This window comes from Barbus barbus (genome assembly GCF_936440315.1).
Source record: "Barbus barbus genome assembly, chromosome: 35".
In the NCBI taxonomy this organism is placed as follows: Eukaryota; Metazoa; Chordata; class Actinopteri; order Cypriniformes; family Cyprinidae; genus Barbus; species Barbus barbus.
This window is the reverse complement of record NC_136763.1, coordinates 8,564,993-8,808,785: the sequence shown is the minus strand read 5'-3', so window position 1 is coordinate 8,808,785 and position 243,793 is coordinate 8,564,993. Positions and strand designations below refer to the sequence as shown.

The 243,793-nt window shown below is 37.4% G+C and overlaps 8 protein-coding genes and 1 pseudogene across 17 annotated transcripts in view; 7 read left to right on the top strand and 2 right to left on the bottom strand.

The window, feature by feature from the left end:
• Positions 1–802: 802 nt before the first annotated feature.
• Positions 803–9,698, bottom strand: LOC306855028 (nucleus accumbens-associated protein 1-like). The gene is made up of 5 exons (XM_079393411.1): positions 9,455–9,698; positions 4,259–5,265; positions 3,699–3,984; positions 3,127–3,224; positions 803–2,983 (listed from the first exon to the last, which is right to left on the bottom strand). Exons 1-5 carry the CDS (start codon positions 9,523–9,525, stop codon positions 2,679–2,681), a joined length of 1,767 nt encoding a protein of 588 aa, XP_079249537.1. The 5' UTR covers positions 9,526–9,698; the 3' UTR covers positions 803–2,678.
• A 3,163-nt stretch (positions 9,699–12,861) lies between these two features.
• Positions 12,862–23,255, top strand: LOC306855027 (tRNA (guanine(26)-N(2))-dimethyltransferase-like). 3 transcript variants are annotated; one of them, XM_079393410.1, is made up of 16 exons: positions 12,862–13,053; positions 13,405–13,773; positions 13,861–14,080; positions 15,137–15,324; positions 15,660–15,775; positions 15,869–15,981; positions 16,090–16,238; positions 16,568–16,651; positions 16,769–16,838; positions 18,354–18,488; positions 18,612–18,697; positions 19,045–19,153; positions 21,261–21,337; positions 22,316–22,435; positions 22,522–22,636; positions 22,957–23,255. In XM_079393410.1, exons 2-16 carry the CDS (start codon positions 13,535–13,537, stop codon positions 23,032–23,034), a joined length of 1,899 nt encoding a protein of 632 aa, XP_079249536.1. In that variant the 5' UTR covers positions 12,862–13,053; positions 13,405–13,534; the 3' UTR covers positions 23,035–23,255. The 3 variants fall into 3 exon arrangements, 2 of the variants coding, with proteins under 2 accessions (XP_079249536.1, XP_079249535.1); XM_079393409.1 differs by having other exon boundaries at positions 12,870–13,053; positions 19,009–19,153; XR_013782890.1 differs by lacking the exon at positions 21,261–21,337 and having other exon boundaries at positions 12,877–13,053.
• Positions 23,256–23,263: 8 nt separating this feature from the next.
• On the bottom strand, positions 23,264–31,828 carry LOC306855026 (lysosomal alpha-mannosidase-like). The gene is made up of 22 exons (XM_079393408.1): positions 31,674–31,828; positions 31,276–31,378; positions 30,859–31,032; positions 30,227–30,420; positions 30,017–30,149; positions 29,649–29,794; positions 29,374–29,573; positions 29,122–29,242; positions 28,952–29,030; positions 28,629–28,738; positions 28,372–28,479; positions 28,162–28,278; positions 27,892–28,074; positions 26,715–26,812; positions 26,229–26,471; positions 26,023–26,124; positions 25,712–25,799; positions 25,411–25,491; positions 24,745–24,966; positions 24,492–24,641; positions 23,815–23,911; positions 23,264–23,737 (listed from the first exon to the last, which is right to left on the bottom strand). The coding sequence occupies exons 1-22, from the start codon at positions 31,764–31,766 to the stop codon at positions 23,628–23,630; spliced, it is 2,952 nt and encodes a 983-aa protein (XP_079249534.1). The 5' UTR covers positions 31,767–31,828; the 3' UTR covers positions 23,264–23,627.
• A 2,177-nt stretch (positions 31,829–34,005) lies between these two features.
• Positions 34,006–50,342, top strand: LOC306854676 (uncharacterized protein). 5 transcript variants are annotated; one of them, XM_079392881.1, is made up of 18 exons: positions 34,006–34,683; positions 36,870–37,037; positions 37,131–37,231; positions 37,300–37,414; positions 37,526–37,594; positions 37,850–37,965; positions 41,904–42,060; positions 42,448–42,578; positions 42,701–42,797; positions 42,887–43,165; positions 43,366–43,491; positions 43,692–43,844; positions 44,125–44,342; positions 44,490–44,658; positions 44,792–44,923; positions 45,356–46,102; positions 46,538–47,777; positions 49,303–50,342. In XM_079392881.1, exons 1-18 carry the CDS (start codon positions 34,255–34,257, stop codon positions 49,353–49,355), a joined length of 4,500 nt encoding a protein of 1,499 aa, XP_079249007.1. In that variant the 5' UTR covers positions 34,006–34,254; the 3' UTR covers positions 49,356–50,342. The 5 variants fall into 5 exon arrangements, with proteins under 5 accessions (XP_079249007.1, XP_079249008.1, XP_079249006.1 ...); XM_079392882.1 differs by having other exon boundaries at positions 34,016–34,683; positions 37,523–37,594; positions 42,887–43,048; positions 43,366–43,554; XM_079392880.1 differs by having other exon boundaries at positions 34,016–34,683; positions 37,523–37,594.
• An 800-nt stretch (positions 50,343–51,142) lies between these two features.
• LOC306854960 (signal-induced proliferation-associated 1-like protein 2) lies at positions 51,143–116,059 on the top strand. 2 transcript variants are annotated; one of them, XM_079393282.1, is made up of 21 exons: positions 51,143–51,263; positions 80,396–82,118; positions 82,248–82,375; positions 84,084–84,272; positions 87,092–87,266; positions 87,577–87,680; positions 89,679–89,836; positions 90,844–91,429; positions 93,316–93,590; positions 96,573–96,797; positions 98,483–98,611; positions 99,657–99,751; positions 99,977–100,083; positions 101,490–101,911; positions 102,934–103,158; positions 105,409–105,538; positions 107,065–107,284; positions 110,600–110,731; positions 114,030–114,150; positions 114,438–114,519; positions 114,665–116,059. In XM_079393282.1, exons 2-21 carry the CDS (start codon positions 80,750–80,752, stop codon positions 114,809–114,811), a joined length of 5,019 nt encoding a protein of 1,672 aa, XP_079249408.1. In that variant the 5' UTR covers positions 51,143–51,263; positions 80,396–80,749; the 3' UTR covers positions 114,812–116,059. The 2 variants fall into 2 exon arrangements, with proteins under 2 accessions (XP_079249408.1, XP_079249407.1); XM_079393281.1 differs by having other exon boundaries at positions 51,162–51,263; positions 99,995–100,083.
• Positions 116,060–155,254: 39,195 nt separating this feature from the next.
• LOC306854834 (egl nine homolog 1-like) lies at positions 155,255–192,218 on the top strand. Its single transcript, XM_079393080.1, has 5 exons — positions 155,255–156,181; positions 181,902–182,021; positions 186,318–186,454; positions 186,535–186,602; positions 191,431–192,218. Exons 1-5 carry the CDS (start codon positions 155,498–155,500, stop codon positions 191,484–191,486), a joined length of 1,065 nt encoding a protein of 354 aa, XP_079249206.1. The 5' UTR covers positions 155,255–155,497; the 3' UTR covers positions 191,487–192,218.
• A 7,505-nt stretch (positions 192,219–199,723) lies between these two features.
• Positions 199,724–204,863, top strand: LOC306854735 (D-serine dehydratase-like; annotated as a pseudogene). Its single transcript has 6 exons — positions 199,724–199,980; positions 200,082–200,262; positions 201,495–201,616; positions 201,700–201,891; positions 204,201–204,306; positions 204,774–204,863. The product of its transcript is annotated as a D-serine dehydratase-like (transcript).
• A 1,216-nt stretch (positions 204,864–206,079) lies between these two features.
• Positions 206,080–220,757, top strand: LOC306854806 (hyccin 2-like). Of its 2 annotated transcripts, XM_079393033.1 has the most exons (13): positions 206,080–206,212; positions 210,516–210,598; positions 211,025–211,082; positions 211,312–211,416; positions 212,215–212,394; positions 212,489–212,569; positions 214,056–214,171; positions 214,564–214,659; positions 214,901–215,017; positions 215,816–215,903; positions 216,382–216,532; positions 217,033–217,167; positions 218,763–220,756. In XM_079393033.1, exons 3-13 carry the CDS (start codon positions 211,032–211,034, stop codon positions 219,347–219,349), a joined length of 1,707 nt encoding a protein of 568 aa, XP_079249159.1. In that variant the 5' UTR covers positions 206,080–206,212; positions 210,516–210,598; positions 211,025–211,031; the 3' UTR covers positions 219,350–220,756. The 2 variants fall into 2 exon arrangements, with proteins under 2 accessions (XP_079249159.1, XP_079249160.1); XM_079393034.1 differs by lacking the exon at positions 217,033–217,167 and having other exon boundaries at positions 218,763–220,757.
• Positions 220,758–223,351: 2,594 nt separating this feature from the next.
• The window catches only part of LOC306854705 (protein diaphanous homolog 3-like), a 358,785-nt gene continuing 338,343 nt past the window's right edge, over positions 223,352–243,793 (top strand). Inside the window, exon 1 of the mRNA XM_079392921.1 lies at positions 223,352–223,850. Coding sequence (XP_079249047.1) covers positions 223,710–223,850 — 141 coding nt within the window. The 5' untranslated portion in view covers positions 223,352–223,709. The remainder of the gene's footprint in view (positions 223,851–243,793) is intronic.

Here is a 243,793-nt window from a genome sequence, read left to right as displayed (position 1 = left end):
TTTAGTCAAAGCGTACCGTTTGATGCCTCCATTTGGGAAATGGCTCACTGCACCAGTTGTGTGTTTAAGTGTGTGTGTGTGTGAGAGCATCCATCTCCTCACCAATACATTCCCACCCCTCTCTGCTTGCGTCTGTTTGTTTTGTCTGACTCAGAGAGGGAGACATACAGTGCAGAGCTCTCTGATCTCTGCACACGCACATACCAACCGCCCACCCATCAACACACACACACAATGCATATATTCCACAGTCATCCACCAACACCACCCACGCACCCTTTCTCAGACGTGCATTTGGCACACAAAAACCAGACTTACATTTGAACACGTACACACAAGCAAATGCACACACATAAAAAGCATGCCTCTGGCGCACGCTCTCGCTTTCCTGTCAGCCTCCTCACATGAATGCATTAGCACGTGTGTCTCTAAAAATGGAAATGAAAAAAAAAAAAGAGGCTCAAACTCTGAGGAAAAGTAGCGGAGCACACCAGCACGCATGCATGCATGCATACAGGATCATTCAGGCATTCCATGCCCTCCCTTTCCCTTAATTTCTTTCACTTCTCTGTCGCAGACTGGCTGTGTAAGACCCCCAGGCACGAACTTCCACTCTTTAAGGCAGTGCTGAACAATCCAGTTCAGATTTCTGTGCAAATATCTCATTCTCATCCTATCATACTATGATTAAGACTTGGTGCAGTCTCTTAGGATTGTACCACGTGGCTGAGAGGTAAAAGTCTTTTGTCCCCTGGCCCAGTGCAGTGTATTGACAAACTTTTTTTTTCTTCATTCATTTTTTAAGTAAAAGAGTTTAAAATTTTTATTTTAAATCCATGGTTCACCCAAAACTGTTTTTAGTGATTATTTTATGATTTTAGAATTATAACATGATTTTGAAATTGTATTATATATTTTATCTTTTTTTTCATACAATAGAAGTCAATGGTCACCAAATTGGTTTGGTTACGAACATTCTTTAAAATATCTTCTTTTGTGTTTCACAGATTTTTACAGATTTGGAATGGCATGCATGGGTGAGTAGATGACGACAATTTTCATTTTTGGGTGAACTATCATTTTAAATGAAGAGGTTAGAAATGGAAAAATTAAATGTAAACATTTAAAACCCACAAATAACATGCTTTTGCATTGGGATGATTTTGTCCAATCACAGCCTTTCTTCAGCCATAATCAATAATTCAAATAATATAGTCCGCATTTCAAGACATAAGTGTGCTTAAAACACCTGAAGATGCAGGTCATACTTTGGGAATCTAATTTTAACACATCCTTAAATATTTTAAGAGTGCAACTACACTTTAAATGACACGGTCACTTTCTTTCATCTCCAAACCTAGGGTTACAACAGCTCTTCATTGGCGTTACAAACTTACAAACAAGAATTTCTCTCTGAAACCCGAAAACCATCAAGAGAGACACTTAAAAACTGACTTTTCAAATCCGCATAAAAAAACAGACTACAAAACCGCTTCCACTCTCAGAGTGGTCTTTAGTGGTTTGGAACCACTGTAGCTGGAGCATTGATGCCTGTTCAGTGCCAATCTCTAATACTGCACTCATCAGAGCGTTTAGTGCATCTCTGTCAGAGGCGCTGAGGCATAGCATGTCAGAATGCGCCATGCGGCAGCATGCACCACGCTTGTGCGATCGGTGCATGAAGCAGTCAGCTGTGAGATACAGCACTTCAAAAACTACCATCTGCAGCCTCCATACACACACATTTACACAGCACACAGACGCCTACGTTATGTGTTGTCTATACAAAACTACTAAGAACATAAAGACACATTTAAAAGGCCTTAATGATTTTAAGCTTGTGGGAGAGTTTTGGGGTTTCCTTTGGAGATATTTGATGGTAAAAACTTGTGGCGATTTGATTAAACTGAAGTAACAATATTAAGCCATGGTAATATACCAAAATAAAATGATTAAAATCGATTTTAGATTTTGCTCATGCAAAAACATGGGGAAAACAATTCACTATTCATTGATTCAAAAGGTGCACAGATCTTGCACAGACTCTCTCTATCAAAACACAACAGTAGTTTCAGATATACCAAAACAGATTAATCTGCCTCTTACTAATTCATTACAATCATAAATGATACACTGCCTCTCTTGGGATACTTGGCAAGACAAAAAGTGGAAAAGTTGGCAAAAAAAAAATTACAAATGTTGTTCGAATATAAAAATGTAATTTAAAAGAACAAAAAATGTAAAGTGTCTGTGTTAAAGGTGTTTGTGCAGAAAGAGGAAATGGAGTCCAGAAAGCAGATATACAGCCACTAAATATTAACAGATGAATACAATCTTATGTCCAGCAACATTAACTTCTGCATTCTCCAAAAAGATACATTCAGAATCAAGACAGTGTTTACAGACTGGATAAGAGCTTCCAGACACCATTTCCCCTTCAGCTCACAACAAATAGCCCCAGAGGTCCCTCCTTTTCAGGAATGTGTTTCTGCAGTATGACAAGGAGGGCCTCACGGTACAATCAAAAATAACAAATCTACAAGGAAATAAAAATGACCAAGAGTCTTCATAAAGATACACTTCATTGTTCCCAGATGACATCAATGCCCAAAGTGAGACTGGGATACGATGGAGAAGTGGAAGAGGAAAGAATAGCTGAAGCACGGTAGTGTTACTCACTAAAACAAGCTGTTACCGTCCCCGCTCACACCTTGCAGGGCATCTGTAGATGACTGGCCAGATTCAGAGACTGTACCACCCTCTAGGGATCCTGTTTCAAAAGCATGCTCCACGGCCAAGCCATCAGACTCCATTTTGGCAGCGTCCGGAAGAAAGTTGGCATAAGCGTCACTTTCTGCCATCAGAAGCTTCAGTTTTGGAATCCAGCTCTTGCGTACCACGCGCCGTGCATTAGTGCACATGTCTGCAGCGATCGCGTTCATTTCGCTCTCTTTGAAACTAGGAGCAAAGTTCTGGCAGTAAACTAAAAATAAAGAGAACGATAGTAAAAACATTTTTTTACTATCATTAGTTTATTATGCACTTTTTACACAAAGCTATTTTGAATAATGCTTAAAAACTGGTGACATAGATAGATGTAGATAAAACGTTTTGACCACAACTTACACTTAACAGCATGGAGAACCCGACTGTCGAGTGGCTTGCGGTTGGGGTCATTTGTGGAGGACCGAATGCCTGTCCCACAGCTGTTTGCAAGAGTGCTTCTACAGGTAAAATAAAGGATGATACACTTTAAAAGAAACACATAAAAATCTGACCTGTAAACTGCAAGAGCAATTGGGATTCCAAACCAAGAAAACTTAATAAAAAAAAATAAATTAAATTAAAAAAAACTTTCAAAAAAGCTTTTTAAAACCCTAAAGTAATAGGTCAAGTTCCCACTAATAAGTTTTTAAAAATTATAATAATTTTAAAAGCTATGTCACTCCAAAAATGTACATTTTGGCATCATTTACTCACCCTCATATCATTCCAAACAGTATGAAAATTAACTTTCACTGTATGGGAAAGAGCAACTTGGACATTATGCTAAACATCTCCATTCTGGTTAAAGCAAGTCATAAGGGTGACTAGATTATGACAGAATTTTTATTTTTGCATGAACAATTTCTATAAATACTAAATTACAAAGTTTATTGTTTATTTCCTGCTGAATAAAGGTCAAAAACTTCACTCACCGGTCAAAAAAGGCAGCAAGGAGCCGCCTAAGCAACACTTTGTGCCGTGTGCCCGCACTAACGTGGCAGTTCATCAGCTGAGCACGTGAAATAAAAACACTGGTGCCTGTTACTAGCTCCAGTTTCTCAGCAGGGTCACCTTCTTCATAGAGTTTAGGATGACAGCGGTTTCCGATCTGTGCAATGAGCTCAGTGGGAAGAGAGGCCAGATCTTGCCTCACTCGAACTCCTCTTCCCCTTGATTCAACTGTGAGGTGGTCTGGTAGAGATTCCACTCGTTCGCTGGCTGAACCAAAATTACAATGGAGGAGAGATATTTTAAAATAAGATCTACATTGAGTAAATGCTGTATTTTCTTTTGTTTGATGTCTGTAAGATTTTTTTTCAAAATTCCTATTGATGGAGTTCCTCAGGGCTCAATTCTTGTCCAAATTTTTTTCCCAGAATTTCTCTACACTTTCACTTTTATCACAATATGCTGTTAGAGTCAGGTAATAAATCTAACTTATAAGTATTAACAACCCTTCAATGAAATAAAATTTTAGTTGAACTTTTCTTACCCGTTGCCCCTACATTCAACATGCTGTACATAGTGTACATATTACAGATTTGTCTGTACTGTTCTTCTGTGGATTCGTCTGTGATTTCCTCTTCTTCATCATCGTCATGGTAAGAGATCGGCGAATCACTGGTGTACATGCTGGGTGTGCCTGGGCTGGTGCCTTCCGGTGTGCTACTGCTGTTGTTGTTATTGTTGTTGCTATTAGTGGTACCACTTCCACCCAATAAGGCTGCACTTTGAGGCGGTGCCCCTCCCGTTCCCCGTGCCACCTCCTGCGAATAGCGGGCTGCTTTTCTCATACCTCCCCCTCCTCCTGATCCTCCACCTCCTTCTCGGTTACCTCCCTCCCAAAGACGCTTAGCAACTGGAGTGCAAACCACTGAATATGATGATGCTTCTTGTTGGGGCTGCTGGGCCTGAGGTTGCTGCTCTGTCTTCACCCTTGACACCAATGGAAGGGGTGTTAGGCAGGAAGTAGGTCGAGCAGTTGCCGTGTGGACCGCACCCCCTCCTACAGTACCACTTCCAGTTTGAGTAACAGGGCTCTGGGGTTCTGAGGGTGGTGTTTCTTCTGTGTGAAAGCCCTGTGAGTCACAACTTGGTGAGCTGACCTTTAGGAAGAACTCTGTGCCTTTTTCCATAATCTGCTGAATTTGTAGGAATCCTGCTGTGTACATTAATAGAAACTGATCGCCCAAGTTCATGCTAAGTCGGCCAGTGTAACAGAAGGAAAGGATCTGCTGGAAGCTCTGAGGCTGGACTGCTGGTGGTAACTCCACGACAGAACTCTTACTTCCAGAGTTGAACAAATCTCGAAAGTAGGAGCTGCTGGCAGCCAGCACTGCCCGGTGGGCTTTAAATGTGTGACCCTTCACCACCACTGACACATCACAGTACAGTCCCTGAAGTCTCTGCTCATTAAGACACTCCAAGACATTGTTGCCAAAGTTGGGAATCGCCATCTGCAGCATCTGAGCCATATCGTAAATCCCAGCACTACAGAATCTGAGGAAAAAGAAAAAACAAAAAAGAAATGAGGTGAAAAATACCAAATTATTTTACCAGAGTTCTTATAATAATGACCAATGGGCAGGGCCTGAAGAGAATCCATGCCTACAGAAATATCTCCAGATTTCTTCAAAATTCAACTTGTTATTCACATTTCCACACATTCCCACCCCTCAAGTGTTAATTTTGCAGAATTCCATCAATTTTCCTGACAAAATTCCAACAGTGAGGAAAATGTGAAAAAGTATGCAGATTCCATAACGGCTTACCAATGGATATGGTGTATTCATACATTATAACCATCACCAGAATTTTTTTTTTTTTAGGTTTTCAAAAAGACTTAACAGGAGTTTTTAAAAGAAAGTCTCCTATGCTCATCAAGACTGTATTTATTTGACTGAAAATACAGTAACAGCAGTAATACTGTGAAATAGTGTTTACATTTAAAATACCTTTTCTATTTTAATAGAATTCAATTTATCCATGTGGTTGTCAGTGTCACATCAAAATCATTCAAATATGATTTGCTGCTCAAAATATAATTCTTCATATCACATATGGTGAAAGCATTTGTGCTGCTTAATATTTTTCTAAAAAAGAAAAAAAAAAAGGGATATTTTCCAGGATAATTTTATGAATCTAAAGTTTAAAAGAACAGCATTTATTTGAAATAAATACAGTCACTATTCATCACTTTAATTAATCCTTGCTGAAAACTTTTGAATGACTTCAGAATAATTTCTGTAGTGACAAAAAGTTGTCTTATGCACAATTTTAACAATGTGACTTAAATAAAGCTTTAAATAAAGATTTCTGAAATCACCACACACACACACACACACACACACACTTACTTGCAGTATATCATCATCTATTCTTATAAAACCATGGAGACACAGTGGTTCTCTCTGTTCTAACTCCAAGGTCAGTGCATGCAGTCTCACAAACAACATCCCATGACTGTCAAGTCCATTACATAGAAACAGAAAATGCATATTCTCCACAGGGAATCAGACAATGAACAAAAGCAATAAATGTTGATACACATTCTTAATATAACTGAAGAGTATGCCTATAGGGCCATCCAGGGGTGATCTGTGGGTCATATACAATTTATAATCCTACAGTCTATTATTTTTAGAATAATACAAATACTCTCTGCTCTTAAGGTCAACATGTACTTTCTAACAAACTAAATCCTTTTAGAAGCAAAAGATGAATAGATGGCATACAGGAAGTGGTTCAATTAATATTAGCACACGCCTAATGCAATGGCTATCTAGGGGTCATATATCAGGTAATTAGGACTATGTCATCCTATATTATGCATGCAGAGAATAACTCTATTTGCACTTTACATGAAATCATATTTGTATGTACTCTGTGTAACCAGCAACACTCAATCTTAAGTGCAGTTTCTTTATACACATACATTGTTTATTTGTGTCAATCAGTCTGCTAAAGAGCCCTTAACCTGCATCGTGCTTCACTTTCTATGCTTTCGCTATTCTTTTATCCCTCCCTTTTATAGATTTTAGCCTGTGCTTTTCTGAATGATGTTCAAAACGTTGTATGGTTAGCACTTCTCGTGTTATTTTGCATTATGACAAATTGCTTGTTGTGTTCCTCGTGTAAGTTGTTTTGGACAAAAGTGTCTGCTAAATTTTGACACATAAAATATACAGATCAGTTCAACACTTTAACACTAGTATAAATGTATCTTATAGAATCTGTTAACAATTTTTTAAACTACTGAAAAGTACCTTACAGTTTGATCAAAAATCCCCACTAAAGGTCTACTGAGTAATTTCACTCCAACTTCTTGCTTTGTGTCTTTGTACAAAGGTTGATCAGGAGGTTAAAGCAATGCTTATAGGAAGCAGATCAAAGATTTGTATCAGTAAGGTTTTGCTCCGTAACAAAACATCTACTTCCGTTCATACTCCTTTTAAACCTACGATAATATTTTATGATAGATAGATAGATAGATAGATAGATAGATAGATAGATAGATAGATAGATATTTTTATTTCATAAAATTATATTTTAACCCCATTGCTTGTGTGTGTGTGTTCACTGCTGTGTGTGTGCACGTTGGATGGGTTAAATGCAGAGCACGAATTCCGAGTATGGGTCACCATACTTGGCCGTATGTCACTTCACTTTAACTTTCACTTTTAAAATATGTATTTTATTGTCATTTTAAGCTATTTATGTAAATATATATATATATTTTTTATTTTTTTATTTTTTTTATTTAGTCATTTAGCAGACGCTTGACTTACAAATGAGGACATTAGAAGCAATCAAAACCAACAAAAGAGCAACAACATGCAAGTGCTATTACAAGTCTTGGTTAGCCAGTACACATAAAAATTTATTTATTTATTTTTTTTAAAGAAACAAGTAGATAGAATAGAAAAAATAAAGCTAATGTTAGTTTTACAAGAAAAGCTAGCAGTTAGAGAATAAATATGCAATTGATAGAAGGTCAAATGTGTGGGTTTTTTTATAAAAAGAAGACAGATAAAATTAAATTAGAATAGAGAGTGCTAGAGTTAGAGGGTCATTTTATATATATATATATATATATATATATATACACACACATACATACATAACATTTTACAATAGATAGATAGACAAACAGACAGACTATTTTTATTTCACAAAAAGAAAGTTTTTTAACCCTTTTGGTTAAAATGTATTTATTTTATTGTAATTTTGTTTATTTAAAATGTATTAAATATATACATATATATTCTTATGCTGTTTTAAGAAAATTTTATATAAATATTAATTTATTATGAGCACCAGCAGAAACTGTATAACTATGCCATTTTGGAAATAGATAATTTTCGGATTGTACCATCCTAATTTAAAGGGTTAAAGCTAGTTCCTTAGCTAATAGCAATCACATTTTAAGAAACATAGTAAAAATTATTATAAACTTGGTTTAAGAGTAATCTTGTACTTTCGGTTGTCGTTATAATGTAATTACAGCTTCATGATCTATGCAGCGAAAATGCAGTTTAATTCACCCAGGCTATTTTCTTTGTATCACTCACACAGCAATATTTCCCAATGGCATAACAACGGCAGTTTTAATTAAAAACATTAAGGTAATAATTTAACAGTAGTTTGTAATCTCACTGTTGAGAGTCGGACGCCGGTGTTTCAGTGATGTGGCGGCCGCGGCAGGGCTGCGGTACCCGGTGAGTGTGTGCGCCCCGCACCGCTGCCCAGCTGGACACGAGCTCCGGGCTGGCACGGGCCCCAGGGGGCAAAAAACAAAACAAGAAATAATTCCCAAATTGCCTGGTTTCAACACTTGATGCGGCGACCAAAGAGCTAAAAGCTGCTCAGCCTTCAAAAATCCTGTCACCAAAATAATCTGATAGATGAATTATTTAGGAGCCCACATCCGTGTCCCTCGCCCCCTCGGTGCCAGTGCAATGCTATGCAATGTCGAGCTGAGTTACAGCCCTGCACATACCATGATATCTATACCTAAAACGTTTTGATTCTTCCAGCATCGTCCATAGGCATGCGTTATTATTATAATTCTCCCGCTGCGTACTTGCAAATCGCATGCAAATTAAGTAGTAGTCATATTTGTATACACGCAGCGCAATCATTGGATTTCACATAAATTATTCTGTGGTTAAATTCTACTCCATTTTGGAGGAAGAGAAAGGGGGGCTCGGCTCCATCTTTTCCTTACATCAACAGGTCATCCCGGGACAAATGCAGCAACCGGGGGGCGAGTCAGACTGATCCGCGACACAAGACACCATGAACCACTTGACATCTGAACCCAATGCACATTAATGCCCTCCTCCAGTACAAATCCTCAAATAGTCCAGAAACACGAGCTAACACTGCGAGCGATGTTATGCATGGCTAAAAAGTTGGAAAATATAGATGGACGCATTGATGCAATATAAATCAAGCTCTCGGCAGCAAGTCATTGAAGTGGTTAAAGTTTCGCAAGCCCATCCCCCATCTAAAGCAATCGCACACCTTCACAAAACAATGCCCCTATCCAAAAATCCCCTCAAATCTTTCTCAGTTACCCCCTGCCACAACAATAACTAAATTCGACCCCCTTGTTCAACCCACGTGGTTGCCCCTTGACCCCACTTAAAGTGGCATGAATCTCTCGTGCATGCGTTAAAATACTCACCCCCTCGCTTGCGATCTGCGGGAAAGTGTTTCAATGGAGGAGTCAGACTCTTTCTCTCTACGGGCAGCCATTCATCGCGAATTCACAGGCAAGACGTCCGAGCGCAGAATTATCGAGGGGTGCATCATTCTGTCACCCCGGTTAGAGCACAGAGTCACCGATCACACACAGACCAAAATAAAGAAAGCTGTCTGAACGCCAATGCGTGAAACTCGCGCAGCGCGCTCTCCGTTGGGTCTAGTCTGTGCGCGCGGCAGTGCGGGGAAAGTGAGCTGCGTGGAGCGTCTAGACTCAGGTGAAGCCCTAGAGGGGTCTGGGTGCTACGCGCACAGTATGCCAACTCGACTCTGCATGTCGCACTGGAGAAGTATTCACTAAATATCTCCAAAATATGTCCATCACGTCGCTCTAATGGGGTCAAATTATATCTTAGTACAGAAGGAGCATCTGTAGAGGTATGCTACGACAGGAACGCTGCACAGAGAAGGCATACTTTACGCACTAAATATATTTATTGATTTTTTTAAATATTACATATAAAGTTATGATTATAGACATTTAAAATGTAATAATAGTTAAATGTTCTTGAACTTCACATTGCTATTCTTGTCATGGAGCCGCTGCTCAGTAAAAATAAAATGTTCAATTTTAGTAAGCTTGAAGTTAAAGTTAAATTAAATATTTATTTGTCCACCTGACAGTAAAAGTAAAATGTGACCCTGGACCACAAAACCAGTCTTAAGTCGCATTTGTAGCAATAGCCAAAAATACATTGTATGGGTCAAAATGATAGATTTTTCTTTTATGCCAAAAATCATTAGGATATTAAGTAAAGATGCATGTTTCATGAAGATATTATGTAAATATATAAAAACTTAATTTTTGATTAGTAATATGCATGTCTAAGGACTTCATTTGGACAACTTTAAAGGCGATTTTCTCAATATTTAGATTTTTTTTTGCACCCTCAGATTCCAGATTTTCAAATATCTTGGCCAAATATTGTCCTATCCTAACAAACCATACATCAATGAAAAGCTTATTTATTCATGATGATGTATCTGTATGATGTATGATGATAATGTATCTCAATTTAAAAAATGTACCCTTATGACTGGTTTTGTGGGCCAGGGTCACAAATGTGAATTTTGAATAAACGTATAGGCTAGCTGAAGTTCAGGTAAATGTACTGCACATCTGACTAAATTTAAAATACAGGTGCATATCAAAAAATTAGAATATTTTGAAAAAGTTCATTTTTTGTAATTTAATTCAAAAAGTGAAACTTTCATATATTCCAGATTCATTACATGTAAAGTAAAACATTTCAAAAGGTTTTTTTTGTTGTTGTTTAATTTTGATGATTAGAGCTTATCTCATGAACGTCAAAAATCCAGTATCTCAAAATATTAGAATATTTCCTATGATCAATCAAAAAAAACATTTGCAAAACCGAAAAGTTCAGGTTCTTTAAAGTATGTTCATTTATGCACTCAATACTTGGTCGGGGCTCCTTTAGCACAAACTCCAGCATCAGTGAGGTGTGATGGAAGCGATCAGCCTGTGGCACTGCTATTGCTGGATCAACTGTTTCTGACTGTTGTCAGCAGATGGAAGCATAAAGTGCTCCAAAATCTCCTGGTAGACGGCTGCATTGACTCTGGACTTGATAAAACACAATGGACCAACACCAGCAGACGTCAACACTGTGGAAACTTCACACTGGACTTCAAGCAGCTGGGATTCTGTGCCTCTCCAGTCTTCCTCCAGACTCCAGACCTTGATTTCCAAATGAAATGCAAAATGTACTTTTATCTGAAAGGCAGACTTTGGACCACTGAGCAACAGTCCCTGTGTTTCCCAAAAGCATCGTAACCTTAAGTTGATCGTACCTCCATTGGTTTCAATCGGCCTGATGTACTTAAGTTTACGATACTTTTGGGAAACGCAGTCCAGTTCTTTTTCTCCACAGCCCAGGTAAGATGCTTCTGACGTTGTTTCTGTTTCAAAAGTGGCTTGGTAGCCCTTTTCTTGAAGATGTCTGAGCGTGGTGACTCTTGATGCACTGACTCCAGCTTCAGTTCACTCCTTGTGAAACTCTTCCAAGTGTTTGAATCAGCTTTGCTTGACAGTATTCTCAAGCTTGCGGTCATCCCTGTTGCTTGTGCACCTTTTCCTACCCAAATTCTTCCTCCCAGTCAACCTTGCATTTAATATGCTTTGATACAGCACTCTATAAACAGCCACACCTTTCAGTAATGACCCTCTGTGACTTACCCTCTTTGTGGAGGGCGTCGATGATTGTCTTCTGGATCATTGCCAAGTCAGCATTCTTCCCCATTATTGTGGCTTCACAAGAGATACCCGGAATTTATACTGTAGTGATTTAATGAAACTAAAATGTAAATATTCTAATATTTTGAGATACTGATTTTTGGCTTTCATGAGCTGTAAGCTCTAATCTTCAAAATTAAAACAAAAACAAAAAACCTTTGAAATGTTTTACTTTACATGCAATGACTCTAGAATATATGAAAGTTTCACTTTTTGAAATAAGTTTTAAAAAAAATAACTTTTTCATGATATTCAAATTTTTTGAGATGCGCCTGTATATGACTCCATTAAAATAATATACAACAACTGAAAACAACCAATTAATTGTGATTTTTTTATGATGCATAAATCTCAATTTTAAACATAAAATGAAATATACAGGCAGCGATACATATGCAACAATAACAATGTGCATAGTTCTGATCTACTTAACATAAAATACACACAGTATAACATAATTTATTCTTAATCATAATATGGTTATGATTAAGAATAAGAATAAACTATTAATATCTAAGGCTGTATGCTTAATATGTAGCTCTGCTTGACACATTTTGTATCGAGGGTCCTTGCTCTTTGCTCCTCACCTAAGGGGCCCTTACCCTGAAAAATTACCCTGACCCCGCTTGACAGCTGCAAAGTTTAGGATTGCATCAGAGATCAAAGAAAAGTTATAAAATTGTGGTCTACTACAAACTCTTTTCCTCACAAAAAAACTTTAATTTTATTTATATTAACCACTTTTCAGTAGCCGACACTGTTGGTAATAATAATTAAGTTACTAAAATTAAAGAAAATATTAGAGAATTAGAGAAAGTAGAATTTATTTACTTATTTATTCATTCATACAATATTACAAAAGCATAAACAGGCACAGACTAAAAATAAAATGTATTATTATATTCTGACACTAAATGCATTTAGCAGACGCATTTATCCAAAGCGACTTAAAAAGGGGAAGTTACTGAAAAGTTCTGTGATTTGTGCTATGGGCACACACAAAAAACTTCACTGAGAGAACGAGTTCCTAAAGGCTGCACTTATTTTAGTGTAGCGTTTTTCTCTGTTGCTGTGCGCATGCGCATTGCGCAGTACTACAAGGCTTCCGTAGTTCACACTCATGCTGAGCTACACGTGAATTTGCGCTGGAAACACTCAGTTTAGTTGACAAGGCTCTGTGCTTAGTGTACATTTCACGATGTGGTTTGTTTTTGTTTCATGAATGATGGCATAACCAAAGTATCTTTTAGGAAGGATAATCAACGGTAAGTTGGAAAGCGAGGTACATTTTAATGCTAGCCTGGCTAGTTACATTATGAATGTGAGGCTGACCATGTTTTGAAGTGTATGAAAATAAACGTGCAAATTAAATTAAATTATTATTAAATGTAAGATTAAGTCATGGTTTTTATGGGTCATTAAAAAAATCAGAAGGACGTTTTGATGACTTTTGCTTGTGTCTCTACATGACTGGAAAAATCATTGTAAAGTTATATAACGTTATATTCTTATGTCAAAATGTGTGGGAATCCTTGTTTTTTTTATTATTATTAAATTGATACATCATGTAGGAATTTGTAAGCGCTTATTAACTAAAATACGTTTTTCGTTGACAGGTCACAAGGCTTTTTTTTTTTTTTTGGTAGATGTTAGCAAGGACTGTGCTTCAGGTATCGTCAAGGTGTACTGGTTTATCTTTAGTATTCCCTAAGAAGAAATCCTCACTGCAGCACACAGTTCAGGACAATGGACTGCAAGAAAGAACCTGAAGAATCCCAGGACACAATCAGTGCAGGTGCAGACAGTACTACCACAATAGAAGAAACAAACCCTTCCAGCTCTACAGAAAGCAGCCAGACCTCATCTACAGAACCTGGGCTTTTACCAGGGGAGATGGTTGTCAGGGAGGGACAGGCTGCCATTTTATTCCCTAGTGCTAATGAGGTGTTCTACAACCCTGTGCAGGAGTTCAACCGAGATTTAACGTGAGCATGGCATCTAGTCTTGTGACGTCTTGTAATGTTTTCTTTTTAATTTCGCCATTGAACTGCCTATATACCTTCTTCAATCAGGTGTGCGGTGATCACAGAGTTTTCTAGGGGGCAGCTGGCTCAGAGGGGCATCCGGATCTTGATCCCGGGTGAGAAAGATCGAGTTGTTGTTCGACTTTCGGAGGAGAAGAATGAAGCGGTGGACCAGGAAACATCAGAACAGCCTGAAAATGAGAAGCAAATGGAAGAAGAGGGTGACAAGAAAGAGTTCATCACTGCCTGTGTAGGGGAAAGATGTGAGGTCTGTGTGTGGGCCAATTACTGTTTTAATCATTATTTATATACTATTATATAGCAATATTTTGAAGTAGCTTTATTTTAGTTTTAGCAATTTTGCAATGTGTTTTTGTTGTTTTATTGGATTGTTTTTAATTACTTTAATAGTTTAGTATGTTAACTGTTTTTATTTCAGTTTTAGTAATTGTGGTACTTAAACTTACTTTCAATGGCCATGGCAACATTTCTAATTTTCATGTAGGTTTTTGAAGTTTAAGTTTTTTGGATATGAGGAGATTATTTGCAAAAACAGATTACACCATTTTTTTTTATGTTATGTTTTTATTATTATGTGGGAAGTCGTGGCCTAATGGTTAGAGAGTCGGACTTGTAATCCAAAGGTTGCGGGTTCGAGTCTCGGGCCGGCAGGGATTGTAGGTGGGGGGAGTGAATGTCCAGCACTCTCTCCACCCTCAATACCACGACTGAGGTGCCCTTGAGCAAGGCACCGAACCCCCAACTGCTCCCCGGGCGCTGCAGCATAAAATGGCTGCCCACTGCTCCGGGTGTGTGTTCACGGTGTGTGTGTGTTCACTGCTGTGTGTGTGCACGTTGGATGGGTTAAATGCAGAGCACGAATTCCGAGTATGGGTCACCATACTTGGCTGAATGTCACTTCACTTATTGTGTGAGTTAGCTGTATTTTTTAGTTATTTTTTAACCTAATCAAAATAACCCAACTGCAGTTTGATTGAGATTAATTGGAATGCACAATGTTATCTGTTTTTGCAAATGAATTCTTCATATGTAAAATTAAAATAGGGTATAATAAATAAATAAAATATAACAAAATAATAGATGTAGCCTATTTAAATTAAAGTAATTTTGTCAAAAATAATTTAAATTAATTTTAGAATTTGAAATTAATTTTATATGTAAGATTATTTTACAATACTGGTGTTTTCACCTTGTCTTGTTTTTTTCAGCATTCTCCTATGACTGACATAAGTCAATTTCTATGGCTAAAACTGTCTGCCAAATAAATAAATGTAAAGTAATTTATCTCTCTTTTCTGCTCTAGCAAGGTCTGCGTGTGCTGGAGGGTCTGGCAGCATCAGGCCTGCGTTCTGTACGTTTTGCTCTGGAGGTACCTGGCCTGAAGAGCATCACTGCTAATGATTACTCTGCTAAAGCTGCCGCCCTGATCGCCCGCAATGCACAACACAACAACGTGACCCACATACTGCAAGCCAGCCAAAGAGATGCCAGGTCTGAGCACCCTGCTGTTTATTTTTTCCAGTGTTTTACACTCACAAACATATTTTATTTACATATATTTCAAGTTCCTGTTTTTAGTTTTATTTTGGTACTTTTTATTATTATTATTTTTTTTTTTCTGTAATTTCAAGCTTTTTTTTTAGTAATTATTATTAGAATTTTAGGATTTCACCCCTCCTAATTTTTAAGTTTTATGTTTTATTTTTTTTATGAAAATTTTTTTTTTCTTTTTTTCCCCAATTACTGAAAATGATTTATAATTTTAGTTAACAGTAACAATCTGATTCAATTATATTCTAAATTCTGGTATAACAACTTCTTTACAGTATGGTGATGTATGAGGCAAGAGGGAGGAAGGAACGATATGATGTTATTGATCTTGACCCCTATGGCAGCCCTTCTCCATTTCTGGATGCAGCTGTGCAGGCTGTCAGTGAGGGTGGTGAGTCTGTCGCTGTTCTCTTACATGCACATTCTGAATATATTTAACACAATATGCACTACACATACAGTAATCTCGCTCTCTCATTATCAGGGTTGCTTTGCATTACTTGTACGGATATGGCTGTAATGGCTGGAAATAGCGGGGAGACCTGCTACAGCAAATATGGCTCTGTGTCCATCAAGTCCAAATACTGTCATGAGATGGTAAGATCGGGCTGACTGCTGATTGGAAATGGGTGGAATGAAGGAAACTCATACCATAACATCATATCTATGTCTTAATCACACTCTTTTTTTTTTTTTTTATTCTAGGCTTTGCGTATAATTCTGCACAGTTTAGATCAGAGAGCAGCTGTTTATCAGCGCTATATTGAACCTCTCTTGAGTGTGAGTGTGGATTTCTACATCCGTGTATTCGTCAGAGTCAAAACAGGCCAGGTCTTGGTCAAAAACTCAGCAAGGTAAAACACAGTTTACTCTCTGTCTATATAGAGATAAAATAGCTGCTAGTAATCATACATGGATAAAGTGCAATATTTATAAAGAATTCTACAAGAGTTACAAAAAAAAAGTAGATGCTATATATATATATATATATATATATATATATATATATATATATATATATATATATATATATATATATATATATATATATATATATATATATTAATACGAGCAAAGAGACTTCTTTCAAATTTCAAATATGTTGAAAATTTAACGTACCCCAAATTTTTGTATGGAAATGTATTCTGTGATTATTAAATCCAGGTATCTGTGTGTTTCATAGTAAGCAGGCGCTGCTGTATAACTGTGTTGGCTGCGGTGCGTTTCATCTTCAGAGGATGGGGAAGAAGGTGAGCAAAGGCAAACAGTAAGTATTTCTACCTCCATGATTGATCTGTTCACTTTTTCGCAATGTTTCTGTACTGTCAGTATCATTGTGTTTTCAGTAAGTGTATATTTATAATATATATGTAATATGTTACAGTATGAAGTATTCGGCAGCCACTGGACCACCTGTAGGGCCCAGCTGTGAACACTGTGGGCAGAGGCACCAGGTCTGAACTATCGATATCTCCTCTCTGTATTACAAAAAATAAAATATTCCTTTGTGTAATTAGTTGGTACTGATATACACTATATTGCCAAAAGTATTGGGTCACCCCCTTCTAATGAACAGGTTTGACTACTTTAGTAATTTCCATGAGTACAAATCTTAATGTTTAAGCATATAATGATATTCTAGGGAATTGTGTGCTTCTAATTTTATTGCAACAGTTTGGACAGAACCCTTTTCTATTCTAACATGACAGTGCCTCTGTGTATAAGGCAAGGTTCAAAAAGAAATGATTGATTCAGTCAGTGTGGAAGAACTTGACTGGTCTGCATAAAGCAAAGTCCTGATCTCAGCTGAACACCTCTGGTGTGACTTTAAATGCAGACCTTGAGCCGAAAACTCATCACCAAACACCAATGATTTGTATATGGTACAGTCATTTTAGACACTTTCAAAACTGTTGCAACAGAGATGGAAATACAGTTTTTGAATACGTAAATTATGCTTCCATCTTTGTTGCCACAGTTTTGGAAGTGCCTTCTTCTGTTCTAAAGAAGGGGGTGTCCCAATACTTTTGTCCATATAGTGTATGTACAAATCATTGGTGTTTGGTGATGAGTTTTCGGCTCAAGGTCTGCATTTAAAGTCACACCAGAGGTGTTCAGCTGAGATTAGGACTTGGTTTTCTGCAGACCAGTCACGTTCTTCCACACTGACTCAATCAATCATTTCTTTTTGAACCTTGCCTTATACACAGAGGGATTGTCATGTTAGAATAGAAAAGGGTCCTGTCCAAACTGTTGCAATAAAATTAGAAGCACACAATTCCCTAGAATATCATTATATGCTTAAACATTAAGATTTGTACTCATGGAAATTACTAAAGTAGTCAAACCTGTTCATTAGAAGGGGGTGACCCAATACTTTTGGCAATATAGTGTCTCATGCATCCCTACTTATTGTGTATATAACATGTCGGTTATCTGCAGATTTTTTTAAATAGACTTTTTAATAAATCAGTATAAACTGATATTGGATATAAATCAGCCAATATTGGACATTTAATTGACTGTTAATCCTCTTATTTACACTGTTTTTACATTTAATGTTTTTACAACAAGTCATTTAATAACACTGTTAAATGTATCTTTATAAAATCATAATTAACTAATATTAATTTCCGTTAATATTACTGTTTGAGCTTTGCAAACCCCAGTTTGGTAAATACTGCTTCAAGTTATAATGCCTATATTGTAATATTTATGTGATCAATAATATTTTAATATTTAAATGATCAATTTTAGTTTTAATGTTTCCTCTTATTTATTCAGACAAAATAGTATATAATTTTCATTTGATTCAGCCATTTATCAAACCGCTCTTATTGTATTGACAGAATTGTAATATCGTTGCATTACTGTATAAAAGCAACTGACATGCTTCAGTATGTTTCAACGATGAATATTTAGTTCCTCACCTTGTTTTGATTACTTTGTTCCTCTCTCTGTATTTGCAGTTGGGTGGTCCCATCTGGGCGGAGCCTATTCATGACATTGCATTTGTTCGGAAGGTTCTGAGTGCCGTTTCAGGGAACCCCACCCGCTTCAGAACGTCCAAGCGGATCGAGGGGGTGCTTAGTATGGTGACCGAGGTCAGTCGTTAATAAACTTAACAGTCATCAGCATGATTGTGACATTTTAAAAGTATCCAGGTAAATAAGTTTTGGTTTTCTGAATAGAGAATGAGTGCTAATAGTTTGAGTTTTGTGTTTTAGGAGCTGCAGGATATTCCTCTGTATTATGTTTTGGATCATTTGAGCAGCACAGTTCACTGCAACACTCCGTCCATGCTGCAATTCAGGTAAACTCAATATAACATATTCAACCTGCGTTATGTACACTACTGTTCCAGAGATTAGAGTCAGTAAGAATTATTATTATTATTTTTAAATTAAAGGGTTAGTTCACCCCCAAATGAAAATTGTCATTTACATTCATTTTTGGAGTACAAAAAAAGGATATTTTTAGAGAAAAGTATGGTTGAGCTTTTATGTTCGCCGATCTATGTTTATATGTGAATAAAGGCATCAATTAAACCTTTTCATTATATTAAGTGATTATATCTCTTCAGAATACCTGTGTTTTAAAGCGTCAAGTGTTTTGGGTCAATAGATTTTCAATGGAGGGTGTCCTCATTCTGTGGTGTAGGTCAGCTCTCCTGCATGCTGGGTACAGAGTGTCTCTCTCTCATGCCTGTAAAAATGCAGTGAAGACCGATGCTCCTGCTGAGGTGTTGTGGGATATCATTCGTTGCTGGGTAAGTGACCACCATACACTCTTAAAGGGGTGGTTTAGGGGTGTCCCCGACTAATGATTTTCATATAGTCAAATCGGAATTTTCAAATCTTGCCAATAGTCGACTTGTAGTCGAATCATATGTTTGGGGGCGGGGGCAAAATACATTACCAAGAGTCAAGTCAGACATTGGACAGTCATAATTATTGACGTTAACACACAGGGAAAATGTGTAACGATGCCTCGCAGATACAAAAATGTTTTACTTTTTGATTAAAAGATTTATTTACGGTTCGTTATTTATTCAACATAACGTCAATACTTATAGGCTATCTGCACAAAATGTCCTGAATGCAGTCATGAAACGTGTCTGTGCGGCTCTGAATAAACTCCTTTTGTGGATGCGTTCGACACGCAACTACGTGCAGTAACACGGCAACTAAACTCTAAAAATTCACAGCGTTTTATTATAACAGTGTTCTCATTATAATGTTATGTATATGACAGTCCCAGTCATAGTTATTAATATTCTCCATTGTTGTTTGTCCTGCTCACGCAGCGCAACTCAAATGCATCTTATACGAGATCAATAATATATACACGATAAATACAGCCTAAACCGGCTGAAATATTTTGAAATCACTTATAACCTACCTGATCGAAAAAATCCAGTCTTTCACTCCGTCTTGTTAAAGATTTAAATCCTTGCCACCAAAATGTTGGATTAAGTGAAACTTAAATCTAGGGGTGGTTGGATTTATTCATGCACATTAAAAATTTATTAAAAGCTTCTTTCTTTTCAGATTCTTATTTACATTATCTTAATAGGCTGTATATTAACTTATTCGGAGAAAACCGGTAGTTCTGTATGAAATCAGACATTGAGCACCCCCATATAGCCAAAATGGCACGATCATAACACCTCAGCATATATTCGACTGTGAGATTGGGAGTCAAATCGGGCTCCTCCTATCGAATCATCGACTATTCGGGGTCACCCTTAGGTTGGTTGTTTGCGATTTCACTTTTTAACATTAGTTAGTATGTAATGTTGCTGTTTGAGCATAAACGATATCTGCAAAGCTACGACGCTGAAAGCAAACAGAGTTTAAATTGTCAGTTTAATGCTTACAAAAACAGCTCGTAGGGACTACAATGAGCTACTTCCCTTTAGAAATTTACATAAACTCCACCCCCGTGAACATGTAACAAAGGGGGCGAGGCCATGCTGTGCTGCTTTAGAGAAGAGGAAGAGTTGTTGCCATGCCGTCAAAACTAGGGGTGCATGAAAAAATCTATTCCTATATGAATCCCGAGTCTGTCTTCTAACGATTCTAATGGATTCACAAGTTTAAAATCAATGTTCTAAAGCAGCAGTTCTTAATCCTGTTCCTCGCATCCCCTGCTCTTCTCTCTCTCTCTCTCTCTCTCTCTCTCTCTCTCTCTCTCTCTCTCTCTCTCTCTCTCTCTCTCTCTCTCTCTCTCTCTCGTCTGATTCAGATCATCAGCTCGTCACAGCTCTATCAAAGAACTGTGTTCCAATTATACAGTTTATGTGTGTAGACAGAGATATTTTTCCCATAGCTATGAGAAGCGCTAAACGCGTGCATGCTGTTACTGTGCTGTATTAAAGCTTTAATCAGCATAAAACCGTATAGACAACAACAAACAAAAAACATACCATTAAGAGCCATAATATCCTCAATCGGGCTCAAATTGATAAGCAACATAGACGACGCCATTGTTTACAATACAACTGGAGCACATGCTGCTGAGGTGAGGGGCATGATGTTTAGACTTGAGGCTGTTTAGCGAATCACAACACACTGGGCCAGCTAACCAATCTGAGCCCACCATGTATTTCTGAGGGAGGGGCTAAAAACCTAAAAACAGGAAATCTTCGGAGCGTTCAAAAGAGAAGGGAGAGAGCGGTATAGAATAAAGGAAAATTGTGAAAAATAATGTTTTTGTTTTTTTTTTAAACGAAGCATTAACGCATGTTAGACTGCACCCCATAAAACACAATTAAACCTAGAAAAAAGGTCAGCCACCCCTTTAAGAACCTCCCCAAAAGATCCTCATGATAACACCTTATTTTCTAATGTAGTTTCTGTTTGTGTATTCCTCAGGAAAAGTCCAACCCTGTGAAAAGAGAGCGTTTATCAGAAACCAGTCCTGCTCACCGCATTCTCTCCAAAGAGCCAACGTAATGATCAAACACCTTATTTAATTCACCTGATGGCTATTTGATATTAAAATCCTGGTCACACTTTATTTTAAGGTCCAATTCTTGCTATTAAAGGGATAGTTCACCCATTCATAAGACCGCCATTCATCTTCGGAACACAAATTAACATTTTTGATGGAATCAGAGAGCTCTGTGACCCTCCCATAGACTGCAAGGGTCCTTACATGAAGTTTAGGTATTGGGTGGGATTAGGGATGTAGAATATGGTCATGCAGAAAAAGTGCTTTATAAGTACTAATAAACGGCCAATATGTTAATTATAGGCATGCTAATAAGCAACTAGTTAAAGTTTCACTAAGCAAATTTTGCCATTGGCATTTGAAAGCACCAAAACAAACATGCCCATACCATAACAGGACCTCGCTAGTGTTGCGAAGTCAGCGGTTTTCCCATGGAATTGGGCTACTTTAACATTGTTGCCGCGGGTTGTTTGTCATGTCCATGGGTTGAAGCGACCCCAATAACATATTTATCCCCTGGAATGCAAATTTTACCAGGGGAACTGCGCCAAGAAATTTATATTTTACCCCCCGAAGGTCATTTTTACCGGGACCCCCCCCCTTGAAACGGAATTGGACTAGTTTTGAGTAGCAATTGGGCCGGCTGAGGGTATAAAGTTGTGTGAAACAATGAAAAATAAACGATACTCAGAAACAAAACCTCGGCATCTGAGGCCTTCCCGCTCCTTGAGTTCTCTCCACCGCCGGAAACTGGCCCCTTACTGTTGATTGGCTGTTTTGGGACTCGGTCTGACGCTGTGGTCAAAATCGCTTTTCAAATACAGCTTAGTGCACCTTTAATAGTGAAAATTGGTCCCTATACTATTGTTACCAAAGTCCCTGTTGTTTATGTTGCTGTACCTTTTAGTTTAGTTTAATTGCAGTTTAATAAAAATACAACTTTATTACCATTTAATCTTCATATTTTCTCATTTAGTCTTCAAGCCTGCTTTGAAATCAGAGAAGATGCAAACCCTCAATCACGAAAACGGCACCTCACACGTTTTCAGGAGAACCCACAGGCCAACTGGGGACCCAAAGCACGTGCCAAAGCTGGGTGGGTCATACTGCTGTTTTTTTGTTAAATCATAAGCAAAATCTTTTAACCGGTCTTAAGTGTAAATCATCTTTTCTTGTAACTAGTGGAGGAGTCTCTTCTGAGCTGGAGGACAAAAGAAAACAGTTTCAGGGTAAAAGAAAGAAACAAATCACAGACTCCTCTCAACTCAAAAGCTTCCCCTGTAAGAAGTTTCGAAAGGTACGTCTGCTTGACTACAATATATGTTGTGATTTCAGAATCATTTGAATACTGAGAAGTTGCCTTATTAGTTGTCGTTACCAAACTAGTCAGTATGTGAGAATTTAAATTTAGAAACAAGCTATTTCATTTTATTTTGCAAAGTACAAGAATTATCATCCAACTTTTATTCCAGTACGTTTAATTTATTAGATCAATTAATTAGGTTTAGTAGTCAGAAGTGCCCTTAATTGATGATAAATTATTCAAGCAATAATTCATACATATTAAATCACAACAGCTATTTTACATAAAGCTATTGTATTTTCTTTCTTTTCTAGGGAACATGTACATATGGAGATAAATGCTGTTATTTGCATGAACTTGAGCAAAAAACTAATGAAGAAAAGATGGACTAGGTGGTTTTCTCACTACTGAATAACGCATGTGTCCAAATGTGTAGATTCGCAACTAAAGTTTAAGTTAATTGGAGTTGTGCAATGCGAGTTTAATTTTTCTGGCGATGCATTGGTGGGACACATTTTATTCTTTGCAGTCATTTTATTTTTTGAATGTTTTAGTTTTGCCTGGCAAATAAATACTAAGTGAATGGTTGTGTATTGCTATTCAGCATGAGCAGGACATGTGTATCATTTAAAAACAATTTATTACTGTTCATTAAATTTATTCCACAGTTCTTTAAAAATTCTTTAAAAAATAAAATTTTCATATGAAAGGCACAGTAGAAAAATACAATCAAATTATTGCACAAATGAATATTAGAAAGAAATACAAGATGCCCATTTGGCCAGTATTAACCAATATAGAGCTTGAGAGATTAATGCAGAAGAAATAGACAAAGTGTGAAGAATATCCATAGTCAAAAAAAATAAATAAAAAAAAAACTCGAAACGGTTCTAATTGGACAGTGCAGCGTAGAGTCAGTGCCAGGTTTGGATACTCCAATGCTACACTCTGATTGGCTCGTACATTGATCTGTATGTTGTCGGTTCTACAGCTGTCGTACCCGTAACAAGAAGGTGCGGATCTCCATTGGGTTTAGTGTGACTTCCCATGGTGAGGGATCTTTTGCACTGAGTGGAAGGGGCTTTGATGCCTTTGCTGAAAGACAAACACATCAAACACTTAATTTCTGGAAGCTAATTTGTACAAAAATTACAGAAATTAAGAATTGTTACCTGTGTTCCACTGCAGCCGGTTCATGTCCTCTTTCCACTGATTTGCCCCTAGACTCATCTCAGACGCTCCAAGCACCTCCAGAGTAGAAAACAGCTTCTGCACACACAGTTTTCAATATGAAAGTGATTCATTATTTTTTTATGTACTATAAGCGATAAGGCACTCAAGATTGAGCTGACTACATTCACACACTGAATGTAGTCAGTGTGTGAATGTAGTCACTGAATGAAGTGTTGCACTGCTTCATACATTTTTATTAAAATTATTATAGTCACTTGGACCCCAAAGAGATTCCTGAGCTACGACTGTTTATTTTTTTTATGAATGCTCTATTTGGTGCCTGTTTATAAATAACCAGAAATTCTTAATCATGAAAATCATGTTAGCTAATGACTTACATTTCATTGCAGAAGCTAAAATCTTTCAGTTACACTTTGTTTTTAGTTAGCGAGTTAACAGATTAACCAACTAGTTTAGCACACTGCTGAATGCATGAGAAATATCTTTTAAAACAATTTGAGGATTCTTCAGAGCAAATCTTGCAGAACACAGAACTATCATGCTTAAGGAGAATTGTCTTGGATGTTTGTTCTGAGAATTTAGTCCCTGTGAAACACTGTTTTACTGCAGCAGGATTTACTTATTGTTTAAGAAGGAATGAAAATGTGTGTGTTACTTGTAAGTTGACTGTAACAGGCTGTGAGTGTGTTTTGCTCTCTTTGGCCTGGTACTGATGCTCCAGCCTAATCAGAACAGAGTCTTTATCCCACTGAGACAGTGTCAACAGGTGAACAGCAGGGGGCAGAGCAGCCTGCAGCCCAGAGAACTATGGGAAGGAGGGAATGAGCAATCACTTATTCAGTCATCTACCAAGAGTTTAAGCTAATAATGAGGAACTTGTTCAGTTCATCCATCGATCCTCTACAAACCTCCAGTTTTGTATTGGTGAGAGGTGTGCCGTCCTGGAAGGAGAGCAGGGGTTGGAGCACCATACCCTGTGCGAGGGGTCTGTGGACATCTGCGGCCATATTTGGTGGAGTGAGGGTCAGCAGCAGGCGCCCTCGGGCAACTAAACCATCAAAAAACTCTCCCGGCTCAGAGAGAGGCTCTCCCACTCCTCTAAAATCATCATATAGCAGTCTCCTGTGCAACTGAGAGAGAGTTTGCTGTTAGCATATATAGACCATGCCTCTGGACACCCAAATCCACTATAATTATATAAATAATTAATAATATAAATAATACTGTTTTTCTGTCAACATAGTTTTAAGAGTTTTTTTTTTTTTTTTTTAAGACAACAACGTTCAAATATGCAGCCTGTTAATAAAGAAAACGTCTATTTGAAAATTTGCTTCAGATGTGAGCTCCAGGGCATCAGTGGCCGTTCAGCACTCATGAACCCGCCGTGAGGAGCTTTACCTCAGCCAGATCTTCTTGAATGCTTGTAGCCGTGTGATATGGCTCTGCATCGGCACGCTGTGATTAGCTACGGCACTCAACACTCACACATTCACAATACCTTCTGTTATGCCAATAAAGCACTTTTAAACTGAGGGAAAGATTGACCGAGAGAAGGAAAGGTAATTTTATTTTACCATGATTTCCAGCGAGCCGTTATAGATGCTGCTGGCCCCTTGAGAGCGATCAGTCACTACTGTCAGCTGATGCTTGTCATCCTAAATGCACACACACACATATTAGATTCCCTGACTGGGTAGGCCCAAGACTGTTTATGAAACTCTGTGTGACAATAGAAAACAAGGATGAAGACAGGCAATATAAAAAGACAAAAATTAATATGGCAATGTAAATAAAATATACAAACAAAATGATAAAAACAGACCCAGGATCCAAAAAAAGACAAGAAACTGATGTAACTGGCTTAATGTCACTTGCCTTGATGTAAGCGCGAGAATTGATTGGATAGTAGTTTCCAGCGATTGGCTCTGTCTGCTTCAAATCCCAAGTGGGCCGATAATCTTTCCTACAATGACACTGCTCCTTAGAATACTTTTCCAACAGCTGAGATGCATAACTATTTAAAACCTTGGGAACAGTAAGGTTTTGTGCTTATGCTTTCCAAGGCTGCATTTACAGTATTTGTTCAAAAATAGTAAAAAAAACAAAAATTGTATATATTTGTATATATATATAAAATGTACATTAATTTCTGTAACCAATCCTTCTATTTATTTTAATCTTCTCACCGTCGTTCTAGAACCTCTCTGCCATTGGAATCAGTGTAGAAATAATCAGAGGACTCAATGTCTGTGTCCAAACGAGTGATCACTTCTTTTCCTAAACCATCTCTGTAAAGAGAGAGCAGATAGTCAGAGCTATTAAGCCTTACTACTTTCATTTTCGCAACAAATCTATAATCCAGAGAAATCTGTGTATGTGTGTGTTGACTCACGCAATAGGCACAGGTCCCACAGTCCACTCCAGCTCCAGTTCCCTATGGCCTTCATACAAACGGACAACCTGTGACACCCAGGGGCTGAACCACTGCGTCACCTCTTGAACTGTGCTGGACACGGTAACTATCTGTATTTCAGCAGTGTTGTTAATGACGAAGGGGTCTGAAGAATTTGGTCTGAAAATGTAAGCCCCCGACGGCTGCAGGCTCTCCTTGTTATTCCCAGCACTTGCATTATACCTTTAATTGTCAAAAAGCACATAAGCACACAACACTTTTTTTTTGTTTTGTTATGATTCGCTTTTTTGATACCATCAAACATGACAAGTAAATACTGCATATCATTGTATTTACTGGCACTCCAAGGCAATTCAAGAAATAATATATTATACCATATCGAATCACATCAAAAACCCAAAGATAATACTACGGTAGATAGAAAACTGGAAGGCACAGACTGATTCTGAATCAGCCTAAACTAACCAGTAGAAGTTCTGAGTGAGTCGAATGGTTTGATTTGTTTCCAGGTTTGTCAGGCTGCTCAACAGACCTGTGGTGTCGTCAAAGGTCACCTTCAAGAACTGAAAAGCATGCATAAGAACAGATTTACTATTTATGCTAACTGAAACATGAAATAATCTGCACAATAATCACAAAAAGTCCAGTGCTACTTAAAGTAATTGAAACATTTGTGTGAATATGGAAAATCAAGTGCAGAATGTGTTTTATATTAAAAAAGAGTTAAGCACAATGCTCTGTCAAGTTATGTCAAAATACCCATTTTTATGAATATTCACATAAACATACTCGGTTGTCTTATTCTTCTAATGTTATTTTTAATTCCAAATATAAAACACTACTTGTTTAAAAGTGTCTGAATTTATTAAGATACCATTTTTTTTTCAGTGCATTTCATGCATGACTATTGTACATTTAGTGTCATGCATCTTAAATGTGGTAACCTCCTTATGAAATCCTGCTGGGACTGACTAGATTTTGTTGAGCTGGTTTCTTGCATCAAAAAATAGCCATGACCATTTCCATTCTCTTTTTCACCCTAAACATCTAGATTTCTCTACTGTCATGTAAAAACCATGTACTGTACCTTTAATTTCTGTGAAAACTTGTAAATGCCATCTGTTTTCATTTAGCTAACCATTTTGCATGTGAAAACCACCAGTTCACACGAGGTCATTCGGGCTTACAAAGTTGCTAAATACAGAACTGGGTGGGGTTAACATGCTACCATTCAAAAGCTTGGGGTCAGTAAGATTTTTTTTTTTTAATTAATACTTTTAGTAAGGATGCAATAAATTAATCAAAAGTGACAGCAAAGACTTTTACGTTGCTACCAAAGATTTTAGTTTCACATAAATGCTGTTATTTTGAACTTTCTATTCATCAAAGATGAAAATTCACCTTTGCCATCACAGGAATAAATTACATTTTAAAAAAATATATTTAAATATTTAAAATTGTAATAATCTTTCACAATGTTACTGTTTTTACAGCATTTTGATACAAATAAATGCAGCCTTGGTGGTTAAATAAATTATTTCAAAAGAGCAATTTTTTTTATGGATCTTACATGATATTTGTCTTCAGTTGCTTAGATTAGTGATTTTAACCAGATAGTTTCCACTTGTGCTGCTGCATGTACCTTGTTCTGAATGGAGCGAGTGGCTATGGGTTTGGCGCTGGATGCTGGAGGCTCATCCTTAAGCATGGAGATGATGTACGTAGTGTAGCCAAGAGGAGGCGCTTCAACTTGGAAAACCAGCTCACCTTTAGCATAACCCCTGTTCCGCCTCACTTGCTGTGTGGACTTAGACCGTGGAACCACCTGACAGACAGCAGGGGAAGTAGAGATGATGATTTCATATCATAAATGTTACAAATACGCTTAAATGACAAACACATAGTTTCCAACCTGACTGTCCACTACTATCCCGTTTGTATCAGTAACATTGTACAATGAACCATTGACGGGCAAACGAACAGGCCAGCTTACAATCCTGCCCAGAGGATTGTACACATTCATAGAGAACTGAGCGAGAATAAAAAAAGAGAAAGATCATAATTCAGTGGTGAATGTGCTTTTTATTGTATGAATGTATTTACTGAAATCAGTGTATAGTACCTTTTGGCTGCTTTCTGTGAGGGGACACACACTGATGTTGAGATTCTCACAGAACACACGTGGAGATTCAGAACCACTGAGAACAGCCAGAGAATTACGAACCAGCACCTAGAACAAAAAAGGGACAGTGGCAAAAACAATGCCTTTTTTAATTAATGAATGTTTTTGATAGCCATGCCAATAAAGCACATTCAAATGAAAATTACAATTAAAACAAAGTTTGCCCTGAAACAATGTGACAAAGAAAAATGCAGTACCTCACAATGTGCCCAGCCTGTAGCCAGTCTCCTGGCATAGTCATATGCCACATGCTGCTTTTCTGTCCCAGACACAGCATCGTGATGTTGGGCTACAGCCATGGCCCTCTCTGAGTGACAAGAAAAGATGTCAAACAGACCACGTTTACCTTTACATGCATTTACACTTAGTCATTTTGCACACACTTTTATCCAAAGCGACTTACAATTGGGGAATACATAAAGGTTTTTTTGGGGGGGATGAAGTCAAATAGTGTTGAAAGAAATGAGTTTAACAATTAAAGCCAACAGAAGGGATACATTTACAACAGATGCAGACTTACTCATAGTATCACTGTCCCCTTTACCAAAGGGTCCTGATGTGGACTTGGGCCCACCGAGCACCTCCAACTGGTTGCATGTCTAGACGATCAAAACCAGACAATACAGATTACCCCCCAAATTGAATAAACAAATAAATGTGTTTTTTTTTTATTTGTTTTGTGGGCATTACCTGTAGTCGGCTGTTGCTCAGTCTCTCATATAACTTCAATGCTGGTCGGCTAGTAAAATAACCCGTCCAGAAATCATGAGCATAATCAGCATAGGGGAAAAAATCATCTGTCTTCAGAGGCCTAAGATGAATGTCCAGGACAGAAAAAAATTAAATCACAAGTAACACTTGAAAGAGATCCCTTTTATGCTAGCTTTAAAGGATATCTTAACAGGCCATATTTAAATGTATTAGATATGTATGCACACAAACCAGGTGAGGTTGGCTAGGTTGAGTTCCTGTAGGTAGCAGGATGGTGTCGAGTAAAGCACATTCACCTTGCTTCCTTTAGCTTGCAGGGCATTTACATACTTGATCAGCTTATCCATGTTCTTGTACCAGAGATTGGCATTCTCATACTGGAAGTCTGAACCCATGGTCATAATGATGTGGTTTGTCTTATAAAAAGCAGCCTGGGAACAGAAATCTCACATGAGCTTTGTATATGATTGACTGAACTGAGTACTGCTGCAATGCTGTTGAAATACCTGGTCATAGGAAACATTCAAAAACCTCTGTACTATGTCATCCACATTGTAGTCCTGAAGGTCTGGGTCGTCTCTTATGGGAGCATCATTACATGACTGGTCCCAGCAGAAGCCCACAGGTGGGCTATAGCCATTCGGAAGAACACCTTTAGAGATGAACACCTTTAGATGATATAAGGATATGGCTAAAATATATAAAGTTTGAGGTCTGTAAGATCAATTTAATCTTACTGACTGACTTTGAATGGTTTTTGAATATAATATATACAACAGGAGAGTATCTACAACTAATCAAAGAACAAAAAGCATTGATTCTGCACTATTTGAAAAATCAGACAACAAAAAGCAGCACGTTTACAGATTAGTACCCGTGAAGAGATCAGCGAGAGGCGGCGCCAGGCTTTCACTGGCCCTCCAGAGCATTTCCATCTCTTTGGTCTTCATCCTGCGAGCTTTGTCCTGATAGTCCAAACGGCCAAAGAAGAAACCGTCATAACCCATCTGTAAACAAATCAAGAATCATCAGCATCACTATGCCACATCACTCACACCAGTCACAAATAATGTGCCATGGTTACCTGAGCAAAGATGGAGGCGTGTTCTCGGGCGTGTCCAAACGGGTCGATGTGCCAGGCCACCCGGGGACGGCCGCATTCACCGAAGGTGTCATTCAGGAATCGCAGCCCCAGAGTCATCTGATCTATGACTGCGCTGTAGTGCGTGGTGGCCTCGTCACTCATGCACCAGCCACCATTTATAAACTCAAGACGACCTAAGAGAAAAGAGACATTCATAAAATTCATGATATTTGAAAAAAATATTTTCTACTTTGATGAAAAGTGTTATGGGGGAAATAATTATAAAGTTTCAGAGTGTAAGCAAAGTATTTTAGAACGTCTTACGTCACTTCACATTTTTAGCGCAATTAAATTTAGCATAAATTTTAGCATCAGTTTTGTAAAAATGCATTCCAATCATTTTTTTTTATATATTTATTAATTTTGTATTCTTTATTGTCTCAGACAGCTTTAAATGGGGAAAATAATGGAAAATAATTATGCAGATTCAGTGTGTAAGATAAGTTAACATTTATAACATTGTACGTCACTTCACATTTTAGTATTGTTACATTTTGTGTGTGTGTTTTACAAATCTTTTTTATTTTTATACTTTATTTCATCTCAGACTTAAAAACAAATACCCTCCTCACCCTCATTGACCAGCTGTGTTACAATTCGCTGTGTGTTCTGGCTCTGTTGCCTCCACCAGCGGTAAAAGAAGGCCGTCTCTACGTAGATGAACCGTCGGGCTGGATCCTTCTGTAGCTGGTCTATTACCGAGTCCAAAATATACTGAACTCCTGCATGCTGGACGTTGTTTCGGTCTGAAAAACACAGACTGGAATAAAAAATCTGAGCTTTGTGTTTTATTTACATGCCTGAACCAGCCTGACACCAACAAAATGTTGTGAGGTTAAACATCAAGCTTTAACACTCCAGTGCATTGCCACTATCATATGACAAGCCACACATAAATCATACGACAGTCACATGAAGAATGTGATCTACTACATGCCAATGAAAGTTACAAACAAGCACTTTCAAGTGAGACGTGAACAAAACTTCACCTCCATAGAAGTATTGATCCACAGTCTTGAGCCAGCCAACATCATCATGTGTGTGAGGAACCAGATGGACATTCAGCATGGAAGGATTTGTGGCTGGACATGACTGTAGAGATTAATGGAGAGATACAACAATAATGAGTTTTACTTCCTGTCTACATCATTTCCTTTTTACTTAATTTTAACATCTACTTTGGTACATGTACAAACGCATGCTATAGCCAAGGTACATGCCCAAAACACTATGGTAATGTAGTGACATCAAGTGCAAAAATTATTTAACACCTAAGTTTTTGGTATATTACTTCCCTCAGTGCTAATGTTTTACATTTAGTCAAACCTTTCTCAAAGGTCCTACAACGAAGAACTTAAAAATATTCACACATTAAAACAAAACTCACCTTATAACCGCATATGGAGTTTCGTCCCGTGGGTAAAGAAAACACAAGACAGAAGAGCAGCTGGAACAGAAAACTGATGCAGAGCGCAGCCATGATGAAAATGAAACTACAATCACATGACACCCGAATTTGTGTTTGTCACGTGACTTCTCCTCCTGCAGCTTCCGAATAAACAAAATAAAAGTCTTCCAATAGCTACAAAGTCCTTAAATATCTACAAAATAAACGTCCTTAAATAAAAAATAAGAATAAAACCATCGATAAAAATGCAAGACATTATATTATATAACATTACATTATATTATAGCTTCCTTAACAACAAGCATTTCTACCCCTAATAAAGGTATTTTTTTAAGTGTACCTGTTTATTAAGCAGACAACAGTGTCTTATGACAATGTCCTCAGTTATTTGTAACTATGACTTTAATTGCCACCTGTAAACTGTTAGTGTCTAAGGATATTAAACATTTTTGATAAACTTTTTTTCCCACACATGGCTTCAGTCAGTATCCTGCTCACAAAAACACAATGTTATGTATTCTTTACAGCTGTGCCTCATCTGTCTGTGGCTGAGATCATGATGACCTCACCGTTTATCTCCTTCCCCCTCCTTTTCATGGGTTTGCAAGGGTCACGTACCCCCATCTATCTCCTGTCTGACTCCCATAACATTCCTCAGAACTCTTCAAAATCAATTAACAGTGGACAAAAAGGTTTTTAAAAACATAATGTGTGTCAGGGTGTATTTTTATTGTACTTTATTAGTACTTCATTAGTTCTTTTTAAAATCCAAATGAGAAGCTATACATCTTATTGAAGGGCTTATCATGATAGAAGTTGAAGAACTGATTCTGATCTTGGACATTTTCTTGAACAGACATTTAAAGCATAACATCATAAGTGCCTCTAGTTAGACCATTAGAAGTCATCATCATTTCAAATGTCAGACTATTGTACAATCAAAAGATTTACCAATCAAAATATTCAATTTCATATTTCCTATAGAATGAATTTCCTCCCCCCTGTGGTTATCCCTCCATAATTAATCAACTTTGCAACTTTGACTTTATATTGTAAGAAGAAAACCCAAGAGAAGCCTAAAAGGCAGTCCAGCATGAGCCCAAAGAAAAAAGATTTGCAGGGAGCCCGTGTGACTAAAGTCTTTGTTCACACTTTAGTCTCTTCATGAAAAGACAAGCTAAAGGATGAGCCACATCGAAAGGAATCCAAGATCATGTTGCTGCATAGATTTTCGCTCAAAGGTTCTGTGAGGAGTCTCTGTTCTCTGTACAACAATGTAGAATTAGTACAATTCATTTTAGGTCCAGACAAGCAGAAACATTAACTAGCCCTATTAGCTTGTCTTGTATAGTGTTGGTTTCTAGTATATTGCCTTTATTTAACCAGGACAAAAACTCACTGAGATTAAAAATCCTGGCCAAGATAGTATGTCATTATGTTTTAGTTTTTTGCCATTTTTTGCCATCTTGCTGTTGATTTTCCCTTTTTATTTTTAATTAATTAAATGTATTTATTTATTTTCTTTGGATGATAGACTTACACTAAAACTTGAAAAAAATAATACATTGCGAATCAACACCTTTAAGTTGCTACATTGCTTGTCAATCATAAACATATTTTATATCATTGTAGCGTATATATTGGTCTATTGTGACTTACTGCCACAAGACCATTTTATGAATGTGTTATGAACGTTTAAGTCTGTTAAAGTAAACTTCATACAAATAACAAAAAGTGTCAGGACTATCAGGATTTTGAGATAAAACCAGAGACAAGTGCTATACAGTAGCTTATTCCAACACACTGCACCAAACACCTGGTTTAAATTAGAGGAGGGCCACAGCCAGAATGCAATGTTTTCCCCTGTTGCTGCTCTGTAAACATTTAGATAATAGTATGAGGCTACCACCGTCTAAACCACTTACAGCCTCCTGCATCTACTCACCTAGTATTTATCTGTTTATTTTGTTGCAGGAAGCATCCGAGCACATGTATCTTTAGACGAATAAAATATTGTGTAACATAAATGGATCTGTGAATTATGTGCACGCTGCATGAAATCTGACAAAAACACTGCATGAGAAAAAAAGGGAACAGCTGAGGAAAAATATATGACATCATTGTCGAGAAGCAAGGCCTCAGAAGGCTCGACTTTGTGTTTTTGACTCTTATCTGCCCACAACTTCTTATTTTGGGAGGAAGCTTTTACAGCTTGGGTTTACAGCCCTCTCTCCCTCCAAATGGGGCCGTGACTGAGCGTGATGACCTCACCCTGTTTCTACTAAACTCTCTCTTGCTCTTCTCCTCCCTCACCCTCTCTCGCTTTCTCATAGTCTGTGTTGGAGTGAGGCTGGAGTCACGTTCTCCACAGTTCCTGCAGTCTGCATCTCAAAAGTCTCTCTGCAGTGTCTCAGACGACTTCAGAGTGGACCATTTTAGCTTTGTTGACTGACTTGGTTGACTTCAGACTTGTAATTTGATTGGATTTACCAGAAGAAGGATTCTTTTAAACAATGAGAATTATGTTTTATGGTTTTATGGTTATTTGTTCCTCAATCAGATGATTAAAGCAAGAACAGCAATGAAGAGGATCCAACCTTTTACTATTGGGACCAAGTTATCTGTCCCCTCCGAAAACAAATGTCTGGATTATGTGGGCAACATCCTTCCTGTACCGGTTCTGGACTGCTGTGAACTAAGAAACAACTCTAACAATGACAATTCTCCTTTCCATGAGGAGAGATTGTCCACATCTACACATGTGGAAGGACTTTCAGATGATATTAAAGAGGAAGATGACAGGGACTCTGTGTCCCCATCAGCTTCTTCCAGATCCATCAGGAAGATTTCTATGTGTGCAAATGTTGAAAGCCAGACTGTCAGTGACTTTAATGTGACAAACCATGAGACAAACAAGCCGAGTACAGCTACTGAAAAGCTGTTTCTTGTTGAGGAAAGATTGAGTGACAGGTCCGGTGCACAGCTGGAGGTGAGCAAGACTGCATTGCTTTCATGTGTTGGACATTGTGTTCCTTAGCTGGAAAATATTTGCACATAGAAACATACAGTACAATTCATTTGGGATATTATTTTAACTTTTATTATATCAATTATTATAATTATATATATATATAACTTTAGTATTTACAATTAATATTTAGAATTTTATTCAAATGTTTGGGGAAGATATATAATTGAATTAGATAAAGTATCAAACCAAGTGGCATTTAATTTTTAAGAAATATTATTGCCAAAAGATTTATTGGGTTATAAGTAATATATATGAATTTAATTTATTCATTTTTTATTAATAATTTTTTTTTGTATTTTTTAATGATATATTAAATTAATGTTAAATTATAATAATATTCAATTTAAATGATAACGTGTGTGTGTGTGTGTGTGTTCTGTATATATTTAAACTTTATAATAAATTATAAATATACTTCATAATGTATGGTAATATTGATTAAGTATTAATTTTTATCATTTTTTATATTATATTTTTTATATATTTTAAATTATTCTCATTGAATGCAATTTTAGACTCAACAAAAATAAAAATAAAAAACAGACAAAAAGAAACTAAGCTCTATATCTGGGATCGTAAGATAAACAGAGGATTATAAAAATATTGTATCATAAAAAACAAAACAGCTTTTCCACACTTGTATGTAATCATGTATTGTATGTAATCAATGTAATCATTTTTAGTTAGTTGGCATCACAAAAAAAAAAAAATTCACAGGCATCACAAACCAACAACACACACACCAGCTCCATATTTGTTGTTCTCTCAAGCTCTCGCTGTTTTTTTATGAGCTGTTTGTTAAATTGTTACAGTTACTGCCTGCCCATGCACACTCTCCACAAATGTCTGCAAAGAGTTTCCCACTGCTAAACTAGAAATGCAGCTTCTCATTGCACAAATGAGAGCAACAAAACACATTGTCTTATTGTGCGTGGAAGAAAGAAGAAGAAAAAACTGTGTGGATTATTACAGTTATGCACACTGTGCTCATTGAGATGAGGTCATAGCCAGGCCCCTCGTTACACAAGCCCACATCCGAGATGAACTGGTAATTTGGAACACACAGGGAAGGATCTAAGTCTAAACTGATGATCAGACATAATGTTGAAACTATTGGCTGTGATGCACTTTGTGGCTAAAGAGGTACCAAATTATTTTACAGTGTTCCACAACGTGTTCCCTTTTTTGTGTAAGTGGTAAAACGACACTATAAATGTTAAAGGGATGAAGGTGTGGTTTATTCACTTTAAAGAATTTTAACACCATGTGCCAAGGATGCAGTCATCACAGTGCTGCAGAAGACAAGTTAAGCAATGCAAGATCTGCAACATAAAACACCACTGCTAGATGAGATCATTATTTGGAATTACCACACCTTGCTGCAGGCTCACGTATTGTTGGTGGGCCAACAGACTCAGATCCTGCTATTATTGTGTTTTATGCTATAAAATACATTATAAAAATCCCCCGTGTATCCCAAACACAGGTGCATAATCATGAGGTGTTCGCTGTGGAGATATCTGATACTTCTGAAGAGAATGTTTTGGCATTTCATCTTGAAAGCAATCTTCCTGAATTAATTCGGTACTTAATCTGTACTTCATGTACCCAAACAAACAACATGATTTAATTGCCTAACAGCGGAGAAACTGCAAAAGAACCAGAACTTGGCACACAAATCGAATTAGTTGCAGCAACATAGAATGATGTAAGACATTTTGGGAGATATACAAAATGAGAAATAGTCTGTCGGTCAAGAATCTGTGAGGTCATTGGTCAAGAGCGCAGATGAAAACCATAACTGGTAGAACATTATTGCTATAAAAAAAGACTCAATAAAATATTTTTAAATGAGAAATAAATAAATAGAAACACTTAAAATTAGGAAACTAAAAAAAGTTCGGAAAACACTGAACCCACATATACTGGGAATAAAAAATAGGTGTAGAATCTGTATTTTCAATCAAATTGCAAGCAACACATTGAATTAAATGTAAAATTTCAATTGAAATTTAAATGTACAAACTAAATACATTAACTTCAACTGAAAACTGAAATAGTATTTTTTGTCATTCGTACTCTATAACAATCTTTGTTTAATTAACATTTTTGGCACAAAAAACAGCTCATGTATATCTTTCCAGACTGATCCATGGACTAAAGGAAGGAAGATAAGGAACCTTCATTACGATTACAGCATGCCAACTTTCCCACGTGATCAACCAGAGGACGCGTCTCAGAGCCAAAGGAGAGACCTCAAAGACTTCGAGAACTCTCTCATCCAACTGACGACAAGTCTGGACTTGATGCAGGTTAAATGCATCATAAAGATGTTTCTGTTTTGTTTATTAATGTGTCTTCTTGTACCATTACCTCATGTACTCTTAATTCATCTCCTATGCCAGGAGGAACCAGAAAGACCTCTTCAGAAGAAGACAGATGCTGTAGATTTAGGATTGGAAATGTTTAGAAGAAGACAAAGCCCGGGGGACCACGTTGACAAATCGTAAGATTTCCTGGCACAAGGATTATTACACTTTTGTTAGTGATATAAACTGTTCGCTTTCTCTGCAGGTGGCTAAAGTTGAGGTCACTCCTGAGGGACTATCATCAGGATCTCCTGTTGGCTCTAGACGTCTCATCATTCTACCAACAAGCCGACAGCATCATTGGCTCCATTACCAGCAAGGTTGAGAAAACAAGGGTTGATTAGTTTTGGCATTTAGAGAAGACCTCAAACAGTCTTTATAAATCATGATTGCAATACAAGTCCTGATCCAAGATGATTTTGTTGCAGAAGAACCGTGTACTGGTGGGCGACATCCCAAAAAGTGACAAAGAGACCAGAGAAATTGCCTGTCAGATCAACGTAAGTCAATCCATGATCTCATTAGAGGAAAATACTGTTTCCTGAATTTGAGAACATGAAAACAGTGTCGCAGTGTCACAGTCACTTTGTTTTTTGTATGTATGATTTCTCACTCGACCAAATAGTAGCCTATTGCATTGGTCTCACACACAAGTTTGTTTTGTTTTTTTCTCCGGACTATAGCAAATGAACTCCAAATGAATGATGTCATTTCCTTCCATGACCCCACCCCTCCCTGGACAATTTTCTTTCCAGATGCTGAATGAGTCTGCGTCTCGGCTGTCAACTCTCCACCCAACCCTGGCCAGAAGAGTTACATGCAAACATGCTGAGGTGAAGGAGAACTGGGCACTTCTCCAGGAGTTTCTCCGGTAAAAAAAAGTCCACTTACTCCCATTGTCCTCCTGTGAACAAAAACCAATAGTAAACAAAGTATTGGAGAGCAGTGATTTCATATTTAAGGCTTGGAATAGTACATGACATGGAAATGGTATCCATAATTGTCAACATGCAGAAGTGGAGCTGACATGTGGTTTAGTGATGTAATGTTATGGTCTTTTATTTTGATATTGACCTATTGCAGAGTCTTAGATCATAACTGGTAGATGTTGTTTTGACGCAATTGCTACGTATTTAGTTCCCCACATTGATTCCGAGTTTAAGCATGTGCCAGTTTATGTAATGTTTTGTGCCCTTTTGAAGTGTGATTCCAGGAAAATAAATATCACTTAGAGCTTAGAAAAATATTATTTTGATTTCTAGATCATTTTTCTATTAGACCATGCACTTCTGGTTTAAAACATTGCCACTACCATTACAGAAAGCTGTAATTAGTGGCTTAGCTAACGTCACCCTTTTATGTTACAAAATATCACACTGATTGTATCATAGCTCTTATCACAGAACAGTCAACAACTTTAGACACAGAATTCCACAGATGCTCACACCATTATGGAAACTTGGATTAGGGACATGACCTAATCCAATGAATGACAGACAGGGAAAGAAATAGAGAAAGGGTGGTTATCGATGAACGAAGGCTGTTTCGCCTCAGCTCTGGTGCAGATGTGAGGAATAGCTCATATGTATGGTATGAAGATATGGTGATGGGAGACAGGTCCTCTGTCAAAATGCATGGAGGAATGTGTCCATGCAGTGGGGAAGGAACGGATTAAAAATAACTGTCTAAATAATTGTCATAAATCTCACTAAAGCAACTACAAATTGATTTAACAAAAATACAGAGTAAAATAAGCCCCACTTATAACCTACTTAGACCTAACATATTTTGAAATCAATTAGAGTTTTGTGTTAGAGTTTAAACCATGTCTATTAGGTCTGAGGCTATTGAAAATTCACTTTTAGTAGGTATACACATTCATTAATTAAAAAAAATGTTTTTAAACAGTTTTAATGTTTTTTTTTTTTTTCTGGGAAAACAGAACAAAAATATTGATTACTCTTGTGGTGATGGCTTGCACTACACAGATTTTTGTCCATCTGATATTCATTTTAATACCACATCACATACTTCGTAGAAGGTTTTCACAGAGAAATCATGATTCAAGTTTTTTCAAGCACTTATTTATTTATTTGTTTTTTAAATTTAGAACTAACTAAAACCACACACAAAAATTACTACTAGAAACTGATATACTGTACAGGTACATCTCAAAAATTTGAATATCGTGAAAAAGTAAATTTTTTCTTGTAACATTTCAAAAAGTGAAAATGTACATGTAAAGTAAAACATTTCAAAAGTTTTTTTGTTTTAATTTTGAAGAATAGAGATTACAGATCATGAAAGTCAAAAATCAGTATCTCAAAATATTAGAATATTTATATTTGAGTTTCAATAAATGACCATCACTACAGTATAAATTCTGGGGATCTCTTGTTCTTTGAGACCACAATAATGGGGAAGACTGCTGACTTGGCAATGATCCAGAAGACGAACATTGACGCCCTCCACAAAGAGGGTAAGTCACAGAGGATCATTACTGAAAGGTGTGGCTGTTTACAGAGTGCTGTATCAAAGCATATTAAATGCAAAGTTGACTGGAAGGAAGAAATTGGGTAGGAAAAGGTGCACAAGCAACAGGGATGACCGCAAGCTTGAGAATACTGTCAAGCAAAGCTGATTCAAACACTGATTCTTTCACAAGTAGTGGACTGAGCTTCACAAGTAGTGGACTGAAGCTGGAGTCAAGTGCATCAAGAGTCACCACGCTCAGACGTCTTCAGGAAAAGGGCTACCAAGCCACTTCTGAACTAGAGACAACATCAGAAGTGTCTTACCTGCGCTGTGGAGAAAAAGAACTGGACTGTTGCTCAGTGGTCCAAAGTCCTCTTTTCAGATGAAAGTAAATTTTGCATTTCATTTGGAAATCAAGGTTCCAGAGTCTGGAGGAAGACTGGAGAGGCACAAAATCCATGTTGCTTGAAGTCCAGTGTGACGTTTCCACAGTCAGTGATGATTTGGGCTGCCATGTCATCTGCTGGTGTTGGTCCACTGTGTTTTCTGAAGTCCAGAGTCAACGCAGCCATCTACCAGGAAATTTTAGAGCACTTCATGCTTCCTTCTGCTGACAAGCTTTATGGAGATGCTGATTTCATTTTCCAGCAGAATTTGGCACCTGCCCACACTGCCAATGGTACCAAAAGCTGGTTCAATGACCATGGTGTTACTGTGCTTGATTGGCCAGCAAACTCGCCTGACCTGAACCCCATAGAGAATCTATGGGGTATTGTCAAGAGGAAGATGAGAGACACTAGACCCAACAATGCAGATGACCTGAAGGCCGCTATCAAAGCAACCTGGGCTTCCATACCACCTCAGCAGTGCCACAGGCTGATTACCTCCATGCCACGCCGCATCGATGCAGTAACCAAGTATTGAGTGCATAGAAATGAACATACTTTTCAGAAGCCAGACATTTCTGTTTAAAATATCCTTTTTTTTATTGATCTTATGTAATATTCAAATTTTCTGAGACACTGAATTTTGGATTTTCATTATCTGTAAGCCATAATCATCAAAATTTCAAGAAATAAAGGCTTGAAATATTTCACTCTATGTGTATTGAATCTATATAATATACGGGTTTCACTTTCTGAAATGAGTGACAAAAAATATTGACCTTTTTCACGATATTCAAACTTTTTGAGATGTACCTGTATATATATTATATTATATTAAAGATAGATCAGAGTATATTTACACTAAGTGCAAATAGTCCGCCTAGTTGGCAAAGACTATTTACACTAACTCTGTCCACCAACGTGTGATTGGGACAGTCAAAACTGACAAAAGACGTTCATACAGCATCAGTTTCAGTGGCTTAGATGGTGTGTTGTTTGACGCGATCGACCCGAGTTCGAACCCGCCTTTTGCCAACATTTTTTCTCCCTTTTCAAATGTCATATCGCATCGGAAAAGCATTTATTTTCAATAAAATTTTTAAAAATGATCAAAAAGTTGAAAATAAAGTATCGGGTAGGGAGGGCTTTATTGTCCCAATAAGGTGGCATCCATTTAATAATTTGAATTAAAACTATAATTTACACTCAATACCTTATTATTGCGTACTGTTTTATAATGACTACAATACTGAGGTGCAGATAAATGCCACTATTTGCAATAAGTAGTATAAATAGCAGAAAATCTTGCTATTATAACTGTAAATAGTATCTATAGCTATTTGCACTTAGTGTATAGCATATAGTTAGAAAATATACTATTTCCACTTAGTGCAAATAGCCGCTGCCATAGATAGATAGATACCAGTTCTTATTTGCTAACAAAAACATATCAATACATTTTCATGGGTTTTTAAAAATGTCTATGGCAAATTTATCACAATATGCACATTCTTTTATATCTGTCTTTTCAAAAAAGAAGCTGTTGCAGATATTTTAACCAACTTTTTTGAAGTAAAGCCAACAAGCAATGCTTACATTTCTTTTTGGCTCTCTCAGCGAATCCTCTATCACTAGCTCTGCGAACACACCTTTCCTGAAACTATGAGCTAACCAGACAAGAGGGAAAAGCCTGCCAAAAATAATATCTTCCCAACGCCAAAACAATTGCTGCAAAACTTTGTCCAGGATTACATAACCTGCAGAGATAATGATGCAAGTGTTCTGTAGATATTTTTATTTGTTCAATCTGCAAGTTGTTAGCATTAAAGTGTACTGACTTGTATAGTCAAAAATGATGATGAAACATCATGATATATTTGAAATGTTTTGAAGAGTAATGCTGCCCCAGTGGTGCCATTAGAGGTAACATTTTGTTCCACTTCTACAGGAACCAGAAGGCAGATGTTTCTTCAAAACGCCCATCAGCGTTACCCACTGATCATCTTACCACATGCCCTGACTCACAGAGCCTTGCTAGAAATGAGGGTCACAGCGTAATGGGAAAAGACGTCAAAGAAGAGCAAAACCGTCTCAGAGGATTTGAGGTTAGCTGCAGCGCCTCCAAAAACATCTGCAAGCATGTGATTATAAATGACCAGTCGTGACCACATAGAAAAATCGACTGGTCTGAAATTTCTGTTTGGTGAAACAGTCCTTTACACAGAGGCTTTAAACATATCACACTTGACAGATGACCTTCTTTAGACAGTGATATTACTTGACAATTATAGTCCACAAAGTCTCTTTCCAATGAGTACTCATTTTGTGATTTCTGTTTAGGCATGTTTCCATTTCAGAGTGAAAAAAATAGATATCAATATAGATATAGATATAAATCCAAATCAAAAGATGCCATCCCATGTGTCTGTGATATTGTGGTGTTAATTATCTATGATTAAACTTAATCTATGCCTGAACATGTATTTCTGCAGTGCTCTCAAGGCCTGTGGACCCAAAGGATGTGGAGTCCGGTTGAGGAATGTTCTACAGGGAGTCAAGTCTCACTGTCAGAAAGCAGCTGTTCCAAGCTGGACAACATCTCAGAAAAACAGGACAGGAAGAGGTTCAATTAGTGTTTATTTCACAATGAATCTGTGGTTGACTAAATGTAAATCTGTCATTTCATACAATGGAATTCAAGATGCAGTTGTTGAGTAAAGTTTGATTAACACAATGTTTTCCCAGCTGTATCGACCAGATGGCTCAAACAATCCCTGTTTCCTCTCAAGAATGTCTCATACCCAATAAGCTGTTGAAAGAGTTGACGACATCCACTGGAATGGTAATGCAATTTCAAGATATTTTTTTTCATAACAGTGCACTAAACTCATATATATATCTCACTTATCTCTTTTCATCTCCTTTTTAAAGAATGAAGAGCATGACTGTTCAAAGCAAATACAAGACCACAAAATAGAGGAGCTCCTAAGCCAGGTGGAGGTCCTTTGGGATGCTCTGCAAAAGAAATATGGAGAGAACAATAAGACTGAACCAGCAGAAAAAGAACAATCTGGAGATAAAGCTGCACAAATGGTGTCAGAACTCACAGTTTCAAACAATCTCTCAGAAAAAGTAGAGGATGGCATTTCAGGAATGCCTGAAAAGTTCCTTGAACTTCTGGATCCCAGTGGTTATCACAAAATGTGTCAAGTAAAACACCCATCATAACCTTCATCAAACTGTAGTTTTAAGTGACTGTAATGATGAATATAAGAAATAAGAATATAAAACATGAATATAAGAAAATTAGCGTACTCAATTTCAAACTCATTACTTTGTGTGTTTGTGTATGAGTTAAAAACATATATAATGAATGCAGGACCACTCAGACCATTGTAAATCTGCTTTAGGATGTTCCTGGAACTCTGCAAGAAATGGCTGAGGCTGCAGAAATGTCACTAAATCTACCAAGTCAACAAACTGAACAAGAAATATCCCAGAAGCAGGACCAGATCACTAATGAGCTACAAAGCTCGGTAAAATATGAGCTTGTTTCACAAAGCGATGTCCAACATCAACCTAATATTAGAGAGTTACAAGTAAATGAAAACCACCATATTTCACTCATTGTGTATCACACAAATTACTTTAAATACCTCTTGTAATTTTTCTAGAGAGTTAGTTGATAAAAGATCAAACCAAGTGACATTTAATTTAAAGATTTATCTTTCCTCAGCTATCTACTCTAACACTGCGGATAAACCAACACCTCTGCCGCTGTGCTGAGCTTAGTATGGACCTCTTGGACATAGAAACCGAAATGACTGTGCTTTGTGATTCTGACCTCAGTGGTCTGGAGGGGCTACAGGAGCAGCAGGAAGACCTAGAGGTCAGATAATGAAAAAATACCTTTACTAATTGAATATAAATAGATGTTAATCACTATGTGAATGACCTTGGAGCAGTAATTAAGCATTTAAAGATGGCCCACTTTCTTAATAAAAAGTTAAAGTTGCTAAGATTAAGCTCATATTAAATTATTTATAGGTTCTTTTATAAGGGATTTGTTGGATATAAGTTTTCCCACTGCATCCTGAAATGGATTTTATGTTTAGCTTCAGTTTGACATTTTAGGTCATGCTAATAAATACATTTTTTGTCCCATAAAGGCTCATTATAATGTCATTGAGGGAGAGGTGAGAGAAATGGAGAGACTAGACAGTCAGCTAAAGGTTCCTTCCCCAGAACAGAGAGACCCTCTCAGGGAAGAGATTCAGGCGATCCTGCAGGCTTGGGAGGAAGTAGGCCGCAACATGGCTGAAAACAGAGGCCTTCTGGAGAAGTTCCACCAGATTCAGGACTACTTCGAAAACTATCTTGCCATGATGTAAGAAGTCTGACTAATTTGGATAATTATACATAATAAATATTTTATATTTAATGTCAACCCATGTGTGGTTTTGTTATATTATATCCTATTAATTTGGGACTGATGTGATATTTTGATACAGTCTTTTTTTCCTGTGTCCTGTAGTACGTGGACAGAGAACACCAGATCCTGTATTCTTGCTGGCAGCTCTGCTTGGAGAGAGAGTAAAGTTGCAGAGATTGATCACAGCATTGAAACAAGGCTGGATGAGTTTAGTAAACTGGCTGCAGCTGGTCAAATGCTTATGCAAGATGAGAGTCAGTTTAAAGACATTGTGAGTGTGTGATTGATTTACTTACAGTTGCCACATGGTCATCTAAAAGCGATCTCAGCTGTCTATATATGTGGCGTCCATCTGCAGGATGTTCGTTATGATGTTTTCTTGATTACAATCTTCCTGTCTGTAGATCAAGGAGAGAACAGATGAGTTGCAAAGCATGCTGGGATGGATCCAGGTGAACTGGCACGTTCAAAGAGAGCAGCTTAAAAGAAACCAGAATGGGAGACTAGAGTCAACAAACGATCCTGTTCAACAGCAGGTTATTCAAAAAAAAATTGTCATCATTTAAAAAAATATTATTTCAAATATAAAAGGGATAATGTAGAGTCATGTGATCATAATGGCAAAATGAACCCCATCAGGATCTTGTATCACCCTGAAGGGATTTATTTTGCAATAATGGCAATCTGACTGCATATGATCCTCCTTAATATACTAATTTTTACTAAATAAACTAAAATAAGCCTTATTATTTTAGAGGAAAGAGTGATACAAGAGAGATGAAACACAACTATGCACAAATATGTTAAAATCTTTTAATTAAGTCATTTGAAACTGTAATTGTAAATAATGCAGTGTACACTAGTCCCTCGTTCATAAATTATATTTTGTATTTAAAATAAATTCTAATGCAACTAAATTGTGCTATTATTTTTAACTTAATTTTTAAGTTATGTTTTTCCTTGTTTAGGCTATACTTTTCAAAAAACCTTCTGATGGGCTTTGCACTATAAATGGAGAGGTCAAAGGAAGTACTGCTGAAACACATCTCTCTCAAAACAACTTTGAGCAACACAATGGGAGGCATGATGTGTCCGGTGTTGTTAGTCAGGAGTCATGCCTTTCAAAGACATCCCTAGGCTCTAGCATTTGTCTCATTTTGAGCTTTGATGACCAGTCTTCAGGCATTAACCAAGTGACAAAGCAATGGTCCCCCAACAATAATGAAATACTTGAAGAGTCAGCAAGCAGCATTCATGCAGATAGCTGTGAATCACAGGACAAAAACTCAATGCAAATGCACCAGCCACAAGAAATGCTCCTGGAGAGATGGCCGAATGAATCAGTCAAGAGTAAAGTCACCAAACCCAAGTCATCTTGTGTGAATCTTGCACAATTGCAAATCAAAAACCAAGGAGAACCAGACCAGTCACCAAACAAAGAAGAAATATCCAGCCAGTTGTCCACATATAACACTGAATCATCATTTTGCAATCACCTACCAGAGAATCTGCAGTCCAACAACAACCAAACATGTCTGCAACTATCACCAGACATTGATCAGATGCAAAATTCAGAGAATCAAGCGCAAAAAAATCAGTCACCAAGCTACAGCCCAAACTGGATGCAAAAATCTGCACACAACATTCTAGAAATAAACCAAAACCAAAGTGACGACCACCTGCAGGCTGAAGTGGCAGCTGAAGTCACTCATAGAGTAAGTATGACTTCAAATAGTGTGTTAACTTCAGACACATTCCAAACTGAACTCAAAGCTCACACACAAACCAGACATGCATGTGCTTATTATTCTCTGGGCTCTGTACATCCTGTCCCATGTGGTAAAACAATGACCTCATGATTAAGTTTCCATGGCATGGCTTTGAAATGCCTCTTGGTGGTGTGTATTGTAATAATTTGCTGTGAAGCCTGCACATGTCATATAGGATTTATTAACTTGGCATGCAATTGTATTAGTCATTCTTCGGCTATTGCCATCACAGCTGTGTATGTATGCATTCAAGAGCCATACGATTTTTAAAGCTTACAGAATGTGTGTGGGCCATTATCAACTGGCTGTGAGTTTGGTTTTATGATATTGTAAATTGTGTCTCGGCTTATCTAGAGTTTTGCATTCAATTCTCTTTTGCAGGTGTTCACATATTTGCACGTCTCCGATAGTTACAGATCTACAGGGCAAGTCTTGGAGGTCATATCCCCAGCACATGCAGCAGAAAATGTCACACCTGAGAGGAGAACGGTCTATAATCACAACAGATTCAAGCCAAGCTCTTTGTTCAAGCTGAAAGAGCCAATCACAAATAAGGAGGAAAACCAGCGAAGGAACTCTCTGCTTGGCATTGTAGGATTGGAAAGGTCTGGCAAACCTTCAAGCATTTTCAGGCGAAGGTGTAACACTTGGCCAGAAGGTGAAAGGAGAGTGAAAGAAAGTCAATCAAACTCCAAACTTCAGGTTTTTATTAACGAAAACATGTTGCCGGTGAATTCTGTCATCAATAACAAGTCCAACTCTATTCCAGAAGACAATTTGCCTAATGCTGTCAAGACTTCAAGTGGACCGGTTAAAAACATCTGCTCTTATTTGTCTCTAGGATCCACTCTTAGCTTAAGTCTTCCCAAGTGCTTTCACAACAGTGTCTTGGACATGGAAAATAAAGAGGAGATTCAACCTGTCCAGATTTATGATGACCCAAACAGCCAAAAAATCCCCTCAGCTCGAACACCACTGTCAGAAATGGAGGTAGAATCAGTGATACATACTAAACAAACTGAAATAAACCTTCATGCAGTAGATATGAAAAATTTTGACAGTACAGAAGAACCAACCACTGAGGTTGAGACCCAACAGTTAAACCAAGTTTATGAAAGCACAGAGGATGTCTTGAGGGTTTTCACGTCTGTTGAATATGAAGAACCTGATAATGTTTCCTCCAGCCGTCACGAAGCCTCTTCTCCAGTGGTCAATGGCTCTGTCACTCACTGTGGGCCTCTGTGTCTTTCGTCATCAGGTGGTCACAATTGCTTAAGTGTTTACACTAAAATAAAAGACCTGAACGGCCACTTATATTACACATCCAAATACATGAAGATAAACCCCTCCAAAAAATTGTTCCCTAATGGCCCAGGCTCTCGTAAGAGTGGCCGTGTCATAAACTGTGGTGTGAGAGACTGTGCAGTGTGTTTCAGTGATACAGTGAAAGAGACAAGTGTAGACTGGGCAGAAAAACCTGACATTAGCATGGAGGAGCTTCTTAAGCCAGGGCACTGGTTATTTCAGCAGGAGGAAGAGGAACTGGAAGATATCTGGAGAGGAAGAGTGGATAATCTCACTTCAAACTGTACTGTGGAAACAAATACGGATGAAGAAACAGGTAGGAGAAGACTCTCCCAATAAAGGTCAATAACTGAATTAAGAAATGAATACTTTTATTCATCAGGGACATATTCAATTGACCAAAAGTGACAGTAAAGGCATTTATAATGTTATGAGATATGTCTATTTCAAATAAATGCTTTTTAATAAATATTAAAATATTTTTAAATTCAGACTGCAATTTTCTCCAATATAATAATAAATAATACAAACATTATATGTATTATAATTCAGATTTCAGACATTTGCGGTCAGTAAGTTTAATCTATTCATCACAGTATCCTAAAAAATGCATAACTGTTTCTACAAATACATTAGGCAGAGCTGTTTTCAACACTGATAATAATAATAAATGTTTCTTAAACATGAAATCGGCGTATTGAAATTATTTCTTATTATTATACATCTTATAGATATTATTTTAATAATATTTTATAAAATACTGTTTTTACTATATTTTGGATCAAATAAATGCAGCCTAGGTGAGCATAACAACACATGCATATAACACATATTGTCTAATTAATTGGCTATCACTGAAAATGATTTGATCAAATCTAAATCAATAGAGTAGTGCTGTTCTTAGATGACACTGGTATGCCATCATATGCTTAACTACTGCAGACTGTGTATAACTATGGCCAGACTATGTGACCTGCCATAGTGTGATGTGATTAGCAAATAGCTCCATCTGTTGGGCATGTGCAAATGAGGGGAAAATACTGTTTCTATTTCAAAAGATTTTGAGCTACAGATATATGAGTGATAACATTTCTAATAAAATATGTGAGATTGGAAACACAGACGTACAGGCTATGCATAAATATGGATAAAGAGCTACTGTAAGTTTATTGGAGGGACACCTGGATGAAGTGAAGTGACATACTACCAAGTATGGTGACCCATACTCGGAATTCGTGCTCTGCATTTAACCCATCCAACGTGCACACACACACCGTGAACACACGGCCATTTATGCTGCGGCGCCCGGGGAGCAGTTGGGGGTTCAGTGTCTTGCTCAAGGTTCACCTCATTCGTGGTATTGAGGGTGGAGAGAGCGCTGTACATTCACTCCCCCCACCTACAATCCCTGCCAGCCCAAGACTCGAACCCGCAACCTTTGGATTACGAGTCCGACTCTCTAACCATTAGGCCACGACTTCCCCACAGAAAAGAGAAGAGAAATAAAAGACAGTGTCTGTAATTGCATTAGATATTTTTATGCACCAGTTATTAATCATGAAATGATATGGCCTTTATTACACCGACAAATACTCCAGGCTGTAAAAATGACAATATCTCATGGGGATAACAATGAAATTGATTGCCATGTTTGACAGCTGTGTTGGGCCCAAAACACAGCTTTCAAAATTAGGCCAGTATTTCCCTTTAGACTTAAAATGTGCTTAAAAATGAGTATGTGAATGAGTATATAATATGACACATGCAGATTTATAATGAAAAACAAATGAACAATTACGTGTCCTTTTTAATGGCAGGTTAATTGCTTTTTTTAATTGCAGGGCTATCAATCAAAACCAACAGGGGACACGCAGCCCACCCACTCCATGGATGAGATGGCTGTTTTGGACATGAAACCTGTCACATCATTGACAAGATGGATTATTTCATGGATCCATTTATCTGCTGTACATTTAGTATACTGTATTTTTATTATTGTATTTAATTTGTATTCTTCTCTATATCAACATGGTACATTTAACTCTAAAGGTTGATCTAAGAGCATGCCATGTACAATGCAGATACACAATAGAGGTTTGAAATTTCAATACCAAACGTCAGATGGCGCCCTTGTCATGCGTACTGTGCAGCATTAGGTAAGCACAGAGGAATGGTCAGCCCAAGTTCAACAAAAATGCACCTCTGTGCACACCCATTTAGAGCTAACAACAGAATCAGCATGCCCAGAGACCTCATCCTGCTGATTCACTGAGGAAATATTAACAACACTGCCATGAGAAAGCTCTTGCATATGAATTACACTCTCCTTTATAACCAGATTCTAATGCAATAAACTGTACATCTGAGAAAACAGTTTGTAAATCACTATTGTGGAACATATATGCAACTGAAGGGATTATTACTGTGTTTGTGTGGTCATGCTATTTTGTTATTCTCACACTTATGTCACACTATTTTGCACAAAATAAAACTGAAACCACATCAGTGTTAGTGTGATTTACATGTGGATTGCTTCAAGGTAAAGATAGGGTACATTGTAATACATTTAGGTCAATGTAAAGGCACTTTACAGTGTTGGAAACACGAATCTTGATAGGCTATAAGATGACACGCATGTCATAGGGTAGCTCCCATCAGAGCTAAAAATAACTTGACATTTTACTAGAGCGTGTAAGATTGTTCATGCCAATAATATGAGGCTTAAATTTGATCATAAGTCAACTTCAGACAAATTAGCTCTCTCTTGCATGCATTACAAAAGCAATGTTATTAAAAATGGTAAAATCACAAATATATTTTGAAAGATTATGTTTGGGAGTTGATATTTTATGTGACAATAAAAAGAAATTCATCAAAGATGACAAATAGTTTGTGTAAATAAATATGTTGTGAAATTGAATGATTATACATCTGTTGATGGCATAATAGTAAAATGATTTTACATGACAGTAGATGATTTTCATTTATTTTACTACTCAACTTAAATGTTAAGTAAATACTCAAATGCAGTATTTAATAAATAAGCCTACTCAACAGTGAATAACACAAAATACATTCCATCCATTATCCACAGTATTCACATCTATTCCACCATTGCATATGTCTAGTCTAGGCAACGAACACATCCTCATTAAAACTGTTGATACCTCTAAATGTGAATTATATTTTTTGATGTGTGACAATCACAAAAAATAGCCCTGGGGGCAAAAATGTCTCCTCCACATACGATAACGAAAAAGTTCTTTTAAATGACTGTCAGGATGTAGTGTGACCAAGTTAAAGCATTTCACGTGTTTATTCAACGTCTTCATTATAAATTGCTGTCTAATATGCATAACGTGCTTTGTTGCCCTGAAGCAATTTCGTGGATTAAATGAGTGTTTATAACTTACAAATGCATCCATTAAAAATGGAATTTAAGTGGACATTTTTAGAACTTAAAATCTGTATTATTTAATTGCCTCTCACTTCACTCGCCGTCAGATATAAATGAGGTTCACGACATTGTCCCAAACAACCCCTTTAAAGTCAAAGGCCGAGATTGACAGGCCAGACAGCAAATGATACGCCTCTATTACAGAGGCGGGGCTCTGTCTACGCCACGGCGAATCAGCGCGCAGAAGAGGCGGGGTTTGTGCCGCTCGCTGTGTCCTGAGATCTGTCGAGTTGTTGCGCTTCTATTGTGGAAGGCGCGTCTCTTTGGGAAATAACGCGTGTATTGACACAAGGAATCGTTGCTTTGTATCATTTTCACATACAATGGGATTGTCGTTTTGGCGAGGTAAGATGACAAACAATTCAATCTGTTTCTTGTATTTGAACTTGTTCCGAAATAAACTTTTTCTTAAAGGTGAACTCCACGGAGTTTAATGGGTTTTGTCCAAACAGATCCATCCGGCTCCACACAGCGCGTGTGTTTTTTTTGTTTGTTTTAACAATGGGTTAAATCAGGGGAACATATTAAATTGCTTTGTTTTAGATAAATATATTTTATTTGGTTTGCACATAACAGTGGGCAGTTTAGTAGCGTTATTCAATCCAGTGTTGGGAAATTAAAAACAAAATATTCTACAATGCATTTGTTTGCACTCTAGTTGTTGTATAATTTGAGAGTTGTGTGGAAATATTGAGTATTTATTCGCTGTGTCGTTTTCTTTTCACTTCAAGAATCTTCTGATGCTATGCAATAGCTTTTTGTGAGGAACAGGCTGAAATATAAGTCTCCATCCGCTTCAGTTTAACGCTGCTGCTCAATTGTTCAGTGAATTGAACTCCAGAATCGGATCGGTCTGATTCATGAACAGATCATGTCACAGTGGCCGAATTTGCGTATTTAACCACTGTATAGCAAGCAGAAATCATTAGGATGACAGTTTTATGAAACCGTGATCAATACCTGAATGACCTACTACATATCATGTGAATTGCCGTCAATTGCATCAAGAAAATAACAAGACAAGTGTAGTTCGGATTATATTCATACTATACACATACTTTCTTAATGGTCGCAAAGCAAGTTTTCAGTTGATGTAGGCTAACTTCTCAAAGAGTATGTTATTTTGGAAGCAGCCTTTGGTTCAAAGTGCGCAACCAGTGATCATTTTGCTATCCCATAAGGCCCAGAAACGATTAGATTGAAAAAGTTGAAAAAGTAATATTAAATAATAATGTTAAAATGTAATTATAATGCACACTTGCTAATCCAAAGATTAATTAGTTTCGGAAAAGGCCAGTTAGAATTGCAATTTCAGATATCTGCAAATTAATTAAAACAACAACAACAAGCAGACTCATTTGTTCATGGCTGCTTCAGCTTCTCCCATGAACTTGCCAAGAAGTGCTAGGGCATCTTCGGTGAATAATGACTTACAATACAATAATAAAGCTATTGTATGGCTTCTGGCAACTTGGGAAATAGTGCACACCTCATGTGGACAATTTTTTATGTTAATTTCATGGTGATTTTGTGCCACAGAATTTATCTCCACAGAAGAGCAAAAGTCATGCAGGTTTGAAATGACAGCATTGTTGAACATTTTTGTGTGAACTATTCCTTCAAAGCCCGTCAGTCTACAGCTGATACTATATTCATTTTCAATTTGAAACAAGGGAGTTTTGTGAAAACTCAGTCTGTACCATTTTAGTACAAATGATTATCTTCAGTCTAATAATGGAAATGCTCATTCTGTCACTGGTCTTCATCCTAAGAGAGATCATCTGAAAGTACTCATTACTCACTGGTGTTGAAAACCCTGCAAAGGTCCGAAATGGATTAGTCTCGTTTAATTTGTAACGCTTTAAAGAGAAATAGTTTTTTTTGTTGTTGTTGTTCCTTCGGCAGTAACCTTGGCAGCCAGCTGTTGCTTCGAACATCTTAGCAGTCTACCCAGTAAATCTGCGGTTTTATTCTCTCTCTTGAGTTTGGAGTTTTTGATGTCCAAATTCGAGGGGTTCGTGTGCTTTGCAGGCCCTTTGTAGCTCCGCTGTCTTTGTTTTAGGCGCATCCATTATTCAAATTCAGGAAAATACTTTGTTCTCATCTGTTAGAAACTGAGTGGCATGTAAATGAAATGTCTTCATCAAATGGAGACTACAGATATCCGCACAAATGTCTTTTTGCATGTCAAATGAGGTGCAGATGGCTCTGAATGCTCATCTAATGAGTTTTCGTATATTTTATTGTTAATTTAATTATCAAAACTCCAATGTAATTATGTTCAGCCTAGCTAAATTTAGTCAAAAACACTTCTCTTGAGAGTAGGGCTTGGTGCCAACCAAGAAACACATCTGTGTCCTGTTGGTTTGAGCTAGAAGAATGTTGTGTTCTTTCTGTAAAATGTTCATATTCTCACTTAAATGGTGATACGCTGCTTTAAACCTCTGAATGAATAGTCATGCTGCTTTGTGTGGTCATTTGAAACCCCCTCAGGGTGGATTAGAAGTCAAACACCCCGAATGTCTGACAGCAGGGAACCCGTCAAAAACACTTTCCTCTCACTCAGAGGGTTCAAATCAATGGCCTTTGTGTCGCTAGCACTGACAGAAAACAGGCCTGAGGGCGATTTGTTTGTGTTAGCGGATTAATTTCCCCTCTCTCTGTGTCATGGCGGGCACCTGTCAGCACTGAGGGACTCTTCACGTGAAGCCTGTGGGACTTTTTCGGCTGTCCCGGCATAGTGCGGTCAGGCTAATTAAGTCTCCGGTCTTTTCTTTTCAACTCCCTCGTCTCATCCCTTGGGCCTTACACCAACGTTGAGATCGTAGAAAAAGATCAGCAGATGTTTTTCAAGTGGTTTAGTGCAATGCGATTCAGGGAAATTATATTAGATGCAGCTGAGTTTGAATTAGCCCTCTACTGACCGTTGATTGAGTTATCTAATTCTTGTGAGACCGTGTTGACCCTAGTGAGCAAATCAGAAGACTCCTCCCCTTTTTCATTGTTCATAGGCAACTGTGTGAGTCCAGTATGGGTGGTTCTTAATGTTTGTGTGTCTGGCTCCATGGGAGGAGGACTCGGTATGAGTTGTTTCTTCTGTGCATCTATGGTTCCCTAGGGATGGTAAACAATCAGAGCATATTTGAGCACCCAGATCCTGCACGGTGGGGCAGATTATGTACATAGTTTGCATAATTCGCAGATAATGGAAAGGAAATAAGTTCGGATGTGTTTCAAGTTTACCAAATCAAGGTCAGGAGTTGAGAACACCTCAGGGAACAAGATCCAAATGCCTTAATTTGAAGACTAAACAGCCCCTGCCCTAAGTGTGACCTCTTCCTGAAAGAGTTTGTAGTTTGCTTCTCTTGGAAAGGAAGTATTTCATTATCTCGAGACTCAGATCGGATGCTCTAGTTCCTAATCTGTTTGCCCCTCTGTAAACTCCTAAAATAGCCACTCAAGTCCATGCAAGACCCTGTTTGTTCATTAATTTATTTTAAGATTATGTTCTCAGAAAAAAAAAATGGTTGAGTAGTCAGTTGGAGATCATGAAAAAGCTTTTGAAATGGCTGCTGGTAGTGAAATCTGTTCTCTTGAAGTGGAGCCTCGGAAGACAATGACAAAGCATACATTGTTAATTTGCTTGTAGTATTGTAGTAATGCATTTTTTTACCAATAGATAGCATGAGGAGAATGCATGGACACAGACAGGGATTAGCTATGGCCATCTGTTGCCTGAGGAATCAATAGCCAGACCTTTCTCAGCTTCCCTGCATGGGTACAGGAAAGGATCACTGCACCACTCCATCAACGGCACTTCAGTTTGGCCGAGAGTGACCTCAGATACTCCATTTATGAGTGTTCAATCATGCACCTTTGTGAGCAAGAGAGTGACATCTTACATGGGACCACGACTCCCACCTTTCACCCACCATCCCTGGCACTCTTCCAGTACCCTGCATGACCGGAAAACCTCTTGTTAAGATGAATGATATAGGCCTAATTGATTTAAAGTAGTTGGCTGTACTGTATATTCAGTAGTGGTTGCCAAATGGCAACTGCTAATGTTAATTTTAAAGCTTTCCAAAGTGCTTTTTCCCAAGCTACCGTATCGTGAGGACACTCATTTCTTAGTGTTTTCCTGAATTTTCTGTTAAGCTTTGTCTGTTCTGTCATATCTGGTTTTCATTTGGTTGTCCCAATGGACGCTTCTATTGCAAGAAAAGATTTCCATTTAGTTGGCCATTGAGTTCCCAGCTATTTTCTTCCTTCTCCCATTCTCTTTCATGGCTCTTTTTGAAGGTGTCGACACAATGGAGTGTCTTCCTATGACACTTCTGCAGCCTGGAGGCTTGAGGATTCGGTTTTCAGGTCGATATAGAGTAGACCATTTCATCCTTATTGCGGTAGACAACCCTAAAGAGCTGACGCCAACTCAGACCACCCTTCTCACTTCTGCCTGAGTGACTTTCCTGACATTCCTGGCAGAATTACCTGGCCTTAGCACCCTGCATTTATGAATCCAAGACATTGTGTGGTCGGTAGACTAGAACAACAAGCTTATGAGCATTGGTTTATGTTTAGTCTGTATATGTTGTTTCATTCCAGGATTTGCTATGAAGCATGGATGTGTTGTCTCAGAACATAACGGTCTGGCTATAGGTGTTGTATTGCAGTCATGTGACTGCAAAACTGTTTAAGATCATTGGAGATGGAGGGAACTGCCTGCTGTATGTGTGTTGGCAATTTGAAGGAAGATGAAGGCTTGTGCTGGAAACCTTAATGGTTCCGTAATTATATTACCAAATTACTTCTCATTAGATTCACATATCGCTCTTTAATGTTCTCTCTACCTAATCCAACACACTATCCATCTTAAAGGGGTAGTTCATCCAAAAGCTTACTCGACCTCGTGTTATTACAAATCTGTATGACTTACTTTGTATATGCTTTGTATATAACTTGTTTGTATAGATCAAAACATTTTTTATTTTTTTTTCCTTTCCATAGAAGAAAATTAGTCATACAGGTTTGATATGACACAACATAAAGTAATTCATGACATAATTTAAATTTTTAGATCAATCTTTCTATTTAATTGACAATCTTTAAGCATGACAAGTGTGTTTTTATTATGTTTTACTTCCTTTATGTATATTTAATATCTTTGTCATGTTTAATAGACTACAGCCCCAGCCTCATAATAACTGAGCCATCTTGGACCATTCCCTCTTTTCTGCCTAATGCGAAGGCCCATGGGAAAGAGAGCGAGGCTGCTGGCAAACCCTGTCAGATGCATGGAGCCATCTGCCTCTACACCTGACACTGTAACGCTCACTTTCATCCATCCAGTTGGGTCTCAACCCCACCAAATGTCTTTTCCTGATTAACAATAGTTTCATTTCAAACCCTTTCGCTCATACGTTCCCGCCATCCTTTGGGATCTTCCCTCTTCCTTTCCACCTGTTCTGTGAGCGTAACCTTGGATGACAAGCTGTTCAATATTTAAAATGGCAAACGCTACAAAAAACTAGAGTACTGGAGTGCAGCGTCTGCATTGGTTTCTGCGCCGTTTGTTTCCATGTGGGGTTTTTGTTTCGAGTTGGGGATGAGAATTGAAATATCAGCAGATAGATTTCCTCTGTTCCACTTTGGCTGAACCGAATCTCATTGTGAGAGGGAGAGATTTCAGGAGGCTGGCTGACGCACACAGGGCCATCTCCTTCTGGCTTTACTCTCTCTCTCTTTGAACCAGATCTCTGTTCTCAGCGGAAACAAATATAACTCTCTCGTGCTTGCTAAGTGGACTCTTTGGAGGTTTCCGCCACAAAGAGGGACTTCTAATGGGGACAGGCAGATTCACATGAAGTGTTTAAAGGCTTGGGTATCCCCAACTCTCTGTTGTTGGGTGGGTGGAAAGATCAAATCTTAAGCCTTTCATTAACACCAGCGGACTGAACAAACCTCTTTCACAATTAGATATTTTTTAATTTCATAAAGTACAGGGAAATGCGCACAAGCCTTCAGGGTGAAAATTTGAGGAATGTCACCTCTTAAGTCTGTAATTGGTTCTCGGCTTTCTTCGCTTCCACCTGGCGAAACATGGTATGATTGACGGGGAGCTGAAAAAATGAATTATAAGGCCTTGCATAAGGTTAACAGCTCCTGCCAAGTGTTGAGAGAACAGTGGCTGTGTTGTACCTGTGTCGGTTGTCATGGAGGCGTGTCCCAAAGCAAAGAAAGTGATAAAGACTGCTCCGTATCTGTGAAGTCTTTGTTTTGCAATGTTTACCCTTCAACAGCCATGAATCACCACATCATCAGCTTATCTTGACTGCTCTGCGCAGTTGCGTTCATTCGGATTCTGCTCAACATTATCGTTGTCTTCTTGATGGACAGTAAAGATGTATAATAGAGCATCTACCTACGCTATGACCAAAGTCTGTCCCTGGTATATCGCTCATCTGAGTACTAAATATGTACCATAGAGATTTAGTATGACACTGCTGGATGTAATTTACATATGTTGGTCCTAATCAGCTAGGCTATTTGTAGCAGAAACAGCTGTTGTTTGTTGGGGCGGTGGTATAGCTGCTGCTATTCTGCACACACAGCAAACCCTCACAGCCCTTTAATAAATCATAACCATTTTGTCTAAGAAGGTAATAACTCAACTTGCTCCAGTCTATTCACTTTTATACGTTCTTTCAGACTTAAAGGCAAAGTCCATTTTTTATGATGTGTAAATACTTTCTATCCCAGTTTAATGTGGAGAGTTAGCTTCATTTTTCATTGATATAAGTGGCCTGAAAACCAGTGGTGTGAGTTTAGGCATTTTGGAAATATTTTTTCAGTTCTGTTTGGTGCCACCTTTAAAGTATCAACTGAAGCAACTTTTCCCTGCCCCTGGTGTGGTGAAGATTGTGGTGAAGGTCCTTTGACCTTCTACTGGCCACTTCTCCAGGGACAGATGGACAGGTTTATTTTTGAGGTCAAGGTGCCTCTTGCCCCAGGGGTTCCTATCGTTCTGTCTTATTGATCTCATCCCATAAACGGACATGTCCACATTGGCTTGGAATGTGAACTGTTGCATATGCTTCAGTCAATGAACTGATTGTCAGCAAGGTCACCTTTAAGTCCTTCTTGTTTGTTTGGGTGGCATAAAGGTTTAACTGGTGAAGGTCTTGGTAGCAATGTGGCTTGTGAAAGCAATAAGCCATTTGAGACCGTGGTTTACACTGGATTACCAAGGTTAAGGGTGTTTTCGGCACATTGCATATTGCATGCCTCGTGGCTTATTACTTTATTGTGCATGTTCCATTATGTGCACCATTGACCCATATAACGATGCCAGATATAAGGCAATGCCAGATTATTCTAGTGAGTCTATATGTAGTGACATTTAGGTACAAACACGGAGAAACAAAGGGATTAATTCAAGAAGTCTTAATTGTTCACAATCTGATGACCTGTGCTTACTGTTGGGTAAGTCCCCCAGATCCATAAGCCAGACCCTAGACAATGGGTTGTTACCATGGGTTTTTTTGGTGGGGGTGAGATGGTTGGCCTGTTGTCCCCCAGAGCCGAAGGCCAGATAAGAGGAGCGGATTAGTGTCTCTCCCAGCATTCCTTCTTCCCATTGTAGCAAAAGTGATGTCTCAATAGGAAGCCTAGAGGAGTGGTGACGCTATGGACCCTTTCTTTTCCAATGGTTTTCTCTACTCTTTTATTTATTTTTAATCTCACGCATCCTTCTCCGCCTTTACCTCTGAAATAAGATGTTAGGCTTTATCATTTTCTGGAAGCCCCTATGACCTGGAAAATTAGAGACATTTGTGCAGGAAATTATGGGTTTGATTATGGTGGCAGGAAATGGCTGTCGGCAATTAAAAAAGATGAGGAGAAAACATGTGTTGCCTTGAGACGTAGGTGCAGCTTCCGTCAGCTCTCCTCACTTTAAAATCAACAACTCCGTGTTTGTCGGAAAGGGTTTGCGGGTGATCAAAGACCTCGCCGGATCCATTTTTGGACACCTAAATGTCGTTTAACGCAGTAGATTAGTAGTTTCAGTTGTGTGGCTCTTTCTGGCTAAGTGTAAAATGTGTAAGTGATGACAGCTGTTCAATAAGTGTTGATTTTCCATGCTTTGTCTACAAGAGATTATTTTTATAAGCTGTAGATCAGACTTCAAGAGATTTTCTGTTGTTAGGTTTTATTTTAGGAAGTAATATATTCAGATTTGGTTATGTTCTTCTGTAATTGTGGGATTAAGTTCATGGAATTTGAGGCCTTTTCTCTGATACTGACAAAAATATAAATTGAGAATCCAGGATAGTACATCTCTCCAGTTTAAAAAAAAAAACACCTATAGGTGAACCTGACTGTTTTTTGTTTTTTTTAGAAATCCCTCTGTAGATGATGTGATTTTTAGTGCTGATCTTGGTTCAGCATCCTTTCCAGGTGTCTTTATGTCCTATCACGGTACCAATCTCATATCTGCATGAAAGGGCAGCTGTTATCTTCGACCTTTTGCTTGTTCTACAATCTTCACGCTCTTATTGACTTCCATCAGACTGTTTCAATAGCGTAATTATCCCTATAAAATCTTTAGTCACGGGCATGATGAGATTTTTATGAGCCAGACGTGTCACATGTGTACAGACGAGTGTGTATTTGCCTGCATGTGTCCTATCTTTGGGATTGATTAGCTGGTAAGTGACCTGCTTGGTTCAAGGTTAATTGGTTTATTGTAGCAGATCATGTTGTGAGATGGAGATTGAGCGACGAGTTTGACACTGCTATAATGTGCATGAATGTGCAGCTTTTAGGTTCTAATGAACTGCTGAGCTTGCAGCCAATCAGGTGTTGCGGTTCAGCCAGTTTGGCCTGTTTTATGTGTTTAATGAGCTTTTTAGGGATATTTGAGTGAAGCGTGTATTGTTTCTTGTGCTCGGAAGGAGGATGAGGTTATTGTTAGATTAATAACATAGTTAGACGTTTTGCTTCAGGGTGCTGATGCGTTGTGTGTTTTGGTGTGAATATGTGTTCACTTGAGTCTAATGCCTTTTCCTGACTCAGCTAGCAGAGTGCTGCTTCAGCTCACTGGAGCCTATAGATGCTCAAACACACATGCACACACTCACACAGCCTTAGCATTCACCCCAGCCTGACATCATACATTCTATTCAAGCACCAGGCATTCCTTTATCAGTGATTCCCAGCTGGGTTCATTTAAGTTTGCTTTTGAATTTTTTATTTTTTTTGTATTTTATACACATTATATTTTTATAATCATCAATTTCTATGATTTTGTTTTATATTATATTACATTTTTTGGGGAATTTTATTTATAATTTTTATTACTGTGCAGTTCAGTAATAAAAATTAAAGTTGCATCTCACATTTGGAGCTTTTGTCTTCCTATGCTGCTCATAACTAAATAACACCACCTGCGTGTGGCTTACTGCAGTGGGTAACGTGACATGCAAATGTGAGAGACTTTTCTAAAATGAATAGTAAAATATTCATCACTCACATTTCCTGCATGATTCATTCATAGGTATTTGTGTGCCCTCTTTAACCTAACCTGAGCAGCAAGTGTTGATTTCAGACCTTGTCTTCAATGATGTAATATCTTGATCAGAATCAAAAATGAGGTTTAAGATTTAGGTTACGTTTTGTTACCAGGTATCAATCATGTTTAAAATTGCATTCAAAGTGCAAGCACACCTGCTTTTTCAGTGCCCCTAACCATGTGTGTTGTATTTTTAAGATGTGGTAGCGTAAATTTTTTTAGCTTTTAAAAAACATGTAAAGGGGGGGGGGGCGTTGCTATAGTAATATTGTTTTTGTAAAATTAACTTTTTTTGCTTGTTATATTTTCATGTATATATATATATATATATATATATATATATATATATATATATATATATATATATATATATATATATATATATATATATATATATAATTCAATAATGCTGGTCACCCTTAGGTTTGTCTGGTATGTTACTAATGCAAGTGTCTAACCATATACGAAGCCACATTTAGTACATTTGAAATTGTCCACATTTGGATTCAGAAAAATCCTATCTTTATTGTTTTTGTTATTGTTTACATGCAACAACATCCTGAATAAATTGGCTGGCAAAATGCAGGCACTCAATAAGATTCAGTTTCTGCCACTCCTCCTCCTCCTCTTCTTCCCTGTTCTGCCTTTCATATGCACCGAGGCTCATGAGATCGTTAGCGGATCTCAGTCTCAGTGGATTTCAGCAGTCAGAGGTCAGTTGTCTTCAGAGACGTCACTCACTGGGCCTGGAGGTTTTGTTCCCATGTGGAAGGAAAGACCTTATTCACGCTGTTTTTCTTCCCTGAACGCCAAGGAGCACCAGGAGTGAGGAACGGATAGAGAGGGACAGGCAAACACAGCTGGGCAGCCAAGGCAGGACAGTTTTATTTCAGAGAGTCAGTGTGCTTTGTAATGTGCAGAAAAGAGCCAGGGGAATACTTCACAACACCCAACGGACCCGTTCCTCTGTCTGGCTCTCTTTTTCATCCTCTCTTCATCTGTTCTGTCTTGGTCTCTTTCTCTCTTTCTCATTTTGCCTCCTTTTTTGTCATTTTAAAGAGAGAGTTCACTCAAAAAAGAAAATTGTCGTAATTTACTCACCTTCATGTCACTTCAAACCTGTTTGACTGACTTTCTTCTGTGGAACATAAAAGAAGGTTAAAGTTGTTTGGACCCTGACGTTTCTCAACTTATTTTGTGTGTTCTTGGTTTCTGAAATTACATAAGTACCATAAAACTGGTCCATGTGGTTTTTACTTTGGGTCTTCTGAAGCCAAACAATATCTTTGTGATGAGGGTAAGGTTTTCAATGACTAACAATCATATAGACCACTCAGTTGCTTTTTTTTTTTTTTTTTTTTTTTAGATTGACAGCCCCATTCACTTTCATTCATTTTTTCGAAAATTCACCTTGTGTTTCATGAAAGAAAGACTCCGATAGGTTTAGGTCGACAAGAGGGTGAAAAAATATTACCAGAATCAAAATTCTTCAGGTTTCTCTCACGTAATTTCTACAAAAAATCCAGTTCTTTTTGCATTAATTTTTTTGCATTTATTACTTTTCTGGGTCTGGGAACATTTCAGTTGCATTTCTGCCTATGCAGGGTCAGAGAGCTCTCAGTTTTCATCAAAAATATCTTAATTTGTGTTCCAAAGATGAACAGAGGTCTTATGGGTTTGGAACGACATGAGGGTGAGTAATTAATGACAGAATTTTCATTTTGGGGTGAACTAATTTAAGTGAAAATAGTAGGACTCCTTTATTCAGTCATTCTGTTTCTCTCAAACACGTCATTTCTTTGCCGGCAATGCAGCGGAATAAAGAGGGAATGTGTTTTTAGTCTGACTGACGTGTGATTGCAAATGAGAAGCAGCTGTTTCCATCCCCCTCTGTGTCTCTCGGAGTACTCGTCCCACAGCAGGAGTGAGCCAAGTGGAAAGCAGCACCCAACAGCTGCACACAAACTCAGCAAGGAGCCGAAACAGACAGGTTTTTTATGTCTTTGTTTAGGAGGAACAACAGGAAGGGAACCAAGTATCAGAAGGTTTCTGGCCTATAGCTGAGCGACGTAACCGGGGCCAGGCGATAGAGCCGTAAACGACGGATGGGTCTACATCAATACAAATGACACAAGTGTTTCAGATCTGTTGACGTGACCCAGAGTGTTGGGGCAAAGCGGCGGTCTGTCGTTAAGAATTCACACCTCTACCTCAGGAGCAGCTGTTGCCCATCTCACTCCTCCTCAATGAGGGGGAAGGGAGGAATGCTAAAGGAATATTCCGGGTTTATTGCGACCTGACGTCTGTGTGCTGCATTTGTGGAGTGCCGGCGATTACCTCAGACAATAAATGCGTGCTTATTGTAAACGCATGTTTCGTGTGTTTATAAACACAGAGGGACCTGTTGAAATTATTGCCTGAGGTGGTCGACACAGCATGTTAATGGGTGATAGATTATTATTTTTAGATATTTTTATAGATTGTTTTGATGATAAAATACTTTCTTTTGCCAGTTTAATGCACAGAGACATCCATAAGCAAGTAATCGGTAGGTTGATTTCCTGAAACGTTCTCAAAACATTAGCTGCATTCCAAATGATCTAATGTATGCAATGCATTATGTATTCTGCTGTCTAGGTCATTCAATTTTTAAGAGTAGTGTCATCTCAAATGTAACGTGGTTTAGTGTTTTTTCACCACGTTCAAATTTAGAGCTTTAGCATGTTTAGCCCAGTGTTATTTTTACCATTATTTCTATACTACTCTAGTGTTAATTAACATTTTGGCTTTTATTTTTATTATAAAATTATTTTATTCATTCTCGTTTCTTCTTGTTTTTCTTTTAATTTTAATTTTATTAGTTTTAGTCATTTTAGTACTTTAATTTATGTTCAGTTAGTTCCAAGGGAACTTTTCTCATTTTTGTTACTTTTTTAATTGTTTTCATCAGCATTTCTAGTTTATTTCAACTGTTTCAGTTATCAAAAATGTCTTCATAAAAATTAACAAAAGTTTTATTAGTTTTACTTTTTACAGTAACAGCCCTGGTTTTGCGGCTCCTCTTCTGCTTTACAAATACATCTTTGAAAATCAAAAATAAGCTATATTATGTCAATGTGAAAATATTAATTAAAAGGATAAATTGGGTATTGGGGCTTCCATATGAAGCCTTTTGTGGAAATGGTTATTTTTTTTCAGACAGGTGCTACTAGTGGTGCAGAAATTTCATCTTTAATATAGAAGGTCGTCTTTGTTTATTCGTAGTCTGTGTGGAGGAAGGGCGATTTCTTACCCTACAAAGACTTTAAATGTGTTACCTGATACAGAATGGTACAATTCCAAACAAAATTTAAACAGTGCTTTCTAATAAATTTGACAGCAAAGATAAAGACACAAAGGCCCATTAGAGTGAGCGAGAGAGAGAAAGAATGAGAATAATTCATAGCCTCTCCCTCCTGCGCTTCATCATTGGGGCTTTATGAGGCCACAGGCAGCTATAAACTTCTCCTTTTTAATAAAAGCAGCTATTCGCATACTTCTCATTCTCATTATCTGTGTACAGTAGAGAGAAAAAGAGAATCGCCTTCCCACGCGGTTTTAATTTTAAACACATATACGGATGTATGCAGTTCACACTATATAAACACGCAAGCACCTCAGCTGTGTTTCTCCTCAGGGTGAATGAGTTTTATCCTGTCTGCTGCAGATCCAGAAGGCATCTGGGCTCCTATCAACACATTTAATACCTCACAATAAATGAAAACACTCACAAACACACCTCAGAGAGATATAGAGAGAGTCTGAGTGTTTGTGTTGAAACTCTTGTCAAGTGTGGGTCAAGTAACATGCCCATGGACTGTCATTGATGATCAGAAGTGTGTGCGAGTCAGGAAAACTGTTGCTTGGCAAGACATTTAAAATCAGCATGAAAAGACTGGCATTATTTACTTTATTAATTCATGTTGCTGTTCTCATTGTGCACAGTTGATCTGTGCAAGTTTTTCCCACTAGATTGTAAATCGATTGTAAACTTTCATTGAAGTCTTGCTCGACTGTTGAGATGGAACACCTGGTTTTTACAATCATAATTTAATTTATTCGGTAAAACTTTGCAATAAGGTTCAATTTGTTAATTGGTTAATGCATTAGGTAACATGAACAAACGCTTGGTTAATTAATAAATACACGTGCCCATTGTTAATTTGTTTGCATTTATTTTATTTTTTACTGTTTCAAAAAATACAGTAAAAAAATAATACTGTAAAATATTCTTACAATTTACAATAACTGTTTTCTATTTAATTTTTTTTTTTCAAATGTAATTCGTGAAACTATGAAACTTAATTAGAAATATTAATTATCAACACTGAAAACACGGCTGTTTAATATTTTTGTCGGAAACCAAGATTAAATATATATTTGCTAAATAAAATGATCAATTTCTCTTTAAGAAAATCTTACTTACTCAATGTATGATGAGATTAAAATTAGCCTAGATTAATAAATGCTATAAAAGCATTGTGCATTAATTAATATGAATATATAGAACCTTTATTATAAAGTGTTACCATCATCCTTGTGGATTTTTTCTCATTAAATATCCTGTTTTTCACTGAAATTATTTAGATTATGGAAATAAAAAGGTTTTGCATGCCCTTTTAAATGTAATATCTATACACATACTGTGGCCATATGTTTTATGATTGTGCTGCATCCTGGTATGCTCCATCAGAAAGTGATAGCCCAGAAAAACAGACCCAGAGAAAGCGATAGTAGGACGTAGTCCATCAATATGTGGTGCTGTCTTTACACGCTCTCTCCCATCTCTAGCCATCTCTGTCTTTTATCTTTTCCCTTTGGTTTGACATATGGCAAACCTGCTTTCTCCACCATAGTAACCCAGCCGAGGGGGAAATGTGTCGTCAATCAAAAAGTCATGAGATCAGAGGTTGCTAGGTAACGGGGGAAAACAGACCCCAAACCCCTAACTAACAACAACAAACTGTGCAAGTGCACATTTCAGAAAACGGCTAATAACATGTTCGTGAAACCGTTGTGTTTGGCATTTCGCTGGCGTGCGGCCACTGTATCCCACAGCAGCTGTGAGAGGAGTTTTCACACTAAACACACTGCTACTTCCAAGACTTAACTCGTACTGACTGACCTTTACCCTTGTGGGTTGGTGGGGGGGTACCATCTCTTCAACTCCCTACCGTTTTTCTCTCTGTTTTTTCTCCACTGCATAACCAACTTGAGCAGGTGGAGAGTGCAGGTTAGTGATTTTCAGTGATTTTTAAAAGATTAGTTCACCCAAAAATTATAATTATGTCATGAGGTAATCATCCTCATGCCTTTTTCACCCTGCATGCCTCAAATGGTGATTTTATAAAGAATATCATGACCTTTTCAATATAATGAAAGCTGTGACAGACATATATTATGCAAGAAGTCCATTAGATTTTTTGAAGCCATAACCTTCTTGTAAGTTGTTATTCACTTTCATTATGTGGAAAAGTTCACCTTTTATGTTCAATACAAGAAAGTCATTCAAGCTTCTAAGCTTGGGCTTAGAACAAGATGAAGGCTAGTATGGTGACAGGATATCCAGTACAAGAGCTTGATTTTAGCTCTAAAAACAATAATTCTTTCTTTTATTGACAATTATTGACTTGCCAAATTAGAAGTAAAACAGACAGTGCTTTAGGAGACTTAAAATTGCTCTTGTCCAATCAAATTAGAGCAGTGGAATGAAGTGTAAGTTTTGAAATGCACTCACATATCCAGTAGCTCCAGTTCACTTAGTCTAACTTGCTCTGGGCTTGTCTGTTGGAAACTTTGCAGTGGAGCATGTACACAGGCGGTTGCAGTGATCCATGAGCACATTAGCCAGGCTGCAGGGAGAATGAAGACGGGCGAGTTAGGGAGAAAGACAGAGCCTTGACAGAATAGTGCAGCCTGGGAGAGAGAGAGAGAGAGAGAGAGAGAGAGATGGACCCTAACAAGCAGCAAGGCCCTGGAGACCTAGAGACCACTACAGTGCACAGAAGAAGTTTCAAATGTGCCACTGATTCGGCTGACATGGTAGAGAGAGAAAGAGAGGGAGAAGGAAGCTTGGACTGAGTGTCCTTTCCTTACATTTAGACTTGTATAAACAGATTGAGTAAATATTCCCCTGGAGACTTGGCGCAGCTGTAGGCAGAGCGAGGCAAGGCATCTTGGGTATTTGTTGCAGTGGTTCGATCACACTGCATTACCGTCCAGCACTGTGTGCTCAGAGTTTCAGTCCAACTGCCCCAGAGGTTCGTTCCCATCGTTACTGTCTGTTTAGATGCATTTTTAATGACACAGCCCATACTGACAGGAAGTTTGAGCAGTGTTTTACTGTGTTTTGGTGTGTGTGTACAGAGCTGACACTGCATGTGTGTGTATGGTCCATCGCTCAAACTTTGTATAGCACATTTCCTGTAAACAGAGGAAAACAGATGCAGCATAGTAAATATTATTACTTAAAATTCAGGCTTATGGACAACAGATCCAAAGCTGGGACAGTCATCAGATATGAGAATGTGATATAAACTATAAACACAAATAATATTAAAATATATTTATTAAACGGATAGTTCACCCAAAAATTCTGTTGTCATTTGTTCCAAATGACGTCGTTCCAAACCCGTAAGTCTTTTGTTCGGATATTTTTAATGAAATATGATTAATGTCCCTCCCCCCAAGCTACCACTTTGACGCTTCAAAAAGTTACTAATAAAAGTTCAAAATAAAAAGTACAACTGAGCCGTCGAGTCCACATTTTCTCTTTGTGTGAACAGAATCCATTTAGCCTTTATTTACATTGATCAGCGATCATAAACAGTAGATCAACCATACTTGCTTGACGCATGAGAGCAACCCTCATTTTGCAACACTACTTGCACAATATTTGCTATTGGTTAATGAAACGGATAACCCGTCCCCAAACTTGCACCATTGGTTGAGCCAGTGTTGCTGTGCTGGGCAGGATTCTCAAACAAACAGTAGTGTTTTATCACCACAAAGCCAAAGCCATGGTTTTGCTGAATTCAACCTAGTTAGCTTACTTCTAGTTGTCTTTGAATATTAGACTTTTGCGTTTTAAATCCCAAAATTACACACATCACCTTTAAATCAGAGTGTGTGTTTCTGTCAGGGCTTGTCTCACTGTTGTTGTCCTCCACTCGCCCTCGCCGCCACAGGAAGTCTGAGTTTACAGCGCCACAGCATATGGCTCGGACATGGGATTATTCCACCTCTGTCCTCTCTGTCACTCTCAAAACTTATCTCTCTTTCACCCCTCTATAACCCCAAAAATTGAATTGAGTACTAAAAAAGCATGTAGAAACCCCTCAGCTGTAGTCTCTATGCCTCTTTGAGGGTCTTTGCATCAATGCAGGTGGACTGAATAGGTTTGGGGGGTGGGTTGATCTCAGGAGAAGTGGGGGGAAAGGGCTTTATCTGTCGGCCCGATAACTGGAGTTTCATGGTACCGCCTTTTTTTTTTAAAGAAATGCTAATCTGAGCCAGCAGCACCAGCCGTTAGGGGCTTTTGTTCGGGGGGTAAAGGGGTCTGGGGAGATGTTGGGGGTTGAGGAAATGAGGTTTGGCTTTCTTTTAATTGTTCTCTCATATCCCCGTTCCACCAGCAGGAACCAGGTGCTAGTTCAGAGCCAGTGCTATTGCCGGTTCGTAGTTGGTTTGACTGGCAAGCCCTTTAAGAACCGGTTGCTTTTCCACAGGGTAGAGAGCCAATACAGAGCCAGGTCTTACGTCACAATACGTTTCATGTTTCATTTCACTAGCGCGGCCACGCCAAACACAACAGACTTGTTCGAGGTGCATCGGCGCCACACAGACAGATCGATCGATCGGTACACAACACACTTAAGCACCGCGAGAGCGATCCAAAAGCATAAAGAGCCGTCTGCTTTCCAGTAGCTCCCGCAGCACCCCAGTGCCTCACACCGACCGGTCCGTGCACCACCGATCCATCCTGAACAAGCCTAAACAAACGATCAACAATTGCGGACGTTGCGTTGCTATTGATGTCCATGGCTTTGCGAACCTACATTGTCATCCAAACAAGGCGAATCCAACGTGTTCGTGTTTAGCTGCTATTTCAAATATGGTGGTCCAAAGTTTCTATTCGTCTTGTTGGTCACGGTAACACCGCCCCTGACGCAAGCGGTTCTTCCTTCTAGCCCAGCAATGTTTTGGTGCTACTTAAGAACCGCCTTTCCTGGTTCGGAGCTAGTGCTTTGGGTGTCGAAAGACAAAGAACTGGTTTGAAACTAGGCTCTGGCTCTGAACCAGCACTGGAACTGCCTGAAAAGAGGTAACAGTCTATGTATTGAGTACATTTATCTTATCTTAACCATGTTTTCACCACACACATTTGTTTTAATCAGTAACCAGCATCAGTCCTCCATATCAGTGAGGCTTGCGGCCTACACAGGAAAATTATTGATTGGTTGAGGTAAAGCAAACGCTTTTTGCGATGAATGACACTCCGCCAGGTACATCTTTGGGTGTGGTTTCCAGGTGTTGGCAGGGTGCTGAATGTCGGGTTAAGCCAAGGCCTTGAGGACTTTTTTGCCTTCACGGATGGATTTACAGCTGTTTTTCTGCGGTAAGGATGTGGCGGAGGGCAACCGATCCAAACCCACTGACTGAGCTGATCGGTCCTGACATGACTGCCAATGTGTGCTTGATTCATATCTATGACGGCTGTGAAGAAGAATGTGGGTTTATTTGGTGAGTTGCTGTTGTTTGTGTTCGACATTTGTAACGCTCTGAATCGCTCTCAGCAGGCTTTTCTGAGGTTAGATGAAGAGCTCTGCAAAGCTGGGAATGGTTGCAGTATAATTACATTTAACTGTCAGTGGGATAGATGTCCTTCAGCAGTGAAAGAGGTGTTTACACAGTATTTTTCTTTCTTTCACTGCATTTGCATTGTGTATTTAGTTTTACTGAAAGCATTGAGTGATGGTGTAGGGATGTAGTGGGCAGTTTTGGAGTGCTTGTGTTACGAATGGCTCACAATGGCAGACGAATCGTCTGTCAACCAACTAGTCCATTATGATTTTGTTTTATGATAATTTAAGTAAAACACATTAAAATACTGTTCATGAAGTAAATACATTTTCAGGGTGATACAACTGTCCCAATACCATAAAAATATTTTTAGTAGTGTTGATATGATCATGTTATTTATTTATTTATTTTATTTAAATTTAACAAAATTCTTAATTAATTACATTTATTAAATATTAATATTAAATTAATGTATTGAAGAGAAATTGCATGCTCTTTCATTTATTATGGATGCTGTTGTAGGTCATTGGCCATCTTTATTTTTTGTATATGTTTAATTTTGGTGCCAGTGTTTTAGTTGGCATGCCTTTTGTGCTTTATCTGTTAGCCAGTTTGCATGTTAAATCCTTTCAGAAAAAGTCTTTAAATTCGTTTCTGTGTTTTCTTATGATCTGGTGGGTCATGAGTGGGTTGCAAATTTGCAAACTTGAATTTAAAGACTTAAATATTCATCTGTACCTCAGATTAAACTATGGAACAGCTTCAGAGCACTTGAAATATAGTGCACAAAAACTCTATGGTGCTTTATAATGTTTTTGTGCCTTTCGTAGGGCTCAACAATAACACAGAATAGTATACGCACAATATCGGATTTGGATCTGTCTCGTCTGAAAATGACCGTATCGGAGACGATACCGATCCTGAGTATCGGATCGATGCATCCCTAGTCAGGCTAAAACAATAATTCAAAATTTTGTGTAAATACTTTAGTCTGGGCTGCTGCAAATTAATTTTTCACTTAATAGAAGTTAGTTTCCGGCTAGGAAGGTTTGTATTGGTAATTACTGTAAAATATTATAATGAATAAATTACATTTCAGTGGGTGTTTTTAAGGATATTTTTGTTGTCACTTTTGCAGTGTAAAATCTGTCTCTGTAAAACTAGTTGAGAAGCACAATTCTAAGGGATGCTGGTTAAAGGTTTTTTTTACCAAGTCTGAGGTCTTTTATTGAACAGTGAGTGTGTGTGTGTGCTGGTTAAGGTATTTGGCGGGGATGGTGCAGCAGGGTGTTTGGGTGTGTGTGTGTCTTTTCGGCTGCTGTGAGGAGCTCAGAATGCCAGATGGTGCTTGTTAAACTCAAAAAACTCTCCCACTCTCGACTGGAGCTCCGCAGTGTGGACCACATGCTGTCTGGAATGACCAGCTTCAATTCAGACAGGCAGAATTTTCCAACACCCAAAGCTACCTGCTGCTTCGGTTTTCTCACAGGCCCTTTCAGCCTCTCTTTCAAGTGCAGCATGTCGTCAGAAACTCCCGGTGAATGAAGGTTACCGCTCAACCGCGAGAAGAAATTAGTTCAGGTTGGGGGGACAATGCAGTTCTGCTTCCACAAAGATGCCCGCTGCTGTCCAAACCCATAGAGGAATGATTTGAATGAGAGAAACAAGGAGGCAGTGTGTTTCAACCATGTAGTCAGGTTTGTTAAAGAGCCTCGGCCTGTTTGCTCCCACTGACCTTAAAGAAGCCTAGACAGAGTTGTGCCATCAATTGCTGTCGAAACTTGCCGTGCATGTGCGAAGCAACCAGTCCCCGCATGTTTGTTTGTGTCTGGTCCTGTGCTGTGAATGTGTTTTTACCCTTTAGTGTTGTCAGCAGGTGAACCGCAGGAATCGAAACTCATGTCAAACTTTCAGCATGTTTGTCATTCGCCCTGCAGCTGTACACGATCCGAACGAGCTTTTGCTTTATTCAGATTTTAATTAAACGAAGCACTAGGCCGAATCGTCCTTTATGCCCTCATTGATGTGTGTAAAAAGAAGGATTTGTGTCTTTACAAAAGGCTTACATAAACTCTTAACTCTACTTTTTTTTAGCTGCTAGCTGATGAGCATTGTTCATATAAGCCCCTTTGGGCCTAGGCCAAGACTTCTGGTGTTTAAAGGACTGAAGGGTTGGAGGTTAATTTACCTCATGGCCTTGTTTAAGATGCCCCCGTACAAGGTTCCATTACGCATAAGATTGGTGTCGTTTGTGGTTGATTTGTCATATGGAAGACATTAAATGGGTTAAAATTAGGATAACTTATCCTTAACACAGCTCATTAGCCAAAATAGTTGGGTTCCTTGTAAAACAGTGAATGTGTGTGCCAGAAGCATACTTACTACGCACGTGTGTAAATGCTTGGGCAGTGCATTGTATGTGGGCGGCCCTTTGTACATAATGTTACAGGCCGATTTTTTTGGAATTTTTTTTTTTTAGAGATTATTGGAATTGATAATTGTGTCTGCATGGATGATTAACATAAGAGTTAGCTTGCCATTGTGTCAGTTTCCAAAAATACCAGAAGGGTTTGGATGTTTAAAAAAAAAATAATAATAATAAAAGGAATTTGATTAAATATAGTATGAAATTAGTGTTCATATAATTTCAGTAATTTTAGGTGCTAATTTACTAATTTGTGTCTAATTTACTGTAATTAAATGGCATATGTATTTTCATCACCAGAACTGGTTCCAAACAGGTCACATTTCCATTTGCTGCCACTAGTACTCAACACACTATAATTTATTAGGAATAGTTTACTACCACTTCAAGTCAGCTTAAAGTGGAAATTGTGTCTTTTCTTCCTTAATGTGACTCACATCCAAGTGAAGCTGACAAGAAAAATTGTAGGGCGGGATTTATCCATCGTGATTGAATCACTGGCTTGTTGTTGAAAATTGCTACGATCTCATGTGAGATGTTGTTGTCCTGGGGAGGAGTAAATCATTTTCTATTAAAAACTAACAAGGGTCACATTAATAATTAGTGTTGGCTGATATAGATACCCATCTAATACCAGTGCAGTTTTTTTTTTTTTTTTTTTTTTTTTATAAATGTAGAATTTATTTTTGCAAGCTACTAAATACAGACTACTTCATTATAAAGAAAAATAAAAAATATACGCATATTCATAATCTATGACAAAAATCTTATAAACCGAGTTTGTGGATAATTTAGCAGCAAAAGATATAATAGAAATATCAGCGCACAATAGTTTTATAAATCCAAACTTTTAGTGAAAAAAAATAAAAATTTGTTATTTAACATCATTCAAAGGGAAGAGATATTGATGCGTGGCGTATTATATCAGTGCAACAGTTTATTGGGTTTATTGGCAATAACAGGATTATTGGATGATCTTGGAGACCCCGCTCATATGGTATTAATTTTATTTGTGCAGGTCTTAAAAAAGATCTTAAAAAGTCTTAAATTTGAGCTTAAGAATCAAAGAATGGCAGTATCGGAGCCAATACCCGATATGAGTATTGGATTGGATTGCATCCCTAGTGCACGGATAAATAATTTTAATTTATAATAAAACAAAAAAATAAGAATTTTGATTTTATGGTGACTTTAAGGCCCATTCCAGTAGTGGTAACAAACCTAAGTCAAGGGGCTGATAGACTTACCCTGAAATGTCTATGCATGTTATTATTAGGGCAGCTAGCTTTAAATATGCCACCAGTTAAATTAACTTTAACTTGCTCAGCAAGATTGTCTTCAAACGGTTGCTGTAAGAAAACCGTTTACGTTAAAACGCCCCTGTGGCATTGCTGAGAAAGCGTACTGGTTTGCGTTATGAATTGCTGACACATTTAGCTAGACGCTAGTGTATGTTTCAGGCCTAGAGTGATTGAGAAAAAATGGGATTTGGAGGAGGAGGTGGGTGTCCCTCATGTTTAAATCCAACTGGCTGCGAGGCAAAATATCTCAATGATAATGCACGCCTGTCTCCTCCACTTCAGTCGCAGCTGAGAATGAGGGAAAATCTGTCTAAACAAGGGTGATTCCAGATGTTATTGATAAGATCGACAATGAGTACATGAAATACTGTGTTCGTAGCTTGTGTCATAAACAGGACTTTATCTCTCATTGGGCCGGATGCCATGAACTCCATCACAGACAGTCGTGTCTAGTGTAGCAGATGCTGACTGGCTGTCTGCGTTTGCGCCTGTCTGACTCATTTTAACAGCTGATACACGTTATCCAGGTCAGTCAAAGCCAAAAGCTGAGTCTGAAGTCATGAAAGCGAGTGGAAAAAAAAAGTGTTTTCTCACACTTTGACTTATCGAGGGCCTTTTTCCCATATTAGGAGGGGTAGAAAGCAGTCAAGCTGTAAGCTTTTAGCATGAAATTATGGGTCTTCCTTCTTGTTAAAGTTCTGGCAATGAAAATGACAAGATCTTGACAAGTTTTGGCTCACAAGCCTGCATTCCTGTGTAAAACTTGCCAACTAGAGGTCACATTGCTTTGCAGAATACTTAGGAAGTAGTCATATCTGGGCTGTATCATACTGTAAATCATGGCCCAGTTCTAAACCACAGCCCTTTCTCACGTGCTGTTCCCTTTCTGTTTGCTCACTGTTGGAGGGCCGTGTTTGTTTGGTAAACACCTGGAAATTATATTAACCCAAATGGTACAGGTCAGTTGCTGTATTCCCTTCAGAAAGCTCCCTCAGTGCACCCCCTGGGGTCCTACCTTTCAACTCATGCCCACACTGCCTGTGAGGGTGTGAGACCTGCCATTTGTTTGTTTATTGTTCCAAGGCTATTTCTCATTGGGTCTGTTCCTTTTCCTCTCTTTCTCAGCATTCACATCCTCGCATATATTTTGCAGTGGAGTTAGTTTTCAGTTTATCTTTGTAGAGGTGACATTTTGATCTGAAGTTTGAAAATATAGTAAAGGGGAAGATAAATCAACCAAGTGCTGACATACTGATTTTTTTTTTTAACTTTTATTCACCTTTTGTATATACTTTTGGTAACATGAAAAATGGATGGGTTCAAACTAAAAGTGCTATCTTCTAAGTTGTGTATCAGATCCAGATGAAAATACCTGTAAATAAAAGCTGAAATGTTAATCTCTCATCTCATATTCATCTTTTGATGTCAAACCCAAATGTTTTCAGTCTACAGCAAAAATAAAGGAATTGGCTTTACTGTTCCAATACCTTTGGAGGGCACTGTATGTGTGTGTACGGTGTATATTTATGTATATATAAATACACACACATACAGTATATATTTGGAAAATATTTACATGTGTGTATACATTTATATATTTATATTCTTATATTTGATATTATATATAAATATATTTTAATATATGAACATAACATATTTTTCTGAAATGTATGCATGTGTTTGTATTTATATATACATAATAAATATTCAGTGTATACACACACATTGTAAACTTTTATTTTGGATGTGATTAATCGTTTGACAGCACTAATAAAGACAGAATAGTATTTTATTTTGTATTTTGTCTTATTAACCTATGGCTGGATGGATATTTTCTTTGCCAAGGTGTAAATTTACATTTTTATATTACGTTACGATTTACGTAAAAAAAAGGAACATTTGCAAGTCAAACACTTTTATCCAAATATCCATGAATGTCTTATGGATTTTAGACTGGGCTAATGAACTATTCATGTGCTGAAATATCCATGTGAAACAGTAATGTTTCCTACATGTCAACGCTTAGAATAAATCCAGAAGTGTTTGTGGCATGTGAGGCATTAGGGCAAGCTCCTGGCTTTTGTTATAGTGCCTCTAGCACTGGAATGCATAAGCGCCAAAGAGACTCCATCCTTACTCCTAACAAGGAAAGGGAAATGAGAACACAAGACCTCCCAGCAGCATCTCAGGAATGAGAAATGTAGGTGAGCTCAGGGCTGCAGTGAAAGAGCCTGGAAAGCTTTGACAGCATCTGACAGGGTGTGCCCATGTAGGGTGTTCACTAGAGATGTGCGGGTCTGGTCGACTAAACAGTACAGCTCCTGCTAGTCGACATTGAAAACAATAGTCGATTACACGAGAGAAAAAAATAAAACATGATTTTCTCATTCAAATTACCATAATTTTAACATTTACATTTAAAACATTTTAAATAACAAATTAAAATTAAAATTAAACTTTTGAAAAAGAATACATATGAAAATATTTAAATATATAAATATTTTTGAAAGCATATCTGGGCGGAAACTACATTTTTACCTCAGGCCTCGCATGCTGCTTCATGTCCGTTGCGGTGAACTCAAAAATTACGCGAAGAACCAGCAAGGTGTGGGATTATTTTGAATTAGAAGGAAACCGAAATGTTGTGCATAAACTGTGTAATGTCAAATTGACTTACAATAACTCTAAAGCCAGCAAATGTCAATCATGTCATACACTACAACCTGTCGCTGCGATCCGCTATCCCATCCGCGCCATCTGTTCCTCTAAACGAAGACCCACTTTGGTGGTGGTGTGGGATTTCCAGGCTCTTTTCGAAACTGTCTGTCTGCTTGCTTGTAGTTATCTCTCTGCGTGCCTGTGACTTCAGTTTCTGCAGAGCGCGTTTTGTTTTGTTTTTTCTTCAAGTGCAGAATCGCCTCTAGTCCCATCTTTCGCCAGACCATGTTAACATTTTAAATTCATTGAAAAAATATGTATGGTCTGAGTAAGTAAAACGAGGTTTGTTTTGGTTTTAGACAATATAGCCGACATGAAGTAGGCCTACATTTTTAAAAGCCGTTTTAATGCTATTCCTTGATAAACTTTCCTATTGTTTTTGACTTGTTTAAATATGTTGGCTAAAGTTATATGAAAATTAAGAATTCTGTCTATAGATTGATCTTCCATTTCTGGATTGCTCCAGCCGATCTGAATAAATAAGCTATGCACTGGTTTATGTTGAGTGTATGCTCTTCTTTTTTTTGTTTAATGACCACTTAAAATTAAATGATTATAACGCAAGGCAAGCATACGGCATAATCGTTATTGTAGCAGAATTAATTGTATAGATACGTGCACAGTTTTTTTCTTTTGCCCTTTTTTTGGGGGGTTTCTAGCTTTTAGACTAGTCGACTAGTCGGATACAAAACTTCCGTTTAAACGACAGTCAAATTAGTCATAGCGCACATCCCTAGTGTTCACTGGGGCGCATGTCAAAACTTTCTGGTTCTACTACGTGTCTGCTCACCCCAGTTACCCTGCCAAAACTGCAGGGCTCAATTTACTCAATCCTTCTGTCAAAGTCATCCTTTTTTTCCAATAAATCAGTTTCTAATAAGTCAGAATTGTGAGATGTAAATAGCATTTACATAAATAACAATAACATTTCCATAAGTTAATTTGAAGGTTTTTAAAAAATGAATTTTACTGATTGTTTTGCATTTGCCTCATTTGCTTTAATGACAGCAGTGCTCAATCTCCAAAAGTTAGTGCAAAACTTAATGTTTGTTATTTAGCGTGATTTGAGATCCAAATAGCTTCTTTTGCAACTTCTCTTGCAACTGTTACAGATTTAGTTTTTTGTTTTAGTAGTGCAGAATCTCAAATATTTCTTTGTTTCCTCATCTAAAATCCTCAAAGTTTGTTTATTTGGAGATTTAAATTAGATTTAGATTTCCAGATTTTCAGTGTCGAAATTTGGACCTTTCCGTATGTGGGTTGGACAGAGGGGGACACTCTGTAAGTGCATTGACCTCCTTTCCAGCATTGTTTTGATCTGTTTCATACCACATTTCAAAGACCACTGTTCCTGTCAGTCATCCAATAAAGAGTGACGCAGTTTAAATTTAAGTAACATCAGACCAACTAAATCTGTTTTCTGAGAAAACAATCAGAATGTTGTGGTTTTAGTGCCTAACATCAAAGAAGAGTGTCCATGTAAGCTGCTTATTCTGATTGTGGAAAAACCTCCTTTGAGTCATGCCTGTCAGGAAGTGGCTATTTCTAACAAGAGAAAACAATCTTTAGTTCAAATATTCCCTAATATATCCTGCCCTATCAAACCCTGGGCAGACAGGGACTCCTTTTAACTTCTGTGGCTGTTGGAAATGATAGACGGCCCAGTGTGGTCACAGTCCCTGCTATAGATCCAGCTGTCTAAATAGATTGGGTCAGTGTGTCTTTGCGGTGGGCGATGATAGCAATGATGAGCTCTGTTGTTTGGACGGCACGGTGCATGTGAGCAAGCGTTTGAAAGCACTGGCTCATAATGGTAATCAATGACCTGTACAGGAACTGCAGCTGGACGGAGGGCGTTGGAGGGGACAGGATTGGCCATTTGCCTGGCTCTGAAGCCCAGTGGGAGATGGTGGGAGGGAGCCTTTCAGATGTGCAATTTGTTGTCCTCTCAAGCCTTTGCTAGTACTTGATGCTCTGTTTCTCTTTCTTCTCTTGTTTTGGATAAGGCTGATTTATTGAGAAACTAATGCGTTAATGCCTCTAAAGACAGTGTACACATTATTATAACACATTTTTTTTCCATTTATTTTGAAGTAAATGAGTCCCAAAACGGATATTTGTTGTATCATAGAGATCACAGTAATGTTGTATGTCTTGGAGGACAACGGACCTCCCTTTGACATATGAATTTTTAAAACCACAGATGATTCACAGGAAGACGTGAATAATTCATGTGAGTTACATTTGATGTTTTTTTCAGTGATTAAGACGTGAGTTTAGACTGAATGTAGCTATGAAGTGTGAATATAAGATTAAATTACAATTTTCACATTTGTTTTTCTTGTGAACCTCTGGAAGAAACTTCCCGTATATAATTTAAAATAAGAGTTTGTATTTTGCGTAGTGAAAATGAAGCCTCATTTAGGACCATTTAACATTTAGAATAACCATTGAATTTTGACAATGAAGCATGTTTTCCTCCCAAATTCTCAATCCTGTAATGTAGAAAAAAAGGTAATTACCGTAATGTAATTAATAATAGTAGTAGTAATAGTAATAAATTCCATTCAACGAATTGTAACATTTACATAGTTTTTAAAGTTGTATTTTACTTTTAAAGTGTTTTACACTACAGTAATGATAGTGGCAGTTTTTTTGCACTATAATGAAAATTGATGGTAAAAATAATGTTGTGTGTAAATAATATTGTGTAAAAAAAAAAAAAAAAGGTCATGTTCTCCTAAATGTTACTAAAATATTTTTATGCCTATAAAATAGGTGCAAAATATAATATATCATTTATTTGCTTTTGGTTTGTAATAGAATTCTAGACCATTTTTGCTGGTTTTCCTGAGATTTCGTGAGGCTCACACTATCGCTTGCCAGCATATCAAAGCTTTTTGTTCTTTCGTGAAAGAGAGCCTCCTTACATGTTACTTTTTCCTCCTTTAAAATTTAACAGCATTCTTTAATAATGAAACAGCGTGTCATTTGTGCACATATTATTTATCTTTTCCTGATGCTAAGTTTAGCCTGACGGGCCCTTTCTGTTCACGCCATGTACAGATTTTTCCTATGTTCAGTGCTTCTGGGTTTGTTTACGATGTTTACAATGTTTACGATCATGGAACTTCTGCATTTTCAATTTTTGATGCACCCACGTTTTAAAAGCAGTAATACCTCCGCATCTCCTCTGAGGACGAACATGTGTCGCTTTGTCCAAATGTCAGTGCCATGTCTTTTAATAAATATTTAACAGAGATTTCCCCTCTATCTAGATGTCAGCTGAAATGGAATGTCGTTTTAGGGGAGATTTTATGTTAAGATTAAAGATTACAAACAATTGTTTTCTTGGAATAATATTCTCCCATTAATTGTGTACAATAGGATAAATGTATAAAGTAAGTCAAATCCATTTTGTTTCCATGTTAACATTAAATCACAGCTCTGAATCCAGTGAATTTCCAGAGTCTAGATGGTTATTGCAGTTTGAAAAGGCAAAACTTGAACACGGTACACAGCTGGTGTTGATGCTGACACAAAGATGTGTTTATTTTGGAGGGAGGGTTATAGGTATTGGGGTCAGTGTGTTTGTAACAGACAGACAGGACACATTATTAATAAATGCCAGTTTAATCAGCTTTCCTTTCGAAGGATTATTTTTAGGTTGCTGAATTTCAGTGTGTACCCATGGCGGCGTCTGTCAGTACTGTAATTTTATACTCTCTTTCGTTCTCTCTAGTACTTTATTTTTGGATCTGATATTGGAAAGCTCTGTCACTAAAAGGCAGTCTCTGGGTTCATTGCACTAAACCAGTAATTCTCAACTGTTTTTTTTTTTTTTTTTTTTTTTGGTGCAGGACCCAGATTTTACATTGGATAACAAGTGGTGATCCAAAACAAAACGAAACACAAAATTAATATTCTTAAATTAAATATTAAATATCAACACCTTACATGGGCACCCTGTCAGATGCTATCAAATATTGAAGTTACTGTGAACTTCTTAAACCATGTCATTGGAATAGATTTAAGTAACAAAGTATATTTTATGATTTGATGTGACCTTTGTCAAAAAAAGGATTGTTTTTTAAAGATGCATATGCCTGTTTGTTTAGCATTTTAGATTTTGTTTAGATTGCCATCTGTCAAGTACTTTCAAATGCAAATTATGAAATGAAACAAATGTCATTGCATTATTTTTTTTCAAAGATTTGTTAACAACTCTTGAAATAACCACATTGAATATAATTTTGGCTTATCACTGTAAGGAAAATGGTCTGGATCTGTCCTACTATTTATCAGAGGTAGTAGAGTGCCTAGTAGCTCACTAATGCTTTTTCATTTAGATTTTTATCTCTAATTAGTCTGTGCACAAAGGTCAAAAAAGTGGTACATTTGTTATATAGATGATCCAGAAATGGCATGCATTCAGGTGAAAAAGAAATGTGCTTTCTGAATAGACATTCAAACCCTTATTAAATTAATTGGTCTTTTTGCTGATGCTTTGTTCTGCTGAGGATTTTGAGTGCTTTGCGTTCTTTCAAGGTCACATTGGTATCTCTCCCTCCCAAATGGATTCTGTAATGATCTCTCTCTCTTTCTCCTTTCCTTCCAGAGCATCAGAGAGATCCCACCTGGCTTTAAGCCTACATGCCTGTGAAATGACCGCATCTCCTGCTTGCCCTCCCGTGGAGTGAGCAGTTGTCCTTGACAGTGAATCAGAGATAAAGAGAGCCATTCTCCTCCTATGGATTACAGACCCATACATAGGTCTGAATGCCCTGACGTGGGTCAGTCATCTTTCACAGACATCTCCCAGCGTCATCAAACTCCTTCGCCATTCCGTAAAATGCTGGAGTTGGAATTTCTGGTCTGGACAATTTAACGTCAGGTATGAATGTCCCTATCTTTAGGACCAGAGGCACAGCAGACGAGGTCGTAGAAACTTGAGAAGTGCCTCACCTCAGAAATGCAGACCGATGATCTATTTGTCAAAAAGCTTCAAGCCTTGAATGGTAATATGGGACCTCCTGGTGCAAACACACAGGGAACACCAGCAGTGCCCAAGATGGGTGTACGTGCAAGAGTGTCCGATTGGCCACAGAAGAAGGATGACCACGGTCCACCGCCCAAATACGAAAGCCTAATGACGACCTTTCAGAATGGACAACCCAATCAATTGCCGGAAGGTGTGGTCAAACAAAGCCCAGGTTCTCCTCCCAACGCCAGCTTTCTGGAGGCAAAATATGGACTTGGTGAACTTCTAAACCACTCTCCTGGTAAAGTTCACCATGCTCTCCAGAAAAGGAGCAACAGTGATGTCACCATCAGCGATATAGGGGCAGAGGACATGGATCAGACGGCAATTAACCCCAATACAGGTGCCACTTTGCACAGAGAGTATGGAAGCACGTCTTCCATCAATCGCCAGTGTTTGCCAGATGAAAGGTTTTTTGGCAATTTGAAGGTTTTCCAGCCAGAACTTTCGGAGCAACCAAGTGCACCACCTCCACATGGCTTTCCTGAATTTCGCAGGTATGAGCCTGCCATTTCTCCAAGTCTTCAGACTGCTGCACAGATTGCACAGGGGGACATTCTCTGCATTCCAAACTACTCAGACTATGTGGACAGTTCGCTTTTCTACAGCCGGGAAAGGGATAAGTCTTTCCTACAGCGACAGAAATCTGAAAAGGCAGAGACATCCATTTTCCGCAGGCTGAAAACCATGAAGAGCGAGCAGAGGCAACTAAGCGACCATGACGATTGTAGTAGACATGGTCGTCCATTGAGTTTCCAGAGATGTTTTGCCCACTATGACGTACAGAGTGTGCTTTTCAATATTAGCGAGGCTGTTACCAATCGTGCCAACTTGGCACGTCGGAAGAATATTACCACGGGGGCCTCTGCAGCATCCCAACACCAAATTGGTGGAGGAATGGACAGTCCTGACCCCCTGTATGTTTGCGAATCCCCTTTGGACAGCTGTGAGGAGCTTGGTCAAAAAGCTTGTACAGATCCCGATGAAGGGGATGGGAAGAGCAATGGTTTGGTGTTGAGCTGCCCGTACTTTCGTAACGAGATAGGTGGTGAAGGTGAAAGGAAACTGAGTGTCACCAAACCAAACAGTGGACCCCACAACAATGTAGGTGACAATTATACCATCGAGTCTACTTTAAGCTCACACTGCACCAATGCGGGCGTTTCCGTTTTGGAAATGTCCCGTGAGAATTACGCCTCTCGTGAAAACTACGCTGTTCCTAGGGATTGCATCAAACGCTACATCATTGAGCACATTGACATGGGTGCTTACTACTATCACAAATTCTTCTTCAATAAAGGTATGTTTTACAATCTAGATGTTAATTTTATTGGTTTACACAAAAGTGTACTATAGTGATAGATGTGTATCTCTGAGTGTTTCTCTCCCTGTATGATGTCAATCCCTTCTTATTCTCTTTTCTTTAAAGAACACCAGAACTACTTTGGTGTTGATGAGAACTTGGGCCCAGTGGCAGTTAGCATTCGGAGAGAGAAACTGGAGGAGGGGAAGGAGGGACCACAGTATAATTATAGAGTCATCTTCAGGACCAGCGAGGTAGAACTACATCTGTAAAACACACTGTTTAACACACATCATTTTTTTTTTTTTAGATCCATTGGTCTTCGAGCTAGTCAAGGTCAGGGTACTTGATTACATAATAGTTAGGGACTTTTAATTACATATATATATATATATATATATATATATATATATATATATATATATATATATATAATTAGATAAGAGGTGGTGGGGAGGAGTTAGCACTTAAATGTATAGGTGTGTTCGACTTGGAGCAGCACCGCGCAGACATTCAGCGTATGACATGAAAGTGCTTTGATGTCATACAACGATCGTTCTGCGTGCGCAGTGCTGCTGTATTAGATGACGTCATATACAATTAAAGCCGGCGTGAGAAAGCAAAACCATGACGAAGGCAGAAGATCAAACCTCTTCCAGAATTATTTCTGTACCTTCACGTTTTGAAATCCCAACTGCCGGGAAAACATGACTACTTTATTTTTTTTTAGAAAGTATTTTTTCTGCTCATTTTGTTGAACATTTGACTATTATATTCATGTGCAAGTTCAGAGTTTTGCTACTTAATGTGATGCATTGTTTTTGTTAATATGACTCATCATATACAGTCTTTTTTACATTTACATTTCCATTTATGCATTTAGCAGACGCTTTTATCCAAAGCGACTTACATTGCATTCAAGTTACAGTTTTTACATTATCAGCTCTTTTTTAAGGGTTTAATTAACTATTTTCCATTGTCTAGTCTTTAATAAGAAAACAAAAATCACAATAAATTGTAATATCGAATCGCAATAGTTACTGCTAAGATGTGTTTTTTTTTTTTTATTGTGACAGTCTGTATATTAAGTGTATCATTCAACTTTTTCACATGGTCTAGAGAGTTAAAAACAAAAAACAAAAATCGCAACACATAGCAATATCGAATCGCAATTCTTGTAGAATTGAAATTCTTAAAAAAAAATTGCAATAAATATCGTATCGGCACCCAAGTATCCTGATAATCGGGACGTAGGTGTATCGTCCCATCCCTAATATATAAATAAATAAATAAATAAATATAAAACATACTGTTTTTCTCAGGCAATGAGTGGACTTCTCATTAATTTATAATTGATTTCCATCTTTCCATTAAGTGCATTTCCCAAAGCTTCTATATCCTTCCTTCTGAATACAAATCAGAGCTGCCTCAATAATAGCATTGATTGTTTTGAAAATCAGCTCAAGATGGATGATGTCTGTGGCACACTATTGATTTTTCCATGTATGATGATATAAATGACCTTACTGTACTACATGATTCTCACCACTGACGCTATAAAAGTCCCAACCAGTGCGGCTTTTAAAATGGCAAGAGATCTTTCATATGTGGCCTGCCAGGGGTTTTCCTAAGGGTGTCTGGATAGTTTGCTGAACTGGCGTTTGAGCGTACAATGGCCCTCTTGCTAAAAGCCAAAGTGTTACTTCAGCATTTGCCACAGTTAGTTGAACTCAATTATTCATCAGAAAGATTGGCAGAGCATGTCGCTGGATTCAGCATCATTGCAGGGACACTGTTAGAGAGTGTTTTGCCATTTGAGAGACAACTGCAATGCTTTATCCATCTGTTCACTATTTGAGAATATAGTGTATTCATTTAATAGATACATTTGCGCAGTTCGAACAACATTGTGAACTCTTTCCTTTATTGCTAAACTTCTCTCTTCACTCTGTCCATCTTCAGCTCACTACTTTGAGAGGCTCAATTCAGGAGGATGCCGTCCCCTCCACAGCTAAGCATGGGACTTACCGTGGACTCCCTCTTAAAGAGGTGCTGGAGTACGTAGTTCCTGAGATCAACATTCAGTGCCTCAGACTGGCCACCAGCTCACCTAAAGTCCCAGAACAACTGCTGAAGCTGGATCAGCAGGGGGTAAGTACTGTACTAAAAGCTCTACAGTCAGTTGTACATATAGAAATGGTAGACAAATGACTTGATTTAAGTTTAAATGCTATAAACCATATATGGACTAGTGTCGGTGAATATTAAGCTGCAAAAATACCATTTAAATAGGAATTCTGCATGTTCTGTGTGAATGAATGGCACGAGGTTTCGTTTACTATATGACGCTCACAGTGTTTTCAGCCTCTGCTACCTCAATATACGAGTATATGAACACATATACATAATTTCCAGAGCTGCGCTGAGAGTCATTTTATAAACATTTTACCAGTTCTTTTCAGTAAAACATCATATACAAACAGAAACTTAAAGGTCTTCCCAGCAATCCATCAAAATAAAAGTTAGGTTTAACTTGAAGAAACCATGACAGAAATATTACGTAATGTAATGATAGTACTACTACTAATAAAATGATTATAAAAACATTATTTTTAAAGGAATATTTACCAGAGAACTTATTTACCAGAATTTGTTTAGCAGAAAAATGTAAATACACAACACAATATTTCTGAAAAAATCAAATCAAATAAAAAAATAAAATAATAACATTAATTAGAAATGCTTTTTGATTAATAACAAATGAAAAAGTCTTGTAAAAAAATGTTGTAGTTACAGGACATGAGATATACTGTTTCCCTTATACAGAGATGTTCATTTATTTAAACAATTGGAGGATAAATAATACATGTCCATAAACTTTTGTACATTAACTTCCCAAACTACCCTTTTTAAGTGTTTGAATTGGTAAAATGTACAACAAGCATTTCCCCACAATACAGCCAGACTGTAAAATGATCTTACCACCATTTGGACAGTAAGAGACAGTTTGGCTAACACAAACTGACAGGTGGGAAGAAACTTCATTCTCTGGGATGATTCATAGCATACAGTGTACAATGTTGTGAACCGTACACGTCCGCAAGCCTTGTAATTACTAAGACATAATCAAGTGGGGGTTTAAGAAACCATCAGTTATATCCTTCATACGTCCCATTTTCTTAGTTTTAATGCATACTGATAAAACCAGAAACAGATGTTTCAAACTTCTGCTGATGATGTGATGTCCTTAAATGCTGTTGTTCATTTGATAACCTAAGCAAGATTGAGCTTGTAAAGTGGTTCCTTTGGGCAAGGCACCTATCATGTGCCGCCGATGGCCTTACAACAATTCCGTTTGAGGCTTCAAATTGAAGGTGTGTCAGGATGAGACAGTGTTTTACTAAAGAAGCCTTAATAAAAACAAAGATCCAATTACTTATTGGCAGACCCAGACTTGCACATCTCAGGGCTAGAGTAGAACAGAGAGATGAGCAGTTTTGTCCGTAAATTGACTGAATGGAATCTGAGAAGCAGTTAAAGTCTTGATCGATATTGCAGCCACACGACGGCCAGAGGGGAAAATCTGAACAGTAACCCTGTAGAACAATGAATGCATTGAAAAAGGCTAGTTGTAAAATTAAGGTTGGTAATTATTTCAAGTGGTGTTTTGTCATCTCAAATAAATCAAGTTCAATGAGGACCTAACTCTAAAATGATAATTCAGCTATTGTCTGCATTTCCAGCGCTCAGACAGAAGATAACTAGTTTTCAAGGCAAATTATTTGGCAAAAACCACTGAAAACATCACCATGGCAACCACCTAGACACACATAATGGCCACTTGACCCGTCTGAGACGCTGCCAACTGTGACCAGCAGCACTTATGGTGAAAATGAAAGAAAAGAAAATCATTGCTCGTCTTATGCTTTCTTGAGTTTGACTGGTCTTTGTCCATTTGTTCATCTTGCCTCCATATTCTCTCCAAGTACTACCATCTCTGATAATTGTGTTTTTTTCTCCTCTGAAGACTTTTGGTGGCATTTTATGGCACAACTAAACTCTAAAATTGCTTTTACCATTTTTGAAAAATTGGTATGGGCTGGGAATTACAGGAGATTTTGGACAATTACCATAGACCTCTTAAAATTCCTATGTCATTGTAAACCAGCATTTTTCAGTTTGTCACCCGATCATAAATTCCTGAATGTTAAGTATCATATTTTTGACATACTGTTCATTTTCTTTTAATAATTGTCTGAATAATTGTCTGGCTCTGCACTTTTTTTGCCTGTTTGAAGCCCTGCGTCTGGTTCTAAAGGTGCTTTCTTTAGTTTATGGCTGGTATGTGTGTCTCATACATAATGCAAAAGTGGCATCTGAGGCCAGTCCGCGTGTCATTACGTGTCAGGCTTTTACGTAGATTGATAGCACTTAACATGACTAAATCACCACTTGTGGTAAGCGATGTATATCACCGTTCCATAATATGCTTGAAGAGTGCTTTTGAAGGATTGCTGTACAATGTGCATTAAAGATTGGATATATCACTTTTTACTGTGTTCTTTTAGAATTGATTCTGTTTCGTAATCCTGCCATGTAATATGATTATTTTAATATTGTTACTTGTAATAATGTGGGGAAATATTTATAATATTTAATTTAAATTGTGAAAATAAAAGACCTAAGAATGATACAATACATGAAATGACCACAGTGTGGAAGATCAGTTGCTAGGAACCAGTCAAATATACTGTACAGTGCAATGGTCATTTTTTAAAGAAAAAAAAATTGACCACAGAATGCAGCGAATCCAGTATTCTGCAGAGACGTACAGTATAATAGGTGTAATTAGGGCTTTGCGATACTCTGTGAAGGATGGAATCACTGGTTCAAACTGAAGGGTAATACACACAAAAATGGTCAAATATCATTATAATGATTGAAAATGTTTGTGTTTTTATTCTTTGTAGCTGAGTTACCAGCACAAAGTGGGCATCCTGTACTGCCAGGCTGGGCAGAGCACAGAGGAGGAGATGTACAATAATGAGAGTGGTAGTCCTGCACTGGAAGAGTTTCTAGATCTACTAGGTCAGAAAGTCCGACTGAAGGGGTTCAACAAGTACAGGGCACAGCTGGACAACAAAAGTAAGTGCTGCTCTCACAATGATATTTTCAAATGTTTGATCCACTTTTGCTGCTGTGAATCTTTGATAAGCCAAAAAGCTGCTTGGCAGCTTCAGGTTAATTTCTGAAATGGGTTTTTTTAATACTATATTTGTTCTTGGTCAGTGCATTGGACAGTTTCTCATAATCTCTTAGTCTGTGCAGATGAGCCATTTGCAAATTAATATTGAACTGCAAGAGACGAATTTCGTATTCTGTAATCAGTGTATGTGTCTATTTAATTTACTGCCTTTATACTGATGTGTGTGATATAATTGCATCTTTTCTGCAGCGGACTCCACTGGCACTCACTCTCTCTACACCACCTATAAAGACTTTGAACTGATGTTTCATGTCTCTACAATGCTTCCCTACACACCCAACAACAGACAACAAGTGAGTCGGACACATTTCATAGTTAATCCCTTCTTTTCATTTACTCATCTTCATGATCCAAGCCCATATGACCTTTTTAGATGGAACTTAAAAGGAGATATTTAGAGTTCTATATATTTGAATTATTGAGCTATTTCTGTTCATCAAAGAATCCTGAAAAAACATGTATCACTATTTCCACACCAAATAAAAAATTCAGCAGCACAATCATTTTCAACATTGCTAGTAATAATAAACATTTCTTGAGTACCAAATCAGCATATTAGAGTGATTTCTGAAGGATCATGTGACACTGAAGACTGCATTAATGATGCTGGAAAATCAGCTTTACCATCACAGGAATAAATTACATTATAAAATATATTAAAATAATAAACAGTTATTTAAAATTGTTACAGTATTTCAAAATATTACTGTCTTTGCTGTAAAAATGTTAAATACTAAAAAAAAAAAAAATTTTGATTGGTAATGTAAGTAACTGATGACAACACTGATTTAATGGTAGATATTTAACTTGGATAGGTGCTATTATAATTTCTTTATTGCAAACAAAAAGCAGATAATCCAAGATAGATCGCCTTTCTGCTGATTTATGCACACTTGAACAAGCACCTGCGCGAATGAGATTCAGGTCTGATCACTTACTCATGCCTGTCTACACAAAACTCTTTCAGCCCTCGTCAGTTCTCTATTCAAGTGGCTGGTCTTGATCTGTGCATCTTTACAGACCTCACAGAACCTAGAGCAATTGTCCTGCATCCTGCTAATTGTAAACACTTCTGTGGGTAGGCCACGTTGTCATGGCAACTGTCTGAATGCCCCATCTTTTCAAAAAAAAAAAAAAAGCTCCCTTTCCAGTTGCCCAGACAAGGCACAGATTTTATGTGAAGAGCAGGACACATCAGGGCTAATTAATTAGAAATGCCTCATTTTCTAATGGTGAAAGGCTGTTCTTATTTATTTGGTGGAACAAATTTAAAAAGATTTATTTCCCTTATCCGCTGTACTTTTCAATGGGCGGAACAATTCTAATAGAGTCTGCCGCAGATTAATTTACCACCGTAACAGCTTTCCATCAATGACTTCCTGAAATCCCCATGCCTAGACTGAGCTCAGTCGGATGATAACATTGAGATTTGTGCTTTAAAAGAAAGCTTTTTGTGTAGGAGGAGTAAAAAGATAAATATAAAGCCCTTGCTTTGGTCTTTATTTGGCTGATTTGCGGGATTTATTGTTTTCTGGCCATTGGATCATGGTCCGATAGGTATAATCTTGGAAAATAAGATGGTGAAGATCTCCACAGCTTTGAGCTTTAAATTCAGTTAACTTCTGATCCTTTTTCTTTCCTTTGCTGACAGAGAGATGAGCCCAAGGGATATACAGTAGACTACAGCTAAACTATTGACACATTACTTAAGCTTTCTTATAGAAACAGTTAGTTATCCAACATGCATTAGTTACAATTAGATGTGGATGTCTTTGTTGATACTACTTTTTTCATATTAAAAATTATTTCATGATTTCAAAATGATTTCACTTTGGACAGTGTGTTTGAAGTTTATTTTTGCTTTGGGTTTCTCATTGGATGTCATTAACTGTAACTAGTGCCGTCAAACTATTAATCGCCATTAATCCCATCCAAAATAGACATTTTTTTTTACATAATATATGTGTATACTGTGTATATTTATTATGTATATATAAATACAAACACTTGCATGTATATGTTTAAGAAAAAATTTGTTTATATATTAAATATATTTATGTATAATATAGAATATATGAATATAAATATATACATATAAATATTTTCAAAATGTATACTGTGTGTGTGTGAATTTATATATACATAAGAAATATACACAGTACACATAATGTATTAAACAAAAACTTTTATTTTGGATGCGATTAATCATTTGACAGCACTAACTGTAACTAGTTTCTTGTTAAAATGTGCACTATGATGACTGTCTTCATATGATCTGTTTCCCCATCCAGCTACTGAGGAAAAGGCACATTGGAAATGACATCGTTACCATCATTTTCCAGGAACCAGGAGCTTTTCCATTCACACCCCAAAACATACGCTCTCACTTTCAACATGTCTTCATCATCATCAAAGTCCACAATCCTTGCACAGAGCATGTGTGTTACAGGTAAGATGTAAAATGTCAGTTACTCACCATTTTTAGCTTAGCATGTAAAATGAAAGCTTCTGTTTTACAATTAGAATGGGGGTTTAGCTTATACATGTGGCTTGTTAAACAAAATACTGTTTTTTGCAAAGTCATACCCAACCCGCCCTGAATAAATCCAATTTTGTAAATTAAAGAACTCAATCTGTTGGGAAGGGGGGCGGAGTTAGACAAAGATGCTTTCCAAACAGCTTGGTGACAGTCAGATTTGACCTCTCAGAACGATAGGGAGGATTAAAGGATAAGATCGAAGGGAATTCAATTTCCAGTCTTATTTACTCGGTGTGTACCTCTTAAGCTTGTTCAGCGTAACATTGCAGAGAGCTGAGCGAGGCTAGAACCTGGCTCAAAGCAAAATTGCCCATCTCTTCTTCTGAGCAGATCTATGAGAGACTGTTGCAGAAAGATTTCTGAATTGATGTCAGTGGTGAAGTCAAGTGGACAAGCTTTCTATGTATTCTTCTTACAGGGGACATATTACAGATATTTAAAGTTGAGCTTAATATGTGGAGACAGATGTAAGCCATTCATAGGTTGATTAGATTAATGTCCCAATATATAAAATATATGTATTTTATAAAAAATATTATATTTATATAAAACTATATTATATTATATTGCTCACCAGAGCTGCTTTTATTTAGGGTGGGAAAACTGTAAAAACAGTAATATATCGAAATATTATTACATTTGTTTTTACAATATGTACAACTGTTTTTTATTTTAATATAATATAAAATGTAATTTATTCCTATGATTTTAGCAACCATTTCTTCCATTTTCAGTGTCACGATCCTTCAGAAATCCTAATATATTTGTAGAATATCTAATATAATACCTAGTATCCTAATATCGTTGTGTAAACCATGATTCATTCTTTAGGATTTTTTAATGAATAGAAAGTTCAAAAGAGCATTATTTATTTAAAATGACTAAAACTCATTTCATCGTATTTCTTTACTCAATAGTGTTGCAGTAGCCAGATCCAAAGACCTGCCTGTGTTCGGACCTCCCATACCCAAGGGGGTGATGTTTCCAAAGTCTGCTGTATTCCGGGACTTCCTGCTGGCCAAGGTGATCAACGGAGAAAATGCGGCCCACAAGTCTGAGAAGTTCCGTGCCATGGCGACGCGTACCCGCCAGGAATACCTTAAAGACCTTGTGGACAACTTTACCAGTGCAACCCCTGTGGACGCCTCGGGTGCAAAATTCAGCTTTATCACCCTAGGCGCCAAAAGGAAGGAGCGGAGTCGCCCAAGGAACAATGCTCATCTGTACAGTACGGGAGCTATCACGTGGCCGGTGGTTGCTCGGGACAGTTGCCAGTCCACTGATATTGGTTGTTTGTTGGCCATCTCCCGAGAGTTTGTGGCGCTCATTGAGGAAGTGTCCCGGGAAGTGGTTTTCAACTGTTACTGCAAGGACGTGATTGGTTGGAGCTCGTCCTCAATAGTGGGCAGGGTAAAGCTCTTTTACGAGCGTGGTGACTGTGTGGTGTTTTCCGTGCAGGACGGATGCCCAGAGGAAGTTCGAGAGGTCGTACAACGATTAGAGGTATGAGTAGCCAATCCAGGATGAAAGATCAAGTTTTATCTAAGCCGAAGCTAAAACCAAGCTTGCCTTTTACTCTGAATAAGTGAGCAGTGTTGGTATACAGGATCAAGTTTCTCTTTGAATCATGGACCAATGGTCAATGAATTAGCATTAGAAAGGTAGAGCAGATTACCTTACCTTAAGCTTGCCAGAACATTCACTTTATTCACTCTGGGACAAAAACATATATCAGCACACACCTTCATAAATCAATATTAGTTCTGCTTCTTGCTTTATTGCCACCCATTCATGCTCCGTTGGTCCAGACCTGCAGACTTACACTACACTTTTTACAGTGCAGTGGAGGTTTAAATGGGTGTACATGCTGTTTCGGTTGATGGACCCATTCAGCATGTGTGGTCCATTCTCTTTGTGAGATTTGACAGCTTGTAAAATACTGTCTTTTGACTCTTAAACATGCTCTTAAATGTGTTTATTGCATTGGGTGGTTTGCTGTCATCATCATAGCATTTGTGCAGCAGACCATCAGCACATTTTTCTTGGAATAAGCAAAAATTAAAATTCAGTCATCATTTACTCCGCTTCATTTTGTTTCAAACCTATAAGACTGACTTTTTATGTTGAACACAAAATTAGCCCCTCCCCTCCTTTTTGGAACCCATTGACTTTCACTGATAAAAAAAAAACAGTTGAAACATTCTTCAAAATATATTTTGTATTATGCAGAAAAAAGAAAGTCATGCAGGTTATGAACAACATGAGTTTTCATATTCCTTAATTATGACTTTCTGGTTTCTGCCTTTTTTTAAAAGCATTTATTTTTACACGTTTTATTTAAAGTTTGGTGGCAAAAAAAAAAATATATAATATGGTAATGTGATTTAGGAAAAAAAGGAAGCTTATATTTCATTTTAACTACTGCGGTCTCTTCAAAGTGCTTTTGTTGTTTTTGTGGGTGCTTAGAAAAGGTGCCTTTGGGCTCTTAGCAACTTTGCGGAGTCAGAGTAATATCAGCTTACCTGAGGTTTGCTTAAAACTGTTTGTTTTCAGATCAAGTAGTTGCATGCAGAAGGTTTAAGCTGTTTTATCCAAAACACATTTGTTTTAGGTGTCAGGGGGCAGCTTAATGGAAAATCCTCTAAACAAAGAAATAAAGACATTTCTTAAGATAAATTCTGAACAGTTCAACTCAGTTCATCTTTTCTTTTTTCTTTTTTGAGAAAATGGTTGTGGCATTTTCTGATTTGTATGGCAGTTCTATGACTCGCTGATCACCTATCTCTGGCCGTATCTCTGAATTATGTTGTAATTATAGGCTTTCGTTAAAATTCCCAATTGTTTTTGTAGAGTTGTTACTAAATTTCAAATTTAACAAAAAGGCATGTCACGCAACCATTGTTTAAATGATTGGTCCTTGGTGTGAACTTGTGCATATCCCTAGTAGTAGTATTATGTATTATACGTAGCTTGTGTTATGTTTTAATGCTAATTACAACAATTTGAAAAATAATAAAAGTAAATTCATATAACATCTTACCTTTTGGGATTTAAGACAAGTTCAAGGTATATCCTACGTAAAATAAGAAGAAAATGTGAATCTGGCCCCAAGTTGTCAGTTTGGGTTGTAGGAATGTATTATTCATGAGACAACCAATCTGTTGTGTTCTCCCATGTTGGTTTGACATCGGTTAATTTCATCCTTGAGAGACCTGGCTTCAGCCATCATCTATATCTCTGCGTACCTGCTTACCCATCCGCATGCGTACCTGCGCGAGACCCTCTGCCCATTATCACAGCACAGATTTTATCTTCAAAAGTCGCTGAGGTGACAAAAAGCCCATTTTCAGATGTTTAAAGTTTGTTTGCCTGTTTTGTTTTCCCTGTAGATGGTCACCAGGGGTTGTGAGGCGCTAGAGATGACCCTGCGCAGAAATGCCCTGGGCCAGCTGGGCTTCCACGTCAACTTTGAGGGTGTGGTAGCCGATGTGGAGCCATATGGTTTTGCCTGGCAGGCAGGACTTCGCCCAGGCTGCCGTTTGTTGGAGATTTGCAAGGTCGCTGTTGGGACTCTGATTCATGAGCAGATGATTGAATATCTGCGGACCTCCACACCTGTTACGGTGGTGGTCATACAGCCACATGAGGATGGCACACCCAGAAGGTACAGTTGGTCCTTCATCTTACATGGGCAGATAAGCTTAAAATGTGAAAAAATGTTGTTGTTTTTTACCGTTCAAAGATGAAGCACTTGTTATAAACCTTAATCTGGTATTTTCTTTATTATGTTGTGGCCACATTTACAACCCTCAAAATTGAACCTTTATCCTTTTTTTAAATGTATCTCATGGACAGATGGGCCACACTAGTATCTCATGGGTCAATAGAGGTCACCTGAAGAGAAAATGAATCTTCTTGAGATAATCTGTGAATGATATGATCATAGTCTGCTCATGTTGGGGTTTTTTTCTATCCTGGAATAGAAAGTGACCCAGAACCCTGTTGAACTTTGTTGAACATGTGCCTCATGTTCTGTTTGCCCATTTCAGAAGAGCTAAGAGCTTTACCAAGAACATCTAAAGGCAGAGATTAAAGTGACCCTCTAGACTGTCAATAACTGGATTGACATTTATCGCCTCCCTGCGAGGCATAAAAGCCAGTGATATCAAGCAGGCTGTGCTTTTTGTAAATACAGATATATAGAGGATTGCTTGCACTTCTGGTTGACCTTAACTGCTCTATATATCTGTATCTTGGGCAAGCGTTTCTAGAGAACTATAGTTAACTGAAGCATGCCCGGACAAGTCAGGGTTGTATTTGGTTACAGATCAGAGCAGTGAGTTTAGAAGTATTTAGCAAGAATATTTGTTCTAAACTAGTAACACCCTTTTGAGTGCAAAACAATGCTCTAAAACTAAATGTAGCACTTTAGCAACCACATAGCCACACACTAAAACTACCTGTATCACCTTGGCCACTGCATAGCAATGCATTAAAACCACTCAGAGCAACAAAACAACTCCTATTTCTGTAAAAATCTAACTTGCTCTGTCTTAAAGTCTGCATTCTTTAGAGATGTCTTGAACTTAAAATGAATAGTGTGGTTTTCTTTTCATTCACAACACTTTGTTTGTAAGAGATTTCTCAATTCCAGGAATTTGTGTGTGAGAGTCCAAGAGTGTGGTGTTCTTCACTGAAGTACTTTTTTGAAGAACTGTATCTTATTGTAGAGGCTGTGAGAATCTGTCTTGAGAGCTCTCTGCGGTTCCAGCTTTCCATTCAAGAAGATCACCAGAGATTCTTGTTTTGGGAGCAGTTCTGTGTGTGTGGTCGGAACAGAATGGATTAGATCGGAAACGCATGATTAACCATCAATGAATCCCGCTGGCGTAGTCCGAATTTGTGTTAATTTTCTGTTTGTTCTTTTGGTTTCTCCCTCTCTAATAACACATGCCAAATATAATCACAGCAAAATACAGTGCATCATATATCTGATACCATTGGTCATCTCATTTGCGGATGTGTCTTTTCTCTTGCCAAACATCCCTGCGGTGATTATCATTTAATACATTCTGCCAATTTCACTTACGAGATCTTCTCTTGACATTAAATTTGGTAGCTGACTATAAAAGTAATCCAGATTAATAAATTGGAATTGGATTCATAGAAATAGCCTGGCTCTAAATACGGCTCACAATTATGTACAGTGGGGTCCAAAAGCCTGAGACCACTGGAGAAAATGCTTCTATTTTGCATTTTTCTTATTTGATACAAATTATGTTATTAGTGAAATTTTTAATTAGAAATATTAACATGAATTTCAGAATGTGTTAGTATTTGGTTACATCTGACCATGTGGAGAAAGGAATCACAAAATTAATGTCACAAAATAAATGAACCCAAATCTTTTCAGGTTTAACATGTTTTTGAACTCCATGCTTTTCATTGTGGTCATTGTGTAAAGGTTAGACCTTTACACCCCTCTGTGTGTGTGTATATAAGCGTCAACAGCCGGGAGTTATCCAGTCAGCTCAGAAGTGTGAAGAAAGCGATCCCGCTGCTGGGGGTGCTCTGACCTGTTAACTCAGCTGCCATGATAATCCTTATTCTTTTGGAAGGAGCGGCCTGCCCCCACAATGCTGAGTTCAACCTCTCAGCCATTTCAAGGCTAATTAACTTGAGGAAAAAAACAGTGATCTATCCAAAAATCAAGCTAATCCATAGTATGGATGTGATTAATCCCTGTGTGCTTTTCTGTAATTAGATGTTGTGCTGTTGATATAATGTAAATTGTTTCTAAGTGAAGATAAACATTGGGTTAGTTCATATAGGCACCTATCACAAAGCACTTATGTCCTATATACAGTATCTGAGAAATCAGGTAACGATGCCAGTAATGCTGGATGTATGTTATGCCAAGCACAGTATCGGTCTCGTCCTGTTTATTGGAGCAGAAATTTCTGCTTTCTGCTTCTTGCTTACCTGTAGAGAAAAGTTCATGTGACTCAACCTGAAAACATAAATCACTTTACGACTGTTCACCATGTTCAAAATGAGTCACCTGATTCATCAAAAATAAAATGTTGGGCTGTTGTGAGTGATGTGCGAAAAAAATAAATGCGATAGTATCAAATGGTAATACAGTGGTAAACACTACCGTTCGAAAGTTATGGGTCAGTTATTATTCAGCAAGGATGCATTCAATTGATCAAAAGTAATAGTAAAGACATTACAAAAGATTTGTTTCAAATTATTGCTGTTCTTTTCAACTTCCTTTAAAAAATATATCACGGTTTCCACAAAAATATTAAGCTGCACAACTTTTGTAACATTGATCCTAATAAAAAATGTTTTATAAGCACCAAATCAACATATTAGAATGATTTCTGAAGGATCATTTAACACTGAAGGCTCGAGTAATGATGCTGAAAATTCAGCTTTGCCATCACAGGAATAAATTACATTTTAAAATAAACTTAATTATTTTTTTCTTTATCAAATAAATGCAGGCTTAAAGAGGCTTCTTTCAAAAGCTTTTAAATGCTAGAGTATTTAAAAACACAATGGTGTTACTTTAATACATGTTACTTAAAAAACAAACATGGTAGCAAGTTTAAAAACCCATGGTAATTTTCCTGTTTTTCAGAGGTGCCTCAGAGCTGTATCGTGTCCCCATCATGGAGTACAAGACTCTTGGTACTGGGCCTGGTTGGCACAGGATGACTCATGTTCCCCAGGGGCTGCCGCTGTCTCGTGTTTCACCCACTCAGGGTCCAGATCGACCCTCCCCGAGCCAGCAGATGTTCCAGTACGCCCAAGCTGCCATCTCACGTAGCACTTCTTTTGATAAGAAGTACCAGGATGGTTCCAGGTAGGAGATATGTGATTGTCATTCCAAACACACATGCTGCTCTTTCATACTCATACAGTATACACCTGTAATTTCATTTGTGTATCATACTGCCAGTGCCATCCAACTCTCATGATTATGTAAGGGGAAAGTATAGGGAAGCGATTCTCATGGAGGCGCAAAGTGGATTGGTTTTGTTTGTGTAATTAATCCCCTCATCCCTGTTACAGCATGTGGGTCTTCCTTACCCTGTTTTTTTGTATATGGGCACATGTAACATGTAATGCATTGATTTCTTTAAAGATGTCAATATTGTCCCTAGGCCTTTTCTGTTCTAGTCTGTCTCTCTGATGATATTCCGAATAGATAATACCCAGATTTTCTATAATGGTGATTGATCTGAAAATCAGTTTTATATGGACAGCTAAAGCAAAAATGCCTAAAGTCAGATACAAGGACAAACATTTTTCTGGCTCATGTTACCAAATGAAAATTGATTAAATTGTCATATTATCTTTGGAAATGTTCAGGTCACATTTAACTTCAAAATGAAATTAAAAATTAAACAAAGAATACACCACATTTAATGTTCACTTTCTGTATTAAGTACAATTATATTAGGACTATTTTAGTTTTTACATGTAGCATTATTTTAATGACAGTTGAGGACATACCTGCTTCCCATTCTCCTTAATGCAGAAAAATCTAATTCTGATTGCTATAGTAATATGAATCCAGTTTTTTTTATCAGATTTACAATTCTGCATCACAAATGTGATTTTATATGAAATTACATAAAGAGAGAGAGTACAGTATACAGTAGGCTGCTGTTTTGTTGTTGTTTTTTAATCTGTGTTAATGTTTTTGTTGTGATGTGACATTTTTGGCACATTCACCCAAAAACATTTGCCCTAAATATGTTTGAATGGAGTCCAAATGTTAAGCCTAAGAGAGATGAAAATACAGTATTTTCAGTATATTCTCAGTATTAAGTTATTCTGTATTTGGTTACCACTGTGAATGTGTCAGGACAGGTAGCAAAAAGCAACACCTGGATTTTATCGGGCTCAGCAGCAGGAACTTTTAGAAACACTGATTCATAACTGTAATGTTTGATTATCCAGACACATCTCCGGTGACATATGCACTGGGAAAGCCCAAAAGGGAGCACATAGAGGCTATTAAGGATGATACATGCCACCCTGTGGATTAGAGTAAGGAAAAAAGTACAGAATGATTATGTTCTAGTCTGGTGTGGCGTTGATTCGTGCTGTCGTATTTCTCAGGAGACGCCTTTCAGGGTGAGCTAATTGGGAACTTGATTTTCTGGTGCTGTAGATTTGGGATCCCTTCATAATCTTGTGCAGTTGAGCAACTGTGTTGCATGCTTGTGTCTTCACCTTGTCTGAAATGCACACACCTTTGCGGCCTCTTCACCCAGGCTGTCATCTCGTCCTCTGCTGGGATCCGTGTTGCACATGGACTGTCATTCCTTCCTGGAGTATGTTTCTCTTTTTTCCCCCCTGGAATGCGCAGCCCTGGAAACACGGGGTCCTGCTATGAATAGAATCTGCTCCACCACTTTTTTTTGACAGTGTTTCCTCCCTCCGGCCCAGAATATGAATGAGTCTTGCTGTAGCACTCTCATTGCTTTTGCCACCAGAGTTTTGATTAATGAGCTTCTACCCTGTGTTTGCTCATTGCAGGGTTTTGCAGGACTTCGAGAGTCCGTCTGGAAATCCCGGCCAGCACTACTGCAGTTCTCCCAGTAACCAATCAACCTCCAGTGACCCCGGTCCCTGTGGCACATGGGCCCAGAAAGCCAGTTATGATGGGTAATGAGATTCTGTTTGAAGCAGCCTTGCAACTCAGAAAACCAAAGGGCCCAGCAGGTTTAGAGGTTATTGCAGGAGTCTAATCATATGAGATTTGGTGTAAATCTTTGGTGCAAACAGAATTAGGTAGAAGACTAAGTCAAGTCAAGTGATATTGGAATGTAATTCTATGTCCTTTTCTCTGACATGTCCAGTATTAGCTGTACATTCACAGAGATGCACAACAGTAGTCTTGAATCCTCCCCGCCCAACCATTGCTAGGATTAGTTATCATTATTGTTGACCCTACTCAGTTTAATATAAAAGAAGGATCAAGGTACGCACATCCAAAAATGTCTTGGCCAGGTGCAAGATCAAAGAGTATCATCAAAAAATAGAAAAAAAGGTCTGCACACTGTTAATCTCCCTTTATTCAAAAATGTAAAAGTAGCAACGTTTCGGTCAAAGACCTTCGTCAGGCAAACACGCATACATACAAAGGCAACAGTTCAATAAGTACTCACTTCAAACAGAGTTCCAATTGATTACACCTGTTGGCAATCAAAGTCAATCATGTGAACAGCTATAGTACATCACAATTGAGACGCGATAACCACTTCATATCATAGTTTTTTTGTTCTCTTGATGCCTGTCTGAATTTGTCATAATTTTGTTTTACATGATGACAGATTCAGAATCTGTGCTAAATAGTGCTGCTTTTCTGAAATGTTTCTGAATATTTTTCCTATTGTTCTTACTGATACTCTTAGTATTTAAGTGTTTGTCTTCCTCGTTCATTAAAAGATTGAATAAAAGTTGCTGGCCAATAATAGACACTTGTTGATATGTGAATGTAGAAATTGAATAAGAATTGAAAATTTAGTTTTTTCATGTCGTCTTCATACTTAGATCAAGGAAAATGTTATTTTTATAATATGACCCCTTTCAGACACTGAGCTGCCTTTTCTCTCCATGTGAAGTGCAATTATCAGGCTTATACAGCATGCTTTAGTAGTACTGAAACATCACTAATGAATAATGCCAGTGGACCTTTACACTCCAATAGATCGCAGTCACCTGCCCTTCAGGACCAACCAGAAGAAAAAGAGGGAGATGGGCACAGCGATAGAGAGCACAAGTTGGAGAGGACACGATCTGCCGGTACGGAAGCCCTGTTTTTCTCAAACTCCAATGCAGATTCAACTACATTGGTTTCAAACGACTTATCGAAATGATTTACCAATTGAATTGGCTAAATTTAACAAGCTGCATTAAATAACTTGAGACATTTATTTTCTATAAATCATTTGGTTAAAATGAACTAAGCAGTTTTAAATGCACAGCGCTCCTATCAACGTCATGTAACATCACATCCATGACTTCTAGGTTCGCCTTGTGTTCCAGAAGCCAAATGGCACATCCCATCCACCAAGATTCTGAACCGAGGTCTACAGAGACAGGGAGCGAAAGAATCACCTGGTAAATTCCCTCGGGTAAGTGATCAGTCAAATGAACTATAAAACTGTCCATTCCTCTGAATTGGTTGGACTAATATTTTTTTAATTGCACTGGGTTGTATTACTGTTGTAATACAACTTGTATTACTCCACTTGTGTATATTCCTTCCAGACAGCCATTTCCTAGTTTGCATATTACCTTTTGGTTACTGGAGCGTGAATATCTTTAAGATACAGTAAATGTCTTCCACTGTACAGCAACAGGAACATATGCTAAGTGAATACATGTGTCGGTGCAAGTGTTTGTGTGTTTATATGTGGCTGATGGGTGCAGTGACCTCATTAGTCAGGAACGTGTAGTTGGCAGCACTGCAAATGCACCACATTTCTCCATGTGGCTGTAGAGAGGAGGTCGCTGGTTTGGAGAAAAGAGCGGGTTGACATCTATGGCAGATGGTTCATAGTGTCCCATCCAGTCATGCAATCCCTGTGGGAATTGACGTAAGAAACTGGACGCCAGTTACAGGACACCGCACTGTGCGTTCTCTCTTGTGCATCAGGTTAAGTACAAATCCACCTGATTTATCAAGAGCGAAAAGGTCATCCTACCCTTGCTGCTCGCAGCCGATGTTGATGCTAAGAGCAACAAGTAAATTCATGGGTCATGTTTATCTGATATTACTTATGCAAAGCCATACATTCCTCCATTGCGTGATTCGCAGAACTGACAGCGTTTTGCAGTAGTGTATTGACCACATTGACTTTAGCCAGAGGGGACATTTGGAAATAGCCCACCATAGTGGATCTTCCAAAACAAACCATGCATTAAAGTTTAAAGATCATCCACTTTCAATTCATTTGAAAGGGCTTAAATTTAGACGATGCAATTTAACAGAATAATCAATTATTAATTTTCCATGAGATTGGTTACAGTAGGTGGTAATGGTGCAGTGTGGTTCTTCTATCTGTTGCTGTTTTTGCTCTGCTAAATGCACTTCACCGCTCCGGGGGTCTTCCTTCATCCATTTTTGTTGGGCTGTATTTTCACCGAGCAGTAAACAAATGTCACATTTCGATAAATTGTTTGCCTGCCTCGTATTCATAAAATAGAATAAAAATTGAAAAATTATTGAATTTATTTCACAATACCCTGAAAAAAATTGTGTAGGATTTACTTTAAAACACTTTACATTTTTATATATATAAAATCCTTTTTTATTCTTAACTTATTATATTTAAAAATTATATTTGAAATATTTAAAGTGTTTTTCTGTTTGTACTGTATTTTTGATAAATAAATGGTTAATAATTGCAGGTTAATAAATTAATAATTGCAGCCTTGGTGAGCATAAGAGACTTCTAATAAAAAAAACATTAAAAATCTTACCAGCCCCAAACTTTTGAACTACTTTAACACTTGGTCATCTTCCATAATCTTCCAGACTGGTGAGAAGAGCTGCCACAGTCATTGCTCCAGCCACTCCAGTAACACCACCCTCTCCAGCAATGCTTCTAGCGGCAGTGACGAGAAACATTTTGGTTCTGGAGACCCGATGGATCCAGAGTCCCTGGGTCTCACCTACATAAAGGGGGCGTCCACTGACAGCGGCATAGATACAGCACCCTGCATGCCCCCTCCTCCTCCTGCCCTGCCCCTGACTGGGCTGGGACCCTCACGGATGGTCATGAGGGATGGGAGGGTTGAGACGGGACTCCCGTGGCCTCTGGAATACCATGAGGATGGCGAGACAGATGAAGGAAGGGCAAAGATGTTCCTGTCTCAAGGATATGTTGCTGCTACACCCACCGGTCACACCACGGATGGCAGCACCGGAGATCTCAGTGAGATCTCTTCGCTTTCGAGGTGAGATGAGAAGAAGAGTGGAAAATTATTATAGATTCTTGAAACTTTTTTTAAGGTTTGGATCATTCTTGATTACTTATCAACAACTGCCTAGTTCTTTAATATTTTGCTTTTATTTTCTGCAGCTGCGCACATTTAGTAGGATGTCCATAATTACACTGGCCTTCTGTAAGAATGTTAACTGTAACATTAAGAGCCAAATATTAAACAAATATCAGCAAAATTTAGTTGACCGAATTAAAAACAATGAAAGCATAAGATCTGCTTTTCATTCTATTCTGGCATATGTTTTCAAGGAAGCGAACAGCATGTCTTGTTCTTGTGGATCAACTTGATAAACTTGGGTCACTTATACAATGAAAAGGTGCTTCTATATTCAGCTTTGTTGTTAAGGGTCTGAACACAGACAGACACACAGATGGAGAGCTTGCTAGGGTCAAAACGATCAGAGTTTGCAGAGATGAGGTGATTTGACAAACAGCCAAACATCATCTCATCAGCCCCTGCAGCATTTTCCACCGCAGTCCTTTTTTTTTTTTTTTTTTTATCCTCTCAAGTTGGACTCTTGCACTGTTGTTGTGCCATGTTGTTATTGTTAAATATTCAAAGTCGTTTTCTTTAATTGTGATAAATATAAAATAAAATGTTAGATGAAAAACTAAATATTGCCTTGACAATTAACTGAAATACGTTTGTTGAAATAAATCACTACAGCTAAAACTGAAATAAAAATTAATGTATAAAAATTAATAAAATGACAAAGACATAAAATTACTAAAACTATTAGTTTATAAATAATAATAAAATAACACTGGCTGTGCAGGAGGCAGAATGGAAACCGCTGTATTGTTTATTGCTGTTTCAGCAGTCAATTTAATTTTTTCCCATGTTCATGCCTTGACGAGAATGCCCTTAAAACCTGATAATTAATGGTTTTTACTAAGGCAGTCAACATTATTACATGATAGATCAGTTATTTAATCAGTTGTTAGTTTCATTTCGGTCCTTTGTTTTTCCCCCAGTGGTTCTCGTCATTCTGGAAGCGCCTCTGAACGCTGTTCGAAGAACTCCAGCTCCATTGACCCCTCTAAAATCTACATTATCTCTCCTACGGCCACCGCTCCAATGGGAGGGCGGGAGAAGCACTCGATCAGCTGCCAGCCACATGGCGAGAAATATTTGACTGGCTGGAAGAAAGGAGAAAATGACCATTTACTGGAGGAGCAAAGGCAAGCAAGAGACTTTAGGTTAGTAGCACTTAATGTTTTATGTATCTTATGTAACGTTGGAGCTAGTGAAGTATTCATAGTGAGATTAAATCACCTCAATTATGTTGCTTTTTTTGTTTAACGAATGCATTGACCGGTGACATTCGGAAAACCTTTTAGTTCAGTAACACATCTCTTGCTAGTAGCATCTAAGAGATGATCGATGTCAACAGACATATTATATAACCTCCATTGAACAGAATCCGGACAGAATCCACTTGACACCTGCCACTTCACATTATCAGACGGAAGGCCTGGTAAATGTTTCTCTGATAATTAAAGCAGAGACTTGATTTGATTGACAAGCTCACCAGGGGATGCTGACGTTTTCCTGACGCAGATAATATTTGATGGAAATTCATATTTCTCTTGTGTCAGGTTTAAAAACAAAAGGGACACTGAATTGATTCAAAGCTCTTTGTAATTGTCTTCCCTCTTTGTTGCCACCTCAGTCGGTCAGAGGCTTTGTTGTCTTTACTCCTAAAGACACTGTTAAGGAAATCAAGGTATTTGGATCATTAACAGGCCCTGAATTTGTCATTGTGTTGTTCCTTCCCTCTTGTCTTGTAAAAAATGGCACTATCTGCTCCCTTATAGGGACAGTTCACGCACAAATAATTCTGACATCACTTCCTCATCCTCATGTCATTGAAAAAAAAGTAGCCTATACAATTTCAGTTACGTGATAGTTTCATGTGAAGAACAGGCAATTTAAGTCATTATTCACTGATTATCTTCCCTTTTAGTAAGCTTCAACTGGAGATTTAGTCAGTAAATTGAACAAATAATTCACACCTGTTTAGTGAACTACATCAAGTAATTCATTGAAAAGATCTGACTCAGTTATTCATGAATCATAATAAATTATAAAATTTTGGTATGTTCCTCACTAGTGTTAATTTTGTCAGCAGTTTAGTGTGTCAAATGCACTTTTTAGTTTAGTCAGCCTTGTCCTGTTTTTGTTCAGTCAAAATAAGCGTTTTAGTCAGTGAAAACTTTCGTCACGCTGTATAATGGCTAAACTGATAAATTATTTTTGCCCAATTACAATTGCAATGATTATTGTCATTTGAGAAATTTATTTTTACATTTCAGGTCATGCACTTTCACCAGTAAGCACTAAAAAACCGAATGTTAACTGGTTTATTGGTTTATTTTACCTCATCTAGTGTTTATTAGAGGCTATTTTAATATATCTCTCTGTCTACATTATGAAAAATGGTAAAAAAAACTAAAATATGATAACCATAAAAATGACTGATAGTAATTCCACAATAGCATGGTTAAAAAATTAAGCTAAACACCAGGCAAAAAATGTATCCTGTTAACAGAAAAGCTCTGATTTGGGGATTTGAACTCTTAATATCTGGCACACATGATAAGCTTGTATAGTAGAGGCACTTACAGCAGTCCGCAATTATATTTAGTCTCATTTTTCGATGAAAATATGTTTGTATAGTTTTTTTTTATTTTTTATTTTTTTATTGTCTTTTATCATCAACAATATTGCATGTTGAGATATTCACAGTTAATAAGGTCAATATATCACAGTTATTGTTTATTGACCTTATTGTCATCTCATTTAGTCATGGGAATAAACCTCGTCAACGAACATTTTCCATCATAGTTTTCACTAATGTAATTAACACTATTCCTCACATAAAGCTTTTGTATGGCATCGAAAGACTAAAAGAGACAAGAAATTGTGTGTGAGAACATTTTTATGATCCTGTCTTAATGTTTTCTGTCATTTTGAAACTTGACAGTCCTAGTCCTCCTTCACTTTTGTTATATTAAAAAGGGCCTGGCTAGTATATTGTTTAAAAATTCACAAAAAATTCATCAAATGGTTTTGAAACAACAAAAGTGTGATTAAACTGACAAATTTTCATTTTTGGGTGAACTGCTCCTTTTAGCTCCCATGAGTCAGTGATTTGTTTTGATTTGTTCCCTGATGAGTCACGTCATGATTGTGTGAAGGCTGTTCCTTACTCAATGGCCCTAAAACCTGTGTTTCGTCACAACTGTAGCTGCGTCTTTGTAGTCCTTCGAATGTTTTGTCTGTAGTACCTTTACAAAGAGAAACCTAAATCTACAGCAACCCATAAAAAAGAGGCACAATTCACTTTAGATTGATACTACAGCAAAACCTGCTGCTAATGTCTCTCTTCTTGTCTAATTTGTTTCATCTTCTTTCGCCCTTCCTCTCCCTCCTTGTGTCTTTCTCAGGGGGCTCTATTTGAGAGACCCATCCCAGGTGGTTAACAGTGCTGGTGAGAAGCTCCAGATGCTCTCTAAGGAGGCCTTCCTCAGGATGCTTCTACCCGACAGTCCCCCGGGGCAGGCAGGTCCAGGCAAGGTGAGTGTAGAGCTGAGCCCTGGAGGATGAGTAATGCATGTGAGCAAGTGCTGCTGTAGTTAGGACATGTGATAAATCAACACTGAAAAACAAAGGAATTATACATTTTAAACATGTTTTGCACTAAACACATTATTCACTGATGTGTTACAATGCCAAGCAAATCAACTAACCAGTCAGCAGCCTGAGTAACAGCCATTTGGTTGACTAATGGAAGTGTCTAGAGGAAATGAGGTCACAACAATCAGTCATTTTCCTCACCTGATCTGTTCACAGCAGTGTGGATTATAAAGCTGTTTATGCCCACACACTCTACATGTGTGTTAGTCTCACTGTAAGCATTAATTTGATTCATTTGCATAGCACTTTTCACAATGCATATTGTTCCAAAGCAGCTGTACAAAGAAGAATGCCTCACAACCCCCCCAGTGAGAAAACCAAAGGCATAATGCATACGTGTTAATTTGAAACAAAATACGAATTATGATTTTCTTAGGCAACACTCTACTATAATTAACATTAGTTAATGCATTGGGTATCATGAACTTACTATTTTATACATAAAGTATACAGCTTTAAATGTTTAACATTTATTTATTCAATTTTGTTATTAATTATTATGAATAAGCATTCCCAGCTGTTGGAAAAAAATATTATTATTAGTATAATTACTATTATTAATTACATTTTTTCTGTAAACTTAAATGACAATAATAAAAAAAAATTTTTTTTTATAATAATTAAGTGATAACATCAACAAGAACAATAACAACGATATTTACGTTATTAAGAACAACATATTTCCAGTAAACTTAAAATATGATGATAAGAATAATTGTTAATAGTAATATTTTTAAGTGATATTAGATGAAATCAGATAATATGAGGATTATTATTGTTTTATAGCATTATTATTATTGTTGTTGTTTTATTTAATAAAACAGGAATCCATATTTCATTGTTGCATGTAGTCACACTCTGCACAAACAATACTTCTACAATGTAGTATTCATTTTTCTCTAATTCCTGTAGGCTATTATAAGCAGCCCATCTCTGAGGTCTGCTGGTCCTCTGTCACGTTCATGTCTCTAATTGTCTGTTTGAGCCCCTCCACCCGTAGACCCCCCGTGAGGACCGTGTCCATCGCGTCTGCATTATTGATGAGAGCGCCATGACTCTAATAGGTCTGACTCACAGACCTACAGTCACTCACTCTGACTGCTGATTGGTCCCCAGCTGAGTCTCATGTTCCCTGAGCTCATTCTCCTCCTGTTCTCCACCCCCCACCTCTTCCCCACAATTCAATTAAGTGATATGTGCTTTATTGCCACGGCTGTTTTATTAACAATATTGCAGAGCCTTTCAGATAATCATATTCTGATGAATAATAGCTTTACTTCCCCCCTCTCCCACTCAATATCTCTCTCTCTCTCTGCTTTCTCTTTGTCTTCCTGTTACCCGTCTTCTATTTCTATCCCATTCGTCTCTCTCCTTCTCCGCTGTCTCTGCTTTCTGTTTTATTTCAGATACCACTTGTCGGTCAGTCTCCACGCCGCTCCCTGTACCGGACGCTCTCAGACGAGAGCTTGTGCAGCAGCCACCGGAGGGCACTGTCTTTAGCGAGCTCTCGGAGCTCCATGCTGGACCAGGCCGTGCCCAACGACATCCTGTTCAGCAGCGTCCTGCCCTATCACAGCACCCTACCACCCCGCATGTGTCTTAACCATGCCGCCAGTCAGCTCAAAAGTGAGTGTTCGCAGATGTCGTTACCCTATCAGTGATGCTAACATTGTTTTAAGGATTGCACGGTTACGTTTATATAGAGACTGGCCTCAATATGCTGTCCACTTCATCCCAGAATGCATCACAGTACCAGCTGTACATGTAATGTAAACGCTGTGATTGTCAGCTTTAAGACATGCTTGATGATAATGGAATAAATGACCTTTTTTTGGCTCATAACTGATTTTTCCATCTCCTCCGTAAGCTCACCACATTCCTTCCTGTTACAGTAATTTTATCCTCTGCAGACTTTAATGTTGTACTTAGTAATGAAGCAAGTAATGATACTATAAATCTGCTGCTAATGCTTGAGAGACTTGGTGCTAATCATACTATTATACGTCTACTGAAATATGCTAGTAGGATGAACAGTGTGCTGTAATAGGAAAATCATTATAATAGCATGATTTTTGTGTAAATGTGCTGGACTGGTCACTGAAAGCAGAACGTGTTCATGCGTTAAACAGCTGGAGCGTGAAGTAGTTGAACAGAAAGAAGGCACGTTCAAGGGAAGTTTAACTTCTATGTACACAATTGGTAACGTAAGATGTTTCCATCGAAGCGAAAAAAAAAAAAGTTGCAAAGATGGTTGTGAATAAAGCAATGTTTCTATTCCATGTGTTTAGGAGAAACATAATTTCTAGCGGCAAAATATACTTTATCTCAGTGTTTGTTGAGACAGTGTCGCTCAATTTTTTTTAATGACTTTTTTTAGAAATGTATTTGGAAAATGCTTCCATTGATCTTGTTACAGAATCTTGTTACAAAATTTTTTTAAATGTGTGCATTTATGTATGCATGTATGTATGTGTATGTACAGTATCTCAGAAGTGAGTACACCCCTCACATTTTTGTAAATATTTTATTATATCTTTTCATGTGACAACACTGAAGAAATGACACTTTGCTACAATGTAAAGTAGTGAGTGTACAGCTTGTATAACAGTGTAAATTTGCTGTCCCCTCAAAATAACTCAGCACACAGCCATTAATGTCTAAACTGCTGGCCACAAAAGTGAGTACACCACTAAGTGAAAATGTCCAAATTGGGCCCAATTAGCCATTTTCTCTCCCCGGTGTCATGTGACAGGTGTGAATGAGGAGCAGGTGTGTTAAATTTGGTGTTATCGCTCTCACTCTCTCATACTGGTCACTGGAAGTTCAACATGGCACCTCATGACAAATAACTCTCTGAGGATCTGAAAAAAAGAATTGTTGCTCTACATAAAGATGGCGTAGGCTATAAGAAGATTGCCAAGACCCTGAAACTGAGCTGCAGCACGGTGGCCAAGACCATACAGCGGTTTAACAGGACAGGTTCCACTCAAACATGCCTCGCCATGGTCGACCCAAAAGTTGAGTGCACGTGCTTAGCGTCATATTCAGAGGTTGTGTTTGGGAAATAGAAGCATGAGTGCTGCCAGCATTGCTGCAGAGGTTGAAGGGGTGGGGGGGTCAGCCTGTCAGTGCTCAGACCATACGCCACACACTGCATCAAATTGGTCTGCATGGCTGTCATCCCAGAAGGAAGCCTCTTCTAAAGATGATTCACAAGAAAACCCGCAAACAGTTTGCTGAAGACAAGCAGACTAAGGACATGGATTACTGGAACCATGTCCTGTGGTCTGATGAGACCAAGATAAACTTATTTGGTTCAGATGGTGTCAAGCGTGTGTGGCGGCAACCAGATGAGCAGTACAAAGACAAGCGTGTCTTGCCTACAGTCAAGCATGATGGTGGGAGTGTCATGGTCCGGGGCTGCATGAGTGCTGCCGGCACTGGGGAGCTACAGTTCATTGAGGGAACCATGAATGCCAACATGTACTGTGACATACTGAAGCAGAGACTGGGCCGCAGGGCAGTATTCCAAAATGATAACGACCCCAAACACACCTCCAAGACGTAATAGTGGAACTTTTTCTTCACTAGTTTTAGAAACATTGCACCTTTCTGGATAGGATGCTGCAAAAATTAGCAAGACATTCCATAACAGACAACAACGCCCCATATAATGCATGCTTATGTAGAACTTCAAGAAAAATTGTAGCAATAAATAGCACATATGGAACGCAAGAATACGTCCTATGTGAATGGCCCTAATGCCTCTTGGCGTGTTTTGCATACAGACACTTGAGCTGTTCTCCAGCTGTCTGAAACATACAGTTCCTCTCTCATTATAGCAGAACTCCAAGCCAGCCAACTTCATTCATTATTCAAATCACTCTCACCTCTCTGCTCTCAGGCGAGGCCTGTCTGTCTGCCTGCATGAGCAGACTTTGTGTGAATTAGCAAGCGTGTGCTCTCTAGGTCACCTAGAGCTAATTTTCCTCTGCTTCTGTGACTTTCCACATTTGATTCTTTCACCATAAGTACACCCAATTGTGGGTAAAGTTGCCCTTTGGCCCTTGACTGTTGAGCAGCGGCAACTGCTTTTCTGTCAAGTTGAAATCTCTGCCACTGGATGAATGTTTAATGTAGTTTATGCAGCGGTCAGGGCCCTTCAGTTGTGTCCTCAGTGACTGTCTCAGTTTCCTCTTAATCGAACTGATCATTATATCCATGATGAATGGTTCAAGTGTAATTGTAGTCTCTCATGAGTTAAATAATTTAGTAAAGGCGCATTTAGGTCAGAGAATGTTCTGTTCAGATAGCGCTTTAAAGTCAACATGGAATCAGATTGGACACTTTTTCACTTTTTAAAGCATGTTCCTGCTCTAATTGTGAATGATTCAGTGCTGCACATTATTCCAAATGAAAATGTCTTTATAATCTTTAATCAAAATAAAATGACATTCTCTTTCTCATAAATGAGTTTTCCATGCCTATGTGTCATAGGCCTTTTGGTCTATCACATGTTAATCAATACACAAATGATTGTTGTTGTTGTTTTTAACAATATTAATAATAATAAACATTAATGTGAGTTGCTGGATGTAAACCAATAATGATATGACTCTTTAAGCATTATTTTAGCAAACCATCATTCATATTTATCTTCTAGTATAACTTTTCATAAACCAATCAACTGATGGATGAATATCCCCTTTCCCTTGGAAATACATAATTTTTCAGAACTTATATGGTTTGCTAATAGGACTTCCAACTGTACGACTGTTCGCAAGAGAAAATAACTTAATCATGAAGAAATAGAGACAAAATAAATGAAAATGTCTCTAGTAAAGATTGTTTCATATACAGACTGGTGAGAATGTCAGATGGGTCCCATCTAAACATGCACTCTGACTGTCCTCTAATGAATTATGTGTGCTGTCTCTGCAGATGAGCTCTGGTTCTCTGACGGCTCACTGGCAGACAAGGCCAAGCTGGCAGACACTGGTATGATGCCCTTGCCAGACCCTTCTTCTGGTCTCGACTGGTCACATCTTGTGGATGCGGCACGGGCTTTTGAAGGTACAAGCTTCCATTGAATACACTGAATATACTGGTTTGCCGCTGAAAAACCCCATATTTACAGCGGAGTACGCTCTTGACCCATTTAGCATGCTTTGTGATCATAAACTCGCTGATCACTGTTATGGAATGGTATTTTGTCCACAAGGACAGCACCGACCCTTTGACTCTATGGATATTTTTGTACCAGACAAATGTAGTCAAATGCCTTCCTGTCTGTCAAACAGCATTCAACAGCATGTGGTATTTCAACACACAAATCTTTCTTACCACCTAGTTCAGCATTACCAGGCAGTAGCTTAAATAAATGTGCAGTAAATATTTAAATTTAGTCACTGGCATTCTTTTGAGATCAGACATGCCTTTTTTTAATGCAAATGAGGCTCATTATAAAATTTGCCTTATTCACAAAAGTCAGCATTGTTAGCGCAGCACAATTAATGTTGCAGTATATTTATAATTTTATAGTTTATATATATTATATATTAAAATATTATAGTTTCTATTTTAATGTTTTAAAATATAATTTATTCCTGTGATGGCAAAGCTGAATTGTCAGTATCATTATTCCAGTCTTCAGTGTCACATGATCCTTCAGAAATCATTCTAATATGATGATAAATTGAAGTTTCACAAGAAAGACATTTATAATGTTACAATTTCTATTTCAAATAAACTTTGAATTTCAAATTCTATTTCAAATTCACTTTTGGTGCATCTTTGCTTAATACAAGTGTTATTTAAAAAAAATATATCTTACTAACTCCAAACTTATGAATGGTAGTGTATTTACATATTTTCTGTCCCAATAAAGTAAAAGTAAAATTTGTTTGGTGTGTGTTTGTCTTTACCTGATTTGCATAATTCCTTTAGTGAATTTAGAGCTAAAACAATGCAGATAGCATTTTTTTTTTTATTCATCCTTTTACATTTTTGTAGTTCACTGTATTCACTATAGGCTAGAGAAGCATTGAAAACAACAAAAACTTTTAAATGCCTTTTTGTCGTATTATTTGTAGTGATTTTAACCAAGGTTTTCCCTCACCACAAAGCTTGAGCCGCTCTCACATGCCATTAACGAAGTTAACTGAAGGTTGCACAAAAAAAGCACCCGTCTCTAACACTGCTCTTGACCATGTCGAAATCACCACGTCTCTATTTTTCTCTCATTAATTTCCTGTGACTGCCTAAAGGCGCATTGTTCCGCAAGGTGCTAATTAGGAGCTGAGAATGTATTTTGAGCATGGAGAAATTAAGCCATTATCGCAATGTGAGCCCAGCAAGACACCACTTAGGGAAATGACTCAAGCCATCGCTCGCTGTAATTACACATTTTGGGTTTTGGACACTTTTACTCGTGCCCAATAACAGCTGTTCCCTCACCTTCAACCATCGCTGTGGAGACCATGGTGAATGTTGGCGAAGGGCATGGCACGGCTCTTATTGAACTGAGAATTTTCTTTTGATCTGCATTTGGAACGGGGAAAAATTCATGGTAGATGGCTTTAATTTGTTGGGGGTGCATCCGGCGAGGCAGCCGGTGTATGGCTTCCCCCTGCTAGTGTTGGTTTTTCTCGCAAGTCCTTAGAGATGTGCTCTTGGGACCTGACGGATATGAAAAATGGAATGAGTGTGCAGCTCCATCCCGAAATAGTGACAAATATGAGCCCATCGTTTCATGGTGGGAGAAATGATTAAGTTAGCTTTTGCCTTAGGGTTTGGGTGCTAACTAGAAGGGGGTGTGGAGGAGGTGAGCTTACATTGTTGATTTCCATGTGCTGCTTTTGTTCGTAGCGCTAATAATTATCCTTCCATTCAACTCCAGCTCTGACGACACCCCTTACTGTAAGACTGTTAATGAAATGAAATGAGAGAGGGGGGTGGAGGAAGCACTGAAAGGTGTTAGAAGAGGTGAGAGCTCTTAAAGGAACCTCATGAACGCTTTTAGCTCTGCGTTTGACAAAATAATGGCAGGTCAACATCTTGTGAGATTGCTCATGATATGTTGAATATGTAAAGGGTCGTGAGATGCATTCTTGTTAACAAAGAGCTTGTTGGTCTTTATAAAGAAACAAAAGAAATTATCCACTTCTGAGACCACACCTACATGTTTCTACAGCTTTTCAAATCTTTTGGTCTGTATTTTGCTATAGATGAGTAAAAATTTATATTTATATTCATGCAAATGCAAAAACAAAAATATTTCAGTGATTTGGGGTACATTCAAATTAAATGTCAATACAAAAACATTTATTAACATTTGGTTCATTTTTTGCTATCAATGAGTAGAAAATGTTTTTTAAAACTGATCTAGGTAGTTTTATGCTAATGCAAAACATAAATGGAAATAAAAACCTTCTGTTCCATCTTTTGCTCTCATTGAATAATAATGGTATCTAAAAACTCAGATAGTTTTATGCAAATGTAAAACATTTATGCCAGTGATTATAGGATAAATTCAAATTGTAACTCCATTAATAAAAATTTGTTTACCTTTTGCTATCAGTGAATAGAAATTGGTATTTAAAAACAGATCTAGACAGTTACATGCAAGTGCAAAACACCTACTTAAGTCAGTGATGCAAGGTAAATTATAATTAAAGCTCAATTAAAAAACATTTATTGGCTTTTGGTCCATCTTTTTCTGTCAGTGAGCAGACCTCGGCATTTAAAATTGGATCTAAATAGTTTCATTATATGTACAACAGAAAAAGCAGCACATTTGACAGTTGCACCCCCGGTTAGCCCTTTCAGCGGAGGTAAAGGCACTATATCGGTGTGTTCTTGGTCTTGAATGCTTAATGATATGCCTGACTGACAGTGTAATGCTAAACTCACCTGAAAGCGTGTGAACCCCCCCTCGCCGTCTCGCCATTAACCCCGCATGAGCTCCATTCCCCACTTAATTAACACCTTGCTCTGCTGAAGCTGCTTAACAGTTAGCTCTAACACCTCGGGAAGAGCTGAAAAGAAGGATCACATTTAATAAGCTTTTCTCTGGGTGTTGCTCAAAGCTCCTACCTGGAACATCAGCCTGTATCACCTCAGCTGAAGCAGTGTGATGTACCATGTTTCCTGTGTGCCTTTCCTGCTTGTCTTTTTTGTTCTGTGCAATACTGATGAGTGATAAACAATTGTTTAATTGTCGATTTACTATACGCAACTGCTTGTATTAAATGATAAATGATAAGCATTGTCAAAACAAAACGCTACACAGTCTTAGGCTGTTACCGTCCTGTATAGATCTGATAATGGATGCTTCGAATTTGTAACAGAATAATTGTTTGCTCACTTATAGATCAGACTGTGACCTCTCTGAGCTCTCTGACTGAGGAAGAGCAGACCAAGCAGGTTCTGGAGCTCTCTGAGGAGTTGAGGAGAAGGGTGGCATGTGTGGATGTCTCAACCCTACCAGCAGGGTAAGTGCTGATGTAGAATACTATCCATCCAAATTGGTATATCCTGTCTGTCTGTCTGTCTATCTGTCTATTTATCTGTCTATCTGGCCGTCTATCTGTCCGTTCATACATTTGGCCATCCATCCATACACCCATTCATCTATCTATCTATTTATCTATCTATTGTTCTGCCTGTCTATCTATAGCTCTATCATCTATGTATTTGTCTGTGTCTGTATGCACATCTTTCTGTTCATGTGTGTGCGCCTCGGTCTCTAATTGTTCCTGTCTGTCTAATTTCTACACAGGGAAGGTTCTCCTACTCTGCTCACTGGGAAGGTTAACCAGCTGGAGCTCATTCTCCGACAGCTGCAGTATGACCTAAGGAAGGTAAGAGTCCCAAACATAATAACAGGCCTTTAATGGGCAAACATAATGCTTCAACAAATCCTTAACATAGCTGAACATGCACTGTTAGCAGCATTCACCTAAGGTAGTTATTTAGAACCACATGGTTTGTTATTATCCTCCAAAGGAGCAAGAAGACAAGGCTATGCTCCAAGAACAAGTTCAACACCTTCGACAAGACAACCTTCGACTGCATGAAGAGAGCCAGACAGCAGCCGCGCAGCTGAGGAGATTTACTGAATTGTTTCTGAACGCAATGGACAAGAAACCTTGAGCTGACGTAGTCCATAACTTCCCCTTGTTGTGCTCCGTAAACTACATAACTCAAGGATAAGTAGTCCAGCGTACTGTAAAAAAAGATGTTAGGGGAGAAATTTCAGCATTTGAATGTGAACGTGTGCAGAGCTAATATGCTAACACACTAAAAAAAACTAAGTCATAGTTGGCAGGAGATGAGAATGTGAATGAGAAAAGGGAGAGTAAGAAATTAAATAAGGTATGTGATAAGGGCTGGAAGGGAAAATTTTAATCGTTTATGACCAATCGAAGGGTACGAACACATGGTGATTGTGAATGCAATGCAATAAGCCGTGATTTCTTTCTAAAATCTTTGGTTCCTTGGGCTTAACATCTTCAAGTTATTCACTCCTGGCTTTGTGGCTGTCCACCCCCATCATTTGTCGAAATGTAGACCAGCCAGATGCAATGTTCCTTAGTATCCGAAGCTCCCCAAGACTAGGTGTACTGTATACCTGTTTTTGTAAGTAACACATTGAAACAAATGTTGTAGCAATAATTTTGCTGATGATGTAATCACAGAATTGTTCAATAAGATTAGCACTGAGTGTGATTTGGTTGTATTCAAAAGCTTTTATGTAGGGGGGAAAAAAAGTTTTTTTGTGTGCCTGATGTTATTGGTGGTAATGGGATCGTCCCTCAGTTGTTTTCGTTAAATCATATGACTGTCTGAGTGCTTACAAAATCCATGCCCACTGCTCTTATCCTTTAGGCGGCTGACTGGCTTTGTTTTACCCAAACAAACAGTTTGAACAGTTGAACTTGTGTGGGTGGGCCAGTACATGCAGACTAGCACCTGTAAACCACTTAATATAAAAGCCAAATTCTGCTTGTTGGTGTAAAGTACCTCAGAAAAGTGTCTTGTACCTTCGCCCTCTTATTTAAGCTTATTTAACCTAAGATTGTAATTTTAATGAGAGTATTTTCCTTTTCTGCACTAAAAATAAAAAAAGAGTAATGGCTCCATGTGGCAGTACTTTGTATACTTGTGTACCATGTCAGCAGTACTGTGTATAGCTTGGCTGAGAGATAACTGTATACATAAAATGGTTTATTTCTGGGAAGTTCGGATGCTGCTAGAGGACAGGATGTTGTTTTTATGGCCTTTTAAAGATGTTTTTATTTCTTTGTAAATCTGTTTCTTTGAGGTTGGGATGAAAAGCTTACCTTTGTAAAATAAAGTTTAGGATGTCAATAAAGTAAGACTTGTGTCTTTTTAATATGGAGTTTGTGTTGGATTTCTTTTAACAGTAGGAAAACAATTCATTACGTGTGCATAGTTAAGATGGCAAAACAATTTGGATCATCAAATTTTGCATAAGTTTTTTTTTTTTTTTTTTTTTATGCATTATTAGTGTAATTCATTTCAATGTTTAATTTAATTTTGGGAATATTGCCAATTTTGGTACAGTGTAAAATCTGCCAGTCGAATTGCAGTTCATGATAATGTTAATTATTTAAAAATAATAGTTTATTTGTCAACCCTTGGTGTAGGTCATATCTTGTCTAGGGCATCAGAATCACACTCAGATTTCACGATTCATAGATTTCTGAAATCCCAGTTTTAACCCTTACTTATTAGCCGGTGCTCACACAAAGACCAACAGTGATACAGTGACCAACCCTCAAACGTACACCACTGTTTCACCTTGTCAGTTCCCACCGGAGCAGAGGCACCTTGGCCCATGCCATTCATCACAGGTCACCTAAGAAGGTTGACATTTTTCCACTGGTTTCTCAGATGTAGGGCAGTGCTGCCATTTCTGTTCTCAATCACAACCAGCGAAAGGAGAAATGTATTGATTTTTCTCTGCGTTTTCACAAATAACACACACTCCTAAAATGGGTCATTGACATTGATTGCACTTTTCAGCTCTCTGTGCATATGGTCCTCCATCTTCTCAGTTTTTATCTTAATCCATCAAAAACAACACCACCGCCATAGATTTCAAACATGTCACAGACATCTCTGAAGTGGGTTGAATAGGTTGGTTCTTAATCATATTTCTTTCTAGTAACATTGTGGAGAAGTTCATGGATGGTCACACGTTGTCATGCAGAGGTGCACCCAGCTTCCAATGTCTGATCAGTAATACAAGCCAGTATTGATCAATCACCGTCTTAAAAAAAAAAAAAAAAGCTTTTAAAAAGCAAGCTGAGATGCATACAGAGTTCACAAGTTTAAAATCCATTCCTTTAGATCAATGGATTCTCAACTGGATCATGACCCAGATTTTAAATTGGACACTGACTTAAAGCTTTAAGTGTTTCTGAAATTAAACATCAAAATATATCCATTTTAACAAATTAATAATCTTATATTTTAAACAATTAATATTACCATGAACTGAAATTTGACTGGCAGATTTTGCATTGGACATTAACCCAACACAGTACTAAAATGAATAAAAGTGTTCCTAAAATTAAACATCAAAATGTGCTCATTTTAATTAATATTCATATAATAATAATAATTATTATTATTATTATTATTATTATTATTATTACTACTAAACAAAGGTGCCAGAAGGCCAAATTTAACCCCTGCTGAAAACAGGGAAATGCCCCAGAGGAAAATCTTGGGAAAATATAACATTGCATTTATTTTAAGTATTTATTTTGATTATTTAGTAATTTTGTTTTAATTATGAAAATAACGGTAAAGGTATGAAAGCCCATTTCTGCCACATAAGAAAAAAAAACATGCATTGGTACATTATAAAAAGTCATAATTATGACATAAAAACGTGTCATTATGAGATACTAAGTCATAATTATGAGATAAAATGTCATTTTAATCAACTTAAATTATGACAGGTAAAATAAGTTTTGAACACGTCATCATTTTTTTTCAATAAATATATTTCTAAAGGTGCTGTTGACTTGAAATTTTAACCAGATGTCGGTAGCAACCCAAGTAATCCATACATACAAAGAAAACAAAACAAACACGTTCAGAAATTACATCATGTGTAATAAAATGGAATGACACAGGGGAAAAGTATTGAACACATGAAGACAGGGAGGTGCAAAAAGGTATGGAAAGCCAAGCTGAAGTCTATCAGTAATTAGAAAGCAATCCTGCTCCTAGTCCAGGGCTGTCCAAACTCGGTCCTGGAGGGCCGGTGTCCTGCAGAGTTTAGCTCCAACTTGCCTCAACACACCTGCCTGGAAGTTTCTAGTATGCCTAGTTAGAGCTTGATTAGCTGCTTCAGGTGTGTTTAATTAGGGTTGGAGCTAAACTCTGCAGGACCCTCCAGGACCGAGTTTGGACAGCCCTGCCCTAGTCAGTGGAAATTATTTAGCTGGTTATTAACTGGTTCAGTCCCAACACCTACAGTACCAGGATGATGAAGATGAACGAAGGGTGGACATTTCAGCAAGACAATCCCAAACACAGCCAAGGAAACTCAGAGAAAGAAAATAAAGCTGCTAGAATGGCCCAGCCAATCACCTGATTTGACTCCAATAGAAAATAAGAACTTAAGATCAGAATTCATAGAAAGGGCCCACAGTACCTTCAAGATTTGAAGAGTCTGTGAAAGAATGGGCCAAAATCACACCTGAGCAATGGATGCGACTAGTTTCTCCATACAGGAGGCGTCTTGAAGCTGGCATTACCAACAAAGGCTTTTATACAACGTATTAAATACATTTCAGTACCCTGCAAGCAAGCCTGGATTGGACCTTTACGGGCCTACTTAGGGCTGCCATCGCAGGGCCCCTGAGAATTTGCTCATTGGCAAAACGTTGGCCCCTTAGCATTGGCCCTGCACTGGCAGCCCTCACTTAGCCTCCAGGAAGCCTAAGCACTGTTTTATTAAAATAATAAAGTTTGAAGTCACCGTTATGGAGGTAAGCACTTGCTTTAGTTGGGCTCTTGACCCTTGACTTCTTAACTTGAATGTGTAACTGTGTGTTTTTGAAGCACGTTTAACAATATCAAAATCAACTGCGGGCAGCAGATCCTATTCCTATTTAGCGCCCAAACTCTGGAACAATCTACCTAACACTGTTCGGGAGGCAGACACACTCTGTCAGTTTCAATCTAGATTAAAGACCCATCTCTTTAACCTGGCTTACACATAACACACTAATACGCTTCTAATATTCAAATCCGTTAAAGAATTTTTAGGCTGCATTACTTAGATCAACCGGAACCGGGAACACTTCCCACAACACCCAATGTACTTGTTACATTGAATAATGGCATCTACGCAAATATTAGTCTGTTTCTTTCTTATTCCGAGGTCACCGTAGCCACCCAATCCAGTCCGTATCCAGATCAGATGGTGGATCAGCACCTAGAGATGACCTCTACATTCTGTCACCAATGGAGTTTGGTTCCTTGCCGCTGTCGCCTCTGGCTTGCTTAGCTGGGGACACTTCATTTCCAGCGATATCGTCGACCTGATTGCACAGGTACTATTTAAACTGATCTTAGCTGGACGATGACATCACTAAATTCAATAATGAAATGCCTTTAACTGAAAATGTAACGTTTAATCTTGTCATTTTACATTATTGACACACTATTTTCCTATTTTGATATTGTGAAGTTGCTTTGACACAATTTGTATTGTTAAAAGCGCTATGTAAATAAAGGTGACTTGACTTTTATGGACAAAAATATAAAACATTTCTCAAAATATCCTCTTTCATGTTCTACAGAAGAAAGCTTCTTTATCACCATCTGTGGTTGAAAAATAAAATTGCAAGTTACCTGCAAAGTTGTTGTTTTTACATCAGTTGTACAAGAACGAATGACATAAACCTGAAATTTGACCCAATTAGGTTAATAATAGTATTATCTCAAATAAAAATATAAATAAATTCTAAATGTAAAATTCGGTCAAGATTATTTATCTTCTGTAGTGGATATGTGAAAAGTATATAAAAAGACTAAATCAGAACTAAAACTTTAGACATCTGGCTCTCACTCTAATAGCTAATCACTTTGTGAATTGCCGCCTGAAGGGGCACAGGAGCACGTAGGGAGAATTCAAATCTTGCCCATGGCAGCTGAAGGTAACTTTGTTTGTCGTTTCCCGAGGGTGACCTGGTTGCCTTGCCAACAAAGCATGTAATTGGAAATGAAGCGGCCGCACTACCGTCTTTGCTGATCAGCCATTGTCACACTCCTTTCAAAGCACGGTGACTGCAGTGCAAAAGCTGGCTGTTTGTAACGTGCTTCCTCCATCTTAACATCATGAATGTTTAAACTCTTCCCAAAAGCACTTTATTTTGTATGTGGCTTAAGTGCAGACCTATCTGTTGAGTGGAGGATAAAACATGTCCAACAGGAAGTACAACACTGGTTTCAGTTTTCAGAGTACAAAAGTGTGTTAAGGGTTACTCTGTGAAAGAAGCTGATTCGGTCACTTTTTCCCCATGAGGCAGTGCATGAGAAGCACTGATGCTCACAAACTTGGTACTTCTAGAACTCGGAAATGGCACTAAAAAACCAGACCCATCAGTTCTAAGAATTGTTCTACTCGTTCATAGCTCAAGTTATGAATCATGAAAATCCATTAGCTACAAGAAAATCCTTTCTATACTTTTCGTTCTGCTTGGTCAATGCTTCTCAAACTCAAAAGTCTGAATAATGTACTTTGGTTTAATGCAGCATCATGAAACCTGCCTCATCTTTCAAGAGGTTATTCTGCAGCATTGTTGACTCTCAGCTTTATATGTCAGTTTGAGTATATCTACAAATCAGAGCACACAGCAGCAAAGGTCATGGATGAACAAGATGAATCTTACTCTAAGCTGTCTTGCCTTACGGCATCGGTCTATGCCATGCCTCCCCTGCTGAAAAATGCATGCTGAAAATTCTTTTTAAGATAGACTGTAGTTTATTGAAGTAAAAGTTCTTAATCATATATCCCTGTCTTCTATGCATGCCAAAAGGCCCAAAAAGAATGAAGGAATAGAAGGAGAAAAGAGGTACTTTTCATCTAAAGTGTGGCTTTCTTTTTTTGCCCCTAAGGTTCTGAATGAGTGAGTCTTTGTTTGGAGCAAGGTGATCTTCAGTATAGTGGAAAAGATTTGAATGAAAGATACATGAGCACTATTTTAACCAAGGTTGCTCAAGGAAAACAGCATGTCCTACCTGGGGATATTGGATTCAGGTGTGTGTGTGTGTGTGTGTGTGTGTGTGTTTGTGTTTGTGCATGCGCGTGTGAGGGGCTTCAGGGAATATAACTGATTATTTGATTTTGCATAACATTTTATTATATTAAGTCATTTTAGGTATTTCAATATCTCCATATTGTGAAAGAACAGTGATGGACAAGGTAAACAAATCCTACCTAAATAAAATAACTGAATCATACTTTGAATGCAAGTATCTATACTGACTACCATTTATTTATTTATTTATTTATTTATTATATTGCTGTTTGCTATTTGCCATTCTCCTGCTACCTATCATATATTAGTCAGCGTGCAAAAAAGCTTAAGCATCATAAGTTCGGTGCAGTGATTAATTAATTTTTTTTTCTTTTTTCTTTTTTTTAGAGAGGCGCTCCAAGCAGATCAATGAATCAGTGAGCTTTTAACTACTACAATCACATCATTAATTCATAATTATCACAATGATTCGGCAAATTCGTTAAATACTTTTAGATTTGGTTCACTGCTTAAATAAATGATCCGTTCAAAACAATTGGATGTCGCTATCCAGACTCAAATACTTACAAAAAACAGTACACCAAATGAGTAGAATGTCCGAATTCATAATAGGTGAAAAGTGACAGCTGGATCATTGAATCAGTGAGTTGCTGGCTGCTGCAACTGAATCAACAAAATTCAAAATGAATCATTCTTTGCGAATTACAAACATGTTCAATGAAAAGAATGGCTCATTCGAATCAGACTGCTATTTCTTGTTCCTCTTCACTTCAGTATAATTATGGCAAATACAGTGGAGCAAAAAGTCTGATATTATCATTTAGAAAGTACGTTTCCCCAAATATAAATACTTTGATAAAGTACAATGCACGTAAGTACAGTAATGGAGTAAATAAACTATATGTTTGTCAGTATGGCTAGAGTAGAACATTCAAATTCAATATTTACAGATCTCATATACTGCCTGTCTTGGAATGCCATCCATCCAGTTGGGAAAACATTGTGTTGAGGCTGCTTGAGGTTGCTATGGCATTTACATTTAGTGGTATCTTCCCTCTTCATTCCCTGTCTTTTTATTGTAAAGGGCAATTTTCCATCCGCCCAGCAGGACACAGGATTTAATTGCTTCCTTCTTGGATGCTCCCGTCCTGTATTGAGTTTTGTGTGGTTGTCACAGGCCGGTTTCGCCAGTGGTGAGAACATTTATCAAGAGCATTTATTTATATTGTTTACACAAGGCGGCCCACTGTGCACATTCTGAGGCACATTTGGACTCTCCAGCTGAGACCCATGAAAAATTTGCATTTGTGTTTTGTTAATGCCTAGCAGAGAGCTTTGTGAAAAGCTTTAGGCAGTTCCTCCCCCTTCAATAGGGGGCTCTCCCTTGGCCAGCTTTGTGATAAGGCAAACGGCAGAATTTGCATAAAGGGGAATTTACATAGACAAACTCACTGTACTGTCTGACTCTGAGAACCTTAACCAACGGTGGCACAATATTACTCTTCTTCGTGTGAATAGACAAGCGCACGGTAGTCTGTTCTCGTCTCACAACAGCAGGAAAAACGAAGGGGACGCTCCACAAAAGGAAAACCGTTAGCAGCTTGAGGGGACCCACTGTAGCTGTGGGGTATCCGAGCATGAATATCTCAGATAAGAGGCAAATACAACCGCGTTAAGGTGGACAGAGACATATGGAGCCGGCCTGCAGACGTTTCTGATGTCATGTCGGCATGCAGCGGCAGTGACTGGCTTCCCACTGATTTAGAGGTTCATGCAGAAACAGTAGCCACAGCTTTACATGAGAGCGATGGGAATACAGCCGCTAACACAGACACAGCATGGTGTTGCTGGAGGGTGAAATAAGAGTCGCTCATTGGGTCTCAGTATAAGAACAAAATGCAGCAGAGGAGCATCACAGATAGAGATGTTGACAGGCTCGAAGACACGTCTTGTCAAAACTGGCCTGTGAGGAACCATATCTATATCTCATATTGCGTTCATTCAGCATTGCTTTCCACTATGCAGAATATAATTATGGTGGATAAAAAAGCAGAATCACAGCGTTTAAAGATGGAAGTTCTAAGATTATTACGATAATAAATAAATAAATAGAAAGTAGTAGGAACAAATTATTATTATTTATAGCGATATTACAATTAGTGAACAATTTTTAATTATTTGATTACTCTGGTTCAAACAATTTGCACTTCAAACCTGAGTGTTCATGATCATCATGATAAATTAAAATAATATGTGACCCTGGACCACAAGACCAGTCATAAGTATGTTTGGGTCAAAATTATAGATTTTATTTTATGTCAAAAATCATTAGGATATTAAGTAAAAAGATCAAAGTAAAGACCTAACCACCCTCAGATTCCAGATTTTCAAATAGTTTATCTCCTATGGAAAGCTTATTCATTCAGCTTTCAAGTGATGAATAAATCTCAGTTTCTGAAAATTGACCCTAATGACTGGTTCTGTGGTCCCTGGTCACATATGATAACAATTACCAGTTTGCAATATAAAACAGCATAACGGACTGTTTTGTACAGCTAATATAACTGGGTGAATGACACCGGAAGTCTTGCATATACAAGTTACAAATGGTCGTGACAACTATTTTTTGTGCTCGCTCTTATGTTAAAAATAAGGGGGATAGAATGTCCCTTAATGACGCCATACTTAATGAAGTGACATTATATTTGGTGAGGAAAACAACACAACAAACGCCAATAAGTGTAAGCAGTTGACTGGATGAATTCTGCGATTTGTTGTTGTTTGTGGTTGGTTTGCCTGCACTCTCACATTCTATCATATTTGATACAATTAATAAATATGAACATTTCAATAAGTGGTTAAAAATATCAAAATAACCTTCAAGTGTCACTCTGATGCAAGCTAACTCTCAATACTTCACTGAGAAATAACTTTTGTTAATTTTCTTGTCACAGGTAAATGACAAGAAAATTAATGAGTGAGCAGAGCATACTGTATTTCTTAAAGTCTGGTAAAGTCCTTTATGGAAATACTGAAATCACAACACAGGCATATTAAAAAAATAAAAACCCAACTAATGCACAACAGAAATTACAAATTTTTCAATATCTGTATGTAACAAAATAATGCAAAAGTTAATATAATTTCTTGGGTCATCAGTTGGTTCACACAGAATCTGCATACTGCATACTCTGAATTTGAAGGGAAATATTTAATAAACAGGGATGTGTAGAACTTTGTAGATGATAGTCTTTTGCATTCTATTTGAAATCTGCTGAGCTTTCCGCAGGCTCTGATTTTGTGCAGACCTGCTCATCAGTTCGTAGTGTCCCAGCACATAAAAATCAGGTCATGAAGAACATCTCAAAATGCCACAATGCTTATCCTCTCCTAAATGCAGGGACTTGCATATATAGGCATGCTGAATTCAATGCAATGAAACACTCCCTTAATGAAGTGAGTCAGGAGAGGCAGGTGGTGAATCTACATACTGACATTAATGTTTCATGAACAGGGCCCGGGGAAAGGGCAAAGATATATTACCATAAGCTTTCCAGAACTATCATCTCAGCGTGTTGTTCCTCTGAGACTGTTTTCTTTTTTTAGAAGTTGCTATTACTCATCTGCTGAGACAAACTCTTTTGAAATTCAGTTCATTTCATTTAAGTTTCATTCAGTCCCAGTTTAATATACAAGCGTAGAATTCCATCTGCGGCATGGCCTCCACGTCGTCTTATTACAGAAGAGGAACAGACTTTTTTTTTTTAGATACAGGCGAACATTTGGTTACCCGAAGCGAAGTATCAAGTATTCAAAATGCAAATTGCCGTCCAGCAGGTTCCACAGGCACTAGCTGCCTTAAACAGCAGATTCAGGATAAAGAGAGAGATGGAGTAACTAGTAAAGACATCTCGGAACAGGTTATTGATAGTGTCAGAGTGACCCCTTCTGGCATGGAGGCTATTACTTGAACATGAAGTCCCTAGGGTAAACTTTCACCTGGGGAGCTGAGCTCAGCATGAGGCCATATACACAAACATGCATTATATGTGCTTTTACTGCTCTAATCCATTTCTCTGTATGTTACAGCAGGATGGGAATCAAAGGTTGCGGATCATTAGCAGATGGTGCTAATTCAGCTCTCTCGGGCATGTGGGTCATACATGGAGGCGTCTGGGTGTTCTTGCAACGCAGGCTTTTTCCGGAAGGTACAGTATATTCATTATCCAGGACAGTTATTTTGTTTCACTTTTTAAGTGGGATACATGGGGCAAAAAAAGAATGATTTTAATAAACTAAATAATAATAACTACATTTTAATAAAAATTAATGAATGTAAAACTTTTGTGTGGTGTATAAAATGTATAAAACATATTTAGATACTATTTAGATGCTTGTTTTTAATTATCATATTACATTATATTATATTAATCTTAAAGTCATACAGGCATTTCATGTCAAATGAATTAAGAACATCTTTTTTTCTATATAAATAAATGAATTTTACTAGCTCTTCTTTATAATTCATCATCTTCCACATCAGTGATGTTGACCACAGATTCTCATGTAACAGTAGAAGGGAAAGAGCAGTCTCTCTGTATGTGCACCCATCTTCCATCCTTCTCTGTAAGTAGGCCAGGAGCGTTTCTACAGTTCTCAGACAGCCTCTGACACACTTTTCTTGGCCATTTAGTTCATATCTTTTCTTAAGTGCTTTTGTGTGGTGATGGCCCCTGGAGATTTGTTCTCCCCGTTTCCTGCCCAGTCACAGACTGCTATAGGTTGCCCTCAGTCTGCTTGTTCAACGCCCATATCTGTGTCCATTAATATGCATAAAAAAATTAATTAGTTTTATGACTATGCTCTCCAAAATAGTTTTACACGGAGTATAGTATGTCATTCAGTAGGACATTTCAGCTTCCCAAGAGTATTTCATGTCCCATAAACACCATATGGCAAGACAAAATATCATGGGATTCAGAATGCATTTATATTGTGTTACTTTGCAGGTCCTTTGGGCGTTGTATTACACTGTATTATAAATCTATTCTAGTATTATAGTATTATTCTATTCTGTATTATCGAGTCTATTTGAAATAAGATACACAGAAATCAATACTGAGTTTTGCTGACTCCCACAGCTATTACATAATGCAGTCAGGTCGGAGAAACATGGTTTATGTTTCATTTAGAAGAGTGTGAGTAGAGCACATGATTACAAAATTTATAAAGAGGCTCTGAACATTCACAGAAATGATGATTATTTTATGTATTTCTGATTAGTTTACTGCTTATATTTTAAATTCAGATCTCTAAACTGCCTTGTATATCAGCCTGCCAGCAAAATCATCTGGTCAAACAGAAGCTTCTACATCTGATCTGTGGCTGTAATGACTACACAATCACGAGAGTGGCACAAGCCACTGTCGCCCTTGTTGATATTCACGAAGCCTGCCATGCGTGTGACTCACTTCTATTTCTGAAAAGTGTTTTCTGGAGTGTTGGAAAACTACTCATCTTAAATTCCTCATCCCAGCGGGCCGCGCAACCATCTGTGATTTCAGCCTCTTCCTCTCCCTCTTTTTCCCCTCCCTCTATCCCTCTCATTTTCTCTGTCCGTATCTCTGTCCCTTCGAGAGCACAAGACATCTGGAGTTGTGCTCCTGTCTTGTTGTGCTCTAATAGAACAGGCTGTTTAGGACTCTGTTCTCCTTCCTGAATTTTATTCTCATGAATGCGATTAATAGATCTTGCTGAAGAGTCGTGTCTCCAGGTAACCTCTCTTGATGTGTTCATGATTACCCAAACAGCTATTTACATGGGGGGTTTGGGTCCTTCTGTTTCAGCTTTCTTCATAATAACACCTGTGTATTTTGAACAATATTTGTAAATATTTCATATATGGCTGCCAACTGATGCTTGATGAAAAATTCAATTAGACATGCACCAATATTAAAATTATGGACAATATTGATAAGAAAATAATTATTTTAGGATTACAGCCAAAAACGGATAATTCTTCATTAATAAAATTCTGCAGTTTTGTCTAAATAAATTAAAATTTGAAAAAAATAAATAAATACTATTATAAATTATAATAAATTACTAAAATAAATATTTATTTTAAATACTACAAGTGAATATAGGTGTCATAATATTATGTGCAATATGAAAACAAAATATTAATTGTAAAATTTGCTAGAAAAATTGCATTTAGGTTTTTTTTTTTTCAATGATTTAAAAAATGTAAATGTAAAAATAGTGGAAGTGAGCATGCACAATTAAAGATCCAGAGCTCTTTGATATCAATAAATGAAATGATCTCTACTATCAGCCAATAACTAACACAGAACCACTAATGCATCCCAAAATTTAATGTAATTAATCAGTACCCACAGTATGCATTTACTGAGAGAACCCTTTAGATAAAGATACATTTTTATGGCAGACAAAAGCACTGAATAAGCATAACTTCAAAAGTAAGTATATTGTTTGATTTATTGTTTATTGTCTGTATGAATTCATTTTATTGTGCATTATATGCATCCATCCTCCATCCTTTTCATTATCACATTACACAAGTGTTAGTTTGACATAAATGGCTTTCAGCATTTCACAATGATGGACTTTTTTTATTCTTAAATCCCTTAGTCTCAGCCACGTCCATAAACTGACATGTGAAGCCGTTTTGGATTATATTTAATCTTTGTGTTTCTCTGTATTGGCAGACTCTATTATGAGAGTGTATTATTATTTTTTAAACCAACATTAAAATATTTGAAATGTCATTAACCATCATCTGTTAGTTTGAGCCGGGGGTAAAGGACATCTGGTAATTTCCCTCTTGGTTCAAAGGTTGTCTTTATTTGTTTCCTCTGAATATTCTGTGATCTTAATGAATGTGTTTTTCACCACCTCTGCTGTTTTCTTTGAGTTCAGTAAATTTGTTGTGCAGAGAGTCAGTGAAATGCACTACAATCTCCATTTGAAAATCACATCTGCATGTGTACGTGTGTGTATGTGTGCGCACTTGAGCCAGACTGTTCCAGAAATTCATTTATCCCCATCACCATGTGAGTGCGGATAAGGTGATGGTGGCTAGTTTGAAGAAGGCTCCCTTGAAAATCTTTAAGCCCCTTTTGAAAGGATTACCCACGGTGGCGTCGAACACTCGACAATGCATGTGGAGGTACTGAGGGACTAGCCGTAAGTTTAATTAGAAACATGGAGGGAGGTCGCTGGGCTATCTGCTGAAAAAATGAACACATTTTAGTCCCGGTCCCTGCACAGACACTCTGCTGTCAGGATGCAGGGACTTCAAAGCGAAGAGCTGTTCGGGTATCAGGATTGCAGCTCTGTTTGGTTTGCTTGGAGAGCTGTTTACAGACAGAACATGCTGGAAGCTTGGGCCGACCTTTCTCTAGGTTCTGTTTCAAACTCCTCAACTGTGCGTCGAATATAACTCTATGTCAGAGTGAACATGTACACACTGCAAAGTTTCAGATATAACAACCACAGTTAAATGATGGAGTGAATCCCACAAATGAGGGTTTCCCTTACCGGGGGTTCGTGAAGGAACTGAGGGACGTCTGTGATGAAAAGCTAATCATTAATTAAATAAATAAAATTTAGAATTACAATTTTAAAAGAAAAACAAAACACTTACTAAAAATATGAAATGTTTTATTTGTTTACCTGCATGTCATGTAACCAAGAACTGACATCAGAGAACCGTGAACATGGGAATGTGTTGTTAAATTATTTAAATATTCCTTTAAAATCACAGGAGGTATAAGTAAATATTATAGGTCTGACAAAAAGTTTGAAAATCCCTGGCCTAAATCATTATTGTGTGTGAATTGGTATATTTACTGCTGCTGTTAAACAAAGCACACTCTCTCTGATGGTTGCCATGTCTGTTTATTATAAGTGTCTTCGAGCTCGTTTTTCAATAAAGTCGCTTATGAATAGGTTGCATTTTTTGACAGAAGTGTTGTTTTGTTTATGTTTGCAAAGCTGCTTTTAAACAAAGTTTGCTCTATTTTAGGGTTGCCATGTCTGATATAAACACTTACAATATTAAGAAGATCAGGCCCTTTCTCTCGGAACATGCAACACAACTCCTTGTTCAAGCTCTTGTTCTGTCCAGACTTGACTATTGCAATGCTCTCTTGGCAGGTCTTCCAGCCAATTCTATTAAACCTCTACAATTAATCCAAAATGCCGCTGCAAGATTAATCTTTAATGAGCCGAAAAGAACGCATGTCTCGCCTCTGTTCATCAATTTGCACTGGCTACCAATAGCTGCTCGCATTAAATTCAAGGCATTAATGTTTGCCTACAGAACCACCACTGGCTCTGCACCCCTTTACCTAAATTCATTACTTCAGACTTATGTGCCCTCTAGAAGCTTGCGTTCTGCAAGTGAACAACGCATTATTGTGCCATCCCAAAGACACACAAAAACACTTTCACAGACTTTTTCATTAACTGTTCCCATCTGGTGGAATGACCTGCCCAACTCAATCCGAGCAGCCGAATCCTTACCCATCTTCAAGAAACGGCTAAAAACTCATCTCTTCCATCTTTATTTAGACCCTCTAACTCTAGCACTCTCTATTCTAATTTAATTTTATCTATCTGTCTTTTTATTTAAAAAAACCCCACACATTTGTCCTTCTATCAATTGCATATTTATTCTCTAACTGCTAGCTTTTCTTGTAAAACTAAGATTAGCTTTATTTTTTCTATTCTATCTACTTGTTTCTTATATAAAAAAAAAACTCTTTCTATATTCTATCTATTCGTTTTCTTTAAAAAAATATGTTTTATCTGTACTGCGTTAGGCTAATCAAGACTTGTACTTGCACGTTGTTGCTCTTTTGTTGGTTTTGATTGCTTCTTATGTCCTCATTTGTAAGTCGCTTTGGATAAAAGTGTCTGCTAAATGACTAAATAAATCAAATATAAAAAGGTGTGTTTTTATGAAGCTGATACAAAAAGTGTGATTTTTTTTTTTTGTAGTTATTTACAGAGTACCGTCACATGTTTAGTTGTTTAAGCTTATTTAAGGCAAGTTTTATTTCTGGCGTGTTTTGTCAAATCCAGTTACAGATTTTAATATCAAGATCTGGCAACACTGTTCGTAATATAGGCCGCCAGGCAATTAAAGGGTGAAGTGACAAACAAATGTAGCTGTAGTGTATACATGACCAGTTATTCTTGGCATTAGTCTCATTAATCTAATTAGTAGATAGTACACAGTAAGGTACATGGAACAGTTTGGTCATTTCAAATATTTTGCTTGTGACACACATGAAATTGAAGTCCTTTGATATTTGGAATCAAATGAGCAAGCTTTGTGGTAATAACATTTGATCAAGTTCCACAAATTTCTCCTTAAGGGGTTTATTCAAATTTTCTAGTCACTGCAATCTCACTTCTTTTATAACACAAGAAGCTTGGCTTTGGAAATGGCATCATTTACAGTGGGTTGATCTCCTGAGGTGCCAAGCAGAATGTTTAATAATTACCTATGAAATCTTGTCCGTGGTGCTCAAGGAGAAATAGACTGATTGTTTTTGGGAGAAAAAAAAAGAAATCCCGGGGCATCAACATCAACAGGAAGCAGAAATTGGTTATTACGTTCTAAGCTCTCATAATTTGGATGTCAGGCAGTCTTGTATAAACAAACACATACACACACAAACTACATCAACAACAACTTTCCTATAAACTTGTCACTATCAATTCCTCTCCTATGAAACCGTTAATGTTAGAGAGAAAACCTCGCACACCCACATCGATTCATCTCAGTGATTACCGGTGTGAATACTAGCTTATATTTGGATTGCTTGGAAATTGACATTTATTATCCTTGATGACAAAATGCACAGGCGGCGGACTCCATCTCCGTCATCTTCTTTTCCCGCTGAGAGTAACGGGCAATTCAGACTCTGAGGAATCTCGGCTTCACTCATCAGGGTTTATTATTGAGCACGTCTCTGTGAAATGCAGTCCACCGTCTCTCATGATAGATGTACTGAAGTAAAGCGCTGGAGTAATTTGTTGATGTGCTGAATTCAAGGTCATGTTTTTGGTTCCAGATATGCTGAAAAATCACAGATTTTGCACCACCAGTGAAAGCCTGGGACCTCTGAAGCTAGACTATAAGAAAATTCTTCTAATGAATAATGCTGAAAAAATATATATATAATTGATTAATGTAGGTTTTTTGTTTTTTTTTACTCACTATTCTTAAGTTCTAACTATTACACCTTTCAGAAACACACTCAAATAATACAAAGGATTCTTTGCATGGACCTGGATTTTGTGAGAGTATGTGTTAAAGCAAGATGGTATTACTTGTTCTGTTATTTGGGGATTTAGAAGTATTATAGTGAGGAGTGGTGCTTGTGCTGAGGATGGCTAATTTACATTAATATACATTTTCACTTAAAAAGCAAATGCATTACAAATGTCGGTGCAATGACAGGCCTCTACTTCCTCCTGACATAATTCACCATATGCATAATAAAAACAAGATATGTTTAGCATGCAAGCAAGTGTTTTAACACGTTAACTACAAGAGATTTGGTTGGGTTGTTGCATTTACTTAATTCAGTTTAGTTTTGCTACACACACACTGAATTAAGTGAAGCAATGAAGTTGAGTGAAGTTATCCATTTTAAGTACAACTACTTCTGTCTCTCTAAGTCTAAACATGTTGATTTATAGTCCTCCAGGTTAATACAGTTGTGTAACAGTGACTCAGACCAATTACAGTCACCATGAAATCAAAATTGACTTTTTTATTAAATACTGCTGTGCTTATTATACATAATTTATCTGTGCACATCATTATTCTTTTAAAATCCCTTGCATCTCATCTCTTCGCTTATAGGTTAAGCAACCTGACTCATGTGAGATTGCAGCCATTAGCAATCAACAACAATCCAATCAATTCTTGTTGGACAACATCAAGTCCCATCCTATATTTTTTCCCATTCAAACAGTCATTTCACTTGAATGTATGTCACAACTGGAAAGAAAAGATGATCACAATTTCCATTGCATGTCAACTTTATATACCCACCCCTTCACTTCCACCCATTTCAAAACGTTTTAACCCCAACGGGCTAAAAATACCCGACCTCTTTATCAAGAAATGCTGAAGTGTACTTTGTAAATGGCTCTCCATTGGACATCATAAATGATGCAGGTAGTGGATTTATAGCTTGTAATCTCTAGCTCTTAGTTCATGGGAAATATTGCAGAAATCTCAAACACAGTCATTTAAGTACTGGGTTATAAGATGATGGAAAAGTTTTTTTCTTCTTCTTCTTTTCTTGTTGTAAGCAATCTGTCATAAATAAATTTATATGAAGTTCCAGGGAGCTTGACAGAATGTTCTAACATTACAGATTCAGCACACCTCAGCAACCACCCAGAATACCACAGCAGTGAGATTTTAACAGACAAGCACATTTTATTCAGAAAATGTAAATATATAGTTCTTGTTATTGCAATTAATTTACCCTGATCTCATATGAGAAAAGATGTTACTATGCATATATTTTCCTAAAATATGAACCTGCAGGTACAAAACTATCTTTTCTCATGAGATCAGACAGAATTAATTATAACAATCCATGCGGTTGTTGACCATATTAGACTTAAAAACAGATTTACAGCAAGTGCTCATCAACATTTTAACCTGAAACGCAATGGCATCTTATACATATCTCACAAATAGTATGTGTAAATTAATAATATTGCATCTTTGCAATGTAAAGTTGACATGCAACATATTACAAAAGCAAACACTCCTACCATAAAACTCCTAACTGACCCCGGTCTAGTCATGCACTACAGACAGCAAGCACTGTTAAAAGAATTAAACAATTTCATGAGTAAATATGATTCATGCAGCCCAACTGTCAGACAGAGAAGGACACAATTCCCACTGGGAGCTTAATTAACCTTAGCTGTTTGCCAGGTCATTCCTGCAGGGCTTGGGAGGCCAAAGTAAAGTCAACCCAAAATACAGTGTTTTCCACAGCCCGTTCCCATGCTGCTTATTCTAGATGTGACAGAATTAGACCTTTCGTCTCCAACACTTCAGAACAAGACCAGCCTGCTTTGGAAAATTAGCCATATAAAGAGGACCTAGACTGAAAGGATGTGTGGTTAACTTTGGGAGATGTCAGGGTTAGGAGTGCAATAATAGCTCGGGGCGAATATGTTTGGATGTCTTTGAGACACTGTTGATGATTCAGATGTTCATCTGCTGAAAATGTTCAGACCTCCCCTGCAATGTCATTGTCCTGGCAGCAAACCAAGAAAAGCAGCCCACAAGAGCGTGAACAGGCCACACATGTATTGATGTATTAAATCTGTCAATCTGTTAAAGAAATATTGAAATGAAAGATGTTAGCAGCTAAAACATACTGTATATAGACTATTTGTGTGAAACAAAATAATCAAATGGCACAGTAAATAAAAGATAAACACTGTCACATACTACAGAAGCAGTGCTGTAGTGTTTGTGGTCTGCATGTCAGCTGATTGGAGATGATTCCCAGCACTGTACTACACTGACTAACAGATCTGACTGCATAAGAGGTCTAAATCATCTAGAAACAGACATTACAGAGAAGAGATTATTTTGTGAGCAAATATCATTCATTTAAACTGATTTTACAGATGTGGAAAGCAGATTCTGTCCCTACTTTTGAGATGTGGGCATGGGAACTGGGAAATATGTTACATTTGGAAGAACTTAGATTTATATTAAAAAATAAGTTATCCACTTTCATCAAGATCTGGAAACCAATAAGACTGTTCTTACAGGCAGACTGAATATATTGGATTAATCTCTTTTGATCAGAGTTTTTAGCCGTTTCTTGAAGATGGTAAGGATTCGGCTACACGGATTGAATTGGGCAGGTCATTCCACCAGATGGGAACAGTTAATGAAAAAGTCCGTGAAAGTGTTTTTGTGTGTCATATATATATATATATATATATATATATATATATATATATATATATAAGGTTTCAGTAACTCACTTATAGAGAATGTGGCTGTATCCAAAATCACATACTCTCACTTCTTTTGAATAAGTAATTACTTGGTGGCCATTTAAAAAGTATTGTCTATATCAGGGGTCACCAGACATGGTCCTGGAGGGCCGGTGTCCTGCAGAGTTTAGCTCCAACCCTAATTAAACACACCTGAACCAGCTAATCAAGCTCATATTAGGTATACTTGAAACTTCCAGGCAGGTGTGTTGAGGCAAGTTGGAGCTAAACTCTGCAGGACACCGACCCTCCAGGATCAAGTTTGGTGACCCCTGGTCTATATAGTATGAATGTTATCTGGACATAATGAATGTTGTCATTGTCATGTGACCTACCAGTGCCAGTTGCGTTGCTTCACTGCCATTCACAAATCCTCTCCAGTGGTATCATGGGATCAGGGCCAGTTCTAGACATTTTGAGGCCCTAGGCAAAATTCATGTTGGAGGCCCCCCACCCCCAATAAAATTAACTTGAAACAAATATAATTCCCCAGGTAGCCAGAGAAATCGGGCCAATTGCGGCTGAGTGTCGGCTCACTCGGCTGTGTTCTGGCAGCGGCTCACCGAAAGTGAGCCAGCTCTGGCCCAGTAATGTTTGCCAGATTTGGCTTGGCTTTGGATGTGCAGATCTGGCCCGATTTGCACTGAGACACGGCACATTTATTCGGCCCGATTACAGACCACGTATTTTGGCTGAGATATGGGCATACATACCTGGACCAGTTTAGGTTGAGTGCTGGGGGAGGGTCTCCGTTTACAATGTAGTAAATAGTATGTAGCAGTGACACTTAAACTTAAACAATGTATTTTACCTGCCCATAATTTTGGTGTATTTTTTGTCCAAACCAACGGGTCCAAACTTTTGACCGGTACAGTATGTAGGCTACCTATTAATCAAACTTTATCTAAGTTAATCTCTTTTTTGTTTAAAGTATATTGTTGTTGTTGTTGTTATTTTGCTGTTTTATTCAATTTACTCACAGTTCCAGAATACCACTTCAGTAGATGATTAAGATCTTCAGGAGCACTTGATAATTACAGGCAGGTGTGCTGAAGCAGGGTTGGAACTTAACTCTGCAGGTAGGTAGATCTCCAGGAACAGGGTTGGGCACCACTGCCCTAGGCAATCACCTGCTCTGCCTATAGCTAGCGCCGGCCCTGCATGGGATAGTAAAATGTTGTGGGTAGGAGGTTTGGCTCAGACTTTTTGGACCTGTGCGGTAGGGCTGGAACTTAGTGATTCTAAACTTAACACCTTTAATGGATGCCTTGATGACCCCTTGCCTCTTTGGGAGATCTAGGGCCTGATGGCTCTGGATTTTTGGGTATTCATTGACTATCTCCAGTACCGCAGCCTAATAGTTACAATACAATATAATACAAATTGTATTTATATAGCACAGTTTAAAAACAACCGGAGTTGACCAAAGTGCTTTACAACATGCAAACAATAGGCAAACTAAAACACAACAACAGAGAGAGAGGAAGAGAGGAAAAAAAAAATATATATATATTTATGTCAGATTATGTTTATTACTCTCTGTTCTCTTTGCAGTCCTGCCTGATCTGCTAGGGCAGGGGTCGGCAAGTAATTTTGGCATCGGTCCAAAATAAAGTTCACCACTAGATGGCGGGCCAGAACATAGTCAAAAGATAATTTAAGATATTAATTGATGAAAAATGCTAGCAGAATTGCCTGTGACTGACTGTTCCACTGTATTTTGTAACTGGTAGTGAGCTGTTACTCTGTGTAAAATCCAGCAACAGTCATCAACAAAAAGCCACATTTGCGTGGCGGTGTCCAATCAGAGTATGTGAGCAGAGTGGAGCGTCAACAATTTCCCCTCCGTGCTCCGAGCATTTAATAATCACTCCGCGTTCACTGATATCAGAAACACCGCTCTGCGTCTAAGTATCTCAGTATGTTTGAAATATCACAGTTCTATGGAAGCCCGTTTCCGCCACTGAATAAAAAAATTAAAAAGGTTATTGCAACTTTTTAACTATAACTATAACTCGCAAGTGCGAGTTTAAATCACGCAATTCTGAGAAACAAAAGTCAGCTGTCAGCTGAAAATATTCAGAAGGAACAAATAAATTCCTTGAGAAATATAACTTCCCGCTCATGTCCACTGCAGTCATCATTCACATTCACCTTCACATTCTTTCTGATCTGAGTGATCCTTTTCTATCTTGCTAGCTAAATATGTTTAACATGTGAATTCTTGCTAAATATGCAGTTATATTACGGGTCGTTGGCATGAATTGTACTCGTGATGGAGCGGTGATGGAGCACTCTTGGAGCGAGTGAAAACCACGACGCTCCGACTTTTAACAAATCGGCTCCTCGCTCCATTCAAAATCCCACCGCTCCACTCGTGCTCCGCTCCGCTCACAAACTCTGATTGTGAGTAACTGTTGCTGTCATGAAAGATCTATTTCAGAACCAGCCACTATCAAAATAATCTGGCAAATAATACAGGTTGTTTAGTGAGGCTGGAAAACAAAATTCACATTTCAAATCTGAGGATGACATGAATTATTCATTTAAAAGCTCATCCAAGTTGGAACACTGCAAACAGTGGCAGTTTCCTACAAAGCTGACATAGAAAGTAAAGGCAAATCTATGATATTAACTGATTTGTATGTGTGCACATATATGTTTAAATATTTTTAGTGCATAAAATATACATCTATTAAATATACATTTATAATGTTTAAATGTGGTGAAACCCTCATTAAACATGTTGTGGTCTCCAGTGGGCCGGATTTAATGGGTTTGCACTTAAAAGTCTCAGATTGGCCAAATTAAAAATTAATCTTTCGGATGCTCATACACAAATTCACTCCAGCATCACTGCAGAGATTGAATAAAAGCTACTTTAACTTTAAACATAAGTGAGGTTAAGTTTCTCTGTGCCAGCAGAGCGAAAATTACATTTACTCCGGCAATATTACTGTCTCAGGATCACAGGACGATTTCTCTGTATTATTCAGTCAGAGAGAGCCTCGAAAAAGACATAAAGCCACAGTAAGAGGTGTGGTTGTTAACGTTCTTTAATTTAATGCAAAACACTCTGTCTCTGCCTCTCTGTTTGCCTTTTTTATAAGCAGACTGTGCTAATGAAGTGAAAAATTTGAGCAATGCTTGCAATATCACACCCATGAAATCTTATTTCACCTCGGACAGACTTCAAAGTAAGTTATTTCATGTATGAATGAATATGTACTCAAGAATATATCTATCCATCTAATACCATATGAAATGTAATCCTTCTCCCAGGAGTGGATGAAAAGATAATTAGTAATTCTGTCACTCCCTACTGCTGTCTTTCCGTCCGTAGATGATGCTCTGTGTGTTTCTCTCTCTTTTTTCATCACTATTGAGAAGTGAAATCTTATATCTGATTCGGTTTCCATGGCAGCTCCTGGTGGGGTGTCAATACAGCAAGAGAGTGACATCGTGTTTATGTGTGAACGGAGAGTGTGTGAGTGTGTTTGCGAGTGAGAGAGACAGGCAGACAACGTGCTTGTGGGGATAGACGGATAGGTGTGAGCATGATCAAATTAGCACACTGGCACTTCCTTCAGTCCTCTGGAGAAAGAAGAGAACAGGTGTAGCTAAAAATCTAGTTTTCCCTCTTTTTACTTTGCAGTAACAAAAGAAAGAGGGTTAATCATTTAGATGGGTTTCTACTGCTTAATGCTTTATTTAAACATAGATGTGAGTGGCTGTGCTATATTGTGAATAGATCTAATAAAAATGTCTGGGTGACATTGCAAAATCAAAAGAAAATAATATATGTCCTTATTATTTAAGAAAATGATACCTATTTTAAGGCCACTATAAGATTTATATTGCGACAATTTAAGCACATTTACCTACATAAAATCTTCTTATTCTTCCTCTAATACAAAATAATAATAATATTTAAATAGTAAAATTACTCCTACAGCACGGTAGTGTGTGTTGTACCAAATTTATGCTTGCTTTAATAAAAATAAAGCAGACAATTAGTAATTAGAATAAAATACTGAGACTTTATGAATTATGTCTTGCCTAAACAGTTTTACAGATGCTGTACAGTAATGTAAACATGATGTTTCAAACATCAATATGATTTAGACAATGCCAATTACAATGTTGAGATGCCTATAGGAGTCATACACTCTCAGAAAAAAAGGTACAAAAGCTGTCACTTTTCAAAAGGTACATATTTACCCCTAAATGGTGCATATTAGTACTTTGAATGTATATACTGTATTAGTACCAAGAATCTATGCATTAGTATCTAAAGTGTACTCTATAGTGAAAGGGTAAAGCTTTTGTACTGTACCTTTTATTTGAGCTTGTACATGAGGCTTATTCTGTGTATGTTGGGAAGGATTTGTTTCATGTTTGTTGGCTGCCACCCCTTATATAGTCAGACTGCATTTCAGTTGTTCAGAAAAACTGCGGCAGAAGAAAGTGTAGGAATAGACATGGCATGAAAAGATTGTTTTGTGTGTGAATGTGTCCGCTGGTACACGTGCAGCGAATGGGCAATTGGGTCAAAGACCAACTCATGGCGTTTCAATGAATTCAAAAGACTAAAGCATGAAATCTACATTACTTTTGACTCAGGGGCTAACAAAGTAATGTTTCTGTTCATATTAGGTTAACTCAACAACCATCTACATTAGATTTTACAATACTGAAGGGCTACCCACAAATGTCTTCATCTTAAATGATGCATGAACATATACGATTCAGAATGCAAGTATCATATAAAACATTCACTGTACTTGCAAGGAAGTAAGGTATACGGCTTGTGCTCAAACCACCTTGTTGGACAAACTTGCACAAGAAAATGCATAAAATGAGAGGTAGAAATATGCAGAGAGAGAATGTCAGCATCCAGTTCACTGTTTGGGCATGTGGATGGTACTGACTTGCAGTGCAGCTGTGAACCATGTCAGTATTTAAGCCTCCGTTAAGGAGATATCGCATGACATTCCATGAACGCACTAAAACTTTTCTCACGCCACCCTGTAGGCGATCCCTGACCCACGCTAAACTGGATAGCCATCAGTCAGGCTTTAAAGTGTACAGTTACGAATATATTATGCTGAGATTTATTCAATCCCATAATGCATGTGATAACTGAATCTGAATCTCTACCTCCACTCCAGTAGATGGCACCATCCCAAGAATAGTTTGGTGTCATCTTGCTGTCTGAGTATATGCTATTTGTTAGTATTAGAAGACATGCTTTTCCATTATATAAAATGCTGTCAGTGTCACTAAAAATTAGATTACACCTGATAAATTCATAATAAATTCATTAATTAGCTATATAAATTGTATGTATATATATATATATATTATATATATATATATACACATACACACATATATATGATATATATATATAGTATACAGAATTTAATGAATATAAACTTATATATATATATATATATATATATATATAATTGTCTTTGTTTAATTCATATTCCAAAAATCCCACTTCATTAAAAGTTAATGTAACCTCAAGTGTATCATAGTCATGAATATGAAACATCAGGGATTGAGGATTTAATTTAAAACCCATTATTACAGTAGAAAGTGAGTCAGAGTGGATCTTTGTTCTCTTGACACCAGATAATGAAGAGTTTCTATTTAGTGACTGCCAGGTGTTTTCATTCAGCGGAAGCAAAGGCTGTTTTTGATAGAATGTACAATATAGATATACTGAAATCAAGAAACTGGTCTGATTTACTTTTTAGAGAGACTGGAAGAATAAAGGATTTTTTTTTAATTGCAGAAAAGGGTAATATTCAAATAATAACAATGCAAATATAAACAAATAAGACAAAAGAAAATAATAAAATAAATAAAAAGCATAGCTCACATTCAATTTTAACAAATAAGGATATTACAAAGTACCTGGGGAACTGAAGAGTGTATCACAGTATTTTAAACATTTCACAGATTTTTAGTTTTTTAACAGTCTTATTGAAGAAATATAAAAGTCAAAGTCAGAACAAAACAAATTTAACATAGGAGATGAATTAAGAAATGTTTGTTCATTTATGTGAAATTTTGCTAATAAAATAAAAAGGTTAACAATAAATTCTAGATCCTTATTGCTTTTGTTTTCATAATACAAGAAAACATCCTTTAAAGTAAAGCAATAATTAATATTTATTAAATTAAATATAAAATCTGACAAATCAATCCAAAACTTGTTTACGACTTCACAGTCAAAAAATAAGTGAGTCAGTATCTTTCTCATTATTACAAAAACAGCATATATCATCAATATCAGAGAATCTTGATATTAAAAATTTAGAAGGGTAAATGGTATGTAGAATTTTGAAGTGTATTTCTTTTATTTTATTATTAATACAATATTTAAACGGTATTAACCAAGCTCTTCTACAGTCAATATTCTCAATTATACAGTTCCAAAAAAATTCCCTCTTGGAGATATTTTAATTTGTTTTTGGAAAATATTACAAATATGTTTGTTATTGCATTTTTTAGCTCAACACCTTCTGAAATTAATTTTGGGTTTGTCACAAATAAAGAATTATAACAAATATGACTTTTGACAAGTTGACGAAGTGTTACAGGAATAGCTTTAATAACTTAATTAAATTTCCTAAACTGTACGGGAAAACTGTAAATTGACATGAATTGTTCGTAAGTTAAAAGATTCCCAGAATTGTCAAACATTTTTATAAGATGATTAATGTCTCTGTTGAACCAATCTGTTAAAAATAAAGATTTATCTGAAGCAGTTATATTTCCATTATTCCAAATGAAAGAGGTGTGAGGAGGGAAATTGTGACAGTAACAAATTTTCCAAGCGAGAAGAGCTTGCTGATGAAATTTGGTTAATTTGAGGGGGATTTTAGAAATATTATAATCACATGTTAACAGAAATTTGATTAAAGAGACTATGAGGAATATGGTTACAAAGAGAATTAGTGGTGATCAAACATATCTTAAGACAGTTCATCTTAAAGGTCTTATTTACATCCTCAGAATAAAGCATCTCCAGGTCTCCTTCAGCCTTCCTTTTAGTGAGAACCCTTTTTTTAAGTATTTGGGATGTATTTTTCCAAATAAAAGAGAAGAACAAATTATTAATATCCTTGCAGTTAGAATCATCAACATGCAGTGATAAAGCAGGATAAACAAACCGAGATAAGCCTTCCGCTCTGGATAATAAGGCACGACCATAAATAGAAAGATCACGTTGTGACCAGCAATTTAACACTGCTTTTGTCTTCTTTAATCTAGAGGAAAATTTCAGGTTTTGCCTTTCAAGAACATTCAAGAAGTATTTGACAGAGGATTTTACTGGAATGTTCATTATATATTTATCATTTAAAGTGTGTAAAGAGTTAAATAAATTTAAAGTTAAGCCAGAAGCCCTTGAAACATTATTGATGAAGGAAATAGAATTGGCAATAAAATATATGTGCTTTAAAAATAAAGTAGAGTCATCTGATAATTGGGATATCTTAAGTACATTATCAAATTTTTTTAAATTAAACTAACAAAAAAAAAAAAAAAGGGGAAATTAGGCATCCTTGATGCACTCCGCGATTAATATTGAATCTTTTAGTGGTGGAGAATCACAGAGCTACTAATATCAGTGTAAAACATCTTAATAATTTTTAGAAAATTATTCCCAAAACCAAAAAGAGCTATAGTTTTAAACAAGAATTTGTGTTCAGCTGTGTCGAACGCCTTTAAAAAATCCCAAAGCAGAATGTTAGAACCATTCCATTGAAATTTAAAACTGATAAAGTATTTATTTTAAGATTTATTTTCTCTAGAGCTAAAAAATAGCTTGTATTTTTTTCACCCTCTTCTAGCCATTTTACCCTTGAACGTATAAAAGCACCTTTAGCTAGATCAAGGTAGATCAGATCTAGCTGAGATTGATTTTTAGCTAATTCAACTTCATCTTCTTTAGTAAGAATTTGCTTATGTTCCAATATACATAAATGATCAAGTAATTATTTTTCCTTTTGTTTGTTTTTTTGCTTTTTTATTTATTCTTTACTGCGTTTAACATCAATCTTTCTGACATTATATTTGAAAAATTCCCATTTATTTTTTAAATCCTTAATTTAATATCTTTGGCAATATTTTTAACACAAGCATTAAAGTTACCATCTTTAAGAAGATTATTATTAAATTTCCAGTACCCTCTAAGACTAGATATCCTTTTTGAGCCTGTAAGAGTTAAAGAAATAAGTTAATGATCAGTTAATGGGGCATAACTATGAACAATTTCCTTATGTTGTAAAGCTGAGTTAGAAATTAGGAACAAGTCAATTCTAGACGGCAAAGATTTATTTTTGTTAGACCATGTGTACTCTAACTTCCCAGGGTTATAGAAACGCCAAGTTTCAGCAAGTAATAAGTTGGCACAAAGAGATGCCACACTGGAGAGGAGCGAGGAGGGTATCTATCAATCAAATCATCCATGCATTCATTAAAATCACCTGAACATAGAACATATGAAGCCTGGAGATTACTAAATTTACACTGAACAACATCAGAAACTTTGGCAAACAGGGTCTTATTTAACACACTGGAATTATGACCGCAAATATTACAAAGTATAAATGTTGTGTAGTCCAATTTAACAGTTAAGACTATCCATCTTCCATTTTCATCTGCAACAGAATTAAGTAGGCTATGCCTCCTTTAAATCGATGCAACAAAACCATAACCAAGTTCCATGACCGAAATAGATAGAGTTTCCCCATTGAGATTTCCAAAATTTCACATCCAAGTCCATAGAATGTCTCCTCACAGAAAATAATGTCAGCATTACTCCGTTAAAAGTAAAGAAATAAAGCCTTTCGCTTTGTTTTCGCGAATACCCTTTACGTTCAAAGATGCTATGCTTAAAAGAGTAAAACTTCAAATCCATTAGAAAAAAGCAAAAAAAATAAATTGACAAGAAAAAGGAACAATGAAGTTTACTTTACAAAACACCAAACTCCAAGACCTAGTGTCTTGAAGCTGCAGTTAACTTATCTAACTATGAACCAGGGGTTCGCAGTTAACGATGAAGGTTTGCGACCAAGGCTTAACTACGTCCACCACCCGATCAAGCTGGTCTTGTATTTTCAGAGCAACTTTAGCAAGAGCATCGATAGTTATCCAACTAACATCTTCTCCATCAGTCTCTTTCAAGCCATGCATTTTGAGTGACCATCTTTGACTGTAACGTTGCGCCTCGGCTATATTTGCCCTCAAACATACATTTTCAGCCTTTAAAGCTCGCATTTCCTTCTCCATCACGGATAGCCGTTCATCATGAGTTTTAACATCAGCGATGAGTTGTTGCACAGAAGTTGCTAAACTGTCCACCTTAGCCAAAGTAAGATTAGGGAACTAGTTTTCTCGATCATTGAAATCTTTGAAAGTGTACAATCAAGTTTCCAGCTAAGCACCTGAATGGCTTCAAACACTTCGGAAGTATTCTCAGGGTCCATTTTTGAACCGACTTTGTTCCTTTTTTTAGCAGGAGAGTCACATTTTTGAGGTATATCAGGCAGACTGGGATAATCAGTGAGGCATCGGGGTTCTAAAGCGGGCTCGCAAGAAAGATCTATCTCGTCTGCTTCAACGTTGAGAAGAGCGGATTGCTGTTTCCTATTTCTTTTTTTGCCCATTCAAAGATTAAACTATATCTCCAACCCAGTTAAGATGTAAGAGGCATCTGCATGTTAAGATGTGGCCTAGTTGTCAGCTGCAAACCCCCAATTTACCTGCGACAGAGAAACAGCACGTCTAACTAGACAGACGCCATCTCAGCCCCTCACGAATTAAGGATGTGGGCATGTGTGTGTTTTTATGATGCCTTCAGCCAATCAGAGTTGTCATCCATGAGCAAAGATGGCAGATTCAAACTATGTACTTCCAACCAGCCATAATATTCTCTTCCAGGTATTATAGAATGTCTTGTTTCATGTACGTATCATGTCACTGTATGATGTGTCTATAATTTAATTTTATTCATTAAGAAAGATGTCTCCCTTTTCTCTCACACCCTCTCTGCTACTTTGTAATTCAGAAAGCCCAAACTGCAGCTCAGGGAAGGAAAGCTAATGACTAACCTGAACAGAGAAGCACATGGTGGGGGAGCTGTCAGTCAAAATGTGTCACCGGCCGTATGTGGCAACAATTAATGCCTACAAGATAAGGTAAACACGTCTTAGACTTCTCCTTCTGGCTCATTTAATAGACAATGCCTGTGTTTATTCCATCTGGATGCACAAAGTGATGCGAAACCAGGACATGTAGAAAAGGACTAAAAGTATCGGTCTGAGGAATGAAAGTTTACTGCATCCTCTGTAGGAAGAGCTTGAATTACAGCCTGGTGTTTGAGACAAGGTGCAGCAGAGTCTGGTCCAAACTCTGTTTAAAGAGAAATGACAGTGGCATTTATACTGACAGAAATCTTGTATTCAAGGCAAAAGACAAGCTGGAGAATGTCATTTGGGCTGTTTAACCACTTTTGAGGTCACACTTGCTTTGCTCCACTTGTGATATGAAAAGCCATGAGAAGGAACAGGAGGGAGGCAAAATTTTAGCAAGCTGTCTATTTTTTCTACAGGGTGGCCGTAGGTGCTGAGTTGCCCCTTGAGTAATCTGAATATGTATGTTTGTGTGGATGCATTCAACAAAGCAGAAAATGGAGGAGTCGTGGTATTGAGGGTGGAGAGAGCGCTGAACATTCACTCCCCCACCTACAATCCCTGCCGGCCCGAGACTCGAACCCGCAACCTTTGGATTACGAGTCTGACTCTCTAACCATTAGGCCACGACTTCTCCTAGTCGGTTGAATGTTCATCAGCCATTATTCCAGTCACATGATCCTTCTGAAATCATTCTAATATGCTGATTTGTTGGGTACTGCGATATGTTTGACTCCGCCATTTTTTCATGAATGACTTTTGGGACTTCACCTTGTCCCTCCAACAAAGATCTTTACTGTTAGCTGCTCTCACAGCAGCAAAAAAATTGCTGGTCAACCGTTGGAATCCTCCTCAAACAAAGGACAGACGAACCTGAACTGTGTATTTGTTGGACATTATCTGGATGGAACTCTCTACTTCTCGTATAAATGGATCTAACGTGGAATCTGTAAATTCATGGCATTCAGCTTTTAATGTTGTGTCTTCTTTTCTAAAATCTTTGTCAAAATTATTTTATTGTTATTTGTTTATCTATGAATACTAATTAATATATTTTTAGTATTATTATATATTTTACTTTATTCATTTATTTATTTTTTTATTTTTTTATTAAGTCTACCAGGGGGTGGGATGGGTCGGGGTGGGTTCTACATTTGTACAGCTGCTTTTTGTTTTGTACTACTGTTCCACAAAATAAAACTTAATAAACAGTTGTTAACCAAAAAAACAAAAACAAAGCAGAAAATGGCAAATTCAGACCCAAATGTTGTTCAAAGCTGCCCTACTCATATTTTAGCATTCTAGGTCATTCTAGTCCATTGCATCTCCATGTTATTTATTTATTTTGTTCAGTTATGCCAACCAAACAAAATATGTATTGTTGGCACAGTTAAAGAGGGAAGCAACAAAGAGAAATACAGAAACTGCAAATGCAAAAATAATACTAAAATATTTTTTAATATTTTATTTAGGATTTGGTTCCCTTTTAGAATTATTTTTAATGGCTTTTAAAACATTTTAATGACCAACCCAGATAATTTGTATTTAGAACATACAATTATCTATCTATCTATCTATCTATCTATCTATCTATCTATCTATCTATCTATCTATCTATCTATCTATCTATCTATCTATCTATCTATCTATCTATCTATCTATCTATCTATCTATCTATCTATCTATCTATCTATCTATCTATCTATCTGTCTGTCTGTCTGTCTGTCTGTCTGTCTGTCTGTCTGTCTGTCTGTCTGTCTGTCTGTCTATCTATCTATCTGTGTGTGAGCGTGTGTGTTATATCATTCAAAATTCGGGGTCAGTAAGATTTTTAAAATGTTTTTGAAAGTCTCTTATGTTTACCAGGGCTGCATTTATTTGATCAAAAATTCAATAAAAAATTATTCTATTTTAAAATGCAGTTTATTCTTGTGATGGTAAAGCTGAATTTTCATCAGCCATTATTCCAGTCACATGATCCTTCTGAAAACATTCTAATATGCTGATTTTATGCTCAAGAAACATTTATTATTATTATAAGCACAAAATAATAAACATATGTCGTTTAACAAACTACCTGATGATAAGGGAACGTCTGGCCAACAAGCTCCACGCTGACAAGCGATTCACACATGCAAGTTTGCCAAGCCAATTTCTGACAGGTGTTAAAATGCAGACATGGATGTGAACACTCACATATGTAGATCCATCCAGGCCGCTGGCAGAGAAGAAAAGACTGGTTGCTTATGTGAGTATGCTTTGCAGTTTTCTGGCTGCAAGAGAATTTAGCGCCAGTGCTGTCTTTCACCCAATAAAGTGCTGTCACTTCTCTACAGTCATCTGGCTGTGCGCCTTCCTGTTAAGGGATTCACGTTCACACGCTCAGCTGTCACATCAGCATGAGAAATGTCAAGTGGAAAAAGAGAACAGGCCGTGCAAATGGTCTTGCCTGAAATCTGCAATCACAGATGCAAAGTCTCTGCAAGAAAGTTACAACCAAGTAAACATCGGATTACTCACAGTTCAGGACATTCAAAGGTCATGGATGTGTCAAAGGATCTGTGTATCTCAGAGAAAAAGAGGACTAAAGACTGCCTTAGAGATGCACACTGGCCCAGTGTTCAGTACTTGAAGAAACAAAAAGGGAATGATGGAGCGAATCTTATCCAGAACATGTGCAGGTGTCATTTGACAACAAAATGAAACAAAAAGTAATACAGGAAAAATTCATATATATATTCAAATAGAATATATAAAATAATCTATTTATATAATATATAATATAAATATATATAATGTATGCACAATTTATTTATTTATTTACTTAAATATAGTTAAAATATTTTAAAAATAATAAAAAAATAACTTTTCTGTTAAATATATTTTTTTATAATTTAATTTAAATTATTTTAATATTATAATTAAATTATATTAAAATAATTTAAATTAAATTATTTAAAAATACATTTAACAGAAAAGTTATTTTTACAATATTACAATTATTCTCTCTCTATGTATATATTTTTAATATCATTTCTTATTTGTCTGCTTTGACTTGACAGGTTTCATGCAAATCACTTATCACTTATGTGAGACTGTCAGCTTCCTTACATGATAACACAATGATTAGCATTTTGCTTAATCTTAAGAGGCACAAACCTGAAAACAGTCATATTCCTTTAAATACCTCTCTGCTTTAATGAGTAAATAAATGAATAACTCATCTAGCTTGAAGATCAACTTAACCCAAAACCCTTATCCCACAGATGCCCTATAGGCAGTGGGAGTGCTGGAAATGTGTCATGTTATAAATCCTGAGGTACAGAGTGCATCTTTAATAGGAACAGGCATGGAAATTCACAACTGCCACCAAGAATCTGTAGCCAGGTTTTAGGCATTCACAAAACAATATGTTGTACTATATTTAACTCTTGAGAGTAGAACGTCCTAGAAAAAAACATTCATACAAATGATTAAAATATAAGTCCTGGTTAATGTGCAGTATACAGGGTAATATTTTCGTAGATTAAAATAACGCTTAAAAAGCAGTATGTAGAAGTGGTCAATAAATAAAAAAGCTTTTGCCAGAAATCTTGGCATTCAGAGCAGAGCCATCACGAATGGGGTCAATGTGAGTGAAATTAAAATAAAATCCTTGCTTTTTATTTAGGTGAAAAGTGAAAGTGAAGTGACATACGGCCAAGTATGGTGACCCATACTCGGAATTCGTGCTCTGCATTTAACCCATCCAACGTGCACACACACAGCAGTGAACACACACACACCGTGAACATACACCCGGAGCAGTGGGCAGCCATTTATGCTGCGGCGCCCGGGGAGCAGTTGGTGGTTCGGTGCCTTGCTCAAGGGCACCTCAGTCATGGTATTGAGGGTGGAGAGAGCGCTGGACATTCCCTCCCCCCACCAACAATCCCTGCCAGACCTGAGACTCGAACCCTTTGGATTACGAGTCTGACTCTCTAACCATTAGGCCACGACTTCCCCTTCCACTTTTATTTGTTGTGCAACAAGGACAGTTCAAATCCCAGATGACGTGAAAAAATCTCAACTAGTATAAAAACGAACTGCCAAGGCCAAGCGCACATGTGCAACCAGGCAAAAGGCGACACATCATGAATCAGTTGATGGGTGATAATCTGCACAAACATTACAGGAGAGGAAAACATCCACAAGCTATTAAGAAGGGAGGGGTGGTTCTTACAGGGGCCTCGTGGCCTGGGGAGGTACAATATGTTTGGGATGGAGGGCAACTTCTGATGATGACATGCTGTTCTGTGTACTGTGGAGTGACAGATGTAGGCTACGCTCTGCGCCTCAGGATGAGTGTTGGCACGGTCAACAAGCAAGAGGTGAAGAGGTCGTATTATTAACGGCATATCCAGCAGGAGGCAGTACAAGTACATCCTGTCACCATTTACTCACCCTCATTCTGTTCAAAATCCATTTTCTTTCTTCTGTGGAACACAAAAAGAGATGTTTTGGGCATTTACGTTGTTCCGAAAAGCTTTCAAATAAAAGCTGTTATTTTCAACTGTTTTTAACATTTATAATTATAATGACAATTATGTTTCTTGAGCAGCAAATCATCATATCAGAATGATGTTGGAAGACTGGAGTAAATTCAGCTTTACTATCACAAGAATAAATTACATTTTAAAATATATTAAAATAGAACACATTTTTTTCCTTTTCTATTATATATAGTTCAGGAAGCAATCATCATTTTTGGAATTCCATTCTGAGCTTTCTAGTAACTAAATGCATTATATTTAAGCGAAACGTTCATGAAAATACTGTATATGACAAAGCCGTTTCAGGATTAGTAGCAAGAAAGAAAAAGAAACATTGAGGATCGAGATTTTAGCACATATTCATCTCTAATGGGACTTGAACCTGCAACATTTGCATTGCTTACCCCGCTCCTTAACTCCACCATCTACCCTGTACCCTCTACTAACTGTAGAAATGGAGCTCTTCTGCTGTTGGTAGCTGGGGTGTTAATGACATCCACAATCACAGGTCTATACTTGTAAAGTGCAGCGGCCCTTGTAATAACATTTGAATCGTCAGTGTGAATAAACTGCAAATTTTCTGAGGCATGAACTTAATTTACTGATTCCATATCAAACGGTCAGAGCGGTTAGGCTGCTGTCTGTGAGCTGTGAATTGAACCATTAACTGTTTAGACCCCTGCAGATTAAGGGAGATGTTTTTGCTTTTCCGTCCTGGTGTCTGGTCTTAGATTTTATATCAATACCTATTAGTGAGAAAGGATAAAGTGTTACATGGATTTTGTAACAATCAAATGATAATTGATGGATTGGGGTTGTGTGATGTTTTTTGTCAGCTGTTTGGACTCATTCTGACGGCACCCATTCACTGCAGGGGATCCATTGGTGAGCAAGTGATGTAATGCTACATTTCCCCAAATCTGTTCAGATGCAGAAAAAAAAAAACTCATACATCTTGGATGAGTAGACTCTGTATTTTAATTTTTCTGTGCATCCGTCCCTCACAGACTTGATTTCATTCATGTAAAATTGAATATGGCATCTAACATGACTAAAATCTGTTGATGTAGCAATGTGCAGTGTTTAGTATTGTACTGACAGAACATGCCACTTATGTTGTAAAGAGACACAGACACAAAAAAGTGTGCCCTTTCAAAGATGATGCACAACATAATAGAAGGCATTTATGATAGTTTGGTGTGCAGTGACCTCTAGTGGAGAAAGACACAAGTCAAGTGTATTTTGAGAGATTCATTCAAAAACGAGCTTGTATTCTCAGTCCAGTGAGGAACAAAAGATCAGATTCTCTCCATAAGAGTATGGATTTGCAATAGTTAATTTTAAAAAGATACTGTTTTTGATTTCTAAGTGCCTATGCCATATTGGTCATTTTGTTTCACGTATACCATAAATACAAATACAAACTATAAAATGTAGGCTCAGCTAAATTTAAAAAAGAAAGAAAGAAAGAAAGAAATTAGCCCTTTCATTCAGCAATCATGCCTTAAGTTGATCAAAAAGTTTTTACAAAAATTGTATGTTATATATATATATATATATCAAAAACATTTAATATTCTTATTGACCCCTAAGTTTTGAATGGTACTGTAGTTCAGTTTCAGTTCACTCACATTATTAAAGCCAATACATCTCTCAATAATGCTAGTTATTGTGTAAAATAATAAATGAAAAAGTCTATTCAGTTTTGTGTGGTGCCTATAAGCAGTACATAACAAATATTTAAAAAAATAATGTCTGATTTTCAAGAACATTTTTGTTAACTTTCGGTTTGACAAAGAATTTTTAATGTATTAAACAGGCCTAGTTGTCATCAAACAATGCATCAAACTTAGGACTAACAAATAAAAATAAAGATGAAAGTTAAATCAAATATCAAAACTTTGTCTTGGGGAAAAAAGACTTTGACCCTGTTTTTCACCATGCAGCTGTTGATCTTTGACTAATGGAACTGGGAAGGTGGTTTAAACTTCAAAAAAGTTGCTCAGAAGCAGAAAAAACATCCCACATTCCTGTTGAGTCAAAACTGGTAAAAGAGACAATGTGAATATAGGGGCAGGAATTTATGTGGTATGTAGCTTGAGGAGGAAAGAAACAGCCTGTCTCTTTCTCTCTGTCTGCGCGTGTGTGTGTGTGTGTGTGTGTGTATATCAAACTCAGGTCAACACCACTATTGTTTTCAAGACAATAGATCAAGGGTGCTGGTGCTGCTTATATGGGTCAAGGTGTGCAGAGGTTAACCTGTTTACTGAAGGCTAAACTCCAGCGCTCCACCTCACCGAGATGTTTGCCAGTAAAAAGCTTATACGGTAAAACATACTTTACATAACATAAAAACAGTGTTTTCACAAGAGGTGCTTATTACACATTTTTAAAAAAAACATAACTACTACCATTCAGTAGTTTGGAAACACTTTAGTATGTTAATAAATTTATTTACCAAGGCTGTATTCAATTAATCAAAAATTACGACACGTGCTATATTCTACACACGTTGTTCATCAAATTAATGTTAAAAATTTGTTTTGCAGACCCTTGGCATTCAAGTCAGGTTATTAAATAATCAGGTGAAGTTTCATCCCATGCTTTCTGTAGCACTTCTCATAGATGTTATTGGCTTGCAGGGTGCTTCTCAGTGCCTCAACATTAGTTTTTTTGCCCATTCTTCTGTTGTCAGATGTATCTTTGTATTTGAAACTCTTGCATCTTGTAACTGGTGTTTGCTGTGACCTGATCAGTGAATCTGCCAGCAGTATCTGGGGCTTCCACTGCTCATTCTGTCCTGGTTAAGTCTAGTTTGTTTTCATGATATATTATAAATATAAGTAGCACAACCATTTGTAACTGTGTTGAGATAAAAAAATAAAAAAATAAAAAGATTTTCTGCAGCAAATTAGCAGCTCAATAGAATGACTGCTTTTGCATGACTTTACACAAGAGAAAATTAAATCATGGCTGCTAAAAAAATAGTAGATTGAATTATGAAACGAATAATGAAACATACTAATATTTTGCAACTATAAAGCACTGATGTAAGGCAAGTTTATTTATATAGCACATTTCATACACAGTGGTAATTCAAAGTGCTTTACATAAAAGAAAGTGAAATCGTCATTAAAAATAATCACAGCAATAAAAACAAGGAATTAAAAATGATAAAAACAAGGAATTTGAAAATTATATAGAAATTGATTTAAAATGAATTTAAAACAGTTAAGAATAGAAAATGATTATACAAAATGCAGTGCAGTCAGTTTGGATGTAGCACAGTGCTCATTCAACAAATGCACAGCTAAACAGATGAGTTTTGAATTGTTTTAAATGTGGCTAATGTTTTAGCACATCTGATCTCTTCTGGAAGCTGTTTCCAACTGTGGGCGACATAATAGCTTAAAGCGGACTCCTCTTGTTTTGTGTGAACCCTTGGAATTTCTAACTGACTCGATCCTCATGATCTGAGTGGTCTGTTAGGTTTATATTCAGTGAGCATATCTGTAATGTATTTAGGTCCTGGGCCATTGAGTGACTTATAAATGAGTAAAAGTACTTTAAAATCAACTGGAAGCCAGTGTAAGGACCTGAGGACTGGTTTGATATGCTCTGATTTACTGGTTCTAGTCAGAATCCTGGCAGCAGCATTCTGGATGAACTGCAGCTGTCTAATGGTCTTCTTGGGAAGGCCGGTGAGGAGACCATTACACTAATCCACCCTGCTGGTGATAAAGGCATGAACAAGTTTCTCCAAGTCTTGACTGGAAACAAAACATCTAACATCCTTAATAACAATGGATGAAATGTTTAGACCTCTACTGATGAGTAAATCTAGAGTGTGTCCACGATTGTGTGTGGGTCCATGCACATGCTGACTCAGGTCAAAAGTGTTTAAAACAGTTATAATTTATTTTGTAGTTTTGATTTCTGCATGATCTATGTGAATATTAAAATCCCCTGCAATAGCAAAACAGTCAAACTCTGAGAAAATCATTGATAACAGGTTTGTGAGCTCTTCAACAAAAGCTGGAGAATATTTTGGAGGCCTGGAATTATTATACTTTTAAATGCTATCTTGGTGAAATTTCAGTTTATTTCAAAAACACACAAATATACACTAATACTGTTTAAAAGTTAGCATTCTAATATGCTGATTCAGTGTTCAATAAACATTTATAATTACTCATTTCAATTTTAAAAGCAGCTGTGCTGCTTAATATTTTTGTGGAAATCATGATAATTTTTTTTCCAGGATTTATTGATGGAACAAAGTTATTTATCATTTATTTGAAATATAATTTTTTGTTCAAATGTACAGGTTTGTTTTAGTGCTGTCAAATGATTAATTGCGATTAATCGCATTCAAAATAAAAGTTTTTGTTTACATAATATATGTTTGTGTACTGTGTATATTTATTATATAAATACACACACATGTAAATGCATGTAAATATTTTCAAAATATATACTGTATGTGTGTGAATTTATATATACATAATAAATATATACAGCACTCATACTGTACATATATTATGTAAATAAAAACTTTTTTTTGTTTGTTCGTTTGTTTGGTTTTGTCTTACGGACCCCAATTTTTTTAACAGTACTGGAAAATAGTAATCAGTTGATTTAGTTGTAAGGATGAGAATAAAATAAAGAAATTAAAGCATAAATCCTCTGTTTTATAATATGCTGTCACGCATCATGTATACTGCTGTAAACAGGCACAAGTTATTGTGCATTTATGTTTTGGCACAGTTATACTGTATGCAATTATGATAGCAAAAAATGCTGCTTTTTTTTCCTGCAGCAAGACTGCAGATGAACACATAGTCAGTGTTCTGCTCTCTCTTACCCTGTCCTTCTGAGGTACAGCAAGAGAGAGGAAGGAGGGGGCAATGGCCTCAGGCTTGGGATAGCCCTCCATAGGGACAGCGATGAGGACCAGTCCTGGATGTGGGCCCACCCTGAGCTCTGTATTACTGAAGTATCCAGGGTCTGAGATGCAGTCTGTGTAACTACCCAGACACAGAGACAGATAAACACAAACACGCACACTGAGACTGTAAATAAACATGTCCTGTGTGCGTATCAGAGCTCGGAGGGCCAGTTAGGCCAACAAAGCCCTCTGTGATAAATTGTACTCCAAACACCAACCATGCCAAAACTAGACAGACAAAGTCATGGCCATCACTTCACCCCCAAACCTAGCAAGGACAAGAGATTCTCAAACATAAAAGACTTGAGCATCATCCAAATGCTCCACATAAAAGTGTGACGACACTACAAAGTGTTTTTCCTCCTGTAATTGAGGTAAGCGAACTGTCATCATACCATTCGCAAGTTTCCCATTACATAATCAGCATATTTTGGCATATGCTTTATGTAACTGTGTAACTGCTACATAAAATCAAAAACAAAACTTTTGTGCACATAATGAAATGGTCTGTATAAACCAATCCAAGATCTGAAGGATGAAAACATTTTATAAAAATAATTAACATGGCACCGAGGAAGCAGATTATCATTTCAGCTTTATCTTTTACAGTGCAAAGCTAATCTTTATTGCTCCCATAAGAACAAGATTAATTGGGTAATGGAAATAGCTCTGCATACTTATGCTACATGATTGGGATACAAAACAAGATTGTTTGGACTTTGCTTTATGATATGACATCAATGAGTAAAAAAACACAGAGTGATTATAATATTTAGAGATTCACTGTAGAGTTTATATTTGATAGAAACCATATAACCACTACACGACAGTTTCAGAAAGATTGAAAAATGTAATACAGTAGTTCTGGTAGTTTTCCTTTCTTTTTTTCAAATTTAATTTTTACATGAAACTTAAATTCATTTTTATGTTATTAAATGATTTAAAAGTAGACTTGCATGCTATTATTTTTCTTCATGAAAAACACTTTGAACTGCCTTTATGTATGAAATTTGCTACAGCAAATGTATCTATTATATATAAAACATTATATAAATAATTTATATTTATCTTTTTATTTTATATTCATTTAAATAATGTATTTATACATGCATCATATATTAATAAAATAAACAATTTGCTCGCTTGTAGTTTTATTTTCTTACTACTCTGCAGCTAATTCTGCCCATAATACAATAATACATAGTTTGTTTACTTCTTGACCTTGCTACTATGTATTTTGGAATTGTTGTTTATTCATTTGTGGGGTTTTTTTATTATTATTCATTTGTTTTTTTTTTTATTCATTGTGTGTTTGTTTTTGTTTTTTTTTGTTTTTTTCATAATACACATATGCAGTATTTCTGCCTATTACGGGTTTTTTGGGCGATCTATATTGTCATTATTATTATTTGTATTCATTTTCACTCCGCCCACGCAAAGTTGTGAGAAGCACATGTGAATCATGCCCTCTCTCTGTCTAGCCTGCATCTAGTGCGCATGCGCACGTGGTTGACGTGCGCTGATCGCTGGAGAAAAGGATCGGCCGGCGCCATGCGCTTCCGTCATCACACTCAGCTCGCGTTGAGACTTCCCAAGTGTCAAAACATAGATGCCTCGGGAATGTGAGATCGTCACGTTGCCCTCCGTCAACTGGAATGAAAACTGCAGTGGAGGCTCAGGGGCAGCCTTTCTTTCAATTCCGCAAGTGGATACTTGTGGCAAAGTTGCAGGCTGATACTGTGACAGAGCGCTGAAACATGGAGGGAAACTCAAGGGAGAGCGAGCGTCTGGAGCGAGAGCGCCAGTACTGCGAGCTGTGCGGGAAAATGGAGAACCTCATGAAGTGCGGAAGGTGTCGCAGCTCGTTCTACTGCAGCAAAGAGCACCAGAGACAGGACTGGAAGAAGCACAAGCGGGTGTGCAAGGAGGCCGACAAGCAGCAGCAGCCGCCGGCTGAAGAGCGCAGCCCCGTACAGCACAACAGCTCAGAACCGTCCGAGACTTCTCAGAGTAACTCTACCGGCGAAAGAATGACAGATTTTATCAAGTCTGCCACGTACTCTGAAACCAAACCGAGCGCAGACGGTGTGAAACCCAACGGACAGACGCGCTCGCCTCCTCAGAAGCTGGCCACGGACTATATCGTGCCCTGCATGAACAAGCACGGCATCTGTGTGATCGACAACTTCTTAGGCGAGGAGTTTGGGCTGAGTATTCTGGAGGACGTGCGGGCGCTTTACCTGACCGGCGGCTTTACCGACGGACAGCTGGTCAGTCAGAGGAGCGACTCGTCTAAGGACATTCGGGGGGATAAGATCACCTGGGTGGAGGGGAAGGAGCCCAGCTGTGAGAGGGTAGCGTTTCTCATGAGCCGCATGGATGATCTGATCCGACACTGTAACGGGAAACTGGGCAACTACAGGATCAATGGAAGAACTAAAGTAAGTACAACTGACATTTAGAGGACAGTTATGGCTGGTGCTCTCAGTTGCTTTGTGCTCATTTAAAAAGTTGTATGCATAAACAAATGAGCGATTTTGATAAATATCACTGACCAATCAGGTAGAGCTTTCATTATCAGTATTAATATGCCTACTGATACCATCCCACATTGAAAAGTTTCATGCGGGTCTCCCCCTCATGGGCACCGCCATGTTGATGTCACATGACCACCCACGCATGCGCTGCAGGTAACCAGCTGCACAAATAACATGTAAACTTCACATCTTACAAATATGTGTAGGATGACATGAAAAGCAACAATACAAAAAGTAAGGTTTTTGTTGTGAATTAGCAGTAGTTAGTCAACAAACGTCAGAATCGAGTCCAGAACTACTAGTACTTGTGAGACGAGTAAGAGGTAGCTTAATCGTACTAAATGCACCTTTCATTTATAAAAACATTATCTAGGAAAGGGAGACCTATATATGTCAGAATTTTAAAGGCCTAGAAATTCATGGTGATTTCATAGGGAAAACAGCTTATACTGATCTCTGAAATATTTAATCTGATAGTAACTGCTTTTTGTGAGTGCAGTGGCTATGAAATTATTTTCTTATCCCATAATCTTGTGGAACAGGAATGGAAAAATCATTGGGCAACAGGCATGGGAACGTATGGTTGGGGGAAACAGGTGAAAGGGCCAGTTAAATGAACACATCTCGGATAGGTTAGGTTTAAACTCATATCTGTGTCAGTTTATGGGACAACGCGTTCTCACTCCCAACTCGTCACATATTGAAGCTTGGTCAGGACCACTTGCCGTCGCTTTTTGACGCTCAAGATACCCCTTTAGCGTCATTTTTCGACTTGCAGGGTCCTCTGTTGTTTTCAGTTGTTTGTGTTAATTTAATGGTTTGCATGCATTTGTAAAAAATAGAAATCATTTTATAAAAAATTATACTTTCACTGAAGCGCCTAAGCCCACCCCTACCCTAAACCTACTGAACAATATAAAACGCGTAACAGGCAAATATAAGTGCAGTCACAGGTATTTATTGCAAAAACTGACCATAAACAAGCTGTATAAAAGCATTATAAACAAGTCGTGTTTCATTCCAAGTCTTCTGAAGGCATACGAAGGCATACACAACTCTATTATACATTATTTATTCACCACACATACTTTTTTTTTTCATTTCAAATTTGCACATATCAGACCTGTACTCCATAATTATCTATATTATATATTGTGTTTTTGCTGTTTTGTACATTGCCTATTTGTATATTATTCTTTATTACCCGTGTCCTGTCCTGTTGCTGTCTTTCTGTTGCACTGTGGAGCTTCTGTCACTACAACAAATTCTTCGTATGTGTAAACATACTTGGCCAATAAAGCTCATTCTGATTCTGATCTCATTCTGATTCTGATGTAAGGCTGCATTCTGGCGGCATTTTTTTAATTCGTGCACAGAGACTGCACAGGAAGAGCTTTATGGTGGACGGAGATGGCGATCGTGTCCATTCCTCTCATAAATCAATCGTTTTGCCTCTGAAGATTTCGAATATTAATACTTTTTGATTAAATTATGACGGTAGTTGTTAGGGATGCATGATATTTATCAGACTGATAAATTATCGACCGATATGAGAGCCCGACTTTAAATTAAATTTTAAATAATAATAATTGGGGGCTAAAAGTGTGTTGTAATGCAAGCGGTACTGAACATGTACCGAGTAAAATATTACTGAATATTGAATAGTAATGCCTTACACTACTGCGTTACAGCAAAAAGTAATACGTTACTGTAATGCATTACTTTTGTAACGCCTTACTCCCAACACTGCTTAAAGACTATATAACTCTCTCATCCTCGAGCACTAAAAACGTTGAATAGATGCATTTCTTTATGCATGAAATATTTGAATATAAATTTGTTGTTAATGAGTTGTTAATTGCAGATAAACCATAGTTCTGTCATAATTCTGTTAAACCATTTCTGTTACAAAGTATTGTGGTGCCTTACACAAAAAATAAAAAACATTTGAAGAGTCAGGACTGATGTTTGCTATAGTTAGGCCAGAGCTACTAAAATATCAGTTTAATCAGTGAATCTTAAATTTTGTATTCTCCTGGGTGCACAAACTGCAGATTATATGAAAATTATAATATAAAAATATGAATTTATCGGTATCGGCCATGAGAAGGACTTAATTATCGGTTATCGTATCGGTTAAAATGTTTCATATCGTGCATCCCTAGTAGTTATATCTTGTGTTTTATTGACAAATGGATGGTTTAGGGGCAGGGCTTGGGTTACGTGCTCATAAATGTGTAAATAATGTAATATAAATAAAACTGTTGTGACTGTTTACATTGAAAAATCACACCCCAATTTATATGCAATAATGGAAATGTTATTACCCAATATATAATTTAATCATGACGATAAAATTCCCAGTATTGCGTCGGCATATTGACGCTAAGGGTATCTATTGAAGGCAACGGAGGACCCTGCACTTCGAAAAATGACGCTAAAGGGGTACCTTGTGCGTCAGAAAGCGACGCCAAGTGGTCCTGACCAAGCTTCAATATGTGACGAGTTGGGATTGAGAACGTGTTGCATGGGAAGATGCCTCACCTTTGATGCAGAGACATGTCCGCACCTGTCTTTCAATAGAAAGTGAATCTCAGGAAATATTATTCAGACATTATATTAAAAATGAAAGCATGAATGTTCACTCTTCTCTGATACAGTTTAAGTTTGGCACTGTTTTTGTCATTGAGGGTTTTAAGGAACAGCCTCTATAGAATATTTCCTGAACATGCCTTTTCTCCGTTTCTCACATGACCTTCTTTACTGCATCTCTAATAACTCCTACAATGCAAGTTCTGGACTAAACGAAACTAGATTAAAGACCATAGATCTATGCACCGTCAGGTCTCTCCCCCAGTTTCAATTGTTCTTGAACATTCTACACCCACAAATAATGTCAGTCTGACCGTTTTTTTAAACAGGATCTTCCTGTGGAGCCACCGACCATGTTAGTGATAGTGCTTTTGTGAGTTATCCTCAACCAGCATGGCTCTCATATTTCCCCAGGTCAGGGAAACGCCTGCGACCACCAGCTGCTATCAGGCGTACTCAACGCATGCACAATGTTTGTCCAAACGTCTAACCTCTCAGGGTTTTGGGAAATGATCACCTTTCCCTCGTACTGTAAACACGCACACAAGACATTTTCAACGTTTAAGCATGTGTTACGTAAAATTAAGTTGAATGTCTCATTTTAGATCATGCACTATGGTAGATCATTTGGATTTGAAGGTCTTCGGGTCTTCTGGCTCATTAGAGTTTAAAGTGTCTCTTATTCGACAACGAAGACCCCCATACTTCACTGGCTGACTGTGCCTGGGGGAGTATGTGTTCTTTTTTTTTTTAAGATTCACTCCCTGTTCGCTACAGCAAGCCGTCACAGGCATGTTTTCTGATCAGTCACGTACACCATAATCATACGGTCAATAGAAACTACAGTATTATTAAAGATAAACATGAATACTTAAAACATTTATTTTTAAGCATAAATGTTTCTATTGCTAAAGATAAATATCATTAGGTAAAATATGTTGTATAGTGTAGTACTTAAAGCATATGCTGTGCACAGGATGTTGTAGTGTGAATAGCAGAAGGCTTGATGGGAGGTGATGGCACTTCCTGTAACTGCATATTTTTTAATGTCATTGTGATGGGCGCAGATGTACAGCTACACAATTCAGGATGCTCAGCAGGCATGTGACATTGAATCGGCCGGAGGGAAAGAGTCTGTTACATAAAACACAATGAACGGATCATATGTTTATGTTTTGTATTGATATTAAACTATAAACGAGCTTTGTGGCTGTTAAATGTTGGAGGATCAGAGGCAGAGTATATACATCTGGGTTTCAGTGAGGACAGAGATGAGTAGAGAAACGGGAACAAAAGATAATGTTTATTGTGAGACAACAGGACGTGGCTTTTTTGAGTAGTTTCATTGATTTTGATGGATATTTTTGGTACATTAAAATTGCATGGAATTTAAATATTATAATTCCAATTAAAAGGATAGTTCACCCCAAAATGAACATTGTCACCATTTACTTACACTCATGTTAGTAATTTACAGTTAGGGTCACACTTTATTTAAGGTTCAATTCTCGCTAACAAACCAACTTCTGCCTCAAACTCCTAATTTGTTGCTTATTAATAGTCATTAACGTAGTTGTTAAGTTTAGGTATTGGGTAGGATTAGGGATGTAGAATATGTTCACACAGAATATGTGCTTTATAAGTATTAATAAACAGCTAATATGTTAATAAAAGGACTGCTAATAAGCAACTAGTTAATAATGAGAATTGGTCCCTATACTAAAGTGTTATTTTAATTAGCAAGTTCACTACATCACCCTGTATTTTTTAAGATTCATGTAGAAAAATAAACTAAATATAGTTGCATATTTTACACCCTGTTAATGTTTTAATTAATATTTTTGTAATGCAAGTCATTTTGTTCCTTGTGTCCGTGGGTCTTTTTTTTTCTTTTCTTTTCTTTTTTTAAATTTTAAATTTGAGATTTTCTTGCATGTCTTTCAGCTGCAATGCCCTTCTCTGAATCTTCAGTGTCATATGTTGTGAATGTGCATTTCTTGCCTGTATTGGTGCAATAAAAAGACTATTTGCCACTGAATAATGGCAGAAGTTGTTTTCACACAAAAACATAACATACAGTGCAATCAGTGTAGTTCGATTCACGAACAAATTATTATTTTTATTTTTTAGAAAAACGTGCAACTAGCACATGATCAGACTGTCAATAGAAACCAAACAAATTACTTTTTTGGTCTGTTTTTTTTTTGTAAATAAAAAAACATGCAGCATAACCAGTGAAGCTTGATTCCCAAAAATGACTCTTATGAGCCAGTTATTTTTCTAATGAGTCATTTAATAATAATTTTATTAATTTAGAAAGTCATGGCATCAAATGTACTTTTGTCTAAACAGTCTTAAATCAAGATATATATTTAGTTGAAATGCAAAATGAAAAAAGATAAAGGCTTGTTTTCTGAGAAATTTCACACAAATAGTATGAGTATGCTAAAATAGTATGTGAGTATGCTAAAAACAAATTTTTCTGAGCCCATACAATCATGGTATCTTCCGTTCATTGGTTTTTTGATTTAATATTAAAAACAGAAAAATAAGAAAACAGTTCCTTTTTTGTTTTTCAATTTTTCAAAAAAACTGAAAAACAAGAATTATGCTTGATGTTCCGACACTCCTGGCTAGAAAATGAACTAACGACTTGAATATTCCATCTCTGCATGTGGGTGGGAATAAACCGCCCCTTTCCGCTGATTGGTCAACCAAACATTAACCTGTGCCATCATTAGTTCTTCTGCAGTTCTGTGCAACAGAAAACAGTCCTTCTGCTACAGTTGTATGCATTCTTAACGCGTTTATTGCAACTATATTTCATTACTTTCTCATCAAAACAACCAGACTAACAAAGGCTAACGAATAGCCCGTACAGGGGCAGAGCCTATAGACAGCTTACTTCTGTATGGGCATAATTTCGGCAACCTGCGCGAGAAATAATTGATTAAAAAAGTTATAAATTATTATTTTATCATAGCTTAATATTAATGTATTCACATCTGCACTCACAGCTACCCCCTAGTCTACATCTTTGGCACATCGCCTGTTTTATTGAGCTTTGGACAAGAGATAAAGTTTAAATGATATCGATATGTAAAGATATGAAATTATTGCATATCAGTGTAGTATATGGTCTATTATTCTATTTTTATTTTTTTTTCATTGTTATATTTTAGGGGTAATGTTACCCATTTGTTAGTCTTGATGAGAAAGTGATGAAATTTTCAATAAACTGTTACAGCAGGAACTAATGACAGCATGGTTTAATGTTTGGTTGATCAATCATCAGAAAGGGGCATTTTATTCCCGCCCACATGCAGAGATAAAAAAATACAAGCTGTTTATTAATTTTCTAGCCCTGAATGTAAAAACGGAAAATCAAGCTTAATTCTTGTTTGTTTGTTTTTTCGTTTTTTTGAAAAATGTAAAAAGGAACCATTTTCTTATTTTTCTGTTTTTAATATTAAATAAAAAAACGAATGAACGGAAGATACCCTGATTCCGATACATTGGCAGATATTTGTTATGGTTTTAATCATGATAAAACTACTTATAAAACATATCTTGTCATTTTACTTCTCAGTGTATCTTTATTTAAGAAACTTTAGTGTAAAACAAAACAAAAAGACTGAGGAAGAACAGGACTTTTTTTGCAGTGTGGTCAAAAGCAAAAGTTACTTCCATATTCTAGTTAAGCTTTCCTTGTAAACAATGAATTAAAAGAACAATGGAGATCTGTTGAATGTTATATTTCCAACACATTTTCTACTTACTAGACATTTACTTTTAGAGAACATATTGATGTATTGAGTTCCCTTCAATTTTGTCCTTAGATTGTCTTTACTTTAAAGTCTTAAATTGTCTTTTGTAAAACCTGCAGAAAAAGTTTAATTTCCAGCTTTAGCCGAAAGATAATTATTTCTGTATATAAGCAAACTGCCCATTTATGAATTAATTCAGAAAATAGTTTCTGTCTATTGTTGACCCGCAGGGGCTCCACCACCACCTGCTCGGCCACTTTCTGGGTGTCAGGGTGAAGAATGTGTGGCGCTATACACAATGAATTGCCAAGTGGTCATGTTTACATTACGTGACCAGAGATATGCTGGCACTGGATCAGAATGGGCTGTTTTTGACTGTATTCATTAGAGCAGTTCATTCCCTTTTGGAAATTTCCACCTCAGTGGGAAGGATGTATAGTATTTCTTTTTTTTTGTTAACAACTGTTTATTAAGTTTTATTTTGTGGAACAATAGTACAAAACAAAAAGCAGCTGTACAAATTTAAAACCCACCCCAACCCATCCCACCCCTTGGTAGACTCAAAAAGTAAATCAATAAAATAAAATAAATAATAATAATAAACACATTAATTAATATGAATAGATAAACAAATAACAAAATAATTTTGACAAAGATTTTAGAAAAGAAGACGCAACATTAAAAGCTGAATGCCATGAATTTACAGATTCCACGTTAGATCCATGTATACGAGAAGTAGAGAGTTCCATCGAGATAATGTCCAACAAATACACAGTTCAGGTTCTTCTGTCCATTGTGTGAGGAGGATTCCAACGGTTGACCAGCAATTTATTTGCTGCTGTGAGAGCAGCTAACAGTAAAGATCTTTGTTGGAGGGATAAGGTGAAGTCCCAAAAGTCATTCATGAAGAAATGGTGCAGAGTCAAACATATCGCAGTACCCAACAAATGTGATAGGTCCTGTGAGAGCTGAGTCCAAAAAGGTGAGAGAGAGGGGCACTCCCAAAAAAAATGCAAAAACGTGCATTTGAAGCATCTTGTTTTTTACTCCCGAAAAAACAAGATGCTTCAATTTATACGGATAAACGATAGATTCCTCAATTGCTCTCAATTTCTCAAAAAACTCTTGAGCATACAGTCTAAAATTAGGCAAAGAAAGACCTCCATGTAATCTGCATCGTTGTAAGGTAGTCAGTTTAATACGAGGACGTTTCCCATCCCATATATACCGTGAAACACATGCATCTAGTTTGTTCCAGTAGCCAACCGGTGGAGGGAGAGGAATCATGGAAGAAAAGAAATTAATAAGTGGGAGAACATTAATTTTAATCACCGATATACAGGCCTGAAAAGAAGTAGGAAGACCAGACCAATTTTCCAAATCTGAGGATACTTTGGCTAGAATACCATTATAGTTTTTTGAGACGATTTCCTGCAGGGAAGGAAAAACATCTATCCCCAAGTACTTAAAGTTTTGAACCAATGGAATAGATATAGAAAGGGACATGGAATCAATTTTAGAATTGAGGGGAAGTAAACATGACTTACTCCAATTAATTTTAAACCCTGAGAGAGATCCAAAATGGTCAAATAAATTCAACACATGAGGAATAGAATCTGACGGCTTCTCCAAAAACAATAATATATCATCAGCAAACAAAGAAATATGATGATGAGTATTCCGTATATTTATGGGAGAAATAGTTTCAGATTGTTGGACCGCTTGAGCTAAGGGTCAAGGATAGGGCAAATAACAGAGGAGAGAGCGGGCAACCCTGACGAGTACCTCGATGTATAAAGAATGGGTTAGAGCGAACAGCACCTGTGAGAACAGTGGCTGCTGGATTGGCAAACAGAACTTTTATCATATTTATGAAACTCGATCCCAGACACAGATGCTGTAGAACCGCCCATAAATAGTTCCATTCTAGCTGATCGAAAGCTTTCATCGCATCTAGAGATAATACTACGCAAGGGGAGGACAAACTATTCTTTGAATTAATAATATGATATAACCTGCGCAAGTTATCCAAAGCTGAGCGAGATTTAATGAATTCTGTTTGGTCATGATGAACTAGCCTATTCATAAATTTCTCTAGATGACGAGATAGTACTTTAGCATATAATTTAACATCAGTCCCTATCAAAGAAAGTGTCCGGTAACTAGAACAGGAAGTCGGATCTTTATCTTTTTTTAACAAGAGAGAAATAACAGCTATATTAATAGATGGGTGAAATGAGCCTTGAGTAACTGAAAAATGTATCATATCTAAAATGAGGGGGCCTAAATCCGACCAAAAAGTAGTCTACAATTCGATTGGAATGCCATCTATGCCTGGGGATTTCCCCTTGCTTGTAGATCGAATTGAAGAGAGATCGGTTCTGCCAGGTATTCAGAATCTGAATCTGATAGCCTAGGTAAATCAAGGTTGGACAGAAAAGATGCAAAAGAGTCAGGGTCACTATAAGCAGAAGTAGTATAGAGGTTAGAGTAAAAAGAGTGAAAGGCGATATTAATGTCTTTTGGGTCTGTCATAATGAGCCCAGATTGGGATTTCACTGCTCAGATATTAGCAAATTTAACACTGTTGCGTAATCTTAGGGCTAAAAGGTGGCTTGGTCAACTCCCTTGAAAATAATCATTCTGCCTGGATCTTTGAATCAGGAATTCTGCCTTGGATCTCAGTAATGAATTGAGTTCGGACCTAACCACCATGATTTTACTGAGTGGATTATCTGAGAAACAACGCTGATTATCTCTAGTCAGATTCTGGAGCTGTGATTACAGTTCATCTATCTTTTTGTGTCGGTTTTTCTGAAGAAAAGAGGCATATGAAATTGAGTTATTCCTTATAAATCCTTTAACTGCATTCCAAAGTGTTCGGGATCATCCACTGAACCTTGGTTAATTTCAATAAACTCAAAAAATGCAACAATTACAATTTAGGGTTAAATCGCCATCTAGTGGCACGAGATGGCCGAGGGATCAAAGATAATCTGCACAAATTTCCATCATGACCTGACAGAGATAAGGAACAGATATCGGCATCACGAACAGCTGAAGACTACAGAGGGTAGTCTGGACTGCTGATCGAATTGGTACAACCCTCCCCACTCTCCAAGAACTGTACTTATCCAGAGTGAGCAAAAGGGCTGGCAAAATCACTCTGGATCCCTCACATCCAGCACACTCCCTCTTTGATCTGTTACCGTCTGGTCGACGCTACAGAGCTCTGTGCAGCAGAACGACCAGACACAGAAACAGTTTCTTCCCCCAGGCAATCCGTCTCATGAACACTTGACAATAAACGCGGAACACACAACTATTATACATTATTTATCCACCACACTTATTTAAATTTTTTTCTCATTTCAAATTTGCACATATCATACCTGTACATACATAATTATCTATATTATATATTGTGTTTTTGCTGTTTTGTACATTGCCTATTTGTATATTATTATTTATTACCTGTGTCCTGTCCTGTTGCTGTCTTTCTGTTGCACTGTGGAGCTTCTGTCACTATAACAAATTCCTCGTATGTGTAAACATACTTGGCCAATAAAGCTCATTCTGATTCTAAAACACATGTAGACTTCATAATGAACTGTAATTATAACTAAAAAAACTATAAAAATTTGGTGCAAATCAGGGTTAGTTTATACTGTACGTGCATAAGTGTTTTGTTGCGTGCGAGTTGCAAGTTGGGACTATTTTCAACAGCAAAAGAAGCTTATGTGTTTGATTTATCTTTTGGACATGTCTTGTCACTGCTTTCTCCTCAACGTGTTTGTTAATGGTGCAGTGCGGTGTCTGTCTGCCAGGGTCTCAGAGCTGGAACAGCAGTGCAGCTGCACGCTCTGCACGTAGCAGGAGTACAAGAACTGTCTGCCTGGCTAAAGTCCAGCAGCTGAGTTTTATATCAGCTCTGCATTGCTCACTGGAAGGGACGGCAGCAGGTCAAGACCATATGCAGCTCACATAAAGGAGAAAGGACATGTTGTAAACCCACCAGAGCCTCTTTTGGGAAAACAAATCACTGTTCTAGATATGTGTTAGAGTAAATTACATAAGGGAATATTTTCAACGTTTTATCATGCCATTGTTAATTTCCCCCATTTTAAAAAAAAAAACTACTGTTTTGTTTTTATAGCAATATATTTTTGCAGAATGATAAGAGTTGAAAAGTGTCTTGCATCCGATGGTGGGAAAAAAGAGTAAAGGAAATGAGCGTGACTTGAAGTTTTAAAACAGAAACATCCCCCAGGGAGATGAGAATGAAAAAATCTGATAAAGAAAATGTTTAAACTAGTTCGTTAACACAGCATTGCTTTAATTCAGTATTTTAGATTTGTTTATTTATTTATTATTTTTACTCTCTGTGTAGAATCATTTGCAGTGTGATTCTACATGTGACATGGATGCTGATCATGCAGTGATTTTCTTTATATATTTTTTATTTTAGGCTGATGTAAGGCATTTTTAATGCATTTTCCAGTTCTGATTGTTTGTATTAATTGCCCTTTGCCTACTAGACTTATTTATAGTTCACCCCAAAATTAAAATGTAGGCTACTCATACTCATTTTGATGACTTTATATCTTTCATGAAAAACCGGTGTTTGTAAATGAAGTAAAAATGCGATTGCAAAGGTGAAGGGCAGTATTCAAAATATAATACAGTAGGCATGAAATCTCTGATCACCAAGGCTGCATTTATTTGCTAAAAAAAAAAGAATGTGAACATGAACACATGAACGTAATCTCTAGAACTGCTCTGAAAGTTTATGAGGATTTTACAGTTTCTTTTGACAAAAGTATTGTCATATCATATGTCACAATCCCTAGTCACCAGCCCAGTCACAGCCAGGGATGGACTGGGAGTAAAAAACGGCCCTGGATTTTCTCCCAAATAGGCCCACCACAACTACAAACAGCTGCTACTAACTCACAATATTACAGCAATCCTGTAGGTACAGGCTAGTATGGCAATATCACTTAATAGAGTTGCGTTCATAGAGCATTATTATTACACGACAGTCAGAACTGCATATATATAGCCAAACTGACGCCTTTACTTTGTTAGGATTCACAACTGCATTCAAAGCTGCGCTGAATGAACGCAACAGCACGGGACATCGAGTTGCCTATATAATCGTGAGGGGTTTAATTCACCCACAGAGACGGAGAAATGATTCGCGTTGATCTTAAGATCTTATTTAGGCTAATGCTATTATTTTTATTTTTATTATTTTTTATTTATTGTTATTTTCTTTCTTTCATTTTTATTTTTTATTGTTATAATTATTATTTTTTGTTGTTGTTATTATTATTTGTTTTTGTTAAGTATTATATAGTAGTAAGTGAAGTGAAGTGACATTCAGCCAAGTATGGTGACCCATACTCGGAATTCGTGCTCTGCATTTAACACATCCAACGTGCACACACACAGCAGTGAACACACACACAGCAGTGAACACACACACACACAGCAGTGAACACGCACACACCGTGAACACACACCCGGAGCAGTGGGCAGCCATTTATGCTGCGGTGCCCGGGGAGCAGTGGGGGGTTCGGTGCCTTGCTCAAGGGCACCTCAGTCGTGGTATTGAGGGTGGAGAGAGAGCGCTGAACATTCACTCCCCCCACCTACAATTCCTGCCGGCCGGAGACTCGAACCCGCATCCTTCGGATTACAAGTCCGACTCTCTAACCATTAGGCCACGACTTCCCCTGAAGTTCCCATTATGAAGAAATGTTTGAATAAAATATAAAGATTAATAGCAGAAGTTACTGTTATTATTTATTGATAATTTAACTAAAGAATTCATCAACTGATAAGAAAATAATAAATAGATTAATTGGAAAATAATGGATAGATTAGTCGACTAATCGAAAAAATAAAATAAAAAAATAATCGATAGATTAGTCAACAATAAAAATAATCGTTAGCTGCAGCCCTACAATACTGTCACATTTATGGCAAATAACATCACAAAACCCATGGTGACCCTGTTGACCGAAAACAATAGAAACCATCACAGAAATTCTAATGATTTCCACTACAAATACCATCACAAGCATTACAAGCCATCAACTTTTAACCATTAAGTTCCTGTAGTGTGTTTTGGGACATATTACACTAGGATTTAGAAGGCGACCAATTACCAGCAGAGACCAACAGGACCATTGCAGTTTCCATTAAAGGAAACTCCATTGCTGTCCTGGAAAAACAAACTGTATCCACTGTTCATGTAACGGTGGGTTCTTTTGGGAAGCTGAACAAGGTTATCTTTCCCTCACGACCAAAAACACAGTTCTTTAGAGACATTCTTCCCGATCGAGTCCCGTGCCGTGCAGCCGAATAAAATGCGTTGATGAGCGCGCTCTCTCTCTCTCTGGGCGATGCGTGCACGGGCGTTCTTCCAGGAGAAATGCCCATATAAGGAGTTCCACCGTCGTTTATGTCAGCAAGAACCACGATCAAGAAAAAAAAAAAAACTCTCCTAAACTTGTCCAACCCCGGAAGTGAAATTTTTGGCACAGAAATACTCTCTTATACGTCCAAATTGTTTTTTGAAACTTTGTCCATGCTTAGCATGTGAATCCAACTCTTTAACAGTGTAAACAGCTCTGAATGCATGAAACAGCATTGTACCCCCTCCCCCCTTTAAAACAATAACAGTTTCATTATAACCAGTAAAACCATTACAAATTATACAATGGTTTCTATTTTTTTTTTTCAGCAGGGGATTGAAATAAATGTATTAGGCTATTGTATGATCTAAAATTCTTGAAATCTACATTTAAAAAAGCATAACGCAAAATGTATAATATGACATTGATAAACATAAACATAGAATTGCTGCTGTCTCTTTATGAATGAATTGCCAGACAATGCAGAGTGATAAATAACGGTGAACGTTCGGACTAGGGGTGTCCTCGGATTTTACTATAGTGCTCTTAGGCTACATGAGAGAGGAGGGCAAAGGTAACCTAACTGTTCGCTTTTTTTTCTTTTAGCTTCTTCCAACTGTTTCTTTTTCTTATAAATAAAAATAGATTGCATTAGCGCCCCCTTTTGTCGGCCGTCAATGTCACTTAATTTCACACTTTTTCTTTGATGATCTGGACTTCTCCACCCCTGGTCACAGCCACCATCAGTACTTTGGACTCAATTTCCCAGAATCCCGATGGACTCACACCTGCACCTAGTCCCCAATCAGAGCACCTGCCACCATTTACCTCATTAAGTGAAAGTGACGTGACATACGGCCAAGTATGGTGACCCATACTCGGAATTCGTTCTCTGCATTTACCCATCCAAAGTGCACACACACAGCAGTGAACACACACACCCACCGTGAACACACACCCGGAGCAGTGAGAACTATAAGCAGTCACTTTTCACACCCTCATTGTCTGGTCTCATCTAGGTTTACCTGGGCTGTGGAGAAAAGAACTGGACTGTTGCTCAGTGGTCCAAAGTCCTCTTTTCACATGAAAGTAAATTTTGCATTTCATTTGGAAATCAAGGTCCCAGAGTCTGGAGGAAGACTGGAGAGGCACAGAATCCATGTTGCTTGAAGTCCAGTGTGACGTTTCCACAGTCAGTGATGATTTGGGCTGCTATGTCATCGGCTGGTGTTGGTCCACTGTGTTTTCTGAAGTCCACAGTCAAAGCAGCCATCTACCAGGAAATTTTAGAGCACTTCATGCTTCCTTCTGCTGACAAGCTTTATGGAGATGCTGATTTCATTTTCCAGCAGGACTTGGCACCTGTCCACACTGCCAAAGGTACCAAAAGCTGGTTCAATGACCATGGTGTTACTGTGCTTGATTGGCCAGCAAACTCGCCTGACCTGAAACCCATAGAGAATCTATAGGGTATTGTCAAGAGGAAGATGAGAGACACCAGACCCAACAATCCAGATGACCTGAAGGCCGCTATCAAAGCAACCTGGGCTTCCATACCACCTGAGCAATGCCACAAACTGATCACCTCTACGCCACACGGAATTGAGGCAGTAATTAAAGCAAAAGGCGTTTTCCATGACATTCTAATTGATTGAGATGCACCTGTACAAGGTTGCACGCTCCTCTCCGGTCTCATCACTTACCTGTTTGGATCTCCTGAAAGTATAATGATAAAGACTGTTCTTCCTCAGTTGATTGAGCTTCATAGACTGTTTATGTTTGAACTTACGGTTTTGAATCTGCCTTCAGTTGTGAAAATAAAGAAGCTCAGAATCTTAACTTCCACTGTGTGCCTTTCAATCCAGTTGTGAGAATATACAGTTATAAACTTAAGTCTTCTCAGCAACCTGTCAAAATAAAAGTTGGGTAACTTGAAGAAACTGTGACAAATATATTAATGTAATGATAATATTACTAGTAATAATAATTAGTATTAAAACTAGTGCTGTCAAAATTAGCGCCTTAACGCAGGCGATTAATTTTTTCAGATGTTAAAATTATTTAACGCCGTTAACACAGGGGCGGAGCCTACGGTTGGCAACCTGTTTTTTCTTGACAAGAAGTGTATTTATTCAGTCGCAGATCGTCTTTACGATCACATCAATCTGGAGACGTTTCAGACGCGCGCTCCAGCTTCACTTCAGCAGCAGTCAAATGCGGAAACCGGCCCGCGCTGTAACCTGTATCAATTCATATCAAAGCGCGAAATAAACTACATGCATGCAAAAGGTGATGAAGGTTTAGAGAAAATAAGACGCGTGTCAGATCTGTGTCACGTTCTGTAGCAGCAGCTCTTAAAGAAATAACTGTGATGCTGTGATGTCTGTTCATCAAAGAACAAAAGAAAAAAAGAGGAAATCAATAACTTTTATATAGCTGTAAGTATTTATCTGTATTTAGTTTAGAATTTAGTGTTTGATAACGTTATTCAATTTCTGTATATTTCTGCTGAGGGGCTCAGGTAGCCTAGCTAAATATAACATTTATTAATGGGTTCATGTGAAGATTGTTTTAAGTTCACTTAAATTAGAAGTTATTTTTAAAGTCTAATAAATGTTAACATTGATAGCTCTTAATTATAATGTAATGTTTAATGGCTATAGTCAATAGTTACATATTAGGGGAACATTTTTTTATAGGGAAATCGGTAGGCTATTACTTGGTATCAGTGATACTGGCCTTCAGTCATAAAAAAAGATGACATTAAACAAATATTAAAAATATGTTGTTTGTACTTTAATCTGAAGATTGACTGTGAAATTATTGCAATATAAAAGTATATTTAAAAACTTTAATGTTAGGTGGGATTAATCGCGATTAATTTCAGAGAAAATGTGCGATTAATTAGTAAAAAAATAATAATAATCGATTGACAGCACTAATTAAAACATTTTTAAGGAACCTTTACCAGGACAAAATATTTATTGATTTGGCATAAAAATGTAAATACACAAGATAGTATTTCTGAATAAAAAAGAAAGAGAAAATAAAAATTATTTTTTAATAAAATTAATTTCCTTTAGATTATTATAATTTAATGAAACCATTCAAATGGAATACGGAAGAAAAATGTAAAACAGTATTTGGAGTAAAAAAAAAATTATGAAATGAAATAAAATTAAATAAAATGAATTTGAGAAGAAAAAACATTTAATTTTTGTTAAACATTTAATAAATTGCTGTTAAATTGTGCTAGTCATGATTTCAAATTTGACATGCTTTTTGATTAAGAAAAAATTTATTAAAACTAGAAAAATTTAAATGGAAAAATGTAAATATTAAAATGAAAAATATGGAATTTGGAAGAAAATAAAATTGAACTTAGAAAAAAATCTAAAACATTTCATTGAGCCTTTTATAGTACACATGAAATACTGCATTTATTTGCTCCAAAATACTTCAAGAAAAAGAATGTGTGTATGTGTAAGGAATAATTGACGACAGGCTGTTGAATCCTTAGAAAATAATGCTAGGGGTGGTGATGGCGCAGTGGATAAGACACATGCCTTTGGTGTGAGAGACGCGGGTTCGAATCCACTGTGAGACACCAATGTGTCCCTGAGCAAGATACTTAACCCCCTAGTTGCTCCAGAGGCGTGCGACCTCTGACATGTATAGCAATTGTAAGTCGTTTTGGATAAAAGCGTCAGCTAAATGAATAAATGTAAATGTAAAATGTAATGCGTCGTGGCTGTTACACCTCAGGTGTGTATTATTTGATAAGAATTCAACTGTCCACTTACACTCACCTAAAGGATTATTAGGAACACCTGTTCAATTTCTCATTAATGCAATTATCTAATCAACCAATCACATGGCAGTTGCTTCAATGCATTTAGGGGTGTGGTCCTGGTCAAGACAATCTCCTGAACTCCAAACTGAATGTCAGAATGGGAAAGAAAGGTGATTTAAGCAATTTTGAGGGTGGCATGGTTGTTGGTGCCAGATGGGCCGGTCTGAGTATTTCACAATCTGCTCAGTTACTGGGATTTTCACGCACAACCATTTCTAGGGTTTACAAAGAATGGTGCGAAAAGGGAAAAACATCCAGTATGCGGCAGTCCTGTGGGCGAAAATGCCTTGTTGATGCTAGAGGTCAGAGGAGAATGGGCCGACTGATTCAAGCTGATAGAAGAGCAACTTTGACTGAAATAACCACTCGTTACAACCGAGGTATGCAGCAAAGCATTTGTGAAGCCACAACACGCACAACCTTGAGGCGGATGGGCTACAACAGCAGAAGACCCCACCGGGTACCACTCATCTCCACTACAAATAGGAAAAAGAGGCTACAGTTTGCACGAGCTCACCAAAATTGGACGGTTGAAGACTGGAAAAATGTTGCCTGGTCTGATGAGTCTCGATTTCTGTTGAGACATTCAGATGGTAGAGTCAGAATTTGGCGTAAACAGAATGAGAACATGGATCCATCATGCCTTGTTACCACTGTGCAGGCTGGTGGTGGTGGTGTAATGGTGTGGGGGATGTTTTCTTGGCACACTTTAGGCCCCTTAGTGCCAATTGGGCATCGTTTAAATGCCACGGCCTACCTGAGCATTGTTTCTGACCATGTCCATCCCTTTATGACCACCATGTACCCATCCTCTGATGGCTACTTCCAGCAGGATAATGCACCATGTCACAAAGCTCGAATCATTTCAAATTGGTTTCTTGAACATGACAATGAGTTCACTGTACTAAAATGGCCCCCACAGTCACCAGATCTCAACCCAATAGAGCATCTTTGGGATGTGGTGGAACGGGAGCTTCGTGCCCTGGATGTGCATCCCACAAATCTCCATCAACTGCAAGATGCTATCCTATCAATATGGGCCAACATTTCTAAAGAATGCTTTCAGCACCTTGTTGAATCAATGCCACGTAGAATTAAGGCAGTTCTGAAGGCGAAAGGGGGTCAAACACAGTATTAGTATGGTGTTCCTAATAATCCTTTAGGGTGAGTGTATACTACGGTTACCACTCCTCAAGACATCGATCAGATTATATATTTTAAGGGATTTGTCTGGTTTTTGTACTTAAAACGCTATTGTGAGTAGGATTCATTTCTTCCGCGTCTCATCCAACGCCTCTGTTGCTAATTCTAAAACCTCATTTTAGACCTAGTAACGGAGGCTTGGGCCGCTGATAGCAGAATAAAATGCAGTTAATAACTAAGTTATGAGAGAGATAGAGAGAGATTACCTCTGCAATGTTATTGATAAAATCGTCTCTAAGTAGCACTAACAACAATAGCGCATATGTTAACGTGTACAAATTGTATCTATATGTCTGTGATGGAGAGAGTGGGAGAGATAGAGTATGTGCTTTCTGTACATAATAAAAGGTCATTTTGTGGCAAAAAACATGAGAAAGATTTGTCATTTTTATCCTGTTGTTTACTATATTTATTTGTTTGGCCAGTGTCATTGTGGGTTTTGGTTCATTTGCTATTGTAGGCTGTATATAAGGACCTTTGAAATAACTCAATAAATCATTTGGCGAAGTGATATGGTCAGGTAATGCGGTCAAGAGCTGTCTGGAGCTAGTTCGCCTGCATTTCCCTGAAAATAGTTGCACACCTTAGAACATTCGTTAGCCAATCAGATTCAAGCATTCAATGGCCCTGTAGTATACAGTTTTTGAAGTAATTGTTTGTAGAGAGACTCAGGTAACGGACACACAACTGCCATCTCTCTCTTTTCTCACTCTCTCAATAATTAATTGAAATAAATGCTATTATTCATTCAAATAAATGTGATCTTACCGCACTATTTCATCTCTGTGTCTGATTTGAAGCGGGCAGAATACTAGAGCTAACGAACCTTAACTGACGAAAATAACACATTTTTAAACTTCCGGTCAAATATTGCACTGCAAAGAGCAATACTAGTTTTAACTTGTCTATAACTTTTCAATTGACCGTGGAATAACTGGGATAATCAACGGCTTGCCGTGCATGAAAGGATTTTAAATGCACTTCGTGGGGGCAACCACCCTCAAAGTTTACCACCCCACCCACAAAGTTTATCTGTTTTTACCGGAGGCAATGTAAGGTAAGTTGTAAACACAACTCATCTTTTTGTTTTTTTATTTGACAAATTCACAACGACACAATGGTTGTTTACGGCGATGCAAAGAATTGTGGATTATCTGCATCCTCTGAATTCCTGTGAAAGAAGGTCGCATTCGGAATGTCTTGCTTCTCTGAAATGACAGCCTCTGACGTATGCAGCCTTCGAATGCGACCTCCGGTGGGCGCAACCTTCTAAACCCCCTTTCCTGGAAAATTGCCAGAGTGCCTTCTGTGTGAATGCAAACACGTCCCGGGATTAATTCTGGGATCTATCCCGGGTTGGGGACCTAGTAACATTGCTGGGTTCAGTCCCGGCACGAGTTCTATGTGAACAAAAGCCAGAACCAATGCCGTAAAGGGTGTGTCGTAGTGATGACACATGTTATCGTGCAACTCTTTTACCGGGTGTTTTGAAGGCAGATCAATGTTCCTGATGAAAATAAATGTGCAAACTAATGAAGCAGCTATCAGGGAGCTCATTAGCTACTGTCTGTGCTGAAGCAGAGTCCGCCAGTTTAGTGGAATGGTGCGCGTCGCATTACACATCATATCCTGATGTCATGTGTCTTTACGGGTTGTGTGTGAACACATGCACAGATTCCGGAAAATTACTGGCAGTGTGAATGAACCAAAAACAAATGATCCCGGGATGATTCCCGGAACACATTACCTGTGAATTTATGGAATCTCTGTGTGAAAGAGGCTTAAATGAGACACATATATAGTTTTGGAACAGCATGAGGGTGAGTACAGAATGGCAATTCTTGGGTGTTTGCATTTGATGTTTTATATGTTTTGCACTGCAGCTGCTGCAGGCACTGATTTTGTTGGAGAGAGTTGACATTAAACCAGAATCTTTCTAGTAATGTTTAACGACCTGTATTAATGCAAATTACTGCACAAACAAACTGCTTTCTGATTTTGCTATGAATATTGAAAACCTAATAAAAAGATAGATAGCGGGCGCAGCTGTTTGCGCACACAGCGGCACATCCAGGTGTATCAGAGACGTTGAAACTGGACTACACGCACACTGAAGCTCTGATTGAAATGCTTTTTGTGTTTGGCACTATGGCATCCCCTCCATCTCCTTCACCCTCCTCCCTGGTCACGGGTCTTTGCAGGCGATGATGGGAGAGTGGTGGCATGGCATCCAGACGCAAAACCCGCTGCGTGATGTTGATGCGTGCCGTCCGCACACACCCCTCCTCCTCGCACGGTTGTTTTGTCAGCCTAGCATGCCCCGTGCGCTGCTTACACTCTGACGCTGTTGACTCTCACACCCACCCCCACCTGAACGATTGAAGCGCCGTTGAGCGATTTCACCCTTATCTCCCCCGGCCCATTCAGGTGGGGGGCTTGTGAATTGCGTCAATGCCCTCAGCTTGCTTTTTTGTCCTAGCTTGTCTGTCTTTCCCTCTCCCCCTATATCATCTCCTCGCGCTGGATAAAGCGTACGCACGCTCGCGCTTTCTCTTTTCCTCTTTGTTTACGTTGTCCGTCGCTTTAGCACCTGCCGCCAGGGAAAACAGTTCAGTTGAAATGTCGTCACATGTATTGTGTTCCGTCGTGCATTGCGTGCCATTGCAGGCTGCAAGATTTGGCTGAGGATGTGTTCATTTAAAAAAAGGCAAGGTGTAAACGGGACGTTGAATTCCTGATGAACTAAACAGCAAAGTAATAACAATAGTCATCGCCTCACTAACTGACCTAAGTCTGACCTTTCTATGACTTCATTCCTCGTCTTCCACTTGAGATGAGTGATTTACAGTCGGCCACACCTCAGCACCGCTAACGGTTATGCCGCTAGGAAAAAGTCCCCATGTAAAGTCGCTTTCAGATTTGTTCCCAGCATGTGTTTGGTTTCCTCAGCTGTCGTCTGTTCTCCTGGAATGATGACGCTGTTTCACTGGAAATCTAATATCAAATTATAAGCCTCAGGAAGCTGGGGGAGGGTGCTGGGGGGGAGGGGGGACGTGTGCTGGTATTAGCAGCTCTGTTTTCTTGTAAGTGAAAAGGTCTGTATGTAATAAAGCTGTAACGGTTCAGATTTCTCATAGTGTGGTTTCTATCATGATTCTGTGGTCATCGTTTCAGTAAATGCTTGGCATGCTGCTATTAGGGACCAATGACCTGGATACCGATATTTTACAAAAAACACATACTGCAGAATAATGACCTGTAAAATATTGTAAAAAATTAGCTTTTTTAAATTTTATTTATTTATTATTGGCTGATAATTTGCCGTTGCCATCATCAAGCACTAAGAGATGACTTTCTAACCAGCATTAGAGGTCTCTCATCTATTATTTTGAGAACTTATTTTTATTGGCACCGCATGTTTTTGCCTAAATTCACTTGTAGCATAACAAGCTAATAATTTTAATTTCAAATGTGTTTTCTTTCTTCTTTAAGTAATATATATTGATTATATAAGCTATTTACCGGGAATAATATGAAAATAATTATTGGCTTATCCGTATCGGACAGAATTTCAATACTGGTCCAGTCTATGTCTAAAATGTTATTTTTGTGAATTGTCAACATTCATTGTTGTATATAGATGTTGTCAATTACAAGTATAACGTCATACTGTATTTTATTTAACTAATCTCATATTATACAAGATATTATATCCCTCATAATTAACTGTTATATGTGACCCATGCTGGCAAAATGAGTAGGAATACACACGGGCTAATTTTGAGCTACAGGCAAAAAAATTGAAATGTCAAATTTGAGGTTTTCACAAAAAGGAGTTCATTAAACCCTCATCTAGGATTCCCAATGCTCCAAATAGTAATTAAACATCTAAAATGATCTTTGTTTGTAAATTTTCTGAGAGGTGTACATTTTCTCCGCTCGCTTCTCGCGCTGTCATCCGAAGCGCCCGCATAAACAGAACATTGATGTCACACAATCCCGGTAAATACATCTGATGTGTAACATTACATTAGATCTGTGCATTACAGTACACCGACACAAACACTTAAAGGAATCATGGTGTTCATGTGTTTCTTTTAATGACAGCAGTCAATATAACAACTGAACAATTATTTTCCCCAAATTCCATTTTAGTTTTTTTCCAATTCCATTTTTTTTCCCTTTTTCATTTTTCTGGACTACTTTTTAATGGTTAAATTAAATTGTATTATCAAAAAGCATGTCTAATTAATTAAAATCATGAAACTTAAACAAATAAACACATTTATTTCAAGTTTAACAAAATTTTCATGTTTAGGGCCCTATGAAATGTTGTAAAACTTATGTTTTATTGTTATCAAATTCTGTATTTTAGCATGTCTAATTATTTGAAAGCATAAAAACAAGTTTCATTTATTTTTACTATAGCCTTATGATTTTTTTTCCCCTCGGAAGTTCTGTGTTGTATATTTACATTTTTCTGTTTAGCAAATTAAGGCATACAACACTCATATAATTTCTTTTAATTAATGAAAATTAAACAAATGTTTTTTTTTATTTATTATTATTTCATTTATTATTTAATATTACAATAAAAACATTGAATAAATATTGTTTGATTATTCCTTAAAAAAAAGGTTTTTAATAATTTATATAAATATACAAATAAATAAAAATAAAAATATTTATATTTTTAAACACATTGTAAGCCATTTTTTGTCATGGGAACAAACAATTTAATCTCTAGTATGTATACAAGTATTGTAAAGAATGTTGGAAAATTTGTTTGTTTTTCAGCCATAAAAACAGCCTCCCTCCCTTCCCCAGACAGCCTAACACACATATATACTGAGAGCCAGTTGAAAACATGCTGATGTCATGTCCCTCGGGAAGAGGTCTCGGTCCCTGTGATATTATGCTGCAGGGTTAGGGTTAGAGGGTTAAGTTATGGCCTAAATATTCTCTGCTGGGCTAGTGCTGCTTATAAATAGAGTGTTAGGTCATGAACTGTCAGTGAACTGATCAGATTTAGGAGCCTACGTGCAGAAGTGGGTGAAAAGGAAGGCAAAAGGCAAGTTCCCGGAGGGGATCGATATCTGAGAGTTGTTCTGACTTTGTGCTTTTTTTTCAGTTCACAGAAACACGGCTCACAGTATTGGCCCAAAGGTTTCTGATAATTAAGTGTTTGTTGGGTGGTGATACATGTTTGAAATGCTTGGTTAATGATTTAAAGGTGAATGTCGGCATCAGTTCACAGTCTTGTTTAGAGTTTGACATGTTTTCATACTCGGAGAGGAATATTCTCCAACCATTTAAGTTATTTTAAAACTTCTAATAATAAGGAAGTACATGTTGTTTGCTTCAGAAATGTAGTTTAACCTTGTCACATGCAGGTCACATGCCGTGGACTGATGAACTATCTCATTTTTTTTTTATGAGCATTTGACTATTCTCTCCTTTGTAACACTGTCCTGATAACGGATGTTTCCATGTGCACAAATACATTTACACTGCTATTTTTTCCTTTGTGATTAATCAACACTTTCCATGTAAACCCGGAGACCAAAATAAAAGGGGCAGAGGAAGAGCAGGAAAGGAAAAACCTCAGCAAAGGAAAGACTTCAGCAATGGCTTCATTGTTCCCTCAGTCTCATAATCCAGATTCAACAAGATTAAAAGATATAATCATCACAGGGCTGAAAATTTCACAGTTATCACCTTTTTTTGTCCTCTTCATGTAGATTCATGTAGTTGTACACTGTGGTATCAGTATCTGAGTGGAATTCGGTGAACTGTGTTTCATAAATACGGAGTAACAGTGAATCCCATTATTTCATTCTAATGTAATGTTTTGCATAAGCCTGTTTTTTTGCCATTGTTCTCTAGTCCAGTGCATCTGGATGTTTTAGTTTAGAATTTTTTATTATTCTCATTGTAAATGAAAACCTTCCAAATTAATTTGACTTTAATTTGGAATGAAAGGCAGTATACCAAATAATACTGATATGGTGAAAAAATGCATTATATTTTTAGTTTTAAGATTGTTTTTTTTTTTTTTTTTTTTCATATGTAAAGTTTTACACCCCCCCCAAAAAATAAGTCATAATGAATTATGTACATTTTTATTACAGTATTAAGAATTATGGAAATGTTTAATTGACATGAAAATGCTACAATGCAAATGTGTCAAACATATATTATATATATATATATATATATATATATATATATACACACACATATACAGGTGCATCTAAAAAAATTTGAATAATTTGAATATCATTTTTTTTTGGTAACTTATTTCAAAGATTCATTACATGTAAAGTAAAACATTTCAAAAGTTTTTTTGTTTAAATTTTGATGATTAGAGCTTACAGCTCATGAAAGTCAAAAATCAGTATCTCAAAATATTAGAATATTTACATTTTGAGTTTCAATAAATGACCATCTCTACAGTATAAATTCCGGGTATCTCTTGTTCTTTGAAGCCACAATAATGGGGAAGACTGCTGACTTGGCAGTGGTCCAGAATACAATCATTGACCATCTCCACAAAGAGGGTAAGTCACAGAGGGTCATTACTGAAAGCTGTGGCTGTTCACAGAGTGCTGTATCAAAGATGAAACTGAAAACAGAAACAACGTCAGAAGCATCTTATATGGGCTCTGGAGAAAAATAACTGGACTGTTGCTCAGTGGTCCAAAGTCCTCTTTTCAGATAAAAGTAAATTTTGCATTTCATTTGGAAATCAAGGTCTGGAGGAAGACTGGAGAGGCACAGAATCAAAGCTGCTTGAAGTCCAGTGTGAAGTTTCCGAAGTCAGTGATGATTTGGGGTGCAGTGACGTCTGTTGGTGTTTGTCCATTGTGTTTTATCAAGTCCAAAGTCAATGCACCCGTCTACCAAGAGATTTTAGAGCACTTTATGCTTCCATCTGCTGACAAGCTTTATGGAGATGCTGATTTCCTTTTCCAGCAGGACTTTAGCACCTGCCCACAGTGCCAAAATCACTTCCAAGTGGTTTGCTCACCATGATATTACTGTGCTTGATTGACCAGCCAACATGCCTGACCTGAACCCCATATGGAATCTATGGGATATTTTTAAGAGAAAGATGAGAAACAGTTGATCCAACAATACAGACAAGCTGAAGGCTCAATAGTGCCTCAGCAGAGCCACAGGCTGATCGCTTCCATGCCACACCTCACTGATGCTGGAGTTTGTGCTAAAGGAGCCCCGACCAAGTATTGAGTGCATAAATAAACATACTTTAAAGAACTTGAACTTTTCTGTTTGGCAAATCCTTTTTTTTATTATTGATCTTAGGAAATATTCTAATATTTTGAGATACTGGATATTTGACGTTCATGAGCTGTAAGCTCTAATCATCAAAATTAAAGCACAATTTTTTTTAAAATGTTTTACTTTACATGTAATGAATCTACAAAATATGAAAGTTTCACTTTTTGAAATACGTTACCAAAAAAAAGAACATTTTTTACAATATTCAAATGTTTTGAGATACATCTGTGTGTGTGTGTGTGTGTGTGTGTGTGTGTGTGTATGTATATGTGTATATATATATATATATATATATATATATATATATATATATATATATATTCAACTGAATATTATTGTGAATATGATCTTATGTAGGGAAAGAATGGAAAGCTTAATTTCTTCTCGCAGAGAGTGTTCTGCATCCAAGCCACTGTTTATGAAGTGTTTGTATGTTCTTTTGTTTGGCTATTTCGGCTCATTACAACCTCTTTTTTTCATTCCAGGCAATGGTGGCATGTTACCCTGGCAATGGCACAGGGTATGTACGGCATGTGGATAACCCAAACGGTGATGGGAGATGTGTCACGTGCATATATTACCTGAATAAAGACTGGGATGCCAAGGTAGGAGTTTCTTTCCCCAGCCAGTGAACTTGTATACATTCTGTAGTGTGTAAAGCTGCATGAGATTTGTGTAAGCTCTTCTCAGTTTGTTTAGGTTTCTTATCAGATGTAGACTGCTCAAACTTGCATCAGAGCTTACATTCAATACAATGAAAGTTCAAAACCAACCTTGCAGGGAGTTTGCTGTTGGTACTTTATATCAATAGGCCACACAAGAGACTGTTTATGTGTTGTTATTAGAGGTCTGCTAGAACAGAGAAACTGGTTGGTGTTGGATTTGTAATTTGTAAAATGTAATTTTGTTTTTTATGTCATCTGTATATGTGTAATAATTGTACTGCAAAATAATGTCACTACACAAAAAACTAACAGAGCGTAACTACTGTATCAGACTGAAAAACAAAAGAGTGTTCGATTTGAGTCAAAAACATACAGCATGACCAGAGAAGTCCTAAAATGCTTTTTAGTGAATCAAAAAAAAAGTTTGTTAACCAGGCTACATGCATGCTGTATGGTTTTTATTTAACAAAAAAAGCAACTCCATAAAGTTGTTTGTTTGTGAATCCGGTTACACAAATGACTGACTGACACAATTATGAGCTGGTTCTTTTTGGTAAATAATTTTTTTTTTTTTTTTCTTGACCTACATAGTCTTGATTCACAAACAAGTGACTCCTCTGAATTGGTTCTTTTTCATGATTCAGAAACATACAACATGACATAAAGCAGTGTAACCAGATTCCTGAAACAAATGAGTCTTACGAGCTGGTTCTTGAATAGTTAAAAAAAATAGTTTATATACTAATTTGAATCAGTCAGAAACAATTTGAGTTTAATTTCCTATGTAAGCAAAATAGACATTGTAAGTGAAATATACTGGAATCTGAATTGAATTGGGAAATCTGTATCAAAAACTTGAAGTCTCTGCCTCCATTTCTATACTGTGGAAGTCACTGGTTGTGACCAGAGTAAGTGATGACAGAATTTTCATTTTTTGGGTGAACTCAGTACCTCCGCTCCCTATACGCAGAGTACGCAGTTTGCATAGGGCACCAACTCCTAGGGGGGGCACCATCCCAGTTGCTCAAAAAAACAAAAAAAGTAACAAATGATCATAATTGATGGACAACTATGCCCGTGAAAAGACATCATAAACATCAAAGATATACATGATTTCACCGGACAACATTATTGGTTTTAACAAGCCACCAATAGAAGGTGACCACCAATTACAAGTAGAGACCAACAGGGTCCATTATGTTTCCATTAAAACCAATACAAGTCCCAATATAATCAATAAAACCATTACAAATTTTGTGATGGTGTCTATTGTTTTTTTCAACATTACATGTTATAAATGCCTGTAAAGGGCACCAAGGGTTGCTGCTGTTATACTTACAGGACGATCATATCCTTGTTTAATAGGCTATTGACCAAACATTTCATTCAAATATCCACCTTTTTGCTATAGATGACACAGCCGCTATAATTTCTTCAACAAAAAAACATGTGGACATCACAACCCTTACAAAAAGGAACGTTTTATCGTAGGAAAACTGCTTAGTTTTCATTTGCGTGATTTCTGAATACTTGAGACGATAAAATCAATCAGACAACTGTATTAATAAAATAATAGCCATAGGTAACTGTCTAGAGCTACAGTTGTAATTTGTAAATAATATAATTTAATTGGAATTAATTAATTTACTTTTATATTTTATTAAAGTTCTAGTAGGCATTTTTTTGTTTTTTTTTTCTTCCATAATATTTGAGGGTGGGGGCACAACAATACAATCTTGCTTAGGGCACTCATTTGGCCAGCAGCGGCCCTGGGTGAACTATCCATTGAAATGTTTAAGGAGTGCTCTCACAGGAAACGGGACTGCAGACACGACACTTTCCACCACTTTACCACCTGCCAGCTCTGCGTCAGAGAGTTGGTTCTGCTCCAGAACATTCCAACTGGCCATGGAAACAATTCTGAGTGTTGATCAGACATTCTAATATAAAGTAGAAAATAGAGTTGGCCAGTAACACAGGGCAGAAATAGGGATGGTAGAAGAGAAAGATGGATTGAAGACTTTATCTAGATCAGTGCTTCCCAAACCTGTCCTTGAGGCCCTCCTGCCCTGCACCTTTTGTATGTCTCCCTTATCTAACACACCTGATTCCACTCATCAGCTCGTTAGTAGGGACAGCGAGAACTAAATTGGGTGTGTCTGATTAGGGAGACTTACAAAATGTGCAGGGCAGGGGGTCCTCGAGGACAAGTTTGGAAACCACTGATCTAGATCATTGGTCTCAGACTCAAATCCTGGAGTGCTACAGCTCTGCACAGTTTAGTCGTCGTCGTCGTGACGTATTGTCAAGTATGGTGACCCATACTCGAAATTGGTGCTCTGCGTTTAACCCATCCAAGTGCACACACACAGCAGTGAGTAGTGAACAAATGCACACACACACACACACACACCGTGAACACACACCCGGAGCAGTGGGCAGCCATGCTGCAGCGGCCCGGGGAGCAGTTGGGGGTTCGGTGCCTTGCTCAAGGGCACCTCAGTCGTGGTATTGAGTGTGGAGAGAGCGCTGTACATTCACTCCCCCCACCTACAATCCCTGCCGGCCGGGGACTCGAACCCGCAACCTTTCGATTACGAGTCCGACTCTCTAACCATTAGGCCACGACTTCACGTTTAGTTCCAACCCTAATCAAACACACCTGATCCAGCTAATCAAGTCATTTAGGCTTATTTGAAAACTGCATGGTTTGTGTATTGGAACTAAACTCTGCAGGGCTGCGGCCCTCCAGGAACTGAGTTTGTCACCCCTGGTCTAGATGCTGTTTGAAGGTTGAATGCACTCTTGAGGCTCTCTAGATTCTGATTTCTTTCAGTCATATGTTTATGTGAGAATCAAAGCTGTGATGTAAGGATGGATCACATCTCACACATTCAACCCTGATATTTTCCATCTCTCTTGAGCTTAACAGGATGCCAGTAATACACGGTATAAGCTCTAGTACTCTCCCTCTCATATCGCACCCCCTTCACTGAATGGAGAGGAAAATAGCCATCTCACACAAACCTGCATGTTCCCTGTTGTCTTGGCTTATGTAAAAGTCACAGTGTGTCAGATTTTTTTTTCATCAGGTTGTCCTGGTGCAGGAAAAAATATGTTCCCTCCCAGAGTTTTCCCAACCACAACATTCTGTTTTGTGAATGAAATGTTTTTTTTTATTTATACTTGTATAATTTTATGCTGTTTTTAAAAGAAGTCTTTTGAGTTCACTAGACTGTAGACTATATATTGACTGCATATTATTACAACATATTATTACAATTTACATTTAAAAACTTTTCTATTGTAATGTTTTTGTTGTTTTTTTTAAACTGAGTTTTCAGCAGTCATTAGTCTCCAGTGTCACATGGTGCTTCATAAATCATAATTCATGCTCAAGAAAAAAATACTATATTATCAGTGTTTATTATTTTGTGGAAACTAACAGTGTTTATTTATATTAATAGGGATTTAAAAAAAAACACTGGGTGGATTTTTGTCATTATAGGATGGATGTGTACACACACTTCCAACACACATTTATGTTCAAACAACTTGAAAAGTGAATTTTGCATCCGATGACCCCTTTAATGATAATGTGTCTTTTTTCTTTTTAATGTTTTATATGAAATGTTTTGTGTATTTATGTATATGTTTGTGTGCATCTGTGTGTGTAATTATCAATATATATTTTCTTCATTTAATTATTATAACGGTTTGATATTTTTATAAATATATGTACATTATATTTGTATAGTATAACTGAGAATACATTGATTGAATTCAAGAAATATGTATGCATTATGGCAGTTTTTAATGTGACAATTAAAACAATCATCATCAATAAAACAAAATCATATTTTTAAAAGGTTGTATTTTTGTTGTACTTTATTCATTTATTAATTAGTTTTTTTATGGGAGTGGATTGCCAGAATGTTGAGATCACCTATTTAGTCCAATATAATTCACTTTTCTCACACACACACACACACACACACACACACACACACACACACACACACACACACACACACACACACACACACACACACACACACAGTATATATATATATTTAAATATATTTGCCTGCTGTCTTCACACTAAGTTGAATACATCAGTTATCAGTTGTCTGAGCCAATTCTAATGATTATAACCACTTACATCCCTAAAAAGTTTAAAATGTCGAAATATGAAGGTCCTCAATAAACTATATATCTCATCTGCTCACTCTATAGGAACATGGTGGCCTTTTGCGGATCTTTCCAGAGGGAACCGCTCAGTTTGCAGACATTGAGCCCAAGTTTGACAGACTTTTGCTCTTCTGGTCAGACAGACGGAACCCACATGAGGTCCAGCCAGCTTATGCCACAAGGTCAGTGATAGTAACTTTTTTTTTTTTATGGTCCTGTAAGCTGCTTGTGCTTATATACAATTGTGTGTATTTATTTGCAGGTATGCTATAACGGTGTGGTATTTTGACGCTGATGAGCGAGCTCGTGCTAAAGAGAAATATCTAACAGGTAAGATCTGCTCAAACATAACCAGGCACTTCCATCAATTTTATTTTTTAAGCAAGATGTTCCTTCCTAATCGACAGTTGTGTACGGTCTATAGATTCCTGTTCTGCCTATGGGAATATGAACAGGATGCTTTGCTGAAATACTATTTAAAGGAACAGTGCAGGCCAAAATCAAATTTGTCATCATTTACTCACCCTCATGCTGTTCCAAAACTGTCTGACTTTCTTTTTTGGTGGAACCCATGAGACGTTTAGCAGGTTGTTTATCCTGCTCTTTTCTATTTGGTTGAAGTAATTGGTTTCTGGGGCTGTCAAGCTCCTGAAACAAGAAGAAGTGCTATATAAAAGTGGTACGCCTTAAAGGGTTAGTTCACACAAAAATTAAAATTATGTCATTAATTACTCACTCTGATGTCGTTCCAAACCCGTAAGACCTCCATTCATCGTCAGAACACAAATTAAGATAATTTAGTTTGAATCTGAGAGCTCCCAGACCCTCCATAGACAGTAACTCATCACCGGGAACATGGATGATTACAAGGCTGCATCTTACAGCGTGCGCAGATCGGTGAAGGAGGCGAAGCAGCGCTACGGGAGGAAACTAGAGTCGCAATTCCAACATGGCGGCTCTAGGAGTCTGTGGCAGGGACTTAGAACCATCACGGACTATAAAACACCACCCTCCACATCGGGGAATGCGGATGCTTCTCTGGCTGACGAGCTGAACACTTTTTATGCTCGCTTCGAGGCTGCAGCTAATCACGCTAACGGCGCTAACAGTGCTAACTGCATGCACGCTGAGGAAGCCGGTGAGGACAACGTATTCACCATCACGGAGCATGACGTGAGGAGGGCATTCAAGAGAGTGAACATCAGGAAGGCAGCAGGACCAGATGGCATCACAGGTCGGGTTCTGAAGGCCTGCGCTGACCAGCTAGCACTGGTGTTCACCGAGATCTTCAACCTCTCCCTGGAACAGTCCATAGTCCCCTCATGCTTTAAGCAGTCCACCATTGTTCCTGTCCCCAAGAAACCGCAGCCCACCTGCCTAAACGACTATCGCCCTGTAGCCCTCACATCAGTGGTGATGAAGTGCTTTGAGAGACTGGTCAGAGACTTCATCATTGCATCACTACCAGACACACTGGATCCACTACAGTTTGCATACAGACATAACCGCTCCACGGAGGATGCCATCTCACACCTCCTCCACGCCACAACAAGTCACCTGGACTGCAGAAAAGGGAATTATGTAAAAATGCTGTTTGTGGACTACAGTTCAGCGTTTAACACCATAATTCCCTCCACACTCACCTCCAAGTTGGAGGTCCTTGGTCTCAGCACATCCTTGTGCCAATGGATCTCCAGCTTCCTGAAGGACAGACAGCAAGCCGTACGGATGGGTAAACACACCTCATCCTCCATCACCCTAAGTACTGGAGCCCCTCAAGGTTGTGTTCTGAGCCCCCTGCTGTACTCACTGTACACTTATGACTGCGTGGCCACTTCCAACTCCACCACCATCATCAAGTTTGCTGATGACACTGTTGTGTTGGGCCTGATCTCAGACAACGACGAGACGGCCTACATACAGGAGATTAAGAACCTGGAGAGTTGGTGCCAGGTGAATAGTCTACACCTGAACATCAGCAAAACTAAGGAGCTGATAGTGGACTTCAGTACGAAGCAGGAGCGGTCATACCAGCCGATCACGATCAGCGGGACTCCAGTGGAGAGAGTGGACAGCTTCAGATACCTGGGTGTTCACATCACGCAGGACTTGACTTGGTCCTGTCATACCAGCACCCTGGTGAAGAAAGCCAGGCAGCGTCTGTACCATCTGAGACGCTTAAAGGACTTTAGACTTCCCTCTCGGGTGCTTAAGACTTTTTACACCTGCACCATCGAGAGCGTCCTGACGGGCAGCATCACTTCCTGGTTCGGGAACTGCACTATGCAGGACAGACGAGCCCTCCAGAGGGTGGTGCGTTCAGCGGAACGTACCATTCACACCGAGCTCCCTGACCTGCAGGACATCTACAGCAAGCGGTGCCTGACCAGGGCCAGGAAGATAGTGAAGGACCTCAGCCATCCCAACAATGGACTCTTTTCTCTGCTGCGTTCAGGGAGACGCTTCCGCTCCATGAAGGCGAACACAGAGAGAATGAGGAGGAGCTTCTTCCCGCAGGCCATTCGGAGTCTTAACCACTCTCCACTCTAATCACATCACCCCCACACTTCCACTTTGCACATTTTTCAAATACAATCTGCACTAATTTGTAAAAGGTTACGTAAGGTTAAATGAGTGGGACTTACATACCATTTGTCTTTGTCTTTAGTATTCCTTTTACTCACTTATACACTTTACTGCACAGCACACGGACACTTTATCACTGACATACACTTTACTTTTTATAGAATCTATATAGAATCATATTCTATTTTTTATTCCTCATATCTATTTTTATTCTCATATCTATTTGTTATTTTATTTTATTGCTAGTTTATTTCTGTATATATGTTTACTGTACTTTTTCTATTTGTTTTTCTTAATTTTGTTGGACAGTCGTACAATACATTTCACTACATGTCGTACTACGTATGTATATGTATGTGACAAATAAAATTTGAATTTAACACAACTGAAATGTTCCCATGTTCAGAAACGTAGCATGGAGATCGGTAAAATTATCCATGTAACATCAGGCGTTCAACCGTAATTTTACGAAGCCACGAGAATAGTTTTTGCGCAAAGAAAACAAAAATAACAATTGTATTCCACATTTTCGATTTGCCATTTGCCATGGTGGATCGATTTGATCCATGATCGATATTAAGGGCTGCTTAAGAATACGCGTGCACATCAAATTATCCTGACTCATTGAACCTGGATCAAATTAGTGAGATTGCGTGAACTTAAATTGTTGTTTGTGAAACCGCTTTTGGCCCGATTGATTTGTTAGGTTATTTCAAGTCAGGTTTTGGACTTTAATCCCCACTTTTCTTATAGCATCTTTTATGAAACAGCCCTCAGGAGACACAGAGAGAGAAACAACAACAACTACAAAAAAAGAAAACATCCCACAATACACAATGCAGTGAATGGAACTTATAGATTTAGTAGGATTCTCTGATTAATAGAAGGTTCAAGGCAACATTTAGCCTATATGTAATAGAACACATTTGTAAAATGTACTGTCACTTTTGATCAATTTAATGCATCCTCACTGAATAAAAGTATTAATTTATTTCAATAATAAAAGAACAGTATTTATTTTAAATAGGAATATACACTCACCTAAAGGATTATTAGGAACACCATACTAATACTGTGTTTGACCCCCTTTCGCCTTCAGAACTACCTTAATTCTACGTGGCATTGATTCAACAAGGTGCTGAAAGCATTCTTTAGAAATGTTGGCCCATATTGATAGGATAGCATCTTGCAGTTGATGGAGATTTGTGGGATGCACATCCAGGGCACGAAGCTCCCGTTCCACCACATCCCAAAGATGCTCTATTGGGTTAAGATCTGGTGACTGTGGGGGCCATTTTAGTACAGTGAACTCATTGTCATGTTCAAGAAACCAATTTGAAATGATTCGAGCTTTGTGACATGGTGCATTATCCTGCTGGAAGTAGCCATCAGAGGATGGGTACATGGTGGTCATAAAGGGATGGACATGGTCAGAAACAATGCTCAGGTAGGTCGTGGCATTTAAACGATGCCCAATTGGCACTAAGGGACCTAAAGTGTGCCAAGAAAACAACCCCCACACCATTACACCACCACCACCAGCCTGCACAGTGGTAACAAGGCATGATGGATCCATGTTCTCATTCTGTTAAGCCAAATTCTGACTCTACCATCTGAATGTCTCAACAGAAATCGAGACTCATCAGACCAGGCAACATTTTTCCAGTCTTCAACAGTCCAATTTTGGTGAGCTCGTGCAAATTGTAGCCTCTTTTTCCTATTTGTAGTGGAGATGAGTGGTACCCGGTGGGGTCTTCTGCTGTTGTAGCCCATTCGCCTCAAGGTTGTGCGTGTTGTGGCTTCACAAATGCTTTGCTGCATACCTCGGTTGTAACGAGTGGTTATTTCAGTCAAAGTTGCTCTTCTATCAGCTTGAATCAGTCGGCCCATTCTCCTCTGACCTCTAGCATAAACAAGGCATTTTCGCCCACAGGACTGCCGCATACTGGATGTTTTTCCCTTTTCACACCATTCTTTGTAAACCCTAGACATGGTTGTGCGTGAAAATCCCAGTAACTGAGCAGATTGTGAAATACTCAGACCGGCCCGTCTGGCACAAACAACCATGCCACGCTCAAAATTGCTTAAATCACCTTTCTTTCCCATTCTGACATTCAGTTTGGAGTTCAGGAGATTGTCTTGACCAGGACCACACCCCTAAATGCATTGAAGCAACTGCCATGTGATTGGTTGATTAGATAATTGCATTAATGAGAAATTGAACAGGTGTTCCTAATAATCCTTTAGGTGAGTGTATAACATTTAAATGTCTTTACTGTTCCTTTTGATAAATTGAATGTCCTTGCTGAATAAACATTAATTTTGTTAAAATCTTTCTGACTCCAGTTGTTTAAACGGTAGTGTAGTAACCAGTAACTGTTCTCTTTTGTTGTATGAACTGTGTGTATGACTTGAGGGTGAGCAAATGATGACTATTTTTATTTCGGGATGAAGCATCATTGAAATAAACTGAGCCACAGTGAGTGAATTTCTTTCTAATAACAGGTATGGATTATCAGAAAGAGCAAACGGCAGGTTTAGATCAAAATTTGTGTCTTTCTCTGTCTCTTAGGTGCAGGTGAAAGAGGTGTAAAGGTGGAGCTAAACAAGCCGTCTGAGCCCAGCTAGTGAACGAGGGATGAATGAAGAGGAGTGTGGGGTTGGACCTCCAGAGGGCTACTGCCTGCTGCTGAGAAATGATGAGCAGAGAGAAAGTGACTTCTTCTCTCACTCACCTCTCCATCTGTCAACTATAAGGGGCTTCTCATAGGGACTCTGAATGTGATAGCGCTGTCAAGACAGATGAGCATTAATATGCTTTGTGTTTTCTTTATGAAGAATGCTGACTTGAGCATGAGCATAGGACGGACCTAATGCTAAACATAAGAGTGTGTGTGTGTGTGTGTGTGTGTGTGTGTGCACTTGTGTTCAATACAAGTTTATTTTGAGCTATAACCCCTATATGTCCCGCCAGCTTTGCACATGTTAATAAAGGTACAGTTTTGTTTGGAAATGTGCATACACCGAAAAACCCTTTTCAAGGTTATAAGCTCTGTGCGAAGTCCTGTATGTGTTATTCTGCTCGTAAGCCACTGTAATTATTGGATTTGTGTTTTTGTATGGCTCCTAGCAGCATTTTCCAGGCTCTCCTAATTGGAGCTACACGGAACGTGCTTCTTTATTATGGCTTGCACCTGTTACTTAGTAACTGGGTGCGTTGCTGGATTGTCCTTGCCAGTAATCAGCAATATGTCTGTTGTTGCAGACGTTTATGTCTCCGTCTTAAGCCAAACTTGACACCTCATGTCTGTCTAACAGCTCTGAGTTTTAAATAAAAAAACAGTTTTCTTAAATACAGTTTTTTTGGCAGTGTGTGCATGTGTTATTGGCACCATCCTATGCCTCCTAATGGTATTACCCTTGCTGTCACAAAGTCATGTGATAATCACACAGTAGGTGCGTTCGACTTCATGCAGCACTTAGCAGACCGATCGGCGGCTGACTTGAAGCAGTGCATGCCGGTTAGAAATTTAGTCCGACTTGAACCGGCGCCGACCACACGTCACTGTCACGTGTGGCATCAAAGTACCGCGATAGCGTTTCGAGAGCAGCCGGCTGACTCAGCCGGCGCAATTTCTCCAGAGCGACTGCGGGAGCGCTGATGACGACACAGCTGTTTCACGATTGGCCAAATTCACCACATGACAACAACGACGTGTATTTCGGGTTTATTCTGACAACTTCAGTCCCACTAATGCTCATATACGGACTTTCAAAAAAATAAAAATAAATTAACTTTTCATGTCATCTTCATCTCGTAAATCATGTTTATTAAAAGATTACAATTATTTTTACTGCAATCATTTTTTTGTTAATTCGTTTATATAGGTTTTGTGCATAGGTTTATTTTGGACCTTTTTCATACAGACCCTTTACAGTATTAAGCTGCATAACCTATTTAGATAATTTTTTTATGGAATAAATCAAGTGTCAATCTTACAGACTTTTAATATAATGTGGTCATCATGAATTCTGATTGATACTAATTGTCTAGTTGCTGGGTTCATCCATCTTCACTTGCATGTGATTACTGCCAACAACTCTGGCTGGATGTCAACTTAATACAACATTCAGATCACTTTCATAAGATGGTATAAATCATAATAGAAAGGCAAATAAATTGGGCTTATCCGTAGGCCTGTTCATGGTGATCACGTATGAATGTTCATGGTGTTTTGTCTTACTAAAATGTGCTTACCTAACTGGAGAAATAGTAAAATAAGTAAACAAATATGTAACATCCTAATTCTTTTATCTGTAATGAAAACCACATTTAGTACATACAATTATTATCTTCATAGATTATTTTTATTAAGTTGCAGTATAGCAAAAACACACATAATGAATCATACTGCACAAGTCAAATTTTCAATATGTTCTGTTTATTTACTTAAAACTTGTTTCTGTCGTGATGACACCCTTTCAAAATATTACATACATCTTAAAGGTTTATTAAAACATAAACCAACATAGTAATAAAAAAAGAATAACTTCTAATGAAAATTGTTAAGTATAATTGCATTGATTGGTTAGTATTAGAAATAACGAGTCACACTGGTGTTGGGTATGGTCCCATGTCCCTTTGGATATATAAAAATAATACTTATTACATTGAACCTTTACTCACTTTCGTTGCTCATTGTGCTCAATTTCATACAACAATAACGGCATTTCTATAGCTTCCAGTTAGTCTGCAATAAAGCAAGCAAACGCCACGTGATCTGCCATGACTGAGGTAGATGCAGCAAACTACGAGAGCCCCGAAGTGTCCGACTTGACGACTCCGTTTTCAACTCCGCCCCTGACTGCAAGCGGCTACTCTCGCTGACCACCGTCTGTAGCCGTGCTTCAAGTCGAACGCACCTACTGTTTCTGTGTGAGTCCTGCAGCTCCCCCTAGCGATTTGTAGCTGCAAATGCAAATCTTGCAAGAGTTTATCAGAAGATATATCATCTAGATATGAAGAATTCTTTAAAAACAGAATGGTTTCAAATAATGCACAATTGTCAACGTATCACTTAAAGTGAATTTTAAGACATTGATTTTGCAGAACAGCACTGGGTCACTAACACATTATGTGCATACTTTTTAAAAAATTTGATTTTATGACTGGAAAAGCCATACAAATCAAAATTTCCACAAACAATATTAAGCAGCACAAAGTTTTCAACATTCCTACAAATAAATGTTTCTTGAGCACAAAATCAGCATATAAATATAAAAAAAAATACATTCAGCTTTGCCATCACAGAAATAGATTACATTTTTTAAAGCTTTAATTTTGGCGTTTTTGCCTTTATTATCAGAACAATGTAGAGATGACAGAAAGCGTATTGGAAAAGGTCCGCGAGCCGGGATTCGAACTCGGGACACCCGTAGCACTAGGTCAGCGCGCTGTCCACAAGATATCATCACTAAAGTAAATTTCATTTTTAAATATAAAGAAACTTATTTTAAATGGTCATATTTCACAATGTTATTTTTTACAGTATTTTGATCAAATAAATGCAGCCATTAGAGACACAAGACACATTTAAACTGTATTGTATAAGATGTGGCTGGAATTTAAAATCATATATCACTGTAGTATTACCACCACAACCAGAATTGTCTGAAAAGCCTGGATGTATAGATATCATATAAACTGCAGTTCTCTTGAAAGACATCAAGCTAAACAGTGAAAACAGGCCTTAAAATCATTCTGATACTCTCACATGGATTTGGTAATTGAGGATTTTATCCAAGTGGGAGAGAAGGGATTAGCGTTAATGACTACAAGCCTTAATTAGCCACTTGACTAACTGACTTTGAAATAATCCACTTTAATGAGTAACAAAAAGTTCATCGGGGACATTAGATTAGACATTCTGATGTTCACTGACTACACATTCAGCCAAACCGTGCTACAGATGATGGAGATAGATTAATGTTTTGTTGACGATTTGAAATGTCCACACAACCACTCCAGCATTGCTATATAACATTAAGACAAAGAGTGCTGTATATTTAACCTGCAGTCTTTAGCATTCTCATGCTCATGGTATTTACATCTTTCAGAGCCATACTACCATTGAATTTTGAACTTGACAAGAACATGTGTAAAAGATGTGAGCAGATTCCAGTTAACATTGGAATAAAATGTTAAGATAAGAAGATAAGACAAGACTGAATACTTCTTTTGTTTGTTGAACAAAATGTCTCTTCCCTATACAAATCAATTATGCAAAAAAATCTAATCCAAACCATGCCTTGTCCCCCTTTTCTGCTGAGTATCAGGGAAAATATAATATATATTATGTTATATTTTCACTGATACTTAACAGAAAAGGATAATAACAAATAAGGACAAAGTTTGCCTGAAATCATATTACAATACAATTAAAAAAAAATAAAAATACAAAGAATTATAATAATACAGAGGTTAAACTAAACCTATTAAATATTTCTTGCTCGTACACATAAACCTAAACATACTTTTGTGATAGATTATCAGTTTAAAATTTAAGGATCTTGGACAACTGTTAAAAAACCCCACACCTATACATTAATGCTATTTGAAAAATAGTAAAAATAAAATAAATGAAGAATACTAAAAATTTATATGAAAGAAAAATATGTGACACTCATATATTTAACTCAGGTGCTGTCCATTTCTTCGGATCATCCTTGAGATGGTTCTACACCTTCATTTGAATCCAGTTGTGTTTGATTATACTGACTGGACTTGATTAGGAAAGCTACACACCTGTCTATATAAGACCTTACAGCTCACAGTGCATGTCAGAGCAAATGAGAATCATGAGGTCAAAGGAACTGCCTGAAGAGCTCAGAGACAGAATTGTGGCAAGGCACAGATCTGGCCAAGGTTACAACAAAAATTCTGCTGTACTTAAGGTTCCTAAGAGCACAGTGGCATCCATAATCCTTAAATGGATGGCGTTTGGGACGACCAGAACCCTTCTTAGAGCTGGCCGTCCGGCCAAACTGAGCTATCGGGGGAGAAGAGCCTTGGTGAGAGAGGTAAAGAAGAACCCAAAGATCACTATGGCTGAGCTCCAGAGATGCATTCGGGAGATGGGAGAAAGTTGTAGAAAGTCAACCATCACTGCAGCCCTCCACCAGGAGGCTTTGCTTTATGGCAGAGTGGCCCGACGGAAGCCTCTCCTCAGTGCAAGACACAAAAAAACACCTGAAGGACCACAAGATGGTGAGAAATAAGATTCTCTGGTCTGATGAGACCAAGATAGAACTTTTTGGCCTTAATTCTAAGCGGTATGTGTGGAGAAAACCAGGCACTGCTCATCACCTGTCCAATACAGTCCCAACAGTGAAGCATGGTGGTGGCAGCATCATGCTGTGGGGGTGTTTTTCAGCTGCAGGGACAGGACGACTGGTTGCAATCGAAGGAAAGATGAATGCGGCCAAGTACAGGAATATCCTGGACGAAAACCTTCTCCAGAGTGCTCAGGACCTCAGACTGGGCCGAAGGTTTACCTTCCAACAAGACAATGTCCCTAAGCACACAGCTAAAATAACGAAGGAGTGGCTTCACAACAACTCCGTGACTGTTCTTGAATGGCCCAGCCACAGCCCTGACTTAAACCCAATTGAGCATCTCTGGAGAGACCTAAAAATGACTGTCCACCAACGTTTACCATCCAACCTGACAGAACTGGAGAGGATCTGCAAGGAGGAATGGCAGAGGATCCCCAAATCCAGGTGTGAAAAACTCGTTGCATCTTTCCCAAAAAGACTCATGGCTGTATTAGATCAAAAGAGTGCTTCTACTAAATACTGAGCAAAGGGTCTGAATACTTAGGACCATGTGATATTTCAGTTTTTCTTTTTTAATAAATCTCCAAAAATGTCAACAATTCTGTGTTTTTCTGTCAATATGGGGTGCTGTGTGTACATTAATGAGGAAAAAAAATGAACTTAAATGATTTTAGCAAATGGCTGCAATATAACAAAGAGCGAAAAATTTAAGGGGGTCTGAATACTTTCCGTACCCACTGTATATATATATATATATATAGAGAGAGAGAGGTCTATGTTTTGTATGAATATTTTGGTGCCCATATAGATGAGCCATGCCTGATTAATACCCTCACCAAATTTTGGACACATTTTTTTTTTTTTTTTACAGTTGATGACAAAATATCAAACCTAGTGGCACTTATTTGGGAAAAAATACCCCCCCCCCCACACACACACTTATAAATCAAAAAATGTTATGAATTTTATACGTTTATATAACACAATTTACAGTACTATTAAGAATGAAAACGCAAAAGAATGGAAAGTATTTTGAGATTAAAAAAAGTTAATGCTTTTACTTTTTTTTACATTTCACAAAAATAAGTTTTAAATGATTAAACAACAGATGCACTGTTAAAAATGAAAACATAGTATTTGGACAAAGGAAATACAATCTTCATGCTTGTCTTTTTAACTAGTAATTATGATGGTTTCTGTCAAGTAAGGCCCTTAAGAAATTGAATATATTACATATAATATCAAACCAAGTGGGTTTTATAAGACTTTTCACAACAAGAAGTTTTAAATGATTGAACAATAGATGCAAAATGTTAAAGTATTTAGTCAAAGGAACATTTCACCACTAAATAAAAATTCTGTCATTAACTATTAATGTTTCTAACGTTTTTTTCACTAGTAATTTTGAAAACAAAAATTTTGACTTTTTAAGGCACTTTTTGATTTTATATATATATATATATATATATATATATATATATATATACGTATATATATATACACACATATATGGGTAGTTGACAAATAGGCATAAAAAAAAAAATTCTGACCTTTTTTTGAAAAAGAAATGCATATATTTACATAGTGTGAAGTCTGATCTTTGAGAAAATATAAAGGGTCACTAACTTCGTCAATTCTTTCACTGCTTTTTTTAACATTTAAACTGAACTGTACCATAAATTTTTTCTATGGTGTGACATACCAAAAATTAAAAAAAAAAAAAAACTCTTAATACATAAATAGCATGAGAGCGATTTATCTTCATTGTTAGACACTTATTTTCATATAATGCTATTTACTTAATATGAAATTATAATTAAAATAATTTTTTCCCCCCATGACTCTTTGGACAATTTCAAGACAAACTTTTACAACAAGACAAACTTTGCTGTCATCTGTTCAAAACTGCTGAAAATTATGCCATTTTAAGTTGTGCGATATTTGTATCTCCCCTATTGCAATCCTCAAACTATTTTATAAGATGTTTTGATATAAAAACAAATCTGTGGTTCTTTATATGCGTCACACCATAGGACATCACGTCACACTAAAGGACAGAAATTGTAGTTATTACATTATTTCTATTTAATTTTGAACATGTCAAATGAGAAAGTTTAACTTTGATCCAAACAATATCAACATGTTTTTTAAACAAAACAAAAAATAATTTTCATAAACAAAATTCAGTCTCTTAGTCAATCAGTATGTTACTAAAACTCTTCTAGCCCCCCGCTGCATGTGCAGCACAGCTAAATGATTGATATTCATTAAGATGACAATGAATTTTTTAAAACTATATGACTACTCTTTAAGGCATAATTTTGATTGTATTTACTCTTTGCATCATTCTCTTAGGATCTCCTAATTCCTGCGTGGATCCCTGTTAATTTTCTCTATATATTTCCGGGTCCTCTCTCTTCCACTGATTTCTCTCCCTCAATTCTTTCTGTTTCGAAAACAAAGTATCACATTTTATACTTATTTTCATGACCTTTATAACAGTACATGTTTTCTGTAAAAATATCCGAAAATAATTTAATGTAATTATTGCATTTTAGAACACTGAAAATGATCAAAAAAAGAATAAAAAGTAGTTGAATAAATCTTATTTAATTATTTAAAATGCTTTTTAAAGTGACCTTGTCCTCTGGTGTGACATCTTTGTCCTGTGGTGTGACAGAACAGGCATCACAGAACAGGACATTTTAGCCTTTTGTGTCAAGTAATGACCTTGCTATTCCAAGCTAACCGGTCATTAGCAGTAAGCAAGACACATTTGCATAATTTTCCATTATTATGTAGTTTAACATGCAGGTTTTAATTAAAAAATATAATTTAGGGGTGTCACACCAAAGGACAACAAAATGTAACACTTTTGAAGTGATTCCAATAAAGTTAAATATTCAAACAATTCTGAGACAAAATTGACCATGTGCACATGTCATGGGCTTTACAGGGTTTTTCAGTAACACAACCGTGAATGGGGTCCTTCAACTAATTAAAGTTTTCTCTGGAATTGGCCGATTTCAAATCAGGATATGGTGTCACACCAGAGGACATGGTTTTCAGAGACAAAATGTATGAAGTTCCTATGCTTTCAGAAATATATGGTTGAAAAAAATTATTGCCATTTACTAAAATAGACACTTGTCATGACCTTTATGCCAGAGGTATATATTAAAAAATTTTTATGCTTTCCTTTTTAATTGATAAAAGTTGTAAGTTATTGAACCATGCTTGAGACGGTCACACCATAGGACAATTTTGAGATTTAGCTCAAAATTTAAAAAAATCTAATAACACTGCCATGTAGGACAAAGACATGTTTAACCATTTACTGCATTTTAAATAACGACAATATTAATTATATTCATTTTTATCTTGTGGGACAGTGAAAATGGCATGTCACGTCAACAACCCATATATGTATATGTATATATATATATATATATATATATATAATTTATTTTATTATATAACAAAATATCAAAAAATATCAAGTGCCATTTATGTACTGTAAAAATAAAATCATGACAGGAGGCTCTCGTCCTTGTATTGTTGTGTCTACTCTAGGCTCATTCTATGCTGATAACGGCTATGACGATATACTCTATGCATACCCTCTGCCATTTGATAAAGTGGAGCGCTGTGCCGAGCTGTCCGAGAGACTTTCTCTGTTCCACATCGTGGTGGACAACTGCCCTGCCCTGCAGGAACTGAAGAAGAGACCTCTGAAACAGGGAAAAGTCTGGAAGCTGTGGATGAGTGGATTGTGACAATGGGAGAGGTAACGCTTGAAGATGGAGTTCAGCAAATGCACGTCCAAATGTTTGAAGCATGGTTTTAGGTGTACTGCAGTTGGATGAATTTAGTTTTTTGTTTTGAAAGCGGGTATTCCTCATTGTGACCCAGCTGCACTACAGCTTGTCCTGGAGATTTGGGATACTTCAGGGGTGGAGCTGATGGGAATTAACGCCCACTGCGAGAACACCTATGCCTGTCGGCGGGAGGAGCAAATCAAAGCTGTTGCTCAGGAAACCACTACGATTGTGCTACAGTTCATGGAGAAGTATGCTGATATCATCTAACACCCAAAGTTAATCTTTTTACCCCCGGTTTCACAGACAAGGCTTAAGCCTAGTCCTAGACTAAAATGTAAGTCTGAGCTGTTTCAACTGAAAAAAACTTGCACTGACTGATCTTAAAATATATCAGTGCCTTTGTTTTGTCTCAAGATGCACCCCAGTATTGTTTTTTTTTTAAGCACATGCATAAAAATTGCTTAAATGTCCTAATTGAACTATGATCTAATCCTGGCTAAGTCTAAGCCCCGTCTGTAAAACCGGGCCAAAAACTTTAATTATTTGACAACACTAACAAATGTAAGCGCTTGTAAAAAAAAAAAAAAAAAAGTAAATACTATACATTATGATATTATGATATCTAACAAAATTTGATTTTCAGACATTTAAAATAATACATTTGAGTATTTTATTTTTAACTTCTGTTAACAACCAAACGGAATTTTAAGCACAGATAATTTACAACACTAATAAATGCAACCTTTAGCAAAAAAAGAAAGAAAATAAATGTATTTTGTATTTTATATTGTGCATTATAATTTTGTGCCATCTCTATTCACTTATAGCCTTAAAAATAAAATCTCTTAATTTTAAATGTTTTATTTTTAATTAGACAAATTAGACAATTTATTTTTAAATATTAATAATATTTGTAAATTTAACAACACTAATAAATGTAATCTATAGTACAAAATATTTTTTTAGATCGTACATTATAATATTGTGATGTCTGTATTCACTTTTATTGTGAGGACTATATTCACATTTAAAATAATTCATTTGTGTTGCTTTCATTTAGTCAACAAAACATTTTAAAAACTGATAGTTCAACAATACTAATAAATGAAGTTTTTTAATATTGTACATCACATTGTGATATCTAAATTGCATTTAAAATAATTGAATAATGCTTTAGTATTTTGTTTTAAATAGTTAACAAATATAATGTAAACACTAATATGTTTAGCAAAAAATAAATGTACAATATTTTTATATTGCATATTATAATATTGTATCTAAATTCACTTGTAGCATTTAAAATAACAGATTTTTAGATTTTAGTGTTGTATATTTATTTTGACAATACACCATGTAACTTTAATGTAGGCACTTGGGCATAATAAGAACATTATCATTAGCTTATTGTAATTGTCAAAATTTTAATATCAGTGCATGCCTCCTTAATATGTAGTGATGGTATTATTCATACTATCCATAGGTTGAAGGCTGCTGGAATATAAGGGGTCAAATCCAGCATTGGCTCCACCCCTTCCTGTAGCCACCCAGTCCCAGACATGGCCATGTTGAGTGAGGTGCATCCTGGGAACTACATATTTTATGGTCTGTGTTGCCATGTTCTCCTGTTGTAAGCAGTGATGTTATCAGCTTGTTTTGAATAATAATATTATCCGTTGCATGTCCAGACGTGCAGCAGTCCCTCATCGGGTCCTGTAGACTTGAGGATGTTGCAGTATACGGGTGCTGACGCGGGTCATAGGTCACTACCCACACAGGAACCAGTTACTTGTAGATTGTGGGTGGACAGCACTGAGTCATGATGGTGGGGGGTGCTTACCTACAGGATAAGCCATCATCGAAGGACACCCAGAACTCAAGTAAGAGATCATATGGATGGATATGAGGATGTTTTTTGTTTTTTTTCCCAGTTACTGGCAGATTGATTGGTTGGTTGGTTGATTAAATTATTGATTTTATTTATTTTTTGACACGGGAAATTTATTATTATTAATTTCCCTTATTTTTTAAAATTACACTGTTACATTTACATTGTTCAAAGGTTTGGGGTGAGTAAGACTATTATTAGGTTGGCTTGAGAAAGCCAACCTACTGATCTTCTACTTAAGCTTATTATTATTCTTCTTAGCCAAATTTCTGAACGCATCTCCTCCTAGAGCTTTCAAGCTAGAACCACCAAACTCAGCCCAACTCTTCAGACTGATCTCACTTAGTGTGCTATATCTTTTCTAACTGATCCGACTTATAGTTTTCATAAAAATTAATATTAAAAATCATAAAAATCCCATAGACTTACATTCATGGAATGTTCAGATGAGCCAAGACTATTCAAACTCCAATTGTCAAAATTCAAACGTAAACAAACTGAAGCCCATTAGACTTAATCAGACTTCCCTTCTATATACTATTTCATTCAAACTCATTCAAACTCATCTAATATTTCTAATTAATCTATCTATCCTAGCGACATGCTAATCATGCTAGAAACATACTAACAATATACTAGAAGCTTGCAAATCATGCTAGCAACATGCTAATCATGCTAGCAACCTGCTAGTCACTTGCTAATCATGCTAGAAACATGCTAGTGACATGCTAGTAACTTGCTAATCATGCTAGAAACATGCTAGTGACATGCTAGTAACTTGCTAATCATGCTAAAAACATGCTAGCAACATGCTAGTCACTTGCTAATCATGCTAGAAACATCCTAGCGATATGCTAGTCACTTGCTAGTCATGCTATCAACATGCTAGTCACTTGCTAATCATGCTATCAATATGCTAGTGACTTGCTAATCATGCTAGAAACATGCTAGTGACTTGCTAATCATGCTAGAAACATGCCAGCGACATGCTAGTCACTTGCTAGTCATGCTAACAACATGCTAGTCACTTGTTAATCATGCTAGAAACATGCTAGCAACATGCAAGTCACTTGCTAATCATGCTACCAACCTGCATATGAATTTAACATGCTTATTTCTAATTAATCTATCTATCTATCTATCTATCTATCTATCTATCTATCTATCTATCCTAGCGACATGCTAATCATGCTAGAAACATACATATAAACATAAACATACTAACAATATGTTAGAAGCTTGCAAATCATGCTAGCAACATGCTAATCATGCTAGCTACCTGCTAGTCACTTGCTAATCATGCTAGAAACATGCTAGCAACATGCTAGTCACTTGCTATCTATCTATCTATCTATCTATCTATCTATCTATCTATCTATCTATCTATCTATCTATCTATCTGTGTAACTATCTATCTAAACTTTTAAACTGTTTCAAGATAATCATGCTAAAAACATGCTAGCAACAATATCTATGTAATCCATCCATCTAAATTTTCAAACTTCAAGCTTTTTTAAACTTTTAAACTTTAAAGCTAGGCGTTCTCAAGCCAACCTAAAGTTTGTCTTGACAAACTTTTTTATCTAGTTATTATTATTATTTTTTTTATTTAATACTATTTCTCAGTAAAAATGCATAAAGCTGATCAAAAGTAGCAACAAAGAAATAAAATAAACAATAAATACATTTCAATTAAATGCTTTTTAACCTTTTATTTATCCAAAAAATCTGAAAAAGTTTTCAACATGGATAATAGTAAGAAATGTTTCCTGAGATGCTAAAAAATTTGCATTGCATTACAGAAATAAATTACATTTTAAAATATATTACAATAGAATATATTACAGTTATTTTAAGTTGTAATAATGTTGATTATTAAAAACATTAAAACACTAAAAAATTTTAGCGCTTAGATTAATTTTTATCTATTTATTTTCAGTATATAAAATGACTGTTTGTAGTTTTTTTTTATATCAGCCATTCATCAGTTATTAGCCACTACACACACACACACACACACACACACACATATATAAAACTAGCCACATTATTTGAGTCCCTGTGTTTCCATTAAGTCATCTGTCCGCATAGCATTTAAGTGATTTGAACTGACAATCAAAATGTGATTCATATGAGAATAAATATTTAAGCATTAAATCCATTCTGAAATATTAAAAACTGAGATGGGATAATCCTTCTCTGTACATGTTTAGATGTTTATTTTACATCCCAACAGTGCGAGTAGGAGGTTTTGTGAGTCAGATTATATAAATAGCATGAAGAGTGTCGTCTGTTTTGCAGACTCCTGTCTATGACTCAGGAACACGGCAGGGTGGAGCCCATCTCTGGAAAACTGGACTTCAAGCAGTTCCCAGTGGGGTCACTCCTCAAACTCATGCCTTACCATGTGAGTTACTAACCATCTCCCTCAAACAAAGCACACAGAAACGCACTGTATTCATCTGTATGAAAGGACATTCTCCATCTGACCAAGCCATTGCTTGTACATCAGAAGTCTTTGACTGTTTTCCTTCAGGTCACAAATTTGGACATCAACATGCTACTAAAACTGTTTATTGTACAAGAGTAAACAACAATATTAAAGTGCATAATTCCAATACTACTCAAAATTATGAACTTGGGCTGAATTGGAAAAAATATCCTACAATTCACCACACAGAAAAATGTTGTATTCAGCACATACATTGTTCATCCTCAATGCAATGAGCCCGTATGTAACATAGCCTAGAGATGAGGGCTTGTCATATCAACTGCCAGTGTTAGCAGTTGCATTCACCTTTTTAACTTAACATTTTAATACAATGAGATGAATTTATTTAAAATTAAGAGCAGGCTTGTATGTTTTGTTGACAGGCTTGTGCTACGGCTATGATGCATGCAGTTTATTTTGTCCACTCTAAAGGGAAGATTATAGACACCTGGAAACCTACCCGAGGCTGGTAACAATCTTTATCAGAGGGACTCCACTGGTACAGCTGGGGACTGTGGATGAAAATGTTTTGGACTTGTAACAGCTGTAGATTTGCTGTTCTCATAGGCCGGTGACTATTAGAAACCCACATTAAGAGCATTTTTATCTGGATCCAAGTTGGTTCAAGGCATTGCATTTTTTTCCTTGAGAAACATTGTTGAAAATGTAATATTTTACTGATACAGCCTTGACTGGAAGGGTCACACTGGACTTAAAGTTTGCAGTCTTCTTCTTTAAAATTTTTTTTTTTTTTCTCTGCTTCTTTCATCAGTTAAAACACTAACATTCTCTTCACACTTAGGAAGGACTATGAGAAGAATGTGATTTCTTCTTTGTATCTGAATGAACTTGCATGCAGTGCTTGAAAACCTGAAGTTCTGAGACATTAACACGTAATTCTGTCTGTAATAAAACCATTTACCACAGTGCCATTGTTTAAAAACCAGAAGCTCTTTTTATTTATTTCTTTATTTTATGGATGTTTCAGCTATGGACACTTTTTTTTTTTTTTTTTGCTATACACTGAACACAATTTTTTTTTTGCATAATTTGACCCCCCATACCCCAAAAAAAAAAAAAAGATTGGAAATTATGCATAATAAGATCTTCTGTCAACAATGGCTATTTACCTTAAATTACATTTTAATTGAACTTAAAATATAATTAAAAAAATAATAAATTATAGACAGATAGATCTAAAGTCGACCTAAAGTTCAGAAATCCCATGTTCTCGTCCACAGTTCGTGAAAGTTTCTCATTCATTATGTAAAATCCAAGGCAACAGCACCAGACTATTTGCTATAGTTACATGACCCTTTTCACCCAAGATAACTGCAAAAATAGTCTCTTTGCATTTTTACTGAGATCTTAAGCCAAGCACTGGTCACCCATGCACCTGACCAATTGAGTCTCTCAGATCGAGCCCACGACACAACTGGCCAATAGCGTGGCAGCGCGGTGACCACCGCTCAGCTCATCGCACAGCGCACTGCACAGCTATTGGCCAGCCGCGACGAGGGCTCGATCTGAGAGACTCAATTGGTCAGGTGCATAGCTGCAAGTTGGCAGGAAGAGCTAAAGAGCGGAGATACATGATGATGTCAACACGGCAGTGATCCTCTCGGTCTGGCAAACGCAAGGCCTGTTTAACCCATCGATTCCTTGATATAAATAGTAATGGTCCGATGGGATTGTACAAGTAATGTTGTGCTCGGTCTCAGAAGTGGTCGTTGAGTCGGGTCTGTCCTTTAAGGCGCATTGCAGCGTTGCTCAAGGACTCTAGTGATCATCTGCAGCATCCGGAGGAGTCCACATCCTACTGGTATGTAATTCAGAACCATTCCATTGATTGAATCTGTGTGTATGAGCATAGATGAGCATGCTTAATGCATCTGAACCACATACGTAGGAAGATGAGGCTGATTCGCTTATATTTAGGCCGAATGATTATTAAATATGTTTATTTAATTACATGCATGGTCACTAAAAAGTTAACAACGTGTCATATATATTACAGAGATGATTTGGATAACACGTTTAGACTTATATTATGATAGGACACAAAAATATAACCATGCTTTATTTCTCTTTTAATAAATGCAACCGTAATCCAAACTCCCGTTTTTAAAAATATTTATTTCAGTATATATTTCAATAAACATCCAGATAGTTGTACAAATGGGCCTGATGTAGGTTATTTCTAGAAAACGTAAAATGAATTACATTTATTACTGGAAGTTTGTGTAAAATCTTCTAATTTAAAATCATAATATTAACAGACAATTTTATAATCTTATAAAATATTTTTATATTTTATAAAATAATTTCATAATATTATTAGACAGTGCTTGGAATTCAGTGTTTATTTTGAATTGTTAACTAAAGTGTTATCACTGTAAACACTTAGATTGTTAAAAACTTTATTGCAAATAATAATAAGCATCACTGGCTATGCATTTACACTTATTGTACACTGGCTCCCATCGATTGACTTTTTTTTTAGTGCTGTATTTTTTAACCTATAATGGTAAAAATTATGTAATATTTTTCAGCCTTGGGTCACAGGTTGCCATGCGTTTTGTTTCAAAGAATTACTATTATTTTGTGTGTGAGTGTTGACAAAATTAATAAATTGCTTTAGCTGAAACCATTCTAATAATCTTGTGATTTGGCTGCCACTAATTAAAAAAAAAAGTAAAACCAGAAAGTGATGCACACTAGGTTAGACAGAACATTATTTTGCATAATTTCTGTTTTTATAGATCTGCATCTTTAGTTTTAGCATAATGGTTTGGCCTAGCTTATCTAATTTTTTAAAGGCTTTTTTCAATATGCATTATCTATTCTCTGGATACCTTTATGCCACACACTAATTGGCATTATTCCAACTTTTGGCATAACACCAGTTTTAAATCTAATGCTCAAACCGAAGTGATTTGATGTCAGAAAGGCACACATATATACCAGCAGTATGAAGTTTGCATTTCCACCCCCCTCCCCCCCAAACACAGATGCACCAGTGTTGAGAGCAGGAAGCCGGTGTTCACTGAAAAACCACAGTCAAATGACACAGGAAGGATGGCAGCTATAACTGGGCCCTGATTCACCACTGATGTAACCCTAGAGTAATTCTTTAATCAAAACAAATTGGTCTTTTTGTCTTAGACACAGAGTTGTTTTTATCTCAGAGGACCTGGATCATGACCCTTGCCAAGGGCTTGTATTCTGTGCAGCACAGAGATTTGCCTGGGCGAGATTAGACACCATCTGGCTAATTTGACAGGATTGAGAGAGATGAGATGTATTTTACACTGTCAGAGCATAATAATTCTTGGTGTGTTTGAACGCATGCATCTAGGATGCTTATGTTTTGTAAATGAGTCCATATGTTTCACTTGAATATTTGTCCTCACTATGGCAACAGTGTGAGCTGTGGGTATCTGATGAGATTTTGAGTGTCAGTTTAGGTGAATTGTGTGTCTGTGACAGTTTGGAGTGCGTTTCAGCCAAGTACTTGGAGTATGTTGCACAACCTATTTAACAATGACCTTTCTGTTGCGTCCCGCTGTGGCTGATCATAGTAAACTCTGCTCGTTTAATGCTTACTACTTTGATCTCTGTTCAGTGAAATCACCTCTCATTTTCCCTCTTATTGTCTCTTTGCACTAAGCTCTTTTCACAATGGCTATTTTAGGCCTCGCTGTGCGTCCCTCTTCGGGGGACTGTATACACTTAATTATCTGGCACTGAATCTTGTAAGCTTCTTACCCGTTGGCAAGGGTTGGAGAGCAGTCGCGCTAACCGTGTAGCGTTCACACAGCAGGAGAATGTTTCGGTCAGGCAGATTGCCCTGTCTTAAGGTATGGCATTAATACTGAAGGTCTACAGCTTCTGTGGAAAGAGGGGAGTGTTGACTGCTATTTTGTTGCAGACACTGCATTTTTCAAATATTTTAGTCAAAGTTTTTCAGAGCCTCAGGACAAACGTTCATTTTTGACTTGGGAGGGACTAAACTGAATGAGTGGTTGATGTAACTTGTCCATGAACCTTTGTTCCAGCCTCATGTTTTTAGGTTAAAATTCATGTTTGAGGGAAAAGTGGATTAGTTATTTTAGAGTATTTTTCCAGCTCTTGCATATTTACCAAATAAATAAAACGAATAAACGCACTCTAGACATTTTCGTCAGCATTTAAGCATAAGAAGTATTTTGATTTAATATATACAGTAGCCTATATTATAAATTACACGGCATGTATGCTGTAAGTGGTCACCGTTAATCCAGGACAAAATTACAATTACTAAAAGTACACCGTGTTCACCAAGGACACATTAATCAAAAGTGACAGCAGAGACATTTATAATGTTACAAAAGATTTGTGCTTCAAATAAAATGCTTTTTTTTTATATTTCTATTTATCAAAATAGCAAAAATAATAAGCAGCAAAGTGTTTTCAACATTGATAGTAAGAAGTGTTTCTTGAGTAGCAAATCAGAAAACTACAATGATGTAATAACTGCTGAAAATTCAGATTCGCTATCACAGGAATAAATTACATTTGAAAATATATTAATATATAACTGCTATTTTTAAATTGTAATAGTATTACATTTTACCGATACATTTTGATAAATCAAATAAATGCAGCCTCGGTGAGCATAAGAGACTTCAAAAGCTTTAAAAATGATTACTTGCCACAAATGTTTGTACACATGTAAAAATATGTACAAATAATATAGTTAAACAACATGTGCCGTACTGGTCATATTCTTAATGGATAAATAATGAAAGTATTTAATATGTTAGTAAAACAAATATTTAAAGTAAGCAAGTCTTCCTGGTAGTCTGTAAAAGCAGATATATTTTAACTATTAAATGTTAATGTGCAATTAATAAGAAATCATAAAAACTGTAGTAATTTTATAACTACTATAATAATTAATAATCAATTTTCTTGTTAGAGATTTGTTTAAAGTGTATGTGTGTGTGTGTGTGTATATATATATATATACACACACACACACACACACACATATACTTAATGATAAAAAACAAACTCAGCTAATAGTGCTGTAAAGGTTACAATTAACAACAGAGCAGGCTTTACATTTACTTCTAAATCTAATTTTAATATTATGTTTAAAATAGGCCTATAATAATTTACACAGTGGCTGTCACAACTTGTTTTCATGACATATTTATTAAATAATTGATAAAGTTAACTTCTGGTTAAGTAAATTATGAATATATAAGCTAAGATATATTTAGCGAAATGCTCATTCATTTTTTTCTAGTGAGCTGTGAATGCTGAATGATTTGGTCAATGACTTTGTGACATTTGTTTACAAGCTGTTTACTGACGTCTTTCAACTCAAACACTGAGATATTGCATGAGACGTGAGATGTTCATTCATGTTTATTTAGTGTTATAACTAGTAGTAAAGAGGAAGAGTTGATCACGTTCACTCACGCTCCATGCTGCTGTTTGAACTGAGGCGTCTATACAGTGATCTGTCATGTCGCATCAAAGACAGTCAAAACAGCAGTTATTATCTGAATTTCATGATAAGATGGACAGAATTTGACACTGTTTCTTATCAAAAGTAACAAAACACAAAGCTTATTCGATTATTGGAAGGGAGGCAAGCTTTATGTGTGTACATGCAAAGCTTTAAATGACAGCATATAACACTAGCTGTATGTGCAGTTACCCCTGCTTCCTCTAGGCTATCTTGGACATGTCTCGACAGCACAAGTAGGATTTGGGTTGCTGGCAGATTTTGTTTAGCGTGTAAAGCATCTGTTCTGTTCACCTCAGATTCACTCCCAAACCCCCAGCACAGCGCTGCTGTCTAATCAGAGCACAGCACTCTCCCCCTCACAACACACTGCTATATGCAGAGCCTGCCATTTTAAGAGCTGCACACAAACATGCATAAACACAGACATCCTGTATTAGGACTGCATGGGGCAACACCTGTGTTTGCGTTTGCAACATTAAACGTTCAGTTTGGAACATGAGCCAACAGTCGCTGTAGTAACCGTGATGCTTATGTGTCAGGCAGGTGTGTGAGCTTTAACGGAGTCTTCTTATGAGCAGGATGTGGGTCTTCTTTTTATCTGCAGGCTGTTTGACCAGAGATCAAGAAACATGGAGAATCTGAGCCACATCTCTCCTTATCTACACTTCTGAGCAGGGTTTGAGGCAGGTGAGCCAAAATGAACACTAAAAACGGTCTGGCCAATTTGCACATATTAAAACAATAATAAACCTAAATCCCTCAATAACACAACTGAAGGAGTAGGAATTAAGTACAGTATTGGCCCAAAAATGGTAAGCAAATCAAATCGTATATTTTCAGGGATTCTTTGAAAAAGTTCAAGCTTGCTAAAGAAACTCATCTGGTCTTAGATGGTTTATGCTGGTCTATTTGCTTATTCCAAATAAATGTTGTTCTTTTGAACTTTCTATTCATCATTTTCTAAATTCAATGATATTGACATTGTGGCAAAAAAGTTCATATTGGGCAATGGTTTTGGTTCAAGAGAGGTAATAATCTTCATTTATTACATTGTTTTTTTTTTTCTGTACATATTTCTTACTCCCTTCACCTTTTCCTTATTTTCTCTCTCAGGAGGACCATGCTCTGCTCAGAGCGTGGCTTGGTGGAGGAATGGCTCTCAGAGTTTAAGGTGAGAGGTTTGACATCCTTGCAGGATTTAATATGACATTTTTATTATAGCTCACTCAAATTAATCCTCCCTTCCCAAGTGATCTGAGCGCAGTGCCCCATTAACCACGTTTGGTTTCGGAATCTCAGAATTTAATGGAGGAATATTTTCAGCCTCCAAGTTAACTCAATTCCAGGCCGATTCAGGTTGAGGCTGCTTAGTCATGACAACCACGGTTTCTCCTCCTTAGACGTTACCTGACAATCAAATCCGCAGCTATTCTGGCAGCCTGCGTCTGAAGAACGCTCTTGTACCTGCTCTCTATGCTGTTATTCAGGAGCAGCCCAGCAGTGAGGTACGATGAAGCATTTGAAACACTTCAGGCCAGATTTATGTTTAATTTAAGAATGTTACAGGCATTTTCTTGTCAAAAGCGTCTTTTGTTGGGTAATGATTCCTTCTGAAAGCACATGGTGATATGCATATTCAGAGGTGGTTTGGAAAGGCACGATTTGAGTTGGGGCTTGATTTATTTATTCTGAGTATTCAGTGTTATCATTAACTAAAAAATTCTAACTATTAAAAATCTTTTTCATAAATTGAAATTAAGCTGAAATGAATCTACAGATATTAGATGAAACATTAAATCTTAAAATTAGAAATGTTGCATTTGCACCTAACTGGACTAAAATTACTAAAACTGAAATAAAAAAACTAATGAAAGCTAAATAGAAATTTATTTATATATATATATATATATATATATATATATATATATATATATATATATATATATGACAAAAGCATAAAAAATACCCAAAACTTAATCTGAAATTAAAAATGAAAACCGAAATTTGCAAATTCAAAATAATAATATTTTCCAGGCCTCCATGATCTTATGTCAGCATTTTCAAGTTGATTATTATGAAATATTATTTTATTTAGATTGATACCATTTCATATTATATAATATAACTTTGAATAATATTACAATATATCAGTTTAATTGTCATATTTTGTCTTAAATGTGCTGCTTCCTTATGCATGTGTTTTTTTTTTATTCATGTTGTAAAGGAGTGTTCCTCTCAGTTCCTGTGTCCCGTACTGTCTCTTTTACTTTGTCATTGTCTTCTTTGTGTCTCTTCCTCTCTAGCTGCTGGCTCCGGTGTGTCATCAGTTGTTTGAGTTGTACCGGAGCTCAGAGGAGGGTTTGCGTCGGTTTACTCTGCAGTTCCTGCCTGAGCTCATCTGGGTGTACTTGCGGTATTCTGCCAGCAGAGAGCGCTACCGCAATGGCTGTGTGGAAGCCCTGCTACTGGGGATCTATAACCTGGTGAGAGATTGGTGATTGTGCATTACCTGCAGTTTCCTGAAATTCAGTATCCAAAGTTGACATGCATACGCTATATGTATGTCTTATGTTACAGGAAATTGTGGACAGTAAAGGAAATGGAAAGCTGCTGTCATTCACCATACCGTCTCTCTCCAAGCCTTCAATATACCATGAGGTAAGAGGTGAAGTAAAATACAAACACTTTTTAATCTGACCTGTATTGGATGTCTGAGAGGTTCATTCTGCAATGGTACAGGAAGCTAGAAAGTAATGCACCACACCTACAGAAAGATAGAAAACCTAGATTTTTACAAAACCTACTAAGGTTTCTTTGATGGTTTCTGGGGTGTTCTGGGAGCTGCAATACTTTTGGCCGGTTGCATAAAAGGTTTAGAGTAGTCTTACAAGTTAGTCATCTAATTTTTTTTTTCTTTAAGACTGGTCATATTTCTTAAAATTAAGTTACATAAGCGTAGATTAGTCTTAAATTCAAAATCCAAATCCAAAATAAGACTTGATTACCCTTTGGCTAACTGCTAGTTGGTCAAACTCAGACTTAAGACACTGTCTTCACACAAGTTTATGCTGCTGGCCTCCGAGTAAATCATTGGGTTTGAAGGTTTAACCTAGCCCTTGTATTAGGTTAAGTTGGTTAAATAGTACAGTTGTTATGGTCGGGTCAAATTGACCTTAATTGGATTCAGAATAATTAACAAAAACATGTTAGTTCAGAATAATTAATTTAAAACATCTAAATGGGGACATTCCATAGGCATGATGGTTTTTACACACACACAGACAGACATACGCACACATGCACACACACAGACAGACATACGCACGCACGCACACACACAGACAGACATACGCACGCACGCACACACACACACACACACACACACACAAAATAATAAACATTTAAAAAAATCTGTCAAACCAATAAACTTTTAACATTAATATTTCAAATTTCAGCTAACTGAACATGCATAAGTTGATGAAATGCGTGCCTTCAATGCTGTGTAAGTTTACTTCTTATAAATGGCATCTGCCAAATCCATTAATGGAAAAACACTCAACAGGTTGTTAAGACATAACTACCTTTTGTTGACCTAACAAAACTTTTGGGTTTGTGCAGATGCATTTAACCATAGAATATGCAGGTCAAATTGACCCGAAACATCATCATTTAAATATAAAATTTGAACATGCTTTGCATGCACGTTTATGAGAAAAAGTCACAAGATTTCAAGAAAAACATCACAATTGACCAAAAACATAATATAATGGCTAGTCTTAGCTGGTTTATGATAGTCTCCCAGTCTTGCCAAGCTGATATTTATCTGGTTTAGCTGGGAGGCCAGTCTGTCCTTCTAAACCTAAAACCTCTCCAAAACTTATCAACAGACCAAGCAAACCAGCTTAGACTGGTTTAAGATGTTTTTTGCCAACAGGATAAACTCCATCTGACACTTATTTACATACTCTGCCAATGAAAATAAGACCCATTCCTCAAGAAATCTAATTGAAAATGGTTTCCATTGAAAGTAATAAAGCTGTAAAGGCATTTGACCATAAATATCCCAAAAACAGTGACTCGTGCTATGCTTGCGAATAAATAAGTTATTTATTGCTAAAGCCAAATGCTCTTACGTGTACCACAGCCATCCAGCCTCGGGTCCATGGCGTTAACCGAGGGAGCCCTGAACCAGCACGACCTCATCCGGGTGGTGTACAGCGGTCTGCTATCTCAGAGAGAGACATTTACCTCACAGAACAGGTGATTCTTTTTTTGGCAAACTGAGGTTTTGTACTCATTCCTTCTTGTAGAGGGAATAGGTTTGATGTGTGGAATATTTCTGGCCTTTTGATTAATTGCACTATCGCCCGCTGGGCCGTTTTATTGATGTGACTCAGCTGTTACTTTTCTCCTGCAGGTTAAAAAATGTGCTGTAATGATTTTTCAGAATTTAAATTTCATTAAACCGCTGCTGGAGCATCTTGACAGCGATATCCGTGCGGATGTAGTGTGATTTGTTATTACCCGTTCCACCGGCTAGATGCACGGCGACAGTCGCTGACTCATAATGTGCCGCTGTCTGATTTGTCGTTGTAAAATTATGCGGATGGCAGAGGGGGGTTATGTAACAGCAGCATGTGTGTCTCCTGCAGGTTTGAAGTGCTGTCTTTTCTGATGCTCTGCTACAACTCAGCCGTGGTCTTTATGCCTGCGTCCTCCCACCAATCGGTTTGCAGAATGAGCACACGGTAAGGGGGCGCCAGAGTTGTCTTTTCCGCTAACGATCCGGGAGCATCTCAACCTGTCTTTCTCTCTCTCTCTCTCTCTTAAAGTTCTTGCTGGAACAGGCAGAAATGGAATGATTAAATGGAATATTGATTTAGAGAGAGAGAGAGCAAAAAAATTCTGTGGCGGGTCACAGCATTAGCATAAAGGCCTCCAAATAAACATGTCATTAAAGATTGTCTCTGAATCTCTCTTGTTATGCAGACTGTGTGTGAGCGGTTACCCGCGGCAGCAGCAGAAGTCGTGGAAGGAGCCGTGTAACCGTGTACGATTGGAGCCAGAGTTTATGGTGCAGATGCTGACTGCTGTTTACCACGCCATGTAAGTTTAATGGCTTACTTGAAATAACATGCTTTTTTTCGTTCCGTGAAACTATTTCTCTCTAATAAAAGGGGAATTTGATCCAGCAAGATTAACTCCTAAATAATTCAAATTTAGAGTGTAGCTCAAGGAGAGGTGCTACTGCTTTTCCTAACATTTATTTTCTCTTACTAAAGCAAATGCATAAATAACTTTGATTGTTTCTTAGAAATATGGCATATCAAAACTAACTCTGCAAGTTAAATTAAATGGTTTATATAAGTCGTAAACAAATCATTCAGCAGGGATGCTTTATATTGATAAAAATGACAATAAATACATTTGTTACAAAAGATTTCTATTTCAAATAAATGCTTTCTATTCATCAGAGAATCCTGAGAAGAACATATCATGTTTTCCACAAAAAAGTTAAGCAGCAAAACTGTTTTCAACATGTAGAATAAGAAGTGTTGAGCAGCAAATCAGCATATTAGGAACATGTGACACTGAAGAGACTGGAATAATGATGTTGCCATCAACATTTATTCAAATAGAAAATGTATATAATAGTATTTCAGTATTACTGTGTTTTTGATCTAATAAATACAGCTTTGGTAAGCATGAGACTTGTATCAAAAACATGAAAAAAATCTAATTGACGCCAAAACGTGTATTTTTGAGCAATTTAAAAGCTATTTTCTTTTTAAATTAATAAGATAAGGAAATGTGTTATATTTAATTCCTGTTCATTTTCAATTAACGGTTTGAGTGGTGTGCTAATGATCTCATCTGCATGAGGATGCTCTCTCCCATCAACAGTTATAATGGGCAGTGGGATCTGGGGAAGGAAGCTTTGGATGACATCCTCTACCGAGCACAGCTAGACCTCCATGCCCAGCCATTACTGGTAAAAGTCATTTGATACAGTACACTTGGAGAAAATACAGTGGGGTCCAAATGTCTGATATACAAATTTTTTTAGTTTTCGTTTAAACATAGAAAAACCTATGTTTTAGAAAAATCTATGTTTTAGAAAAAAAAGCAGACTAATACCACAACATAAAATGAAGAAGAAATATTAAAGATACTCAATCAGCAATCACATAAGTAAATTTTAGTTTTATATCAAACAAGCAAGGACTGACTGATGTGAATTTCTTTGTACAGATGGTCAGATGTGTTTGTTTTTGCTATAAAATGCAAAATGGAAGCATTTTCACTGGTAGTCTCAGACGTTTGGACTCAAATGTACAATACTAGTGAAGTCAGAGTTGTGGTTTTTGCTCCATGAACATGCCCTCCATGTTTCATGAAGCAACATTTAAATAACAATTCTTAATGGAAATGTGATATTTCACTGCATGTCGTTGACCTCTGATCCTCAGGTGGCGAATGCAATTAATCGCTCACTTCCATCTCGTCCTCCGGAGGGTGCACGGAACCTTTTGGAGGTGGAAATAACGCCTGCCGGGAGATGCGTCTCACAGGCAGCTGTCACTGCCGCCTCCATTCGTCGTCTTCGCTGGAAACGAGAGGGTATGCGAAATATACACACACACACAGAGAGAGAGAGTTAGACAAAAACTTTGGTAATATTTTAGGGACCAATTCTCACTATTAGCTAGTTGCTTATTACCATGCATACATTATTACTAGCATATTGGCTATTTATAAGTACTTTTAAAGTACATATTAATGGATTATTCTACACGATCGTATTTTAAATCTTTTAATCCTACCTCATACCCAAACCTAATAACTACCCTACTAATTAATAAGCAGCAAATCAGGGGTTCATTGAGGCAAAATTTGTAGTTTATTGGTAATAGTGAGAATTGGTTCCCAAACTAAAAGTGACCAAAACTTTTTTTTTTTTGGGTGGGTTATTTTCTGTCATGATCACTAAAATAATAATGAGAACATTAACATCCTCATCAATCCCTCCTATCAAGCATCAGGGAAAGGTGGCCATTTGTGTGTGTGAAACTTTCCCTCTGTCAGCATCATGTTCAGTACACTCACTGTCTTCACCTCAGATTGTTTTGATTTCTCAACCACGACTGAATTCTACGCCTCCATCACCCCCAGCCGATACACCCCCTCGGAGAGACCAGACAATCCTGTGGCACGCGGGCGGATAAAGTGCACCATTCACCTAACTTTTCAAGGGGGTAGGCAGGGCACAGGAACATTTCCCCATTAGACAGTCCATGCACAAGCCCTGCCCTTCTTGGTCATAGAAAGTGTTCACTGGCCTACAGATTAAACTGACCCCATTGCATGGAAAACTTCCTTCTGTTTGTTACTAGTGTCTCCACATACCTTGGTGTTATATTGTGTTTATTTGCATTCAGTTTTGTTTTACGATACTTTTACAGTGCTTGCAAGGCAAGATAGAATTACATTCCTCTTCTTTTTCCTTCTTTGCAAATTTCTGCAGTTCATGTAGCTCAAACCACTATATATATATATATATATATATATATGTTCACTGAAATATTATTTAATATTTGCATTCAGAATTGTGATTGGTCTTGTTTTGGTGTGTTCAGGTCATGTTGGAATGATCGTACAGTGTTTGCAAATTGACTGCACATGAATACCATCATCATGTCACAATTACCAAAAACAAATATCAAGTTAAAGCTTTATATTATTATTGATCATAATAATTGAAACAAAATTGTATTTTGTGTAATATTAATGAAGAGACTGTAGATGGTTCGCACTCTGAAAAACTAGACAAAGTCTAGACTTTGTCTAGTTTTTCAGAGTGCGAACCATCTACAGTCTCTTCTATACTTTATTGGTTTCCACGCACCTGGACTTACCATTAGCCTTCATCTGAGCGCAACAGTATTTCCTTGTCTTCTGTGTAATATTAATGAAAAATAGTGTTAAGGATTGGCAAAAACGACTACTTAACGAACATGTGCATCAATTACACATCTAACGCGCATCCTTTTCTCTTGCATTAATGCTAGAAAGCTTTCTGTCTTTGTGAGAAGTGAAAAAGAGAGGGAAAATTCCAACCAAAAACGTACTTGTATTTCCAAACTTGAAAGTAGGAACTTCTGTGGTGAACGCAGCATTTCTTACATCTACACTACTGTGCAAAAGTTTGTGGTCAGTAAGATTTTTTTCTTTTTTAATGTTTTTGAAAGAAGTCTCTTTTGCTCACAAAGGATTCATTTATTTTATCAGAAAGGCAGTACCTTTACAAGTTTACAAGTTACAACAACTTTACAAAGTTGTTGTTATTATTATTATTATTATTATTCAAAAATATAAATTCATAAGTGGAAATTGGGTATTTACTGTATAATTACTGTGTAACTGATAAAAGTATTTAGAAAAAAATAAACTCACCTAAAACTGTTGAACTGTAGTGTATTGACATTTAATGAATCATCTCATCAGAGTTCACCAACAAAATTGTCCCCCTGAGCTTGAGTTTCTCCCATGTTCTCATGTGTATGAATGGAAGTGAAAGGAGCAAATGGAGTCTAGTGCAACCGCAGCTTTACACTTCAAAGACGGTGTCATGTTGTTTTCTATTGGCTGCGCAGGAGAATCGGCACAAGACGTGTTCTGAGTGTCAAAGCATTTCACTGAGACGCATCCAAAAGCCTGAGCTTACTTCTAAGCTCACCTAACACTATTCTTTTGCTGCCTTGCAAGCGCTCGTATTTCCTCTAGGAAATGCAAATCTAGTTAATCCAGCTTTCTGTTTTCTCTGCCTCATTGTTCTCTCGCTGTGTTTTAGATGCCGATGGCGTGAGCTGTGGAGAGGACTCTTTTGACCCAGATGAAGGGTTTTCCTCTGGGGCTTCCAGCAGCAGTCAGCCCAGCAGCGTGAAACGTGATTGGGTCATAACAGGCGTTCGACCTTTCCGAGATCCGGGAGCCAGGCAGAGGGAGAGCACATCAGCTGACACCAGAGCCGCCCTCCGAAGCCTCCACCAACGGCACCAGTCCCCCCCTCCTGCCATCAGCCTCCGTACTGCAGAAAGCAGCCCGAGTCCCAGTGCTCCCAGACGCTTTCTGGACCCGCATTACATCCCTCCCTTCGCTGGTGCGCCGCCTAAAACCAGCAGCACGTCTTCTAGCAAGTCCCTTGACTGTACCGGCCTAAACGGCTCATCAGGACCTACAGATAGCCTATCGCTGGGAAGCCTCAGTGCAGACAGGGCACATTATCTGTCAGCCATCAGCTTGCAGGATGAACGACTTGGGCGAGTGACGCGGAACCAGGATCTCCTGTCCCCCGGGAGTCCGTTCTCTTCTGGAAGCCCGCTGTCCAAACAGTCTCGATCACCCAGTTTTAATATGCAGATTATATCACAGGTGTAAAATGATTTTGCTTGGCTGTGTGTGTGCATGAGAATATGAAAGTTTATTTCTGCCGTGGAATCAAATAAATAAATAAAGGTAATTACAGTTTTTTTATCTCATAATTCTGACCTCGTTGCTCAAAATTCTGAACCCTTCTGATTTTTCTCATAGTTTTGTTTCTCACATTTCAGAATTTTTTTCTATATATAAACTCAGATATGAGATACAAATTCACAGCTCTGAGAAAATTTTTTGCAAGATAACTAGTGATTGCAAGATATCTTGTGAGATATGCACTCATAATTGCGAGAAGAATTGTGAGTTTCTTTTAAAGTCACTTTTATTTTTATTTCATGATTAAAAAAAAGAATCGCAAGATGTAAACTCGGAATTCTGAAAAAAAGACAGAATTACGAGATATGAACTCAGAATTTTCAGGAAAAATTTAGACTTGCAATTCCGAGAAGAAAAGTAAAAATTGTGAGAGAAATGCTTGCAATTGCAAGAAAAAAGTTAACTTTAACTTTTAACTTTTTTTTGTTTTGTTTTTATTCCGTGGCCAAAAAAAGAAGAATTGCGAGAAAGTCAGAATTGTGAAATATAAACTTGCAATTCTAAGAAAGTCTCAATTCTCTTTTTTTATTTCATAATAAAAGATTTGATATGTAAACTCCCAATTGTAAGGAAAAAAAACCCTGCATTTTGAGACAGTCAATTTATTATTTACTTTTGTGGTGGAAACAAGCTTCCATATGAGTGAGTGAAATTGAGAGAGAGAAGCAGAAATGTTAGCATGCATGCACACAAGCATGTTGTCTTACGGTGTGTGTGTGAATGTGTTCGAATGAGAGTGCGCTCGTACACCTTTATTTGATCACTACATTATGCAGTTGGGTTTAGTGTGGAGGAAATATTTGTTTTGCACAATGCACACATTCAAGTGCACATGATCTGAGACTATTTTAAATGTGCCATACAAACATACAATAACAACATGGTGTTACTTTAAGAGGAACAAACATTACCGTATCAGAGCAATGAACTTCAACAACCGACAATCACGGTCAATGCATAGAGAAAGGCCTGATAGTGCATGATCCAAAGAGTTTTATCCAGCCCAGCTGTACTTTAGGTCATCCTCAAGGAATCCTCTTCCATGTCTTCGTTTCGGTTTGTGCTGATTGAGCCCGCTTAACTGTTGCCTGTGCTCTTCACCCACCATAGAAAATTAATTGTGTGGACTGCCTCAATAAAACTCTATGTTGTGAAAAAAAACAAAAACAAACATATGTTGTACTTTGGAACAAGTTTATATTTTAAATTCTGTATATACTATAGAAAGAGTATATGCTAACAGAATCTATATTGCTTGTACAGAGATAGAAAGCTATCAGCTGAATGGTGAATAAATGTGCTGTTCATGGGAATGCTCTCTTGTTTTTTTTTTTATATTGGGATATTTTATATTGGGATCAATGCAATAGACTACAATTTACATTTACATTATATTGCCAAAAGTATTGGGTCACCCCCTTCTAATGAACAGGTTTGACTACTTTAGTAATTTCCATGAGTACAAATCTTAATGTTTAAGCATATAATGATATTCTAGGGAATTGTGTGCTTCTAATTTTATTGCAACAGCTTGGACAGAACCCTTTTCTATTCTAACATGACAGTGCCTCTGTGTATAAGACAAGGTTCAAAAATAAATGATTTATTCAGTCAGTGTGGAAGAACTTGACTGGTCTGCATAAAGCAAAGTCCTGATCCCAGCTGAAAACTTCTGGTGTGACTTTAAATGCAGACCTTGAGCCGAAAACTCATCACCAAACACCAATGATTTGTACATACACTATATGGACAAAAGTATTGGGACACCCCCTTCTTTAGAACAGAAGAAGGCACTTCCAAAACTGGCAACAAAGATGGAAGCATAATTCATGTATTTAAAAACTGTATTTCCATCTCTGTTGCAACAGTTTTGAAAGTGTCTAAAATGACTGTACCCATATACAAATCATTGGTGTTTGGTGATGAGTTTTCGGCTCAAGGTCTGCATTTAAAGTCACACCAGAGGTGTTCATCTGGGATCAGGACTTTGCTTTATGCAGACCAGTCAAGTTCTTCCACACTGACTGAATCAATCATTTCTTTTTGAACCTTGCCTAGCCCCTTTCGTAAATAAAAGCAAAGAAAAAAAAAGCTAAACTTTTGCTCTGTCATTGAAAAACTTAACAAAAATCTAACCTTTAAGTAAAACAACTGAAAGTAGGGGAAAATTAAATGATGAAATAAATGTTTTTCTCCAATACATGTTAGTCAATGAGTAAAACTAAAGAATTTAGTTCTGATGTACAGCAAAATATTGTTTAAAATGGCTTCAAATGGCTGCAAGAAAATAGCTAAAGCGTTGAAAATTGCCATTTCGACCATCAGGGCAATAATTAAGATGTTTCAGTCAAATGGTGATGTTATGAATATGCCTGGAAGAGTATGTGTGCATCAGTGTATGCATCAAAGACTCTCCAAGGACCACAGCTGCAGAATTGCAGAAATTAGTTGAGACATGGGGAGAGAAAGCCTCAAAGAAAAAAAAAGAAGAATATATATATATATAAATATGCCAAATTAATTATTTCTAATCAGAATCAGAATTAGCTTCCAGGTGTGTTTGCATATACAAGGAATTTGTTTTAGTGACCGTAGCTCCACAGTGCGACAGAATGACAGCGACAGGACAGGACACAGATAATAAAAAAATATGTACAAATATACAAAATGGACAATATGCAAAATAGCACAAACACAATGTACAAAATAGAAAATAGACAATTCAGTATGTACAGGTATGTTAGGTGCAAATTTGAAATGTAATAAGTATGTGTGTTAAATAAAAAATAAAAAGTATGATAGTGTTGTGTGTTACGTTTATTTTTAAGAGTTCAAATGTTCATGAGATGTATTGACTGAGGGAAGAAACTGTTTCTGTGTCTGGTCGTTCTGGTGCTCAGAGCTCTGTAACGTCGACGGTAACAGTTCAAAGAGGGAGTGTGTTGGATGTGAGGGGTCCAGAGTGATTTTACCAGCCTTTTTGCTCACTCTGGATAAGTACAGTTCTTGGAGAGTGGGGAGGGTTGCACCAATGATTCACTCAGCAGTCCGGACTACCCTCCGTAGTCTTCTGAGGTCAGATCTGGTAGCTGAGCTGAACCAGCAGAGGATGGATTCAATGATGGCAGAGTAGAACTGTTTCAGCAGTTATAATAGTTATAATAACAGCTATAATAATTATCTAAATATCACCACTCCTAGTTTCTGTACATAAAAAAAAAAAATTGAAAGTGTGGGAATTTGGAGTGAAAAAGATTGGCCACCACTTGTGTAATAGGAACTGGGCAGGAAGTGTCTTTTTTAATATACAGCAGAGTTTGACATTTTTAAGATGTGTGGTTGATTACAAAGCTTAAAGAATAGCATTTTTTTCTTTCCACTTTAATAAGTCCTACCAAATACATTTCAAGAATGCAGTGAATGCTGCTTTATGTAAGCTAAAAGCTAGACAGTCCACTCTTCACTGACACCTACTGGAACTTCAGCGGGGAAATTTGTTAACATATCGACACATTGCTCTTACATTTTTGACATGTGTCTGGCATTTCAAGAAAGATAGTACATAATAGAAATTAGTGATAATATAACAAATACATTTTTAATTCCGAATATTCTAATATCTAATTATAATAATATAAAATCGAAGAAATCCTGGTTAAAAAACGGTAAATATTTTTCAAATAATTTTTTTTATTTAAAAATGGTTTAGTACAGTAAAACCTAAGCATTTAATATTGTGAACAACCTCATTATATTTAACCTCAAATAAAACGTTATAGGCCTATTATATGGTTATAGGACAATAGGCTACCTCTGAACGCGGATGTTAACCATGTGACCATCCGCGGAAGCTAAGAACATCACGTGGTGCTCAATTCAACGCATTTCATTGGCTGTTTCCGAGGCGGGAGTTTCAGATTGCTGGACATCTGTGAAAACATTTCAGCTCTCTTCTTTTACTAAACTGGACAACCTATACACATTTGGAAAATTGACTGTTTTGTCGCACCGGAGTATATTTTAAACACTTTCGTCAGTCTAGGGTTAGAAAAGGGGCGTTAGTGAGATCTAAAGAACTGGCAATTGGATTACCGCTTTAGACAACAACTGTCAACTTTACCAGTTAACGTTAGTATCGTGCTCGTTCCCTCGAGAACGTCAACTTAATCCGAGCTTTCAACGGTCAACTAGGTATATCATGAGCCTTTAGGTCTGCATTAAACCCGGAAACTTTGTAGAAATAGTTATATATCTTCACCTGGACATGGATAACTACCGCCATCAGCGATATGAAGGCTCAAATCAAAGGAAGGAGAATAAAATCCATCGAAAGAAAGGATTTGGAGTCGGAGTGTCAGCTCAGGGCAGTTCAAGTGGGGATGACGGAGACAAGAAGCCTAAATTTGTAAGTTACACTTTTTGAAATAATCATACAAGGTGTCTCCATTATTCTAGTAACGTTAAGTGGTCATATGTCCCCACCCTGCTACTGTAAGGCCTCTAGTGCTGAATCACTGCTTCTTGAGTAACGTTGCGTTATTAGGAAAATGCAAAGAGAGACCGTTTACGTATTCATCTGTTTTGGTGTTCAATGTCTTGCATTTATGTTCTCACAATTATATTTTCTTGTCTGCCACTCTTTATGGGTCAGCACTCTCAGATACAAAAATAACGTGTCAAATATTGTTAATCTGTATTGACATATCTAACACTGAATGAATGGCTGTAAATGAGTTTCAGCAAAACAAGCAACAATCACACATGTAAAATAAATGATGTAAAATATGTAACCATCCCAAACGGTAGCCTATATAGCTGTGTTGAACTCGTATATGGTGAAATATGGAAAGTGGACCTTCAAAACGAACTGGTAGTTGATTTTAATAAATGTTATCATGACCAAAAAATGTTGACAAAGTATAGAGAATGTAGAGACGCATTATAAAAGAGAGGTTTATATATATATATATATATATATATAATGAAGTTTATTTGCAAAAACCGATAACTCCGTTTTTTAAACTTTCCAAAATCATGTTTTTTGTTATTGTTTTATTGTTAGTTAGCTGTTTTTTTTAGTTATTTTTTAACCTAATCAAAATAACCCAACACGATTTTGAGTTATCCGTTTTTGCAAAGTAACTCTTCATATATGTATGTATATGTATGTATATATATATATAGTTGCTATCTAATGTCATAATTTTGATACAATAAGAAAATTGGATTAATGTCAGAGTAGATATATGTTGCTGTTGTAAAAAGTAATGGCAAAGTTGTGGCACATTTTATGTTGGATGTTTTTAAGAGTCACTGGAATGTAGATGATTGTTTAGTGAGACTTCATGGTGTAATTTTATTCCTTTAAAAGGACAAAACTGGTCCATGATTCAACAATGTTAAATGCCAATAAAATGCAAGGTATCCACACATAGGATTTATGTGCATTATATGCACTTTGTCAAGTTAGTCTGTATCTGCTCTGCCAGTGCTCTTTGTTTCTTCACTAATCAAATGTCTAATTTTATGCAAATTGCAGATATTTCTTAAAATTGACAGCATGATGGTTTTTTTTTTTTTTTTTTTGATGGATTTAAGAAACCGCAACAATTATTTTGTATGTTTAAACAGACAGCAGAGAGAGAGATGGAAAAAAAACACGCCCACACACACTGAACCCCTCTCTCAGTGCTATTAACTTAGTTGTTGACTGCCAGTGCTAAATCAAAGGATAAAATTAGCTCAGGGATAAGACAGAATTATCCAGTCTTGCTTTAGTGCTGTGCTGGTGGAGGTACAGTTTTGTTTCTGAATGCCCACCCAACATGATGAGAGACAATGTGCCAAAATCAGATGATGGGCTTTGACTTTTGTAAATAACACCATGTGGTTTAGGAGAAAACATTTGTTGCCAAGTACCCCTAAAAACCTTCCTAAAATATCAAGGCAGCTACATACTGTACTCTTTAAAGGTTTGGGGTTGGTAAGATTATTTAAAAATGTTTTATAAAGAAGTGTCTTATGCTCACCAAGGCTGCAATTATTTGATAAAAACTGTAATATTGTGAAATTATTACAATGTAAAATAACCATTTTCTTTTGACTGTATTTAAAATGCAATTTATTCCTGCGATGACAAATCTGAATTTTCAGTAGCTATTATTCCAATATCTTCAGTGTCACATGATCCTTCAGAACGCATTCTGTTATGATTTAGTGCTCATGAAACATGATTAATATTATAAGTGTTGAAAACAGTTGTGCTGTTTTAATATTTACATAAGCTGTTTTACCTTTTCTTGATTCTTTGCTGAATAGACAGCTCAGATTTGTTTTGAATGTTTTTGTGTTTTTTTTTATTTATTAAAAATGGCTTTTATTGCACAGAAGCAAAAAACAAACAAAACAAACAAAAACAAAACATTTATTGGATGCTGTCTTGACTTTTTAATTTTTTTTTACAATAATAGAGAGACTGTAGATAAAACCGAGAGTAGTTTAGGTGCTTTCCAAATAAACGGCTCAAAAATAAGGGATTTGTTTTACTCTAAACAGATGTGAGGTATTTGTTTAGCAGTCCTGAGATGTTTTCATCAACACACCCTTTCTGAGTTACAGAGTGTAAGGCATAAGTACACTTCTTTTATCAGAATGATGTCTCCTTTCAGAATGTGTGGAATGCAGTGACTGTTAAGAGGCCATTCTTTATTTCCCCCTCCTGTGGGTTGTTACAGCTGAACTTGTAATGAACAGTTAAGACCACAGGTGTTTTATCTCCAGTAGAGGATTATCTTGGAACTCAATTGGTCTTTGACTGGTCACAGGCTGTGTTCGATCTGCTACTGTCGCTTCTTCATGTTTCCTGTGTTCCCAGAAGAGACTATGCTGTCCTCATCCTCTGGTTTCTGACCCTTTTAATGTAATTAGTGGGATTACGGATGAACTCAAATTTTAGAGTGACCATTGACACAACTGACCATTGTGCACAATGGAAATTTTGACTTCTACAGCATATACTTCTCATTTTCATGCATAGGTTAGGCTTCCTCTTCACTGTCATGAGAGCATATTTTGTGTATTGCTCATTTATTTGCAATTACAGTTCATACAAGTGCTTTGTTAAAGAGCTTCATCATTAGAGTTCTTGCCAAAAGTTTTGTAAGATCATTTGGGTTTATTCAGTTGGTGATTTATAAAAAATCACTATTCCTTTATCTTCTCAGCAGTTACTTGGCAGGTATTATGTTTTTGGAAAAGAAGTGATAACTTACAATTAATGTAGTAATTTGTTTTGACTCAACATTTTTCTATGTAGGAAAAATTAGTGTACACTATCTGTATTAACCAGTAGGTGTCACAATAACACCACGAAAAGAAGGCATTGAGGCAAGTACCATTTTCAAGAACTTTTAAACGCATGCTTTCATAACCAGCTCATTTTTGTGCCATCTTTAATTTTAAGATGAGCTGCATATAGCTGATAAAGAAAGCTAAGGTGATAAGAAGGAAGGAAGTGGAGGTTATACATTTAAACCCAACAATGACTTTACCTTTCTTGATTTAGTTTTTTTAATTTAAATTTTTTTGTCTACTTCACAATTTCCCTATAATTAAACAGAAACTATTACATTGCTTTGGGCATTTCATTAACATATGGAAAGTAAACAATGCTCGTTTTAGTCTGACTTTCTCTGAATGCTTTTTAAAATAACCAAAAACGTAATGTTTCAAGATGATGGTGATTAGAAAAAAAATGTTTTTTTCAAGACAGAAAATGGTTAACCTTTACCATGTCATTATGTGCATGAAAAGAGTGGAGATGTTAAACCTCAGTTAGCTTTTGCAGACCCTCTTGATGTTATTAATATAAAGGTTATTAGGGCGACTAAGGAAAGTGACCATTTAATATTTCTGGGTAAGTGGCTTGATATTAGCGAGCAGTTCTGATTGTGAAGAACATTTTAATAATCTAAACAATCCTCTTCCACCATAAAGAAACTTATGTTCAATGGATGGGTTCCATGGATGTTAAAGGCTCTTTATGGAGCTATCAGTGCTAATAAAGAACATTTATTATCAAGAGATTTTTTTTTTTTTTGGTTGCCATAAATTTGAATCATAAAGTTAGTGTCACATTCTTTGAAGTTGCTCTGCAATGCTCCTTAGACCAGATTAATTTGTTCGAATGCTCAGTATTCTTGGAGGGACAAATTAATCATTGCATGTTTAGTGTGCCATGTGTAAGTGCATGGCAAGCCCAAAATCTCAAATGTTACAGATTTGTTTTATTAATTTAATTTAAATACAGATTATGCAAGTTGATCTGGTTGAGTCATAGGCTCTTCAGTTTAGCAGAGTAGGTGCAGTTGCCAGTGCAGGTGTTAAAATTTGTCGGGTGACATTTCGGGGCTACCCTTCAGAAGGCATTGTCCTGGTCTAAATGTTCAGCTCCCACATCTGTCTCCAGTATGGGAGGGAGGCAGAGCAAGAGTGGGAGAGAAAATGGTTTTGGTGCAGCTCATAATGCAACAACAACAACAAGGGAACATAACATGTTGAGGGTCAACCAAACAACTCTCATTACAGCTAATTATGATGCCAGATTGATTTCTCTGTTACAGACTTGCAAGAATGCGCTTGAGGATGAAAAATTGAGAAGATTTGAGCTGGAAAGAGTGGAGTATAAGCCCAAATAAGCCCAAATAAATTCAGCTTTTGTAGTTGCCGTTATACATCCAGAGCCAAAACAACTTGATGGATTTTACAGGGAGCTTTCATTCTCATGCTGTTCTGACAGCCCCTGCCTTCTCTTCACCTCCCTACATTTGGACTAGAGGAGTCTGAGCAGCTTAATGTAAAATGTTCCCACAGTGATGGGTAGACAGTACCGCTGTGGTACTGCTGGACTTGTTGATTGAGATTTGGAAAATTTAGTTGGAATCTGAATGTCACAGGATGACTTCTTCTGTCGGCAAGACATCCTCACATACAGTAAGTCTCTCTAAAATTTGCAATGTAGGAAAGGAACAAGGACAAAAGTTAGAGAGTACGAGGTTGTTGGGTGTGAGAGGAGGATGCTTTTGCCTCACTAAAAGGCCAAATGGCAGTATTGGGCTTGCCGAATAGAACAATGTGAAAGAAGCAATTACAGAAGCTGCCAGTGATGCTTTTCTTTATCGCAACATGTTCTGCTGCCTTTATGGAACATTTAACTTTAGACTGACCTAAAAGAAAAGGATGAGACTTTTCAAATGCTGGAAACAACAATGCCAGGAAAAATAGGTGCAACTATCAAGGCCAGAGCAATTATATCCAATTTTTCTCATCCTATTGCCTCTCACTTTTTTTTTTTTTTTTTTAAATTTGTAATGAAAGGTAATTTTCTTATTCTGCTTCTGTCACTCAGGTTTCAAATATACTACGCCTAGAGTTTTCTAAGTAAGTCACGATAACTTGCTCCCCTTGGTGGCTGCACTTATTACCTGGTGTGATGAAAAGCTCACTGGAAACTAAGCTGCCATCAAGGCCAGTAGGATGTTGTCTCTTCCAACTGTAGCCTGAAATTTTTCCTTGCATTCTACAAAAGATATTTCAATATGTTTTTTAACAATTTGTTCTAATGCACACTGTGACTTTAAAAAGGGACATATGAGTCAAACATGATCTTTGACTTTTTTTTGAAGGCATTGGAGATTGGAAAACTTGAAAACATGATTGATAATTTCAAATTCTATACAAGCATGTCATTTTGACAGAGAAAGACATTTAAAAACCATTTAAACCTACAGTGTAAAATTATCGCTGTAAAGGCAGGTTAGGTGATTTGATTCAAAACCATTTTGCTGGTTTAAAGTCTCTTCACATCTCGGAGCATATGATGCTGACATGGCATTAAATAAATATATACTACTTCACATCTCGGTGTGGTGGTCTGAGGGCAACGATAGGCTGTACAACCATGTCAATGTATTTGCATATCTCCACGCACCCTGCTTGCATAGATGTCATCAGCACGTTCCATTGTGCTATTGCTGAGTGAGAATGGAAGGCGTTATTGTTGTAATATTGTGCACTTTGTACAGTAATGTTTTCTCACCGATGAATGAGACATAAGGTAATCTGACAGCGTTGCATTCAACCCTCCACCATACCAGCTCTCATTGTGTTCTTGGTTAGCTTCTGGTCTGCCTGTGCACGTTTATGTGTTTTGGAGGAGGTGTGGCTTTGGAGAGTGATTTGCAGGGCGGGTGGAATCTTATGCTGACAAAGCTATCTTGCTTTCCGAAAGTCTCTCCGAAATCACCTACTCTACTTTTAAATTTATGGTAAAAAGCCGTCAGATGTAGCTGTCAAAGTCACTGCAACAATACAGTTTCTGGTATTACAATGTTGGTGAATATATTGTACAACTTGTTATTGTGTATTTCATTACATCATGTAATGTTAATATACCATCTAAGCTGCTACTAAAATTTGATAATCAGTTCATTGGCCTGTCCATAAAACATGGGCAGTGCTCATATTGAGATGGTGCACAGGATAATGCACACACAACACAAAAATAATGCTATAAACGTGAACTAATCAAGAGAAAATAACACACAACACCCTGTACACTACCACTAACAAACATAAGAGAAAAATATTTATATAAAATAGTCATATTTAATCATGTCACAGAGTTTTTGAAACATCCTTTTATTGTTTTTTCAATTACATTATTTTTACAGTAGAGTTTACCATTTAAGAAACCCTCTAATATTTTGTGTATGTGGTATGGAAACTTTGTTAAACAATTAACAGGTTTTTATTGTTGCATTTGTTTTGTTAAAATTATTTTTTTAACTGTGTAGCCTGTTTTTATTTAAATAATTGAAATTTAATTTATTAATGGTAATTTGTAGCGCCTGTATCCAGATGTTTCAAATTGTAAAATTGGATCCTTTCTGTACTTGCTTTGGGGAAATTGCTAATCTTGCTGCATACCCCAAATTATTTATTTGATCTGGCTCTTTGAAGCCATTTCAGTAATGAATGTTGGAGATGTGGACTTTGCACACTTGGCACCATGCTTGTTTCGCTGTGTAGCATAAAAAGCAATGTTTTGAATTTGATTTTAGAAAAATAGGGAAGTTTAGGGAAGAATTTACATCATTGTGAAAATAAGGACCCTTATTGGAAAGCAGAATACAATTTATTCCAATAACAAGAAGCAGAGTAAGAGTTTGAATTCTTTTAGGATACTGTGTAGGACAGAAAGTCCGTTAATACTGGAAGATGAAAATGACCCCTGTAGATCTAGACAGTGATATTCTGTAGGGTGACTGCTCAGTGTCTGAGAACACTCTAAGCCACTGCAGTAGGAGTGTCTGTATTGAACAGGGAGAGAGCATAGACTCCAGCAGCTACCGCATGAGCGTTCATGACTGGCATGATGAAAACCACTCTCTCTGACACACACACACACACTCAGAGATTGTTTCTTGTATCCATGGCAACAGTGTGCCCCATAGAAGCAGAACCAGAGTGGTGCAGTTGAACCTGAACCTGCTGAGATATTTGTGGTTATGGTGGTGGGACACTGACGCCTGTGATGTTCTTTGGTGATGCCTTCAAGTTGGGTTAGTTGACAGCGCTCCTGTTACGCGCTGCATCCTGAAGTGAATGTTGCATCCAAATGATGTGACTGCAAGATTACCATCCAAATGTCTCTGAGGCTGTTTGGGGACGAGGCCTGAAGAAAGTGTGATATGGTTTTGGGATGGTGTCTTTCTCCTCTTGGCCCTGTCTGTCACTCCCCTGATGCGCTGATTGCTATGCAGCTCTGAACTTGCCTTTGGCTCTTTATCCTGACCCCAGCTGTATCCGTGGAGACCTGCTGTCAGTAGGGGTGTAAAAAAATATCGATACACGTGAGTATCGCGATATTTTGTTTGGCGATAATGTATCGATTCTCAAAAACGGTATATCTATTTAAAAAAAAAAAAAAAAAAAACCTTCAAAGGATCCATGGCAGTATGTGTTTCGTTTTGAGTTCATATCCCGATCGCTAGAGAGCAGTCTTCATCTCTGAATTTAACCAGTGATGGGAAATACTAGCATTAGGGCACGCCACTAATGTTAGCGTTAATATAGTTCGCTGCCAGTAATGGAGGATGAAAGAATTGTTCCAGCTCTCGTTTCGGTGTACAAAGCTGAAGTGTGGAGTCAATAACGATAAGGACATTCTCCAATCAGAATCCGTGGGTGGACAGAACAATCCGTGCTGCGGTTAACACATGCACTGCCGCTTAAAATGAGGCCCTTCTGACCGGGAATATGAGCGAGTACAAAGCATCGTGCTATGCTCTCCGACGCGCAGTAAGAGCCGCTAAACACAGATACAGAGAGAGAATTGAGTCTCATTTCCAGCTCACTGACTCTCGACGGATGTGGCAGGGACTGAGGACCATCTGTGCCTTCGGAAACAAATCCTCCGCGGAGGTGAGAGCAGATCCGTTGTTGGCCGACGAGTTAAACACCTTCTACGGCCACTTCGATTGCAACGGCGGCGGCGCGTCTCTGCCGTCCAGCGCGTCAGGAAGCAGCAGGCAGAGCAGCGATGATCCTGTAATCACTGTGTCGGAGGATGAGGTTCGGAGGGCGCTAAAGAAAGTGAATGTCAGGAAAGCAGCCGGACCTGATGGGATAACTGACCGTGTTCTGAGGTCCTGCGCTGATCAGCTCGCTGGTTTGTTCACTTCTATCTTTAATGAGTCCCTTGCTACCTCCGTGGTTCCCGCCTCATTTAAAAAATCCGTCATAATCCCTGTGCCTAAGAACAATAAACCCTCTTGCCTGAATGACTATCGCCCAGTTGACCTCACATCTATAGTCATGAAGGTTTTTGAGAGACTTGTAAAGAGCCACATTTGCTCCTCCATACCTGATACTTTGGACCCTCTTCAGTTTGCCTATCGCCCAAACAGATCTACGGATGATGCCATCTCTCACGTCCTCCACTCTTCCCTCACACTTGGACAGCAGCAATGGGAATTATGTAAGGCTGCTATTCATTGACTATAGCTCAGCTTTCAACACTATAGTCTCCATCAAGCTGGCATCTAAACTCGGCCTAAACTCCTCACTCTGTGACTGGATTCAAGACTTCATCACCGGCAGACCTCAAGTGGTGAAAGTTGGCCAGTTCACCTCAAACTCCATCACTCTGAACGTAGGAGCCCCACAGGGCTGTGTCCTGAGTCCCCTACTCTACTCTCTCTACACGCATGACTGCGTGTCTCCTCACAGCTCCACATCTATTATCAAATTCGCTGATGATACTGTGGTTCTGGGCCTCATTTCCAACAATGATGAGACCGCATACTTGGATGAGGTAGAGAGACTCACATCATGGTGCCAGGACAACTGTCTCTCTCTGAATGTGAGCAAAACTAAAGAGCTGATCATGTACTTTAGGAAGAGACAGCAGCAGCCCTACGCTCCTCTTATGATCAGTGGGACCCCTGTGGAGAGGGTGAGTAGCTTCAAGTACCTCGGTGTAAACATCTCCAAGAACCTGACTTGGACTACACACATCCAAACACAGGTTAAGAAAGCCAGGCAAAGACTGTACCATCTGGGACAGCTGAGGAAATTCAGGCTCTCACCAGCAATCCTGAAAACTTTTAATTCAGGGACCATAGAAAGTGTATTGACTCAGTGCATCTCAGTGTGGTATGGAAACAGCTCAAATCAGGACTGCAAAGCACTACAGAGAGTTGTGCGCTTAGCTGAGCGCATCTCAGGGTCTGCTCTCCCCTCTCTACAGGACATCTACCTCAAACGCTGCAAAAATAGAGCTGTCAAAATCATCAAGGACTCTAATCACCCTGGTAACCGACTATTCACTTTGCTTCCATCTGGTAAGCGCTTCCGTAGCCTGATGGCAAAAACTGAGAGACTTAGGAGGAGCTTCTTCCCCCAGGCCATCAGGCTCCTAAACTCTAACTCTGTGTCATAACATCACTTGACTCCATGTAAATATCAATATATATATAAGCTTTCTACCTCATATCGCTGCTATTTAAATACCCTGTACAACTTTTTTGCACATTCTTTTGCACATTCCTGTTATATTACTATTTATGTCAACAACATACTGACCTGCACATTTATATTTATATTTTTTTATCTTTTATTTTTTTCTACTTTTCTTTTTCTTAATATTTGTATTCTATACAATTGCACTGTCCTTGGAGCGGACCTGACTTACATTTCACTGCTGGTTATACTCTGTATAATTGTGTATGTGACGAATACAAAATCTTGAATCTTGAGTGTGAGTAGGGGTGATTGTGCTACTTGTTGTTTTTAATGTAATTTGTGTGATGATCTTAAATGTATTTGTGTGGCGAAGCCATCGACAAATTTCCACTTGTGGACAAGAAAGTAACTAAACTAAAAAAGAAAAGAAAAGTGGAATTAAAAATGAGCTGTAATTTGTTTTCCTTTTAATTTTTTTTTGTATCGATCATAGCTCCCTTGTAATGAAGCATGATTTTTCTGCACATTTCTGCAAGGAAAACATATTTGGACTTTAACCAGAATGATGTAATTGACTTTGAAGTCTTTCAGGGGCTGAATGGAGTCAGATGGACAACACACGCTGGGTTATTTATTTATTTATTTATTGTGGGTGGTAATGGCGCAGTGGATAAGACACATGCCTTTGGTGTGAGAGACCCGGGTTCGAATCCACTGTGAGACACCAATGTGTCCCTGAGCAAGACACTTAACCCCCTAGTTGCTCCAGAGGCGTGCGACCTCTGACATATATAGCAATTGTAAGTCGCTTTGGATAAAAGCGTCAGCTAAATGAATAAATGTAAATGTAAATTTATTCATTCAGTTTTGACAACTAGAAATACCCATGAAAACGTCAAAATATCGATGTATTAAAATGTTTTGCCATGATATATTCCAGTTTTTTTCCCCCCTTTCTTCTGTTAGACAACAGCTTATGTCACTGTCTCTCAGCAAACCACATCCCTTTTCTCCTTACATTGCAGCATGTATCGGCATTCGTCTTAAATATCCGGTTCAGTCTATCACATGCTAGGGATGTAACGGTATGAAAATTTCTCATCACGATTATAGTGACCAAAATTATCACGGTTATCAGTATTATCACGATATTGTTAAAATGTGCTGGAGATGTACAAAAAGTACAGATACATAAATCACTTCACCAAGTTTTATACTTAAAGGTCACGGTTGACTTAGGCGGAAGTACCGAGTCATGTGCGGAAGGAGGACCATATACACATATTCAAATGTCTTTGTGTCAGTTTATCGCTTAAAATGCCCATTTCGTGTGCGTATCCTGGGTGTTTTAATATTAAAAAGCCTACTGACTCGGTGCTTCCGCCTACCTCAACCGTGACCTTTTCCACGTAATTGCGTATTACGTGACGTCACGAACACGCATCACAGAACAGAGCAAGGCGAGCATTTGTGCTTATAAAACTTAAACTTTTATTTATTTTTGAAATGACCGATCGTTTCGCTAGATAACACCCTTATTCATCGTCTGGTATCATTTAAAGCCCTTTGAAGCTGCACTGAAACTGTCATTTGGACCTTGAACCGTTTGGGTCCCAATGAAGTCCATTATATGGAGAAATGTTTTCGTCAAAAACCTTAATTTCTTTTCGACTGAAGAAAAAAAGACATGGACATCTTGGATGACATGGGGGTGAGTAAATTATCAGCAAAAGTGTTTTTTTAAAAGTGAACTAATCCTTTAAAAATCAACAAACCGCAAATAAAATGACTTTTTGTTTGCATAATCACTAAAACAATAACATTACCAATGAGGTCTGGATTTTAAATGACAATTTGACTGACACCAGTTTAATAGCATGTTCAAATAAATAATGTAAATGTTCAAATAAAGCTTTGAAAAAGTTTCATATAAAGGTAAACCTCACATTTCAGCCTTTAAAGAAAAGAGTTAAGTCAAAATGATAATTGATTAATAAGGGGAAGGGGAGGGGGGAAGTGGTGTGTGGCCAAGTATGGTGACCCATACTCAGAATTTGTGCTCTGCATTTAACCCATCCAAGTGTACACACAGTAGTGAACATACACCTGGAGCAGTGGGCAGCCAATGCTGCGGCGCCCGGGGAGCAGTTGGGGGTTCGGTGCCTTGCTCAAGGGTCTCACCTCAGTTGTGGTATTGAGGGTGGAGAGAGTGTTGGTTATTCACTCCCCCCACCTACAATCCCTGCCGGACCTGAGACTCAAACCTACAACCTTCAGGTTACAAGTCCAACTCTCTATCCACTTATCTGCTCCATAAATAATTCTATATAGCTTATCTGAATTGTTTAAATGTGTAGAATCCACATAAGCTTGTTTTTCATCAACCGGTTAAAATTTACAGCAGGGCATGCAAATTTAGTCTGTTTTTTGGCCAGACAGAAACTGCACACAGGCTGAATGTAAATAAGTGTCTGTAAATCCACTCTCTGACAGCAGGTGGCGCTTTATATGGAAAAGCTGAATTACAGCTGATTCCCGGGAACTCCGGGAACAAAGCAGTATTGCGTTTAAGAACACTTCCTTTAGGTATTACATGGAGCTAAGATGAAAACAAAATACCATCGAATCGTTTCTGAAGACAGTCAGAACCTTCAGAGGTACATTCATATAATTAATTCACTGATATATTCATGTGTATAATTCCCTCAGCACTCTTTTAAAACCTCCCAGATTTTCTGCCCTGTTTTCACTAGGGGTCGACCGATTATCGGCCTGGCCGATTATTGGCACGGTATTAAGCATTTTTATGATAATCGGTATCGGTCATTTTCAAAACCGATGTGCCGATAAAATTATTTAATTTTGAAACGCGCTATTTGGCTCTGATGCAGCCTGTCGGAACTCACCACTCTGTGGCCTAGAGCAGTCTCCGCCCGCCGCGCATCTCATTTGTTGAGAGTCAGGAGTACAACCAATCAACGTGGAAGACTAGAGGCACTCTCACACCGAAAGCGCTTGCTAACTGGTGCTGCTTCATCACGCATCAGTTCTCTCTCAAAGGCAGCAGCAGACGTTGCTCAAGTTGCAATAAATTACAATCCACTACACTGAAGTTGTAAAAATTATCTATTTATGGTTTCCTAGATGGGGGAAACGCAGGGGGAATCGCGGAATCCAGTCATATAAATAGCATTTACTGTATAACGCGGAGTCACGGAATTAGTCAAAGTTTGGATGAATTAATCAAAAGTAGGTCAGTACACTTAAATCGACTCATGATATGGACTATCTGTAAACATTAAGCTGCAAAAAGACTATTTAAATATGAATTCTGCATGTTCGGCGTGTCTCTGTATATGTGAATGTCACAGACGCGCGGTTTTGACACACACACACACACACACACACTGAAGTGCGCGACGCTCGCGGTGTTTTCCGCATCTGCCATGTCACTAAATGAGGACATAAATATATGAACATCATCCCCAGAACTGCTCTGAGAGTTACTTCATGAGCATTTGACTGTTTCGTTTGAGTAAAACGATCGTCATATCATAAATAGGCTACAGAAACTTAAGAGGTCCTCATGGCAACCCGTCAAAATAAAAGTTTGGTTTATTTACTAATGCTACTACAATTATTACAACTTTTGTTTAAAAGAACAATCACACAATACGCTATTTCTTCCATGTTTTAATTTTAATAGTAAGCCCATTAGTTTAACTCTCATTTGATTAAAAAATAAATTAAATTAATGTTTTATGTCTTCATTTGCACTGCTCTGTAAATGAAAACTAATGGAAATTACTGTCACATAGGCCAAGATTAAGTTACTGTCACATAGGCCAAGATTATGATGACGGAAATTGGGACATTTCAATAGGCTATTGAACCAAGTGAGCCTATAACAGGCTATTAATGTTATAGTTTCATTAAAATAGCTGCGGTCGTCTTCGCAACTTCTACAATGGAGCTATGAAGACAATTCAATTATTTACACTTATTATATACATTGCGCTTTTTAAATGAATCAATTGATGTGCATTAGATGATGAATTGAATAGTCACCTCTTGTAGGTTATGATTTAGTCAACCGAAAATAATTAATGAAGAATTATGAGAGGTTATGCTATTACACATACATTTCTAACATGTAAATTATCGAAGCCAAATACTTACATTTCCCCAAGCTGTTTAGCTGTAGTATTTCGTATTCATAGGATTAATCATGAAGCATACAGTGGCCCCACTTTTAACTCTCTTTATATATTACCCTTATTGTAGATGGATGCATGGGGGAAGACAAGAGTAAGAAGTCCAACACTAGGGAAGGCCATTTTTGTCAGAGCCCTTGTTATTCTTAATTTTGACATTCATTTTCATTTTTACACCAGACATATATATCGGTTCAATATATTGGTTATCGGTCTACTTGGTCTGTAATAATCGGTATCGGCATCGGCCCTGAAAAACACATATCGGTCGATCCCTAGTTTTCACTCAGAATGAAACTACTCTGCTGCCGTGCGCTCATGAGACTGTTACACTCTGCTTTATGCTGGACAGTATTTACCTATCGTGAGTTGTTCAGATCGCTGTAATCGAATACGGTTTTAATGATAATTAAAATATGAAACGGTAATACTAACCGTGGGGAATTTTATCATGATTTATCGTCAAACCGGTAATCGTTACATCCCTATCACATGCACATGCAACATGTATTCCTGTCACTCCACTCCTGTGACGTGTCGAGACCGGAGTAGTGATCTGACAGATGTCGATGGCATCTGCACACTGTGCCCGATTGCTGCGCTGCCTCTCCGGTCTTGACACCCAAGGTTAAGACAATCACTGGCAGGTGGGTGTGATTGAGCCTAATGGACTGCAATTGACATGATTAGCGTCTCTCATGTCTACCGAGGTGCTACTGGATTGATTTTAATAGCCTCTCCTGGCAAAGTGTCGATGGAGAAATCTGTTTGGCATTCATGCATGTTTCGTTAAAGCTTCAGCTTGACCTTCGTGCTATTAGACCCCCTGCCATTTATTCACTCATTACTTCTTACCTCTTTTCTTTGACATCCAGAAATGTGTTTGGCATTTATATTTGTTTTCTATGTGCTGCTTCATTTGTTCAGATCTCACCTGTCAATTCCATCCACTTATTTACCTCTTCACTCGGATTTCAACAATGTTAAGCGCAAGTTAAAATAATATCTCCTTGCATTAATATTGGACACGGTAGGGATAATTATAACTGGTTGTATAATTCATTTTTGGGATTTTAGTTTGTGAATTTATAATGTTTTATGAATTTATGATGATTTATGAATTTTTTTCATGGTTATGATTGTCTTTTGTATATGGTTCTTAAATTGTGTAGCACTTTGGTGAACAGTGTTGTTCAATAAGAGCTAGATAAATAAATAAATACTCTCTTCTAGTCTACTTTGTGTTTTTATTCTCCTCATCTCATTGACTCTAGCTGGAAGGAGATGGGGGTTTCCTAGCAACTGTTACTGAGTGAAACCCATAACCTTGATCTGGTATTGGGGAAACTTTTTGTTCTTTCTCAATGACCTTCCTGTGCCATAACTGTGCTATCCAGAAACCCACGATTGTTGAAAGAAAATCATTGCCAGTTCTGTTCAAAGCAGTTGTTCTGCTGATTATTCTGCATCTCATTGTATATAAATGTTTAATGAATGTACATTACGTGCTATTTTAACTTTCTGTGGATGTTTTGGAGATGTTGCAGGATAAAAACACAGCTATCGCTGTCATTGACAGAAATGACCTTTCACTGAAGACTGATATGATGGCCTATTGCAGTGACCTAATCATCAGTGTTGTTTATAATATAAGGAGGTGAAATGGCTAATGTTGTTAATTATGGCTGTCCTTTTAATTAGACAGGTGCATGAAGGATTGAAAAAGACCAGAAAATTGAGTCGAGGGAAATTTTTTTTTTTATATAAATTATTTGTCTTCAATAAGGATGTTTGTGTCCAGCTTGTTTGTAGTCAGAAGGCTTGGCGGTTCTATTTTGTACAACCTGATTTGTATAAATGGCACTTTTCTGCACCGAAGGTGATTTGGATGCTACCTCGAATGACAATCCAGTCTTCTCAAGGCTCTCTTTGGCTTTCTCTGCCAATTGTTGCTCTATCTTTGTTTGGAATAGTAATAAGAGGACTTTTCAATAACTTTGACGCTCATGCAAATGATGAAATTCATTCCAAGGGGAGCACGATTATGCGTAAAGAATAGGATTAGTCATGCCAAACAGTGGTTGCACAAGAGCTATATATTGCTTTTCTCTTTTATAATGATTCTCTAGACATACCCGCATTCTCTGCTTTGTGATAGCTATTAACTTTAATGTCTTCCTCATATGAGAACACACACAGGGCATGTATTCACTTACTGCTATAAATGAATAAATTAATCCCAATTAACCTAGTTGACATTGTAGCCAATGTTTTGTAAAGTTTGTATCTGTTTGACTCAGAATTTTGTTGGGGGGGGGGGGGGTGCTTGCACGTGGCTCAACTCAATCCCCTGTCAGTTCTTGAATCGGTGACATCTCTCATGCTGTTTGGCTTCATGTAGTGTGCAATGTCTGAGGCCAGACATCTCGGTTTTTTATTTATCAGTAGGACTTGGATGGATAGATTGTGTTTCAAAGAGAATCTTAGAATCTTTGATTGTACTCATTACAAGAAGCAGAAAATAACAGAAATAAGAAATTGAAGAAGAGCTGCATACCCCAAATGTAATTAAAACTTTTTTCCACATTGATGTTTCTGAAAGAAAACACTCCCCAAGGCTGCATGTATTGGATCATTTGATCATAAAATAGTAATATTGCCAAATTTAAAATAACTTTTCTATTTTCATATATTTTTAAATGTAATTTATTACTTTGGAAGGGTTTCATTTTCAGGAGCTATTGCTTCAGTCGTCAGTGTCACATGACACGATCCCTCAGAAATCATTCTTATATGCTGATTTGGTGCTCAAGAAACCTTTATTATTATCAGTGCTGAAAACCGTTGTGCTGCTTAATATTTTTGTGGAAGCCGTGATACATTTTTTATTTTTTTTTAAAATACAAAATTCAATGAAATGGAAATCTTTTGTAACTAATTATCTTTGCTGTAACTTTATCTATTTTATGGATCCTTGTTGAATAAAAGTATTAATATCTTTCTTTTTTGAATTGCGTTTCGTATTTTTAAGTGATTCATTTCTAATGAGATGTCTGCTGAATGAAAGTGCTTTTAAGAGGTTCTAATTTATTCAGGGTCCATTGCATTGAAGCACTAATGCTACATCAGATTCTGTTACCGTGGTTGTTTTAATGAGCCCAGTCATTTGTTTGAGAGTGTGAAAGAAACCTCACTGCTCATTTCCCTCTGCCAATGTTCCCAAAGTGTTATGTACATGTGAAGGCAGCATCACTCTCAAATGGAGGTAATAAATGCAGAACTTCCAGACTAGGCCTGTCACAAACTACTTTTTGTTGGGATATATTGCCCCAGGAATACATGTGATAAACAATCTACTTCTCATTTTAAAACTTTGTATTCCACTGACTGTATAATAATAATATAACCGAATAATATAAGTACACCATTTAATTTCAATAATATAAGTACATAATTTCTTAATAATATTTAGACATTAGAATTTTGTTCTAAAAAAAAAACTAAATGAGAAATACATAACAAATAACAAATAAAAAGGTGTGGTAGTACAGGGACCAATTCTCACTATTAACTAGTTGCTTATTAGTCTGACTACTATAACAACATATTGTTTTTAGTACTTATAAAGCACATATCCTGCATGACCGTATTCTACATCCCTAATCCTACCCAATACCTAAACGTAACAACTACCTTACTAATTAATTGCATTTGCGATAGTACCGCGTTTTGAAAAAAACGTGATTTTTCAACCGCAGATGCTGCGATTACACCGTCACGTGACACGCGAGAGTAAAGAGGTGTGTTCGACTTGAAGATCGATCGGTGTATGACATCAAAGTACGGCGAGAGAAAGCGTCCGCTCTCTTATAGCTCTCACAGTATTTGATGACACACAGCGATCGGTCTAGCTGCGCTGCTTTAAGTCGAACACATCTAAGCAGTCTTCAGAGGAAGCATCAAGTTAGCACGCTATGTTGCCAAGTCCGCAGTTTGTGGCCTTGCATATCATGCAGAATTGACGCGCTACATATAAATGATATCCTTTGTTGTACTTTCCTGTCAAAATAACGGAGTAACGGAATTCTTCAGCTTTTAAGCACTGCCGGGTTTTCCGGTAGTGGGCGGGACTAATGCTCAAACGGCAATCTCATTGGCTGGCGCTCACCTATTATCCTCCCTGTTTTGATTTCAGCGAATCAGTTCGAGTGAACGCAGACAACCTGATTAATATTCATTAACCCAGCAGCTCAATAATCCTTAGTGCGTTTTATATTGTTCTTATTAGTAGTAGAATTCTTAGTAGTTTTATCTTATTAGTATTATTTGTAGTTTTTTTCCCCTCTTTTTTTTATAGAAACACTAAATGACAAACAATATCTTAAGCACCACCACCAGACCTAAGTTCAGTCAACATGACAAATATGCATTCATACATGGTTATTCTAATGACTAAAGTTCTATCATCGTTTAATGCTAAATTATCATAATATCATATAATGCTTGACTGACTGATGCTAAGTGAGATATGAAAAAAAACTGCCATTTTCCAAACATAAGAGATATATATATTACAGCGACAGTGATGAAAACAAGCACGTTGGCTGTAGTCTGTGCGGTGTGTTCGAGTGCAGATTTTTGGTCCGACACTGCCGAAGACACCATTGGCTTTCATCGCCACTAGTTCTTTGAAATCAGCTTGGTGTGTCCCGGCCTTAAAGTGCAACGTAACAGCAAGTACAACAGTAAGTAACATGTTTGACAAAGTCAGTAACCCTACTTAAACAGTAAGTATTCCATATAAACAACTGTTTAATGGCAGCATCTCTTTGGCTTTATAGCGAGCTAAGGGCCATTCACACCAAGAACTATGACTATAAAGATAACATTAATGAAAGCTGTATTAGCATCATCACCAGTGGGCAATAACAATGTATTTATAAGGGTGCTGCAGTTATGTTGTCTGCCACTTTAAATGTGGAGCTGATCAGCTAAAATGCCAGCGTCATTGTCACCAAAAGTTAATGCAGTTATGTCCATATATCGTGCGATTACGCCGAAATAGTAATTAACATATCAGCCATATTCCAGAGTCCAGACACACACATTCACTAGTCACAAAAAAGTCAAAATGACACATCAAGATTTCATTCTTCATATTTTGTTGGCTTATTGTAAAATTTGTTTTTCAATATAAAGTTAGAGAAAAGAAGAAAGCAGTCTGGATGGACTTCTGCTTTCCAATGGCGAAAGTTAGAAAGCACTGTTTTTTTAATTTATTTAATAATTTATGTATTTATTCTATTTTGAGTAAAACAAGTGTTCCTGCGGGTCCTTAAGTCTTAATGTCTTAAATTTACTTGTATCAAATTTAAGGTCATAAGTCTTAAATTGTACTAGAAAGTCTTAATTATGATTTCAAGAGGTCTTAAATTTGGGTACAGACCAGAATTGCGATACAGCTCAATGTGATTAAACTACAAAAGGCTATGATTTTATTAAATAAACAGGAGCGCTGCATGTTTCAGAGTCCAGTGCTGTGCTGCTTTGTGTTCTGCCGTTGCCGGGGAAACAGTACCAAAAGCGCCTCCTGCTGGCAGAGAATGAATGTGCATGTTCAATAAGGCTGTTGTTGTGAGCAGGGTATTCATGCAATACTGGAGGCTGCAGTTTCAGGACCACTTTTCTAGAACCCTATAGTGTTTTATTTTTTTTAATTTATTTATTTAATTTTATTTATTTTTTGCATGTATGTATTAGCGGCTCCTACTATTTTATAGCACTTGCTATTCAATTCTGTATATAATTATTTTTAAGGAATTATGTAGTTGTTTAATTGTATACACTTAATTATTGTCCTAACCTACTCCTAACCCTAAACATACCCATTGGTAACCCTCTTGAAACATTTAACCTAATTTATTTCAATATATTCTATATATATTCTGGTTTTAAATTCAGTTTTCTTGGAAAGAAGACTTGTGTCTGTGCGAGACTTCCGTTCATTAGCTGCAGCACTTCACGTCTGATGTGGGACACACTTAAAGTGCAGTAAACGGTAAAACAATTGTGGTACAAATTAGTGTGATTTATTAGTACTTTAATAAAT

Coding starts and splice junctions, on each gene's coding strand:
- LOC306855026 (XM_079393408.1), bottom strand. CDS start 31,766: ATGGCTGCGCTCTGCATCAGTTTTCTGTTCCAGCTGCTCTTCTGTCTT. Junction 29,574..29,648: donor TGAATGTTTCCTATGACCAG/GTATTTCAACAG, acceptor TTCTGTTCCCAG/GCTGCTTTTTATAAGACAAA. Junction 25,492..25,711: donor ATTCTCGCGCTTACATCAAG/GCAAGTGACATT, acceptor GTGTGCATTTAG/GATGACAAGCATCAGCTGAC.
- LOC306854834 (XM_079393080.1), top strand. CDS start 155,498: ATGGAGGGAAACTCAAGGGAGAGCGAGCGTCTGGAGCGAGAGCGCCAG. Junction 156,182..181,901: donor GGATCAATGGAAGAACTAAA/GTAAGTACAACT, acceptor TTTTCATTCCAG/GCAATGGTGGCATGTTACCC. Junction 182,022..186,317: donor ATAAAGACTGGGATGCCAAG/GTAGGAGTTTCT, acceptor CTCACTCTATAG/GAACATGGTGGCCTTTTGCG.
- LOC306855027 (XM_079393409.1), top strand. CDS start 13,535: ATGGACTGCAAGAAAGAACCTGAAGAATCCCAGGACACAATCAGTGCA. Junction 15,982..16,089: donor CCAAATACTGTCATGAGATG/GTAAGATCGGGC, acceptor TTTTTATTCTAG/GCTTTGCGTATAATTCTGCA. Junction 18,489..18,611: donor TGCTTAGTATGGTGACCGAG/GTCAGTCGTTAA, acceptor TTTGTGTTTTAG/GAGCTGCAGGATATTCCTCT.
- LOC306854806 (XM_079393033.1), top strand. CDS start 211,032: ATGCTCTGCTCAGAGCGTGGCTTGGTGGAGGAATGGCTCTCAGAGTTT. Junction 214,172..214,563: donor ACATTTACCTCACAGAACAG/GTGATTCTTTTT, acceptor TGTCTCCTGCAG/GTTTGAAGTGCTGTCTTTTC. Junction 215,018..215,815: donor ACTGCTGTTTACCACGCCAT/GTAAGTTTAATG, acceptor TCCCATCAACAG/TTATAATGGGCAGTGGGATC.
- LOC306854676 (XM_079392878.1), top strand. CDS start 34,255: ATGATTAAAGCAAGAACAGCAATGAAGAGGATCCAACCTTTTACTATT. Junction 43,845..44,124: donor AGCAGCAGGAAGACCTAGAG/GTCAGATAATGA, acceptor TGTCCCATAAAG/GCTCATTATAATGTCATTGA. Junction 47,778..49,302: donor AAATACGGATGAAGAAACAG/GTAGGAGAAGAC, acceptor TTTTAATTGCAG/GGCTATCAATCAAAACCAAC.
- LOC306854960 (XM_079393282.1), top strand. CDS start 80,750: ATGCAGACCGATGATCTATTTGTCAAAAAGCTTCAAGCCTTGAATGGT. Junction 82,376..84,083: donor TCATCTTCAGGACCAGCGAG/GTAGAACTACAT, acceptor GTCCATCTTCAG/CTCACTACTTTGAGAGGCTC. Junction 96,798..98,482: donor AAGTACCAGGATGGTTCCAG/GTAGGAGATATG, acceptor TGCTCATTGCAG/GGTTTTGCAGGACTTCGAGA.
- LOC306855028 (XM_079393411.1), bottom strand. CDS start 9,525: ATGGCTGCCCGTAGAGAGAAAGAGTCTGACTCCTCCATTGAAACACTT. Junction 5,266..9,454: donor CGCAGATCGCAAGCGAGGGG/GTGAGTATTTTA, acceptor CTTTTTCCTCAG/ATTCTGTAGTGCTGGGATTT. Junction 3,985..4,258: donor GTTGAATGTAGGGGCAACGG/GTAAGAAAAGTT, acceptor ATTTTGGTTCAG/CCAGCGAACGAGTGGAATCT.